The sequence below is a fragment of the Sebastes umbrosus genome, chromosome 18 (assembly GCF_015220745.1).
Source record: "Sebastes umbrosus isolate fSebUmb1 chromosome 18, fSebUmb1.pri, whole genome shotgun sequence".
In the NCBI taxonomy this organism is placed as follows: Eukaryota; Metazoa; Chordata; class Actinopteri; order Perciformes; family Sebastidae; genus Sebastes; species Sebastes umbrosus.
The window spans coordinates 1,524,451-1,760,348 of NC_051286.1; the positions used below are offsets into that span (position 1 = coordinate 1,524,451).

Sequence of the window (235,898 nt, forward strand, 5' to 3'; positions counted from 1 at the left end):
CCCCAGTAATGTACAGAATTAACTGTATATATTGATACAGAGGTTTGTTTTGTAAGACTTAAAGGAAGCATAATAGTTTCAGGACGTTGTTATAATAATAGTTTAAGTATTTAGAATAATTTACACTGTGAAACCGATGATGACTTATTAGGGCTGTCAATTGATTAAAATAGTTAATCTCAAATTAATCACACATTTATCTGTTCAAAATGTACCTTAAAGGGAGATTAGTCAAGTATTTAATACTCTTATCAACATGGGAGTGGACAAATATGCTCCAATCATAACATGGCAAACTGCAGCCCAACAGGCAACAACAGCTGTCAGTGTGTCAGTGTGCTGACTTGACTATGACTTGCCCCAAACTGCATGTGATGATCATAAAGTGGGCATGTCTGTAAAGGGGAGACTCGTGGGTACCCATAGAACCCATTTACATTCACTGATCTGGAGGTCAGAGGTCAAGGGACCCCTTTGAAAATGGACATGACAGTTTTTCCTTGTCAAAATGTAGTGTAAGTTTGGAGCGTTATTGAACCTCCTTCATGACCAGCTAGTCTGACATGGTTGATGGTTGGTACCGATGGATTCCTTCGATTTTTCTAGTTTCATGTGTTAACGCGTTAAAGAAATTAGTGGCGTTTAAACAAATTTGCGTTATTATTGTATTAATTATCGTGAGGCCGTATTGCTGGGCCCGCTGGAGGGAAGGGAGGCACGGGAGAACCAGAACCAGGATTCAGAGGGGCAGACTGTCAGATCCTGCTGCGGTCAAATGAGAGGTTTCTAAAGGAACTCTGGTGGAAACAGCTTTCGCCCCAGAGACGGACATAAACAACACAATATTAAAGTTCCTCGTAGTAGCTCTAAATAGTCTATTTGAATAGTCGCCGTTGTTGATTTTAAACCTCAGTGGGTGAAGTCAGAGATTTTGAAATCTGGTTCCTCTACTCCGTCAGCTGACGTTGAATCAGCCAATGAGATCATCTCCGATCATTATCTTGACCCTGTTATCGTCAGCGCTGACTGTCTGACAGCTCTAATCCCACTGAGACAAACTCCTTCCACAAATATTGTCGTTGTGGACCGGAGCGATGCGGAGGGATGCTGGTTCTGTGTCTGAACGGTGGCGGCGGCTGGTGGGACGCCTCAAACTGAGCAACCCAACGCTACTGCCAGACGTTTCCATGAGGTCACCTCTGGCCAGCAAACCTCTCTGAGTTTATAGTTCTGCTAAAAGCCCCAAAAAGCTGAGCTGGAGGATGAGTTTTTATTGCACTTAACAGCGACATATAAACATATATAAACACTGGCCCGCTCTCAATGTGAACGCAGTAAGGTGTCATTAAACGAATCTGGACTGATTGTATAAAAATGTTCCAGATAATTGGAGCTCCTTCTGTGCAGCTGAACGCAGACAGAAACTCAGTGTTTGTGCTCCATCAATCAGAGAGCGTCTGGCTGACAAACGAGGCGTCACTCCAAAGAGTTTGATTACTTTCAGCACGCGAGCTCCGACCTGCAGCTCCCAGACACTTCTGTCCTGCAGACGCTGAGCAGCAAACACCAATAATACAATAATAATTCACATCAACTCTGCAGCCCTTTGGAGCTTCAGCATATCTTTTAGTAGCAAGCAGCAGACACAATTAGAGAGTATCTTAAAGCTGGTCAAACGTGACGATTTGCTGCTTTTCAAACGTGACGATTTGCTGCTTTTCTTTGTCTTATGTTATAGCACACTGTTAGTATATTTGTAATATTTTTTGGCAAGCAAAAACAAGCATTTGCAGAAGTTGCCTCAGCCTTTAGGAAGTTCTGACAGACTGAAATTTAACAGAGGAAACAATTAGTCGACAAAATAATCTGATGATTGATAAAAAGTATTATTTACTACGGACGGGAGTCTCTCGGTATCTCACCATTCAGTTTAGATTCTTGGTCCTACTCCAGTCCGCTCTGCGCTAATGAAGGCGGTTTGGCAAATTACGGCATGAAAGCAGAGCAGATTATGGAGTTTTTCATGATTGATAAAACGTTATATCAACTGATTGCAATAATATAAACACACAAAGGCAAAAGGTATTCATGCTAAACTTGCACAAATAAACACTTTTAGTATTTCTTAATTCTCAGTGACTTCAAGAAGAAGTTCAAGTAATACAAAAAATACAACTCCTGCCTGTGACATAAATAAAAGTTGTAGGCTTAAACTGGCTGCCTTTTTATATCTCAGCAACTTGCCTATTTCATTTTTTTTAAATTAATTGTACACAAAATAACCCTGTAAAACTAGTATTTTGTGTCACAGTTTGAAGTCACACAGTATTACTTGACATAGGCATGGGGGCTATTTGAAAATGTCATGATTATACTCTTTTAAACTCTTAAAATGGCCCTAAAACATACTGGAATAATTTATTTTATGTGAAAATTAACATCATAAATCACAAGATCCCTGATTTTTCTTTGTGTTCAATGCTTCAGCTTAACTCCTGTGCTTGTTTTATTCATGTAAGTGCCCTATGTGATACGGTGTACTGTCCTAGACCCCCAACAATTTATCATTATTTATATTTATTTATTTTATTTTAACTATGACTATTTTATTTTATTTGTATATTTAAATATATAGAAAAAACGTTTTTAAAAATCTATTTATGGGAGTAATGAAATCGATTCAGAGTCTTAGAAGATAAGAATCTCAATTCTTAGATGAATACATTTTTCCTCCCACCTCTACAGCTTCATCAATCTTGTCCACACTTGTGGACATTTGTCAGGAAGGTGACATAAACGTTGTTAATTCCACCTACAAACTCTGACAGGTCCACTTCTTTTTACCGACTGGGGCAAACCTTCGTCGCCTGATAATCAGACTGAATTGACATTTTATTGTAGATGAGTAAAGAGGGCGTTGCTGTTAAGGCGTCCAGACGTCGATGGCAGATGGTGGAAAAATCCTTTTCAACATGTTGATCCTCTTTAGTGAAGATAAAAGGAAAGATGCTCATGCAACCAGAAACAACAGGCTTTATGGGTAAACGTGGTGTTGATTTGTAAAGTCATGATACTACCGGTGTTGGACAGAGGCTACCAGGAACCTTTGACTTCTATTGGTCACTTCTATAAAGATCAGATGATGAATGAAAATGTCGTCAGTGTGCTGCGAAGTGTCCTTTCCCTTTGGTCCTCCGAGTGTCTTTAATCAGATTTCCACTCAGCAGGATGGGAGGAATGTGCGTGCAGTTTACAGTTTATTCCTAATGACCTTCAGTCGTCAGCAGTTAGAGAGCAAAAACATGTCTTTAAAACATTTCATCGTGTTCAGATATGTTTTGCATTTTGCCACCATCGGGGATCGTATCTCGGTCTGTTTTGTCTTGCGAGGTCGAGGGGGGAAGTTCAAAGCTGCTGATAAGCTGGAGGGAGGAGCGAGGCTGTTTGCCGTCCTCATCCCGTTCCAATTAGACCGCAGGAGGTTTCTGATTAAAACCACCGCATAACAAGTTCTCTTTTTTCCTGATGCTTCACCAGCGTGCTCTGTGATGTTTAACTCAACGAGTGAGGAAACAGCTCTTGTTTATTCAACAAACCTCCTCGTTGACTGAGGAAAGCCATCCATCCTCTGAATGCTCTAGGTCTCTAGTCTGATCCATCCATCCTCTGAATGCTCTAGGTCTCTAGTCTGATCCATCCATCCTCTGAATGCTCTAGGTCTCTAGTCTGATCCATCCATCCTCTGAATGCTCTAGGTCTCTAGTTTGATCCATCCATCCTCTGAATGCTCTAGGTCTCTAGTTTGATCCATCCATCCTCTGAATGCTGTAGGCCTCTAGTCTGATCCATCCATCCTCTGAATGCTCTAGGTCTCTAGTCTGATCCATCCATCCTCTGAATGCTCTAGGTCTCTAGTTTGATCCATCCATCCTCTGAATGCTCTAGGTCTCTAGTCTGATCCATCCATCCTCTGAATGCTCCAGGTCTCTAGTCTGATCCATCCATCCTCTGAATGCTCTAGGTCTCTAGTTTGATCCATCCATCCTCTGAATGCTCTAGGTCTCTAGTCTGATCCATCCATCCTCTGAATGCTCTAGGTCTCTAGTTTGTGGCTGTAAAGTTTCATGAGGCTGTGATTATCCTAGAGGTCACCACAGGTCATTTTATACAAGGAGGTTAAGTTTAAAAAAAATGGAAACTGCAAGTCAAGGTCAATGGACCAAATTAGGGGGTTTAATTAATTTGCTGCATCACTCTGTATTGATTAACTAATCAATGAATCATTGCAGTTCTATATTAAAGTGTCAGCAACAGTTCAACAGTGAATCTGAAGTACCCGAGGGGAGGAAATCAGTTAGAGGAGGATTATTTTGAATTGTAGAACCACTAAAGCAACACTATTAATATTTAATAAACACATGATGTGATGTTGGGGCCAGCTGGTATTTCATAATTTCTCCTCTCTAATAATATAAACTGTCTTTATGGGATCGTTGCCTTGTAACTGGTAGCTGCAGATGAGTCACACTCGAGTGGAGATGAACTCATCTGAGCTGCCGAACGGCGATGATGAGGTGTTTCCATGGTGGAGATGTGATGTTTACAGCTTATAGATGATTAGTGCGTCTCACTCGTGTGCTCAGCTATTAAGCTTTATGTTTGTGGCAGTGAATCAGGGGGAAAATATCTGAAGAGAAAATAGCAGCGAGCGAGTCGGGCCAGTGAAGTTAGCTAATCCTCAGCAGCTCCTGAGTTCAGGGTCGTAAAAAAAAAGAAGTGAGTATTCAAAGAGGCTGAGGAGAACACTTTAAGACACTTTCCCAATTTCCTGACTGCCCTATTTATGTCAGCCTCTCCAAGTTTCCACTCCAGGATGGAGGTCTTTCCCTCAGAGAAATAACACCGTGGAGCCAGTACCATGCTCGGCTCTGACTGCTGAACTTTTACTAAACTATGGTCTGTCTTTGGCTGTTAAACCTTAATTTTATCACTGATTTAGAAGTAGAGGAACTGCCCAAAGGTCCACTGTAATCTGTTACCCTGTTCTCCCCCAGGAGACCCTCTAGTTAGTTACTTTTACATCTCTACGTACATCCGTCTGTTCTTGTGAACGCGATGTCTCAGGAACACCTTGAGGGAATACAGTGCTACAGGAATGAGATGAGATGAGATGTTGAACATTTTTCTGAGAAAGTCATAGCATAGTATGTCGGAAAATGTTGTGGAAAAAAGTTATAGTCTATTTTGTCAAAAAAAATTCTTGAAAAAAAATTATAGTATAGTATGTTTAAAAATTGTAAAAAAAATGTCATACTATAGCATGTCGAAAATGTCTTAAAAAAATGCCATAGTATAGTATGTTGAAAAATTGTGAAAAAAATGTTTTACTATAGTATGTCGAAACATTTTTGGGAAAAAAAATTCATAGTATATGTCGTAAAGTTTGTTGAAAAAAAGTTAAAGCATAGCATGTCGAAAATTCTCTTTAAAAAACAGTCATAGAGTAGCATGTCGAAAAGTTCTTGGAAAAAGTCATAGTATTGTATGTCAAATTGTTGTAAAAAAAAGTCATAGTATTGTATGTCGAAAAATTGTGAAAAAGTCTTAGAATAGTAAGTCAAAAATCTCTTAAAAAAACATCATAGTTTAGCATGTTGAAACAATTTTTGGAAAAAAAGGCATAGTATAGTATGTCGAAAAATGTTGTGAAAATCCGTGGTTTGCAGAAAGGTATAATTCCAACATTTTTTTCCTGGCGAGATTTAAGAAATAAAATACGATTTGTTTAACTATGAAGCCATCGTGATAATTTAAATGAATAAATCTAAAAACCTTCCACGGACCTGGCAGAGTACCACGGACCCCACTTTGAGAACCTCTGCCTAACAGAATCAGTAAAGACACCTGACGAAAGAATCACAAAAAGACCAACGGTGTAAATTTTCAGTAGTTTTATTGAAAAATGCCTCTTCTGTTTTCAGAAATAAATAAGAAAATAAGGCTGTGGAATTCACAATCTGCAGTTCAAACATGAAGCAGCAATACCACTTCCATAGTCTTCGACTGCATTCGATACTGAGAGAATGACAAGAATGACAACAACTATATTCTGGTTAAAACAAAATGTAACAAAAAACATGTACTAAATATACACCACAGACATGCAATTCCACCTTTACTTTGTTAAAATTAGCTGTGACGGAATAAAAGGAAAACTGATAAATATCAAGTTTAGAGATACAAAATGAAAGCTGTGTTTAACTGCCATAATGAGACTGAATGAGAAGGATTATACTGGATGAACTGTGGTGTCCCGACTCTGTGAACAAACATTGTCTTTCTTTATCTTTGTTACAACGGGTGCACTGTTCAACACTGCTAGTTAATACAAACTGGATGCAAATATGTTACAAGCAAAAAGACACAAGTTGGAATAAGAAAGCTCACAGGTTTGTTTTTTTATGGATTCTTAACATGTTTTTTTTCTTCCGAACTCCCTCCCCTCCGTCTCAACCCTTCACCTGCCACAAAAATGAATATTCACATACGTTTTAAGGCATTTAAAGGTGTTTTCCAATAAAGTCGAGATGTCAAACCCCGTTTTTTTGTTGTTGTTGTTGTTGCGTGTAATAATGTGCATAAATCCAAACACAGGTTGAACAAGAAAAATAAAGAAACAGAGAACATGGTGTGTCTTATGATGATAGCCTGTCGGAGGCCTTCCTTGATAGCGATCTCTTTCGACGCTGGTTTTGCGACAGCTCGTCCTCCTCGGGGTCCGGGACTACCCGGGTGTCGGGGTCAGGTGGATATTGGCCTGCTCGGGAGATATCGTTTGGGCCATTTGAGCATTAAGTTTCTCAGTTTGTCTCAACATGCACAAAAAGAACGGGCTGAAATGTTGTTTATCTACGTGACTGCTGGCTAAAGCACCGATACAGATGGTTAGTGAGCAGCAGGGGCGTGTCCTCTGGATGCTTGGGGAGGTTTGTCTCGTCATACAGCAGCTGTTTCACTCCAATTTAATCCAATTGTTCACCCACTAATTTACAAATGTCTTCTAAAACAGGAAGAAGCAATTATTGTGGACCATAAAAAACTAACAAATGAAGCTATCAACATTAGTTTGGCTGAGATACCTTGTTCCTAAATCAATTGGTGGAGGAACTACAGTAGGAGGTTTGTTCATTTATCTGTATTTTAAACCGTTTCTGCATTTAACTGCATGCTGATGCACCAACATGTGTAAATCTAACTAGAGGCAATAAGTCCATCGACGGCAACAACTTTGATCAGTTACTTGATAAAGTCATTTTATTTAGCAGGCTACAACTATTATTTTCACGTGTGAGAAACTTAATATTTCATATATTATGCAGTGTAGTTCACATTTTTTGTAAAAATGTATTTGACGCTCAAACAGTTTCGGCCTTCCCAGACAACAAAAGATGATCACAGATCTTTGCCTTTTTTAGTTATTTATGACTTTAGTTATCGTCAAATGTTGAAAGCTAATTAGATTTAATGAGGATTGAATGCTATCAAGCCACAACCTTTGGTGGTACAGCATCTTCGCTTTATAAAGAATCTTTGAATGATAAAATTGTGATTATATTGTACATATATGATATCATACATTACGTTCTCCTTTTTAATTAAACAGTCAATTGTACATCTCTTACTTAAGACGGCGTATCAGGGCCATTGTTTGTAAAAAATAAATAAATACATGATAACTGTGCAGGGGTGGTACATTTCTGAAATTTGTATCCGAGATTAAGGTGAGTTTTTTTTTTCTCGTAATTTTTAGATTTTTTTTCTCATAATTGTACCAAATATTCTCTGAGATTATTAACTCAAAAATTTGCGAGAAATAAATATGAAATGCTCTAAGATTAAAGAAGAAAAAAATGAAGAAAAAAACCTTGGAAAATGTGTTTTTTTTGTCGCTTCACTTTGTAAGGTTGAGTCATCCTCATCAAACCAGAGACGCCGCCGCCGCAGCCTCTAGCGGATGACCTCATCAAATTAAACACTGTAATCAGATTGATCAATCAGAAAATACCCGTGATTTTAGACCAGAATCACCAGATTATCATCAGCATCTGGACTTTGAAGAGTCATGGCGGTGAATTGGGCCAATTAAGAAGAAGACGACATCCTGATTTCATTTTTTTTTTCTTGTAAATTTACGACTTTAATCTCTATTCGTCTATCCGTCATTTTCTTTTTCTTTTTTTTTTTTTTTAATTTACAATGGCCCCTAATACGCCGTCATTCTGTCACTAGTTAGTCTCGTCTTTCTCAGGATTAAATGTCTATAGAAAGATTTTGATTGCGTTTTTTTGTGAGGTTATTAATAACTTACAATCAGGATAAGATTTCATAATATATTTAAATAGATTTTTTAATTATTGATGCTAAAAGAAAGCTAAATAAGGAATAGATTTCAACTTTGATGATTGACTAATTAACTAATTAACCAATCAGCTGTGAGCTTTAGTGTGTGTGTGTGTGTGGGGGGGATCAGGTTGGACACGCTCCTGCTGATCATCTCAGTGCTGTTTTCCCTTTTCATTGATGTTAGAAGTTCAGGTGTTAGTCTCTCAACGCTATCCTTTCTCTACAACTCATTTACAAAATAAAACAACAAAACATTTCTATCTAAAATTCAAGTTCTTCTACCACCAGCCTGCAGAAACTTCTGTGGGATTGCATTGTTAGTATTTGATAGAACATACAGATACAGTATAGCTGGTTTGGGGAGTGAAGATGGAGTGGTCTAATCTAACTGTCCGGGGTCACATGTGTAGAAGTGATTCGGTTTGGCCCTGAGCAGTTTAAAACAGCTACTAACACACATCGGCAGGAAAAATAAAAACCAGTACATTAAAAAGAGGCGTTGTTGTTGGCATTCAGCAAGCAGCAGGTTGTTGGTTCGCAAGGCACAAGCTTCAAAACTACAGATGTTAAAAACTAAATTTAGTGGACTTGATTCAAACATCATTTACAAGGCACACATTAGTTTATTTACAGGTGACGTGAGGAGAGATGTTGTTAACAGAGCTGCTGCTGCTGCTGCTGTTGTTGTTGCTGGTGATGCTGCACAGCGTCTCTGTTGTTAGTATGTGTTTGTTGTTGTTGTTGTTGTTGTTGTTGTTGTTGCTGGGTGCATGCTCCTCCACTGAACACAACGGTTCTGTGTCTGGTCTTCAAGATGCAAACAGGCCACTAAACGGGTCGGTGCCACTAAACGGGTCGGTGCCGTCACCGCTGCTGCTGCTGCTGCTGCCGCTGCCGGCGGTGGCGGTGGCGGTGCTTTTGTTCTACTGGCTGTGAGTCGTTGTTAGTTTCCCTCTTTGTTGTCGTGTTGTTGTTTGTTAATGGTTTCCTTCGGCGGTTATCCGTCTAAACAGCTCTAGAGCGTGTGAGCAAGTGTTTCAGTTACAGGACTTTGTTTTTTTTCAGGATGTCAGTGAAAGCAGCACAGGCGGAATAGAAAGTCTAACCTGAAACAGGCCAAAGAGGATGGAAGGGGTCAGTCAGGAGGTCAAAGCAGCGAATAAAACAACTTCGGACTTTCTGTCATGATTAGTGATTTTTCACACATGCATTAATCCTCGAGAAGAAGCAATCCAACATTCTGGGAGATCCTTGTTTACTGTCTTTAAGCCCCGATACACTGCGCTGATGATTGTGGGAGAAATGTGGTCTGAGATCTCAGACTGAGATGCTGTGGGCGCAGCTCTGATGTCGGACTCTGGAGTCCGTTTTTGTGTCAAAATGATTGATTTCTTTTAAGTAAGCAGCCGTGTAATAAGCGGGATAATGTACAGCTAGCGGGTCGCTGTTGTTACCATTCTGTGGCGTGTTTTAGCTGCTAACTTTGTTCCTCCGTATCTGTAACCTGTTCCGTGACCCTGTCGCTAAGCAACCATGACAACACATTAGTGGTTTACGTTAGACGTTTTATTTCTCAGAGTGATACTGAAAGTACGAAGGAGTTAGACGTCATAGCGGTGGTATGTGGGTATTATATCGGGGCTTTGAACCAATCAGATTGCTTGATTTTGATCTTTATAATTTGTATTAATCTAAATCTACAAAGTAACTAAAGCCGTCAGAGTAGAAGTATAAAGTAGTTCTCCTTCAGCACATCTGTTTGTGTCCAGTACAGAGACGGATTCATTCCATGTTTAGCCTAGCTTAGCACAAAGACTGGAAGCAGGTGGAAACTGCTAGCTAGCTGAGTTTTGGTATCGATACCTAAATGACACGTTTGCCGAACTTTGAGGAAAATAAAAACGCCTTTAAACCCTTTTTTAGATTTACCAAAACAAACAGTTCCCCCCTGCTTCTAGTCTTTGTGCTAAGCTAGGCTAAACACATGCTGGCCTCAGTAGAGAGGTGGATCTCTCGTAATGCTGGAGTGCTCCTTTATGGTTTCATTATTAGCATTGTTTAGCAGGATGTTATTTGTATTAAAGCGTCCCGTGCACTCGTTGGTACGTACCTCCGTATCCCTGCCCGTTGTAAGGAATACCGACGCACTGAGAGGAGTCACAGTATCCGGAGGGTCCGGGGGGCCCGCGGACTCCGGCGTATCCTGGACGTCCGGGGGGACCGCGAGGTCCGCCGGAGCCCGGAGGACCGGTGGATCCTGTCCTGCTTTCTCCTGGTGGACCTGGAGGGGACAGAGTTGGAGAGGTGTTCGTCACGTTAACTAACCAAGGAGGCTGAACGGACTAAATAATCCTGTCCTCACATTTTTCATAAGGTTTATTTAGTTCCGTGTTGTGCTGAACGTTCTCATCAGTTTATCACAGCTTCATTCTGTCTTCATTTCTTAACCTGCAGAATGATGAACCTCATTTAGTCCTGATCTATTTCAGTTTAGTCTTCAACGATGATTAATAAAAGAAGTAGGGCTGTCAAAGTTAACGCAAATTCGTTTTAACGCCACTAATTTCCTCAAAGCAAACGATCTTGTCACAGGTTGTAGCGGGTTTTAAAGCTATTATGTTGGGATGCTCCGATATCACTTTACAGACCGAGTACAAGTACTTACATTTGGGTACTCGCCGATACCGAGTACCGATACGAGTACTTCTCTGTGCCAAAAGACCCTCGTTAACAGCCAGCTGGACCGGCTCTAGGTCGGCTTGGAAAGGCTTGGGGCAAAGGTGGCTCGCTGACGCAGCTTTACAGAGCTCCCCGTAATTGATTAGTCATCAATGATCAACAGAAGCATTTTTTAAAGCATAATTGTCAGACATTTTCTTCTTCTCAGTCATGAGAATTTGCTGCTTTTCTTTCACTTCCGTGATAGTTAAGTCAAAATATTTGGATTCTGAACTATTGGTTGGACGAAACAAGACATTTGATGTCATGACATCGGCTTTAGGAACTTGCGACGGACATTTTTCATTATTTCCTGACATTAATAGACCAACAGATGAATCAGTAATGGAGATAAGTTAGTTGCAGCTACATTTGTCAAATAACTTGAAGATTAAATCATCTGAACGTGACGGCAGAGCAAAGCGACGCAGCCAGTTTGCTTTGGAAAAATGATGATTCTCAGAAACGCTGAGACTCCCGAGTGATTCTCCTCCATGTGTTTGTGTTTTTATGATCATCTCTGAACAATAGAAAACAGATTATGACGCTGTGATTTCAGAGATAAATGTTATTTGATTCTTGTAAAAACCCCCGGGGGGATGTTCCGTGATCTCTAAACCAGATAATTGTGGCTCTGTGTCATCGTGCTCAACTTTCAGCTGGAAATAAATCTTTTAGAGAGCAGCTGCTGACGGTCTCGGGCACAACATTTGGAACATAGAAATAACAAAAACTGAACTACGAGAGGAAAAAAAGGAATCTGCTGATCCTTTTTCCCTCTCTGCGAGATGTCTAGACATGGACAAAGCTGGTTGGAAAGTTTCCCTGACTGTCCGTCCCCTACGTCTCCGTCTCCGTCTCCTCCTCCTCCTCCTCCTCCTCCTCCTCCGTCTCCTCCTCCTTCTCCTCCTCGCCGTCCTCAGCATATGTTGTGAATGAATGACTCACTGCCGTCCACTTCCTCCTGTTCCAGGACCTTTCTCCCTCTCCGCCCACACTGTTTCCACAACTTGACCCTGTTAGCTTCAGACCGGGTTGTGGGTTGAGCTGTGGGGCTTTAGTCGGGAGGTCTAACTGGATGTGTGATGATCAGCGGAGCTGCTCAGGATGACATCATGATTTTGTGGTTTGTGGTTTGAGCTGATTTTTGCAGGACGAGCTGCAGCTTCAGGGTTCTGTGAGGAAGTGACATCCTAACGGTTTGTTAGCTGGAGGATGTTGGTTCAGATTGTGATGTGGAGGTGGTTCACCTGCTTGAGTCATCACTTAAAGGTGCTTTCAGACAGCGAGCGCTGGTTTGGTTATCCAGCTCGGGACAATACTCACATTTTATTGCACATGTGTGAACGGATTGTAACGTAACCTAAAAACTGAGACCTTCCTCTGAGCCTATAACAGCCTGGGGACTGATTTCTATGGGAAGGACTTAGGACGGTTTTGGTGGGAAAATCCAAAGGATAGGTTGCTGGAAAGGAGACTCGAACCGATGGTTGAACCTCGAATCCATGAGGAGCAACGTGGATTCCATCCGGGCTTACCCAACAGCCCCGCTGTTGGAGGGTCATGGGAGTTTGCCCATCCGGTCTATATGTGTTTAGTGGAGAAGGCTTACGACCGTGTCCGCTGGTGGAGTCCTGTGGAGTACCGGGGTCGTTGTTAAGAGCCATCCGGTCCTTGTATAACCAGAGTGAGAGCTGTGTCCACGTTTCTAGTGGGTGTTGGCATCCGCCAGGGCGGTTTGCAGCCGAGTGTCAAGCGGTCGGGATGAGAGTCTGAGGCCGTGGTTCTCTGCCGGGAACTGGTGGACTGTACCCTCCAGGTGGGGGGTGAGTCTTTGCCCCAAGTGAGGGAGTTCAAGTGTCTCAGGGTCTTGTTCATCAGTGAAGGTAACATGGAGCGGGGGATGGACAGGCGGTGCGGCGTGGCGTCTGCAGTTCTGCGGGCGTGTACCGGAGCGTTGTGGTGAAGAGGGAGCGGAGAGGATTCAGCAGCTCATCTTCGTCTTCTTATCTTCTTACCTTGTTGTTGGTCGGTTGGTTAATCAGTAATGCTCTAAATCTCTGTTTTCAGATTCTGTGGCTGCACTTTTAGAAACATAAGTGTGTTTTTTTAGCCGTCTAACTACAGACGCTTTGTTACTACAGAACATTTCTGAGGCATAACAGGTTATAAATGTCATTTCCCAGAAGCTGCTCTTTCAGTCACATACTGTAGAACGATTAGTTGACCTAATTCTTTAAGGGAATATTTGGGTCTGTTTGAGAAGCTCTCTCTCTGTTGGTGCATTCAGGGAAACTCTGACATCCGACACTTCAGAGGTTGCTGCCAAACGTTTAAAAGAAAGGACCAAATTGACTTTATGCTTTTCTCATAATCCATGTTTTCCAGTTGGTTGTGTTCTGGGTTGTAACAAGTTCTTACAGCCGGCCGAGTGACCTGAGCAGCATGTAGATCATAGATATAGATAACATAGATATACAGAGAGAGAAACATACCAGCAGGTCCTCTCAGTCCTTTCTGTCCGACTCCTGACGTTCCTCGCTCGCCTTTCTCTCCTGCAGGACCTGAAGGAAACACTCAGGATCAGATTCTGGTCCTAATATTCCTGTTATTGATAAATAATGATTCGTCCCTCTCTTTCAGATGGACGGTGTCGTACCTCTCTCTCCCTGCTGGCCTTGTGAACCTGGAGTTCCGGGGAAACCGTTCCTTCCCGCGGCGCCGGGCTCTCCGCGGGGTCCCTGCCTGCCGCTGGTTCCGGGCGGCCCAGCAGGGCCCGGGCTGTTGCTGCGCTGCATGCCGTTGGGGATCTGGTTCAGTAACGTGTTGACGCGAGTCATTTGTGCTGCAACATAAGAGGAGGAACCAGAGAGAACAGTAAGTAGCTGAAGTCACTGGATCAGTATCAGGAATCAGTGGATCAGTATCAGGAATCAGTGGATCAGTATCAGGAATCACTGGATCAGTATGAGGAATCACTGGATCAGTATCAGGAATCAGTGGATCAGTAACAGGAATCAATGGATCAGTATCAGGAATCACTGGATCAGTATCAGGAATCAGTGGATCAGTATCAGGAATCACTGGATCAGTATCAGGAATCAGTGGATCAGTATCAGGAATCAGTGGATCAGTATCAGGAATCAGTGGATCAGTATCAGGAATCAGTGGATCAGTATCAGGAATCAGTGGATCAGTATCAGGAATCACTGGATCAGTATCAGAAATCAGTGGATCAGTATCAGGAATCACTGGATCAGTATCAGGAATCACTGGATCAGTATCAGGAATCACTGGATCAGTATCAGGAATCAGTGGATCAGTATCAGGAATCAGTGGATCAGTATCAGGAATCAGTGGATCAGTATCAGGAATCAGTGGATCAGTATCAGGAATCAGTGGATCAGTATCAGGAATCACTGGATCAGTATGAGGAATCACTGGATCAGTATCAGGAATCAGTGGATCAGTAACAGGAATCAATGGATCAGTATCAGGAATCACTGGATCAGTAACAGGAATCACTGGATCAGTATCAGGAATCACTGGATCAGTAACAGGAATCACTGGATCAGTATCAGGAATCAGTGGATCAGTATCAGGAATCACTTAATCAGTATCAGGAATCAGTGGATCAGTAACAGGAATCAGTGGATCAGTAACAGGAATCAGTGGATCAGTATCAGGAATCACTGGATCAGTATCAGGAATCACTGAATCAGTATCAGGAATCAGTGGATCAGTATCAGGAATCACTGAATCAGTATCAGGAATCAGTGGATCAGTAACAGGAATCAGTGGATCAGTATCAGGAATCAGTGGATCAGTATCAGGAATCACTGGATCAGTATCAGGAATCACTGGATCAGTAACAGGAATCACTGGATCAGTATCAGGAATCAGTGGATCAGTATCAGGAATCACTGGATCAGTATCAGGAATCACTGGATCAGTATCAGGAATCAGTGGATCAGTATCAGGAATCACTGGATCAGTATCAGGAATCAGTGGATCAGTATCAGGAATCAGTGGATCAGTATCAGGAATCAGTGGATCAGTAACAGGAATCACTGGATCAGTATCAGGAATCAGTGGATCAGTATCAGGAATCAGTGGATCAGTATCAGGAATCAGTGGATCAGTATCAGGAATCAGTGAATCAGTGAATCAGTGGATCAGTATCAGGAATCACTGGATCAGTATCAGGAATCAGTGGATCAGTATCAGGAATCAGTGGATCAGTATCAGGAATCAGTGGATCAGTATCAGGAATCAGTGAATCAGTGAATCAGTGGATCAGTAGATCACTAGAGACTGACTGACATTCACTAACTCACCGGTCACTAGCTGCTCACACACTTGTCTGGCGATCGATCGCATCATGTTCTGAGGAGCAAAGTCGCCCTGAGGACAAACAGGAAGTTCAGATTAGGGTTTAAACATTCTGGGAATATTAAAGGTGGAAACTTTGAATGGGAACTAACAGAATAAAACAGGAATCAAATAGACATATAGGAGTTATTGCTACAGGCTGTATTCACTGGAAGGATGCCGATAGAAAATAACCACTGACTGACTGACTGACTTAATCAGTCAGTCAGTAAGTAAGTAAATCAGTCAGTCAGTAAGTAAGTAAATCAGTCAGTCAGTAAGTAAGTAAATCAGTAAGTAAACCAGTCAGTCAGTCAGTCAGTAAATAAATCAGTCAGTCAATCATTAAGTAAGTAAATCAGTCAGGTTTGTTTCCTTCCTGTTGATCTCTTCTGCTCTGTGTTTCTATTATACAGATTTCCTGATTATAATTTTCTGTATTGATTATTGCTTCATCTTCATTCTTTGTGTTCCAGCTTCTCGTGTGTTGAACTCCGATGTGAGCTCCGTTTCTCTGTGATGAATTATCTGACGTTTGGATTTAATAAAGATTATTTTCTCAAAATGTGATGTCTTTGTTTTTTCTTGCTCTTTCAAGTCGTCAGGAACATTTAGTCCACTAAAGAACACGGAGTCCTAACTTAACGAGGAGTCCCTCAATCATATTTACTTAAATTAAATCAAGACAATCTTCCAAATCTTGTTTTAAAATATTAAAATGTATTTCTATAATATTCCTTAAACATGGGAAACTGAGATGTCGTTGCTTCACTGCTGTTTTGTGAGAACAGTTGAGGCTTTGAAGATATTTAAATGACTTGTTAGGAAGTTCAATCTTTAGATAATTAACTCACTTTGGACTAAAACGAGAAGTTCTTATAAACTCAGATCTACTCACTCTCTCTCCTTTGTCTCCCTTTGGACCGACAGCGCCCTAAAAACAGAAAATAAAAACACTTCAGTTGTCAGAAAACAACATTTAATCTCCAGCTGAGGCGCCGTGACAGCGAGGACACTTACAGGAGTCCCAGAGTCTCCGGGGTTTCCTGGTTTTCCTGCACCACCTGATGCTCCGGGAGATCCTGGAGGTCCCTGTGAGGAAACACAGAAAAGCACCACTGAGTTAGAAAACAACAACTAAAGCACCTTGGACATAATCGTTATCACATTAAGCAGTTAAATATTAAAGCATCGCTCGGAGCACAAAGCTCTTTGTTGATCTTTACAATCATCTGTTCTGATAAAAGAATCTAACTTGTGATCAGAAAATGAGTTCAATCAGGATCAGCTTGTTAAAAGGAAATACATGAGTCATGATTTCTGCCCTCTAAAACCTCCTCCTTGAGCAAGGCATTTAAAGGCTTAATGGCTCCAGCTGAGCGTCCTGCGTGTGTGGACCCATTAAGGTCGTACCATGGGCCCTGCGGGGCCTCTGGGTCCTGCTGTTCCTTCCTTTCCTTGAGGGCCCTGAAACACAAGATGCAGACTGAGAACCTGAACCGGTACCGGTGCTGTTCATGTTTATTAACGGACTCATGGTTACCATTAAAAGCAGCCCGTGTGTACTCACCCTGACTCCAGCTGGTCCGATGGGGCCGGCAGAACCTCGAGGTCCAGGTGAACCCTGCAAACACACAACAACAGAACTAATGAAAACCTTTTAACTGAACGGGTCACCTCTGCTCCGACTGATCCGGCTTGTTTCCTGATTTCTCCGTATCGAACACTAACTGCTTTTTTTTTTTTTTTGCTGGGAAACCCGGCTCTGTACTTTTATTACCAGTCCTCTCTGGTCTTTGATGCCTCGGCATCAGATTTACAGGGAACTTTAATCTATTCCAGATCTGTTTTATTGGCCATTATAAAGCAGGACCCGCGTGGTCTGCTAGTCATTAAATGCATGTTGCTGCAGCATCTGCTCTCCAACATGCTCACCTGCAGCCAGCCTGCTCCATCAACACCGTCCACGTGGAGTTAACTTACTCTCTCTGGGTTCGTTTCGACACACAGCTGATTGGTCGGTCTTAAAGAGCATAACACAGCGGGGGGAGACGAATAAACAACGCAAAATACTCACCTGCGAATATTTCACATCAAAACTATTCATACTGGCAGCGATGCAAATTTATGACAAACAAAAGTTTCCAAACTTTTTCAATGGATTGGCGCCGGCAGAGGACCAACTACCAGAGGACCAGAGGACCAACTACCAGAAGACCAGAGGACCAGAGGACCAACTACCAGAGGACCAGAGGACCAACTACCAGAGGACCAGAGGACCAACTACCAGAGGACCAGAGGACCAACTACCAGAGGACCAGAGGACCAACTACCAGAAGACCAGAGGACCAACTACCAGAGGACCAGAGGACCAACTACCAGAGGACCAGAGGACCAACTACCAGAGGACCAGAGGACCAACTACCAGAGGACCAGAGGACCAACTACCAGAGGACCAGAGGACCAACTACCAGAGGACCAGAGGACCAACTACCAGAGGACCAGAGGACCAACTACCAGAAGACCAGAGGACCAAAGGACCAACTACCAGAGGACCAGAGGACCAACTACCAGAGGACCAGAGGACCAACTACCAGGATCCCCAGAGCAGCGTCTGTCAGTCTGTCTGAGGTTAACTGTTGTAGAACTTAAACTACTGTAAGATATTTCAGTTAAACGTGAAGCATAAAGTAGTAGTGAGATGGAGCTCAGAAACGGAGGAGCAACTTGTTGATTATTTATTTAACTTGTCTCCATGACGACATCCATCTATCCTTCTGAGAATCTTTGTGCATTTAAAACTCTCACAGCGACAGTAAAACGATGAAACTGATCTCTCCTACGTCCATGTAAAGACATTAAAGGAGGATTCTTTTAAAATCCACTGAAGCAAAACTCCGAAAGGTCGAAGCTTAAAAATGTAAACAAACTCCACTTCAGAGGTCAACAGAGGTCACGGGAGCCACTTAGCCTTCGCTGTGACTGCACCTATAAACACATTTAATGGAGCGTCTCCTCACGGACGGGTCAACGGGCTTCAAGTGACACAAAACACTGAAACTGAGAAGGAATTCTGAGAAGATTTTTTACCTTCTGATGAGCTCAACTGAAATGTTACCCAACCTTAAACTGTGAATCTGGGTCACCTGTTTGAATTTATTTTATTAATTTATCTTTATTTACTTATATTTATTTATTACCGACATTACAATGTATTTATTTTTAATCACTAATTTAAAAATTACATTTATTAAGTCTTTTATTTTATAATTTGTATTTATTTATATATATTTATTTATTTATTATTATCATTGCTATTTATTTATCTGTATTCATTAATCTAAAGATTTTATTTATTATATTTTTTAATTTATACTTTTTATTTATTTATCTTTATTTACTTATATTTATTTATTATTATCATTACTATTTATTTATTTTTATTCATTTATCTAAACATTTAATTTATTATATTCTTTATTGTATAATTTCTATTTATTTATCTTCATTTACTTATATTTATTTAATTTATTATTATTATCTTTATTCTAAATTAATTAAATTTAAACATTTAATTTATTATATTTTCTAATTTTTATTTATTTATCTTCATTTACTTATATTTACTTATATTTATTTATTTTATTATTATTACCTTTCTTCTAAATAAATTAAATTTAAACATTTAATTTATTATATTTTCTATTTTATAATTTGTACTTATTTATTTATATTTTTTATTTTATTATATTACTTTTCTTCTTAATAAATTAAATTTAAACTTTTAATTTATTATATATTTTCTATTTTATAATTTTTATTTATTTTATTATTATTACCTTTCTTCTTTGTTTGTTTTTCAATTTACAGTTACAATCTGTTATATGTACATATTATTTTATTTGTTGTGGTTTAGGTTGTTGTAGTCTTTTCTTCTTAAGGAAACAATAAAAAGCATGATAAAAAAATAAAAAAAATCCGATTAATTTAGAGTAACTTATGATTATTCCATCTTCCCTGAATGATGCTGCAGTATTAATGAGTGAGACAGTGGTAGGAGAGGAACGTTGACTTCCATCTTTGACCACCTAATAAAACTTCCACTTAAGAGGCTTCATTCCAGGAAGAAATCAAAACGCTACCTGATCTTCGTCACTAAATATCTCAAACACAGAGACAGATTGATCCTGTTCTGAGTTTGCAGGTCGACTCAAAGCTTCATCAGGTTGGCAGCAGCTCCTCGTGTGTTCCCAGATAAAACAACAACCATGAAGAGGAGGATGCGCCGACCGCGGGCCAACACTTAACCAGCGCTGTTAATCAGGGTGACTTGTTCTTGGCTGGCTCTCTGCACAGATTTAATTTAAAAGTAATATTCAGAAAGCCGTCCTCCCGCTTCCCTCTCTGAATCCTCCCCATCTGGAGAGCCGTCCAGACGCCACACACTCGTAGTCAATCTGAATTATCCCCGTTTCCTGTTTAAAGTCGTCTTTTCAGCCAGAGATGCACTTACTTTCTGTCCCGGTAAGCCCGAGTCGCCGGGTTCTCCTTTTGGTCCGGGGCGGCCCTGAAGGCAGAGAACAACAACAACGTGAGTGAACATCATGAAGAGCAACATGACATTTAGAAGACTCGTGTTCTGCCAGCGGTGTTAATACGTCCAACATAAACACATTATTCACATCTTTCATTTGAGTAAAAGAAGCAACGTAAGCATCAACTACCAGTTAAAGTCCTGAATTCCACGCCTCGTCTTCGTGCCATGAAATCAATTTGTATTTAATTAACATAATCGTGGAAAACAGGAAGAGTGGCGAACGCCACGTAGAGAGGAGGTCGGGTGGATGGGTGGGTCTAAAAACACCAGACTTTCACCAGGAGACAACTGTTAGTGTCCCGCGTGAAACCACAAGTCAACGTTGATTTATCTGTCACGTACGTTATGTACTTAAGTTACGTCACTTCTGGAGTTATTTTAAACTAAACTAGGATCTTTTTCTAAACCTAAACCATAATTAAGTTGTTTTGTTGCCTAAACCTAAGGAAGTTGTTTCCTGTGAAGACGGAAGTTTATTTTGAAAAGACAGTATGCGTTACATACACGTTGTTGGACAAACAAACGAAAAGGAGGAATAACTATTTTGTAAGACATCATACGAACCGTTTTAGACGATACGTCACATTATGTACATTTTTTTATCCTGATGGTTTTACTTATGTCTCCTATTATTATCCCAGAATGTATGACAGCGTATTAGGGCCATTGTAGGTCAATAAAATTATTATATCATCATCAATCATCTTCATCTATTATATCCTCATATTTTGCTGCTTGGGCAGAACAAGTCCTGGGTTTGTTGGACCCATATAACACCCTCCCTCCCATAGCTCTTTAAACTACATTAGCTGGTCTGAGCGTCTAATAACGACACGGACGGGTTTACATCGGTTGCCTCGGTGCGTCGGTATCAAGACACTGAGGGGCTACTGCTCAGGCGTCAGTATTTGACGCCCTGGAAGTGAGACCAGGTTAGAATGTCCTTTGTTTAAAGCGGTAGATTTCCGAGAAAAATACATGGATATTCTCTGAGACTATGAAATCATAAATTTGAGAGAAAACCCCCCCCTGAAAAATATAAAATATAGGAACCACGTCGCTTCACTTTGCAAGGTTTATTTGTTTGACTATAAACTGTTATTAACTAAAAATCTATTTTTTCAGAATCGATAAGGTATCACAAAACATAATATCCCGATATTTTCTTACACCCCTAGTTAACTCATTATTGTTACTCGCAAAACGGCTCCGATACAACGGCACGATACCACTTTACGGCAGCGTGACGTTAACCTCTCGTCACCATCTTTCGGTTCCTATCGCACGCGCTCACGCTTCACCTCCACAACGGTGTGGGCGAGACGCCGGCCCTCACTTCCATAGCGCCACGGGGTTTTGCTTGCACCCTCTGACTCGCGCGTGCGTTAGACTCCTTGGTCCGTGTTTCCAGACGGGTCGGGTGGGTTGCCGACATCGCCGCAGACCCCTGGCGCCTTTTACGTGTCCCGCGCCCTGCCCTGGGGGCACGACGCGGTTGGGGCGCACTGAGGACAGTCCGCCCCGGTGACACTTTGTCCACGGCCCCGGGAAGCACCTTCGCCCCGAGTCTTTCCAAGCCGACCTAGAGCCGGTGGCGGCGCACCACCTCGTATGCGGGACTCCCCAGCCTGCCGTGTGTCGTTCACACCCTCCAGCTGGCTGTTAACGAGGGTCTTTAGGCACAGAGAAGTACTCGTATCGGTACTCGGTATCGGAGAGTACCCAAATGGAAATACTTGTACTCGGTCTGAAATAAAATGGTATCGGTGCATCCCTAGCTGTCATACATTTTCCCCCACTAAGGACATGGACATTTAAAAAGAGTCCCTATGAGACCTGGTCCCTCCTGGATCATGGATTATATGAGACCTGGTCCCTCCTGGATCATGGACTATAAAGTGCAGTAGAGTTCAGAGACTAAAGGTTCAGAACTGTCGTGTGTGATCTTCCTGGAAAGAGAACGTTTGGGTTTAATCTGCGTCTCATCTCAGAGACGTTTCATCCAGACTGTGATTTATAAAGACGTTGTGATATGGAGGTCTCGGGTCTCTCGGGTCTCTCTGGTCTCACGTCTTCCCCCTCAGACATGAAGGAATGTGGATCTGTGCCACAGATCCTCCCCGGCTTGTAAATTCCCTTCGTAATAAATAGACAGATAATCCCGGTGTTGCCGAGGCATGCTGGGATTTATGTAGATCTCATGTGTTTGTGTGTCAGGTGTGTTTATAGACTCACCGCCTCTCCGGGAATCGACAGGCCGCTGGGTCCTTGTGGGCCGGGCAGACCCATGGGTCCAGGTGGTCCGTTATCTCCCCGCGGGCCGATCGGTCCCTGTTGAACACGGCAGAAAGGTCAGATAAGAGATGTTTAAACACGGGAGGAGTTTGTTGTTAATATCTGCTGATATATAAAAGAGGTTCACAACCAACAGGAGAGGAGGAATGCTGCCGATCGGCGGACCGAACCTCTCCTCCGTATCAGGGAGGAGAACACTGGTTCAATAAGTGGAATCAGATGTGCTCGCTCTCTTCAAAGCTTTCCTACTTTAAACAATCTCTTTTGTTTTCATCGAGGTTCTGAAGAGTGATCCGGCTCAGAAACAAGTCGTCACACATTTCTTCTTTATAGTGTTCATGATAGAAGGTTAAAGGTACTCACGACTGGACCGGCCTCTCCTCTTTCACCTCGGGGACCTTTGCTGCCGGGCGCGCCCTGAGGAGGACGGACATTTAGCAGGTTAACATCACAGAAACGAGACCAAAGATGCATCTGTCAACTCTGAAAGATCCTTAAAGCCCTTAAGTGTGTCAATAGAACCTGTTTACTTTAGGTATTAGGATGCATTCACACCAGATCAGGCAGCTACTGGGAGATGGTGGTGGCGCTGTGGGAGAGTCACTTTAATGACCCTTTAACTGTGACCATTAACCCTCTGAGATCCACAATAGACCCAGTTTTTCGGGGGTTCCAGAGGGTCTTTAGGGGAGATAGCAGGTCAACAGTAGACGTTACATAGAAGTGGTGTTCATCATCTGAAAGCCTGAAGATGAATGTGAGATGCAGCAGTCAGAGGGGACGGTCCGACAGGTCGGCCTCCGTCACGCTGCTCCACTGTTCACCTTCTCCTCCTCTTTAAAAGGTTTTATGAGTCTTTGCAGAGAAGTTTCTCAGAGTTTATGTGCTTCAGGGTGCAATATTCTCCCATGTACAACATACAGTATAAAGATACTCATAAATAACCAGAGAGGGGAGGGATTACATCGTGATATACCACAGCAGAAACATGTTCCATCACACATAAACGCAGAATGATAATCCATAAAATTGGAGATAACTGAACACTAAAAGCATGAAAATCCCTCTCCTAGCATAACACACCTGAATCTCAACAAAAAACCTGTAGTTGGCCGAGTTGCATTGTGGGTAATGTAGGCACTGCGGCTGCTTGTCCTATCTTAAGTTTCAAAGAAAGGAATATCTTCCTCTTACAGAAGTGATTCCTAAACTTATGGCTGTGTCCTATTGCAGACCTCCTGTCACATCTCAGGACAGGACTTTAGCTGTTCCAGATCCGTCCCAAGGGAGGAATCCTGAGTTAGGATGGCATAGAGCCTGTCCAAAAGTCAAATTAACTGTTGTTAGGTCTGTATGGCAACATGAACACTGAAATATAATGACTGAAATGCTACTCAAACGACAATATGATTCTTTATATTTCCCGGACCGCGTACTGTATTAATAGGTATCGACTGCCAAGACGATTCATTTTTAATTTGATTGGAGCAGCTCCAGTTTTGTTTCAGCACTCCAGTTTTTGGATTTGGGAGAGAGTTGTTCATGTTTACTAGTATTTTTTGGACTATGAATAACAGCTTCTAGGTGTTCTATGTTAATGAGGTGAGTCTTACCACGGGTCCCTGAGTTCCTGGCAGCCCGGTGCCGGCTGACGTACAGGTGCAGGAGTTGGGAAGAGACGGACACTTCAGCTCATCTCTCTGGAAACAGACACAAATATAAAACACAGTCTCTCAGTGAAACCTTCAAACCTTCAGACCTTCAGACGTTCAGAGTCTGACAGAAAGAAAAGAGTTCACATCGACCAGCGTCGCTTCATTAGCAGCAGATGATTCATGCCGTCACGCTTCAGAACATGAACACAGACTGTAAACTGTGAGTGAGCGTCCTGAAAAGGTGTCGAGTTGATCCAAAGAGTTTCCTTCAACAACCCTCCAGAAACATTACGGACTAAAAGTGTCTGTGTCTCCCTGTGCTCGTCACCGCAGAGGAAAAACACTTCTGTTCTGTAGGTTCAACTCGCTGCACGAGACAAAGAGCAGAGCCCAGATTGAGATCTGACGTTTCCTGGAGACCACCAGAACAAATCTGTGTGCACGGAGACAGCAGCAGCATCCTGGAGGATTCTGGTTTGAGAAATTAAGCTTTTGTGAAAGTAAAACCTCGAGGAGACAGACGGGGAATCTAAAAACTCCTGAAGAGGAGGACTTAGTCAGTTAATAGCGCTCAAAGCCACCAGACTCCGCTGACAAAAACACAAATGTTATCTCTCAGAACACAGAACCGGAGTTGCTGGTCGACCGCTGCCTCCGTCTGTTAGTTTGTGTTATCGAGTGACTTTGGTGTTTTAAAGGGTTCATTTGGATTCACAAAATTAAAGTTAACTTTAAGTGCAATTTACTGGCACATCTCAGTTAGTGACGTTTCGAGCACAAGCTCTTCTTCAGACTTCATAAATCTGCAGAGACGCCATCTTAAAAACGCTCTGGTCACATGATTGTCATATCATGTGACTTCCACATATAATCAAACGTAATGTTACACGTATATTAAGAAAAACTATATACAAATACCTCTCAGCTCATCAGAATAAGATCAAGCCCATTGCTGTCATACTTTCCAATTGGCTAGAATGAAATAGAGGCGTCTCTATATCAAAAAATATATATATAGGATGTACCTCAAACATATATAAGTGCAGGAATCTAGACACATGGCAAATTTACGAGAAAAAAACTCTAAAATTTATGAGAAAAAAACGTGGATATTCTCTAAGATTAAAGTCGTGAATTTATGAGAAAAAACTTGGAATATTTTCTGAGATTATGAAGTTGTAAATTTGTGAGGATAAACTCATAAATTCTGTGTGATTAAAGTCACAAATTTATGAGAAAAGAAAAATTTTAAAAAATTGAGTTTTTTTTTTGTTAGGCAACCTCATTGCTTCACTTTGCAAGGTCGGATCACCTCATCACACCACAGACGTGTGCAGGAATCTAGACACATGAGCCCATGGATATAAAACGATTCACCAAAGTCACACAATAACACAAACTAACTGACCGATGGAGGCAGCGGTAGACCAGCAACTCCCGGAGAGGTCAAATTACTGTTTTTGTGAATGGAGTCTGGTGGCTTTGAAGAGAGAGCACAGGTAACGAAAAGGGCCGCCTGACAGCGAGGTAAAGCTGTGACGATATTCTAAATATAGAGTAGACTTAAAGTTCACCTCGCCATCAGACGGTGCTTTCTGACGGGGAACAGAAGCCTTTATCTATTCTCTCAACCTCCCGAACCCACCAGAACAGCAACTCCAGAAGACACCAGAAGTCACATGACAGTTTAGACGACGTCGACAACAAACACTGACATAAACTTATTTTTAGGATTCTCCAGTAAAACTCTGGATCTCATTTCTTTGCTGTCATACATGTTAACATGAATATTATTGATCATCTTTGTTCCATATTCTTCCAACAAGTGGAAGTAATTTAGCATCAGCTAACAGTTAAAAGTTCTCCTTAATGAAAGCCACACTGGCCTCCAGCAGGATATTTACTCCCACACTGAGTTGGATCATTTAATAATCGTCCCAATCAGGCAGCTGTCTCTGCTCCGCAGCGCTCCAGATAATAATCCACCAGAAGTTGAATCCTTTTCAGAAATATTTTGGACGTCTCGACTCGCAGACGTGCCGCCGCCGCCGCTGCTGCGCTCAGACAAAGCTTTTATTTGTTACGGCGTCTCCGGAGATCTCTGCTGGGACAGAAGTGAGAAAGGCCAGAGTCCAGCCACGAAACAACAGCCTGCGTTTAAAAGCTCATTCTGTCGCTGCTGCTGATGCACAAATATTTAACTGCATGCAAACAAACGTTCCTCTCTTCTCTCGGCCTCGCAGAGCTCCTGACAAACACCAGAAGTTCACGTGTTAATGTTCTTTACTGCCTACAGATCATCAGCAAAGTCTCTTTAGCTTTTCTATTTTCTGTCTATTCAAGCTGCAGTACATTTTACTGTAGTTAACAGTAGTTAACAGTACTTGAGTACTTTAAGTACATTTACTCAAGTACTGTACTTAAGGACAATTTTGAGGTACTTGTGTTGAACCAACTTGTTCTCACTCCCAACTCGCAAATACCGTCGTTTGGTCAGCGCCCCTCGGCATCGGAAACCAACGCACGGAGACGCCCTTCAGCACCAGTATGCAACAAACCGGGCTTTCAGCTGACTCCAATGTAAACCCACCCGCAGCGTTATTAAACGTCGGAGCAGTGACGTAGTATTAATAGAGTGAGAGTCCGTTCAGAGTGGGTGGGTGGGTGGGCGGGCGGGCGGGCGGGCGGGGAGGTGGACGAGTCAAACAAACACAAGACTTTGAACCAGGAGACGCTGTTTGTGTCCCGTGTGAAACTAAATGTAATGTTGACTTATTTTGTCACGTCAGTCTTTACTCACGTGACTTGTCGGTATCGTCAGTCCTGTGAGTCACATGAGTCGTTAGTCACGTCTTGCAGATGTTAGTATTGAAGTTGGTGAGTAAGAAGTGGTCGTAATGTTACGATAAGCAACAAGAATGGTAAAAGAAATTTAATATTTTGTGAGATTGAAGTGGCAAATTTACGAGAAAAAATTTTAATATTCTCTAAAATTAAATTATCAAATTTACGAGAAAAAATCTAATTAATGAGAAAAAAAACTTGAATTTTCTGTGAGATTAAATTGGCAAATTTACAAGAAATAAACTATAACATTTACAAGAAAAAAACGTGAAAATTCTCTAAGATTAAATTGGCAAATTTACGAGAAAAACCTCAAATATTCTCTTAGATTATGAAGTTGTAAATTTGTGAGAAAAAAAGCTGAATATTCTCTGGGATTAAAGTCGTAAATTTACGAGGAAAAAATTTGAATACTCTCTGAAATTAAAGTGGCAAATTTACGAAACAAAATCTCTAAAATTTATGAGAAAAAAACTTGGATATTCTCTGAGATTAAAGTCGTAAATTTCCGAGAAAAAAACTTTAAAATTTACAAGTAAAAAACGTGACGATTCTCTAAGATTAAAGTTGTGAATTTACGAGAAAAAAATTTAATATTCTCTAAAATTAAATTGGCAAATTTCTGAGAAAAAAAACTCAAATATTCTCTGAGATTATGAAGTTGTAAATTTGTGAGGATAAATTCAGAAATTCTGTGTGATTAAAGTCACAAATTTATGAGAAAAACAAATAAAAAAAATGTGTTTTTTTTGTTAGGGAACCACATTGCTTCACTTTGCAAGGTTGGATCACCTCATCACACCACAGACGCTGTTAATCACCACGGTAACTTGAGCCAAAACCAAGAAAACAACACTCAGTTTGTAAAACAATGAAGGATTTTCTGGAGAAATCTATATGATCTGTGAATGAATGAATCTAAGCAGCTGTTTCTCAGACTGTGTTTCATATTCTATCTTCATCAGCTGTATCAGCTGGCTCTCACTCCTACATATCAAATAGACGCTGTTTATTTCTCTCTTTCTTCTGACTCGGATTGTTTCTGCTCTGAGCTTTCGATCGGAGTCTGAAGAACGACGGAGAAGGAGGAGGAGGAGGAGGACTCTCTGTGTTCGGAGCTGCAGCTGTTACAGTACAACAAACACTCATCTGCTTTTTAACTGTCAGGAGGAGGAAATGACTTCCGCTGTGAGCTGCAACACTAAACGTGTTTCATTAAAATGTTTCTGCATTTGTCTCGAAGTCTTCCAGAAACTGTTGAGGAAAACCAGGTGGCCTGATAGTTTTCTATAAGATGATCCGTTAACGCTCCCAAGATGCTCTGCAGACGGAACAACAAACAGGAAGACAAGCTCTGACACACCAAGCAGATGTGAGACTGCAGAGATCTGGGGGGAGTTTTGTTTTCATTATGTAGAGCTGCTGAAAACAGAAATGATCTCAGGACAAAGTGTATGAAATAAAATCTGTCTCATCATGTCAAGATGACCTAACTACAGTAAAACGGCGTGTTAGGGCCTTTGTAGGTAAAAATGACTAATTTACGGAGCCAGAAATTCAGAATTTCTGAGATTGAAGTCGTAAATTTACAAAAAAAAAAACCTGAATATTCTCTGGGATTAAAGACGTAAATTTGCGATAAAAAAAAACACGAAGATTCTCAGAGATTAAAGTCGTAAATTTACGAGAACAAATTTGGATATTCTCTGAAATTAAAGTGACAAATTTACGAAACAAAATCTCTTAAATTGACGAGAAAAAAACCCTGAATATTCTCTGAGATTAAAGTCATACATTTACGAAGGATAAACTTTGACATTTTGTGAGATTAAAGTGGCAAATTTATGAGAAAAAACTCTCAAATTTACAGGAAAAAAACATAAATATTCTGTGAGATTATAATGTCACAAATTTATGGTAAAAAAAAGTCGAAAAAATGCTTTTGTTTTTTTTGTCAAGGAGCCACATCCCTTCACTTTGCAGTGTTTGATCAACCTCATCATATACGGTGGTAACATGAGCCGCCGATTACAAGACAGCAAGTCGTGTGGTGTGAATTTAGCTGATCTACGGCCACAAACAAAAGACATTTTCTTTACTTTCAGGTTAGAAAACAACATGTGCATTAAAAGCATTAAAGTCTAATCAGGTCTTGAAAATACACAAACTCTTTGCTTTATTTAGCCAGTCATTTAGATTTTGTTGTTTCGGGCTGAATTCAAAGAAAATCTTTAGTCTAGAAGCCAAAAAGTGCATCAGCCAGATCTATATATTGTAATCTAAATAGACTTAAAGAGCAGAGGAGATGTTCCTCACATTGTTCATCTGCTGGCTGCAGGTTACAGAGTGAGTGGAGCTGCTGGTAGAGTCTAGTAAGCATGTTAAGTTCCTCTTACCATAGACGGGAGGTCACAACATCTGTCCCTGCTGGTCCAGCCCAAGCTGCAGACAATATCGAACATCTGGAGCTGGAACTGTGGAGAGACGGGGGGGAGAAAAGAAAACATGTAAATGGTGTTGTGGTACATGTGTCTCTGATACGCCCTCCACGGCTCCCAGAGGACAAATAGAAGGAGAACAGCCGAGTCCCAGCAGCCCCGGGAAGCACAGGAAGACAGGAAACGGCTCATGTTGACGGATCAATGTACACTACAGCTCGGAATATGTTAATTTTAATGTCCACTTTAATTTAGTTCAATCATTGGTTCTGTTTTTTTCCCTCCCAGATAACTGCTGATGTTGGGAAATGTTCGGTTTCAAACATTAACTGATGTCACAGAGAGATGAGGAGGAGTTCAACGATGCTACGACTAAATCAATCACGTTCAAGTCTTCCTTTAAATTTAGTTTAAATCACACTTTTTATCCTACAAATAAAAGGCTGAATTCAAGACACTGCTGTATATTCGACTGAGTCAAGTTACCAACTTTAGGGAATCATTAAAATGCTTTTATCAGAAACAAGAAGAAACAATACGGTATAATGTTCTGTATATTATATGTCTGTTCTCAATCAAAGAAATTCTCAGTCGACTGACACAGCCCGGAGAGGACGGTAATATTGAGAGAAAAAACTCTGAGATTAAAGTTGTAATTATTTTCTTGTAAATTTGTTACTTTATAATCTCAGAGAACAAGTTTTTTTTCTCGTAAAATTTGTGATCTTATTCTCGTAAATTTACAACTTAATATCTTAAGTTTTTTCTAGAAAATGTAGAATTTTATTATCTCAGAGAATATTAAATTTTTTCCTGTAAATTTACCATTGAATATCCAAGATTTTTTTTCTCGCAAATTTAAAATTTTATAATCTCAAAGAAAAGAATTTTTTTTTATCGTAAAATTTGTGATTTTTTTTCTTGTAAATTTACCACTTAATATCCGATTTTTTTCTCACAAATATTTGACTTTATAATCCCAGAGAAGATTCTTCTTTTTTTTTCGTAAATTTACCACTGAATCTCCAAGGTTTTTTCTTGTAAATTTGAAACTAAAATAAACTTTAATCTTGGAAATTCAGAGTTTTTTTCTCGCAAATTTAAAACTTTATAATCTCAGAAAATATTCACGTTTTTTTATCATAAATCTGTGATTTTTTCCGTGAATTTACCACTGAATATCCCAAATTTCGTTTTCTTGTAAATATACGACTTTAATCTTGGAAATTCTGAGTTTTTTCACTACAATTTAAAACTTTATAATCTCAGGGAATATTCATGTTTTTCATCGTAAATCTGTGATTTATTTCCGTGAATTTGCCACTGAATATCCCAAAAAAAATTCTTGTAAATATACGACTTTAATCTCGTAAAATCCGAGTTTTATCTCTCAAATTAAAAACATTTTAATCTCAGAAAATATTCAAGTTTTTTTCTCATAAAATTTGTGATTTTCTCATAAATTTACCGATCAATATCAGATTTTTTTTCTCGTAAATTTACGATTTTAATCTTGGAAATTCTGAGTTTTTTCTGAATATCCAAGTTTGTTTTTGTAAATTTACTACTTTTTTCTCAGAATATTACCTCCCTGCCCAGGCTCTGTAATTGTTTTATTTTATTTAAATGTTTTTACCTTTCATGGCCCTAATACCCCGACATAGTATATTACTATAAAACGTGTTTTTTACATTATCTTTATCTGATAAGTTTAGAGATAAATGAGTCTCTAAGGCTGTACTGGACAGTAACATTTAAACACTTATAATTTTATTAAACTTAAAACTATTATTTTGTCATTCATTCAAAAACTACAGCTCCCATGAGGCTTTGACAGCAGGGCGATCCACACTGGCAACGTCTTCTGAAGCATTTCTGACATTACGCTTCATTACAATCAATTGTTTTCATTGTTTTCATTTTACGACAGACCACACGTTTGTTATTTTTCTCCAACTGGACTCTGAGCCACATGAATCCACTACGACGGTTCAGCTCGTGTGGTTTTGCTCAGTTGAAATCGAATTTAACTGTTGTTGTTGTTTGGGGCTTTGTAGTATTTATAGACTGCCAAACTTAATCCTCCTCAAGGCTTCAACACATCATTCAAATCAGAAAATGACTAATTTACAAATGAAACTAAAATCCTCGTAAACTGACGGTTGAATCTCGGGTCTGCGTGACCGCAGCCGGACCAGAGTTCACTCACAGTTGCTGATTGTCCTTTGGAGCCGACGGACTTGGACATCTTGCCCAGAACCTGGTAGCTGTCGCTGGACGTGTTTCCAGCCTCCTTGATCTCCTTGTCGGCCACTTCTTGGCAGTCGATGTTGAGTTTGACTCCGGTGGATGAAACCAGGATATGGAGCTTCAGAGAGAAAGAGAAAGAAAGGAGAGAACAGGTTTTATTGGCACGTTCTTTGTTCTACGACCAAGTCTTGTGTCTGGTTTTTATCCCGATGGCCTGTAAATTATTAGGTTATGCTGAGTCTGACGTGCTTCACTGTAGTCCTGTTTATTGAAACACTGCTGGAATGTGAGAGAGGAAAAGCAGCGCTTCTCTCTATTCATTCAGAAGAAAACTGCTGCAGAGAGGAGGACATTCAAATCACTTCTTCACCTTGTTCTTCACCAAGGTTATTTTCACAAATTCATAACTTTATCCAAGTTTTTTTTCTCGTAAATTTAACATTTTATAATCTCAGAGAATATTCTTTTTTTTCGTAATATTTGTGATTTTATTCTAATAAATTTACCACTTTATATCCATTTTTTTCTCATATATTTACCACTTAATATCCACGTTTTTTTCCCATAAATTTACCACTTTACATCCAATTTTTTTCTCATATATTTACCACTGAATTTCCAATTTCTTTCTTGTAAATTTAGCACTTAATACCCAAGTTTTTTCTCATATATTTACCACTTAATATCCAAGTATTTCCCCATAAATTTAACACTTAGTATCCAAGTTTTTTTCTTGTAAATTTAAACACTAAATATCAAAGTTTTTTCTAATAAATGTATTGCTGTATAATCTCAGAGAATATCCAAGTATTTTTTCAAGTAAATTTCTGACTTTAATCTTAGAAATTCAGAGTTTTTTCTCGCAAAATTTAAAACTTTATAATCTCAGAGAACATTCAAGTTGTTCAAGTGGTCATTTTCTATATTGCTGTATGCTCTAAATTAAAGATGCCAAATACCTCAAATCTGCAGCTTTTATCAGCATTTAAAGAGGTTACTTCATAGCAAAGTGTGGATGCAACATTACAACATTTTTCTGTCCCAAATCCAGAAGCTAAAGTCAGAATATCTGCTGACACCAAGTACTGATCAATGCTCTTAAATCTGTATAACGCTTCCTCATAAACACCATCACATCCAACTTGTCTCATACACACAACAAACAACCAAGCTGCACACATGTTGACAGCTGAGGCAAAAAAGACCTCACTTAATTACCTTTAATTATCTTAATTGTATGCTTCTGCATCCTGTCTTTGTTATCTCCGCCAGGCGATAATGAGATCAGTCCTGTGCGTGCATGTGTGTGTTAGCATCTCTTTGTCTGTCCACGGCTAATCTGGCAAACCGCTGCACCGTCCATGTCTCCTAAATAATACCTTTCCCTCCTGTTTGGAAGGAAACAGATTTTGTCGCAGATTACGTTTGTCTTTAACGGATCACAAATCCGTTAGTACGTCTGCGGACGGCCGCAGTGACGAGCGACGAGCAGAGCCGGTGACGTAGTATATCGAGCGACTGTTAATGAAAATATGTTGGATAATAATGTTATGTAAGAGATAACGTACGACCACGGTATCGGTGTCCGTATTAAATACATGTTCTTTGTTGATTTCATTATAAAGTTGAGTGTTTCAGTCTGCAGTGACCTCATGATGTTTCCTCACATAAAACATGATGCCAAAGAGCTCCACACAGCGAGGAGTACAGGTTTTAAACTTCAAACTGCAGATACTCTGAGCTGAGGTGTTGGTATCGGTATCGAGAGAGAAAATGTTCTTCAAAAAAGTATTTAAATCCTGAATATTCCACTTTCACGGTGAAGTTCACTGAACTGATGAAGCAGCAGATGATGTGGAGCAAAAACAGAGAACTATTTACCGTCACGCCCGACAGCTAATCTACTGATTAAGGTCAGTATCGGTTCGGACTGAAGCAGCTTTATGTAAACATCTTCTGAATAAACGCTTTGCTCATCTCTCCTGACATCCTGCTCATCTCTCCTGACATCCTGCTCATCTCTCCTGACATCCTGCTCATCTCTCCTGACTTCCTGCTCATCTCTTCTGACTTCCTGCTCATCTCTCCTGACTTCCTGCTCATCTCTCCTGACTTCCTGCTCATCTCTCCTGACTTCCTGCTCATCTCTTCTGACTTCCTGCTCATCTCTCCTGACTTCCTGCTCATCTCTCCTGACTTCCTGCTTCTGACATCCTGCTCATCTCTCCTGACTTCCTGCTCATCTCTTCTGACTTCCTGCTCATCTCTTCTGACTTCCTGCTCATCTCTTCTGACTTCCTGCTCATCTCTCCTGACATCCTGCTCATCTCTTCTGACTTCCTGCTCATCTCTTCTGACATCCTGCTCATCTCTTCTGACTTCCTGCTCATCTCTTCTGACTTCCTGCTCATCTCTTCTGACTTCCTGCTCATCTCTTCTGACTTCCTGCTCATCTCTCCTGACATCCTGCTCATCTCTCCTGACTTCCTGCTCATCTCTTCTGACTTCCTGCTCATCTCTTCTGACTTCCTGCTCATCTCTTCTGACTTCCTGCTCATCTCTCCTGACATCCTGCTCATCTCTTCTGACTTCCTGCTCATCTCTCCTGACATCCTGCTCATCTCTTCTGACTTCCTGCTCATCTCTCCTGACATCCTGCTCATCTCTTCTGACTTCCTGCTCATCTCTCCTGACATCCTGCTCATCTCTTCTGACTTCCTGCTCATCTCTTCTGACTTCCTGCTCATCTCTTCTGACATCCTGCTCATCTCATCTGACTTCCTGCTCATCTCTTCTGACTTCCTGCTCATCTCTCCTGACTTCCTGCTCATCTCACAGATTCCACTGAAAACTCTTTCAGCTGGAGAAGCATCACATATTCTGGACGCCACATCTCCCAAAATTCCTTCCCTCTCCTCTCATTGGAAGCCACATTGAGGCATCTTATACTCAAACTGTTAAAATCACAAACACAATACCACAATGCATTTCTCCTGACTCAGATCTCCCCTCGCCACTCGCCACATCTCCTCATGATGTCATTTTTGCGGTGAGCCTTTAAAACAACTTTTTTCCTCGAAGCCGGTCAGACCGAGTCCAGCTGTACGGAGGGAAAACGCTGCTTAACAAAAACCACGGGGCTGGCCCCCGCTGGCTCGACCGCTTTGTGGTCAGGCAGCGTCCACGGACATGCAGAGGCATGTTTAACAGACCGCGGCGAGCAGACGCTGCCAAGAAAGAAGCACAGCACCATTTCCATTCACACTTTAAGCTTTTAACAGACGCTCAGCAGCTTTTTAAAGAAGTCAGCAGGTAGATTCAGACTCTTTCACTTGTCTACGGGAGTTTAACCTCTTTTACCTGACGGACCCGGTACCGTGTTAAAACACTGTGGTCGTCTTTTTTCTGAATAGTTTCTAAAAGACGAGGCCTCAACGCGACTAAAACAACACTCCAAGTGGATTTGTTTACATGATACAACCTCCGAAAGAAGTTTGTGCCGTTAAAACGGATTTGCGTTAACTTTGACTTTTTTTTTAAACCTCAGTTCTTATCCCGCATTATATTCCACATTTGACATTTCTTAATCCTCTGGTCTCTACTGTATATCTCCTATATTTTATTATCACTTTCTGCACTATATTCACATTTTTAACAGTCCTGTATCTCAGTTGTTACTCTGCACTATATTTATTTTTTTAACAGTTTTCTTCATCTCCTTGTATTTTTATATCTGGTATAATTGTTATACTTTGTACTTTGTACTACTAACTTGTGCCTTTTTACTAATATATATTTGCACTATGGAACTGAGATGCTGGAAACTTGTATTTCCCTCGGGAACAATAAAGTTACTATTTATCTATCTATCTAGAACATCTTTAGTTCCTATCTTCTGTTGTTGTTCTCTGAGTCTCTATTTAAAGTCACTAATCTGTTTCTCTGCAGTTGGCTCAGATCATCCACCAACAGTTAACACAGAGCTCTACTTTAATCCTGGTTTAGTCCCTTCAGGTATCCACATCACATCTCTGTTAAACACATCTTGGGGATGATGATCTGGCTGGTAAAATGCTGCGAGGGGAAACAGGGATCAGCCCGGTCAGACGTGGTGATGTGGCGGTCCCTGACAGCTCTCTATGAATCCGATCCAAAAATCAGACTTTCTCTAAATCATGGTTTGTCTCTTCAACGCGCCAACAGCGAGTTCAAAATGTCCCATGAACTGGCAGGAGTTTAAGTCTTTTAGTTTACACAGCGACTCTTCAGTCCAGTCGTTTCTTTTTATCACCGCCGGAGGGTTTCAACCTGCGTGACGTTCAGGTGTCCTTGAGCTTGACACTGATCTCCAGACAGTTAACAGGTTTATGGCGACCTCTGACCTCTGACCTCTCTGAGGAGGTAGATAAATGAAGAATGTCACCCTCGGGGATCAATTCTGCATCACTTTCTCTGTTTCTCTCTGAAGATCCTGAGGATTTAATCACGACTGAAACGAACAGTTTATTCAGAGTATTCTTTAACGTGGAGCTGACTGGAGGAGATTTCTATCTTGAACCTGTACTCAAACTTCTCTCTTTATGTTCCACTACTGCCTTCATTTTTCCTGCCGGAGGGGAGAGAGACATTTCAGAAGTAAAAGACGAAGACGTCAAAAAGAAATGATGGCTGAAACTGCCAGAGGATCATCTGTCACCTCAGTACAGCAAGTTAAATCTAAATCACCGGCTGACAGTCTGTACTTTTATTAAAAATTGTCCAATGAGAGACAGACTTCCTGCTGACACTCGACACCTCGCCCTGCAGCAGACGCACAGAGGCATGCTGGGAGGTAAAACCACAGAGCAGCAACAACTCCTCCTAAAGCCTCCCGATCCGAGAGCACGGAGTCGGACGGGGGAGGAGGAGCGCCGCCTCCCTGCTGGCGCTCCTCAGCCGCTCTGATGATGTAATTGTTTAATAACAGTGACACAATATTTTCCGGGCGAGCGTCCCGGCAGCGGCTGCAGAGCGTTCTTCACGCTCTCAGAAGAGCTTATGGATCCTTGTTAAACGTTGTGATGTTGCAGCAGAACGTGTTGTTAATGAGTGTCGCTATCAGCACCACGGCTCTGATTGATCTCCAAAGAAGAGTCCCCTCAGATACAGCTTGTTTTACTGCTGCTGCTTTAACCACAGTTTGTGTTTCTTATGTTGGATAGCGTCGTTAAATCACACTGCCGTTTTGGCCTCGAAAAGGTTCAATCTCAAAAAACACCGACAGACGACACAGAAAGGTTTCTCTTTTTTGGGCGTATGACTAAACCCTTAAAGAACACAGCGGCTCCCTGAACTTTTCATTCATTTTTACAACCTTGCAGAGGACCATCTGTTAGTCTGAGCCCACATAACTCTTCAGGAACACGTCTGTAGTTGCATTTGAGCCGCTCCGACTGTAATATACAACACATTTGGAATCTCAGGTATCCGCGGTATCTGCATGACCTCGGGATGTCCAGCGAGAACAAAGAGGAGCGATTCGATTGATGTGTCACGCCTAGAACTTAAAGAACGTGATATAATTCAACCATTAAAGACCATTTGGACCCTAAAACCCCCTCACAGACTGCTGTCTAGGGATCTCTCCTCCTGCACGTCTGTTTCATGCTGCAGGTTCATCAGGTCTGTGTCCATCCAGCTCTCTGCTGGTTCTCACCTTGTGGAAGCTGCCGTGGAAGATCCTCTTCACTCGATCGTTGTCGAACGTGACCCTCTGGATCTCCCCGCTGGTGTCTTTGTTGTAGAAGGACACCGTCTGTCTGGAGGCTGAGCAGAGAGACAAACCGACATGTTAAACACTCTGAGGTCCACATTCAAACTGAATTCATTTGCCTCATTCACAAAAACATTATGCAAATTCTCCTGCAAACAAACTCCTGAAAATAACACTCTGAGACTCAAATGTCATCATGCAACAGTCTGAAACATAAAAACTGTGTTAACATGAGGAACAAGCTGCAGCTAATCCTTCAGCTGTTTTCTGTCTTGTTCACTAAGGCCCGATCCCAGAATTCCCACTAAGGCCTTAAGTCCTGAACCCTCAGAGACTTCACTGACGTCAGCTGGTAAACGGTTGACTGTGAGAGGCTGCCAGGGCTCGTAATGGTTTAAATATGAATGAGACAGCACTTTGCGGCGACATATCACGTAACCTTGACGATGCTAGTTGGTAGGGGTGGGAACATTATTTTTATCCGTTATGTATCGCGACTTTTTAATGCCAGAATCGATATACTTACTTCATATGAGTCTATGTGGAGGTAGAAGGAAGTTACCGCTCTTATTGTTGTAGTCTGAGTAACGTGACGTCATATCCGTTCCGTATCCGTCAACCAAAACAAACTGCAGCGAGCCGAAACAGAATTTTTTCCGGCTATATATCTGCCTTTCTTCAGCCTTTTTTCAGACATTTGACCTTTTTGTTGTTTGTTTTTTTTTACTTTTTCAGACTTTTTTTTCAGACTTATTTTCAGACATTTTATTGGATTTTTTTCTGCCTTTCTTTGGCCTTCTTTCGTGCATTTCTTGGACATTTTTCGGATTTTTTGGGGATGTACATATATCCACCTTTGTTTAGCCTTTTTTTTTTTTTACATTTTCTGATTTTTTTCGGACTGATTTTTGCAAATTTTTTCAGACATTTTATCGGATTTTTTTGGACATATGTCAGACTTTTTTTCTGACTTTTTTCGGCCTACTTTCGTACATTTTTTGGTAATTTTCCAGAATTCTTTTGGTCATTTTTCAGACATTTCTTTTGGATATATGTCGGCCTTTCTTCAGCCTTTTTCAGACATATTTTCAGACATTTTTCGGCCATTTTGTTGTCAGACTTTTCTTCTGCCAAAAGAACAAAGTATAAAACGTTGGAGGGTCGGCATGGATACGACCTGCACCCTCCCATGTTAAATCCAGCGTGGTAAACACTACACATCCAGTAAAGGATGGAAACACTTTGGGTTTCACACATTGACAGGAAAAGCAGAGCTAGACAGAGCAGAGCTAAAGCTGCACGCTAACTCTGTCACGGACAGGAAACGTTATGGTATGGCGGTAACGTTGCGGTCGAGCCGGCCGTCGCTCTCATCTCTGTGGTCAAATGGGCCGATGCTACGACTGTAGAGCACCCATATATCGACATTTGTGTTCTCTGCATTGAAACGGCCCCGATGGAGCTGACCATGGATGGATAAAGAGAACGGAGCTGACGGGAGAGCTGGAGACCAACTTGGAGAAGATCACTGTAGAGGATCAGAACGTCGGTGTCGTCTAGCGGTTGTTACTAAAGAACCAGAACTGAAGGATTTCCACTGAAGCCCAGCAGAAAGTCCTGCTGACGGACTGAAACCGGGTCTTTAGGAGAGCCGGCTGAGCCCCGACGATGACACGATGAGACTCTGGGGGTTAAAAGGAGTCGGCTCGGTTATCAGCAGCCGGAGGAGCACGGCCGGCTCATTACAGCCCACTCTACTCTACTCTGTCCATGAACACACACAATGAGGCCCAGCTGCTCCTCATGCACTCGCACACACACACACACACACACACACACCAGTGGATCAGTGGATCAGAACACAGGAGGGTATTTACGGTTGATGGTGACGCCGGTCTCTGGCTTGTGGTCTTTGCTTGACACCTGCCAGATGTCGAAGGGCTCGCTGGGCGAGTCGGGCAGGAGGCGGAACATCAGGATGATGGTGTAGGCGTGGGGGAGACCGTCAGGGTGGATCTCTCTGTTCAGGAGACACAGACACACCACATGTTGGATTCATATGATCACCTGTGATCCAGACAGCAGCAGAGAGGGTAAAGAGGATACTAGCACAAGTACAGTTACACAAATACAACACTTATTCAAGGTACTTTATGCTACTTTATACTTCTACTCAGGGTCTGAAATGAACTTTTCTCACCACTGACACATCAGTTTTTGAGTGCAGAGCTTTTCCTTGTAGTGGAGTATTTTCACGGTGAGGTAATAGTACTTTTACTGCAGTAAAGGTATACTACTTCCAGCTCTGAATGGGACGTATAAACTCCGTTGTAATGACGTGTTGCTGCTTCTACACGAGTAAAAGGATTTTAACAGTGTTTCCACCACCGGCTCGTATTTTTTCTTTTATATCTCTCGGAGCAGGATGTTTCTCATTTGTTCCTCTGATGTCACTACACATTTTGAAAAAGTCAAACTTGGAGAGGAGTCAGAACTCAAGCTGTTTTCCACCTCTTTGGTGTTGCATGTGATGTTCTGGATTGGGGACGCCTGCGTTGGGCGGTGGCCAGTGTTAACAGTCTAGTTTGCGGTTAGATTTGTACTCAGTGGCCTGTCGGAGGCTTCAGACTGGAGGAGGAGGAAGAAGAAGAAGAAGGATGGAGGCTGGCTGGCTGCGTTGTGTCGTGACCTGCAGCTCGGTCGGCGCTGTGTGACCTCACTGAGCAGCGTCGTAAATCCACTGACCCAGTTTGTAAAGAGAACGAGCTCAAACAGTCGAGACACAGCTGGCAGAACAGGACTCTTTAGCTTCTTAGTGTCATGATATCAACAAGACGACGGTAGACAATAAGAGCAATTAACTAAAGATAAATCAATGAATCATTCAAATGGTGTCTTAACGACTTAAAGGAGCTCTTCTTAATGATGCTCTGAAGGGAGAGAAACCTCACTGGTTGAGCTTTAACTCGACGGGAGGAACTGAACCGATACACAGCTAGTTAGCTGTTGGACTGAGAGAGAGGGGGAATTCATATCTTATGTCGTGATGGTTTCATGCACGCTACAAAGAGAAGGAGAGATCACATTTGCTCGGTTGCAAGCACACAGCCCTGCTCTACGAGCGCACCGCTGTTTTTGCCCGACGCACTTTGCCGAGGTGCTTTTGAAGCATCTGTGGCGACGCATCTCTGTCTGATCGAGGCCTATTGCAGGAAAACCTCTGTGTCATATTTAAAACATGGGTGAAAAGACATGGATGGTTTACTGAACGGGGTTACTGAGCACGGGGCTCAAAGTGTCATTTCAGCCTCCGGAGCAGCTTTCCTCCAAGACGTGTTTAAGTCTCAAATCTACAACAGTATGAACGCAAAGCAGGTCGATGCTGGAAAAACACGGTTCACACAACCTTCCACAGAGACAAGAGGCAACATATTGAGTGTTGTATCATGTGAGACTCACGTTGTGGGCTGAGTCAGGAAGGCGTTCTTGTGGAGTCTGTACGCCGTGTAGCTGTTGAAGGAGCCCGGCTCCATGGAGACGCCTTTAACGTAGCCGTAGGTCTTCTCCGTCAGGTTGAACGCCTCCAGCATCCGGAAGCCTGAAACACAACCAATCAGGAGCTTTGACTGATGAGTTCAGGATGAACTTAAATCCAATCTCAGCTTCCTGCGTCGTTGTTTGCACTCACCAGGTGACGTAAATCCATTCAGGAAGATCAGCGGACACGCTGTGGAACAAGAAGAGACGACATTTACATGAACGGAACATTTAAAACCTTCCAGGTTGTTTTTGCTGAAGTAGATTTTGTGCAAACTTACAGGAAGTTGCGGTTTCACAAATGAAGGTAATCAGGTTTTCTTTGATGGTGTCGAAAGCGTCAAAGTCGTCCACGACGAAGACGTGTCTGTCGCTGGGTTTGCTGCCGATCTCCTGCAGCTCCACGAAGTCCACGTCGGCGACGCCGATGGCAAAAACGCTGTAACCTGAAGACACGATGTAGAAATACAGTCAGAATATAAGAAGTTTACTGCTGTGATTTCTGCCTTCAGTTGCAACTAATTCTGATTAATGATCCCAGAGAGACGGAAACCAGCCACACAAACCAGAACCAGAGCAGTTTCAGTGATATTCATTATTCAGATCGGTGCAAGATGTTTCTATTTGACTAAAAATGACTGTCAAACTAAAAGATGAAACTGCTCTGTAGTAACTAAAAGTTCATTGTTCTTTTTTCTAACAGGTCAAGCTAATAGAAATAGGACTGATATAATGTCGTTACCTGCGTGCTGCAGCTTGGCGGCGTTCTTCTTCACCTCGTCCTGAGAGCGTCCGTCTGTGATCGTGACGACCACCTTGGGGACGTTTCTCCTCATCCCATTCGCAATAGAAAAGGCCTTCTCATAGGTGTGTTTTAGCGCCACTCCTGCTCGACAGAGAGAAACTGTGTCAGTAAAACAACTAACGGACCGTCTGTCTGTCTTTGTCACCGAGGCGTTTGGCGTGCGGTCAAACCTGTCTTGGTGTTTCCTCCCTTGTAGCGGATGAGGTGAAGTGCAGACATGGCGATGCCTTTGTCTTTATAAGCGTTCAGCCTGAACTCGGTCTTTGCGTCGTCGCTGTACTGAACGAAGGACACCTGATGGGAGGATCACATCACGGACATCAGCAAGAAACCAGGTCACGTACAGTCAGATATAGGTATAGATACATAGATATATAGATACAGTAGTTCAGTTTCACCAGCAGGACAATCTTTAACATCATGATTTTAAAAAGGAAAACTGACATTTTGTATAACGCAAGAAAGTTATAATCATGTATACATACTGCACACATTGAGCTTCATTACTCTATGTTTTAAATGTGCAAATAAAAACTATTGTGTATTGACGTCAGAGCGTTCCACTGTCCAGCCACTGGATCAATACCAACCTGCATCCCTGACGGTCCAACGACATCGAAGGCAGAAATCATGCCGGAGACAAAGTGCACGACTTTGGTGAAGCTGTCCTCGCCGATGCTCCAGGAGCCGTCGATGAGGAACACCACATCTGCTTTGGCACCTCTGCAAACTGAGGCAAGAAATATAAGTCAGCATGGAGCTTTAAAGTCCACTGGCCAGACCTCAGGGCTACGGAGGACAGAACCTGCAAAAATCTAAAATAAATAAATAAATAAATGACTAAATAAATAAATAAATATGTCATTAAATGTAAAAAAAATCGTATTAAAAATAAATGTAGCCATTAATTAATTGATAAAATGCAACATAAATTTATCTTTGTATTAATTCAGTTATTTATTTACTATTTTATTTAATTTTCCCTTTTATTTTTATGTATTCAATATTTTTATTTTTAAAATTCATTTATTTATTTTTGCATTTTTTTTATTTATCTATGCATTTATTTTAATTTTTTATATCAAAAATTGTATCAATTCATTAATGGCTACATTTATTTTTTAAATAATTTTTGTTACAGTTAATGACATATTTATTTATCAAGTCATGTATTTATTTATTTATTCATTTATTTTTGATTTTGGCAGATTCTTGGCAGATGGCCTATTTTTTTTATTCATTTTATATTAAAACATTTTATCAATTAATTAATGGCTACAATCTTTTTAAATATTATTTTGTTATATTTAATAACATATTTATTTATTTATCTTTGTATTAATTAATTAATTAATTTACTATTTCGTTTAATTTTCCCTTTTATTTGTTAATATATTTATTTTAATTAATTTTCAAATAAATGTATCTATTTTTGCATATATTTATTTTTACATTTATTTTTATTTATTTTAGCATTTGTTTTATAATTAAAATTGTATCAATTAATTAATGGCTACATTTATTTTTAATATTATTTTTGTTACATTTAATGACATATTTGTTTATCGAGTCATTTATTCATTTATTCCTTTATTTATTTATTTTGGCAGGTTCCGTCCTCCAGACATGGCAGCACTACAAACACTGGCAGAGAAAACGGCATCAACACACGGCATCGTTATTGTTTGTGAGCTGGAGGACATAGAAAAGTCTGAGAAAATGATGTGATGGGACCGCGGATAGTAAATACCGATAAAAATAAAAAACAAGCCACATTTGGTGACCAGAAGGGTTGAAAGTGAGCTCTCGTTAATCGGTTCCTGTCAGACGAAAACGAATCGGCCAAAAAGCTTTGAGTAATCTTGCCTCATGTGATGCAGCCGCTCAGAGATTTATAAACAAGTTTCACACAATACGAGACACAAACTGATTCTCTGGACTCGTCTGTTTTCCACTAACACGGGCGTGTTCCCCTTCCCGCGCCCTGCGGGGCCAGCAGCACATGTGGCGGCTATTAATTCACCGCTGGCGCGAGTCGGATCCAGAAGGCGCTCGAACCGCCGCCTCGGCCAGAACGCCGCCGCATTGAGGAGTTTCCAATCAGAGCCGAGCTTGAATGAAAAGACTCGATCCATTCAGTGCCGGGGTGATCCAGGTTTTCCTCTGACAGTCCTTCTGGGATGTTGGACCTGCTGGTTCTGAATGTGTCAGCGCTTTATGGCGTCCTGGGACGAGGTTTTAACTTCTTCTGTTCTCATCATTTCATTAAAAAAAGACTCACTGAACTCTCAGTTAACGGAAATATTGAGCTAGTTTGCTCCGTCACTAAAAGAACAATAAGTCCACACATTTTATACAAAACATATACGTTCATCTAACATATACATATATCTGAACCAGTGATTCCTGCCGCACAACCGTCTGCAAACTGTGTGTCTCTTGTGGAGCAGTTTGTCCAACAGAGGAAACTCTGGACTCTTCAGTTCCCTTAAAAGGTCAGCGCTGTCTGACAAAGGTGCAAAGGTCAGACTAGAGTTTTCACCAGAGATGAACTTGACGCTACCGTATCACCGCGCAGAAGGAAGCGTGCATCGACTCATGGACGAGGAGCTCGTGATATCACCATACGCAAGATGTAAATATTAAAGGCATCCTCCTTAGAAGAAGATAGTTCCTACATGAAACTGCTCACAACAAGGTCTGTCGATTATCTTGAGTAACAGCGTCAGGATTTCTGAACAGAGATGTCGCTTTTGAGTTTTTCAAATGTATTTTTTGGCGTTTTGAGCACCACAAGCTGAGTGCCATCTAGTTCCATTATTATTTTAATTACGGTTCCATTAAAAAGCATGCAATTTTTTGCTTGCAATTCAATCACCGAAAAATGCAAATTCTTGCAGAAATCTCAAAAATGTCCAAAAAGTTTTGATTCCAAATCACAGCATGGCTTTTTCTATGGTGTTCCTCAAGGTCTCGGTGTCCTAATGTGGTATTTTAGAGGGATTATTGATCATTTTGATCAATTCTCCAGTGGTAACAAATGGTTAAATGTAGCACCAAATCTGTGTAACACATGGTATGAACATATGAGACATAATAGAGCATGGGGATGACCATCGTATACTTCTATCATAATGTTCTAAACCCTGATGCACTTTTAAAATGTATATAAAACAAACAACTCGACACACAGCGCTGAGCAGCATCTCAAATTAATCTTCAGGTTCTCAGCTTTCAGATGATGTACACCACTTCTATGTGACCTCTACTGTTGACCTGCTATCTCCTCCTAAAGACCCCCTGGACCCCCATAAAGACCTTTGACCTCTGCATTTAACCCATCCTAAGCATTGTAGGAGCGGTGGGCTGCTGTGAAGCACCCGGGGAGCAACTTGGGGGTTCAGTGTCTCCCTCAAGGACACTTCAATATGCAGACGGTACGAACCAGGGATCAAACCGCTGACCTTAAAGGACGACCCGCTCTACTCATTGAGCTACAGACACACAGTGCTGAGCTGCGTCTCGGGACGAGGAGTGTCCGTGTTTATCGAGACATTTGAGTTGAGTGGACTATCAGCCGTCGTGATATCACTGCTTTATGTAAATAAGTGTAAGACAGAAAGACAGCTGTATTCACAGACAGCTGTGCTACAAAAAAACATTACTTCAGTTTCATTCACAGCAAAGGATTGTGGGTGCTTACCTGCCCATGCCGGGGGGATGGTGGGAGGAGGCGCTGGGGTCGGTGGGAGCGTTGGAACTGGAGTTGGCTTCACCACTGTGAGAAACAAAAACTGCCATCAGTGTATTTATAATAAATACAGAACAACAGTAAACATGTCGTGTGATGAGGTCATCGTGTTGGAACGGCGCTGTGAGGTGATGTCACTCTCTGTTTGTATCAGGCTTCATGTCTCAGACATCACAGTTTACAGTTTGGAAAGATCTCAGAGCTCGTTCCTACAATCATGTTTTCTGTTGTACATTTGAGGCGACGGCTGTATATAGCATAAATCTTTATTTATTTATCTTTGTATTAACTCACTTATTTATTTATTTACTATTTTGTTTAATTTTACCTTTTATTTTTTATTTTAAAATTCATTTATTTATTTTTGATTTCATTAATTATTTATTTATTTTTACATTCATCTTTATTTATTTATTTATGCATTTATTATATATTAATTATTATTATTAATTATTATTATCAATTAATTAATGGCTACATTTATTTTTGATATATTTTTTGTTACAGTTAATGACATATTTATTTATATATTTATCGAGTTATTTATTCATTTACTTTTTATTTTGACAGATTCTGTCCTATTTTTTTAAAATGTATTTTATATTTATAATTTTATCATTAATGGCTACATTTATTTTTAATATTATTTTTGTTACATTTAATGACATATTTATTTATTTACTTTAATTAATTAATTAATTTTCTATTTTGTTTAATTTTCCCTTTTATTTGTTGTTGTTTTTTTATTAATTTTAAAATTAATTAATTAATTAATTTTTATATGTATTATTATTTATTTTGGCATTTATTTTATTTTTAAAATTGTATCAATTAATTACTGGCTACATTGTTTTTTAAAACGTAGAAATTTCTAAAACATAGAAATGTTCATTTATGTCGGATGCTGTTTATACTGTATTTAAACATGTCTCATAGCTAAGTTGTAAATTTAGTACTGCTGATCAGGTGAGGCTCCGATGAGTGTGATGACAGAAATTGGAAGATTAAAACAACAACTCACTTGTTCTCTCTTTGGCGCTGACTCCTGGACCCTCCAGGTTCGGCGTCTGAACGAAGACGGTGGCGGTGTACAGAGCGTCCTCAGAAAGTCCGTCGAAGCAGTACTGAGGCACACCGGCGGGGATGGTGATCTCATGCTGTCCGTTACTGGAGGCTGCAGGAGGAAGGAAAGATATTTAATCCACCAATCTTCAGAGTATCAATCAGAATAAAATCACCTCACACCTCCATGCAGGGAAACCGTATATTTGAGCCTTTGGGCTTTTTAATCTGTAGTTCTGTGTTGCTGAGTTTTCTGTTTTGTTGCTAACGGAGGAAAATAAAAGATCAGTTAATGCTGCTTAAATTCCACGAAAGCCCTCGACCCAACAACAGTGAAATGTTTACGTCTCTGCAGGGCCGGGCAGTGATCTATTAATGATGAGGTTTCCTATTTACACTCTGCGTTCTGCTGAGCACAAACAAACAAAGCCTGTTTATCTCAGAGGAAGCTGCCAGACATGATGAGCGCTGCTTTTCAGTGGGGCTTTTTCGGGTAGAAGAACCTAGAAGGATTTCATCATTCTCTGTCATGACGCAATACCTTCAGAATGAGCTCTGTAATGTCAACAAGTTATGATCGAAGTCACTTAATATAAATCGTTCTGGGAAAACACGCGAGCCTCTCGGTCCGATCTGCTCCAGAACAGTGGCCCCTCGTTTATCAAGATACAGAGCGATGTTGACTAAATATAATCCCTGAGATATTTCAGCTGCTATTAGAGAACTCCTAAAGAACTGGCAGCCACATGTTCTCCTTCTAACTTCAGGGTTTTTAAAAATACGGAGGATATATCAGCGTAGAATCTCAGTTTTTCCAGCCCGCTGTCTACTGATTTGTTGACTTGAGATCAGCGACGGAGCGGTTCTGATTCTCTGGTTGTGGTTAGAGCTATCATCTGTCTCACGCTAGCAGACACACATTTGTTCTGGCAGCCTGTCACAACGTCCCGATCGGCTAATGACTACCATATAGATATTTAAATATGGATGGGTTTTTCCTCCTCTTTAACCGCTAACCCGTGTCCAACGTGTGAATAAGAACCAGATGGCATTCAAAGACCCCCGCAGTAATTGAAAAGGATGTGATCTTCAGACACAATTAAAAAAAGCCCGGTGGTCGGACGCTTTCAATCCACGCCAAGACGTGCATCCTGCTTGGAGTAATAATCACGAGGAGGAGGAGGCCTGAAGATAAACAGTCTCTGAGAGGAGAAAACAGTCTAGACGTGATCCCGACAGCCGACACAGTCCGCTAAACGCCGTGAAGGTTACGCCTGTAGCACCGAGATGAGCTCATCTGGAGATGAACATCTGCTGGGAGTCTCGTTGCACACGTTACCACATGCACCGCCTCGAACCAGTCACCTCCGATCAGGATCTGAGTGTTAAAGTGGACCACACCGCCGCCGGCGTCAGGTGCACACGTGAATCTAATGCTTCTGCAGCAGGTAGTAGTGGTGGGACAGGATTAGTGGGGACAGCTAATGCTGCTGTTGTTGGCATTGCATAGTGGCTTTTATCTAGTTTATTACAAAATCATCTACAAGACATTTTAATGAGAAATGAATTTGTGTTGTGGCTGTTTGGGGTTTTCTCTCCTGGGACAACGCACATTGATCAGCATCACTGTAACGGCTGGTTCAGACTAAACAATATCTACCACCAAACTCATATCAGCTCATCCTTCAGTCCAAGTGGACGTTTGTGCCAAATTTGAAGAAATTCCCTCCAGGTGAATGGACGGACGGACAAACAACCCGAGAACATGAGAACCTAAAGCAGGACCTTAAAAACAGTCATAAAAACGGTGCATGTGGTGGAACTGGAGGAGACTTACGGTCCGCTGGGTGGAGCTTGATGCGGTAGGACGTGGCCGCCCTGTGAGCGGTCCACTTGATGCAGAACTTGTCGTGGTCGACGTCGTACGTCTCGATGTTGGTCACGTTCAGGTAGACTGCAGACGACAGAAATCAAACACATGAGAGAGACAGTTTCAGTCAAACATTTCAGGACTATCCTGTGAAATGGTTTGAGAAATACTTCTTTTGCTCTGGTTTATGTGAACGTTAAATGTACTTTTACAGCAGCATTTTTATAATGTCTCAAAACAACATAAACCAGAGCAGTTTGTATGTCATGTAGGACAAGTCCAAGACAGATCAAGTTGATTGAAACAAGTCTTGAATCCTGAAGCGCAAGTCACAAGTCTCCATAAGAACATTTGCAAGTCTGGGGTCTTCATTCAGAGAGCTACTGTATGGACTAGTTTTAGAGAGCGGAGACAAAATGATTTGAAACATTTTACCAGGATGAAGGGTTTCACATTCAAGGCTTAAGTTAAGGGTTTCTGCAGGAAGTCAAACCTCATAACGAACAAAGTCAATATTCAAAACCTTTATATTAAAAGTTTGAATTCTCGAGTCAACTCTGGCACAAATGACTTCATAGTTTTTGGGAGGCAGAAACATCAACGTTGGAGAAAACGGTTGAGATCTGGATTAACATTTCTTGACAGTTTGTCTCTTTCCCCACAGAGTTCCTGTACGTACGTGTGGTTCCCTGCCCTGGCAGCGGTCCACTCGCGCCGCCGAAGTACTGAGCGATCACTTTCAGGTCATAGGTGGTTCCAGGCAGCAGGTTGTGCAGCGTGTACGACGTCACGTCGCCCACAAAGAAGTCTACGGGCTGGTCCGAGCCTGGAGACACAACAGAGATAAAAACATCGTGTAACCAAACATTCATCACGACTATCTGGGAAGCAGAAGTTCAACATCGAGCCCTTCGAGCACCAATTCTTCACAATCTGAGTGAAACAACAACTCTTTATTTTCTCTTTTTCTTTATTTTTACTTTAATGAGTAGTTACCAAGCTTTCCCTTCTAACTCCTCTTCTTAACTGGACATCAGATAGTTTCAGTTTTTCCTAACGAAGATGTCCTAACCTGCTCCGTGCGTCATCAAACAGACAGAGTTCAGCGTACCTCCAACTGATTCTCACTGGTCAAAACCGAGGCTGACAGTTAATCAATATTGTGCTCTCTCTGTAATAGCGAGACGCTTCATTCAGAGTCCAGCCAGAGTTCGCTCAGTCGCTGTATGTTATAAGAGGAAGCAGAGTTTTAGTTCTCTGGACTTCCAACACATATTCTCACCTGCAGGAGCGTAGATGAGTCGGTATCCCTGGACTGGAGCTGATACTGGGTCCCAGGCCACCCTGAACCTGGTGTACCACTCATCTGAGACACGCAGGTTCCTGGGACTCAACATCCCGACTGAAACACACAGAGGAGACACAGGTCAACATCATCAACAACACTCAACATCCAGACTGAAACACACAGAGGAGACACTGGTCAATATCATCAACAACACTCAACATCAAGACTGAAACACACAGAGGAGACACAGGTCAACAACAAGAACAACACTCAACATCCCGACTGAAACACACAGAGGAGACACTGGTCAATATCATCAACAACACTCAACATCAAGACTGAAACACACAGAGGAGACACAGGTCAACATCATCAACAACACTCAACATCAAGACTGAAACACACAGAGGAGACACTGGTCAACATCATCAACAACACTCAACATCCAGACTGAAACACACAGAGGAGACACTGGTCAATATCATCAACAACACTCAACATCAAGACTGAAACACACAGAGGAGACACTGGTCAATATCATCAACAACACTCAACATCCAGACTGAAACACACAGAGGAGACACTGGTCAATATCATCAACAACACTCAACATCAAGACTGAAACACACAGAGGAGACACAGGTCAACAACAAGAACAACACTCAACATCCCGACTGAAACACACAGAGCAGACACAGGTCAACAACAAGAACAACACTCAACATCCAGACTGAAACACAGAGCAGACACAGGTCAACAACACCAACAACGATTCCCATCAGACTGCATTTCTATTTCAAAGTGAACTGAATCTACAGATGCTTTAATCTAGTGTTTCAGTAGTTTTACTTCTCAGAAATAAAACTGTATTTTTCTTGCAACAAGTAAATTTGAAGAAATCTGTTACTTGTTTTTTCAAGGATTTTTACATGAAGTAATGTAAGTGACAATATTTTTAAATGAGGAAGTTTGGAAGGCAAATTACTTCTTTTAATAACAATATCACTTAATATCAACAAAACAAAAAGTTATATTATTTAAAAGGTAATTGCCTGAAAGCTCATTAATATCACCATAAGTTTCCAAGTTTCAGTCTGTTTCATTCTGTGGATCCCAAAAGAATCAAATATAACTGGTGATTAATCTGCTGTTTGACTTGAAACCACATCGCTGGTTGCATGATCCTGTTTGAATCTATCTCAAATTTAAAAAAACTTAATAGCTAGAGCATTCATTGTTTTTGCAGCGGAAACTAAAGTTGGGCATTGCACTGTACGATTTTGGAAATGTTGTTGTATAATTCAGCTCCAAGAAATGACATCACAATAAGCAAAAACCCTGATGTGGTCACTGGGAAATATTTATAATGCAGAGCTCAAAGGGTTAAACTCTGTGTGCTATATAGTATGTACTATAGTACTCTATACTATATATGTAGTACTATAGTACTCAGTATGGAGCCGTCGTTGTGTTGCTGTTAAAGCTGAAATGTGTAACGTTGAACACATTATCACCTTCTACAGGAGCTTGTTAAAGATTAGAGGTCTCAGACGTGTTGAGAAACCTGCTGTTAATAAATCAGCTACTGTAAAACTAGTAAAGTCTGGAGGTTGAGCTACACAGCCTGTTTGCTTTGTTTTACACACTTTACTACAGTGACTGTGTGTTGCTAAAACACAAAACGCCTACAGACAGTACTATGCCTGAACGCATCCTGTGTAGACTGACTGAGGACTGACTTCCACTTCACCACATCCATCAAAATCCATCAACATCTCTCAGCAGCAGAAAGAGAGAGAACAGAGCTTCTCCTGAATCTGAGTTCTTAAAGAGCGGCTGTCTCACTTGTACGTCCGTTTCCATTGAGCGACCCTCCGGGACCCTCGGCGTAGACGGCCTCTATGGTGATGTTGTACGGGGTGTCGGGGAGCAGGTTCTGCAGCCTGGCGTTGTTTCTGTTCCCGGGAACCACCGTCTGAGGATCAACACACCAACACAGAGTCACCACAGAGGATCTCCCACTCACAACTAATCTCTGTTTACATTCAGAGAATCAGAATAACGGGGACTCTCTAGAAGGATGTTGTGACAGCCCTCTGGTGTGTCTGCTCGTCTATCTCTCAGGTAACTGGGAGGCTGCTCGCGTATTCTGTTTGTTCTCTTCGGCCCAGATGTCAAACAAACATCAGTCCGTCCTCTCCCTCTCCTGTTAACCTGTCGTTTACCTGAGTCCATCTCAACTAATACCTGCGCAGGCAGCCTGTGTTTTGGTTTGCTTAGAAACGGTCCGTCACCACGTCTCATAGCGGTCCTGGACCGGTTGCTCTGGTCCACACCAGAGTACGACTACTGAGTTCACAACTACCAAACAAACTGCACTGAGTTTGATTAAAACAGACGTGTTTGCAAATCTAACTGATGCATAAATGCCACTAAACATCCCTTTCATGAATATGTGAAAGTATAAACAGTGTAATGTGTGTACTCTGGGAGGGACGCGGGGTTGAGGGAGTTGTTGGTGTTGTGAAATCTGTGAATTTCCACACAGTGTTACCCTCTGAGCCGTAACTTTCCAGAGTAATAAACAGGAAGGAATCATTTTGTGTCCCGAAGCAGAAAATTGCCGTTGAGTTTTGCTCTTGGAAGCACAAACTGAACCTCCTCTATTAGCCGCAGATGCTAAATTGTAATAATTGCGCGTGTTTATATAAACGGTCCTAAGTTCCCCCGTCGGTCCCCGTCTGGAGGAATCCTTTCATCGCCGTCCCTCCGCCGCAGCGAGCCGACGTCATCATGCAGAGCAGGTGCTTTGCTAACAAGGGGAGGGTTGGGAGCACAGCTGGTCCGCCTCCGCCCTGCGGCGCCGGTCCAACTCCTTATTAAAGACTATTAATAACGCTATTACCGAGCAAATTACAGTGTTTCTTTAACAGAGCCTGTAATTAGTCTCACTAATCGGTGATTTATAACCTGAACCGGCCAAGGGAATCCTGAGATGTGATGTCACCGCGTGGTTAGCAGGGAGCATCACGACGAAGGGCGAACGGTGAGAGTTTATCCAGAGTTTATATGACACATTTATCCTAAATAATAACCTGACATTAATCTCATTATTGCTGAAACGGAGAGTGGATGAAATGAGACACATTTTCTTTGTGTCTCAACAAAAATCTGTCTGCTTCTAAAGTTTTCTCACATTTTGAATTATTGAGTCTTTAATGAGTGCTTTTGATTTGTTTTAAAGGTTAAGACCAGCTGTTCTTCACACTCGAATGCAGCCTGGACAGGACTGAAATCTGGTAAAAGACAGCTTGTAAGAAAACCAGGGCCGTCAATCAACTGAAATATTTAATCGCAATTAATCGAAAATGAATCGCACATTTTTTATCTGTTCTAAATGAACCTTAAAGGGAGATTTATCAAGTATTTAATACTCTTATCAACATGGGAGTGGACTAATATTTATATATAAATATGAATGATAATGATAACTTGAAAATGAAACATGCACATATGTATGTGTAATTTGAGAAAGAATTAAAATGAAAATACAATAATACATTTTCCAAACGTGACCTGACATTTTAATATTGCCCAATGTAAAGTAGGTCCTTGAAAAGTCCTTGAATAAGTCCTTGAAAATGAAATGTCAAATGCCGTTTTCATTTTTAAATTCTTAGAAATGTGCATTATCATTATGGCCTAAACACTGCTCATATAAATGGAGAATCAGGTCACTTTGCTCATATTGCATTTACTTTTCAAATTTGCATGTTAACTAGGGCCATCAATCAATTAAAATAGTTAATCGTGATTAATCGATAAATTTTCCTTAAAGGGAGATTTGTCAAGTTGTATTTTCATTCACATATCTGGAGGTCAGAGGTCAAAGGACCCCTCTGAAAATGGCTATAAAGCTGAGTCCGCTACAAACCTCGAAAGATTAGTAACGTTAAAACGAATTTGCGTTAACACATTATTATCACGTTAACTTTGACAGCCCTAAAGACAACATACGAGGTCTTTTCCCTAAAACCGCCAGGAGGTAAAAGCATGTGACTTCACTAATAAATGCACCTGGAAGAGACGTCAAACTAGTTTAAACTTGAACAAACATAAATTACAAGTTGCTCACAGACTGGACATGAACAGAGGTGATAAACTGCAAATGTGTTGAGCTTCTTGTTTACAGAACAGAGTTTAATGTCCGTGTCGGAGTTCTGCATCCAGCAGCGAGTTCCTCCTGCAGGACTGTTGCTGCTGATCTCTACATTTAAGATGTTGAGCATTGAGGGTATATAGACATTTTTCAGCGGTGTACTTACGAACTCGGTGATGGGGTCTCCGGTCATGGGGGCGTAGGAGATCTTGTACTGCCTGACGGGACCCTCTGCATGGTCCCAGCTGAGGGTGAGGGTGCTGGTGGTGGGTTCAAACACACGCATGTTCCTGGGACCGGCACGCGGCACTGCAGCACAAACACAACAACACAATGACACAACAACATTTACAGGAAGTTACATTTCATCTGAGTTTTAAAATGATCCACTGACAAACTGCTGTTACAAAGTTCATCAAGGTTAAATAAATCCATAAATGAATCTGTTTTTATAACCACTTTGGCTGGACCACGGTGGCCGTGCAGGCTTCTCTGGTTCTGTTTCTTCTTTGTAGTCGTTGTTTGTTTAAATGTAACTCAGAGTTCTGAAGCACCACTGAATAGATAAGATGTGTTTAGAGAAGCTGAGTTAACACTGATGACCTCGCTTTGTTAAGATGAACACTTCTTCAAGTGTACGATGCATCGATGTAGACGGTGCTCAGCATGAGTCAGCCTCTTGTCACTTACGTGTTTTGCCATTGCTGTTGATCGGCGATCCCTCTCCGTCGGCGTACAGAGCCGAGACGGTGACCGAGTACGGAGTATCTGGGATCAGGTTGTCCAGGAAGGCGTTGTTAGTATTTCCTGGAACCAGGACCTTTGTGGAGAAGAAAAACCAAAGGTCATGAAACATATATACAGTAGACATCATCACCATGACAACCACAGAGTTATTCAAATGAGCCTCTTCATGCATGACATAAAGATCTGGCAGTGATAATGTACATAATGACCTCACTGCTCATCCCAGAGTTCTCCTGAAACACTAACAAAGCCCCGGGAGGTTACACGCCAAACAGATCATAACAAAGACCCGGGAGGTTACACGCCAAACAGATCCTTCATTCAGTAAGTGGACCGACGGATAAACAGTTTCTGCGAGGAAGCGGCTGGAGAGCGACTCAGAGCGAGGTTCAGACACCACGTTGATTTCTGACAACAAGGACGACTGCAGACCGTCTCTTATCGCCGGGATCATCGCGCCGTTTATCCCCGTTTATGGGCCATGACATCATGGGAAACGTATCCTCTGGTTGAACTTCCACCCTCATCCAGAGCTGCTTTTTGTTTTGGTTAAAGCAAATATCTCAGAGGTTTTTTGGACCCAAAGCTTCTGGTACACGTCGGACCATGAAACGGGTTTCTCGGTGATGATGTGGTTGAGATCCCACAACTGGAAGCACGTACTGTATACGCCTGCTGGCTCGGGGTCAAATCCCTCCAGTCAGCTCCACAGTGTGGCCAATGGATTGGCTGTTGTCCTTTCAAAACATGATGAATTACGTTGGACTGGAGTCATTCACTCATTTCCTGAAGGCAGAGCTGCTCTCGGGGGTTGATGTGGAGCTCAATGGTTGAGGTAAATCTCAGTGAATGGAGCCAAAGAATCCCAGCTCTGGGTAATAAATGGGTTTTTAAGAGGCGTTGTGTTATTGTGTTAGAGAGACGACTCTAATGATCCATTGAGATGGTGTCATCACAACGGGGCCCATCAAGAAAATTATTTTCACTGATGCCTTTTACCCTTTCCTTATTCATTATATATGTGATAGTCACCTCCGCCAAGGACGTCATGATTTTGGTTCGGTTTGTCTGTTTGTCAGCAGAATTACGGAAAAACTACCGGCCAGCTTTTCATGAAACCTGGTGGAAGGGTGTAGCATTACATTCTGGACCGTCTTGGCGGAGGTCTGCGCTCTCCGAGTGCCCTTCTACTTAACTATAGATCACACACATTTTTTGAAAACAGAACAAGTCACTTAGCAACAGTGTTCTTAAAACGTATGTAAACTACTCAAACGTTGTGCGTATTGTGTACAAGGGATGTCACGAGAACCGATACTTCGGTAACAAGTCAATGCCAAAATTCTGAAAACATGACGGTACTCGTATTTCTACAGTACTGTCTGGGGATCAGGGCTCAAGACTAACGGCGTCCCATCATCCCGGGGACGATTTCCCTGATAATGCTACACTGTGAACAACAAATCTGAGTTGAAATCAGCAGGAGGAGAGCTAGTTAGCGTTAGCAGCATATTCCTGCTTGGTTAAATAACGGAGCTAACAGCTAACGTTAACAGCTAACGTTAACAGCTAACGTTAACAGCTAACGTTAACAGCGGTTGCATTGAGTTACATTATGATGCGTTCAAGCTATTCAGTAAAAATGAGTATTGGAAGAAGGTAACATCATAACGCTGAATCATGATACGTTCAAAGGTAATCTAGATTTGGAAAGAAACTTGAGGCGGATCATCAGGGATGAATTATAAATTAGCAAACACAAGTAATACGAATGGTAATAAAGGAGTTTATGTTGAAGTGCATGATGGGATTTATTGTTTTACTTTTGTTTTTTATCATGGTATTGAATTGGGTTCTGAGAATCGTGGAATTTCACTGGTATTGGTATCGACTACTACACTTTTGGTATCGTGAAATCCCTATTGTGTACTGGACTTCCCTGAAAATACAACCTCATTTGAAGGCAGCATACCACCAGTCGTTAAAAGATGGAGGATGCTTTGCTGTTACCTCGAAACGTCTAATGTCTAACAATGCTACGGTTAGCTGGTTAGCCTAGCTGAACCCTCATCGGTGGTCACAATCTCTTTGGTTGTACCAACGTGGTTCCTTCCACTTTACAAGGATTAATTGCTTTATACACCCAGCTTGGATAGTCGGGTAGTTTCCGGACGTTCCATAAGTCAAATGAATGAAAACAATAATCCGGAAGCATGTACGTATGCATGCATTGTCTCTTTCTTTGCTCCAGAGCACAAAACCAGCTCCATAAAGAGATGGTTTTCCCAGTTTGGTGATGAAGAACTTGACCTCAACGCCTTCCTACACCTCACTAATGCTTTTTGTGTCTGAATGGGAGCAAATCTCTGCAGCAGGTTCCAAAACCTGGTGGGAAGACTGAAACCTGAAGAGGCTGTTAGAGCAGCATGTTAATGACCGTGGTTTTGGGATCACATGATCAGCTACCACATGCGGGCGTCATCTTACAGTTTTCACATAGTTTTGGCCATAAAGTGCTGAACTTTCTACTCTCAAATCTATTTAATTTAACTCAACCAATGATGCCAACCTAGAATTGTCTCTTTTAAAGCAGCACCGTCTCTTAGAGATATAACAAATATGAATTCTTCTGTTGATGAAACAGCAGCTTCTACATCTGTGATGTAAACTGAGGTCAGTTTGATTTTAATTATACTGAATTAGTCATGAAGAGTTGAATCTTTGTGTTTCTGAGCTCATCTTTGTGTCTCTGCCAAACCAACGTCCTCTCAGACCAAAACAAAATCAAAGTTAATTAAAATAAAATACAATAGAGGTGAAGATAGATAGAGGAAGTGGCGACTACGGGGGGATGATAAACTGTAATATCAGCTTCACAGCATCATCAAAGCAGAACCTAATCATCAAAACAGCCAAATTAGATTACAGCCGTATGGCCCCGAAAACTCCGTCAACCGTAGGAGCTCTCACTGATGTCAGTCACAGATGTGTCCGCTTGGTAATGTTTCCAAACCTCAGTCAGAGTTCAGACTCTTTCGTCTCACCGACATCCAGATATTTGCACTGAAGCGTTAAATCAGCGCTGATGGAGGAATACAAAAAGCTGACGAGTCATGATTTCCATATTTAAGAGCATCGCTGTAATAACTGCTGCTCAAACATCTGTCTAACATCAACGCAAACACTTAGTGAAACATAAGAACAGGAACGGCCAAAATGGACAACATGATGTTTCCATGAAATACACCGACCCGGTGAAAGCCACTACGACCCGGCACTGATTTCACCGGTTTAATAAAGATCTGGAGGAGAGACAGAGAAAACTTGATTTAAACTTTAAGACAACCAAAAGAGATGCAACCTGATGCTATGAGTTCAGTGACAATGTATAATCTAAATAAACATCTGTCAGTGTGAAAATAAAATCCAGAGGTGGGAAAAAGTCAAGACCTTAAAAGTCCCAATTCCCAAGTCAGGTCCCAAGTCAAGAGCCAAGTTACGTCCAACAAGTTTCAAATCAAAAGCCAAGTCCAGACTTACAAGTCTCAAATAAAGTCCCAAGTTACGTCCAACAAGTCCCAAATCAAGAGCCAAGCCACAACCAACAAGTTTCAAGCAAAGTCCCAAGTTAGGTCCAATGAGTCCCAAGTCAAGTCCCAAATCCAGACCCAAGTCAAAACGAACAAGCCCCACATCAAGACTAAAGCAAAGACCAAAAAGCCTCAAGTCAAGAACCAAGTCAAGAGCTACAAGTCTCAAGTACACTCCCAAATCAGGTCCAAACAAGTCCCAAGTAAAGTCCCAAATCAAGAGCCAAGTCGAGACCTACAAGTCCCAAGTCAAGTCCCAAATCAAGAGCCAAGTCAAAACCAACTGGTCCCACATCAAGAACAAAACAAAGACCAAAAAGCCTCAAGTCAAGAACCAAGTCAAAACCTAAAAGTCTTAAGTCAAGCCCTACACATCTCATATCAAGACCAAAAAGTCCCAAGTCAAGAAAAAAGTCAAGACCTACAAATAGCAAAATCAAGAACCAAGTCAAGACCAAAACATCACAAGTCGAGGACAACAAGCCCCACCTCAAGAACCAAGTCAAAACCAACAAGTCCCAGGTCAGAAGCCATGTCAAGACCTACTATTCAAGTCCAAGTCTTAAACTTTGTATGTTCTGTGTCCTAAACAAGTCATGTACCCCTCACCAAATCAAAATACAGATGATTTACATCTGGATGTGATAATCTGAGGTTTCATCAGTTCATCTCTGCTAAAATCATCTCATCTGGCAGATTTTCTCTGTTTCATATCACTGGAAATTGAATATCTTATCTCGTTGTGGACTTTTGGTCGAACAAAATAACAATCCGAAGATGTCACTTTGGGCTCTTTGAGCATTTTAAAGACAAAATAAACAATCAATTAATGGAAAAAAAATATATAAAAATAATCATCAGATCAGTTGATATTGATAATAATCATTAGTTGCAGCCCTATCTGTCATGTGAATCTTCTTTATCTTAAAACAAGCAAGACAAGAACTGCTTGTGGGATGAGATGAATCCCCTGTTTTCAAATATAATTTCATTAATCTTAAGAATTTCCTAGAGACACATCACATCCAAGAAGAGTTGACCTGCAGCCTTCGCTGCACGTTTTCTGTCTTGTAGCTGTAATCCTTCGGGAGCTGAGATGGTGATCTCGGGGGGGAAACCACCTCTTCCTGGCCTGGAGGTGAATTCTGCCTCATAATGACGGTTTGTGTTTTTTAACAGCCTGCAGAGAGTTTACTCACCGACTCGACGACGGGTCTGACTCCAGACAGGGAGGAATACGCCACCCGGTACTGCTGGACCTGGCCCGAGGCGGGCTCCCAGCGCACGTTCAGGCTGTTGGGGGAGGGGTTGTACACCTGGATGTTCCTGGGTGGCATGCGTGGGACTGCATGGGGTCACAGAGGTCAACAGAAAGTTAAGTGAGGAAGAGTGTTGACTTTCTTCACTTAGCAACCAAACATAAAAACAAAGGGTTTGTTCCAAGTGCGTCCCGTTTTAGGACCCAGAAAATGACGGCTAACGCTGACGGATTTACAAACACTAGTGATTACATTCCTGAAAATGTCCCTGTTAGTAAGTAAAGTGCTAAACAAGCCCAGGATTAGTCAGTTTAGATTTAGCATTTTTAAAAAGCTACATAACTTATTATGAAACCAAACTCGTCAAACAGTTTACAAAAGGTCAGAAACACTGTGAACTAGTTAGTTAATTAAAAGAAAATGATCTGTTCCATTCAACGTTAATTAAACTAAAACAAGCTGATTTTTGTGGGAATAACTTCCCAAAAACCTCAAGAAAAAAGCCTTTAATGGAAGAGTAAATAGTCTTTGCAGTGGCTCACAGTTAAGCCTGAGGTTGAACTCAAACGCTGAGTGCAGCAGAAGTCATTTTATAGTGTCTATGTGGAGAATGTGTGGAGAGAGAGAGAAGTAGCACAGTTTTGGGTTTATGCAAAGGCCCTTAACCTCCCTTTTAAAACCAAACCAGATGTGCATATCCCCCTGGTATTTGGAGCTTTACCCAATAAAACAAAACTAGATGCAGTAGGTAGAGTTAAACAGAGCCTCCTCCTCCTCAATAAGGAACAAAACCTTTTCCCCGACGTTGTATAACCACATTGAAGAATCATCCAAGGTCAAAATTGCCTTCAATCCTTCAGAGAGATTATGTAATCACCATCTAATTCTGTGTTATTAATCGTTTTATAGCTGTAAGCAACCATTTTTATTTCCAACATTTTGGACTGTTTTCGTCCAGACAAAATGTGACAGATTCCTCCTGGGACGGAAACAGTAAAACTGGAGCGAGTTGGTGGTAATAAAAGATCATTAACGTCACATACACACGGGCTCAGTCACTGATGGACTGACTCACAGAGAGGACCGGCTGCGATGGAGAGGTCGCCTCACCGGCCAAACAAACAGACGGTACCGGTTCACTTCTCGCCGCTGCCAATACATGTGACACTTAACAAGTTCTACGAAAGAGTCCTCGCTGTTATTCTGCATAAATGAATGTTCCACTGAGCAATAACAACCTTTTCAAACTAATAAATGATGATGTGCATTTAGCATGTCATTCAAACCAGGAAAAACAGCACTGCTTTCAAAGAACGCACGGCGTTACGAGGGTGTGTTAGTGGCGACTAGGGCTGTCAAAGTTAACGCAATAATAATGCGTTAACGCAAATTTGTTTTAACGCTACTAATTTATTTAACGCATTAACGCAATCGATCTTTCAGAGGTCGTAGCGGGCTCAGTTTTAAAGCTAAACTGAAGATACTGGATCATATGAAACTAGAGAACCTGATGAATCCATCGGTACCAACAATGAAAACTGTCATGGCCATTTTCAAAGGGGTCCCTTGACCTCTGACCTCCAGATCAGTGAATGTAAATGGGTTCTATGGGTACCCACGAGTCTCCCCTTTACAGATATGCCCACTTTATGATAATCACATGCAGTTTGGGGGCAAGTCATAGTCAAGTCAGCACACTGACACACTGACAGCTGTTGTTGCCTGTTGGGCTGCAGTTTGCCATGTTATGATGGGAGCATATTGTTTTATGCTAAATGCAGTACCTGTGAGGGTTTCTGGACAATATCTGTCATTGTTTTGTGTTGTTAATTGATTTCCAATAATAAATATATACATACATTTGCATGAAGCAGCATATTTGTCCACTCCCATGTTGATAAGAGTATTAAATACTTGACGAATCTCCCTCTAAGGTACATTTTGAACAGATAACAATCGTGCGATTAATCGCAATTAAATATTTGAATCGATTGACAGCCCTAGTGGCGACACATGCTTCATTCACCAATCCTCTCCTGGGCGAAAGTCCGGTGTTTTTTGAGCCACCCATCTACCCCGACCTCCTCCCTACGCGGCGTTCGGCGGGGTTCGGCGGATATATATGAATTACACTTTTCGTAGGTATAACTACGAACGGTGTATGAGAACAGCCTGAGCGTTGACATTTGAATTCTACATTTTGTTGCCGTTTAGTCTTTCAAACAATTGTTTTTTTTTACTGTAGTCAAAAAGCGGTTTGCTCTCCAGCTCGCTGCACACAAACAGAGGCACGCACGGACTGTTATATTCATTAAAGAAAGTTGATATAATAAATAAAAGACAATTAATCCGATGAATCACTTTATTGAAATTAAGGATTTTTTTTTAGGCTGATGATGAAAAATGACGACGAAGGATCATTCGAAAATCTCAATAGAAGAAAATTGAAAATTGAAAGTTTACCAGAACCTAAAACACTGCAGGTATTATGTTTTATAAAGTTATCGCAGCAACATTTATGTTTCCTCCACAGTATTCGGCCAGATGAGGTCACTGTGGGCTCATCTGAATGAACATGGGTGCCATATTTTGTTCACATCTCTGAGAATGAATGCTTAGTGAAGGAGCACGGCAGCACTGAGCCCGAAACATGTCGTAATCAAAACCGCAAAAATTCAAATTGGACATAAACGGTCCACAAATATTCCTCAAAACCGACTTACAAACAAAGAGCATCATCTGGATGACTCGTCGATGAATTATCCCGACAAGAAATGAAATATTCGGGCTCATGTTTGCCCGCTGGAGCGCTCTGTGGAATCACAGTCTTGCCTCACTCGCAGCTTCCCAATTAAAAACCCCAAGATGCATTTCTGCTGACTGAGCATGGCACGCCGTCTGGGCAGAAACAAAACCAACACACACACACACACACAACGGGACGTCAAACCACCCAGACGACTCGACCGTCCTCCAGACTCTTCGGTTACCGGCAGTAGTTTAAAAGCTCCACATGATCTCTGCTATCAATCACGCTGAATCTCTTCAGCTTCTCTTTTGTTCCATCTGGAGGTTTTAAAAGAGCTGTTTTGTGATTTAGGAGTTTTGGTTGGTTCTGCAGATTACAGTAGTTTTTCCACTGAGGAGATACTGTTTGTCTATAAAGACTTCTCTGCTGTCAAACTGAGCAGAAAACAACCTTCAGTCCAAGAATCAGATTCAGGTTCACTGAGCAGTTATTGTGGATGCATTAGTGCGGAGACATAAACTTTTATCTCAGTGAAGGAACGACTGCTCTGTTGCTCTTCAGTCGAGTACTGTCGGCCGCTGGCAGCTGCTCAGTAAAGCTGTGACCTTTGACCTTTACTTCCCCGCAGGACGAGGTGGTTAAAAGCTAGAGAAGCACTGACATGACAAAATGACAGATGTTAAAGATGCTAAATCTGGTTTTAAACTTCCACTTCTGCCATTTTTAACTGTCTCTTTTGGCCCAAATATACAGTAAAAATATACAGTAACACTTCATTTAACAGGTCTGCAGATTCCATGGTACTTAGGTGATAATTAGCAAGTAATCTCTTTGGAATTAATACCAAATATTTACCTGAGAAATTACTGAAAATTACTTTATTATAAACATTATTTAATAATTATATTCCACTATTTCTCAATAGCTGGTAATTTATTTAATACATTTCCAGGAAAATAATACAAAGTTAATTGATGTGTTTTATTTCCATGTCTGCTGATAAATAGATAATAATTAGCAAATAACTCAGTCAAAGTCAGAAGTTTAGGAGAAAAAAAGTCGTAATATTATGAGAAGGAGGAAATTACTTTTTTCCTCAAAGTTATGAATTTATTCTCGTAACATTACGACTTTTATTTTCTTGAAATAGTATGACTTTATTCTCATTAAATTCTGATTTTTTTCCCCTCAATGTGAGCCACTCCGTCGTAAGCGACCAGGTGGAGTCACTCAATGAGATTTGTGTCTGATCAGAAGTATCTTCTATTAGTTTTGGTTTCCACCTCCAACGAAGAGCAGCGCACGGCCACTTCTCAAGCCTAAGGGCCCAATTTTAACCAGTATTTGCTATTTTAGCATATAATTATTAAATAATGTTTATAATAAAGTCGTTTTTGATCAATTTAAGGTAAATATTGGGGTAATTTGGTATTAATTCCAAAGAAATTTCAAAAACTTGTAAATTATCACCTAATTACCATGGAATTTTGAGGACCTGTAAAATGAAGTGTTACCATATATACTTTTTAATCTTGTTTGTAGAGCATCTTTTAGAGTAAATCAGCCCTAAAATCTAAAAAAGAGGAGCTAAAAATAAATAATAATTTGCGGAGGCTGACAGGAGCCGGTGAGTTTGTGACTGATGACAGGATGAAGAATTAGCTGCTCTTGAAAACATATTTGGACAAACAAAACAAACGTAGGATTTATGTCCCTCTTTATAACATGTTTCACTTTTACGAGACGAAATGCTCCAAAGATGAGGACTTGGAACGTTTTCCCCCCCAGGACCGGTCTGATTCAATGCTTTATATTCTTAGTTGTATTTCTAAAAGCAGATGTTGTTACATAATCAGGCCATCGTCGTGTTACTATAAGAAGGTGTTAGCCTTAACGTTGCTTCATATCCGTCTAAATGTTAATCCCAAGAGTTTTATGATGTAATGTTTTTGGAAGAATTGTTAATGGGAAAGCCAGTCTGGACGTCGTTGCTGCAGAAATTAATATTTTATTAATTAAAAAAAGGTTCCCCAGTTGATTCTTTAACGGTGTCTTTAATTCCTAGTTATGCTTCTGTCATAACTGTCACAAACACCTGAACGATTCAGCTGCAGCGTGAATGTTGTTCCAGCGTCAGATGAGCAGATAATCACACTTACGTGTCTTTCCATCGTCGGACTGGCGTAGACCTTCTCCCTCTGGGTAAACCGGGACCACGGTCACGGTGTAGGGAGTGTCCGACAGCAGGTTCTTCAGCACGGTGTTGGTGGTGCCGCCCGACACCTGCTCCTAATCACACACAGAAAACAGAAAACAGGATTATTACACAACGCTTCACATCCCAGAATGAACTCAGCAGACAACAACTGATCACAGCAGGTTTACTGGAGGTGAGGGTAAAGACTCGGATGACGTTTTCAGGGCGTGTTAGGGCCATTGTAAGGGAAAAATTTAAAAAAGATTATTATTACAGAGACGGGGCAGGGGGGGTAATATTCCAAGAAAAAACTCAAGATTAAAGTAGTAAAATTAGGAGAAAAAATCTCAGAAAGTTACAAGAGAAAAAAACTTGAACATTCTGTGAAATTTTAAAATTGAAAATGTCCGAGAAAAAAAATCAGATATTTATGAGAAAAAAATGTAATATTCTTTGAGATCTTTAAGTTGTAAATTTATGAGAAAAAAATAAAATTTATGATAAAAACAACTTGAATATTTGGTGAGATGTTAAAGTTGTATATTTACAAGAAAAAAAAAAGATTTGCGAAAAACAAATTGAATATTCTTTGAGATTTAAAAAGTCCTAAATTTACAAGAAAAAAACATGAATATTTTGTGAAATTTTAAAATGATAAATTTATGAGTAAAAAACTCAGAAAATACAAATATTTTTTTTTTTACAAGGAACCACATGGATTTCTCAAACACTTTAATCTCAGAGCATTTCTGAGTTTTTTTCTTGCAAATTTATGATTTTTTTTTCAAGTAATTTACGACTCTAGTCTCAGAGAATATCCAAGTTTTTTCTCATGAATTTAAACATTAAATTTCTTTTTTTCCTCGGAATACTATCCCCCTCCCCCGGCTCTGTAATTTATGTATTTTTTACCTACAATGGTTGACAGTTGTTAGAACCTGCATATGAAATCACAGACAGTCTTGTTGACGCTCCTCTGTGTGTGCAAACAGCAGCAGGTAAACACACAGGAAGAGAGTCTGGTGTCTCACCATGTCCTCGGCGCCTCCGGTTGAAGGAACGTAGAAGAGGCGATACTGGCGGACGTTGCCCTCCGCCGGCTCCCAGCGCACCTTGAGGGAGCTGGTGGTGGGGTCGGTGACCTGCAGATTCTTCACGCCGCCCAGAGCCTCTGTCAACAACACACAGAGAGCCATTACATGATCGTCAATTTCCTGTTTGAGTTACAGACCAGCAGCTGAAATACGACTCTCTCTCTCTCTCTCTCTGACCTCGATGGAGCAACAGATGGAGGAGGTTAAGAGGTTCAACGAGTCTGTTATCAAGTGTCAATCATAGGAAGGTGATATCGGCTGACTTTCAAAATACTTTTCTTTGATTAGCTAAACTTCCTGTTACGGTCAATACACCCCAGTACCTGAGTTAATAACATAAAGACACACTTGAGGCCTGATAACGGCATCCTTCAAACACAGATAAGACTAATTCAATGCAGGTTTTTAGTGTTATATTTGGCCGACTCACTTGTCTTTCCATTTTCCGTCGAGCGTTTCCCCTCCGTGTCGGAGTAAACGGGCACCAGCGTCACTTTGTACTCGGTGTCCGGCCGCAGGTCTCTCAGCACCGTGTTGGTCGACATACCAGATACCTGAGTCTGAACGGGACAAAATTACAAAATAAGACGTCTGTAAAGGAATCTCAGCCGCAGAAACACGACGTTCAACACTTCAGCGGTCCATGGTTGGTGTTTTATGGATGTGACTTCACATGTGTCACGGTGTAATAAGCACTTTAAACCCTTAACATTCACCTTAGCCTTCCTTTTGTTGTTGGGAAACTCATCTTATTCAACCGGGTCTGACAGGATTGTTTATATCTTCTTGTTCCAGCTCTTCCATCACACGTCTCGTAAAGCATTTTTGACACATTTCTCCAAAACTCAACCTGACATGTTTGGCATCTTTGGAAACTTTGCAATCTCCACTAGAATTTGGAATGAACTTCTGTGGGTTTGAAGGATGTCTGGCTGCAGATCATCGAGGGTCAGTGAAATTTAAGGGCAAGTAGAGAGCCTTAAATCTCTCTCTTTCCTATTTCTGGTTTCAGTGATCTTGAGTGATCCTTCCTCTATCTGTTTAATGTGAAGAACCTGGTCCTGTTTTTCTGGGAAAACCCAACAGATGTGATGGACAGCTCCGCTTACAGGGCTAACAGTGTGCAACCGTAGCTAATATTCAGTTATCAATGTCACAATAAGCTCCATTTAGTAGCTGTTCTGGAGCTTTCAATCATATCACATGATTTTATAAATCAACAACAAATGCAGTTTGTTCAGATGTTTAAATTTCTATTTTACTGAGCACTTCTCATTCATGCTGGAATATAAGAGTTCAATCTGCTGAGGAAGATCTTGAGATGAAATTGAAAGCTCCAGAACAGCTACTAAATGGACTTTGTAATGAGATTGTTTAGTCAGCGTTTGATTCAGATCCCCGTTGGCTTCTGTTGCAGCAGTTGCTCTCAAAGGTCCACACAGAATAAATATCTGAAACAATTAAAAGAGAAGAATTGAAGTTCCATAATTCTTAAACGCACCATGCTCTTGGCTCCTCCGCCGCTGGGGACGTAGATGATGTGGTACTGCCTGACGTCGCCCTCCGCCGGCTCCCAGCGGACCCTCAGAGAGTTGGTGGTCGGGTCGGTCACCTGAAGATTCTTCACGCCACCCAGAGGCTCTGAAAGAGAGACAGGACACATCACAGTCTCATCATCCTCGCTGTTTGCTTTATCCTGCTGGGTGGGTTCACCTCATCAGGACCGTCCAGATGTCTCAAAGTCTGAGAGGTTGTCAATCACAGACGACTGTCTTTTTCCTTCCCTCTGCCTGTCTCCTCTGTCTGCTATTAAAACATCCCTAATAAAAAGTATTTAAACTTAAAACAACTTCTCCAAAGGAAAAAAAAAACACGGCTAACTGCTGCCAATAATGGTGAGCATTTGTTTTATCCTGCAGGGTGCAGCGGATGGGTGGGTTCACCACATCAGGAGGATCCAGATGTGTCAGAGTCGAGAAACTTTCTGGCACTCATTATCTTCTTTTTGTGAGGCACAAACGTCCAAATAAACAAAGTCTGTATTCTCATTCTCCGTCTTAAAGCACCATGCCGGTGGTTTTCTTGCGTGTTTTATCCCGTTAAACACAAACAGAGATTACTTTACATTACTGGCAGGTTGTCAGATGGACTTCCTGTCTTCCAGTCTGTGGTTTCATTTCAGTACTCCGGCATAAAAAAGTAGATTTTCTCAAAGGCAAAACTCTCCTTTTGGTGATGGAATCAAGAACGCTGCAACAAAGGTTTTAAAGTGGGGTTGTACGAGGAACTTATCCTTATGAATATACGCTATATTAAGAATATTCTCACCTCTTTACCTCGCTGTCAGACAGCCCTTATCCCCGTTATCTATGCTCTCTCTTCAAAGCCACCAGACTCCATTCACAAAATCAGTTATTTTACCTCTCAGAACACAGGAGTTGCTGGTCCACCGCTGCCTCCATCTGTTAGTTAGTTTGTGAGAAAACTAAAGCTTACTTTAAAGCTAGATTGAAGATCCTGGTATCATATGAAACTATAAAACCTGATGAATCCATCGAATACCAAGGATGTCATACTAGCTGGTCATGAAGGAGGTTAAATAACGCTCCACACTTACGCTAAAATTTTGGCGAGGAAAAACTGTCATGTCCATTTTCAAAGGGGTCCCTTGACCTCTGACCTCCAGATCAGTGAATGTAAATGGGTTCTATGGGTACCCACGAGTCTCCCCTTTACAGACATGCCCACTTTATGATAATCACATGCAGTTTGGGGCAAGTCATAGTCAAGTCAGCACACTGACACACTGACAGCTGTTGTTGCCTGTTGGGCTGCAGTTTGCCATGTTATGATTGGAGCATATTTTTCGGACATTTCTTGGACTTTTTTTTACTTTTTTTCATACATTTTTGGACATTTTTTCAAACTTTTTCAGTCTTTTTAGAAACTTTTTTTGTTGATATTTTTCAGACATTTGTTGGACATTTTTCTGCCTTTTTCAGATTTTTTTTGCCGTTTTCAGACATTTTTTAAACTTTTTTTTTTTTTTTAATTTGTTGATTTTTTCGGACATGCTAAATCTTTGTTCATTGATTTACAATAATAAATATATACATACATTTGCGTAAAGCAGCATATTTGTCCACTCCCATGTTGATAAGAGGATTAAATACTTGACGAATCTCCCTTTAAGGTACATTTAGAACAGATAAAACATGAGATTAATCATGATTAACTATAGACCATCATGTGATTAATCGCGATTAAATATTTGAATCGATTGACAGCCCTAACAATAACACAAACAAACTAACCGATTGAGGCAACTCCCTTGTTTGAAAAGGTAAAATGACTGTTTTTGTGAATGGAGTCTGGTGGCTTTGAAGAGAATAGATAACGGCTTGAGTTCCCCGTCAGAAAGAGCTGTCTAACAGCGAGGTAAAGCAGTGTCATCTAGTTACTCCGGAGGCTGTGCTTCATTTACCACTGCTTATGTAACGCCTTAACGCCTCGCTCACCAATATCTGGAGGGAAATACTGTAATCTCTGGTCCCATCTCTCTGTCCACATTTTTCCTGTCAGCTTTCTACTGAACTCATAAGAGGTAGAACATATCTCAAAAATCTGCTCTCCTGTCACGGAGCGATGAGCCATACCACAGCTATGTACGGAAGATTAACAGCACCTCTGTTGTTGTTTTGTTTCTGATTATTGGTTTCTGTGAATCTCCTCTGTGAGCTGCAATAAAATCAAAACATCCAATAAACAAATAAATCATGCAAACATCAATGGCATGAGAAGAATAATGGGACTTTTATAGTTCCAATAAAACATTCGTTCTCTGGATGTCGGACAGAGATTCGCTGAACCGGTCCAAACTGTTCAGCATCTTCTGGAAGATGTTTGGCTGTTTAACGAAGGTATACACGGTTTTAAAAAACTCTTAACTACATCCACGTTTCCTCTAACTTACATCTTTCCCTTAAGTATTTTCCATTAACGACACAACGGGAGAGATTTGCTCTCTTTCGTCTCAGGCATCAAGGAGCAGTAAGAGAATCAGCATGAACTCAGTGACCTCATCACATTAAATCCCTCCATAAAGACCATATAGATGTTTTGAACTGATGTCACCGCTCTGCTTTGCTTCACTCAGCTGACGTCCCACTGGTTTACAGTTTCACATTCCTTCCCCTACGTTGTGTTATATGCATCACATTAATGACGTAAAGATGAGATTCCATAATACGGGCTTTAACGGACCAGAACCGGTATGATCCTCTAAAGCTTTATTTTATACAATAATTGGAAATAAAAAAGGCTGCCAGTGAAGTAAGAGTTAAAAAATAACCCTTAGTGTTTGTTCAGTCCTGCAGGCTGCAGCAGATAGGTGACCTTTTGCACTTTAGTTTACATCAGATGCATCAGAATGAAGACACAGATATATTCCTGCACTGGTGGACTCGGGTAGATCCACTGTGCCCCCATGTTAGAAAGAAACGCAGCAAAAGGGCCCTCTGAGATACATCTATGATAGATAAAGAATATGATAAAATGCCCTCTAGGGTGCCTTCCAGTGGAGAAAACATGATCAAGTGTCCTTCTAGTGGAGAAAACAAGATAAAGTGCCCTCTAGTGTGTCCTTCTAGCGGAGAAAACAAGGTAAAGTGCCCTCTAGGGTGTCCTTTTAGTGGAGAAAACAAGGTAAAGTGCTCTCTAGGATGTCCTTCTAGTGGAGAAAACAAGGTAAAGTGCTCTCTAGGGTGTCCTTTCAGTGGAGAAAACTCTCCAGGGTAGCCTTAAAATGGAGCAAATGCGATGCAGTGCCACATAGACTGCCCTACAGCTAGAAAAGCGTGTGTGTGCTGGTGGCCCACTGCATGCAGGTGGTGCCCTTTCATTTTTTTCGCCGCTGCCCCTCAGACAACCTGAGTCCTCAACTACATTCCTGTCTTTGTCCTATCTGCTGAACTTCCATCTGACACAAACAATCCAACACAAAGCATGAAGGGTATTCTCAGATTTGATTATCTGCCTCCAGGAATGTGAACTCTGTCCACTGTTGCACTCATTGTGCGTCCACGTGGACGAGATTCTTGAATGTAAACGCGAGTCACTCACTTGTCTTTCCCGTCTTGGCCTGCCGTATTCCCTCCACGTCCGGGTACACGGGAACAACAGCCACTCTGTAGACGGTGTCTGATTCCAGGTTCCTCAGGATGGTGGTGGTGGTGCCTCCTGACACCTCCTCCTGTTCAGAGAAATGTTCAAACCTCCGTCAGCATGATAACAACTTAATCTGATAACGGGGAGAATGTCTGAGTCCACAGTGACGCTCACAGAGGTGGATGGAAACTTTACGAGGCCTGATATAAACTTATAAATCAGTCTCAAACTGTAAAAGCATAGTTAGTAAAAACAGTTCCTACCATTCGTTCTTCTCCATCGGGTTGAGCGGCGTAGAAGACCTTGTAGTTGCGGACGTTTCCCACCGCCGGTTCCCAACGGGCCGTCAGGGTGCTGATGGTCGGATCGATCACCTTCAGGTTCTTCACTCCACCGAAAGGATCTGAGAAAGATTCATCCATTAGTTCATTTATTAACATTTCCATGACCGTCTACTTCATTATCACAACCTGTTTCTGGCACTCAACAGCGTGTTATCAGCTCTACAACTCTAAAAGTCTACTGTTTCCATCCGGACAACAATACAGCTACACCAAATGTCGTTTCCTGCATTGCACGTGACGCGGAAGAGAACTGCTCGTGCCTCATCTTCCTCAGCGAGAGACGGAGAGAGAAACGGAGAGTACTGAGAGTACCGTTTCTTACGGTACGTTTCTTAAAGGAAACGGGCACACAAGTTCACGCCAGATGGGCGAATCATTCTGTATTCTTTCCTGGGTATTAAAGATTCTAAATTTGACATTCAGTGCTTTAATATATCAGCAAACAAATTTGAAATCCTCCCAATTTTTGAGGACTCAGGATCGGTAAGTATGGTCGGGAGGAGGGTTCAGATGGTCACCGTGTCGGTCTGAACGGGCCGGTATCGGTGTCCCCATACAGGTTTCATGTGGTGTAAGATATAATACATGATGTTGTGAACTGATATATTCTCTATATCAGGACACATTGCCGTGTATTATCTAGCTTATACCACAGCCATGTACCAACAGCGTGTTTGTAGTCAGTTTTTTCTTTCTTTTTTTCTCAGAAAATGACACCATAGTTACTTTGGCAACATGGCAACGCTACTTTACAGTTTAAATGTTTTAAACTGTGATATGTTATGAATACTTTCAATGTTGGCAGCTCGGAAAAATCCTCTAACCAGATGCCAGTAAACGTTGCTAACCTGACCGGTCGGTGACTTTCTGAGAACGAGAGTTAAGCCATGGGCACACTACCAAAGTCAGGAGCGTGTGGCAGCTGCGTCGCATGGCGGCTGCGTGATGCAGGAGTCTGGTGTTCACACTAGACGCGTGTCGGCTGCCTGTCAGCTGTGTTTCTGCTGCTGCTGTCAGCCCTTTCTTTCTGCATAGAGTTTGCCTTTTAATGGCCATTTAACTTCATGATAAATATAATTTATATTTATTTTAGACAGAGAAAGGTTCAGAAACGTGTGGTGATTAGTAAATAATAGTAATAATCCACAATTAAAACTCCGTACTGTATTCATTCATGGAACTCTCTAAGTCACTGCTTGTTCCACATCACTGTCCGGCACATATTTCAGAATAAAAGCCTCGTGTAAACAAATGAAGGGATCCTGTCTATAGAAAAAACGCCTGAGGGCTTTTATTTTGAAATGAAAGCAGGAAGTGTTGATTTAAAAATAAGTCTTTACTCTTTTTCATCTCCGTAACATATTCTACAGATAGACATCAAAACTGTAGTAAAGTCTTGCTGGTATGAAGTTAAGTTAGTCTGTTGCTGCTGTGACATGCAGCTGAGACTCGCGCGGCTCGCGTGAAAAATAGGCGAGCCCTCTATTCTATAAAATAGACGCGCGTCTCATGCGGGCAGTGTGTCCACTCTAACCTGTTAACATGGACGCCGAAATAAAAAACAACACGCCACGCAGCCGGCACGCGCTCTTGACGCGGGTGTCCACCACTTTAGTCAGTCGGTGTTGTTTAGGGAATGGTTTCATTTCCTCAAAGGTTTAATTGGCTCATAAAGTAAACATACCTGACATATTTCCTTTGGGAAAGCAAACCCACAGCATCCCAACTAGTGAAGACAGGACTTTTATTAAATCACTTATCTTATTACAATATGATTTAGGATGATTTGACAAGCGGCTGTTTCTTTAGGTTAAATTGCTGGCTAATGGTGCTACACGTTGGGTGCTACATCACTAACATTTGCCACATAGAAAAAATGTATTTATAGATTTATAGCTGCTGTATTTGTTTTGAAGAAGTCTTTTATTTCAAATGTGAGAAGCAGGAACGGCTCTATTTTATGCTTTAGACTTATTGTTTTACTGGTGTTTTAATATTTGACTGTCAATCTATGAGTCACTTGTCTTTATGAGGTCATGGTGGGCTTAAGTTGTATTTGACTCGTTTCTATTCTTTAATAAAAACACATTGAGTGAAATGACTTCTGGCTGAGCGTCGTTCTTCTCTCCGGGGAAACTTCCTGCAGCTACAAATGGATCAACAGACTCGTCTGAACTCACTCGTCTTCCCGTTAGCGGAGCGCGACTGGCCCTCCATCTCGTGGTAGATCGGCACCACGGAGACGGTGTACTCGGTGTTGGGCTCCAGCTGCTTCAGGACGGTGGTGGTGGTGGATCCGGACACCTGGTCCTGGTGGAGGACAGAAAGAAGAAACAACTTTAAACTGGGTGAACTCTAAAAGAAAAGAGACGCAGAGAGACTCTCTGTGTTTCATGTGTTGTCTTCTTGGATGCAGCTTCAGTCGGTAACAGGAAGCTCAGAGATGAAGACGGATTGAAGCAGAAAGCTTCCACTTTAGAGACCGTCCTGGGACAGTCTGGGCCTTCTCCATTTAATCTAATAGTAAGTATCTTTAATAGTAAGCTCTGAGATCTGCCAGCGAGCTGAGATAACTCCCGTTGTTTCCAAATCGAATCATTCCTTGAAGCGAGTGACATAATCTTCTGGGTAATGAAACGGACCCCCTGGAGATAAAGTCACTCCTTCATAGACAACAGCTGATGAGTTAAACCATCGCTCGCTGATGTTTTCCATTAGCTGGAAGGAAATGATTTTTAAAGTCAAGAACATTCTCCAGCAGTGTTCATCTTTAGAAAACATGATGCTGCTCTTCATCCACGACAATCTGAAGAAACAGACAGCACTTCTCTCCCCTTTACCCCAGTGATGAGAGGCCAACACTGAGATTAAGATGTTTACTGACACAGAGGAGAATAAGAAGAATAAGAAAAAGGAGGAGGAGGAGGAGGAGGAAGAATAAGAAGAATAAGAAAAAGGAGGAGGAGGAGCAGGAGGAGGAGGAAGAAGAAGGAGGAGGACAAGGAGGAAGAAGAAGAAGAAGGAGAAGGACGAGGAGGAAGAAGAAGAAGAATGAGGAGGACGAGGAGGAAGAAATAGAAGGAGGAGAATGAGGAGGAAGAAGAAGAAGGAGGAGGAGGAAGAGGAGTAGGAGGAGCAGGAAGAAATAGAAGAAGGAGGAGGGTGAGGAGGAAGAAGAAGAAGAAGAAGGAGGAGGAGGAGGAAGAAGAAGAATAATGAGGATGAGGAGAAGGAGAAAAAGGAGAAGAAGGAGGAGGAGGAGGAGAAGAAGAAGAAGAAGAAGAAGAAGAAGAAGAAGGAGGACGAGGAGAAGGAGAAGGAGAAGGAGGAGGAGGAGAAGAAGAAGAAGAAGAAGAAGAAGAAGAAGAAGAAGAAGAAGAAGAAGAACTACTAGTGTATTTATCAGATATGAATGTCCCCCTCTGGCTCCATCGTTGTATTGGACAACGTTTCTGTATCTGTTTGTGTTTTCTTGTTTTCTGTGTCGGCAGCAGGTTTATTCATTTAATCGCTGAACGTGTTTCTTAATTAGATTGTTTGATTTCTTCACAGTGTTTGTCGTGACGCTGCCGGCGTGTTGGAGTTTATATGGTGGCGCCACTGTAAAGTCACTGGTGAAGTATGCAACACAGAGGCTTCTAAAAGCAACGGACTCACGGCACACAGAAACCACAATACAAGACAGATGCAGTTACAATAATATCAAATAAATACTGGTCAGTTACAGACGGACAGAACCGGTTCAGCTGCCACTGAACAATCATTGTGATTTTAAGGGAGCTTAAATGTCTCAACGTGGTTTAAAACAAACAGATCTCAGTTTTCAGGCAGCCATAAAAAGCCGGATACTAATGAGGCATGGATGAAGTTCTCAGCTTCTGGGAAACATCCAACATGTGGAACTGGCAGATCCTAACAGTTATATAAAACTAGTTCTGCCCAGCACGCTGCCATCTCTTCAGCGGTGACATCATGTTCACAGTCCCGACAGGTCTTACCACTTCCTGGTCTCCTCCGGCGGCGGGCACCCAGGTCACGATGTACTCGCGTACGTTTCCTTCGGCGGGCTCCCAGCGGACGTTCAGGGTGCTGGTGGTGGGATCGGTGACCTGCAGGTTCCTCGCGAAACCCAGCGGTTCTGAGCGGAGACAGGAAACAGGAAGACGGATTCAGCGTTTTGGATCGGAGCACCACACAGCTGCGGGGGAAGTTTGTCCAGATGTTGACCGGCGAGATAACGGTCAGGTGAGACTCGGAGAGGAAATGATGTGTTTAATGAGGCTCAGGTGTTTCGTAAAGGTTCATTGAAGCACTTGAACTTATATAAAACCTTCAACAGCGCACTACTCACTAGTCTTCCCGTTTTCATTCAGGCTCGGTCCGTCTCCCTCGGCGTAGACGGGGACCACGGTGACGGTGTAGCGGGTGTCCGGTTGAAGCTTATCCAGGACGGTTTTGGTGGTGCTCTCCGACACTTGCTCCTGCAAAAACACACACAGACACACGTGGTGAACTCAGCGCCCCGCAGATACCTGCCCTTTAACGAGAGGTTAACTTCACACCGCCACCCAAGAGCCCTGACCTTTGACCTGCAGCAGGTGGAAAGACAAAACTGTCCCCTCGAGGATCAGCTGAGCGTCACAAACACGTCAAATCAGTTTACTCTGAAGTTGTTCTGAAGTTACTGTTTAACTACCTAACCGATGTCACGATGTCAAATGTCACACAAACATCCATCTTGTCAGGCTTCTAGTGATGCGTTTGTGTCCGGCTCACCAGACAACGGACCAATCAGCGTCGGTCATCTGTTATTTCACGTCTCTTTACAGCCTGAACGAGCGTCTGATTAACAGGATTTACACGTTCTTATTCTCTCCAGAGACATAAACCCCGACATATCCAACATGCCACGCAGCGATGACGGAGGCTCTCTTGCAAAAAGGATTTAGGCGCTGTTGTGTGGCATGATGGGATTATCCTGTCAAAGAGCATGACATCACTTAATCCCTGCTGAGCGCTTTGATCGCTTTTCTTTCTTTTGAAGAATTCAAACAAAGTCTGACAGTTTAATTTATTAACTTCTGCTGCAAAAGTTACATTTCAAAACTGAGTACTCGTCTGTGTTTTTTATATTTTGTCTTGGCGTTGCAGATTTATGTATATATAGTATAAAGTTAACTCTGCTAAACTCAGGTAACGTTAATGTGAACTAAAGAAAGGAACAAAGAGGATCTTACTATAAGCGTAATTCCTCCATCTACAGGAACGTAGATGACTTTGTAGCCCTGAACGTTGCCGTCAGCAGGACTCCAGTTCACGGTGAGAGTGGTGATGGTCGGGTTGGTCACCGTCATGGTTCCCACGCCGCCCAAAGGCACTGGGAGCGGGAAAGTAATAGTCGTTAAATTATTGTTGGCAAACTGTCTTGAATTTGTTATAATCAAAATATATTTTACACTCAAACAGCTGATGACATGAAGAGTCACTTACGTGTCTTTCCGTTCTCTGACTGGCGTTTCCCCTCCCTGGCCGGGTAGACCGGTAACACCGACACTTTGTACGGCGTGTCGGGCAGCAAGTTCCTGAGGATGATGTTGGTGGTTCCTGTAGGAACTTGTTCCTGTTTACACAGATTAATAATATAAAGTCGTTTGGATGGTTAGTTAGTCTGCCTGGTCTGGTTTTAAGTCCTCAGGGGTGTAAAGAAACAGTCTCACCATCTCCTCCGGGCCGCCAGCGGTCGGTACAAAGAAGACCTTGTAGAGGCGAACGGCTCCGTCAGCCGGGTCCCACTTCACCGCCAGAGAGGTCATGGTGGGGTCCATCACCCGCAGGTTCTTCACTCCTCCCAGTGGCCCTAAACAAGACAACCAAGGTTAGTCCTAATTAGTCTTAATGTTTTAACATTCTTTTTCAATTTCTAAATCGATGTTTTAATGCCAGAATCAATATATATTTGCTTCATCTGAGTCTATGTGGAGGTAGAAGGAAGTTACCGCTTTTATTGTTGTAGTCTGAGTAACGTGACGTTCCGTATCCGTCAACCAAAACAAACCGCAGCGAGCCGAAACGAGAAAGTATAAAACGTTGGAGGGTCAGCGTGGATACGACCTGCACCCTCACATGTTACATCCAGCGTGGTAAACACTACACATCCAGTAAAGGATGGAAACACTTTGGGTTTCACACATTGACAGGAAAAGCAGAGCTAGACAGAGCAGAGCTAAAGCTGCATGCTAACTTCTAAAAAAGGGTCAAAATATGTCCGAAATATATCCAAATATGTCTGAACAAAAGATGAAAAACGTTTGGGAAAAAAGTCAGAAAACAAGCCGAAATATGTCCAAAAAAAGATATAAAAAAAGACCGGAATATGTCAGAAAAAGGCATAAAAAATGCCAAAGTATGTCCGAAATATGGCCCAAAAAATGTCCAAAAAAAGGCCGATATATGTCTGAAAAATGCCTGAAAAATTTCCGAAAATGGCAGAAAAATGTCTGCAAAATATCTGAAAAAAATTTAAGTTACTCACTACTTGAGTAGTTTTTTACAAAATACTAAGATACTTAAACTAAATTTCCGTACGTCACAGTAAATGTACTATTTTGTGTTTATTTGTATGGACAACCCCATGATTAGTTGTCAGGGTGTGAAGGGATTTATCCTGTAAAAATTAAACTGGTTCACAACTTTAGTGCAGGTGAGTGTTGAGTCTTACTCGTCTTTCCGTTCTCAGACATCATCTTTCCCTCTCCGCTGGCGTAAACCGGCACCAGAGAGACGGTGTAGAGGGTGTCGGGCTGCAGGCTTCTCAGGAGGGTGTTGGTCGTTCCTGCAGACACGGTTTCCTGAGATCAACAACACATGACACAGATTAGCTGCTGACAGAAGACAGAGAAACAAGCATGCAACTAGAAACAACTACTGAGAGTTAGTGGTTACAATCAGCAGCGTTCAGTATGCCTTAGAGCAGTGCAGTTAAACTCTCCAGTCTAATTATGCTCCAACAGAAACAGACTGGTTGTACTGGGCAGGATGAGCACATTAAATCAGCTGCTATCAACATGCACACAACATTTATGGTGAAGCACATTTATGAGTCGACTTTAAAGGTTTAAAAGCTCCGGACGTGTTCAGACACAAAGAGGTGAATAGTTTATGCCAGCCGACAGGAAGTAGTCCTACCAGTCCTACCATGCTCTCTGCTCCTCCGGCGGCGGGAATGTAGATGACTTTGTACTCCTTCACTCGGCCGTCGGCGGGCTCCCAGCGTACGTTCAGGGTGGTCATGGTGGGGTTCAACACCTGCAGGTTCCTCACTCCACCCAGAGGCTCTGAGGCAGCACAGACAGACACAGGTGTTTCATCAGCAGAGTCACTTTATTTACTACACTTAAGATTTCTTTAGTTGATTAGTCGACTAAGATTTCTTTAGTCGATTAGTCGACTAGTCGGTCGTTTTGGTTTTAGTCGACTGAGTACTTGTACTATGGAGACATGAGTACACCTAATGTTGATACTGTTTTACTTGCAGTGAAGTATTTTTCTACTGGTTTTACTACTAGCAGCACAGTGGGATCTAGTATATTGTATTCTTTGTGATGTCCGACTCTTACTGGTTTGTCCTTCGCCACTGATGTCTCTACTGACGCCGTTGGGGTAGACGGCGGCCACGGTGACGGAGTACTGGGTGTCGGGCTCCAGCTTCTGCAGGACGACGCTGGTCTTCTTGCCTCCAACCTGCGTCTGTTCACAAGAAACATGTCAGCGGTGAGACTCACTGGATGAGACAGAAACCTTTTCTCTCTTCAGAGCGACGCGGTCGTTTATCAGCGCTGATCGACGAGCCGCTGACAAGTGAACAAGACCGTCACAGCCAATAGACAGAGTGATGTCACAGCACTCACACATGGTACTGATAGTCTGTGTCCTCAGATGAGAGGTTACTCAGTTTGAATAGAAAACGTTAGATGAAGAATAAAGAAGAATAGAAATATATGAATTCTCCAAATCTGTAATCACTTATCTCTGCTGTCATCGTTCAGTCTCCCCAAAACTAAACTGAACCTTGAACATGCAGAATAACTCGTAGCGTGTCATGTTCTGGAGACTGATGTGCAAACTATTTATATTATTTATAAATGAGTAAAGTATAAAAGTATTTCTCTGGAAGGGAATCCAAGAAGTAGGCCAACAAGCATTCAGTATATCATGAAGTGGATACGACACCGTAAACACGTTCATGGAGGGAGTAAACAGTTTGTCTGGTAGCTTACAGATAAATGACGTCACTTTGACATCAGTATTTCAGGACTTTTAATTTCCTTAAACATGTGACATTTTGTTTACGGGATGATCTTTTAATCATGAGGTAACTGAGCTGCTCATTTCACAACGCTGTATTCATCACAGAGGCCTCGTCATTATATACGTATTATTATTTTTTAACAACAAATCAAAGAATTTATACATCATTTATTCTATTTATGTTAAAACTAGTGGCAGCAGGACGGTGTTTATGGGATTGAGTCAGAATAAACTACAGTGTGTGTCACAGTGAGGCTCATTGATGTGTTCTGATGGAGCTCTATGGCTCAGAGGAATAATTAAATTTGTGTGATTGTCAAAAACATTACAGAAAAACTACCGGCCTGATGTTCATTAAACTTGGAGGAAGGGTGTAACATGGGTCAAGGATGAAACCATTAAATGTTGGAGCAGATCCGAATCACAGGGCGGATGCACACATTGTTTTTCACTTGGCGGAGGTCTGCGGTCTCCGAGTGTCCTTCTAGTTCTTCATATTTTCATCTCAGTGGGTGTCCGGTGTGATTTATTTATTATCATGTGAGTTACAGGAAGACTACCTCTGTCTACAGCAGGCTTAAAAGAAACTGTAGTTTTCCATCATATTTGTTCCCAGAGTGGACATTCAGTGTTTTCTACATTTTCCCTGAGACCCTGAACTCATCCTGCACAAACAAACATCCCGTCTGGTTTGACTGATGTCAAAAACAACGAGGCTGCAGACGACAATACGCCACCAGATGCTCTCCGTCTACACGTGTGACGTGGCGAGGGGGGATCAGAGATCCATTAGACATGACATCATGATTCCAGCCTGTCACTTTTGTTTGGGCGAGCGCTGTCATAACATCTCAACAGACACAATAAAAATGTGTAACTCGCTAAAATTCTTTTCATACGACCCCGCTCTTTCCTTTCAAGCCGTTTCCAACGCTAATCACGGTCGAGTCACCGCGCAGGAATGCGAGCTTGGCGGCAAGAGTCCTCTAACTGTCCACAAACGCTGTCATAAACCAAACGTCAAAATGTGACGAAGGAGCTCAGAACGGCGAGAAATTTCTCCCGCAGAGCGCTGCAGGAGTTCTGCTGAGGAGGCGAATGGCCAGATTTTGAATCCAATAAATACAATGTGTTTTGGCGATTTCAGCTCCCTGATTTATTGAATGTTTTGTTGTCAAACATCTCAGCTGTGACTTGATGATAATGATCATCATCGTGAGTCACAGCGGAGATGTTTGAGGAGGATTTCTAATCGCAGTCCATCAATCCAGGGATTTATTTTTTTAAGGAAAAATGTGTTTTGCGAACACGTTCTTACTCCCAACTCATCAGATACCGCCGTTTGGTCAGTAACCCTCGTCATCGGAGACCGACGCACGGAGGCACCCTTTATCGACAGTATGTGACGAACCGGGCTTTCAACTAACTCCGATGTAAACCCAACCGTGGCGTTATTCACATGCAGTTTGGGTCAAGTCATAGTCAAGTCAGCACACTGACACACTGACAGCTGTTGTTGCCTGTTGGGCTGCAGTTTGCCATGTTATGATTGGAGCATATTGTTTTATGCTAAATGCAGTACCTTTGAGGGTTTCTGGATCAATATCTGTCATTGATTTGTGTTGTTAATTGATTTACAATAATAAATATATACATACATTTGACTAAAAGCAGCATATTTGTCCACTCCCATGTTGTTAAGAGTATTAAGTACTTGATAAATCTCCCTTTAAGGTACATTTTGAACAGATTAAAAATGTGTGATTAACTATGGACAATCATGCGATTAATCGCGATTAAATATTTTAATCAATTGACAGCCCTAGTTTTAATGTGTTATGTATCTGTATATACATGTGTAAAGGCCTTTACGGGGGCGTGACGAATAAACAACACGAAAATGCTAAATATTCACCTGCAAATATTATCAGTCTAGGGCTTTTATTGTGAAAGGTAAGGACAGAAGGAGTGGATCTGGTCTGCGCCGCCTTTGTCGAGGTTTAAAGGAGTAATAAAGTTTGCCGTCTTGGTTCAGACTCCATGTTGTCGTTTCATAAATATAGATGCAACTCAACTCGTTCAGCACAACGTGATCGACTTCGTTCCAAACATTATTATGTTGCTTTTTCGCCACAAAATATTCACGTTCTGTGTAAAAGTACTCGTGACAAAAACAATGATTTAAAAAAAAAAATATATTGACGAATGAATTACTTTTATGAAATAAATGCCGCCGGTGTTTAAAGGCCTTTAGCTGATTCATTGTTTTTCAAATAGACTAGTTGTCCTCTTCCTTAAAAACACAAATACAGCTGTGACTTGAAGAAGTACTGATTGTGAGGTTACTGGGAACAAGTTTAAAAACACCACACAGACGCCTCCCAAAAACATTTGTGTGCTTAGGCGGTCTCTCCAGATAATATTTCTTTAAAGGTGTCAGCCATGTTGTGGCCTTTAACTCCAAAGAGCATCCGTGTTATCTTAGTCTGACTGTTTTTAAAACAATATTTTACCTACAAAGCAAACACACGCTCCACTTTCTTTCACTTTTAAACATTATCTAGAGAATATTCAGCCAACATCTGATGTAGAAGTGAAATATTGTGAGTTTTGGCAGGAAAAAAAGGTTAATTTGTCCAAGAAGATCCCAGAGAGCGGAGACACAAGAGAACGTAAAAACTACTCTCATTATCTTAACAATAAGTGCTTTAAGTGTACTTTAAGATTACTGCCGATACTTGTGTACTTTTACATGAACACAAGTTAAATTGTAGGACTTTTAGGTGTAATGGAGTGCTTCTTCCACCACTGGTACCCTGTGTTATAAATCCATAAAAGAGACATCAACATCCATCTTTTGACAGTGTTCGGTCCTGATTTATTCAACTGTTTTTTTTGCATTCATCTCTAAATAATCACTCAAACATTCCTTACTTCAATTAATCTATTCTATAAAAATGCAAATAATCCTTTTAGCTTCTTTCCCTGCAGAGTTTTAAGTCTTTTTTTCTATTTTAGACATCTTGAAAGTGTATCAAGAGGGAGAGAAGACTTCAAACTGTTCATAATTGATTTGTTTCTATAATATGTGCGCTGGGACTCGTATTGCAGACAGATTCTGACAGATTTAAAGCTTCCCATCACGTTGAGATATCAGTCGGTTTGTCTCTAAAGCATGTTGGAGACGTTCCCGCCGGTCAAAGAGCAGCTACACCCCAAAAAAAGTCGAACAAAACATCAGTTTGTCGGACCGTATCAGGGAATTCAGTCGTATTGTTCCTCTAATCCTGCACAGACAGACGATGCGTTCACAGCTGCGTGGTGACGGGAGAGAGGGATTTGTTTTCTGGTAAACCTCAAATTTGACTTTGGAGCTAAAGGTTGTAAAAACTTAGATAAACATATTAGAAATCTCTGCAGTGACTCTATTGTTCAACATCAGCGGCGCAGCTCCAGCTTTCCTCTCTGGATGATATGAACAGCCAAGTGGTTATGTGTGTTTTTAGGAAGTTTTAGGTGTTAGGGCAGTCTAGGAACATTGATTTCTACATTTATCTTCCCAAACTTCGCCTGTTTCTTGTGGTCTTTTAATATTGTTTTAAATGCATATATATTCCTCTGCAAAGCATTTTTAACTGCCTTTGTGTTTGAAAGGTGCATTATGAATACTTGGTGCAGATAAAAAAAACAAATAATTACATCCAGTATTGTTTTTTCTCTTCCTGTTTTTCTCTAATTTGTTTACATGGGACAAATCTATGGTGTTATCGTATGCCGATGACAGCACTGTATTTTTATCCAAAAATTTAACATGTTGTTTTAAATACTGAAAAAAAGAGCAGTGAACTTACTGAGAGAGGCTCGCCTCCAGTGGCGGGTTTATAAGTGATCTTGTAATTCTGGACGGCGCCGGGGGCGGCGTCCCACTTCACCGCTAGCGAGGAGGTGGTGGCGTTGAAAACCCTCAAGTTTCGAGGAGGCTGAGCGGGCACTGGGAGCACACAGAGATAAATCCAGTTAGATAAACAGAAACATTAGTGTAGTTCTGTGTTGGATTAGCGATGGTGATGATGATGGTGAGGGTGATGATGATGATGATGATGATGATGGTGATCTCGCAGGTAACAAAAGCTGCAAGGGTGAATTTTTAGGATGGAAGCAGCTAAACAGGAGCAGCAGTTTGTAGCTGGAGGTCAGTAAATTCTCATTCAGTGTCGTTTATCTCAACAGTTCAACAACTATTGAGCTGTTTGTGCCGTCAAATTCCAAAATGTCCCCTCAGCATTTGGGATATATAGTAACAAATAACCAGTGTTGGAATGTAACTAAGTGCACTTACTCAAGTACTGCACTTAAGTACAATTTTGAGGTACTTGTATTTTACTTTAGTATTTCCATTTATTATAAAAACAGAAAAATATACTATTCTTTATCACTTTAAAAATACATTTGAGGAGACACTTTAACAAATGTTAGTATTGTACCTTTGGATAGGCTCAACAAATAAATAACAATTAAAAAGTTACAAGTTACTAAAATCTGGTTGATTAAGATGAATTAAAAGTTCACTGAGCCTCAATCACACAGCAGAAACACTGTACAATAATGCAACAACATGCAACAACATGGACGTGATGATGCTGATAAAGGATGACATGATGATGTTACAATGTGGGATGAAAACAAAAATGTTACGATGACAAAACGGTGAAGGATGGAGAACAAAAACAAAGTGATGATGGTGGAATTAAAACAATCATTCACGAGGAAGGCGGTCTGTGGAGGACGACACGTTACAGGTCGACTTTCACACACTTTTTGCATTTAAAGCTCTGAGTCTATGTTCACACCACAATCTACTGCAACGTCTACTGAGAAGCAAAGCTGGGAGGAAAAAAATCCACAAACATTCTTGTAAAACGATACTGATTCATAAATATTTTTGTATAAATAAATTGATAAATAAATACATAGTTTTAGATAGATATTAAATATTGAGAACAGAACCCACTAAAATAAAAATAAACGAATAAATAAATAAATGAATGACTCAATAAATAAATAAATGTGTCATAACATGCAGCAAAAATAATATTCAAAATAAATGTAGCCATTAATTAATTGATAAAATGTGACATAAATGGCTATATCTGTTTTAATTTGCTTCTTTATTTGTATTAATTCCCTTATTTATTTACTCTTCTGTCTGTTTAATTTTCCCTTTAATTTATTCATGTGATTATTTTTATTATTTTTTAAATGTATTATATTATTATTATTATTTTATTTTTTTTCTTTGTTATATGTATGAACATACAATCAAATTTTCCATTAAAGAAAAGTTACAAAAATGTTTGTGTATGCCGTATCAATTATAAATTAGACTTCTAAAAAATTCAGAATCGGCCAAGAAAATTGCAATCGGTGCATCTCTAGTTTTAACCAACAGATAGAAGTGTTTTCTGTCTTCGTGGTCAGGTATTATTTTACTTCTCTGAAGAAACATAACGATGAAAAGATAAAAAGCGAGCCTTGGCCAACGTTTCTTTGGTTGCAGAATATCAACAAACATCTAACGACTGAGTTGCTTGTGGTGTGAACGTACAAATGAAATACACATTCATGCAGCTAAGAGAGAAAAAGTGTGCTTCCGTCAACACTCTCCGTTATCGTCCACATTACCATTCAACACTAAACAATGAACATTACAATGAAAAGGAACCTGTCCTTTTCAGGTGACAACATACCAAGTGGAGCCGTTAACACTAGAAAGAGACGTCGAGAAAACAACATCGTTATTATTATTATTATTATTATTAAGTCAGATGCATCTGTGAATGTAACATGTGATGGTTGGGGTTATTTTGGGTGCTTACATGTGCGCTCTTTTCCCATCAGGTCCTCGCTCTCCGACTCGTCGGGGTAGATGGCCGTGACGGTGACGGAGTACTCCGTGTCGGGGTCCAAGTCCGGCAGGACGTGGGAGGTCTCGAAGCTATTCAGGATGGCCTGGTGACGGAGACAGGACGAGGAGGAGAAGAAGAAGAAGAAGAAAATGATGCAAGACAAAGAAGAAGAAGAAGAAGAAGAAGAAGAAGAAGAAGAAGAAGAATTAGAAAAAGAAGAAGAAGAAGAAGAATAACAAGTAGTAGAAGAAGAAGAAGAAGAAGAAGAAGAAGAAAAAAGATGAAGAAGAAAAAGACGACAAAGAAAAAGAAGAAGAAGAAAGACGAAGACGATGAAGAAGAAGAAAAAACGATGGAGAAAAAGATGAAGAAGAAAAAAGACGACAATGAAGAAGAAAATAGACGAAGAAAAAAGACGAAGAAGAAAGACGAAGAGGAAGACGAAGAAGAAGAAGAAGAAGAAGAAGAAGAAGAAGAAAATGAAGAAGAAGGAGAAAGACGACAAAGAAAAAGAAGAAGAAGCCAGAGAAGGAAGACAAAGAACAAGAAGAAGAAGAAGAAGAAGAAGAATGTTAACAGTCTGTTCTTTTACAGTAATAGTAATATAAATGTGGAGCCACCAGTAATCCAGGTAGTAATATATGATAAACTATATTTTAATTGTGTAGTTCAGGACCACAGAACCATCTGAGAACCATCTGAGAACCATCTGAGAACCAGAGACTGTATAAGAGTGGACGTCGTCACTGTGACGTCACCCACCGGTTGGTGGATTGTTGTTTTATCTGAGACGAGAAGCATTAAGCAGCGTTTTCATCAGCCCATAAACAAAGTGGAATAATTATAAATTCCTTGCTGAACTCAGACGGTAATAAATAAACCTGGTATGGATTTCATTCACACATGTTTGTGCTGAAGAAGTATTCGCTGGGTGGGGGAGCAGAACGTGGGCCCAAAAACTAACTTAGAGAGCCAAACTATAACAAGAAGGAAACAAAGAGAGCATTATTGTTGCTGCAGAAGTCTTGGCGAACGCAGTAACGGAGTTTTGTGAGGCATGTCAGTTTCAGGGATCTGTGAAACCACAACGGATCATTGTTGTGATCGTCGTCTTTACTACAGTTAATAAGACAAAATCTTAAATGACAGCTCCCCAGTTTCATGTAAACTAAACCATACACAGTTTCATAATCCTGACTTAATGGACCCGGGCTTCATGTTAAAGAGGCTGGACTGTTGGACGGGTTAAACCTGGACTAGTGTGGAGTTGTACCTGCAGCAGAGAAAACCCTGCTCAGAGGTGGAGGTAACTCAAACCAGATGTTGAGTGTCGCTGCAGGCAGACGGTGCTGTCCAACCACAGCTCATTTACATATTTAAAGAAGAAGAACTTTACCGGAGTGTTTATCCAGCTGCTGAAGATGCTTTTACGATAACAAAGAGAAAAACAAATCCAGATTCAAGTCCCGTCCTGGCTGAGTAACTTACAGACTTGGGGTCCTGCTCCCCCTTCTTAGTCCAGCCGATGCGGTAGAGGGCCACGTCGGGGGCCCCGTGCTCCCAGGTGGTTCTGAACGAGGTCTGGGTCACTTCAGAGAACTGCAGGTTTTTGGGGGCGGGAACAACATCTGTTCACACAGACAGAAACAGAGATGGAGATGGTGATTACCAGCAGGGCTGACAGATGAGGCAGCATCATGTGTGTAGCTGACTGCACACTGTAGGACAATCAGATGTGTTTGGATTGGTGTTTGTTTGCATGTGAGAGCGTATGTGTGGTCTTAGCCCAGAGTGAATTAATAACTGATTACAGCTCTATTTATTAATGTTTTTTCTAAGTAAAAAGTTCAATGGCATATTTAGCAGTTTTTAACTATTTTGTTAAAAGACGTGTAAACCGCTATGCATGCACTCTATACTGCATGTTACACCATACTTACCAACATTGAGACCTCGAAAAGAGAAAACCACAGTGAAGGTCTGTCAGAGACTTTGTTAATAAGTACACTGCAACAGTATTTATGTTAAATAGGACTACTTTTAATTTGACTTTTAATTCTCAGTAAAGAAAACTGAATAATTCTCCCTCTGGTGTGAACTTTGCCCCCTGCTTCAGTATTTATTTCTCTTAGTTCTCTCCATTTCTCTGTCCGTCTCTCACTGAAGGTCCTTTCAGACACAACGTGACGATGCCACCGCTGACCTCTGAATCCCGTTATTTCTAATGGCAAGCGCTACGCCATGACAGCTTTTCACTGCATCGAGCAAAGTCCAACTTTGGGCGCTGCGTCGCGAGCATTTCTTCCACCGGGAAACAACACTTGGTGTGGCTGTATTGTCGTCCGGATGGAAACAGTAAGGTTTATACTGGCTGTGCAGCGCCAGAAACCGGTTGAGATAACGAAAATGAAAAAAAAAGTTGTTTGGAGAATTGTGACCCCGGCAGGAAGCCGGGAGAGGACGATGAAAAACGGGAGTCTTCCGGGAAAATCGGGAGGGTTGGCAAGTATGTGTTAAACAGTTAGCATGCTGTCAATGTTAGCTAAATATGCCGTCCTTGTCACCTAGAAAAGAGAGCACTAGAGGTACATTATACAGATTTACGTACATAAAACTAAAGTGTATGCACACGAGGCGTAAGGCCGGTGAGGTGATAGACTTGCTTTTTAACCACGCATAAGTGTTGCGTTGCTACTGGGGGCCCTGAACGCCCAGTGGAGCTGCCCGGTGTAGACTGTGTTCCCACTGAGCAACTCTGAGGTGTGAATGTGTCAGAGGAACAAAAAGCAGATTCAGACCTGTGATGGCAGATTGGAGCATCGGGGATCCGGGTCCCTCGTCGTAGAACGGGGTGACGGCCACGTCGTACTCAGTCTGGGAGAGGAGGCTGGACAGGTCCAGCGTGGTGATGTCACCGTTGACTTCGTCCTGCCGGTGAAAGATGGAATATTTTGATCTAAGGCTGCACAATCCTCCAATTTTGTTTTTCTAGTCAGAGAAAATGTTCTTATCTGCATCAGAAACACACCGTGGCAGACCGCTGTAATGCATCATGTTTCCATAGCGCCACATATCAGTTCACATATCAGGGAAATGCCATCAGATGTCGTTCAAATGTGCATGTTTTCGTCTACATTTTGTCGCAGTTGCACCAATGTGTTAGGAATTTATGACAGTTTCAGGTCAAACTTACAAGAGTTTGGCAGAGCTTTAAGATTTTAAAACTCCTAGCCTTCTGAGACGTACTCCTTCCTGGAGGAGACGCCGGCTGAGGTGATGTGATCAAAAGCTCCAGAAGAGCCATTAAATGGACCTTGAGGTGAAGTCGTTTTCGCCAAGAATGAATGTTGCACTGCTTCCTTGTTAGCTCGATTTTTCTTGGCAAAGCAAGTGGTAGGAATTCTGAGATACAGACGCTGTAATTCATGGTAAGAAAAAGACCAGTTGGCCGTGGTATATGCAGGATATTAACACGTTTTTATTTGTTATAAATCAGCAGCTCTACTGAAGTTATTATATGATTCAGAGGGTTTTTTGAAAGACTATTTTTATGTATAATATATTGACTAAGATGAGCAGCCAGAGATAAATAAAACTGTGTATTTGGAAGGTCAGGGAATATCAGGGCAAAGCTTTGGAGTATAAAACGCTGAGTCATGTCTCCTCAGTGGAGTTTTCCATTTCAGGGGAGAGCTCAGTAAAGTAAGCAGCAGCAGCAGCAGAGGAAAAAAACCTCAGCAGGCATGAATCCAACGTGTGGACTTCTTCTACAGAGACTTCAGCAGTAATCCTTAAGAGGAGCTGAGCTGCTGCGTGTCATCCATCACAGCTTTCTGGAAAACCAGGTGTCCACCAATGGCACCTCCGGCTGCCGATTCATCCCGGACTGTTTGTCCTCCGCTGACATCCGAAGTGAGAAATTATGAGGCCGGAGCGGTGCTGGGATGATCCGAGGCCCGAGCCAGCGCCGCTCTGCCAGCAGACGGCTTCTCTCATAAAAGATCAGCCAACAGAGAACGAGCTGCTGGAAGTCCGGACTCGGTCACCACTTGGAAGATATCACTGCCGACTAAAGCTGACGAAGCTCTCGGAGAGTTTTACTGTCTGAAGCCTGAACTTAACAAACAATACGAACATTTTCAAACAAATCCAGCAGCAACTGATAGCTGCCAATAGAAAAGGTCACAGCTCTTCATCCCCGCTGATATCAACTGATGCTGCTCAGGATTCACAGATTCCAAACCAACAAACCTACACAATCTAAAGATTTACCTGCAAGCAGGGTTTGAAATTAAACCTTTTTCACTTCCTGACACTGTGGCAGGTGAGTATTTTATCTGCCACTTTTGAAATCTCTGCGCTAAATGAAGGAATAACATTTTAGATCTAATGTCATTCAATGTTCAATATATTTTACATGAAAAAACATTATATACATGGTAAATTACAGTGTTCCAATTACACCGTAGCTTCCGAGAGAAACCTTTTTTGTGGGGAGGGAGGGTAGTGTACTTAGTACTGTACTGCTGATTTAAACACAGATTTGTTGTTCACAGTGTCGCATTATCAGGTAAAAATAGGGTGCGTCCCTTCAGGTTTAGTAGCAGTAGCGCCATGCTTTTGAGCGCTTTTTTCTCTCCGCCGTGTCTCCGGTCCCAAACAAACTGAAACATGATACAGCGTGCATTTCCCGTTGCGTCATTGTGCATGCGTAACTGTCGGAAAGCATCAATAAAGAGGAATCGATAGTCACGGAGGCATGAGATGCCAAGGTGTTACAGCCGCCGGCTGTATTTATGTGTATTTATGTTGTTAGTAAACTGTGTACAGGTAATATGGTGTGGCTAAAGTAATGGAGAGTGAGAGCTCTTGCTTTTCTGAGGATCTATGTTGATAGGTGCTGTTTCCGTTGGCTGGCTTTCGATGACGGCACTGCTGCGGATTGGCTGAGGACGGCGAGTTGGGCTATTTAGCTTCCGGGATAACACAGCTCATATGGGGTTGATGGCTGTCGGGTGTTTGCTTCGATCCTCCTCGCCAAACCAACCCTTTCATCAGCGTTTGTAGCGTGTACTTGTAAACTGTGTGTGTGCAGCAATAAATATTAATTGTTGCATTTCATTCATCGTTTCTCCTTGTCTTTATGTTGCGTTTCCACATCCCTAAACTGGGGCGCAACATAAATTGGGGGCTCGTCCGGGATCTGAACCCGGGACCTCTCGCAATTAGACAGCTAGGAACCGATTCTCAACAGAAAGGGAGGGAGTTCAGTTTTACCTCCTTCAGGTCTCCCTCCTCTGGCTTGTAGGTGATCATGTACTTGATGACGGATCCAGGAGCAGCGTCCCAGGTGAGCTTCATGAAGCTGTGAGTGACATCAGTGATAGTCAGGGCGCCGGCACTAGGTACAGGCACTGAGGAAGGACAGGGAATAGACATTTAAAAAAACATAGTTACTGAAGAATAAAAACAGTTACCATCCCAACACCACAGCCAGTATGTTAGTGAAGACATTAAAAGATGCTGACTGAAGAGCTGAAAAACAGACAGCAGCTCGGTTTTAAGTGCATCTGTTTTCTATCTAGAATATAAACTCTGCAGGATGAGGGAGATGTGATCCAGCTCTTATAAAATAACTGCAGGATGTAAACATAATGCAGTGAACAAAACATGACAATTATTGCTCCAAAACATTCCACTAATTGTGTTGTAGCTAGACAAACAATTTCCTGAATTAGAGATGGGAATTAATACGATTTTATCAATACGATTCCATTATTGATTCCTGATATTGATAATAAATCTGGGCATTAGTAGTTGTAATTATATATTATCAGCTGCTTAGAGCTAGTGTTAAGAAGTTATTCAGGTCATAATTCCCTCTCTATTATTTATTATTATGAAAACATTTACTTCAAACAACTGGATTTATTCAGGTTTCTCACCAAAAACTACATTTTACATTATAAAATGTACCTTTGCTCATGTGAAGTACAGGATAGAATCAGTTAAGCATCACTTACAGGTGACTCCTGTCCCCTCCAGAGGATCGCTGGCAGCCTCTCCATGCAGAGCATAAAGTGAGATGGAGTACGCTGTGTTGGGGATCAGCTTCTCCAGCTGGATGGCAGTCACATCTCCTCCAACACGAACCTACAGAGGGATAGAACAGGACTGGTAAGAAAGAGACCTAGAAGTTAGCAGAGCTCCCACTTCCTCTCTGTTACGTTGGTTTGGTACAAAGGAGCACAGAATTTACAAGCATCTCATCTATTAATAAACTTCAAACTACGTCCCATGTTGAAAACGAAACCTCACAAGTTGCATTTGAGGGCGGTGTTACTTTACCTCCTGCTCCAGCTGAGGCTCGGTGGCGTTGATGGATTTGTACAGCAGCATGTAGCCTGTGGCTCCGTCGGCCTCGTCCCAGCTCACCTTCATGGTGCTCGAGGTCTCGTCGTAAACCATCATGTTCGTCACTGCTGACAGCGGCACTGAGAGCGAAGAAACACACAGTCAGAGCGAGGAAAGGCTTAATGGATCACATTCAGTTTAATATCTTATTGTCTAATAATCGTCGCCATCTTGGTTTTTGGCCGTCAACATCTTGGTTTTGGGCCGTCACCATCTTGGTTTTTGGCCGTCACCATCTTGGTTTTTGGCCGTCAGCATCTTAGTTTTGGGTCATCACCATCTTGGTTTTTGGCCGTTGGCATCTTGGTTTTTGGCCGTCAGCATCTTGGTTTTGGGTCATCACCATCTTGGTTTTTGGCCGTTGGCATCTTGGTTTTTGGCCGTCACCATCTTGGTTTTTGGCTGTCACATCTTGGTTTTTGGCCGTCACCATCTTGGTTTTGGGTCGTCACCATCTTGGTTTTTGGCCGTCACCATCTTGGTTTTTGGCCGTCAGCATCTTGGTTTTGGGTCATCACCATCTTGGTTTTTGGCCGTTGGCATCTTGGTTTTTGGCCGTCACCATCTTGGTTTATGGCTGTCACATCTTGGTTTTTGGTCATCACCATCTTGGTTTTTGGCCGTCACCATCTTGGTTTTTGGCCGTCGGCATCTTGGTTTTTGGCCGTCACATCTTGGTTTTTGGCTGTCATATCTTGGTTTTTGGTCGTCACCATCTTGGTTTTTGGCCGTCACCATCTTGGTTTTTGGCCGTTGGCATCTTGGTTTTTGGCCGTCACCATCTTGGTTTTGGGCCGTCACCATCTTGGTTTTTGGCCTTCACCATCTTGGTTTTTGGCCGTCGCCATCTTGGTTTTTGGGCCGTCACCATCTTGGTTTTTGGTCGTCACCATCTTGGTTTTTGGCCGTCACCATCTTGGTTTTTGTCCGTCACCATCTTGGTTTTGGGCCGCCACCATCTTGGTTTTTGGCCGTCACCATCTTGGTTTTTGGCCGTTGCCATCTTGGTTTCATCACCTTGGTTTTTTGTTTTAATAATATAAATCCAATGCTTTGATGTCATTAAAAAGTAAAAGTATCTGAAGAAGACTAAGAGCAACAACTGGCAATTCTTTGGACCAAATGACTGTTTTATATTTTATATTTTGTGGAGGTTTTGGCACAGAAAAATGAGAATGATACAAACAGGTGAGCAACGTCAATCTCAGAATGTCCCAAAGAGACCATAAAGTCTTTGACATGCAGAATATTTGTTGTTATCACATGTCCGGTACGGGTTTCTGATGTTTTATTTCTGAGCTTTTTTTTTGAGAGATTTCTGCTGGAGATATTTGATTCCTCGGATGCTAAAACAAGGTTTGCAACAGAGCTTTTATATATGAGAATATGTCAAAGACAGACAGGGAAAGTATTACTAAAAGGAAATATAATAACTGTGGTGGTGCACTGTTTTGTCCTATTTTTAAAATCCAAATTCAGGCACTCACAAGAAAAATAATGTGTCTCCCTTATGATAGAAAATAAAAATCTATAAATACTGTATAAAGGATGTAGTTTAGCACAATAAGTCCTACCTCCTGACTGTTGGAGTTCAGCCTCCAGCCTTTATGTTTGAGTCACACTGACAGACTCCAGCCTGCTTTCAGGAGGACATTATGACCTAGCTGAGTGTTGGTTTTAAATAAATGAAGCCACAGTGATCTAACGGCCGCTGGTGGGACCTAAGAACAATCACCAACTGTTTCATGACAGTGGGAAACAGCTCATTGTCAAAATCACTTGCACATTTAATAACAAATAAAGCGAACATTAAAGGACAAACGAGCAAATAAAAGCACTCAGAGCCGAGCACTCAACACGCTGTTAAATTATAATCAGTTTATTAGATACGCAAAGACCGCGGCCCCGATAAATCACCCTTCAACTGTTGACTCAAAGTGGTTCCCACTTCGCCCGCCACAGCTTAGCATCAGCTCACACTATTGCATCATGGGACGTTGTGTTTGTGTTTTCTGCCTCAGATCAGATGCTAAATATATACGTTGTATAAACAGAGAGCGGGGGGGGGGGGGGGGGGCGAGTAAACACGTTACATGGATGTGTGTGAAACCGGATAATGAGCAGTTGTTTATGTCACAAACCATACGGAAGAAACAAAAAACGCTTTGCCACAACACGCCGATGATGCTCTCCGCCTTTAAAGCTCCTCTTTGATCACGTCTGTCGCCTCAACCGGTGTCTTGGGAAAAACCAAAGGACGTCCAACATGAGGAAGAGGAACATGAGGGGAAAAAAGAGGAAGAGGAAACACTTACAGGTGGTCTTGGTGCCCCTCAGAGGCTCGCTGCTCATCTCGTTGACCACGGAGTAGACATTGACGAGGTACTCGGTGAGGGAGTTCAGGCCTTCCAGCACTACGGTGTTCACCGAGCCGTCGACCATCACCTGAAACGATAAAGGACGGGTTATTACACCGTGGACAGTAGCGTTCCCACTGGGACTCAAACAGGCAACCCTTCACTAAGCCACTCCGCCCTTGACTACTGTTGCTAGGCCTGTCAAGCTTTCACACCCGACATGTCAATATGGCGTGTTCAATGATGTCAGTGAGAGATATTCCAGAGGAAATAACAGCAGATTTCTGGAATAAAACAGAAATTTATAAAAACTGATTTTGTGGGATCTAATGAATGCTTGCAGACCCCTGCAGAACAGATTTCAGCAGAAATATATGTTTGACCAATGAAATCCTTTGTTCCAACAGATCTCAGTCATTCTGCATAATAATCAGCCATGTGCTTCTGTTTGTTAGACGCAGAGTGTGTATTTTCTGGGGCCTTGTAACAATGGACGTTTGTTGTTGTTTTTTGTTTTGTTTTTTCATATATTTAAAAATAAATATAAAATAAATAAAAAATTAATGCAAAAATAAATGAATAGATAAAGAAAAAAATACATAAATTCAAGAATCAATAAAAATAAATACATAAAAAAATTAAAAAATAAAAAGGAAAATTAAACAGAAGTTAAATAAATGAGGGAATTTATACAAAAATAAATAGATAAAAAATAAATGCAAAAATAAATAAATAAATAAAAAACTAATAAAATAAATACATAAATAAATAAAAGGGAAAATTAAACAGAAGCTAAATAAATGAGGGAATTAACACAAAAATATTTTTGCTACATTTAATGACATATTTTAGTAATTTATTTATTCATTAATTTTTTCTTTATTTTGGCAGGTTCCGTCCTCCGTACTTAACGTCACATTGACAGATAAAAACTCAGGAGGAAGCAGCAGAAGTAGGTAGTTTCATATATTTTAACTTTGGTAGAAAACAAAGTCAGTGGAGTGACAGATGTTTCCCGAGAGAGAAGTTGCTGTCACTTTTCAATGCTTTATGGATCAAAAATAAAATCTTCTAATGACCAAATCAGGCAAACGAAAAAATAAACTCTCATCAAAGAGGATTTTGTTTCAGAAAACTGGGAATGAAATTTAAAGCTGCGGTTTGTCAGTTCGTCAGTAAATGATGATGATGATGTCATTCTGATATCTGAGAAAGTTAAAGGTTTGGATGACCGTCGCTGGTCGGGTCTCTCATCATCAGGATCTGTCGCTCAGGTCCAGCTCGCTCTCCTATGATTACAGTCTGGTAAACAGAGACTAGCGTGCTGCGTTCATGTGCCGGTGGGAACGTGGGGACTTCCATCCTGGCTGCTAAACAGCGTCACATTCCTGAAGCGGTCTGCTGGAAAATCAAACCCAGAAGAGAAAACGACAAAACCAACAGAAAGAAAGCTGCAGCCTCTCGAGCTGGTGGGAAAATATGTTTATTATCTTATCGAGTCTGTGATTGATTAAGTTCAACATGTTTCCAAATCAAGTTTAGTTTTTCTTGATTCTAGTGGAGCGACCTGCTTTAATCTTTAAAGATTCCGACAAAACAAGTTGATTTTAGGCTGAAATATTCTTATTTTTATTTTGCACAGAAGCGATTATTAAGAACTCGATTATAGGCAGCTTGGTCAATAAGAAAACTATTGTGGAGCCTGATCTAAGACACAAGATTAGACTTGAACTTAGATAGATAACTACATAAGGACGTGTTTAGGACTTGAAATATTCTTTTAATTTTTCATGTTTTTGCAGAAAAATTATTATTAAGGACTCAATTATAGACAGAACTTAAAGGGACTATTTGTAACTTTCAGAAATGCTTGTTAACAGCGACACCTGTGGCCTTGAAATCAACGAAAGTCAGTGTCGGGCTCGCGCTTGCTCGCTCTAAATATACCTGAACGAGCATCGCTCAAAACAGTGAGGAGACACACGTCAGCTAAAAGCACAATATCACTCTATATTTCAGCTGCTTGGCAGTAATGTTAGAGACCAGACGAAGGTCTCTCCATGAATCAATGCTGATCCTAGTGTTTGCTTCTCCTGCCTCAGCGCAGGCTGAGGCAGCGGGGCTCCGCAGCGAGAAACTCGTCTCCCTCCGCCAGCAGCAGGAGTGAACAGGGGAGACACCGGCACCCGGTCGGTAACGAGATGACAACGTAACTCTCTGCGGAGCCCCGTCACTTCACAAGACACGGGAAACCTCTGTTGGTCTGGAGGAGCTGCAGCAGTTATTTCTGCACAAACGTCCCCTGAACATTCACTAGATATTCTCAGAGCTAAACTAACTCTTCTGCAGTGTGGAGTGAGCGCGCGTTCACGTCTAGAGGTGGAGCGAGCTGAGCGAGAACGCGCGCTCTGTCTGAGTGAAGGCAAGCAGGCGCGTATGCGAGCGCGCATGTGTCCTGACCCGGTACATTTATACGCTTAAAAAGTTACAAACAGTCCCTTTAAGGCTCTGACACATCAAGCCGACATCAGACAGTTTGGGGTCGTCGGTGAGCGTCTGTCGGTCTAGTCTCATGTATAAATACTCAGTATTTAATACACAGTAATATGTGTCTAATCTCTTGGCAGTGTGTCATGACCTCAGCCTTGACCCTGCTTGTTACTGACTTTTTGTGAATTTAGGAATCTGGCTGTAAATCAGTGCAGATAAGACCTGCATGTAAATGTCACATATCTCATGTTGTTGTGTCCGTACGCGCTCTACGGTCCAACGTAAACAGATGAGTGAAGACGCGTCTCGGCCCAGTGTGAGGTCTAAAACGGTGAACTAAGTGGATCCAGTGCTTGATTTCTATAATCACACAGTTCTCTCCATGTGACACGGGCCAATAAAAGCACAAAGGATGGAAAATACCCAGTCGTGCTCCAGTTTTTAAAGACGCGACCTGACGGGAGGTTAAGTGTAAGCTAAACGCAGGATCACTAAAGCAACTGGGATCCAGATTTCAGTCCCTGAGGGGCCACGTAACCAGGGCGGTATTGAATAAAAACCAGACCTGGTTGTTGGTTTTTAACCTCGCCACATAGGACAACATATTAAACAACAGGGGAGGTTTTAAGCATCAATTAGTCTGTATCTGTGTCACAGACAAACCTGTCATTATCTAAATCTCACTGGAAGTAGTGAATCTCACCAGACTGGATCGGTTTACACACATAAAGAGTTATCTGTTAGAGTTTAAGCCAGGTCTAATGGGAGCCAACGGGAATTAAGCGCCAACAGATGTTAGACATAAAGTTCCTGAGCAGATTCCTCTAATGAAGTTCTATGAAACGGACTAATTATCTGAGTCTGTTTGACCATTTAGACCTGGAACAATAGAGTCCAACTGATCCAGGACTCAGCTTTCACTATCTAAACCAGCTTTAAGGTTCGAGGGGGGAAAACAGGTACATTTTTAATCACATCCACGACCTTCTTGCCCTTATTTGATCATTAACTCTCTGCTCTTTTGTCTTTATCAAAAAACTGTAGAAAGTGCTCAATCTGTGCAAAAGCTCTGCACATCTTTTGCATTATTTTGCATGTCTATTTATTGTGTTTTTAACCTGGTATTTCTGCACAGGTGCAGATCAGGCTCCACTCATATTATAAGTAGAATTAGATTCCAGTGATGGCTGCGTAGGATTGTTTCAGATTCGCGTGATCAAATAACTCCAACATTCACTGTTGGTTTTAGGCTTTTTATGGGATTTGTTGACAATAAGAAAAATATATAGTATATATAATATCAGTCTCCATCTCTTTAGCGCATTGTGACGACTCCGGCTGTACCGCTGTGCCAATGTTTCTATCTCTGCAGTGATATGCAGTAATAGTCCACGGCGAAGCAAAAGTACCAGAAATAAATGTTGTTTATTGAAAGGCTAAATGCCAACAAACACATTAGAACAAGCAGAATATTTCGTTAGATAAAAACATGCTGTGAATATTTGAAATGGTTACATCTGTCTTTTTTTAATACATTTTGACTTTGACAGAGAAAAGGTGGACTATACGCAGTAATTATACTTTAGATGCGTATAGTTCACACACGGGACACAACTTTTGTAGTTAGACAAAAAGTGTGATTATTTTCCTTAGTGTAATTATAAGTGCATGTGAGAGATTATGCACTTAAATCGCCAAAATTACACCATTAATCACGGCCAGAAACTGTAAAAACAGAAATGACATAAGAGTCCTGTCTATTCCTCACCTTTAATTGTCCTTGTCCTTAGCTGTTCTGTGTCAGTATGTTTAGAGAGATGCATAAAAGCCGGAGTCAAATATCTTGTATGTATGTACTTGGCAAATAAAACCGATTCTGAAATTACCGTTGGATTTTTTAATTTCTGACAGTCCTAGAACGCATCACGCGTAACGAACACTTCTGTCAAGACTAAATCTAAGCTTCAAATAGTGATATTCATCAAAATCACTTTATTCTACATGTCTCGTTTAAAAATTTAGCCAAAAATAAACTGTTTGGACGAACCAGATCCGGTAAAAAACATTAAATCTTGCGCTCCTCGGCGCAACTGGAGAACCATGATTGACTCGGCTGAGACCGACAGTCATGTGACTAAAAAAATCTGTGAATCTTTGACTGTTAACACAGAGCAAAGAGTCACAAACAAGACAAGAGAGGTTGTAAGTAGAGGTTGTAAAAATAGTAAATAGTTCAATGTGTAAAGCACTATTCCACAGTGAGTAAAATGTGAATATACGCCCCTATACTGGGGTTCAGAGGGTTTTAAATTGCAGCATCACCAACAGATGGAGGGTAACAGGAAGCTCTATCACACCTCCTCAGTAGGTCCTCCAGCCGCCATCGCGTAGGTGACGCGGTACTTGTCGACGGGGCCGCCGGGCGCCGTCCAGGTGGCACGGAAGGAGCGGTGGGTCGGCTCCGAGGTCACCAGGTCTGTGGGCGCCTCCAGTTCTCCTCCTGAAGAAGGAACAAACCGAGAAGCTGTGAATGCGATCCGACATGTAAAAGTATTTCACACCGTGAACCCTGCCACCACAAATCTGCCCCGTCGTCGTGTTCGCTCCCCGTGGCCCGCTCTATATTTCAGCTCTTATGACTTTCAAAGATGCTTTAGTGCGGCTGTGCTGTAAATCATTTTTGTATTTCCTCCTAAAAACTGATTTACAGACAGAAAGTGCTTCCATCGGAGGCTTGGATCTGTGTTGCAGACACTTTGTTCTCATCTAAGGATACAAATGGCTGCATATAATTTGTACTTTCTACTTTCTCTAAACAGCAGCTGTAAAAAAGGATGTGTAATTTTGCTGATATCCATGTCATTACTTGGACTAAAGGTTTTATGACGTCCTTTAAAGCAGAGCGACGTTAACGCCCTCGAGCACCAAATGAAAGCCTGCACTAAAAAATTAAAGATTTATGGTCGTCAGTTTTAAAAACTCTGGCTCTGTAGAGTCCGGAAAAGTATAATTTTCTGAAGTTACCTGTGACCTCCAGCACAGGTAACTCCTGGAAGGTGTAAATCTGACTCAGCGGTATTCAAAGAAGGAGCCGGAATTACAGCTGCAAGCAGCAGTAAAACATTCATCATCACATTATTTATATCTCAGGTGTTGTTTATAGCGCCACCATCAGGATAATGCAATCACTTTATATGAGTGCGACATTTCACAGAGTTTGATGCGTTTTAATTCATGGGAAGGTGAACTTTTGAACAGTTTATGGACGTCTGTGTGCCTCCTGATGAAGGCAACATATGCGATTTATCATATAAATCAAGTATACAGAATCAACCATAGCCTTGTTTCTATTTAAATGGTGGTTGTTCTGTTTTGTTTTTTTAGTGGAGTCTGGTGGCTTTGAAGAGAGCGTAGATAACGGCATCAGTTCCCCGTCAGAAAGGGCTGTCTGCCTGCGAGGTAAAGCGGTGAAAATATTTTAAATATAGCGTACAACTTGTTTAAAATGTTCTTATTGTGGAAAAAAATATTCATATTACCATTAATCCCTCTTACGAAATCCCTACAATATTTGTTATTTCAAGCTAAATGGTTGATATTTCTCAAAGGTCGATTCTGTTTCACAAACATTTAGTTGACAAATTAAAGTATAGTTTGTTATGTAATATAGTAATAAACTCAATTAACCAGTCAAGATATCAGAATACTGCCTCCTAATACCAGTAGTACCAGTTTGGTGATGATTCTATGCAGACGATGTGACTCTTTACCTACCTGGACCTTTGACGCTGTTACACAGGTTGGTGGTGAGGTCGTCGACGATGTCCACCAGGAACTTGAAGTCCTGGACGTTGTACATGTGAATGGAGTCGGGGTCAGAGGCGATGGACCTCAACTCGTTCTCGTCGGCGTTCTTCACACCTGAGAGGAAAATATACCAAAATGTATTCTGTTGTCTAAACTCAACTATTCCATGTACTACAACTTGTGTTTACATATAAATATAAACTCTACATCACCGCTGACCATTTTCCAAACAGCCATTGGTTTCAGTTCACTTCAGTATACTTTGAAGAGACTTGAAACTTAACTAAACAATTAAATTAATCTAAAATCATGAAAAATATTGGAATGTGTAGCTTAAACTGAATCATGGAAAACCAAGAGTTAACTAGTATCTTCATGTGACAAACACAAAAAATAAACATTTTCAAACTATGTTAATATCACCTAATTTCTGTTGGTTTCACGTCATTCACTAACTGCTAAAAACCGACTCACCGACTGCGTAGAGCTCGATGTTGTTGTCTCTCAGGTTCTGCGAGGTGGAGATGATTTCGTCCTGCGACTTTCCGTCAGTGATCAGGATGCCGATTCTGCGGGAGTCGGGACGCATCCCCACGTTGGTTTTAAAGTTGTTCTGGAGGATGTAGTTCAGAGCCATTCCTGTATGACACAAATAAAAGAGTTTTACTAAACATTCAGGGGGGGTTGTTTTTTGCAGCCGTTAAACCTGCACAGATGAAACGAAAACAAACGTTCTCAAAGCGCCTGCAAACTAACTGAGCTGCCAAGCAAACAGCGTCTCGGCGATCCTGTGCGTATTTAAATTAGGTAATATGCAGATATTTGGCATAGGGCTGGGCAATATGTCGACATTATATCATGATATGAGACTAGATATCGTCTTAGATTTTGGATATCGTAATAACGTAATCTAGCATAAGTGTTGTCTTTTCCTGGTTTTAAAGGCTGTATTACAGTAAAGTGATGTAGTTGACGTTTTTAACTGTACTATTATTTGCCTTTAAGCCACTTCGTCATTGTATCCAGATTATTATTGTGTAAATATTTTGTGTAAGTACCGATAGTCAACCCTACAATATCAATGCAAAATCGATATCGAGGTATTTTGTAAAAATATTGTGATATTTGATTTTCTCCATAAACCCAGCCCTAATTTGGCGCAAAATCGTCCCCTTTCTAGAATATACATAAGAAAAAAAACAAGAAAAAATTAATGTAAAATAAGATTATATAAACAAATAAATAAATTGTTTCTTCCCTGTCCCTCTGCAAAAAAAAGGCGGATTGCACTTAGCTGCAAAACTTTAGGGTCGTGTTTGTGATGCAATATCATTAGCTCATTATCTTTTGTCTCTGTGAATCGCAATTTATTCTTTGGGAAGTTGCCCATCAAAGCGTTAATTCTGTTTTAAATGTCTAACAAATTCATCCCATCTGGAGCTACAAACAAAACATTAAACTTGATTTCCATTCGTTAATCTACTACCAACACCATCCTCAAATCACTTACTTTAAAAGTGAAATTTGAAAAAGTGAAATTTACTTACTTTAACAAGTAAAATTTGACTTTCTTGTCACACAGCTTCTTCAGCTAACGAACCCAAATAAGGAAAGATTTGGATCCCAGATTGGACTGGAGTTTCCCCTACTGTACATCAGCCTGAACCCGGAGTGGGTTGGACAAAGTGTCATTAAATCACCTGTCATGGTGTTGCCTCCTTTGTACGGCAGGTTGTTGACGGCGTCCAGCAGGGACGCCTTGGTCGGGTGGGCGTTCAGGTGCCACTCGGTCTTCGGGTCTCCGCTGTACTGAGCCAGACCTGCAGGAAACACAGAGGACACAACAGACCTGACTGTCAGTTTCTTTAAAACAGATTAAAAGACAAACTGATGTCAGTTAAACAGATTGACCAACAAAAACCTGCAATCACATTAATTTATACAGTAACACCTGCAGCAGCAGTAATAGTAGTAGTAGCAGAGTCAGTAGTTGTACAGTAGTGATAGTATTCATAGCAGATTTAGTAGTATTTAAAGTAGCAACAATAATCAATTAGTTAGTAGTCAACTATTAAATTAATCACCAACTATTTTGATTATTGATTATTCAGTTTGAGCATTTTCTTTAAGACAAAAAAGTCACATTTCCTTGATTCCAACTTCTTAAATGTGATTAAATTAAATTAATAATGAATGAATTACCAATTAATTAATAAATAAATGAAATATATATGAAATAATTAAAATAATCGATAGTTCAGCACCAGTTTGGATACTTTTTCAACATTTCTTAGAAGTAGTCATACAGATGCATCAGTGAAAGTAGTAGTATAGATAGTATTATAGTAGTAGAGGTAGTATTTAAAGTAGTAGTATAGATAGTATTATAGTAGTAGAGGTAGTATTTAAAGTAGTAGTATAGATAGTATTATAGTAGTAGAGGTAGTATTTAAAGTAGTAGTATAGATAGTATTATAGTAGTAGAGGTAGTATTTAAAGTAGTAGTATAGATAGTATTATAGTAGTAGAGGTAGTATTTAAAGTAGTAGCATTAGTTTTATCAAGCTGAATTGCTAATTACATAAAGGTAGTAGCTATCGGAGAGTATCGGAAGTAATAGTACAAGCAAAGATTATAAAAGCAAAGAGATGAAACTCCGGTGTTTTTTTTAACAACAGATGCTGCCGCCATCTTGGACTGAAAACACTTATTATATTTATAATATTTTATTGTTCAGCCATTTCAGTCAAATATAACAATAGAATATAAATAATTTAGTTTTACTTTTGTACGGCACTTTGTAGGCGAACGTTTTACTGACGTCCGGTAGTCGCTGTCAGTCCAAAATGGCGGAAGGAAAAGTAGCTGAATTGACTTTGACTCCTTGACGATATACATTCTTTGGTAAGCTACAGGTGGTAATCACAGCAGTGTAGTTGTGGTATGAATTGTGAAATATTACCAATCTGGACTCTGTCAGGGCTGATTTCGAACACGCTGACCATGCGAGTGATGAAGTTGCGGATGGTCCTGAAGTTGATGCGTCCGATGCTCCAGGAGCCGTCGACCAGCAGCACGAGGTCGGCCTTCGCCGTGGTCTTACACTGAGTTTCTGCTGAGAGACGGCGAGGAGGGGGGGGGAAGGTGGAGAGTGAGCGAGACTCCTAGATAGATACAGACACCCACCACAAGTGTCCGTTCAGTTTCATACGTTGGAGATGTGTGTGAGGGAAAGTGTGAGAAAGTTGAGAGGAAATCAGAGAAGAGCGAGACGAGAGCATCACAAAAGTCTCCTGGATGTTTGTACAGCAGGATGTTTTACACAGCGTCACGTAACACAGATAATTCACACATTGTGTAACAGCTGTCATTTGTGGATTAACAGCTCTCTTGTCTCTTCCAGCGCAGCGAGATGTCTGGGTGAATCAGCCCTGTGGTCTTTTCTGTCCCCTCCAACAGCAGGAGCCTCTCTGACACCGTGATATATGAGGCCTCCTGCTCCGCAACACATTCCTGCTCCAGGCACCTGTAGGGGCTGAAAAATGTCCACTCGTCCTCCTTTCTTTTTTTTTGTTGTTGTTTTTTTAACCATCACATAAAAAGCGGACCCCTGTGTGTGCAATTGAAAACAGGTTAGGAGATAATCCATTACACTTTCTAGTTGTTTTTCAGCAGGCCGCAGAAACAGACGCTAAGACGAGCTGAGTCGGACGCTTGGCACGCAGTCCATTTTGAGTTATTCTGCCGCCGGTAAACAATAAGCTCATGTGTCCCTCCGACGTTCATTAATAAAAACAGATGTCATAAACACAGAGGCATCTAATGCGCTGCAGACGACCGCTGGATCCAGAGTCTCTGAGCAAATAAATATCCATCTCAGTCTCTCTGTGGGAGACTTTCATCAGCCGGAGTCCTGCAGAAACCTGCAGCCAGTCTGACTTCGGTTGGTTTAGTCTTAAACCGTGAAATGAGCTTTCACTGTAAAACTGAGAGAAGAGAAGTGTTGACATGTGGTTAGATTTTTGTTTTTCAAAATATCCTTTTGGAGGAGAACCTCTGAAGTGTTTCATGGCTGCGGATGTATATACGACATTCTGTTGATAATCTCTCCGTCATCTGTCTCTAATTGAACGGATAGTTTGGATGTTTCTCAGTGGGGTCGTACGAGGTTCTTCTCCGTAGTCAGTGTATTACCTACAGTAGATGGAGTAGATTTAGACGCCGAAAAGAATATATAAGCCACCAGACTCCATTCACAAAAACAGTCATTTCACCTCACAGAACACAGAGCTGGTCTACCGCTGCATCGATTGGTTAGTTTTTTTGCGTTATTGTTAGGACCGTCAAAGTTAACGCATTAACGCAACTTTTTAATTAAACTCTTAAAAATGCGACAGGGCACCGTCGGGCCCAGCCGCTATTTGATCTTTGGAAGGCTGTAGAGGCCTCAGTTTTATACTATATATATGATACTATACTACATATGTAACTAGAAAACTAGGGCTGTCCATCGATTCAAATATTTAATCGCGATTAATCACATGATGGTCCATAGTCCATCGATTTTCTAGTTTCATATGATACCAGTACCTTCACTCTAGCTTTAAAACTGAGCCGCTACAACCTAAAAATCAAAAGTTGCGTTAATGCATTAAAGAAATTAGTGGCGTTAAATCGAATTTGCGTTACCTTTGACTGCATAAAACCTGTTGAGTCCATCGGTACCAACCATGTCATACTAGCTTGTCTTGAAGGAGGTTAAATAACGCTCCAGACTTACGCTAAATTTTGGCGAGGAAAAACCGTCATGACCATGTTCAAAGGGGTCCCTTGACCTCTGACCTCCAGATGTGTGAATGTAAATGGGTTCTGTGGGTACCCACGAGTCTCCCCTTTACAGACATGCCCACTTTATGGTAATTATGAGTTTGCCATGTTATGATTGGAGCATATTGTTTTTTGCTAAATGCAGTACCTGTGAGGGTTTCTGGACAATATCTGTCATTGTTTTGTGTTGTTCATTGATTTACAATAATAAATATATACATACGTTTGCAACAACATGTTGCTGGAAACGAGGAGAACTTTCTCACTTTGACTGTTGGAGTTTTTCACACTTTGTTTAAAGAAGGAGATTTGAAAAGGAACAAAGCGTTTTAACGACCTGCAGCGTGTGAAGGACGCCCGGACGGACGCGGCTCTGCCAGACCATATGGACCTGTCAGACGGTCTGGATTAAAGCCCGCACTAAGCAGCAGCCCGCCATGCGAGAGCTGCAAGGTTTAATATACGAGGGTCTCTGAGTGGAACCTCGGTGGAACATCCTGGCACGTTCCCCGCTGGCTGGGCAGACGCCGGTCACTGCGTCTGCTCCCCATTACAGCAGGATATTCTGCCCAGGGTCAGCACCTCCTCCGGGTCTTATGACAAGCAGAACATTTTCCTAACTGCGTACATCCCCGCAGCGGCAGCGGCTAACGCTCTGGATCTGTGATTACAAGCAGAGCCCTCTAACGCGCTTCAGACAACAGAAATATGGGAAATATCTACTTCTGCATGAAAACATTTGGGTCGCAGATACTGAGGAACTAAAAAAACCTGAGGAATCCATCGGTACTAACCGATGTCATGCTATGCTGGTCAGGAAGAATGCTACGAAGTTAGCGAGGAAAAACGGTCATGTCCATGTTCAAAGGGGTCCCTTGACCTCTGACCTCCAGATCAGTGAATGTAAATGGGTTCTATGGGTACCCACGAGTCTCCCCTTTACAGACATGCCCACTTTATGGTAATTATGAGTTTGCCATGTTATGATTTGAGCATATTGTTTTATGCTAAATGCAGTACCTGTGAGGGTTTCTGGACAATATGTATCACTGTTTCGTGTTGTTAACTGATTTCCAATAATAAATATATACATGCATTTGCATAAAGCAGCATATTTGCCCACTCCCATGTTGATAAGAGGATTAAATACTTGACAAATCTCCCTTTAAGGTTCATTTTGAACAGACAGATGTGTGATTAATTTGCGATTAATCGATTGACAGCCATCGTTCTAAGCCTTTATATACTTTCACAATTTATTTTAATTAATTAACCAATCAATTATCTTTTTTATTTCTGATTCAAGACTACTTGACACACAGTGCTGAGCTGCATCTCAAATTAATCTCCAGGTTCCCAGCTTTCAGATGATGTACACCACTTCTATGTGACATCTACTGTTGACCTGTTATCTCCCCCTGAACGTCCCCTGTCCCACCACGACCCCTGGGCGTAATGGTAAAAGGTTAAAGGTCAGCACATTGTTGGGTGGTTTGCTCACAGTCTGGTAAATATGCAGCACGAGAGTCAAACGTGTCTAATTGGGCAATTTCTAAACGTTAGTGTCAACACTTGAGCATGTCATTTTGCTCCAGATCACACTCTGAAGGAGATATGAGGTCACGGAGGCCGAGGCGAGCCAAAGCATCTCTAAATAATTTGTACTAATCACAATCATCTGCGCTGAATTTTCAGCCTACGATTCCAAAAGAGACAGTGATGTAAATTCCTCTCGACAACTAATAATTCTACGTTCTGGCACTAATTTGGCGCGGCACTTAGAAGTCGGACCACTCCTGCTCTGAGACGACTTGGATCGCAGAGCGTCTGGTCTGCAGGCCTGCTCTCTGGGGCTGCTAATGGCGTGCGGTTTGTGGTGTGGCGGCGAGGTTATCGGCTTTTACCTGAGGGGTCGAGGGTAGGCGGCTCGGTAGCGCCGATGAGGGTCGTCTTCTCCTCTCCCGCCAGAGGCATACTCTCCCCTCCGTCAAACATCCCAAACACAGAGACCGAGTACTTTGTTCCTTCCCTGAGGGAGACAGGAAATGACACATCAGTCTTTCACAATAAGAGGACTTTAATGTTTAACTGAGATGCTCCTGTTCTTTCAAATGACAAAAAGCAAAACAAAACATGAACTGAATCTGCAGGTGATGATTTTTCCTAAACCTAGACATCCACAGTTTGGAAAAAACATCCTCACAGCACACAGAATGAATCAGCACCAGGACAACGTGTGAAATGTGTTTGTTTTATATAACAGCAGGTGAAATAGGTCCATATTATCTTCCTTATTTTAGAGAAAGTGAACTTGTAGCAGCGTCTAAATGGTTCTTATTTCCTATTGTAATAATTCTAATAGGTAGTAGGGCTGTCAAAGTTAACGCGATAATAACTGTGGTCATATTTTATGACGTCCTAACCCTTAAAAAAAGGAAATAAACTGATTATTTGTTACTGTGGTTATATAAATGTAATTTATGGTGCTGTTAGATTGCTGCTAGACCGCCTCATTAATACAGGAGGCGAGTGGGAGAGCAAAAAATGTTTTGACCGCAGTGACATTTTTTGAAAGGCTAAACGGCAACAAATACGGACTGAAGCAGAATATTTCGTTTCGTTTCGTTAACGCATTAACGCACATTCATTTTAACACGCTTTAAGTGACCGGAGGAGCGCTGGGAGGGCACTGCACACCCGGGCCAATGCTTTGAATATTCGCTGTTGATTAGTCTGGAGCGCAAAAAATGGTACTCAGGAAAGCCCTAGCATTACGTATTTCTGCCCACGTTGCTTTATGTTTTAGGTTTGGCCGAACGGATCACAATCAATGTGTTTTGGGTGTATATACACCTGTACTTTCACGTGCTCAAGCACTATCTGATGGCAATCCGATCATCCAAAACACATTTTGATGCCAGGTTTAAAGGGGGGTCCTAGAGCTTCCTCGTTCTCTTCGCTTGTATTGCAAACAGTGAAAATGGCATCCCAAAATATGAGTGCAGAGGATGTTATGGACGAGGATATACTTTACAGTGTTTTGGCTGATTCAGTTATTTAGCTGTAATTATTGGAGCCAGAGGATAAGGCGAGAGAGGCCAAGGCTGCGACTGTGTTAGCCATGTAAGAGGATACGGCCGGCGGGGACCCACTGGGCGTCAGAAGCTTGCACGCAAGCTTTCTGAGAAATGTATTGCTTCAATCGACTACATTTACCATCAACACTGGTCGGACATCCACATACAAAGGTGGCGAATTTTCTCTTCATCAACATTTAGAACAACATTTTTACTAGGATATTGTGAAATGGTTGGTATGCCTTTCTTGGGGGTTGCTATGTGGCTAATAGTTACTTTCTCACATGCTCAGATAGGCTGTCATCAGGTTATTACTAAGTGTCGGCAGGACATGGCTTCGTGGTTACTAGGTGGTTGCTAGGTGGTTGCTAGGGTGGTACCAGCATTGACTAGGGCCATGCTACTGTGGATGGGAGCTCAGGTGATTTATGAACATGTACATGAGACTTTACTTCTACTTTTCTCTCTGATATCTATTGTTTCCCTTTATGGTGCATGAAATCCTCAGAATATTTAAATATCTAATAGTAGGAAATAGTAGTAAAATAGTAGGAGAGCTTACCTAAGTTCCTCTAGAACGACTGTGTTATCGTAGGGGCCGACCAGGAGCTCCCCCAGGTCAATATCATCCCCATCGGGGTGAAAGGTCACTTTGTAGCCCTTAACTTCTCCGGGTGCGTGATCCCAGGAGACTCTGAAACTGTTCTTGGTGGGCTCTGAGGTCTGGAGGTTCCTGGGAGCCTTGTAGGGCGACACTGAAAATAGAAGAAACGCGGCCAGAACTTCAGGACAAACTTGTGCAGAATAAAAAAAATCAACACACTTCCAACTATTGGCAGGTTTTTTGAAGATCAGCCGCACCACATTCAAGCCAGTTTCTCATTAGTCCATAATACAATACCTTGAACCCGGTGTCATTCGTTAAGAAGCCCAGTGTCATGCCGTGTGTTAGTAATGGTAGCGCGTGGTTGAGCATGTGTTTATTAATTGTGATTTTAGTGTTGTGGTGAAAAAGACGCTGCTTCTTCCGCAGCGCAGCAGCACCTGTAGTGTGAAAAATATTCATCTTAACAAGTCGTTTAAAGTCGGTCATAAACTCTTACTTTTGGTGGAACAATGAGACAAAAAAAATCTGCAGCTTGAATGACAGAATCCCGTTTGTTTCCAAGGCAACATGACTTAACGTTTCTCTAGAAGCCAGTTTTCTCCTTTTGTTTCACAATACTGACATTTAATAGGAAAACGTGCGGGACGCTAGTTGAGGGAGAAGTTCTGATCCTGACCGTTAAGGTGTGGCTTGATTTTTGGGTAATTTAAACAAATTTTCGTACTTAACTGAGAGTCTGATACATTTTTTGGTTTTTGACAATCACCATCTTGGTTTTTGACAATCACCATCTTGGTTTTTGGCCTTCACCATCTTGGTTTTTGACAATCACCATCTTGGTTTTTGACCGTCACCATCTTGGTTTTTGACCGTCACCATCTTGGTTTTTGACAATCACCATCTTGGTTTTTGACAATCGCCATCTTGGTTTTTGACAATCACCATCTTGGTTTTTGGCCTTCACCATCTTGGTTTTTGACAATCACCATCTTGGTTTTTGACCGTCACCATCTTGGTTTTTGACCGTCACCATCTTGGTTTTTGACAATCACCATCTTGGTTTTTGACCGTCACCATCTTGGTTTTTGACAATCACCATCTTGGTTTTTGACCTTCACCATCTTGGTTTTTGACCTTCACCATCTTGGGTTTTGACCCTCACCATCTTGGTTTTTTGGCTGACATCATCTTGGTTTTTGTCCGTCAACATCTTGGTTTTTGGCCGCACCGTCTTAGTTTTTGGCCGTCACCATCTTGGTTATTTGCAACCAGAAGACATTTTAAGGCTACCAAAATGTTAAAATCAGCTTTCATGAACTTTCACACTGTGAAAGGGTTAAAGTTCTAAGACAAAAACACGGACAACTCCCAGACCAGATAACGCCGTGGTAGCGACCTGTCAATCACAAGGTAGCCCCGCCCTATAGCATCCCCTGCTTTATGGTCTATCTGACTCTAAATGGGACCATCATTTACTAAATGAACATCATGCTGTATTGAAGAAGACTTGAAACTAGCGACTGAGACCATAAACTCATGTTTACAATGTTTACTGAGGTCATAAATCAAGAGAGAAGTAGGCTCATTTTCTCAGAGACTTCTATACAACCAGAGGATTCGCCCCCTGCTGGCTGGTAGAGAGAATGCAGGTTTAAGACTCTTCAGCGTTGACTTCACTTTCAGACCCGGAGGTTGCCCACTGAGTGACACACAAGGGTTAAACATTTAATCTTATACCTAAAAATGAACATCCAGTTTGGCCAGTCACAAGACGCCCTATGACTTTGGGGATGGGATCCATAAAAAGCTGAAATCACCTCAGCTGCAGATTTTTCTTAAATGTCATTCCATCAATAATAACGTTTTATGAATGAACTTTAAACGTCTTGGTTTAGATGGACATGTTTCTGCAGTGTACTGTCTGTCAGAGGGTTGAATTATGGACCAACGTACATGTCGTTCCTACTCCTTGCCTTGCTTTTCCTTCCCCGCGCTTGTAGATGGGGTGAACGGTGATGTTGTACGTGGTCGAGGGCTGCAGGCGCTTCATGATGGAGGAGGTGGTCGTCCCGGGGATCTTGAGCGCCACTTCTTTCCCTCCGGTGACGGGAAAGTATTTCAACCGGTAGTGGGTCACCTTCCCCGGCGCCGGCGTCCACGTGACCTTCATGGTCCGTTCGGTCTCGTCCGACACGGTCAACTTTTTACCTGCAGCAGAGGCTGAAAACAAAACATACATTTCATCTAAATGTCAGCCTAAAACGTGAGTGCACTACACATCAAACCTCCTTTAACAGAACATACTAGATCAGTTTTTATGTTCTGTATGTGCACGACTATATTGTATACAGGTTTTCTTCTGGAGGCTGCTGAACAGCCATAAACATTTAGTTATTTTTCTTAATAAACTGCAAAAACAATCATATTTCCCTCTGGCGAAAAGTGGTTTCCCTTTATATTCCTTCAGTAATCATTATGCATTCAAAACTGTTGAGTCATGCCATCAGCTTCATGCCAGAACTAATTGGTTATGAATTAGGCATTCACCCAGAAGTGATCAATTGAGAAGGAAACACTAACCACATTTTCCTTCTCCCCCCCCGAAACTACCGAAAGCCTTATAAAATGAAATTAACTTATTCCGATGATTCTGCAAGTGATTAAAACAGCTCTGCGAGGGAATAATATGTATATTTAATGATCCCAAGGAAAGTTTTTCAGACTACTTGATTTTTATTGGCGGAAAAGAAACATGGCATCCAAGTTCTCAATGTGTTGATGGATTAGAACAAATGTGTGAAGCTGCAGATGAAACAGTTCAGCTGGAAGGAAGCATCGAGGAACAACGTGTACTAAAGACCTGTTAGTTTCTCTGCAGGCTGCTTTGTTTTGGGTGGCTGTTTGGACTATTCCATTTCACATGTGTGCATATAGAATGAGGACTGTGTCGACATTTTTAGAGCAAGCTTCATCTCTAATGCAACATGTCAGTATGTTATTCACAGTGCGTCATTAGCAGGACGCACACATTGTACCAATATTCCCCTCAGCCGAGAGTTGTATTATTTCAGAGCATAACGCAGCAAAACTGTCACCAGGATGGAGTTTCGCTCCCAATTACAGTTTGAAAGGAAAACTAATATCTTAATTCAAATTTGGACTATTTCTATAGACTAGAAAGCAGAAAATTTGGAAGGAAGTGTTGACTCTACTTTGGCTCATATTCTTGAGGCACACATGCAAAAACATCCTAAACTTCCGTCTTCGAGGTTAAAGAAATGTGTTCATGACGACTGACTTCTAAACATCTAAAAGCAACTAATCTCTTGGGATGTCATGAGAAGCCATACAAATTCTGAAAACGTGTCATGCCGTGTGTTAGTAATGGTAGCGCGTGGTTGAGCATGTGTTTATTAATTGTGATTTTAGTGTTGTGGTGAAAAAGACGCTGCTTCTTCCGCAGCGCAGCAGCACCTGTAGTGTGAAAAATATTCATCTTAACAAGTCGTTTAAAGTCGGTCATAAACTCTTACTTTTGGTGGAACAATGAGACAAAAAAAATCTGCAGCTTGGATGACAGAATCCCGTTTGTTTCCAAGGCAACATGACTTAACGTTTCTCTAGAAGCCAGTTTTCTCCTTTTGTTTCACAATACTGACATTTAATAGGAATACGTGCGGGACGCTAGTTGAGGGAGAAGTTCTGATCCTGACCGTTAAGGTGTGGCTTGATTTTTGGGTAATTTAAACAAATTTTCGTACTTAACTGAGAGTCTGATACATTTTTTGGCCGTCGCCATGTTGGTTTTTGACAATCACCATCTTGGTTTTTGGCCATCGCCATCTTGGTTTTTGACCGTCACCATCTTGGTTTTTGACAATCACCATCTTGGTTTTTGACCGTCACCATCTTGGTTTTTGACAATCACCATCTTGGTTTTTGACAATCACCATCTTGGTTTTTGACCATCACCATCTTGGTTTTTGACCGTCACCATCTTGGTTTTTGACCATCACCATCTTGGTTTTTGACCATCACCATCTTGGTTTTTGACCGTCACCATCTTGGTTTTTGACAATCACCATCTTGGTTTTTGACAATCGCCATCTTGGTTTTTGACAATCACCATCACCATCACCAACTAATCTCTTGGGATGTCATGAGAAGCCATACAAATTCTGAAAACGTGACGGTACTTGTTTTTCTACAGTACAACAGGTAACGTCAGGGCTCAAGACTAATGTTGTCCCAAGGACGATAGAAAATGGGTTTGGGACGCAGTAAACTCACTATCGCCGCGTCCTATTTTGTTCTGATAACGCTACATTGTGAACAACAAATCTGTGTTGAAATCAGCAGGTTGAGAGCTAGTTAACGTTAGCTGTAAGCTCTGTGCAGGACTGCGCTGTTTACTGGCTGCTAACAGCTAATGCTAACTAGCTCTCGCCCTGCAGATTTAAACATGGGAGGGGCCATTAATTGATTACATTATGATGCTCGCAGGCTCTACTCAGTAAAAATGAGTACTGGGCGAAGGTAAATTCTAACATTATCATGATGTGTTCAAATGTAATATTGTAAAATGTAGTTTTTTGGTGAGAAACTTGAATAAATCCAGTTGTTTGAAGCAGATGTTTTTACAGCAATATAAAATAGATATTAGAGAGAGAATTGTGACCCGTATAACTTCCCAACAATAAACAGTAGTAATGCACCTTGTGTACCTCATTTGGTAACACTTTATATAAAGGTTTTTGTAATAAGCAGTAGTTAATAGGTAATAAGGTCCTCATACGTCCTTATAATATGCTTATTATCGCTAGATCCATGCCTTGTAGCTCTGTTACAGCTAGCTAGCTAACCTTAGCTTGCTTGATCGCTTACCAGCCACAGGTGTCACTGTTAACAAGCTTTTTCTGATTCCTACGTAGAGTCCCTTTAAGAACATTAATGAAAGCTTTATGAGCTTCTTATAATTGTTTATAATACGATAAACATATTTACTGAGTGTAACTAAATTACCTGTTATATCATTGTTAAAACTTTACTAACCTTTTCTGTTGATTTATTAAGATGACTATAAACTTTATTACACATTTGTTAACTGTTAACTCGGCACTTATTAACAGTTAGCTATGCTATTCTGCAGGTGCCGGATCTAAAGCGAGAACAAGGCTTATGACAAGAAGAACTTTGCAATACAGGTTTGGAAACATGCTACTACATCCATTGAGATTATCTTGAGTGTCTTCCGTTTTACCATCAGTGGTTTCCTGCCCAGTGAGCGGTTCGCTGTCTTTCTGGTCGTAGGCGGCGACCACAGAAACTTGGTAGAGCGTCTCCGGACTCAGACCGTCCAGCACGGTGTTGGTCTCGTGTCCCGGCACCGTTTTATCCCCGACCTCCTCCGAGAACAGCGACTTCCATCGAACGCGGTACGTCTGCACGTTCCCAGGTGCCGCCGTCCAGGACGCTGCGAAGCTGGAGTCGGTGACGTCGCTGGTGACCAGGTTTTTAGGGGATCCCACCTCTGAAAACAACAAGCAAAGGTGAGGATTATCACGGCTTTCTGGACTGTATTTTAATGAAAAGTACTGTTACAAAAGTTCAAGCTAAGAAATGTTTGTTTATTAAAGATACACTCCCTGATTTTGTGCACAATAGTGACATCAAATTCCCCAAATTTCCTCCTGGACACGCGTTTTGAAACTCAACTGTGATGATTTTCTATATTGTGTGAGGTCAGACTGGCTGCTTTGGTCTCATGTTCCTTCCAGTATTTTTACTTTTTAAATCCATCCTCCCTTTTTTAAAACAAAGGAGCCTTTTGGATGTGCTGGCAGATCAGATTATTTTCTAAAATGGAAACTATTAAAAGGCCATCGAGTGGACAGAAGAGCCGAACGACTCACCGCAGCTACAAAGGGCAGACACGACTGGAGAAACTAAAACATTTCGTAGGATATTTTAAGACGTTTCTGCTTCATTAGTGAGAGCAGAGCGTCGGGAGACGGCAGACACGGAGGAGAGGAAAGACATAAAACATGTCGGCAACCGGATGAACTCAAAGTGTGCACGGAGAAATGTCTTTCTTGTAGTTTATTGGACATCTTTACTTCATTAAATCATCAGTTCCCTCTATTGGCAAACTTTGATATTCAGCATTTAAATTTACAGTTTTACCTTTTAACTCGCTCGATATCTTCCTTTCTTGTGGGTTTTAGGAACTTTGTGTTTTTCTAACGGCACACTGACTTAAAGGACATTTTCAGTTAATAACTTGGGTTTTATTCTTGTGGTTTGGACGTCCGGGTTTAACTTGAAATGACAGTGACAGATTTATAGATTTATACCATTCATCCACATTTTCTCTTCTGAATAAGTTTGTCTAAGTTTAGATTTCAGTCTCATCATCTCACTTCTCTTCTTCTGTTTCTTATTTCATAGATCTCAGCAATTAAATCGTGAGTAGACATCATGGACTGTATATAAGTGGACGTAGTCACTGTGACGTCATTCATTGTGAAGCCTCGACTTCGGCATTTTGGCCGTCACCATCTTGTTTTTTTGCAACCAGAAGTGACACGAGAGAGTGGAGCTACGTACAACCAAACGCTAAATAAGACATTTGTAGGCAACCAAAACGTTACCGCCAACACACACACACGGTCTGTTGGAAACTCGCTAAAGTTACCCAGACTACGTGTGGCGGTGGAGGCGAGCACGAAGAGCTGCTAACGTAGCACAAACACACACACTGTTTGTTGGACACTCGCTAAAGTTCCGCCGGGCAGACACACAGCTGACAACCTGCTAAACTAAACTAAATGTGCGGTGGAGACTTTTACTGGGAAAGTGGCTGCATGTCCGCGACACTACACGCAGCATCGTAGCTGCTAAGTTAACGCTCCCGGACGGTGAACTGGAGACAGTGAACGCAGCGATCTCGAGTAACCATGATTGGACGATATGAAAATATAAACGATCACCTTACAAAAATGTAAGGATAGAAATCAAGAAGATACATATAAACGCAGTATTAAAGTGATTTCATAGCTTCGATTCAACTGTCTGAGGGCTGCAGCACACAGAAGACAAAACCCTTTTAGATTTATTTAACCTAATCTAATTCCCACCACCACAGCGGCGCAGACATATGGTCACTTTCCTATAGAGACGGAGCACAACGCTGGAAATATGTGTGAATGATGGAGGGGGAAGAGGAGGGGGACGAGGAGGGTCAATATCAAATTATAATCTGTCATCAGTTTAGAGAAGGTGACAGCGAGCACAGCGGAGACGCTGGAAAGACTGAGAAGTTTCCACAACGTGATAATTATCACATAACATAAGATGCAGCTATATAATCAAGAGATAAATCACATTCTAGCTGCTGCCAACTGATACACATCTTAACAGAGAGAGAGGAAGGAACACAGCAGCTTCTCCAAATGTTTACTGTCGGAAAAACTGTTTCTGGTCCGGATTAAAAACAACAAAATTCAGGATCGTCTCTGTGCACACTGACGAGAGCCAGAACATCTAAATGTGTATTTAAAAAACTAAATAAAAAGGAAGTACGCCTGGATGTTGTTGAGCAGAGGCCATTCCTGTTGCTGCCAGCTGATACAGGAAATGTCATTTTGATCATCTTTTTTAAATGTGTAAAAACATGTGGTCAGACTGTTTTAATCTCAGACTGGATTAAGTTTTAAAACAAGTTGACAAGCATGTTGACAAGGATTTAAAGAGATCCTTCTCCTCAGCAGCTCTGTTCAGCTTTCAGTGCTTCTACTAACAAGAAACCAGACTTTAATGTGACAGGCTGCTTTTAATTTAACTTCTAATCCTGGATGATTATAATTTGCTTCATTAACGTTCATGTATTAGTGTATTTCTGTCTCTTATTGAAACACGTGTCGCTCAGTTGCCGTCACTCAGTCTTCACCACACAGACGCCGCCACCGCCGCCGCCGCCGCCGCCGCCGCCGCCGCCATCAGCACGGAGCTGCTGCCAATTTTTATCTGCTTCAAGCAAGCAGCCGTCTCTGAAAGCTGGAAGTCTGGAGGCTTCAGAAAATAACCTTAGCCTCAGACAGCCGTCAGATGGAAAAGTGGAATATCTGGCGTTCTGCAGACGCCGCCTCAGATGCACTCGGACCTATTTTTCCAGAGTCGGTGACGAGGCAAATGTGAACTAAACCGCAGGAAATTTAATGCACTTCTGAAGATGTCTGATCTATCCATCTATCTATCTATCTATCTATCTATCTATCTATCTATCTATCTATCCATCCATCCATCCATCCATCCATCCATCCATCCATCCATCCATCCATCCAAATACATAAAATCTGGTAAAGTTTTGAGAAACCAAGTGAAGCAAAGACGGTGGAACCTTAAATGGAAATTTGAACACGCGGAGGAAGATTGTGCGATGAAATTGAAAGCTCCAGAACAGCTACTAAATGGACCTTGTGGCGGAAATGTTTTGTCAACAAATTACAGGAAGTTTTGGGTTGAATTAAGTTTGAATCTGGTTCACAATAGTTAATATATTGTTGAGTTGTAGTTATACAAAAATGTATCTAGAGAAAGACATTATCTGACTGGTTAAATTAAAGGAGCTAAATACGGGATTGGGAGCTTCTATTGCCTCCGCACGGCTCTCAACACGGAGACGGCGAGCCGGCAGCTCGTAGCTAACGGTGCTAACAGTGAAAATAAAGGCTGACAGAGATAACAGTGTTAACCGAAAGGTGGGTGCTATGTTTCCGCGGCGGTGCCGTCTGTCGGGACGAGAGACTTCATTCTCTGCTCAGGTAGACATTACTCCTCTATATCTTTATGTAGACAATAGTTGTTTGATGCTATTTTAATGCTCTGGATATCTAATTTAGCTACATTTGGTTGTTGCAGCAGAGATAAATAAAGAAAGAAAAAAAGAAAATTAAAAGAAACAAATAATAAGAAGAATATAAAACCTAAATAAGTATATATAATAAAAAATAGAAAACTATACAAGAAAACATTAGCATTAAACCTTATCTAAATTTCCGCTCCACCTCTGACAAACAGCTGCACAACTCAAATTTACCTGAAGGACCTGAAGGGCACATGATTGAAGCACATTCTTAAATATGTCCTGTGTTGGTCTCTAAGCAGCTGAGTCTCTCTGACACAATGATGGAGGAGGAGACTCAGTCTGGGACTTCCTGCTGCTGAAACCTCTCTGTTTCAGTGGAAAAGTCTCTCGGCTGATAACTTTATATAAACTTGGCTGTTCAACATGTTCCATCTACCATCAGCTGTTTAAAACACCTGCTGAGAGTCTCTGCAGGTTTCACACCGGCGGCCCAGATGGAGGGGAGAAAAACATCACTGTGGTGGTGTTGTTGGTGCTTCTCCACCTCCACATTCAGACTAAAAGCTGACTAAAATAATGACTTTTTGGCAACTAAAACTGGACTGAAACATTTTGAGTTGTCATCGACTAAACATATGAAAGATAAATGACTAAAATGTGACTAAAACTAAAAAGCATTTTCATCTTAAAATCTAAAATTGCTGCCAAAATGAAGACTGCACCAAGTTACATGACAATCAGGCCGGTAGCTTCTCTATAATCCTGCTGACAAACACACACACCACAAGATATGACAAATCTTCAAAAGAAATTGTGGAAAAACGTCATAAAATGATACAAAAATTATTGGTAAAATAGGAGAAAAATTCTTTTGAAAAATATCTGAAAAAAATATCCGAAAAATATCCGAAAAAATGTTCGATAAATATTTGAAAAAATGTCTGGAAAAAATGTCTTAAAAATATGTGTAAAGAAATATATAAATATATGAAAATTATATGTAAAATAGGAGAATTTTTTTTTTTTTAAATATCCGAAAAAATATTAGAATCCACATTTTGACTAAAAGTGAACTAAAATCTGATGACATTTTGGTGACTAAAACTGGACTGAAACGTTTTGACTTGTCATCCACTAAAACTATGAAGGATAAATGACTAAAACTAATACGTATTTTCATCTTAAAATCTAAAATTGCTGCCAAAATCAACACTGCACCGAGTTACATGACAATCAGGCCGGTAGTTTCTCCTTAATCCTGCCCGAAAACATGACCTCCTAGATGGAGGTAATAATCAGCTGTATCATCATCATCTGACAATAAGTGAATCCTGAAATGTTCCTGTTTCTCTACACTTATGAAACATTTTCCATCCCACAGCAGCGTCACGTCAGCCCGGGTCCTACGAGCAACAAGTCCTGCTTAATGTCGAGGTTTGGTTTTTTTCCAAACGAGGTGAAAAAGCAGCTGCAGAGCCAGTTTATATATCAGCTGTGGACAGGTTTACACCAAACAACACCACATTTATACAACAGTCATTGGACTTTATCCTGAGATCTACTGAGCCTTTGTTTGAACAGATTAGAGAAGAATGAAAACAGAGTCTCTCTCTGCAGCATTTAAACAGTAGTTTCAGCAACGACCTGAATCCGCTCTGATAAATCACAGAAAGCATCGTAACCGGACGATTTCTGGCACGAAGAAGAGTTTTCCATTTTAGCTCCCATTTGGTCGTAAACACAAATCTCTTGTGCACAAGCGAGGCCCCGGCGAAGCTTAATGTGAGCTCTTACTGTACAGAGAGAGAGGTTTTACAATAAGAAGGAGTGAGCTCACTGGTTTTAATGTGGGTACAGTATCTGAGCAGGTTCGGCTCTGCGTGGGAGGGAAACAGACGTAATGAGGAACCTCCTGCCAGCTCCAGGGATGTCTGGAGGCCTTAACAACGCACTTCAGAACCAGACCCTGAATGCAACACGGAGGAACAAAGTGCACGGCACTGTGCCCTCACAAGGTGGAAACAAAGATCACAACATGAAGAGACAGATGTTCTTTTTCACACTTACAGTCTGTCCCTGAAATGTTCAGGAACATTTCCTGCATGTGTGAATGGAAGAAATCTCTACCACCAATTTCCCTCCTCAAGACATCGTAACCTTTCAGGGAAAATGTTGTGAATGAAAGCAGTAACACTGCAGGGACAAAGCACGTAAAGGTGACATGATGTCATGTTTAAATCTGCGACTTGTTTACGGTTTAGCATTTACGCCAATGCTTTCACAGGGAATTTGATAACTAACAATAAATAATTATGTGAAAAATGTCAAAACAAATATCTGAAAAATGGTCGGCAAATATGTGAAAAATGCGCTAAAAATATACAAAACGTATTAGTAAAATAGGAGAAAAGAAATTGTAAAAAATGTCCGAAAAATATGTGAAAAATGTTCGAAAAATATCAGAAAGATGTCTGATAAATATGTGAAAGATGTCCGACAAATATATGAAAAATTTGCTAAAAATATACAAAAAATATTAGTAAAATAGGAGGAAAGAAATTGTGAAAAATATCCAAAAAATGTCTGATAAATGTGGAAAAGTTCGAAACATATCTGATAAATATGTGAAAAATGCTCAAAAAATATGTGAAAAATGTCTTTAAAATAAACAAAAAATATTAGTAAAATAACAGAATTATTTTTTGAAAAATATCAGAAAATTATGTGAAAAATGTTTGAAAAATAGCAGAAAGATGTCTGATAAATATGTGAAAAATGTCCGACAAATATGTGAAAAATGTCCTAAAAATATATGGAAATTATTGGTAAAATAGGAGAAAAATGTTTTGAAAAATGTGTGGAAAATATCAGAAAAATGTCTGAAAATTATTAGTAAAAAGAAAAAATAATGTTCCTGAATGTAGTGCATGTGTGAACAGTGAAAATCACTAGCGGTCCCTGAAAGTTTATCCCAGTAATTTACTGGGAACTACGTGTGGAAAAAGACAGACAGAGAGACAAAAAAAGGGGGGAAATGTAAAGAGAGAAATAAAGTAAATGGGAGGAGAGATGTGAAAGACAGAAGGTGAGAGACAGAGACACATGGAGACGGAGACATAAACAGAGACAGAGATGAGTCAGTCTTCCCTGCTCCTCCTAACCTTCCAGCTCTGCTCTCAGCTGGCTTACATTCCTGTTCGGTCTTGCTGTTTCTCATCTTTACCTCTCAGCCTGTGAGGCTGGCTGGCTGCTGTGTCCACTGTCTCTACTGTCTCTGTCTCTGTTACTGTCTGTGGTTTACCGTCTGTAACTCACAGTGTGAGATGCACTGATGAGCAAATACTGGTCAACTACATCCTTCAGAATAAGTTCAGGTCTATTCACACTGATGTGTCGTGAAATGTCAAAAAGATTCACCTGTTTCTTTCATAAACTCTTTTTTTTCAACAATCATATTATTGCCATTTATTGAATAGCGACAGCTGAGATCGAGTAAGGAAACATGGGGAAAGAGAGAGGACTGTGACATGCAACAAAAGGTCCCCAGATGTGATCAAAGCGGGGTGCAGTTAAATGGTGAACATCTGTGACAACGTCCTTATATGACACCGACACTCAGTATAGTAGAAACAGAACCACATACCGTACACCTCTAACTATACCGTCCTATAAATCTGTTATTTTGATGACAGCAAATGTTGTACCTGGATCTGTAACAATACCTAAAGTGTTCATAAAATTATCAAAAACGTTCACTTTGGGCGAAATATCCACCGTCACCATATAAAACAAAACGTCCATTGATCAATGGGACCTTTGCTGCAAACTCTACTAGCTACTCTCAATGAGAGTAAATATGCCTATTTATGCCTATATATATATACAGTATATATATGTGTCCGACAAATATGCGAAACATTTCTGAAAAAGATCTGAAAAAGATGTGACAAATGTCTGGAAAATAAGTGAAAAATATGTGAAACATGTCCTAAAATTCTACGAAAATGATTAGTAATATAGGAGAAAAAAATGTGAAAAATATCAGAAGAAATGTTTGACAAATATGTGAAAAATCTCTGAAAAATCTCTGAAATAGATGTGAAAAATGTTCGAAAATATGTGAAAAATGTCTTAAAATTATACAAAAATGATTAGTAAAATAGGACATATATCCAAAAATATCAGAAAAAATGTACAATAAATATGTGAAAAATGTCTGAGAAATATCCAAGAAAGATATGAAAAATGTCCGAAAACTATATGAAAAATGTTCGACAAATATGTGAAATATGTCCGAAAATTATACGAAAAATAGGAGAAAAAAAATTGAAAAATATCAGAAAATATCAGAAAACATGCCCGATAAATATGTGAAAAATGTCCGAAAAATAAATTAAAAATATGTGAAAAATTTCCTAAAATTATACGAAAATGATTAGTAAAATAGGTGAAAAAAATGTGAAAAATATCAGAAAAAATGTTTAATAAATATGTGAAAAATGTCCGACACATTTGAACGAATAAAAAAAGGATATTTTTTGCAGATTAACATCACTAATTTCTTTAACCCATTAACGCAACTAGCGATTTTTACGTTGTAGTGAAGATACTGGTATCATATGAAATTAGAAAACCTGATGAATCCATTGGTACCAACATGTCATAGTAGCTGGTCATGAAGGAGGTTAAATAACGCAAGAAAAAACTGTCATGGCCATTTTCAAAGGGGTCCCTTGACCTCTGACCTCCAGACATGTGGATGAGATCCTTCCTCTCTTGTCCTTCTCACCACCTCTCTTGTTCTGTCTGTTTATTATTTCTCTCCTGTAACAATAAGTCTGACCCTTGAAGCCTCTCTGGGTTTTAAAAGCAGGATCACTTCTAACATTTTGCTCCGGAGCACAAAGAAAAGCCACGTTTAAACGTGCATCAGGTGTTTGTTTTACAAGCTCTTCTAACGAGTTGGTCGTCTTCCAGGGTTTAGTCACAGTAATTACAGTGAAACCTCAACCATTAGCTGTGGTTGTTGAGCCTCACAGTCATAATAAAATATAAAGTAATCTGTTAATCTGGGAGGATCAGAGGGTCACAGCTGCGGGCCAGAACTACACTTTATTTTATGTCTCTGCATTAGCTGTGATGAAACATATTAAGATATGTTGACATGTGTATTTATTCACTGTATCTTCTGTAGACAGTGCATTAATAAAATTTACGGTTAGTAAGTTTTGGCAAGCGTTGTTGTGTTTTTAAGATATAAACTTTCACTTTATGGGGAGCTGTAACTGGCTTACCTTCCAGCGTGGTGCCTCGTCCCTCCAGGGCGTCGCCCAGGCCGGACGGGTATCGTGCGCTGACGAAGACGTCGTACTGGGTTCCCGGCTGCAGGTTCTTCAGGATGGCGGCCTTGTTGTCGCCCTTCACCGACATTTCCTTCTTTGGGCCGCCGGCGGAGGGCCTGTACGCCACGCGGTAATGGAGCACGTTACCTGGAGCCGGCTCCCAGAACACCTTCATGGAGGACACGGTCTCGTCGGAAACCCTCAGGTCACGAGGGGAACCTTTGGCTGAGGAGGTGGAGAACGAGGTCAGAAGATGAAGACAGACACCAAACGACAATCTGCATCAGTGATGATGACTTTTTAAAATGTTTTCTTGTGTTCATTTCTTGATCTTGACGTGTGACGTCAGAAATGTAGAAACTAAGAAATCAAAGGCTCTTACTTTATAACTCTAACATTACATGTTACCAAAGTTACCATGTTTATTGATAATTAAAAGCAACCATAATTTTCTGATTATTTTACGTTATTGATTAATCTAGCAATTATGTTTTAATTGATTAATTGTTTATTCTGTAATATAAATATATACAGGTATATATATTTATATACACACCTGTATATATGTCCGACAAATATTTGAAAAATGTTCGAACATTTTTTGACAAATATGTGAAAAATATCCCCAAAAATATCAGAAAAATGTTCGATAAATAAGTGAAAAATATGTGAAAATGTTTGACAAATATGTGGAATAATGTCCTTAATTTATATGAAAATGAATAGTAAAACAGGAGAAAAAAAATTGAAAAATGTCCAAAAAATAAGTGAAAATATGTGAAAAATGTCTTAAAATTATACAAATAGGAGAAAAGAATGTGAAAAATATCAGAAAAAAATGTTTGATAAATATGTGAAAAATGTCAGAGAAATATGTAAAAAATGTTTGAAAAATATATTTATATATATATCATTTCAACATTCAACTTTCAAAGCGCAACCAACGAGATAACAGCTGCAACTGTTGTTGTTGCCTTGAAACAGTGAATGGCGTTTCTTGCACACTTTTTGATGGTATATTATACATACGATTTGCCTCTGCAAGGCTCTGTGCCCGACCTCGCAGTGAGCAAATCTGTGATCATGTGAAGGCTGCATTAGTGATCCACTGTGGATAAAACAGTGGATAAGCAGGCGTGTGGCTTAATAATGATGCATCGTGTCTTTAACTGGATAGAAAGTGGATGAGGAACACTGAGACGTCTGAGACGTCCTTGACCAAGACAGCAAACTCCCAGTTGCTCCACTTTAACTGCTGCACAGCAGAAGAGTGTGTTTGAACTGGGCCGCTACCAGGATGTGAATTAGCGTAAGTAGGACAAGTTCACACAATCCCCTCTTTGAAAAATAATTGTTAAAATAAAGAAGTGACTCAGGGCGTTAACGCCTACTGCTGCTGAGTGTTGCTGAGAAATGTGTTATTGTTGCATCCGTACGACGACTGTGTGTTTTTTCCTATAATTGAAATAGAGTCAGTTTGTGCCAACACTGGTGGAAAAGACTGCAGGCTAAAAAGAGGCAATTCATATAAAACCTCAAGGCATTGCATCAATTCATAGTTGTGAGATAAAGTCATGGTAAACACTGTAATGGGAACAATACTGTAAGCCATACAGGGGGGAGGAATAACATAAATCCATCTGAGAGCCAGCTGGGTGTTTCATGTCAAAGAGGTGCAAGCTGGGATTAATCCTGACGCTTGTTATAAACCGTCAAAAATACCTCACCTCAGACGACGAGCAGCTGCTCACCGTCTGACGGAGAACCGGGAGGTGAACGGTATATTCAGACAGGCTGTTGCCGAGGGAGACGGGAGTATAATTTTGTGTATTTCCAGCGTTTAGGTTCAAGGTTGATGATCGGAGGATACCTCCCTGACAAGTTTCTCCCTTCAAGAATCTACGGAACTAAAGTTTAACGTCAGCGTCCGGAGTCTGGAGGGAGAAAAAGCTCCTCCAACCTTCCCTCTCCATTGTTTATCACCACTGTGAGCACGTCTTGGCTCACCTCTTATTTCCCAGCTTTCTGAGCTTCTGTCTGTTTTTCATTCCTTTCCCTGTAAGGCAGGACAGATCTGACGAGGAGCGTGATGGGTGGCAGGTTTGTACAAACACCGCAGGGTTAAAGAGTCCACTTTCCACTGGGGTCAAAAATGTGTGGACTCCTGGCGCTCCCCGGCGACGTCGGAATGAAAGCAAACGCCAAATGGCAGATGACGACGGAGTCACAGAGGACGTCAGAATGGAGTCTGAACTTATTTCCACTGCGGTCTTTAAATGACGCCATTAGATGGAAAGACTTCATCCATCATTTTAAAAAGGTGCAGTTCGTTTTTTATAGTTTTTAGACTATCCCCTGGAAGTGTGAGGAGTGTGCTGTGGCTCTCTGCTTCACTGCTGACAGGAACTGCTTTGAGGCATGGCAGAGATAACTTTTTGTAGAAAAACGCCAGGACTTCTCTGTGAAAAATGTCTTTTGATGTGTGTTGGTTCCAATGATTACCAGGACTTGGGAGAACATTTGTCAAAAGCCCAAAACCTTGTTCCTTATTGTTCTCTGTGTGGTTTGAATAGATTTCTGTGAGATTCAAATTCCGTTTTGTTTTTTCTCTTGTCTTTACAAAAGGAGACCAGGCGGACCAAAAATAGCAAAACATGGCTTAGACCCCAGAGGGTGGGACGGAGATTTGTCAAGTATTTAATCCTCTTATCAACATGGGAGTTGACAAATATGTATGTATATATTTATTATTGGAAATAAACTTACCTATTCTTGCCCCAAACTGCATGTGATGATCATAAAGTGGGCATGTCTGTAAAGGGGAGACTCGTGGGTACCCATAGAACCCATTTACATTCACTGATCTGGAGGTCAGAGGTCAAGGGACACCTTTGAAGTGTTAATATGATTGGTATGACTTTTTTTTCTGACATTTTTCAGATCTTTTTTTCAGATCTTTTTTTTCTGAAATTTTTTTCGGACATTTTTCAGATCTTTTTTTTCAGACTTTTTTTTCAGACATTTTTCAGATTTTTTTCATCAATCAATGGATTCATCAGGTTTTCTAGTTTCATATGATACCAGCATCTTCACTCTAGCTTTAAAACTGAGCCCACTACAACCTCAAAATCACAAGATACGTTAAAACTAATTTGTGTTAATGCATTAACGTGTTAATGCATTAACGTGTTACTGCGTTAACTTTGACAGCCCTAGTTTTAAATAAATGACGTTAATGCTCAATGGACATTGGAGAAACTTCTATCACTAGAAACAGTAACTTACACTGATTCCAGTTATATTTGAATGACATATCCGTGTACTGGCTGGACTGAGTTATGATATTAAGAAGTGTGTTCTCTGAGAGACATTCCCAGTCTTCTAATGTGTAACAGTGTAATAAGTTGTCACCTTCTTTGGTGGTGCCATCATTCTGCAGCGGGACTCCGGAGCCGGACGGGTACTCAGGAGTGACGGTGACGCGGTATCTGGTTTTGGGTAGAAGTTCCTGCAGCACGATCGAGGTCTCGGTGCCGACAGTGGTCGTCTCCAGCCTCGCGCTCTCATCCCCTGCCGGTTCGTAGGTCAACTGGTAGCGAGTGACGTCTCCCGGCGCCGGCTGCCACGACACTCGGAAGCTGTCGATGGTCTCTTCGGATACTTTCAGGTTCTGCACGGAGCCGAGTTCTGCAGCAAATGTGTTTGAGTTAGTAATCAGAGTCAAGCTCTTATTTACATCAGAAATAAAAGCAAATGAGTCAACGCACCTTCTAACGTGGTCTCGTAGCCGGTCACAGGCAGGCTGTCCCCTTTGTTATACTGAGCATAAACGTTGACTTCATAGCGGGTGAGTGGGGAGAGGTGGGGGAGGACGCTGGTGAGTGCGTCCCTGGGGACAGACATGGACACATAGTGCCCGTTAACGTCGTCCGCCGGCCTGAACTGAACCAAGTAGGACTCGACGTTGGAGGCGTCGATCTCCCAGGAGGTCCTGATGCTCCTGGTGCCGACCTCTGAGAAGGTCAGGGCCCTCGGTTGGGTCAGTCCTGGAGAGGAAGAGGAAGGTAAGAACGTTTATTCATATACAGATCACCAAAGATGATGCTACCTGAGCTGAACTTTTATTTTATTCACTTCTAAAAAAACAACCCTTCAAACAAAAACAATAGAAGGAATCCAGAGAGGAGAAGAGGCCGACCCACATGCCGTCTACTAAAGCTGTACTAACTACAACCCGTCTGACGGCTCCATCATTCAAACAGCATGAGGAGCCGTGAATCTCCCCCACGGTGGGGATGGAAGCTGTGACTGTGCCGCTCCTGTACGCTTCACTTTGTTGACGTAAAGTCATTATTACGTAAGAAGAATTATATAATCAGCAATCAAAGCTGGTGTGAGTCACCTTCTGTGCTGCTGGCAGAACCTGGAAGCAAACTTTTGGCAAAGTTAAGAAAGTGATTAATATATCTGGCTTTAAGTGGGTGAAGCAGCATTTTGCGAGGGACTCCTCTCGCTTGTTTAACTTGACTACCAGATGTTCGGGGGAGGGGGGCTTAATGATTTCAGCACAAAGGCCGCATTTTAAAGTCAAGTTTTGTTTACGGATACGTGACGGACAAAACACCTGACAGTCATCTGGTGCTCCAACCGGGGTTTAAACAAACGCAAAGATGCTGCAAACACAACTTGACCCAGTTGTGGTATATATATTTCCACATGCAGGAGACTCTCTGGCCTTGAGAGATCAAAAGGTGGACATGTGTTTAACACATTGAGACGAAAAGGAGGGTTCGGCTGAAGAGAGACACGCTTGGAAAAGTGACATGAAAGCAATTGTGTGCATGTGGACGTCTGTTGGTACGACTCTGTATTCTGTTACTGCTGCAGTAAGTCATTGTTTAAATGTTGGTCTGATCACTACAAATGTTAAAAATAAATAAATCATAATAGTTGACTCAAACAGTTCTCATTAAACATGGAGTTGTCCGTGTTTTCGTCTTACAACTTTAACCCTTTCACAGCGTGTTTTCAGTTCATTATAAACCTTTTGATCGCCTAAAAATGTCTTATTCAGTGTTCGGTTGTACTCAGCTCCACCCTCTTGGGTGAAAACAAGATGGCAACAGCCAAATACCAAGATGGTGATGACCAAAAAACAAGATGGTGACGGCTAAAAAACAGGACGGTGACGGACAAAACAAGATGGTAACAACCAAAACAAGATGGTGACGGACAAAACAAGATGGTGACAACCAAAACAAGATGGTGACGGACAAAACAAGATGGTGACGACCAAAACAAGATGGTGACGGCCAAAACAAGATGGTAACAACCAAAACAAGATGGTGACAACCAAAACAAGATGGTAACAACCCAAACAAGATGGTTACAACCAAAACAAGATGGTGACACCCAAAAACAAGATGGTGACGACCAAAACAAGATGGTAACAACCAAAACAAGATGGTGACGACCAAAAAACAAGATGGTGACGACCAAAAAACAAGATGGCTACAATCAAAAACCAAGATGGCGATGGCAACAGCGAAAAACAAGATGGTGACGGCCAAAAAACAAGATGGTGACGGCAAAAAACAAGATGGTGACGGCAAAAAACAGGATAGCGATGGCGAAAAACAAGACGGTGACGACCAAAACAAGATGGCAATAACCAAATACGAAGATGACGACGGCCGAAAAAGAAGTTGGTGTCGGCCAAAAAACAAGATGGCTACAATCAAAAACCAAGATGGCGACGGCCAAAATGCCGAACTTGACTTGTTCATGCTAAACTAGCTTGTGCCACAGATGAAACAAAGCCAGCGTACCAAGTATAAGCATCCAACTTAGCAAAGTATTCCCACTACTGAGCAATGGATAATCGCAGGTGAAACAGCTCCCAATCTTCTTACAAACTATTGATTATAAACTGTCTGACGACTGACTACTGACTACTGAGTCACAACTGTCTCACTCAGTGTGACAAATGACAAAGAATCTGAAAACTGAACAGAAATTAAACTATTCAAACCAAGTAATTCATAATTTCGACCTTTACAGCTAAAGATAGGATCCAACGTGAGTTAAAACTAGTAGAAACCAGCCAACATTCCACTTGTGCATGGGAACATACAGAATATTTATGTTTTTCATTACATTTCTACCAAGAAAAAGAACCACAAAATAAGTTGTTAATTATGACAAGTATTTACTGCAGAATAATTTTGATTATAATAAAGCTTTTTTTGGCTTTCAACATGATTTATTTTCTACTTTGTTGGCTCTAATACGCCGTCGTACTTTCCTGACTCAAACAATATGACAAGAATCAAGCCAGAATCAATAAGAAGAAAAACAGAATTGACAAAATCTAAATTATACCCAAAAACAACAGTCGAATGAAGTTGGATAAAGCAGAGTATCATCAGCGTAGAGGAGTGAGGAAACATTACTTACGTCTCTTGCGAAGCTCTTGCTCGATCCTCAGGCAGATGGACTGCGTGAGTTCTTTGGAAATTCTCTGGAAGGCGTCAAAGTCCTCGACGGTGTACACATGGGTGTCTGCGGGCTCGTTGGCGATGGCCTCCAGCTCAGTTCGTACAGCGTCCTTAACGCCCACCGCGAAGACCTCCACGTCAGCGTTCCTCAGCTTGGTGGCGGGCTCCTGGAAGGCGTCGGACGACTTCCCATCAGTGATGAGGATGGTGACGCGGGGAACGTTGGGGCGCGCTCCTTTGGTGGCCTGGAAGATCTTTTCTCTCACGTAGGTCATGGCCCTGCCGGTGTTGGTGGAGCCGCCGCGGTACGGGAAGGTCCTCACGGCCTTGACCACGGCAGCAAGGTCGTGATGAGTGTTCAGTTGGAACTCGGTGTGGGGGTCCCGGCTGTACTGGACCAAGCTGATCTGGACTTTATCTCGCCCGATGTCAAAGGTGGTAACCAGCACCTCCAGGAAAGCTCTCACTTTAGCAAAGTTAGCCAGACCGATGCTGTAGGAACCGTCAACCAGGAGGACGACGTCGGCCTGAACGTCAACGCCAAGAGAGCACTCTAGATGGGAAAAACAACAAGAACAATACTAAGTTGTTAGCTTAAATGAGAGCACGTTAAAATATATTTAATATATTCTGAGACTTTTCAACCTTAGTGTGTCTTGTTTCTTGGCAAACAAGTCAAGAGGCACACTGGTACCTGAAAATATTGTTCTTTGCCAATATAACATTATATCCATTAAAATGACATTTAATTATCTTTAACTGCGGACTTGGCTGATGTGAGGCGTTCAAGTTTATTTGCATTTTCAGGCACTAAGTGTTATTTTGCGCCAAATTGGAGGAGCTTTCAGAGAGACTAATTAAGACTTGATGTAGTATAGTATTTACGAGGTAATTATGGTAACTAAATAAATTACGGAGCCGAGGGAGGGGGGTAATATTTCAAGAAAAAACTCAGAACTTCGAGATTAAAGTGGCAAATTTACGAGGAAAGGCTCACACATTTATGAGCAAAAAACTCGGATATTCTCTGAGATTATAAAGTCATGAGTGAGTGAGTTTTTCCTCATAAATTTAACACTTTAATCTCAGAAAATATTCAATTTTTTTTTCTTGTAAATTAAGTTTTTTCTCGGAATATTACCCCCGTCCCCCAGCTCCATAATTTATTTGTTTTCTTCCCTATAATGGCCCTAATACGCCGTCGTACATACTGTATAATACAAACAGTTTCAGGTTTGACCAGTGGAGGTTTGCGGTGCCTATAACGATTTTTAAAATTTTTGAAATATCCCTATCAACACTCCCAAACTGTACGTATTATCACGGTGTATCTTTGTTTAATCTGTAGACAAACAGATGTATAAACAAGTGTTTGTAGTTTAGAAGGAGCTATGTAAATACTATTGGATACTCTTAGTGTCCGTGGTAGAGGAAGAACCTCCATTGTATCACAAATTTACTAAAAAGCTCAAATCAACTAGTTGGGAAGTTGTACCGTCACTATTTTGTACTCACCCACTGATACTTTAAGTGGCTGCGTCTTCTGCATGACCGTGACGGGCTCGCTGGGCGTCAGGCCCCTCAGGGCGAACAGATTGATCTGGTACTCTGTGTCTGCAGAAAGGTCTCGGACCACCACCGAGGTCTGGGTCGGGCCCACGTACAGCTCCTGCCGCTTGCTGCCGGCCATCATGGGGATCATCTGCACCTTGTATCCGGAAATCTCTCCGATGGAGGCGTCCCAGGACAACCGCACGGACTTTGAGGCCACTTCCACGACTTGGAGGTTGGAGGCTGGCTCAACGACTGCGAAAACCAGAGTCAGAATTAAAGGTCTATCTCCATCTCTTGAGTTTGTCTCAATGGTGTTGGTATTTTTAGGGGTTTGCTAGTTTGGTTCATGAAAAATATTCATGTCTGCATTAAAAAAAAACTGAGAAAATCAGATAATTAAGTTATCATTGACCTAAATTAATGATAGAATGATGACAAACTATACATCAAAACTTTAAGGAATAGTTATACATGCTTATTTGTTTTCTCATGAGTTACATGAGAAGATTGATACCACTTATAATATGAAGAGTGGTATTAATCTTTTCATCTTACTCCCGACAAGAAAGCGAATAAGTGCATTTTCCCAAAATGTTGAACTACTGTTTTAAGATCATGTGCAGTAGAAGGCAGAAGATGAAGAACTTTGCATCTGTTTCGTCACACTCCAGGTGTACCAGGTATAAAAAGTAGTTTTCTCACCTTCTTCTCCGCTGACGAGTGAGCCGAGTTGATCGTCAACGCCAGCGCACACCTGAGTGATGATCTCTTTCTGCACATTCTTGATCGAGTTAAAGTTGGCGACATTGTAGACGTGACTTGTGTACGGCTCTGAGGCCATCAGCTTCATCTCCTCTTCATCCGCCTGTTGGACGCCTGAAACGGAAAAAGAAATAATGTGGTAAATGCACAGTACATGATGATTTATTAAAAACATTGTTCAACTGAAACCAGCCTGCTAAATTAAGAGACACTCACTAATTCCTGAGCTAAGAGGCAATGCCAGCGGTTGTAAAGTCGTTGGCATCGTGTGAGGATTACTGTGTCAAGAGGTGAATTTGCTCCAGGACTGTAAATACTGTATGAAATGAGCAATCTATAAAGACGTAACACATTAAAAGTTCTCCAGCTGGATTCATCACCGATCGAAAGCCTATACTTTTTTGTTCTATTCTTTGCTGGAAAGTCTGACAGCATGGGCAGTAAATATGAGACTGGTTGGAGTTTTACAATCCTATATATTCTTAAGCAACGTTTTAGTGAAGCTGTAAACCTTTACGGCATATAGTTTATATAACGTTTACCTCAGTCAAATATCAATGTGAACTTTCTGATCGACACAAGGGGAAAGTATCAAGATACTTTTACTCCAATGCTGAATTTCTGTGTGGTTCTTTACTTGATTATTTGCATGCTTCAGTTGTTCTGTTTTGTTTTGTTTTCTTTATTTCTCTATCCTTCTTTCTTCCATTTATTTGTTCATTCCCTCTGTCCTTCCTTCCTTCCTTTCTGCCTTCCTAATTTCTTTCCTTCTCTCCTGCTTTCCCTCCTTTCCTTCATCACATATTTGACAAAAGAAAACTAAACTCCACTCTTCAGCCAGGGAAAACAATAAATACATCTTTATTGTTTATCCCTGATAAAGTCTGATATGTTGTATTTTTATAAATATATTAGAATGGTGTTAGTACAAATATAACCTCTATCACGTTCTCTGACATATTGACATGAAATATTTCTCTTGCACTAAGTAATATCTACGGAAGCCCTGAGAGGCAAGTGAAAAAGGAAAAATATGGTGATCTATTTTCTAAGTCTGATCTAAATTATTTTCTTTCCTGTTTTTATGACTTAAGAACATTAGAAAAACAGGTTTTGCCAGTATCATTTTTCTTTTTTTTCCATCTGTGAAAACAGGTGACTGGCTTTCATCACAGAAAAATCATGAAAAATAAATCCTGGAAATCTTTTTTTTTTTTTCACCTGTTTCACAGTTGAAAAAAACTAATTAAGGAACTTTAAGGAAGATTATCCTGGAAAAGAAACCTCTTTGTTCATCTGTTCTTTAAAGGGACAGTGTGTAGGATTTGGCGATATTTAGTGGTGTGGTTGCAGATTGCAACCAACTGAGCACCCCTCCGCTCACTCCTCCCTTTCCAAGACTGCGGTAAACAAAATTGCAAATTATCACAACTCAAATGTCAGTGACTTTAGTCAAAATATAGCTTTAACTTCAGCTAAAAGGAGAGAAAACTCCACCACCCTCAACCTTTTTAACATCAATAACCTCCAGAAACATGATGACCAGGCAGACGGTTTAAATGAAGTGTTATTCCTGCTTGTTACTGAGAGTTTACTGAGAGCATATTTCATTCAGCAATTATCCATCCGTGACCTGTTTTAACAGACCGTAGAACAGTAGATCTGTTATTATTATTTAACCACCAGCCCTCCTTTAACACCATAGCAACAGGCCACTTCTGTAAGTTTGTGGAAAGTCTGACAGTGAAGCCCGAGCATAAACATTCATAAAACCTGCTATCACTCGCTTGTAATGTTAATGATGTAGGAATTTCTTCACTTATTGCGTCATCAGAAGCTGCTTTTGTTACAGTTAAAAGCATTAAATCTGAATGGAAAAATTAAGACGTGGAATGTAATAAACTTGTTCTGGCTACGTACCGAGGACAAAGATCTCCACGCCCCTGCTCTGGAGCTGCTTGGCGTAACTCTCCACTGGATCCTCAGATTTGCCGTCCGTGATGATCACCAGCACTCTGGGAAAACCCTTCCTGGCACCGGCCGCCTCGGTGAAAGTGTTCTTCAGGAGGTAATCGAGGGCATCGCCTGGAGCGGCGAGACGGACGGGGATTAGGTTTTAAATGGTGCTCAGACAGAAAGTGGCAGCTTACATAGAGCAGGTTTAACACTTCTTTATTATAGTCACTAAATAATGAGGGGAACTTATGACCCAACTGATGATGATCTTCTTCAGTTTTTAAAGATTTTGTACATTTGAAAATAGGGGACAAAAAGAAAAATCAATTGAAACATTCATAGATGTTTGTTTGATGCAGATGTAGAATAATGAGGAGAAATAGCACTTAATGCTGCTGTCGTTGCGTAGACTTAAGGCATGGTCACACGTGTGAAATTAACATTCGCTTCCCGTTCACTCCCATTCTATGCGAGCGAAGGGGCGAAAAAACATTTGCTTCCGGTTGCAAAGTAAATTCTCATCTTCGCATTCGTGTGAAGTTCAACTTTCGTAAACTTTCAGTTTGAATAATGCCTCAGCAGGCGATGCATGTGTGACCGTGCCTTTAAATCATCACTTTTATCTCGACTCGTGCTGCTAAAATTAAAATGTAAAAATTAGTAAATCAGGTCAAGCACAGGAAATATGAAAATAATCAAATACTCGAGACCAACTTAAAACTTCTCGTTAATTATTTTGACAGTATTTTTTTATACACGGTAGCCTCCTCATCTTGTTTGATTCACCTTAAGGTCAACCTTTTTTTTTAGATTTTTGGAATATGTTGTATACCTTACTCTATCCAGGTCTTCTTTGTCATATTTATTATAATTTTCTTAATATGTTATCCTTTCTATTTGGTCCTCAGAATTACTTATTTTTTAAGTTTCTGGCTACATTTATTGTTTCAGGACACAGTAATGTATGCGGAGCTTATGATGCCATGAGTCGAGTAACCCTTTTGATTTGTTTGAGGTATTTACATGTAAATGTTTATTTCTGTAGTGATTTAAAATGCCAGTTATGTCCATTAAAGGGGTCCACAAAGTAAAGGGTTAAATAAATACAGAGAAGTTTTAAGATTTTTTTTAGTGTGAGACAACCCCCTTCTTCATGTAGATATGTTTAATAAATAAAAAAAAAAACATATATTTGGGGATTATTACTTCAGCTAATTTCATTTGTCATTATGAAACCAGCAAAAAAATTAAATAATACAAATAAAATATTTAGAAAAAGTCATGATTTACTGTTAAAAAAAAAAAAAAAAATGATAATAATTCAAAATCCACAGAAAAATAACTGAAACTAAACTGAAGTGTAAAAATCTAGCACTAGAGGACATTAACCATGTACCTGTCAAGGTGTCTCCTCCTTTGTACGGCAGCGAGCCGATGGCGCGGAGCAGCGCCGAGCGGGTCAGGTGTTGAATGAGGTTGAACTCTGTTCGGGCGTCGTTGCTGTACTGGACCACGCCCACCCGGGTCTTTTCCTCTCCGATCTGAAAGGCGCCGGCCACCGCTGAGATGAAGTTGCGGACGTGTTTGAAGTTGGGCCTGCCGACGCTCCAGGAGCCGTCCACCAAGAACACCACGTCGGCGATGGCACTGAAAGAGCATTCTGGGAAAAAAAGAGTGAGGGGTGAGTAATTATTATTTATTTATTTATTTTAACCGTTTTAACCGATAGCGTTAATCGGTTAAAGTTCTTAACGTTGGTTAATTATTAACATCCCTACAAAACGTAATTGAGAATGCAGTTTGGTTCATTTTGTAAGAAACAGGGTTGCAGCTAATAACTAAGTAATCAAGGGTTTTGCAGAATTAAGGTTCTGGCAGGTTGGATGTGATAATATGTGATATTTCATAAAAGCTCTGCATTGCTCAAGCTGAATGTTCATTATTTTCTGGTTGTTCGGTCACACTGGATGTTGGATCAAACTGTCCCGTTGTATGTGGAGGTACAGGACTCTCTGCCCTACTTTCTGGGAGTTTCCTTGTGACTTTCCTCTCATGAAAAGAAGGAAAAATCAGCACAGCTCGTCATCATCTGCAGAACTAGGCCAGGGCAGCAGCAGCAGAGGCAGCGCTCTTGTAAATCAGCATCTGTAATGGTTTCCACTTCTCTCAGCACTTCAGGGCCGGGCTCCACTCAGCTCGCTCCCCTGGCTCCCAACAACAGCTTCCCGCTCCACCTACGACCCCTCGCACTGAGCATGCGCAGCTTCCTCCACATTGGCATAATTGGGCGGCAGGGGACCAAACCGATGACCAAATACTTCAGAGATTTATGGGGGTCTCATTTTTGATTATTGCTATACAATGGGGTGTTGTGCGTTCATCCGGAGCCTCCCTTTCGCTGCTGAGCTCACGCTGATGGACGCCGGCCCAGCAGTGAGGAAGAAAGTTCGAGAACGTGGAAAAGTCTTGAATGTTTGTGACTCATTATCTCAGCAGCAGCGAAACCCCTCGTTAAATTAAGGTTTAAATGAACAAAAGGACTTACTGACTGAATCTGAAGGGTCTGGTTTCTTGGAAGTTCCTCTTGTGCCGCCACTTGATTCAACTGAAAGACAACAACACAATCATGTAATTACAATCTTGTCTATCCTCAAAAAAAAAACAAATGAACCATTTTCTGTCAGTAACTGTCGCTGTTTTTCTTCAACAAATGGCAGACCACTCAAACTGGACCCAAACTCGCCTTTTCTTTCCATACATGAGATTTCAATTCCTCTCATCTGAGAGTTTGTTCTTGTGCAACATTTCCTTCTCGTAGATACAACGAACGTGCAAAACGAGCTCCCAAACAGCGAAACTAATAAGTTGATGTAATATTTTCCGACAGAGTTCCGGGGAATCTCCCGAGCTCGGAGGGTTTCTCAGATCATCAGCGTTTGCTGCGGTGCCAAGCAGGCGTCCCCACCAAACTGCTGCCATGACGTGATTGAAGACCTCAATGAAACTTTAACTTTTACTGGACTTTTCTGTCTTTTAACCTGCTGCAACTGCTCTTTTCGTATCTTATCTTATCTTATCTTATCCGTAAATTGAACTCATTGTCTCTTTGTACCTCTTTCGCCAACTAAATCAGTGGTTCCCAAACTTTTTGGCTTGTGATACTTTCAAATGAAGCTATGTCTACTTATGACCTTACTGAGGACTTTAATAGAGTGCTTCAGAGATGACGTATTTTTGTAGTCCAACCAGGAAGTTAGTATCGCCCTGGTTCCCTCACAATCCTGCTTGGCTAAATAACGGAGCTAACAGCTAACGTACAGAAGTTGCTTTGAGTTACATTATGATGCATTCAAACTCTATTCAGTAAAAATGAGTATTGGGCGAAGGTGAATTATAATCGCTATCACGATGTGTTCAAATATAATCTAGTAAAATGTTGTTTTTGGTGAAAAACTTGAGGCGGTTCATCAGGGATTAATAATACATTTTTGAAAACCAGTATACAAATGGTAATAAAGGAGTGCACGTTGACGTGCATGTTTTTTTTTTTGTTTTGTTTTTGTTTTTTACCGTGGTATTGAATCGTGAAATTTCAGTGGTATTGGTATCGACTACTAAATTTCTAGTATTGTGACATCCCTGCTTCCCAGTACGAACACTTGAATAGCTCTTATTTAAATCACTAGGTCATAAAAGTTGTAAAACGCACTCATAGCTGCATCCAGAGTTATTTCCCTTCCTCCGTTCATATGAATGAGACTCAGACCGAGGCTGGACCGAGGGCTAGGAGGCGGAGTTAGCAAGCCGTGACGATAGCGTGGCGGTTGTGGCCCCGTGGCCGAGCCATGTGACCGAGCAGACGCTACTGGGCCTGCTACATGGGCCCTATGGATGCGGAAGATCGCCCGAAGATCCGGGTACTTTTCCAGTCGGAAGTCGAGCCATTTTTGGCATCATGCGCCACTGAGTAACTTTCATAGGAATGAACCATGGATGTATTTAAGAGAACTGGATCCGGCGTTGGAGGAGGGGTCATTCAGTACCCGGATCTTGGGCACATGGAACATGCGCGGTAGCGTCCGCTTGGTCACATGCCATGGAGTCCCAACGTTACGCCGTCATCACGGCTTGGCGCTCCAGCCTCGGTCTGGGTCTCATTCACATGAACGGAGGAAGGGAAATAACTCTGGATTCAGCTATTAGTGCGTTTTACGACTTTAAAAACTTAATTTTTTAAATAAGAGTGTTCGTACTAGGGAGTTGATTCACCTAAAAAAAAAGTTATCCGCTGAGTTACAGACGTCTCTTTCCCAATGTAAGTATATGGGGAAAAATCTTTTTGGGCCCAATGGCATCATGTGACGGACACGGAAGTTGCAGTACCGCCATTTGACCACTATGAAAGTCGGGATCGATGACTGCTGCTCTTCCTTGGGGCTTGGAATGAACGAGGCCCCGCCTCCAACGCTGTATCCAGTTCTCTTAATACATCTATGGTTCCCTCGACAAAAACCCAATGGGATTATTCCATTGGGTTTTGGATTATTGCAGAAAATAAGCTCTGTGACAAACGTTACACGTTTTGACTTTACAGACCTTATTTCAGACATCTAACTAAAAACCCATTCAAAAAACCCAATGATTTCCAGACGAGGGAACAGGAAGTGCTAACTCATTTCCGGGTTTTCGGACTCATCCCTGCAGCAGTCTGTTACAATCCATTCTGGCAAAAAGATCATGGGATCAGAAGCTCATGAAGAACAGCTGCTATGCTGGGGTTTCCTTAACTAAACTTAATTTATTTGAAAATGTCGTTGTAATCCAGTGCTGTACTGTATAGTAAACTGACATAATGAAAAACAATCAGTTGTTTTTAATGTGTCCACTCATTATAAGGGGTCTTTAGGTGTTTTATCAGCCAGTTTGGTGAAGCAGGACGTCATCACGGCTGACCAGCTGCTGACAGACTTTACAAGCATTTGGTTGGAGGTCTGGTGCTACTTTACACACACACACAAACACACATTCAAGGACACGGTGACTTACGTGTGATCTGGCCGGAGATGGGCAGACTCAACTCTGATCCGGCGTACGCAGATATCGTTACAATATAGACCACATCTGGACTCAGGTCTGAGATGGAGGTCTTAGTCGCAGATGCAGGCAGAGTAAGTTCTTTTGTTATTTCTCCTACAAAGAATGCACAAAGTCAGAGGGAAGCCATTAGGAAAATATTGCATTACTTCATTTCTCCGAGAGTCGAAACAGAAAAACCTGATTCTGACTGTTGACCTGAGGACTGGAAGAGCCGTGTAAACAGTATGATTCAATTTAATGAAAACTTTCCGCATTACTATGAATCAAAACACATTGATTTAACCCTTAAATACCCAATTCTTCCATTAAGTCAAGGTTACAGTTTTTCCGATGTCAATTATTCAGGTTTACAGGATAATTAATGTGAAAAGACCCATTAAATTACAAAGTATATTAAAATAACAACTTAAGCCCTCACTTGTACTTAGTATCACAATTAGAAATACTTCAATTCTTGTTTAAAAGTGAATTACTTTTGTGGTTTACAAGCAAAGCCTGCCTCTTAAGAAACAAACCAACGTCATTTAGATATTTAGTAATTTGAGGTAAATTGTGGTAAAATGTAATTTAAATCTTCCCAATTAAATTATTATTAAACAACATCTTGATAAAGTGTCTCATGTTTTAAATGGGTCCTACATTAGCAAGCTAACATTCTGTCAAGTAACAGCAGTAGCCTATGTAACAGTTACACCTGAATATTCAAGCTATCGGTAGTTCTGTCAGTGAGCTGGTTTAGTTAGCTAACGGTTCACCTAGCAGTTACAGGGTGATTATATTTAGTAGCAGCTAATCTCTATGTAAGAACTAGTCTATGTGGGCTACTAATGATGCATAAATCTCCATTTAATAAACACTTAACCTACTTATAACTAGTTATAACTAGCCTAAGTTTGAACTTGCTGCATTGTCATGTTGAAGGAAAAGCCCTTTCCCAAACTGGTGAAATAAAGTAGAAGCACACTATTGTCTGAAGTATTGTAGTAAGTATTTTGGCCAAACCCTGTAAAAAAAAAACACCCCATGGCCTACACATACTAGCATTAAAGGTCCCATATCAGCTCATTTTCAGGTTCATACTTGTTTTTTGTGTTTCTACTAGAACATGTTTACATGCTGTAATGTTCAAAAAACACTTTATTTTTTCTCATACTGTCAGCCTGAATATACCTGTATTTACGCTCCGTCTGAAAAGCTCCGTTTTAGCACATTTTGACAGAATTGCATCAGAATTGCGTTGCTAGGCAACACCTTGGATCCATGTTTACTTCCTGTCAGCTGATGTTATTCACACACACTGCAACAGGAAATAAACTGGGACACATTTAGATTGTTTACGTTTAAAATTATTTCAAGGGTCTAAATATTGTATATTCTTGACATCACGAATGTGCAGAAATCCTGACGGCTTGTTTCAAATGCAGAGTTTCTGAATACGGGCTGTGTATTTCCCTGTGGATTGAGTGTTTCGATACTTTCACAGTATTTATATAGGACTTAAGCCTGCTTTATAATAGAAAAACAGGAACATCTCACTTTTTTATAGTATGGGACCTTTAAGTGTTGATATGACTATTGTTTTGTTTTTTTTATCTCAAAACCATCTCAGCTGTTTAATGAACTATGAGGGATGTGACATCTACATTCCTGAGCTAAACTAATGCTGACAGTTTTCCATGGTAATGTTTTTCTTTATCCCCCATTTTTTTTTTTTATCATTAGAGCTCCTGGTGCCAAACATGTGTCTGCAGAAATCTTCAGATAATTACGGGGAGTGTCGAGTCTTGCCGGGCAGACTGATGTCTTAGGGAGTTTACGACTCTTGTAATGTTACAAGCACGGCAGGACATAACTCGCAGGTTTAATGAGCACCCACCTGTGTCTGAGGTCACTTGTATTCTGTAGCCCTGTATCCTCGACTGTGGTTTGCTCCAGATCATTTGCACCGTGTTCTCATTTAAAATCTTAAACCTCAAATCTGACGGAGGGTCGACTGTGGAGAGAAAAAACGTAAACACAGTTAATCCTGCAGCTTTAGGAGGTGGGTGTATTGTAAAGTGAGGTATAAAAAGGATTTCCCCAACAGTCAACACTTCAAGGGTGAAGCTTGACAAGTTCACTGTTGGAGCAAACAACACGAGACAAAAGCAAACTACAGATGTGAGAGGGAAGCCATTTCGGAGACAAAAAATGACCTCCGTTTGAGCTTGCGTGGCCGGCGGCCACAGTCAACAGCTCAAGCAACAACACATTGAGACAACAAACACAACACAACAACACAACGCTACCTTCCTACAGTTTAGAACATTCAAGAAGGAAACACAAACAGGGCGGGAAGATAAAAAACTTTGGTCAATTTTGGCCGTGACCACGTATACGGAAGCAAAGAAAGTCCTTATTTGAATTTCAAGTTTTGAGCTTTCAAAAACTTTTTTTAGGCTTCAAAAAGAAAAAAGAAAATGGTTTCAAGATGCTCAGATTGAACTCGTCATTTTCAGATATGAAAAAGTAAATTTAAGTCACTAAATTAAACTCAAATTTTGATAATTTTTGGAAATTCGAACAGAAGATTTGATGGAAAATTACAATTTCATCCACGCTACGAAAAAGAAGCAATCAATTAGCTTACGTTCTGTCAGACACATCAAAGAAAGCAACTTTTTTTTGACTTAACTTAAATTTTGAGATCCAAAAATGACCAGTTCAATCTTAGGAACTTAATATCGTTTTTAAAAATATATTTTCTGTTTAAATGTTGAAAGAAATCAAGATTTTGAAAGCGCAAAACTTGAAAAATCTTCCTGGAAAATTCAAAGCACATCAATTTAAAACAATTGACATTTTAAAAATGGAATAGTTATGGCATCTCTTTGCTTCCATACAGGGCATTTTAAACAGACAACCAACACATTTTTGGTGATTTGTGTCCGGAAAAAAAAAATAAGTTTCCCGCCAAACTAACTACAACATGGACCGGCTGACATCCTGCAGACTGTCCATGACCTCAATCCAACTCACGATGTTGAATTGACAAATGACAAAAACACACAAATCTAATGAAACTCTCCAGTATTGATTATACAATGGGTAAAGATCTGATCGACTACTTTCATCGTCTCCATTGCAAACCTCATAAAAGACGTACACGATGTCGCTGACGACACGTGTACGTCTTTTTTCTGTTCACGTTTCCCAGAAATCTGCACCAGAGGTTCTTAAACTACTTCAAATCCAGATCTTAAAAAAGATTTAATCGCAGAATCTTTCCTCTACTTTTGCTCCGGTTAAAACTTCCAGAATGCTTTTAGGATCTGCTATAATTTAAGAACCGCTGATGTTTTGTGATGTTAACCAACAAACAAGATAAAAGTGCACATAAAGTTTAACTTGTGCTCACGGACATGGAGGATATCATGCATCACGTGTACATGAAAAGTTGTTTAAAACAACTTGAGGGGACGGACAAAAAGTTTCCATGTACACGAGGGACCACAGATTATTATTATTTGAATATTTTAAAATGATTTTCTTCAGGTTGGGGTTGAGAACGAGATCTACGAGTCCTACCTGATAAACTAGCTTGCTATATAATGCACAGATTTCTTTATGTTGCCTTATTGGCCAAAACTTGCTTGAATTAAAACATTTTAATCTTGATAAGAGCTTAAAATTAATAGAAAATAACGCAAATATCTCAAATTAAACACATTAAAGTAGCTTAATGACAAGTTTAGCTAAATAAACTAAGGCAAAATAATAATAATAATAATTATTGATTAAAGAAATCTTAGTTGACTAACACCAAAGCGACCGATTAATCGACTAATCGACTCAAGAAATCTTAGCCGACTAATCGACTAAAGAAATCTTAGCCGACTAATCGACTAAAGAAATCTTAACCGACTAATCGACTAAAGAAATCAAAACGACCGATTGAAAAGGGGACAGCCCTAGATATTTTCAAGTTTTAAAGACTTTTCTCTCAAAAAACTTATTTGCTAAACAGTCATAAACTGAAACATTATCTAACCTCTTCATATAACAAACAGGTGGAAACCGTGAGTTTAATTCTTAATCTTTTCATGCTGGAGGAACGTTAATCTAACGGTAATCTGAGCTCCAGAGTTTGAGCTCATTTTATGAAACTCTGCAGCTGCACAGATTCTCCTCAAGTTCTGTAGAAACTCACAGAATAAAGTAAAATGACTCAAAGAAACAAAACTAAAACAGTAAACACAACGTATAATCTAGCTAGAGATTAAAGATTACGGCATTTAAGTGTTTTTTTCTAGACCGCCAACCAGTGCATCTGTTAGTGTGGGAGTGAAGAATATCATTGTAAAATATTGTCGTGAAGCCAAGACTCGAGGTCGAGGCTTGACCGGGAGGGTGACAGGACGGCAAAAATGGAGGAACCACCAACCTGGTGAGTCAATTCGTCAAGTCAGCGGGCTGCTGCTTCTGTTTCCAAATGGACAAAAACTACCCAGAAATACTCTTAAACCAGAGGCACACACTTGTACAAACACACACATTAGGAGCTTTTCTCTGGAAGCTTTTGGCTTCTGCTCTAAACTGCTTTTATTTTGTAATTTGTCCACCTGAAGTGTGACAGTTTAGAGCAGAGGCCTTCCTGTTCCTGAGTCTCTTCAAGGTGTTCGAGGCTTTAACTCCGGCCCCAACACGTCAAACTATTCCACACGTTAGAATATATACGACCCCCATTACGATGACTTCTGGAGAGGCAGCGAGGGGCCCCTTCTGGGACATTAAAAGGGGGTCACAGGAGGTCAGATTCTCCTCCTCCTCCTCCTCCTGGAGATTTGATGAGTTTTTACTGCACTTTTTTTTTTTTCCTTATTCTGAGAGAAAATCCAGAGGCACAGAGGAGCAGATTTTCTCCTCTTCCCAACCTCTGAAACCTCTGGAAAATAATGTGAAACTCATATTTTGTCTTTCCGTTCCATCAGGAGAGAAGACGTAGGGAGGAAACTTGGCTTTGTGCCGTCTCGGTTTTTCTTTTCTTTTTTGAAACTGGAGAAATGTAGGCTACAGTAATAGATAGTAGATTTAAAGCAAGGGCCCCTCCTGGTGTAAAACAGATCAAACTACATCTGGAAAGATGCCCCACTTAACCCAAAAGACAGACATTTATTTCAGCTCTACAGCCTCACATGGGAGGATAAAATACTTGCTCTCGTTTCTTTTTCTTTAGGATAGTTTTTGAGATACATGACTGTCCTTCAAGACTGATAGATGTAAATCAGTGGCATAAAATTAGCACCAGACGGCTGAATTTTCTTTTTCTTTAAGGGATTTAACTAAAATAATTAAACATATTTTCCCATATTTTATTGTACTTTTAAATCTCCGCTACATCGCTGCTCTAAACAAGTTACACTTGTGGCTAGAAACCACTTCCCGAGTGCTACTGGTTTGGACAAAAAAAAAAAGCTCCTATCCATAAATTCAAACCAGATATTTGAAGCTGAGTCTGTTTTTCTCTTCAAGAGGAAATATTGGGAATTCCTGCTAGAAACTGGAGTTATTGGATCAGAGGGGGGAAAAGAAAATCAATCATCAATCAAAAGGTTAAACTGAGGCTGAAATCAGTTCAAAAAAATCAATTCAAACACATTGTCTTTCTCTGTGTGATGTTTTTATTCAGACTATAGAGAAAAGGGCAGAGGTGAGAGGAGTTGAAGTGAGATGTGTTGGATGACAGAGAGGAGGAGGATGAGGATGGAGGAAGAGCGGCTTTACCTTGATCCTGGGCCTGAGAGGAGGACAGCAGCAGTGCCAGGAGGGCAGCAGCCACCAGAGACAGCCTGCTCTTCATCTTCAGCTCCTTCTGGCTCAGCAGCACATGAATGAAGCTGCAGAGAGGAACCAAGCAGGCGGTTAGAAGAGCTTTTTAACATCAGCCCCACAGCAGCCTCAGGGCTTCACAAGACCTTTAAGCAACCTGAACTTCAAACCTCCATCACCTGTCTCATGCAAATCATTTAAATCTACATCTAGCATCAATGCTTAAAATCCACAAGAAAAAGTAGCTTTCAGGGCAGGAATATTTCTCATATTTCCACAACCCTTGAGCTCTTAAAAACTGCTCCCAGACAGCCAAAGAAAATCACATGACAGACTTTATATGTATGAATGAATAAAGTCCAAAAATCCACAATTTAACAGCCAATAAAACCAATTTAATATCATGGAAAACCTGTTGCGCACAAAGCCAAATCTGTCTCTCCTCTCTTTCTGTGTTAGATTCCGTTTTCTTTCTTCTTAAAACAGCTTCAATTTTGATGCAAATCGTCCAATTTAGTATCTAATATCTCTGCTGATGAGATATAGTCGCTCTAAAGGAGAGAGAAAATCTTCCCAAAGTTCAGAATACCCGAGCATCAAATCCTGGCACCGCGCGTAATTACGCATCGCAGTGCCAAAGAATGAGTCCACGTTTCTTGGAATATCCCGATTGAAATTGGATGGTAACTGGAATATTAGAGATAATAACGTCTGGAAGTATAACACAGCCTTTAAAACTGCAATAAATGATTTAATCTAATTGCCATAAAATCAACTGGAACTCAAATAATTCACCTGGAAATTAGAAATAAAAAAACAATCATGCAGGACTGACCTATAGAGGAGACTGTCGAATTTCTTTGGTTTGGTTCAAGAAATTAAAAATAAAAAAAAGGTTTAAGTCTCTGTGAGAAGAAGGGTTTGTGAGGTGGTCCGGTGTTGAAGTCAGAGTCAGAGAAGCTCAGAGGGCTTTTTGGTTCCCAGACGCGTCGGAGAGCCTCTTTCCAAGTGGGAAGACTCTCCACACAATCTGCTACTTAACAGGGGAGGTGCTCCCAGATCTGCCTGCCTCTTACGACATCCAGCCGGCTAGAAAAAATGATGTGTAACCTCTAAAAAGTGCTTGGAGACGAACACACACACACAGTCGGAAACTTTTACATAGTTTGCAGCATTCCTTTCCGGTGATGGAGGAGCTTCTGTGCGCCTCAGCCACAAGGAGACAGCAGAGAGAGGAGGGGGAAACTGACTGAGGCTTTTACCCCCTTTTTCATTTCGTGAATCAATGGGAAAATATTACACAGTCTGGTAAACTAAACCCCCCCAAGTCAGTCTTTCCCCTTTTTAATGAATCATTCCGGTTTTCAGGGACGGAACAGAAGTTTCTGGGGTCCTCAGCAGGATCTGATAAAGAAGCAACAGCTGCACAAACTACGACTTTAAAAAAGCAAAAGGATGTCAGATATATAAAGCATTTGTCCAAAGTCATAGTGCTTTGTAATAGCTCCCCCAAAATTTGGTATGGGGCTTCCAGTTTTTCTCAGAATCCCACTCAGTGATAGTTACAACACCAAAACTTGTTATAGTTCCCCCAGATTTTAGTGGAAAACCTTCAAAATTTGTTGGTTGTCATTAATCAATAATTTGTTATAGTGCGTGAAAATCTCCAGATTCGGAACATCTAGCACCCCTAAAATCTCTAGTCTCAATAGTGCCCCGAAAATGTGGTGATTGTAATAATCCCAAAACCGGTTCTAGCGCCCCCAAAGTCCCAAACATGGTACTGCAGCAAATACTTCTGCCACAAGCCCGGTGGTGACACCCCAGGGCGTCAAATACTGAGAGAGGGGGGGGGGATCAGCGGAGGGGAAACTGACTGAGGCTTTTACCCCCTTTTTCATTTCGTGAATCAATGGGAAAATATTACACAGTCTGGTAAACTAAACCCCCCCAAGTCAGTCTTTCCCTTTTTAATGAATCAATTTGGAGCAGATTTTACAAAGTATGCTGAAGTTACAGCAACTTCGCCGCCACGCCACGGTCAGGTCGTTCAGTGAAAACTCACCATTTGAATAACTTTTCATCCTGAAGGTCTTAAAGGGACTATTTGTAACTTTCAGAATGTCTTGTTAACAGCGACACCTGTGGCCAGTAAGTCAACAAAAGTCAGCGTCTGGCTCGCGCTTGCTCGCTCTAAATATAACTGAACGAGCATCGCTCAAAACAGTGAGGCGACACACATCAGCGAAAACCACAATATCACTCTATATTTCAGCTGCTTTCACCAGCAGTAATGTTAGCTGACCAGACGAAGGTCTCTCCAGCTGCAGCATTTATTTCTGCACAATCGTCCACTGTACATTCACTAGATATTCTCAGAGCCAAACTAACTCTTCTGCAGTGTGTAGTGAGCGCGCATGCACGTCTAGAGGTGGAGCGAGACAGCGAGAACGCGCGCTGTGTGAGTGAAGGCAAGCAGGCAGCGGAGCAGAGACTCCGGCAACACACAAGCGCACATATGCGATCGTGCATTGGATCCCGATCAGGTACATCTATACGCTTAAAAAGTTACAAACAGTCCCTTTAAGATGGTCCTGACTAAATTTCAAGTCGATCTGATTAAATCTGTAGGAGGAGTTTGTTAAAGTACACGACCTATAAAACGCTAAAAATTCAAAATGGCTGACTTCCTGTTGAGTTTTGGGCATACATCCAAGAGGCTTTTTTGTGCGTCTCCACACGTTACATCTGTCTGCCAAATTTCATACATGTAGGTGAAACCATAGCAAGGGGCTCAATTTTTCCAACTTTCTAGGGGGGCGTTAGCGAGCCAGTTTGCAACACCCGAGACCGAGACCCTTAAAATGTAAAATTTTTCACCTTATCAGATAAGTGTGCCAAGTTTAACAACTTTTTGAGCATGTTAAGGTTGTCAAAAAGGCGATTCATTTGGGAGAAAAAGAAAAAGAAGAATTCCTTCAGTTTCAATAGAGCCTTTGCAGAGACGTTGTGTGTTCGCTGACACAGCAGATTCCTGAGTGCTGATAAGTGTTTTTATTTCTGAGTAGAGAGCCGAGCTGCAGCTTCATCTGGTGACTCTAAAGTGTTAAATGATGTGTGGTGGGTGTGGACTGATAGTGGAACAGGCCCGAGGCTGTCTGCTTCTACACTCTGAGATAAATTAAAACAGACAACGGAGAAGAACCTCCCAAGACAATAACTATACATGAACATCAAGTATGTGCCAAATGGAGCGTTTTACATTCTGAGTTCATGAGGTTTACTGGTTATAAAAGGCATTAATCTCTGAACACTAACTATTCAGACTCTAGGTTGATTTCTTTGTGAACGTCGCCCTCTAGTGACGGAAACGGATCATTCATGCAGGAAAAGTTGGTGTTTTTTTGTTTTTGTAGAGATTATGAAACATTTACTTGATGCAATGATGCATCAAAAATGATTGCACTCGTGGTTTGGCACCAAGTGAATACTGTGTAACAAGACTAGAACAATGTTGCATTACTTCAAGATTCAAGAGTTCTATTTGCCATTTGCACCAACAGTACATTGGAATTCTGATCAGTTTACACCGAGTCAAATTTAAGAAAGGAAAAAAGAGGTAGAAAAGGCACAAAGTAATTGCAGTACAAAATAATTAGCACATTCAACTCAACACAATAAATAAATAAATTATTAAAATATAAAATGCCCTCAGTGTAGTCAATAAATAAACTAAACTACTCTCTGCATAGTAACGATACCCCCACAATACAAATATACAGTATATATATATATGCTCCATGTTCATGTTAAAAGAACTTCTAACTCTCAAAAATAGGGGAGATTAGAGCCAATGATTCTTTCTCCAGTTTTTATGACTCGCTGCAGCGATTACTTGTTTAATTTATCATGATAAAACTAAAACTGATACTAAAGAGAACAGAATTAAGTTTAATAACACTAGGGCTGTTTAATGGCAAGAATAAGGCGATATGAATTATGATACAAAGGTTACAATTCAATATATGAAGGTATATTGCAATTTTTCAATTTTAGGAAAACTGTAATAGTAAAGAACACACCAGCATATACATAAAATTAAAAAAATAAAGTATTGACTGAGATTATCTTTGCATGTAAACTATTAATTAAAAGTGTTTTTGAGAATCAATACAGTATCACAAAACATATCGCAATTCTTGATATTTTCTTACACCCCTAAATAACACTACATCTGTCTATGAAGGTTTATGTGATGTGTTCATCATTTTTCACCTACAGGTTATGTTTTGTAGTTGAACATCTGTTTCGTGCGGTTGTTTTGTAAGTGTAGTGTCAGCTCACCCAAATTACATTACAACTATTTACATTTTAACATCATTTTGTCCTTAAATTCAGAAGCTGTAGTGGCTTGAAGAGCGCCCGCAAACTGGGGAAACTCTCCAAGATTGTTAAGGTTATAGACATTGATCTCTAACTGTTATGGTTAGGATAGGTCGTCGAGCAGCAGATCTCGGATCAGATTTCACAATTTGTAGGCGTCCTTCTAGACACGACCTCCAGAAGTACAGTATGCATACATAGCTACAGTGCCATAGTGAGGACTTTAGAAATACTTTCTGTTGCAATACAGTTCAACACAGATGATAAAGTTGAATCAAGACCTCTCTGAAACAGTTTCAACACAAATTGAACATTATTACATTCCTGAAGGGAGGATTTGTTGCATGACTGTTGTATTAAACTGCATTAGTTTTAGATAGGTGTACCTAATAAACTGAGTATGATTCTCGTGGACAAAAAAAACATTTTAAATTAGTTTTTTTAGTCAAATTTAAGATATTGACTCTCAAACTGTGAATCAGCCTTCAAAAAGCACCATGTTTAGTTTGTGAACTGCAGTCATACACATCATTTTGGCTTGTTTAATAAACAGAACAGTTTTCCTAAGGACTACTTCTTCTGCAGAAAGTAGTTCCAGTAAAAACTGTTGGTGTCTTCTGATGAAAACCACAAACTACATTTATACTCACCGCCGTTGTATTGAAGTGGAGAAAGAAATTGCAGAGAGAAATCCTCAAATCCGTTTTAACTTTAATAATTATATTTCTGTATTATTTCTAATTGCTGTAGTTTTCAGTGGAGACTTTGTTCTGAAGAAATAGTCCCATTGAAGTCGAGTTCTGGATTATTGAACATAACCTCGTTTTTCAAATGCAGTACAAGATGTTTCCCTTTAAAACTGTTAAATCAATAAAGTTGTTTGTGTTCAAACCACAGAAAAACATCCTGTGGTCTGACCTTCTTCCATATAATAACAGTGACTATAACAAAACTATATTTAAAACACGTAAACAAACAAAGTGATCAGAGAAAAACACATGTTTTGGTCATGAGAGGTATTTTTTTTATTGATCCTCAGGTTATCACAGAGTGCAAGAAATAAATATTGATCCCATGAACATAAAACAACATCCCATCATGACAGGAAACAGAGCCCGGCACAGACGGAGGATTAGCATCTAGGTTTTTTACACAATATAGAGCGGCTGGCCGGTGGTTTTAAAATGTAAGTAGGTAAACAGCTGTAGCGGTGGAGTTAGCCTTTCTTCTGAGGGAACGCCGCCTTCACCAGTTCATACACAACATATCCGGCTCCTGAAACAGAGAAACAGGTTAGAAGGGTTAGAAGCACCGGATGTTGTACACGGAGGATAAAATATGTGCAGCTCAAACACAGAAAATCCCTTTATCACATCTTTAGAACAGTTTCTTTAAACGCTTGTTGATTACAAATAACTGAGCGTTTCTTTTTTCTTTTCATATAAATTTATGTAGCATCCTAATATGGAGGACAGAACCTGCCAAAATCAAAAATAAATCAATTAATAAATAAATAAATGACTCGATAAATAAATAAATACACAACATAAATACATACCCAGGATGGTGAGGGCCATCGTTGTTCTGTACAGCAGAGCATCGACGCTGCCTCCTTTTAAATGAATCGGCATCCCGTTGTCCTCCTGCAGGAGAGAAACATGACGGGAAAGTTAGAACAGCAACACATGGCACTTAATAAGCACTGAGAAGTCTGTTTGAGCCGCGTTGTTTCCTATTTAAAATGATGACACACTTTAGGAAAGTCAGAGGTTTATGGGTAAAAAAGCAATCAGTTCTTCTTCTCTGCTCTAAAACAGTAGTAGCCAGTGGCAGCCGTGAGACCTCCAGGGCGACAGCACAGTGAAGGCTACTGTTTTGGAGCGGCGAAGAAGAAGAAGAATTGATTTCCGGTTAAACAAGTAAATAAATTACCGTATCCGATCGGTGCATAGACTGGCGTACTCGCCATCCGATACTGAATTTTGGGCAGTATCAGACGCATTTCTGATACTGGTATCGGAACAACTCTACTATATAAAGTTAATTGGAATTGAAATGATATTTTGACAATAAAATGTTGTGATACTCCTTTACTTTAAAATACATACGACTGGCCATGAGTACAAGTCTGAGTATCAAACGTATTGAACTTATTCTAACTGCTACAGCACTCACAATACTCTCTTAAAAACGACTAGACTGACCTTTTGGAAATGTGTATCCTTTAACAGCAGCAGCACAACCACTAGAGATTTCATGCAAGCTGGATTCAATCATAGCAGAGGCTCTTAATGACGTTATAAAAAAGCATATTTTAACGGTTACCACGAGCATCAGAGAGCAAACCAGCCCTAAAACTAGTTTGTTTAGTCTACAAGACACTTTGGAAGCAGTTAAATCATCTAAACGTTATTTATTTTAACACAAGCAGTGAAGACATTTGGCTGCCTGAGAGCTGTGAAAGCAGCATCACAAACTCCGCAGCATTTCTCAACATCAGTTCAGACAATCATTAAGAGACAATGACTACAGATGAGCTCATTAATTACTGTATTCAGGCACTAATTCACCGCAGGGCAAACACACAGTATAACGTGCATAATTAGTACTCAGTTAGGTTGTTCAACATACTGGTCACTTATCTTTGGAGCTAAAACGATTTCAGGGCTTCAAGAGAAGAACCACTGCTAAAGAAATGACAACATTTCACCATTCAGCATGAGTAATATAGAAATCATGTACAGTATATCTCTCTCAGCAGCTTTGAACCACTTCCTGTCTGGAGAAGGACACCATGAAGGGACAGAAACTGAGTCATCAATAGTCAAACTTACAAGAAACAGTTGTAGGGTAGTTATTATTCCTGTGTTTGATTTAATGCAACATATTTTCAAGGTGTGGTCTTTGCTGCCAAAGAAAGAATTTGCTATTTGACCTCATCAAAGGAAAAAGTCATTATAGGTCTGCTTTCAGCCTTTCAATATGCTTAATTTGTGTTCTTATTTATTCCCTGTGGTTTTGAAGACGTCTCAAGACGACTTTGAAGTCATTGATTTGCATTTTCAGGGGCTAAAAGCTGCAACATTTCTCATAACTCTGAAATTCATTAGACTAAGTCTTCATCATTCTGTGGCAGCGGTGGACAGTTTCTAAAGTTTGGTCCTGAAAAATGTGGGATTAATAGTTATTTGGTGAATTCCACACTGTGTGGAAAAAATGAAGAACTACCCCAGTTCACTTTCATTAAATCTTCAGAGCATCGTCAAACTATGTATTTAATATACAAGTGTGTCTCTTCTCTTAGGGAGTGATGGAAGAAGAATTCAGATCCTTCACTTCAGTTGAAGGCACTGTTTGTAAGAATCAAAAATGTTGATGTCATGTCTATGTTGCTGGCGCTTGTGCTCGCTCTACATAGACATGAAGGAGCATCGCTCAACACAGTGAGGAGACACACGTCAGCTAAAAGCACAATATCACTCTATATTTCAGCTGCTTGGCAGTAATGTTAGCTGACCAGACCAAGGTCTCTCCATGAATCAATGCTGATCCTAGTGTTGGCTTTTCCCGCTTCAGCCTCCCGACCGCGGCCGGAGGGAACGGGGGAGACGCCGGAGTTTTGGTCGGAGACGATAACGTTTCTCTCTGCGGAGCCCCGTCACTTCACAAGACACGGGAAACCTCTGTTGGTCTGGAGGAGCTGCAGCAGTTATTTCTGCACAAACGTCCACTGAACATTCACTAGATATTCTCAGAGCTAAACTAACTCTTCTGCAGTGTGGAGTGAGCAGCATGCACGTGAGAGGTGGAGCGAGCTGTGAGTGAAGGAAGGCAGAGGAGCAGAGTACAGCAGAGACTCAGAGGCCCCCAAACGCGAGCATGCATACGCGTGTCTCCGCTGTTCAGACTCAGACTCCAACACAAACTCCAGTGAAGCACCAAAACCTCTTGGTTGTATCTAGTGAAGCCCGTCTGTTAAACAGTGTTGGCCGCGGTCGGAGGACACGGAGGAGACCGTAGCTTTGGTCTCCAGGACCGGAGTCTCTGCTGTACTCTGCTCCTCTGCTCGCCTTCACTCACACACCGCGCTCCTTCTCTCTCCACCTCTCACGTTCATGCTGCTCACTCCACACTGCAGAAGAGTTAGTTTAGCTCTGAGAATATCTAGTGAATGTTCAGTGGACGTTTGTGCAGAAATAACTGCTGCAGCTCCTCCAGACCAACAGAGGTTTCCCGTGTCTTGTGAAGTGACGGGGCTCCGCAGAGAGAAACGTTATCGTCTCCGACCAAAACTCCGGTGTCTCCCCCGTTCCCTCCGGCCGCGGTCGGGAGGCTGAGGCAGGAAAAGCCAACACTAGGATCAGCATTGATTCATGGAGAGACCTTGGTCTGGTCAGCTAACATTACTGCCAAGCAGCTGAAATATAGAGTGATATTGTGCTTTTAGCTGACGTGTGTCTCCTCACTGTGTTGAGTGATGCTCCTTCATGTCTATGTAGAGCCTCAGGTGAAGCTGTTAACACATTCTGATTCTTACCAACAGTCCCTTTGAGGTGTGTTTCAGTAGTTTAGTGTGGTTTACCTGGAACATCTTCTGTTTCTGGGGGACCTTGTTGTCGACCCGCCGGCGGGCCGAGCTGCAGATGCTCCTCCTCACCAGCTGCTGGAGACCCTGGAGACAGCAGGAGACCAGCAGAGTCATCACACACAGCAGGACCAGGACTAAACACACTGAACCCTTCAACAGCTCTGATGTTAGATATGTTAGATATGATAAAGCGGGTAAAGCGGGAGATGCTCGTGGAGTTAGCACGGAAGCTAAGCTAAGCTAAGCTAAGCTAAGCTAACTCGTCCTGCTTTGACCCCTGATCGCTTCAGCAGCTAAATGTCGCCGCGCTTCGTCTTTCCTCACATTCCCACCTCCTGTATCTGCCTAATTAGTTCAATAACATGTCTACAAGGTAAACGTAAAGTTAAAGTAGAGAATAAACTCACAAACACGTGTCTGTTCATCTTTATGATCTTTATAATCCGTTAGCCGTTAGCCGTTAGCCTCTCTGACTCACAAGGACACACGAACACCACTTCCGCTTCTGCCTCTTCTTCTACTCGGGTATTAACGGCAGGCTGTGTTCATCCTGCTCGCTCTGCTGCCCCCACCAGTCTATACCACGAACTACATCCTCTATATTTTGCTCTATTCTTATCTTTTACATGCTTTATTGTTCTCATGTGTTCTTTTAAATATCTTTTGAATTCCCTTTCTTTATTTTCCTATATTTTTGTTTTATTTTTAAATTTTCATCCTGTTTTTTGGCTGCTCTATCATGTGAATTTATTAATAATAATAATAATAATAAATTGGACTTATATAGCGAATCTATTGCAATTAATATAGTCCATTTTCTGGATGTTCTTGTTTTGAGTGTTTTATTTATTTTTTTCTTTACAATTTTATGCTATTATATATGAATGAAAAATGCTGTACTTCATGGTGGTAAAAATACATAATTTTATCCCTGGTGTTAATTCATAGGCACATCTCCCCCCTCCATTATATATATATATATAAATATATATATATATATATATATATATATAAAAAAATATATGTATATATAAAAATATATATATAAATAAATATATATGTGTGTGTGTGTGTGTGTCATGTATTTGGTCTTTAATAAATAGCTTTTGAATGTTATTGTATATATTTTTAAATTTCCTGAACATCAACAAATGAAAATGTCACTCAGAGAAAACTGATTCAATTTAAATGACAAATTTATTCTTTTAAAGCAACAACACAACACAGATGGAGTATCAAAGGAAATGTAAAATGAATCTAGTGCTTCAGGTAACAGTTTATCCTGATGAAATGTAATAAAAGAAATAAAAAACACATTTTAACTCGGCACATTTCAACATGCAGCATCTATTTTATTAACATTTAATCTCAGCTGCTGCTAAAGAGCTGATGATGGCAGGATTTGGGTGTAGAACTACATTAGATTCACGGTCAGCAGTGTAAATGACAAACACATTAACATTAATCACATGTATTGAATCAAACTGTTCTGTCATGCTGTGTTATGTGATATTATTATTATTATTATTACATGTAAACAACGATGAATGAAGCCACGACAGCGTGTCAATGTGCATCTTTCTGGATTAGATTTGAACAACTTTCAGTTCCTTTAAACCCGCTTTAAACTCCTGAGGTTTGCGTGCAAATACTGGCTTTACCAATGCAAACATTTATTAAAAATAAATACAACAAATTAAACATGTTAATGTACAGCAGCTCCAAAAGCTCCAAACATTTTGTGTTCCCTCCGACGTGGAACTTATATTATTTTTTAACGACTCAGCAAAGCGTGACGTTAGTCTGAAAGTGGGCTGATGTCACATATGAAACGAGGCACAAAGACGAGCTGCTCCAGAAGCTCAATAATCACATTTACAGCTCAGCTTCCCAGCATGCAACTCGGGACGCAGAACAACACTCCAGCTCACCGTAACGGCACCAGCACGGAGCTCAGAGATCCTACAAGAGGTCTGGAGAGGTAAACTGACTGAACAGTATTCATATACTCATTACTGCTCTATTACATTTTCTGTAAAAGTGATGGGTTAAAGAAATTAGTGGCGTTAAAACACATTTGCATTAACTTTGACAGGCCTGATTAATATGTAATTTGTGTGTAACTGTAGAATGTAAACTCCTCATCAGGTTGTAAAAAACAGAAACAACACAGAGGACATGGCTTCTGTGTCGCAGCAAAGTACTGCAGTCATTCCCACAGTTTACAGCTTACTCTTCCAGACCCGATTAGGAAGTCTTGAGTACATTTTTTATCCTGAAGGCAGTTGATCATGTGACACATCAGTCTGAATATTTGGCTACTTTTCCGTTCACTTTGGCAAATAATCAGCTCCCATCAAGCGGTTTTAAACTCTAAAAAATCACGTTTGGCTGCTGAAGAAGTTAATGTGTATATTATATTTTTAAATTCATCTACCCGTCCAGCCTCTGGATGACAGATGTGTCGCAGGATCACTGTTCTCTGCAGCAGGAGGAGGTGAACTGGAGGGCTGCAGCAGCCGCCGCCACTGTCTTCTCAGTTGGAGATGTCGGCGTTGTTGTTTCGGTTGCCGCATTTGTGGTGGATGATGAGCAGGACGACGCCCAGGAAGAAGCAGACAGAGCCCACGGTGATGTACGCGATGCCCAGGAACGGGTTCTTGCCCCCCATCCAGGAGATGGTGCTCAGGATCATCCGCTTCCTGCCCTCGAAGCTGCGGACGGGATAATCTGAGTTCAACGGGTTAAAGGTGGGAACCACAACAACTCTGAACCGGAGACAGTCAGTCAACATCAACATGGTCAGCAATGGTTTTGCAAAAGGCAGTTAATATATTTTTTTTTCCTGAAGTCTGATCTCAATTTTGGATTCAAAAGATTAAAGTTTAGTTCTCATTAATAAACTGAACATTCTGGGTCTTTAGACAGTTTGATGCGGTGCGTTCATCATCGCGTTGTGACTTTCACATGAAGGATACTGTAGACGACCTCCAGAGTGTAGTTTCCTCGGGGCAGAGTTGCCACCATGCTGTTTTTCTTGTTGATGATGCGGTAGAGTTTGCGGAAGGTGGGCAGAGCGGCGGTCCTCATCCACACAATGAAGTCCTCGTTGATGAAGCCGTTGTTGCTCTGATCCGTGTCCAGCTCGTAGACGGGCCGGTTCCAGTTCACTGGCTTCGTTGTACCTGAAAACAGAAGAATCAAAATAATCCATTAATCGGTTTCCAGTAATTCAGGAAGTTTAAGAAGGAAAAAAAGTCTAAATTCTCTGATTCCAGCTTCTTGTCTTCAAAAGGCACCATACTCCATTAAACAAACAGTAATTTTACCTCTCAGAACACAGGAGTTGCTGGTCTACCGCTGCATCGATCACTTAGTTTGTTTGTATTATTGTGTGACTTTTGGATGTGAACTAACGTGGCATCCACAGTCTGGTACTTCTGTCTGCATCTCCAAACTATGAGCATGCCAAACGGTATCTACGTTACTGTAGGTAATACACTAACTATGGATAAGGATACATAGGATATATGTATATATATGCAGAACGTCATCCTCCAGAAACGTACGTCAGGTAACGTGGGAAACCTTTTTAGAAGGGCTCGAGAAAATAGCATTTTGACGCTAAAACATACACACTTCAAACCAAAATTTTAATGATTGGATTTAAATACATAAGAAACACGACCTGGAAGCTACAGAATGACATAAAAACTAAAAAAAGATGCTTCTGCTGCTACCTTGAAAAATGGCGGTGAGGTTCGGGGGGTTGATGCCTCCCGGGTTCCCGAACTTCACGTGCTTGTCGGTCCACCAGGCGATGCCGGTAGTGTTGAGAGGAATCTGGATCTTTGTGCCGTTGGGGTCGTTGTAAAACAGCTCCAACGTGTCTGCCGTGAGAGGAGAGATGGCGGATTAGAGTTCAATCTTTAAATCACATTGATAAGTAGTGTGTGGTCAACAGAGCAGGAAACCGGCTCACCGTTGAACATGCTGTTGGCGATGGCCCCACACGGTGCTATCGGCTTGTTTTCATGATAAGCGTATGGCTCACACTCCTTGCTGGGTTTCTGAGAGTGATGAAGAGGAGAAGGGAAGATCAATGCTGGCAGCATTTAAAGCTGCAACTGATCGGTCTAAAAGAAATGTGTGAGCTGTGGTGAATTTCTCTCTCAGGAAGTGACGACATAAATTGCTACTCAGTGCGTCCGAAAAGATTCATACTACTGTTTATTCACACAAAAGTATGTTGAACGATAGTACATATGTTGAGTATGTTGTGCATAATATGTGATTTCGGACGAATGAGGAAAATAATGTGTTTTTTGAACATTAAATAATGTAAACATGTTCTAGTAGAAACACAAAATACAAGTAAGCCGTGTTGTTTAAGTTTAAGTCCTACCAGGAGGGACTCCATGTCTCCGTTCAGCTGGCTGTCGTCTCTCGACTTGACGTAGCGGCGGTGATTTTGGTAGAAGTTGGACAGGCCGTAATACACGTATACGTTGCTCTGTTGGTTGAGATAAACGTGTTAACACACAAATTGTTCAAACTGGCTGTGTGAATATTTATTATCGGACGTATGAAACGACACTTTTCCTCACCTCATATGGCTGCTCCAGGTAGAACGGGATGGTGCAGGTACACGGCCTGGTGCTGTTCCAGCTGAAGTTCTGGGAGCAGGCGTAGCAGGGACTGGACACGTCGACTCCGGTGTAATCAACCTGGAAACACACAAGAAGATTTTAACTATACAGCACTTTTAAAAACATTAACTGCACAGTGCTTCACACCAGAGCAAAAAGACAAAATAAAGCAGATAAAAACAAGAATCTAAAGTGTAAAAACCCTAAAAAAAGTAATATGTAATATTGTTGTTTTTTTATGTGATGTAATGTGATGTATGTGATGTGTCACAGCCATGACTAGCTTGAGTGGTAAGGACAAGTGATCAATATTTTTGAGTAACAATAACAACAAGTAATGAGATGAGATACTTAGTTAAACAGTGCAGCATATTATTAAATTTCCATGAAATGTTCTGTCCTGAAAAAGAGCATCACACCAAACTCCATTCAAAAAATCATCCGTTTTAGAGTTTCCTCTGATATCAGAGTAACGTATTTTGGAGAACGTTATTTAGGTTAGATGTTGTTCTTATTTTTAAAACGAAAGCTTATTTTGGGTCACATATTTGCCGAATTCACCGGTTGAACATAACGTTTCATAAAAATGTTTAAGTTAAGTTACAGGAGATGTTGAAATTTAGTGATATGCAAGGTAAGTATAAATTGCAATTTTTTTGCATGGGATTTGGCGTGAGTGGTGGAAGTGTACAAGCCAGCTCCACAGGGAATATTAACATGTTATTGTGTCACTGTGTATAATAACTAGTGTTATATAGTTAATCCAGGTGAGTCATATAACGTTAAGTTACCTCAAACTCCTTCTGTCCTGTAAAAGAGCATCAAACCAAACTCCATTCAAAAAATCACCTATTTTAGAGTTTCCTCTGATATCAGAGTAACGTATTTTGGAGAATGTTATTTAGATAGAAGTTGTTTTTATTATTAAAAAGAAAGCTGATTTTCGGTCTCATATTTGCCGAATTTACTGGTTAAACATACCGTTTCAGAAAATGTTTAAATTAGATGTTGAAGATGTTGAAATGTGCTGATATGAAGGAGTTAGGGTAGATTGCAGACTTTCTGCATGTGGTCTGGCGTAGAGTCGGAGCGGTTACCTCTAACTCCTTGATGTTGTTAGAGGTGACGAAGAGGCCGATGCCGATGGGGATGAAGAGGAGGCCGATGATGAAGAAGGCCGGCAGCACGGTTCCCGCGGTGAGGATGGGCTGCCAGGCCGGCAGTCTCTGCTGTTTGAAGGCGGTGTTCTCGGGCTTCTTGCTCCGCAGCGTCGCTCCACCGGGTCCGGTCACCGTGATGTGTCCGTCCTCCTCTTTCGCGGTGTAGCTGGACGCCATCATAACGGCTCTCTGACGACAGGTTTAACGCGTTAAAGACCGACTGACGCGCTGACAGTGTACAGACTAGTATCTTAAATCACAGAATGATGTTGTCATTTGTTTTTCTGGAGGTTATTTGGTGATTTAATCCATTAGTTAGTTTAATCATTAACAGCTGCTCCGGTTTATAAACAAGGAAGTAAACGCAACGCTTCTTCTTCTTCTTCTTCGGTGTTTATTGGCGGTTGGTAAACCAGCTTAGAGGCGCATTACCGCCTCCTGCTGGTCTGGAGGTGGAACAGGGGATTGAGCAGAAATGAATCAAAAATAAAAATAAAATTAAAGAAATAATAATAAATAATAATAAAAATGAGGAAAACTCTGGATTCGTTTAACCCAGGATTCAGCAACCTTTACTATCAAAAGAGCCATTTTAGGCAAAAAAAAATCTGTCTGAAACCGCGAAACATTTGATCATTGTGATGAAGGTATATAGGTATTTTATTATATATTTACCTTATACAGGAAGGTAAATATATAAACAAGCATGATGGGCGTTGTTGTTGTGAAATCAAGAGAAAACAATGCCAAAGAAATTCTAATTACACAAAAACTGCTGTGAATTAAAAGGATGAAAACTATACTTACTATCTAGTCTGCTGTCTGTGAGCAGGATGGAACAATTAATTCACAAAAACGGACAAAATCTAAAGCTTCAGTGTTCATAGAAGTTTATTTTTTTATCAGAAAAATTTCCTGTTGAATATGTTCATATGGTGTATTATCATGTTTATGTCTGACCAAAGTGTCCCAAAAGTCAGAAAATATCATGTGTATTTAAAACCTGCATATAAATGGGGAATAAAATGTTTTCTAAAGAAAACAAAACTACATCAAATACACTTTAAACCAACATGCCATTGATTTTCCTTTGCTTCTTTCTATTAATGGTAATTCAGCAACTTTCAAAAGCAATTTTTAAATTCAGCCTAAAACCACATTTCCACTTCCACATCCACACTGAACTGCCTGTCCAGGACCAAATTACCAAATTTAAACAAAACACAGGCTCTAAATTTTAAATTTGGACAAACTAGTGAATACTACATTTCAGATTCTGACTGAACTCCAAACTGCATAAAGTACACAGATAATACTCTGTATGAAAACTCTTCATTCATTCATTTCAACCTGTAGTCTTGTTTGTATCACATCTGTAAGTAGAAAAGATGCTTCACTCTTTGTACTGGAGCTTCAACCATCACAGATCTCAGCTCAGCGTTGGCTGTTTGCTGAGGCGGCGTCCGTCAGCGGACCTGAAAATTACAACACAACGTGTTTCCTTGACATTTTAAGTCTCATTTGTGCTCAACAGCCACATTTATTTTCTTTATTAGCTTCAGACTGCTGCACAAACTCTATTTAGCACTAAACAGTTTAGTGCAGTTTAGTACAGTTATGCACTAAAATCAGAGCTGCAGAGTTAATGAACATCCTCTGTGGGTTTTGTTGCTGCCAGCGACCACTTTCCATTTACACAGAGTCATTTGGTTAATTTTTAATATAAATATATGCAGTTATCATTACAAAGTATAGCTACAAGTCAGCAGCCAAATGGATGTTAGTGGAGCTGATATTTCCAGCCAGTTAGACTGTTATCAGGTCATTAAATGGGGCGTTATCAGTGGTTATCAGCCTCATAGATGTGGGTCAGTAGGGCCCTGCCATACACCCAATAGTAGGTTTGGCCTCATAATCAAATCGGGAGATATTTCTCAGATGCAACCTTTAATAAAGATGGTATTAATAGGCTTTTTTTTGTCGTTGTGGTCTCAGTTGACTAAGATTTCTTTAGTCGACTAGTCATATTTTATGCTTTCTTTAATGATGTATTTCTAAGAAACTTCTGAGCACATCTCTGGTAAACACCAGATTTAAAGTGGTAAGTAATAAAGTGATTTTAATAATCCTGCTGAGCCTCTGAGGTTGTTTCCAGGACGAGTATTTGATCACCTAAACGTCTCTGCAGCCGCCTCGACGAGCTGCAGCTCAAACTAAAACACTCGTCCTGTTTTCCAGATGCTTCTTCAGGACTCTGTTACCTTCCTCAGTCCTCACGCTTTAATATCTCTCTCTCTCTCTAACATCAGCAGGATTCATCCTCCTGCCTGTTTGCTTATTAGAAGCTGATTAAAGCAGCAGAATGAGTTTTGTTTTTTCTCTTGTGTCCTGTTATACAACATCATAACCTGCAGATAATTATGGTTTATTGATGTGTTTAATCAGATAAAACCATTAGAGGATGTGTGAAGCTGCTGCTCCAGCAGTAATCTGATTTATACGTTCAGGGATGTCAGATCAGTTTCTTCCTCGTAAAGATAATCTAGTCATGTTGTAGTTTTGTACTCGTCCATGAGAGGGAGCTAGACGCCTACTGAGTCTAATATGTAATGCTGAAAAGATCAAACATGATATAATGTGCATTGCAACCACATACATTATCACATCATCATGCAGCAGAGAACAGAACCATCTTCACAATGCATCAGTGAGTCTGGAGAGTTCATCAGCAGCCTAATTTAAACATGTATTTTAATAAAAATATATATTTATCAACCTGGAACAAGATCATCTTCATGTTCATACTCTTCTTTGCACATGCATGTACATTTTTTGGGACAAACTGAATGTGCAACAACGTCCAAAAAGTCAAATGAAATCACATCTGCAGAACCGACTCTTTCACCCAACGTTATTGACGTTGAGTGATCAGTTTACCCAAATTACAAAAATGCATAATTACTCACTTATTATTCTCTGGTGGATATCGTGTTTGGTTTGAAACCTTTAAATGTGTTTAAATGTTTTAAATGTTTTAAATGTAATAATTATTTTGGTTTTGTTTGTCCATGGTTTGAAGAAAATATGGAGAGAGGGAAGATGCAACAAAAGTAGAGCTGCAAAGATTAATCGATTAGTCGTCAACTATTAAATTAATCGGCAACTATTTTGATAATCGCTTAATCGGTTTGAGTCATATTTTTAAGAAAAAAACAAGTCTAAATTTTCTGATTCCAGCTTCTTAAATGTGAATATTTTCTGGTTTCTTTCCTCCAAAACAAAACATTTGAGGACGTCATCTTGGGAAACACTGATAGACATTTTTCACCATTTTCTGACATTTTATAGACCAAACAACTAATCGAAATAATAATAGACAATGATAATAATCGTTAGTTTGCAGCCCGAAACAAAGAATTAGGGACATTGTAGTTGTATGGTATGCATCTCTGTGATTTCTGCTTCCACTGTAATACAAAGGAGGTGAATTGAATTTAGTTTTTGGTGCTCACAGCATTCAAAATTACATAACATGAGCACCATTTTTTAGCCTGTATATTTGTTAACATTTTGGCAAACTGTCACCATTAAAAGTTTGCCAAATTATCTCTGATCAGCTCCTGTTTGTAGTGTAAACATGGATGTACAGACAACTATCACTGGATTATTCTGATACTGAAGAAAACTTAAAAACGTGATTATTCTCAGGCAAGTTCTGCAGTTATAAGAAGCGTCTTTTGTTCTGATTTCAACGCAGATTTATGGGCTTTTATTCCAGATCGACATCAGAGATAATGACATCCTCGGGAAGTGTGAGTCTCACTGTATCTGAACATACGTGTATCATGCATGTGTGTTGAGATTTTACTGAGTTATGAATCCAGGAAGGAGGACACATGTTGATGCAAATTGCAAATTTCTGTCATTAGCTAAAGTCTATCCAGTCAACATTTATTAAGATTTATGTACGAACTCAATGCTGGACAGTATGACACACATTTCAGCTCTGAAAATGAGTTTTTATTGCTGTTGAGTTGTGCTTTGTTTGTTTAGCAGCATGGGTTAACATTTGGAGCTCACATACACACCATAAACAAATGAATGCTACGAAGCGATGCCATACGTGTTTCAGAGATAAATAGATTTTTATTTTGGTGCCTGATGACACAAATGATGACAGGCCATACGGTAACAAACATTTCACAGTGCTCCGGAGGCGCGGCGGTGAAATAAACACACGAGCTGCTGCCAAAACTATCACCAACACGAAGTTAATCACTCAGACGTGCACAGAGACGCTTCAGTGAGAATCAAAAATAACATGAAAGGACATCAAATGTTTCCTGAAAACATGTGTTGTGCTTGTAAAGCTATAAGCCGTAGTGAGAGAGGCGACATCACACACAGTCCTGTTTGATGAGGCCCGTAACTCATATTTGGCATCAGATTCGTTGTTGCCATGGCAGCGTGCTCCCTCAGCTCTTGCCTCCCGCCGAGGCCAAGGCCGAGGCCGAGCCGCATACCGTCATCGACTTCCTCAGCTCGATTTTCATCAACTGGCTCTCGCCCCGCGACTCTAACCTCGTCACCGTGGACACGCCCAGAATCGCCGCCTTGCTGCTCGGTTTCATACCTTTTGACATTGGGATCCGCGTGGCGGCGGCGGCGCTCCGAGCTGACTGCACATCCGAACCGGGCTGGAAAATAAACAACAAATAAGGGAAGAATTTGGATCGTAGAAACACAAAAAAACACAGAGATGATCTGTTGTTAACGGTTCTTATGTCACTGTGTTGAAGAAATGTTTAAACAGGGATTACACATGAAGGAAAGGTGAGCTTCCCAGTAAGCATGGTTTTGTTTTGAGGTATTTTATAACCTTTTTGACCTTTCGTCAACACCCAAACGGCACTTTAAAAAAATGTAGGTGCTCAAATCAATAAAAATGATATAAAAACAAGAAAGAAACGCCTCCATTGTTCTGGATCAGGAGTTTTCAAAGTCTGACATTGAGAGCCACACAAGCCTCTCCGAGGCTCCAACATGAGTGTTTTTTAGCATATATTTGTTTACATTTTGGCACCATTAAAAGTGTGCCGAATTATCTATGATCAGCTCCTGTTTGCAGTGCACACACAGACGTACAGACCACTATCACTGGATTATTCTGATACTGAAGAAAACTTAAAAACGTGAAGATTCTCAGGCGTCTTTTTTGTTCTGATTTCAACACAGATTTATGGACGTTTTTTTTTTTTTAGATGGACATCAGAGATAATGACAAGTCTCACTGTATCTGAACATACGTGTATCATGTATGTGTGTTGAGATTTTACTGAGTTATGGACTCCAATTATGACTTTTATTCCATCTTTTGGTGATCTACCATGTGAACAGGTGACAAAACCTACTAGAGGGTGTAGCAGGCTGATAACGCCCATTCAATGGCCTGATAACAGTCTCATCGACTGCCTTCTCTCACTTTAGAAGCTGCTAAGAAGATTGCCGACCATCCAGTGACTGAAATGTCCAACTTACTAGAAACCTTTGATTCAGTGACAGATCATCAAATCAATGCTTACTGGGTCTGTTTACACCGGAGTGTGTGAGGGTTAACTGGACCTCTTGGATATTAAATGACATCAGGTTGGGTGGTATTATTGAGTTTATAACGAGGTTTCTTATCTGTAAATTTAAGTTCTTAAAGTGAAAAAAGTGAAACATCCAAATTGGTTGTGTTTGGTTAAAAGGAGTGGTTTTGTCAGTTGTCTTTAGGAGACCTTTAGAAAGATCATTCCGGTTAGTTCACACCAGTGAGGTCACATGTTTATATATTTATATATATTATTTATATATTTTAATACCTGGACAGGGTGCTATCTAGGCAGCACCCACCACCTGATTTCATTCTGAAACATTTCAGAAGAAACTGCAACGTAAAAGATTAATTAGACATCGTTCAGATATTTTAGTTTGAGGCAAAATGTCGTTATACGGAAGCCCTGAAAGGCCAGCGAGAATTTTATTTTTTCTGGTGATCCATTTTCTAAGTCTGATCTAACTTATTTTCTCTCCTGTGTTTATAATTTAAGATTAAAGATTAAAAATGTTTTGTCAGGATAATCCTTCTAATTCCTTTTTTTTTCCAGTGTGAAAATAAGTGAAATTTTTTTTTTTTTTTTAAATAGGCTGATTTAGCGACTAACTGCTTTTTTTATTTGCCTCTTAGTGAAAACAGGAGGAAGAAAAACATTCTTTTTTAGTGGGGTAGGGGTGCACTCTGGTGGTCGAAATAAGTATTACAACAACAACACTTGGAATTTTTTTAGGCAGATTATTGTAAATTGCGGGGAAAAAAAATGTAGGCAAATTTTCCTAAGTTTTTTTTCTTGCCTCTTAGTGAAAACAGGTGGAAAAAAAAAAAATGTTGGTTGATTTTTCTAAGTTACTTTTTTTTTTCTTTCACTTGTTTTCACACAGGAAAAAGTAACTTAGAAAAATCTGCCTAAAATTTTTATTTTCCAACTGTTTTCATTAAGAGGAAAATAATAATAGTAACTTAAAAAAATAAATCTAAAAATTATTTTTTTCACTTTTCACACTGGAAAAAAAGCAATTTAGAAAAATCAGCCTAAAAAAAGTGTTTGTTATTGTAATACCTATTTTGACCACCAAAGTGCACCACTGCCCCACTAAAAATTTGTTTTCTTCCACCTGTTTTCTCTAAGAGGCAAAGAAAAAAAGTAATTTAGAAAAATCTTTTTTTTTCACAAAGAAAAAAAAAAAGCACCTTTGAATCCTGAATTTTTTTTTCTTACACCTGTTTTCCACTTGTTTCACAGGAAAAAAATATGAATCAGAAAGATTATCCTGGCAAAACATATTTTTCACCTGTTCTTCAGTCATAAACACAGGAGAGAAAAAATCATTTAGATCAGAGTTAGAAAATGGGTCACCAGGAAAAAAAATTCTCGCTGGCCTTTCAGGGCTTCCGTACATCTAAGCCTCTACCCTTGTGGAGTCACAACATATTCAGAAAGAAAGAAGATGGAGGACGTAATGATCTCACCACTGACTGCGTCGGCCTGGAGGACGCCGACGTGATGGGCGTGATCGTTATGCTGCTCGTCATTTTGCTCTGAGTCGTCTTCGCCGTCGAGGCTTGATGGCGTGGCGAGCGCAGCACCGTTCCCGTTGACACTTCCTTGCTGCTCTCTGAGCTCCTGAGCGTCAACACCGAACCAGCACAGCCCTCAGAGGGCCTCTTGAACTGTGGACCCAGGTGGATGTGGATCTTGTTGTCTTCTGTTGTGATGATGTTGCCGTTGTACTTCCTGAAAGGCGCCGGTTGCTTCTCCGGGGTCACCTTGATCACCGTGCGGGTTGCGGTGATGTCGTGAGGCTCGGGTGAAGCACAGACTTCAGCCACGGGGGTGGTGCTGACCGTGATGATGGACACCGGCGACCGGAGGCGGTCAGAGCCGTTGGTCTTGTCCGGACTCTTGGCCCTGGAGATGGTGGTTATCGTGACGGGGGATTTGGCTCGATCCAGTTCACAGGTTTTGCTCTTCGACGCCACGGTCGTGGGCTTCGGCACGATGGTGATGCGAGGTTTCTGCAGTCCGAGAGTCGGGATGATGGTGGTGCTGGAGAAGAAATCCTCGGCTCGAGGGCTGGTGATCTCCAAGGTGGCGGTGCTGTTCTCGTGATCTGGCGTCACCCGGATGTGCAGCGGCTGACCCGGCCTGGTCATCTCGGGCGGATGGAGCAAGGACGCCCTGTTGGTCTTATCAGGAGCGCTCTGAGTGATCGTGATGGCGTCCTTCTTTTTCATCCAGGGTATCCAGGATTTCTTTGGGCCGAGTTCTGCTGAGGCAGGAGGGTAGCGTTCAAGAACCGCCGGCTTTTTAAGCCCCCGTTGTCTGAGGTTGCTCATTATTTGGTTCTCCTCGAGGACCGATTTGAGGATGAAGCCCGCCGCCGTCTCGTCCTCGGCCGTCTCACTGGCCACCACGTCCGTCTGCACCGCTGTGGAGGTAACCGGGACGTTGACCATCCTCTTCCCGTTCATACTGGGCCTCACAGCGCGACTGTATCTCTTGGTGGATTCCAGCTCCTTGGTGAGGTTCGCAAAGTCGTGACTCATGCTCATCTTCTTCTCCTCCTCTTCCATGAACCTCTGCTGGAGGACAGAGTAATCCACCTGCAGCTGGGAGAGCTGGTCCTCCTTGCTCATCAGCTCGTGGATCTTCTCCTTCAGGGCCTGGACGTCCGCCTGCAGCTCTCTGGTTCTCGCCTCCTCCGTCTTGCAGCGAGCTCTGAGTTCCGCCTCCGGATTCGTGACCTCGCCTTTCTCTATGGCTTTGTTCCTGGCGATCTGACTCTTCATCTCGTCCAGCAGCTTAGAGAGAGTGTTCGCCCTGTCCTGCTCCGTTCTGAACTTCTTCTCCAGCAGATCGTACTCGTCCTCTGTTTTCATTAAATCTCCTTCCACCACCTCCAGCTGTTTCAGCCGGCTCTTAAGTCTTTCTATTTCTAGCGCGAGCTCTTTTACTTTGTTGTCTTCATCTGGATTTCTGTTTGACCACTTCCTCTGGATTTCCCTCTCCGTCTCCTCAAGTCCGTCCATTCTTATTTTCATCCCGCCCAGCTTGGTATTCAGCTCCCGACACTTCTCCTCTTCACTTGCAAGTTTAGACTTTAACTCGTCTTTCTCTTTAGCGATCGTCGACACTTTGATCTCCATTTCCGATTTGAATTTGAGGAGTTTTTTGCTCTCCTCGATCAGCTTCTCCGTGACCTCCGTGACCTTGCCCTGCTCCGCTTTGAACATCTTACTCAAATCATCACTTTTCTGCTCTTCCTGTTTCAGTCTCTCCGCCATGTTTTTCCTCTCGTCCACCAGAATAACCGTGAAGGACTTCAGCTTCATCAGGTCGTCTTTCAGGACCATCTCCGCCTTTTCAAACTTTGACTCCGATCCCTCGAGTTCTCTCACCCGAGTTTTCACCGTCTCCAGCTCGCCGGCCAGATCCTTCACCACGCGTTTCTCCTTCTCCAGGTTCATGTGAAGCTGAGAGCACTCCATTTTGCTGCGACTGAACGCCCCCTCCAGTTTCTCCAGTTCAACCATCCTCTTCTGCAGTTTGTCCACCTCCAGCCTCAGCTCCTTGCTGTGGTTCTCCTCACCCTGCAGCTTCTTCCTCAGCTCCCTGCATTGAGTCTCCGTCTTGGTTATCTCCTCGTCTTTGCCCTCCATCTCCAGCACTCTCTTCCTCAGATTCTCCAGCTCGGTCATGAGAGACGAATCCCCGCACTCCCCTTTGCTGATCTTCTCCCTCAGCTCCTGCAGGTCTTCCTCTGATTTCTGCAGCAGCTTGTTGCTCTCCTCCAGCTCTTCGATCTTCTGCGCCAACCCGGCCAGCTTCAGCCTGAGCTGCCGGCTCTGGGACTCCTCGTTGGCCAGTTTGGCCGTCATCTCCTCGTGCTCCTGCGTGAACTTTGCCGCTCTGTGCTCCAGCTCGGCCTCCAGCTTGAGGACCTTCTGGCCGTCCTCCTTGGCGGTGTCGGCGACCGCCGCCAAGCGCTGCTCTTTCTCCTGCAGCTTCTGAGTGAGGTCCTGGACCTTCTGGCTCTGCTGGTCGATCTGCTCGATGTGCAGCTGCCGCTCGTCCACCAACATCAGGGCGAAGGACTTGAGTTTAACCAGCTCCGCTCGGACCTTCTCCAGCCTCCTGCTGTGGTCCTTGTCCTTACGAGCCTGGTAGGCCTTCTCCTGCTCCAACAGACGTTTGAGTCTAAGAAACACACAAGATGTGAGTGTTAATGTCAAACAGATGCAATGTATCCTCATAAAAAGGTTCATATGATATCTTACGAAAAGTTATTCCTCATTTATTGAGCGTTTTCCTCCAAATGTTCAGCAACACGGGACAATAAAATAACAATAAAATAAGTGATTAATAAAATAACAATAAAATTAAATAAAATTATACAACTGAAACACAATAGAAAAATGTGATTAATAAAAATAAAATAGAATAAAATGATACAGCTTAAATACAATAAAAAATGTGATTAATAAAATAAATATATAATAAAATAAAATCATACAACTTAAACACAATACAATTTTATAACTTAAATACAATAAAATATGTAATTAATAAAATAGAAATAAAATATAATAAAATTATACAACTTAAATAAATAAAATATGTGATTAATAAAACAAAATTATACAACTTAAATACAATAAAAATGTTATAAGTTAAATACAATAAAATATGTAATTATTGAAATAAAAATAAAATAGAATAAAATTATACAACTTAAATACAATAAAATAAGCGAATAACATAAATAATAATAATTATAATAACAACAGTAATAACAATAATAACAACAATAATGATATATTTTTAATTACTATTTTAATAATAAAATCTAGTTGCAAGTATATTTGTCTATTTACTAGTCAAAATATCTCATAACACTTAAAATAAGACACAATCACCCAACAAGTAACATTCAATGAGATATAAGGACTTTTAGAGAATGCATCTTGAAAACAACACTACTACTTGAGCATTACAGTTTCATTATGACACACAACACGTCCTAATACTAGTGAAATAAAGCTCAAAACGAGTTTTACCAGCTGATTTCAAGATCTCTTTTCATCTTGAAAGGCGGAAATATTACATCTTATTTCAACAAATCTCACCAAGCAAATTTGCACTTGTTCCACTGGCAGATTTTTTTTTATTTATTACAAGTAAAAACACCTTGTATTCATTGTTCTTTTAACTTATTTTTGAAGTGGCTTTTTTTTTCCAGTGTCAAACTTGCATCAACACACCGACCCAGTGGGGTAAATCAGTAGTAAGAGGTGCTGCAGAGCTGCCAACGAGAGGATTCAGCTCCCCGTTGGTAGATGTTTAACTATAATCTCTGCGGGAGTCTGAGCAGCAGTTTCTCCTCCATGTGGGTCAAACACAGACAGACACTCGGACACATTAACAGGTTTCCAGCTCAACAAGTGTTCTGCAAGTTTAAATAAAAAGTTCCCACCAGACTTTTACAATCTGCTCCTCCTGAGTCAAAAGCTTGAACTTACCAACCGGTTGTGATGCAGAGCAGGTTGATCCATATCTGCTTGTTAAAGCTGAGCCGGAGCCAAACTGCTGCCGAGTCTCTCACGGGGCCACAGAGGGGAGGAAGGAGGAGGGAGAACTAAAGCCATCACATTCCTAACATGTCATCGCCGGACAATGAGAAAAGGTGGATGTTGTGCTAAAGAGCACCGCTCTGCCGGCTGGTGATGTCATCCAACCCCTTCATATAAGGCCAAAGAGGCCCTGCCCTTTGGACTCCGAGGAGGAGGAGGAGGAGGAGGATGATGATGAGGAGGGGGAGGAGGTTCAGAAAGCCTCTTCTTCCTCCCCTGTTTTCAGCAGGTATGACACAACACATGAAGCCACTTTAAAGTCCTAAAAATGTCCCTCCAGTTTTCTGTCCGTCTTGCAGCCAGCAGCGTTTCCATAGCAACGAGGCGACAATGCAAGGCGGGAGTTTTTGTTTTGGAGCAGACAATGCCAGACTTGCTCAGCCTTTCTTATTATAATCCCATCACCCCCCCACCCCGTATCGTGCAAAGGGGAAAAAGGACGTGGATATAAATTCTCCATAGTGGCTGGATGGTATGAGGTCATAGCTCTGTGGTTTTGCATCGCAGCGGCTGTGAAATGAGCCAAATATGAGCGGTGCAAAGAGCTTACAGCTGCAGAGGCTCCAAGTACAAGTTATATATATTACACAAGAGCACTTTTACATTAATTGCTTGTGTTTTGTGGCTTAGATACTTGCACTTTTTGTTGGCTGCCTGTAATTTTTGGAAATAAATCTCTTCTTCGGTTGCACACATTTAAACTATTACGGGATGAAAGATATCTTCCAGTAATTTCCAGTGATATAAGGCTTGTGGTTATGAAAACTCAGGAATAAATCAAATGACAACATGTAGAAACTGGACCAAATAATACAACTTTTGCAGGCGTAATTTAATTTTTATATATATTTTTTTTCTTTTAAAATCTTTTTTTATAGACGCTTTTACAACCAACGTCATGAAAATATGCTGCGTGTAGTGTCGCGGACATGCAGCCACTTTCCCAGTAAAAGTCTCCACCGCACATTTAGTTTAGTTTAGCAGGTTGTCAGCTGTGTGTCTGCCCGGCGTAACTTTAGAGAGTGTCCAACAAACAGTGTGTGTGTTTGTGCTACGTTAGCAGCTCTAGCATTGCCGGAGGCTTCTTGCTCGCCGCCGCCACCACACATACAGTCACATACAACTCCTCCTTCTTTAACCGATAGCGTTAATCTGTTAAAATGCTTAATGTCGGTTAACAGTTAAAAGGTTAATTATGAACATCCCTAGTTAAAACTGTTATCAGCATCAAAACGTCTGGTTGTTGCGTGTTCAGTTGTCAGAATCGATGTTCCAACAGCAGATTCCCGACAGGATCACAACTGTTTCAGGTGTTTTGGTTTAGCGAGTCACCGTGTTCACCGGTGACTTTCCGCCAAATGCGTCCGTGGTTGCTCGTAGTAATTTGTGTAAATGGTTCGCATAAAAAATAAACACAGATGTATTTAAAATTGATTGAAGGCTTTTACGAGGACACCTACAGTACATGTCCTGTTTGGGTTTTCAACAGCTGCCGTCACTACGAGCAAACACGATGCACTGAGTCACCGGTTAACACGGTCCCTCGTTAAACCAAAACACCGGTGGCATCTGTGGCTGCAAGCTATCAAACGTGTTGACTACCACTGGACTGAGGACACGATCAAAAATGCTCACTGGTGTGACGTTACACGCTAACGACTGAATATTGGACCACTTGCTAACGTCTTCTACCCACTCACTAACAGCATCTTGATCAACATTATAACCTTTAGTTTAGTTTAGTTCTCCCTCTTTTAGCTCTGTTTTTGGTCTCCACCACCAATTCCTGAGGGAAATATCTGTCTCTTTAGCTGCTAAATGCTCCATTATGATCACCACCTATTCTTTAAATGTGTCTGTCTCCTGTTTGCTGTTGAGCTGGTACAGTAAAGTGGCTATTTTTATATGCTTTTAGCTAAAAAAATCGGATCTGGAAAAGTCAATTTTAGGTTGCATTCGTGATCTTCGGTGTTTAATACCCTTACATTGCTTGACAAGCTATTGCACTCCGCCGTTCTTCCGTTGCCAAACTGCGTGCACACAGTGGGGCCTATAAAGAAAAAAAGGGTCTATAGAGGCTCAAATATAAAGGTTTTATCAAATTTAAATAAATTGGATGATACATAATGTCTCAGGTCACACTCACAAAGTGCAGCCTGAACCTGTAAACGTGTGATAATCCTCAGTAGGTACAGCTCAGCTAGATCTAGATCTGTCATCGTAACCTCGCTGCAGAAAGCCTCTCTGTGTTCGGCTCTATTCATAGCATCCCGAGCTGACGGCAGCCTGTCAGAGAGAGCAGAGAGAGACCCGAACACTCATAAAACTGAGCCCACAGCAAACACATCAGACCCAGAGATGCTAATCTGCAGCTAATTATAGTCCCAATAATAACAACCGTCCACATTAACATTCAGAACAGACGAGTCAACAGGAACGCTTTGACACCGAGGAGGCACATCGGTTGTTGGGGATAAAAATGGGATTTTTTTTACTGTCTACCACTGTGAAATTACAGAGAACAAGCCTACATTTTTCTGTAGGCAGACATGGTGAACTGAGTAAACTTGTTACTTCTCAAACCACACTAGCAGACTGGGATCAGGGGCCTCAGGGTGGCTCTTAGAAGTCACCGGCTCAGAAGAAAAACATCACAAATGTGTGTCCCTCGTCTCCTAAAAGTTACGTTTGTATACGACGACTACTAATTTGTAGTTTCGAAAGAATGCCGGTTGGATAACGAGGAAACAATTTGAATGAATTTTTCAGCATAAAGTTAACAGTCAACATGTGTTTTGGTTTCCTACAAAAACAACAACAACAAAAGTATGATTACCTCCTTCAAGGCCGAAGGCATTGGTTTGACTTTGCTCTTTGGCTCCAGACAGATGTTTTGTTTTTTTTTGCCTAAAATGTCTCTTTTGATATTAAAGGTTGCTGACCCCTGCGTTATACAGACATAACAAGGCTTCTGAATGAGCGAGGCATCTGCCGATACGTTACGCGGAAACACACCATGTTAATAACAAGCCGACCACCTCACGGTACCGCCGGCTGTGAGCTGGGATCTGTTTTTAAAGTCAGGCACCTTGGCGGAGGTCTGCGCTCTCCGAGTGTTCTAGTTTTAATTATTTCTACCAGTCAGTAAAACCCTTTTCCCACCAAAATTAGCACATACTGTATGCAGGTTTTTTAAACATGGAAAAATCCACTAAAAATAGGAAAGAGACTCCTTTCCCATTGTAAGAATGCCCTGATGTTGAAACCAGATGTTAGTGGGTTTTTTTGTCCACTTTTATGTCCTGCAGCTTTACTGTTTTGGTTCACTTTAACCGCTCTCATCAGTGTCGTTTTCGGCTATTTGTTTTTTTTAGCTAAAAGCATCTAAAAAAAGCCAATGCACTCTACCTGCTCAGCAGCAAACAGCAGACAGACACATTTAAAGAATAGCTGGTGATCATAATGAAGCATTTAGCAGCTAAAGAGACAGATATTTCCCTCAGGAATTGGTGGTGGAGACCAAAAACAGAGCTAAAAGAGAGCGAACTAAACTAAACTAAAGGTTATAATGTTGAGTTTTTGTAGAAAGTTCAGTAGAGAGAGAGGTGTTGTTGTTTTGGAGTGTGTACTTTTAATTTCTCTGCTTTAACGTGGTGCAGCTCTGCTCTTAGTCTCTCTGATAACACATTCCTGCTGGCTGCAGTCAGCGTGCAGATTCACTGCAGGTGATATCATGAATGAATGCGCCCAGCAGGGTGATGTCATTCCTAACAGAGATCATGCTGGACGATTAGACGCTCTGTTTGCATAACAAACTGTCACGGGCAAATACAACCAGCTGCAGAGAAGTACCAGCAGTATTTAACTCTACTGATGCTACTGAACTTTTACTGGAGGAAAAGTCACGTTATATATGTAAAGATTTGTCTTTACACCCAGTAAAAGCTCTGCTAATTTTCCACAATTAGTTTAGTTTTTCTTCTACCATTCCAGACTTCCTTATAGGTTTCCATTCATTTTTACGGTTGATGTGACTTCATGTTCACTGTGATGAATTAATCAACCTCACTGTATAAAATGACCTGTGGTGATCTCTAGGATAATCACAGCGTCATGAAACTTTATAGCCACAAACTAGAGACCTAGAGCATTCAGAGGATGGATGGATCAGACTGGAGACCTAGAGCAGAAAGAGGATGGATGGCTTTCCTAGCTAGATCGACAATAAGGGGGTTTCTGAGCAGTTTACACAACAGAAGTGCTCGCCATCCAAATCGCCGAAAAATGCAAATTCTTGCAGAAATCTTCTAAATGTCAAACGTTTTTGATCCCAAATCACAGCATGGCTTTTTCTATGGCGTTCCTCAAGGTCTTGGTGTCTTAATATGGTATTTTGGAGGGATTATTGATCATTTTTATAAATTCTCCAGTGGTAAAAAATTGTTAAATTTAGTCCCAAATCTGTGTAACAAATGGTATCAACCCAAAAAATGCTGCAAGAACTTATGAGACATAATAGAGCATGGGGATATGCTAAATTTCAATTTCTGATTTACAACTAGAACAACTTGACACACAGTGCTGAGCTGCATCTCAAATTAATCTTCAGTCCTAACTCTAAAAAGAGAGTGAGTCGAGGCTGTGCTTTCTGCTGCGAGCACTCGATGTCATGATAAGACACGACTCATCACTCTTCATATCAGAACCATCATCCCAAACCTTGATGCTCCGGGTTTTATCTGATGCCTCCTACCAGACAAATAAACATACCGCTGCAGAATGTGTTTTTCAAGAGCAATGAATTGCTAATCAAACATTTTTGTCTCTTTCTCATCAGTAAAGGATCGTACTGCTGTGTGTTAATCAGGAAGCAGCAGGACTATTATAGAGAGCAGCATGTGTGATCTCAGCAGCTGTGTGTCCTAACTTGCAGGCGGATGCATCTAAGAGATCACTCAGATTGACATCTGGATTCCACCTCTGCTGTAGGAGCATCATGCTGGTATCGAGGTTTTTACATCCGTTTATCACATTTCTGTGCTGGGAGTTGTCCGTGTTTTTGTTTTACAACTTTAACCCTTTCACAGTGTGTTTTCGCTTCATCAAAGTTAATTATAACATTTTGGTTGCCTGAAAATGTCTTATTCAGAGTTCGGTTGCTCTTAACTCCACCCTCTTATGTCACTTCTGGTTGTTAAATGATGACGACGGCCAAAAACCAAGATGACGACAGCCAAAAACCAAGAGGGCGACAATCAGAAACCAAGATGACGACGGCCAGAAACCAAGATGACAACGGCCAAAAACCAAGACGGCAACGGCCAGAAACCAAGATGACAACGGCCAAAAACCAAGATGACGACGGCCAAAAACCAAGATGACGACGGCCAGAAACCAAGAAGACGACAGCCAGAAACCAAGACGGCGACAGCCAGAAACCAAGATGACAACGGCCAGAAACCAAGATGACAACGGCCAGAAACCAAGAAGACGACAGCCAGAAACCAAGACGGCAACGGCCAGAAACCAAGATGACAACGGCCAGAAACCAAGACAGCAACGGCCAGAAACCAAGATGACAACGGCCAGAAACCAAGATGACGACAGCCAGAAACCAAGACGGCAACGGCCAGAAACCAAGATGACAACGGCCAGAAACCAAGAAGACGACAGCCAGAAACCAAGACGGCAACGGCCAGAAACCAAGATGACAACGGCCAGAAACCAAGACAGCAACGGCCAGAAACCAAGATGACAACGGCCAGAAACCAAGAAGACGACAGCCAGAAACCAAGACGGCAACGGCCAGAAACCAAGATGACAACGGCCAAAAACCAAGACGACGACGGCCAAAAACCAAGACGACGACGGCCAGAAACCAAGATGACAACGGCCAAAAACCAAGACGACGACGGCCAGAAACCAAGATGACAACGGCCAGAAACCAAGATGACAACGGCCAGAAACCAAGAAGACGACAGCCAGAAACCAAGACGGCAACGGCCAGAAACCAAGATGACAACGGCCAAAAACCAAGACGACGACGGCCAAAAACCAAGATGACAATGGCCAGAAACCAAGACGACGACGGCCAAAAACCAAGACGACAACGGCCAGAAACCAAGATGACAACGGCCAAAAACCAAGACGACGACGGCCAGAAACCAAGATGGCGACGGCCAGAAACCAAGATGACGACGGCCAAAATGCCAAACTGGAGGCTTCAGAACAGCAGTCCACAAACCAACGGGTGACATCACAGTGACTACGTTGCCTACTTATATACAGTGTATGTTCTATATTTTTTTGTTCATGTAAAAGTAACATGTTCTAGTAGAAGCTCAAAATACAACCTGAAAATTAACATTAGAGAAATAAAAAGAATTAAAGAAAATTAGTATTATTACTATAATCAAAAAGTCTCAGATGATGATACCAGGTCTTGCTTGAGAATGAGACCCCGTGTCTCAGTGAGTATAAATAAAGGTTAAATAAACAGAATATCCTAATCCTGAATATAAGACTGATAAACACACAGAGATACTCTCGATCGGCCCTCACCTCTCCCTCTCCTGCTCCAGCAGGTCGGTGAAGTCGTCGCTCTTGTTCATGAAGTCGGTGTGTTTGCGTTTCTCGTTGTCCAGGTCCATGACGGTGCGGCGGTGACATTTCTCGGCCAGCAGCAGCTGCTCCAACATCCGTCTGTACGTCTCCTTCTGTTTGTCCTCCAGACGGTCCAACTGACGGGGAAACACTCATTATTATCCAACATCTGCACAGCAGCACAATATCCCCCCAAAACCATTAGCTACGGTTACGGTGATGTTGTGTTTGTGGGATAACAAAGAGCAGAGAGACTCTTTACACACAATTATGAGCTTCATTCACATCCTGCAGACTTCACTGAGCATGGAAAATTACATTTTCACGTATTCAACACACAAAAGAACTTGATTTTAGGCTCTGGTTTCACTCACATGAACCCTGGTGTAAATGCACCGCCAAAATAAAAGCTTAGACGACACTGGTGCTGAAACCAGTTTGATATATTTAACCACTGAAATGTCCCTTATCCAAGGACTTCGCAGTGGAGGACAGTTAGTCTCTTCTGGGCCTTTGGAGGTTTTTAACAACCTTGGGGGAGTTCCTTTAGATCTATTTTGGTATTTTTAGACGCAGTATTTTTCCACCAGGAGTCAATTAATTAATCAAATGTGACATAAATTGATATTTCTGTTTTAATTTGCTTCTTTATTTATTTATCTTTATATTACTTCCCCTTTCTATCTACTTTTCTATTTATTTATTTAGTTTTGCATCTATTTGCCATTTATTTTAAATATATTTTTAAATTAATTTATTCATTAATGTATTTAGTTATGTATACATTTATTTATTTATTTATATATTTCTTTAAACTGATTCTGGTATTTTTAGACACAGTATTTTTCCACCAAGATTTAGTACATCTCCACCTGAAGTTCATTGCTGGTCGAGTATGGAGAGCAAAACCTGCCAACATCAACAATAAATAAATAATAAATAAATAAATATTCCATTAAATAAACCAAAAATAATATTAAAAATAAATGTAGACATTGATTAATTGATAAAATGTGACATAAATTAATATTACTGTTTGAATTTTCTTCTTTATTTATATATCTTTGTATTACTTCCCCCTGTCTATCTTCTCTTCTATTTATTTTCCCTTTATATTTATTAATTAATTTATTTTTATTAACTGTTAAATTTAATTATTTATTTTTATTAACTTTTAAAGTAATTTATTTATTTTTGCATTTTTAAGAATATTTTAAAAAGTATTTATTTATTATTTCATTTATTTTGTATTTATTTTTAAATGTATTTATTCATTAAATTGTATATATTGAGTTATGTATTTATTTATTTATATATTTCTGCATTATTTTTCCTTTGCATTTCCCCATATTTATTTCCTCACACTTATTTATTTCTGTATTCTTTTCTTTTTACATTTCTTGATGCATTTCTGCCTCATTATGCAAATGAGGGGGCTGTCACTCATCGTGTATCACGGGGTTGAAGGTAATTTCCTTAGAGGTTTCCTGGAAAGAAGTATGTAATCTGGCATCAATCATAGCAGCGATGGAAGAAGTACATTTACTCTTATATCTGATGTTTCTGGATTAATATAACTGCTGCATTAAACATTGACATTGAGCCACACTGAGTCTTACGTTCAAACGTAAATCTGTTAAACTAAACCTTCAGTATGTTCCTGTCTCACCTCGGCCATGGGTTTCTCGTAGACGTCGTCGGTGCTGTTGTGTCTGAGTGTGAGCTGTCCGTCTCTCTGCAGGGCCTGAAGGGGTTTAGTGGGGAAGGCGGAGGCGTAGTGGGCCTCCAGAGTCTCCGGTTTGGTTCGGTCCGACTTCAGCAGGCCGATGATGTCCTCTCTGGCCTGAAGAGACACAACAGACTCCTTTAAAGCTTTTTTCTTTATGCTTATTTAGTGTATTTGTTTCCTGTCTTGTGGTGGTCAGCGTCGGTTTATCAGGAAAGAAGAACTTAAATTTCTTTGTTTTTATGGATGAATACATCGAATCTGTGGACCTTTGAATACTGCAGGGGGATAAAACTACCAAAATAAGGTTTTATTAGTATTATATTTGTATTGTGATTATGTATAATATGTTATAAATAATTTATTATATTTTTTGTGTTATTTATAACCAGAATTGAGTTTTGACCCATTTTTTTTCTTAAAAACAAAAACAAAACATATATTTTTGATGATATTAATGGTTGTTTTCCTGTTGATATGATCAGTTCATAGTTGACCATTTAAAAACTGATAATGAGGATGTTTATTAATAATAATAATAATAATAATAATAATAATAATAAATTGCTTTGTAAATAAAAGCACTTTTGCATTTTTCGCACAAACAAATAAATTAAAAACCAACAATAACAGGAACAAATGGGGAAAAAAATCAATAAAAAAATAATAATTAAAAAAAACATTCAAAAGGACCAGCTCAAAAATAAGATAAGGAAATGCAAAATCCAGTAAAAAAAGAAATACAATTTAAAAATATATATAAATGAGAAAAATAAAAATAATTTCTCCAATAAAACCTGTTTAAAAATATTTTTAAAAAGTTGATGTTTTCTGCATTAACACGTCAGCTACAAGTGGCTTCAATCCAAAAATATAAATATTTTAAAATCCATATCAAAGTGTACAAGATGCCCATTAACAGTTTACCCTATTATATATAATATATTATATTATATTGAATCACTATGAATTCCCAGAGATAAACAGACGAGGGTCAAATAGCATTTTAAAAAGCTTTAGTTTGTGTTTCAGGGCGTTTTAACTCCTTGAATATTTGCACGGTGATGTTCGGACATCATCTGAATGTGAAGCTGCTCCCACGTGGATCCAACATATGACCTCATCAACTCCTTTCACAATGACATCATCACAGAAACACTAAGAGAGAGGCAGGTTTCCACCAGCAGAGAGAGCCGTTTCCTTCACTTCACTCTGCACACCGACTCTTTTCATACAACAAGGCCATGACACAGAGACAGTACACATCACAAAACCTCATCTTTATATATAAAGTCATCAAATCCATCACTGCTTTCTGAGGCAACTGAGGTTTAATTTCATTCTTTGGGCTCTAGAATCACATTTAGATAAATACCTTCACCAAAAAAGTGTCCTACCAGTCCACGATAACTGGATATACCTGTATATCTAGATGCATCTACAAAAAGACTTTAAAATGCATGTATTATTAATTTCTTTAAGAGAGAACAGATCATTGCAGCAGGCTGCTGATGTTACAGTACACGGTAGGACAAGTGTGCGATGACTTATTCAGTAAATCAAATGTGTAAAATGTGATCTTTTATATGATTATTACTGGTGATTACTTACATAAATAGCCTATATATAAATTTTATAATAAATACATGTAAAAAAAAAATTAAAAATGAAAATAAATTAATGCAAAAATATATATAAATTTAAAAGTTAATAAAAATTAATAAAATATAAATGCAAAATTAATAAATACATCTAAAAGTTAATAAAATAAATAAATACATTAAATTAAATAGAAGAGTAGATAGATTTAGAATTCATACAAAGGTAAATAAATAAAGAAGCAAATTAAAACAGAAAAATCAATTTATGTCACATTTCATAAATTAATTAATGGTTATGTTATTTTTTATATTATTTTTTGGCACATTTAATGGCATATTTATTTATTTATTCATCGAGTCATTTATTAATTTATTTTTGTTTTTGGCCGGGTTTATTTTGGTACATTTAATGGCATATTTATTTAGTTATTGAGTCATTTATTTATTTATTTATTTTTGATTTTGGCAGGTTCTGTCCTCCATAATTGGTGTCTATCTTGACCAGTAAATGTTTAAAAAAAAAATTATAACCAACGAAAGAAGCCAAAGTTCTCAAATATTAAAGGATCAGTCTGATGTTATTCTATATTTTTCTTTCTGTCGACAAATCCCATGAAAAGACCAAAACCAACACAGTGTTAATTTTTAAAAACACAAATATATTATTTAATTTTTAATTAAATCTCAGTCATTTCCTAAAACGGATGCTCACTGTAGTTTTTAATCAAATAAACTGGAGGAAATAGAGCATTTTTTGGGGACTATTTATAGATTATCACCAGATTTACTTTTACTATTTTGACATGATGACGATGAAAATGACCTTATTGTGACATCCTTAACCACACAGTCTGTTTTTAACAGCAGCTCTTCCTGTGTGAACCGTCGCTCCGTCCCATCGCTATAATGGAAAATATGTAACACGCCTCAAACAGATGATGGTGGTGGATGGAAACGGAGGGAGAGGCAGCAGCATCCTGCCGCTCTGCAGAGGACGTTATAAATGTGCCTCCATTAGAGAATCATTATCAGACTGGAGCCCGGCGGCCGCCGGTGGGCTGTTTTGTTTCCACACCGACGAAGGTTGTTTTAAAAAATCCAACCCATCGCACGCCGAGACGTGTCAATATGTCTCTGCACTCATGATGACAAACTGTATTTATGGTTTTATCAGCTGCAGGTGCTAACTGACGACAGTAAATCGACTATTTCCTGTCTTCAGTTGGCATGGTAACAAACCTGTCCGATGAGCAACTCCCCGATTCCCCACCTCTCACTGCAATGAAAGAGTAAATGACCAAGGTTTTAGTCCAGAGACTCAACATTTACTCACCTAACTCACTTTCCAGCACCTATTTTCAATCCTTCATTAGAGAGTTAAGAGTCTCAATCAACCCACCTTCACATGTTTTAAACTTTCGTCATTTGAGCCAATGTAAACCACCACCAAAAGAGTTGTAGACCGACGGTATACCAGTTACAGCTAAGATGGATTTGTATAAGATCATCATGATTATGTCTAGGTATCTAAGTGTCTTGAGAAAATTCCCCTACTTCTTAAGTTTGTTATCCTGTGAAATACGTTTAAACAGGACCTATTGTGCTTATTTTCAGGTGCATACTTGTGTTTTGGGTTTCTGCAAGAGCATGATGCACAAAAATATGAACTTTAATGTTCAAACTTTACAATGCTTTTCTCATGCCAGCTGTGCCAACCTGACTGTCCTTATTTAATTTCCACCACTTCCTACAAAGGATAAAGTTATCATCACATTGGAGTTGAGTTTATGTATTATTCACTTTCTGTCTCTTTAGCTGCTAAATGCTCCACTATGTTCTCCAGCTAATCTCTAATGGAGCAGGTACTGTGAGAAACACTGAGACTGAACCATAAAACCAAAACTAGGAGCTAAAAGCGGCTATAAAGATCCATAGAGCTGCAGAGTTGGTGATCATTTGAGCAACAACTTTCACATTACATGTAGTAATTTTATTCACGGTTAATATATAAAAACATATGCAGTAGTCTTGCCTCCTGCACGCTCTACTGTTGCACCACCCGTCACCTAAACCACACGGAGTATTTCCAGTCAACGTATCCTCATACAACGGTTCAAATGATGTGTCTCATTTTTCGTGCGTTCTCCTACAAATGTCCAGCAATACGTCGCGTCAATTTCCACCTGTAACATGCATATAGTTCACAGAAAACTACTTAGTTAGGTTTAGGAAAAGATGGTGGTTTGGGTTAAAATAACTACGGAAGTGGCGTAACTTAAATACAGAAGTTACGTGACAAATAAATCAACGCTGACTTCTGGTTTTGCACGGGACATTATCAGCGGTCTCCTGGTCAATAATCCCTTAAAATAACTCCGGAAGTGCTGTAACTTCAGTACGGCAGTTACAAGACTAAAGCTACTTAGTTAGGTTTAGGAAAAGATCACGGTTTAGGTTAAAATAACTTCGGAAGTGGCGTTACTTAAGTACTGAAGTTACATGACAGATTAATCAACGCTGACTTCTGGTTTCGCACGGGACATGAACAGCGGTCTCCTGGTGAAAGTCTGGTGTTCTTTTCTCCCACCGATCCACCCCGACCGCCTCCCTATGCTGCGTTCGCCGCTCTTTATGTGCCATAAAACCAAAACTAGGAGCTAAAAGTGGCTAAAAAGATGTGTAGCGCTGTAGAGATGGTGATCATTTGAGCAACAACTTTCAGATTAGGCTACATGTTGTAATTTCATTCATGGTTATGATCGCAGTATGTTGAGAAACATTGACATTAAACTCATTAAACAAATGCTAATTTACGGACAACTCCAGCTCTAGTAGTAGAGATTTGGTTAACTTTAGGTCGAGGGTTCGGTGTGGTTAAAGAAGATCTGACAGGAGACTCAGTCTAAAACCACCGAGAGGTTGACAGATATTAACATTCATACCTGAACTTCTCCTTCCATGATTCCCAGCAGCTGCATCAGGTCCGTCTTTGACAGATCCAGCGGCGCCGCCGTCTTCCTGCTCTGAGGTTTCGCCGTCCTCCCGTCCTTCTCCTCCCGCTGGACCTTCATCTTCCTCTTCGTGAGCTCCGGTGTGTTCTCCTCTTCCTCCTTGATGAAGCCTTTAGTGGGCTGGATGTGTCCGTCATCTGGACCCTCCATGGTGCAGTTCCTCGATCGCATTTTCTACCTGAGAGTAGAAACAAAATAGAGGCCAATAAATGAAACAGTGATCCTAGAAGAGCAGACCACACTATAAGATTTAGATTATTTCCTCCCCTCCAGGCAGCAACTGCTTTTAGTTCATTTTCATTTTATTGTCTCTCTTTACTTGATTTTCCAGCCCATAAATTTAATGCTTTTTGGCTCAAATGTTGTTCTTGAATGCACCACGAAAGCATATTAGAAAGTGATGACTCTGAGAAGAAACCATGATGGATTACCTATCTTACCTATCAAAGCTTTAACTTTCCATTGCATGCTAAACTCATCTTGTACCCAGACCTGCCTGGAAGATAAATCTAAAATAAATAATACTATGATTTGGAACATGTGTGGCAGTTATGTAAAACAGAGTAATACTTTAAACATGCAACATGATTCTTTAAAAGGCCTTTAACGGGGACGACAGCTCACAGCTTTGTGGCAAAACCACGCTGAAGTCAGCTTCTGATTCGGCAGTTAAGTGGAAAGTTAAGGGACACTTAACTTTCATTGCTGAGCGACTGATCCCTTACTGTTGTGAAAGCATGTTAAGACACTTTAGGTAAAGTCTTGACGCTGTCTGAAACATGCTTTCAAATGTGCTTTATTCTATTTGTGAAAATTAGGGCTGTCAAAGTCAACGCGATAATAATAATAATAATAATAATAATAAGGATGATAATATTAACGGTTAATAATCGGTTAACGAGGGTCGGTTATCGGTTAAGAACATTTTTCAAAATTAGCATCCCTAAACGAGTCTCCCCTGCAGGTCGGGATGAAAGCAGGCCGTGACTCAACCAGAGAGAATCCTGGCAGTGAAGTGGTAGCAACCGTGTTACCGCCGCCTGTTATTAATAATTGTTTCAGGGGAGATGCCAAGATCTCCCCAACGCGTCAAAACCACAGGGCTGTCTTTACTCTGATGGTCAGCACCGGTGAACTGGGACAGTCACTGGGAGAACTGGTGGGCAAAATCTAAAGCCAAGACGAGCCTGGATATGGGGTTGTAATCACACATCAGTAGTGGATGGAAACAAGCTTTCATTTGCATGTTTCTAGAGTATAAGGTCTGTAAATAGAGACGCTTTGTTTACAGGTTAGTGTTGAAGTTTTGCCAAGTGTTACATCAAAAGGTTTTGCAGGTCTCAGTTGAAGCGCGTCTCCACATGCCAGCGCGGTGTCGTATCGAGTCCCAGATGAGCAAACTGATCCGTGTAAACAGTTTACCTTCACAAGAGAGGAACTCTGATTCATGGAGTCATTTCACACAGTGACCTTTATCAGTGTTACACCATGATGATGTCAAGCACTGATGATAGATTCCACTTTGAGGGTTTGTCTCCGAAGACCTACATGACGTCTTGGAAATGGAAATACCACCAGTTCCTTAAACTTTTACAAACCTCTGTTATAACGTAGTTTACTATCTAAGCTTTTAATATAAAGTCTAGAGTCTCACGTGTATTTTAAGGCTTTAAAAGATGTGTTTACGTCGTAATGTCTGCAACCGCTGCAGTGAAAGACGGCCTCAGAAACTCACAAAACTCCTATGGAACAAATGTAAATAAACCATAAATATAGCCCTCGTCCTCCTCGGGGAGGGATATTTATGGAGACGTGATGAGGCTGAACTGGTCCCTCTGATTTACGCTTGAGACCAGATAAAAACCTCAGACAGCTGTAGGACCGCGGTCGACACACGAGACCTCCGGTGGATGAGGAGGTAGAGGAGGTATGTTAGTGGTTAGAGAGCTCGTCCTGTAATGAGAAGGTCACAGGTTTGAACCCCAAAGAAGGGCCATGTGTCCCGATTAAAGGTCTTTGTGACAAGCTTAATTAGTCATGTTTTAGCCATGCTTGATCTGGGGATAGCGAATCAGTTGGTCAGTCCACTTTGGTCCTTGTCCAGACTTGGTTTTTTTCCAGCAATACCAACAATGTAGGCCACAAAACAATGTTAAAAAAAAATTCAAGAAAAGTATCCTTAACTAAAAAAGGTATTAAATGGCAGCTTGACCATTACAATAACTGTTATTGGTTCCTCCACCATTGACAGACACTGACTAGCTAACAATGCAAACAAATATGGACGCCTCAAGTCCGCTAAAATCTTCTGTTCAAGGTAATTAAACCCACATTTAAAGGATAAAGTTCTATATTGCCATTGTATTTTCATATATAACCAACTCTGCAATCATACAAACACCTTCAGTTGTGCGGTGATGTGATTTGTTAGAAGTCGTAAACATCTTACGTATATCTACCACCAAATATGGCCGCCGATGGGTGACTTAGCTCCTCGAAGTCGAGATACGTTCGATGGACTGTTGAGCCATAAAGTAACAGCTAATTGTCACCAATGCTAACAATGAATGTAAGTCAGCTATGGCAGTCATCTTTGCCTTTAATCATGAGACGTGTGTAATGATGCAGCTCATGTTGTCAAGAAAAGAGAAAACAATTACCGACCGCAGAGGCCAGGCGTGCTAGCATGATCTATATTTACCCGAGGACACGTCTCTAATATGTCATCACAATATGAGCTGAACAGAAACATGACCCGGTGGATGGTTCTGGTGTTTTTGTCTCGGGATTGACTGTACGTGACCTCTGTTTGGTTAACAACTGTCAAGGCGTTGTAAGCTAACGTGATAAACAGGCAGCGGCTGTTTATTTACAAGGAGTGGCGTTGTGGAGGAGTGTGAGAGCTGTGAAGGAACAAATGGAGGTTCAGGCATGTATGAGATTGCTGATGGGTCATAAAGTGATAGCCCTGGAGTCTCCCCTTGTTGGACTCTGCACAACACAAGGGGGGAGACCCTAAAAATACCTCTTCAAATTTCACCAAACAAACAGCTGCGACTGCTGCACCGGGTCCGGCTCACAAATATAGAGGCGAAGGACAGACAGACGATACGCTTCAGTGTGTAGTTGGAACGGACCACTAACTGGGCCAGCGTTGGTCTTATTACCGCCAAGGTAAACTGGTAAAACTGGGCAGCTGCTCTGAAGACGCCAAAAGTGTTGTATGTAAACATGCTAATGTATTCTGTTAGCAAAGCTGGAAGTCACAGCTGAGTCATGCTAATATTAGCATAACACACATTGTGCAACTTTATGCAAATGAAGAGCGGGCCGTCACGTCGCCCGCTCTTCATTTGCATAAAGTTGAGGTCTTGGCTACTTTATGCAAAACAAAGGCGTCCGACGCGACTCACCGCCTCTGGAAACTCCGTAGGAACTTTAAACTAACTGTTGTCGATCTAAAATAATAACTGATTCATCAACTGAAATATTTTCAGAAACACATTTCGGTGATTTATTTTCTGTGATATAAGAGAAGAAAGTTTCCGAAAGAGCCGCCATGTTGGTTCCGGTTTGAAAGCTCGGAGCTGCAGCCCACGAAGGAAAGCGTTTGTCCAATCAGGTGTCTAGTGATCCAGCCCATCAAACGTCCAATGCTGGGAAGCGAGGCGATCCCTCGCCATAACAAAACACCCCTGTGAACATGTACCATTAGTGTCAGCTTTGTTGTGACGCGAGCGTGATGCTTGCGGCTTAGACCCGGGGTTAGTGATGTTAATGGAAAGTTAGGCAATCACAAAAATCCTTAGGATTCATCCTCTGGGAACCAGGAATTTCCTACCAGAACATCATTTTTAACATAGTTAATAAAAATTTAACCAGCCAATAAAACAGAGTTTGTCAGCTTTTATTAACTTTTTCAAATTTGTATCATTTATATTATTTATTATTATTATTATTATTATTATTATTAAGCTCATTGGCGCTGCACTGCTCCGTCTATTTTAGGTCTTATTTTTCTTTCCTTTACTTGTATTTATTTGTTTTTTAGCCGTTCTCAAACTCTCCTATCGGCAAAATATAAACTAATATCTAAAGTGAAACTAACTGCCTCTCTCTTGTTAGCTGATATCTCTTTGGTTTACAATTGTAATGATCCTTTCCTGCATTATGTCTCATCCAAACATCCTGTTTCAAGAGGAAACACATTAAAGAAATGAGATATGCTCAGTAAGTAAGTAATGTAAAGGCATCAGGCTTTATGATTTGAAACTGTACTTAGCTTGGTTGATAGTACGTCTAATAGAAGATGGCTTTAATGCAACTGAGCAGAGCTCCCTGTGGTCTGCTTTGGAAGCGATGGCAGCGATCCAAATTCACCAGCTCAACTTTATAGGTCTTCAAACTTCATGCTTTTCACGTGCAACATAATTTAGGCATGTAGATTTATAAAATGCCTATATAAGGGAACGATCAGCTCGGTGAGGTCGGGCCTGTCGCTGTAACTTCACCATAATGGGGAAAGTAATGCGGTCACTCATCTGTGCTGCAGGAAGGCTTCAGAAACTCAGAGTCCTCAGAGGCAGATGAAGAATGACTTTACAGCGGAGCCAAAACAAATATACTCCTGTCATTAATCCACTGTTTAATACTTCAGTCAAACGTGGATCCTGATTTGTTAGATCTGTCTGATTTCATCATTCCCCGAATGCCTCTGACTTAACGCTTCACTGGTTCGACGTCCTTATTTCACCTCAACAGGAGAATCAGACCAGCAAAAATAATCAATGCATTTATTTCTGTTTGTGCATCTCCTAAAATAAAATCATTCCAAAGCCATCAGCTTAAAGATGCATTAATGAAACTGCACCAGGATAAACCACAGATAAATAATCCTATAACCTCACAAAAGCAGATATTTCTGCAAAACTGTACGCAATTAGAAGAAGAAAATTAACTCATGGGCTCATTTTAATTTTGCCCATCGCCATCTTGGTTTTTGCCGTCGCCATCTTGGTTTTTGCCCATCGCCATCTTGTTTTTTGCCCATCGCCATCTTGGTTTTTGCCCATCGTCATCTTGGTTTTTGCCCATCGCCATCTTGTTTTTTGCCCATCGCCATCTTGGTTTTTGCCCATCGTCATCTTGGTTTTTGCCCATCGTCATCTTGGTTTTTGCCGTCGCCATCTTGGTTTTTGCCGTCGCCATCTTGGTTTTTGCCCATCGTCATCTTGGTTTTTGCCGTCGTCATCTTGGTTTTTGCCCATCGCCATCTTGGTTTTTGCCGTCGCCATCTTGGTTTTTGCCCATCGTCATCTTGGTTTTTGCCCATCGCCATCTTGGTTTTTGCCGTCGCCATCTTGGTTTTTGCCGTCGTCATCTTGGTTTTTACCCATCGCCATCTTGGTTTTTGCCGTCGCCATCTTGGTTTTTGCCCATCGTCATCTTGGTTTTTGCCCATCGCCATCTTGGTTTTTGCCCATCGCCATCTTGGTTTTTGCCCATCCCCATCTTGGTTTTTGCCCATCGCCATCTTGGTTTTTGCCCATCGCCATCTTGGTTTTTGGTCATCGTCATCTTGGTTTTTGGTAATCGCCATCTTGGTTTTTGCCCATCGCCATCTTGGTTTTTGCCCATCGCCATCTTGGTTTTTGGTAATCGCCATCTTGGTTTTTTGCCCATCCGCGATCTTGTTTTTTGGTCGTCACCATCCTGAATTTTGGTCATCGCCATCTTGGTTTTTGCCCGTCGCCATCTTAGTTTTTAACCGTCGCCATCTTGGTTTTTGCATATCGCCATCTTGGTTTTTGCCCATCGTTGTTTGTTTTTTTTTGCAACCATAATCAACAGGAGAGGATGGAGCTAAGTACAACTGAACGCTGAATAAGACATTTTTAGGTTACCAAAATATTAGTGAAAACACGGAGAACTTCCAGACCGGACAACGCCGTGGTAGCGACCTGTCAATCAAAAGGTAGCCCCGCCCTGAAGCATCCCCTGCTTTATGGTCTATCTGACTCTAAATGGGACCATCATTTACTAAATGAACATCATGCTGTACTGAAGAAGACTTGAAACTAGCGATTGAGACCATAAACTCATGTTAACAATATTTACTGAGGTAATAAATCAAGAGAGAAGTAGGCTCATTTTCTCATAGACTTCTATACAATCAGACGTCCCTGTTGGCTATTAGATAGAATGCAAGTAGAAAAGTGTCTTCACTTCTCAGACCCGGAGGTTGCCGTCTGGTCAAGAATGAACTTTGAAGCTCAATTTTTTATTTTTTTTGAAAAGTGGAAAATTTAAACATCTACAATTCCACAACAACTGGGTATCTGCTGAGGAAGATCATGTGATATGATTGAAAGCTCCAGAGAGCTATTAAACGGGGCCTTGTGGTGAGATTATTTTTCCAACTGGAGGATCTTCGGTTTTTATTTTACATGATGGCACATGAATCTGCAGATTATCATCCACAGAAATTGAGTCATTAACTCCGTTTCTTGGTTAAATTTATAAAAATCAGTGAAATCAGCAGCTCTGATGTTTGAGTGGATTCATAACTATAAAAGAATATTTGCAACATGAGCGAAAGTCCCCAGAAACATTATTAGATCCATATGAACATTTTGATCAGCTCACTCCCTTTTTATCATCTCGACATCATAAAAGAATGAGTTGGGTCAGAACGCTCTGTGATGATGTCATACCAATACCAAGCGAACTGGAAACTGTGACCTCAGTCGCTCCGCGCTGCGTGCTGCTTTATACTCCCGTTATCTCGAGGTCACAGCTTGATCATCTCGTCATCGGTACATACCAAAGTAATTGTTTGCGCCTGTGTTTCACAACGTTTGTCCCGCTGCTGTTCTCTTCATGAGGGTCGAGACAGTGAAGCCAGACAAACTGGAACTGACAGGAACAACTGATTGAATATTATTATCTCATCATAACGGGGTCGTTTAGTCATGAGATCACAAAATCTAATATCTGATATTTTAACGAGATTAAAACAGAAAACGGCTAAAACTGGTATCACACTTTCTGTCCTTGTGAGACAGTCTTCAGAAACACAGATGTTTAACTTCCACCAATAAATGTAAACCAAAAAACCCAAAACATGACCATCAAGCAACAAGAGTCTGCAGCTATGCATGAGATTTTTAATGACCAAGTGTGAACACATACAAGGAATTAGACTCTGGTATTTTCTTGTTCTCAATGGAAACACCAACGCGTTCTCACTCCCAACTCGTCAAATACCACCTCTTGGTAAGTGCCCGTTGGCATCAGAGACCGACGCACGGTGGCGCCCTTTACCGACTGTATGCGACACACCAAGCTTTCAACTAAGTCCAATGTAAACTAACCCGGGTTAAGGTTATTCAACAGACAGAGCTAAGTCCGCTAAGGGCGGAAGGGCTGGTGGATGGGTCAAACAAACACAAGACTTTCAACCAGGAGACCGCTGACTTATTTTGTCGTGTCAGTTGTTAGTCACATGACGTGTTAGTACCGTTAGTCCCATAAATCACATGACGTTAGTCAGTGGAGTTAACGTCAACCACGACCGTTTCCTGTTGCCTATAGCCAACTTCCTGTGAATGGTGAATGGACTTGCATTGATATAGCGCTTTTCTAGTCTTCTGACCACTCAAAGCGCTTTACACTACATGTCAGCATTCACCTGTTCACACACACATTCATACACTGATGGCAGAGGCTGCTCAGGTGCCAACTTTGCCCATCAGGATCTAATCTAAATACTCATTCACACACTGATGGCTATGCCTCCGGGAGCAATTTGGGGTTAAGTGTCTTGCTCAAGGACTCATCGGCATGTGACCCGGAGCAGCCGGGGATCGAACCACCAACCTTCCGATTGGTGGAAAACCTGCCCTTCCCTCTGAGCCACAGCCGCCCATGTGGAAACAGAAATTTATTTTGAAAGGACACTATGCATGTAATGAGCGTATATTGACACGCTGTCCCTGGTTCGTCCAAAAGTAACGCTAGAGGGTGTCCCGTGTGTCGGTCTCCGATACCGAGGGGCGCTGATCAAGCGGCGGTATTTGACCATATGGGAGTGAGAATGTGTATAATAGATATACAGCTAAAAACAAGGACAAATAAGCTGAACAATCCTCCTCACTTCTCCCACTATTCAAGTGGTTATCCAGTCCCAGACAACCTCTCTAACCCAGTCACAAGCTGTTTGAGCTCAGACTACACAATGAATCTTTACCACTTAGGTGTCCACTTTGCATTTCCTTCACTTTGATACCTCTGGTGACACAAGTACATCTGCACATTTACCTGCACAGTGAATGATATGGCAGCAAAAAGCATAATGCGTACCAGGCTGCATGTAAAGACTAACAGTGTTGCAGGAAACCAGCGGAGCGTTCCAGCATCATCAGCGAACGTGTCGTTGTGCCTTTTATGATTGTGTGGAAAAAGCACTCGACATTGCAGGCTGAAATATACTGTACAGTGCTTGACTAATATCAGTCTATCAAGCAACGGTGCTTGAAATAGTGACACTTACAGTTGAGGCTTGAATGTCACTACAGGCTCACATTACTGTCACAGCTACATCCAGAATAGAACCATTATAAACGGTGCTATCGGCACGTGGCGAGACCACGTCAGTAAAAACTATTTCTATGTTGAGATTTAAGACGGAACATCTTCAATATACCTGTTTGACAAGTTTGATTAGTTTTGTTCGTCTGTTGAGTTTCTCATCTGGACTCTGTCCTCAGCGGAGCTTCTTTACTTTAGAGACACTCAGCAGATACGATCATGTTTGAAGGATTGTGACGGAGAATGTGCTGAGCAATAGGCTACCTATACGGCAGGTGAAGTGGCACAGACCGCCGGCAGCACATGAAGAGAAGGAGAAAAGACTCAGGACAGCTGAAACGTCCAAACAACAGTAAGGTTTCTGCAGTAGCTACCTTATTTAAATTACATGAGATACAGGTTTATATACAGAATCCTGCTGCAGACAACCTCTGCCGTTGACTGCAGCGACCGTCATTACCTGCCACCTTATAAGGAGGTCTTAAAGCTCCACCGATGAGTGAGCAGCAGGGACGTGAAGAGGCTGCCACAGAAATAGAAATCATACATGCAGCCTGGTTTAATGTAAAACCAGGTGAGACGCGTTATTGCGTTAACTTTGACATCCCTAAAATGTAGATAAAATGTGACATAAATTGATATTTCTGTTTTAATTTGCTTCTTTATTTATTTATCTTTGTATTAATTCCTTTATTTATTTACTCTTCTGTTTAATTTTCCCTTTTATTTATTTTTTTTATTAATTTTAATATGTATTTATTTATTTATGCATTTATTTTTTATTAATTTATTTTCACATTTATATTTATTTATTTATTTGTTTATTGATTATTTGAAATTTTATGAATCAATTAATGGCTACATTTATTTGAAAGATTTCTTTATTTTATTTATGTATTTATTTTTATTAATTTTTAAATTTATTTATCTTTGTATTTATTTATTATTTAATCGTTTATCTTTGCATTTATTTTGATTTATTTTTGCACTTCTTTTTTATTTATTTTTAAATGTATGTATTTATGCATTTATCTATTTATTTATACATGATTTCCCCTTTGCATTTCACCCTTTATTTATTTCCCCAAACTTCTGTTGTATTTATTATTATTTATTTATTAATTTATTTTTTTATTTTGGCAGGTTCCACCCTCCATAGTCTCCTGGGTGAAAGTCCTGTATTATTTTTTTTTTTGACTATTCACCCTAATTTCCTCCCTACGCAGACTTTGTCATTCTTTATACTAAGTCACCTGACGTCTTCCATTACTCCCGCCATAACTACAGCCCCGTAGAGCGCCATAGTTTGACGTGTAGGGCCGGTATTTTAATCCTCTCCCCTCTATACTTTACTTTACATTCACATGTATGGTATTTGGCAGACACTGCCACTTGCACTGCAGTTTTGTATTCAAGATAAAGATGTCCATTAGCATGCAGACATTTGGCAGCAAACACATTAATGCTGTTTAATCGAGTTGAGTTCTGCTTTCTTTGTTTCTCTACAGGAAACTGTCTGTCTTTATTTGTCATTTCCTCGGCTAAATGTCCCATCATGACATCTTAAATTATCTGAGACAGCTGAAACACTCTTTTCTGTTTCACCCAACATAAAACTCTCACCCCAGGCGACGTTAACCGTCCACATTACAATACATTCCCAGTCATCGTGGGCTGAGACAAGGCAGGTTTTTATCCTCCCGGCGGTTTTGCAAGAGCTCTAATCAGCGGTGACCGGTCCAGAAAGCTGACATCACTCCCGACATGCAGCCGAGCAGCAGCCAAGTCTCACATGCCGTTCAGATGCAATGAGCATGAAGTCACTTCCCTCATAAACTAAAGAGAGGAGGAGGGAGAGCGGGCAGGATATCATGAGAGAAACAGAGGCTTATGACCGCTGCTCTTTTTATACGTCAGTTTTTACGTTTTTACAAGCCAGTTAGCTGAAAACTGATGAGTCTCAAGAAGTTTGTAGTCAGCCCACCGGCGACTTGAGAAATGACTCACGAGAGAGTTATAAGCCTGGGCTGAAACATCCCATAATAAGTGACCTCAGAGAAGACTCACCATCACAGATCATCACAGACCATCCAATAAAGACAGAGATCATTTGATAATCGATGCATGAAATCTCTCAAATCACTGTTCCCGTTATTAAATGAGTATAAACAATGTAGAACAAAAAAATGAGTAGTGACCTGACAGGAATCTGCTCAATTTAAGCTCACTAACACCGGGAGTGTGTCCTGAAATACAACGTCATGACTCACATGTTAGAAATGAATTTCCCCACTTTCTGATTAGTGCTAATTAAAGCAGAATCATACACAAGTTTCACATTAGTTAGCATATTAGTAGGCAAACATTAGGGCTGGGACGATAGACGTATCTCCAGATTCGATACTTGGGTGCCGATCGGATATGTATTGTGCTTCGATATAACCATTTATTGCTAACTTTTTTTAACACTAGACCATGGGGAAAAGTTGAATCATACACTTCTAGGGACTTTTACTTTGTAAAATATCTAAATGAATCCAGTACAAATGTTTACTGATTTTCAGCATGTATGTAGTCAGAGATGTCCTGAAGTCAAATATATCAGTCATTGTCAAGAATTATTTATTATCCAGCAGCCCAAAAATCAAAGAATAAAGACATTTCCCTCACAAATCAGTGGTATTTACTTTTTAATTTATAAGGGTCATGTAATATATTATACTTCTGGTGAATATAATCAATCAATTTGTATATACAGTTCCCTTTGTTAACACAGATGTTATCAGCCGATTGTGCTTCATCAGCGGTTGTCAGCCTCATAGATATGCGTTAGAAGGGGGCCTGCTACACCTACTAGTAGGTTCAGAAGGTCGTTATCATCTATTCACATGGTTGATCACCATAACGAATACAATAAGACGACGCCGACCTCTAGTGGCCGTAGTAATTATGACGGGACAAAGGAGGAAGTTAAGTGACGTAGTAAGGAACCCGTTTTGGGATGCCGCTGTTCGTGTCTCGTGTGAAACCAAAAGTCCATGTTGACGTCTTTTAACCTGATCTTTTCCTAAACCTAACCAAGTAGCTCTATTGCCTAAACCTAAAGTTGTTTCGTTTCAATTTCACTTTCACTTTCACATCATTGTAGGTGCAGTTTGGCCCATCTGAAGCATTAGAACTGGTGGCATGTTGTGTGTAAATGTGTGAACATTTCATGCTGACAGGCATCAATTTGACGCTTGAAGCAGACATCGAACCAACAGCTGAAGTAATCATAATACAGCAGACATTATGTGCACATTTGGGGGAGCAAATGCAGTAAAACCGCTGCCGTTCTGGAGAGTTTTGTTTCAATTTGGAAGGAAAACTTGGACGAGAGTGCGGCATGTTCAGGCTTTAATTTGACAGAAAATAACAATTATATTTAGGGTCTCATTGGGGGTCCAGATCTGAGCTGAGAGGACCTCCAACGCCACATCTCTGCCAGCGTCATCCATCATGATGTTATCAGCCGTTTGCCCTCTACCCAAACAAACCCAGGCCTCCTCTCTGCTCCCAGTTATGCTGTCATGGGAACAGCAGTCGCTGTTATGAAACCAAACAGGAGGGCAGACGCCGCTGAACGTCCCCCTGTAAACCTCCCACAGAGATTACTGAGCTGCATTAGCACAATGATCTCATGGCTCCCGTCTTATCAGCCGGCCTTGGGCTGCCACCGGGAGACACAGCGACACTGTTACCAACTGAAGCAGGAGTTTGATGGAGGAGGAGGAGGTGATGAAGTAGAGACGAAGGTCAGAGGTCAGAGGGGAGGAACGCTAAATACCTCGAGTCATAATCGGACAACATTTTAATATGTATTATGATGGAACGACACCATTTTTTCATTTGCTATCCGTCTGTAAATGTTCTTCCTTTCCATCCTGGTTCCATCTCTGTTACTCTGCAGGTTAACTATTATTACGGATCAACCCCAAACCGTGATCCTTTCCTAAACCTAACTAAGTCGTTTTTCTAACGTAACTTACGTACTTAACTTACAGCACTTCCGGTGTTATTTTAACCCAAACCACGATCTTTTCCTAAAGTTAACTAAGTAGTTTCGTTGCCTAAACCTAACCAAGTCAATCTATTCCTAAACCTAACTAAGTAGTTTGTTACCTAAACCTAACCAAGTCGATCTATTCCTAAACCTAACTAAGTAGTTTGTTACCTAAACCTAACCAAGTCGATCTATTCCTAAACCTAACTAAGTAGTTTGTTGCCTATACCTAACCAAGTCGATCTATTCCTAAACCTAACTAAGTAGTTTGTGTCTATGTACACGAAACAAAAAGATTAAATTTTGTGTTTATTTCACAAACTGCTGTGTGACTGTGCTGCGTAGTTACACTCAGGAGGAGTAAAGATTACGTACGTATGTGTCCGGGGGACAAAAAGTCAGTCGCCAAAGGAAAGAAATAATTCTGTGGGGATTGTTAAATATTAATGTATCCGTCGAGATAACTTGCTTTGGGTCGTCGAGCAAACGACCAACGTCAACCTCCGAACGTGATGTTGATCATTTAAAGGTAAGACACATCCTTTGTGTTCACAGAACGTTTTAAGTGAAACTGATATTTTGACCCTCTCAACAGTCCTGAGGGATTTGCAACAACTGTGTGGAAAATCCCAGATCTGGATCACGACCAGAACCTAATCAGAGGTCTGTTGGCCCGGAGCCGATCTCCCACCACTCTACAGAAACCTGTTGATGAATCTGGGTTGGTACAGTATATCCTGCTGACAGACACGCCACGCAAACTAATATGTTCTAACTTCAAATAAAAATAAATATCAGTGTATAAATGACATCAAATGAAGGATATGTTTTGATGTTTTTGTGAGTATCCTGATAAAAATAATCCCTTCCTCCACATATCTGCCTCGTAAAAATGATTTAAAATAACCTGCAATGAAAACAGAGGGGAAAAAAGCTATTAATGGAGAGGACGGTCCCAGGAGATCTGGGCAGGGCAAAGCATGCTGGGTACGATAACACAGAGGAGGTCGAGCCAGAGAGCGTCTCTGTTTACTGTTCAACGTAAATCAAACAGGGAACATTTTCCATATTTAACTAGAACAGAGCAGTAAACATTCAGATGTCACAGGTTTGATTCTTACAGCAGACAACAAACACTGAACCACAGCATCACTCTGTGGTTTACAGTTATTAACAGTAATTCTGTGAATAAGAGCATTCACTAAATGTCTAAAAAGACTAACTGACAGAAAATAACATCTGCAAAAAAAAAACCTGTATATTTTTATAATCTTCATCTTTGTTAATAAACTACACTTCCCAGAATCCTTGTCATCCTCCCAAGAAAAACAGCACCATCAGCTAATTTTCAGCAAATGCCCAATAAAGAAATGAGTGTACGTTCAGGTGACAGCGCCCTCTAGTGGCCGTAGCAATTAGGAGTCTTGTCCGTCGTGAGCTAAGGAGGAAACAGTGACGTTGTGATGGAACGTGTCCACAGGATCCGTCTTTTCTTCCCATTGGTTGTCAATGTAAACAGCCGTGCAATGAGACGGACCGGCACGTTGCCCGCTCCTCATTTGCATAAAGATGAAGTCTAGGCAACTTTATGCAAATCAGGGGCATCAAGCACGACTCGCCACCTCTGGAAACTCCCGAAAAAATTTTAAACTAACCGTTATCGATCCAAAATAAAGACAGATTCATCAACTGCATGGATCATTTCTCGCCTCAGATGTTTTTAGAAACATATTTCAGTGAACTATTTTCGTTCAAGCCATTTACTACCAGAGACAGTCTGTGGTTTCTACACAGAGTTTGGTCCGCTCTCTGCACAGATATGATGTTCTATCGTAGCTCTGGATGACCACAGACACATACTAGATTTATTTATCCTCCATTTGTGATTCAACAGCGTCAGGACGTCAGCGACGACGGGAGGACGATCTCAACGCTGAGAGGCTTTCACCACACAGCGTCACACAAATTTCTCGCTCAAGTTGAAATATGACGCAAATTTTGCGTGTTCGCAACGCGTCGTTCACGCCATTCAAGTCATCCGGCACAAATTTGCATCTATTCTAGGGATGCACCGATACCGATACCAGTATCGGGTCGTACTCATAAAACGGCACCGATACCACTTTACTTTCACTCCACCTCCCCGTTGGTGCGGGCGAGACGGGCCGGTGGTGCGCCCGACCTCGCTGGGCCGGGATCACACCTCACTTTCATTGCACCATGGGGTTTTGCTTGCACCCTCTGACTCAAGCGTGCGTTACACTCCTTGGTCCGTGTTTCAAGACGGGTCGGGTGGGTTACAGTCATCGGCGCAGTCATCGCCACAGACCCCTGGCGCCTTTTACGTGGGCCGAGCCCCGCACTGGCGGCACGATGCGGTTGGGGCGCATAGAGGACAGTCCGCCTCGGTCGACAGTCGCACCGGGAGCAGGGGACCCCGTCCCTCCCTGGCGGGGAGAGAGAGCGCAGCGAGCCCTTTGTCCACGGTGTGGCGAGGTCTGGGCGGGGAGCGCTGTAAAGCTACGGCCGCGAGCCACCTTCCGCGATTCACCTATGCGGGACTCCCCAGCCTGCCGTGTGTCGCTCACACCCTCCAGCTGGCTGTTAACGAGGGTCTTTGGGCACAGAGAAGTACTCGTATTGATACTCGGTATCGGCGAGTACCAAAAATGGAAGTACTTGTACTCGGTCTGAAAAAAAAAGTGGTATCGGTGCATCCCTAGTCTATTCACATCTTTGCACAAAAACTTTGCAAACTGGTGTGAACACACCGTTATAATTCATCCTGAGGGGAACATGAGGCTGTTTTAACCAATAAAGAACAACAGCATCAGTTATCTGTTTACATCTTTGTGTTTCTCTGTTGAGCTGCAGAACGGAAACAAAAAGACATCATTCTACACTAAAGAACTGTAACTTTGGAAGATCCCCACTTGATTGTTCCCCTAACCATAACCAAAAACCAAAACCACCATGTTTTTCCTAAAACCCACCAAACCTTAACCACATCATAAAACAGATTTATCTTTCAACAATGCTTTGCAACAGTTTTAAAAACAAAAGATCCTCATCAGATCCCAGAATGCATCTCTGTGTGGTTCTACAGAAGACGTGGATCTGTGTGTGTTTTGTCTCCTGCTTCATGTCCTCTCTGCAGCTCTATCAGTAGAAGCAGCTCGTGCCCTCCGAAGAGAGCAGCAGAGCTTAAGCACTCTGGTAAAACATCTATTAAATTAATTCCGTCTAATGTATACGGCTTCCTGAAACAAGCATTTACTGGTCTGTGAATGAAGGGAGTCGTAACTCACTGAGTCACTGAGCGAGCGTCTCACAGCCGCTCCATTCATGAGTCAGTCTGAACAACACTCAGACGCTCGACGTGAACAACTCATTCCAGTAACTCACTGTCTTCACTCCACACACTTTATATTTAACTTTACATCTGTCTACTCTGTCTATACAACATCTATTGCATCCTCTTTTTCCAGGTTAAATGTTGATTTTTGTAGTTTTTCCGTCTCAGAATTGAGGCTCAGTGGTTAGTAGATGTTGTGTGTTACATATATTTAAAACCCTCTGAGACAAATTTGGGATTTCTGTATGAATAAACTTGACTTATAAGAATAAAAATTATATTTTTTTAAAGTTTTTTTTATATTGACCGCCCTGTTTCTCCCACTATCTGTGCATTGTGCACTTAATAATTAGTTTGTAACATGATTTATTTAGGAATATGTATTATATAAGCGCAATATAAACTTAAATATTAAAGTCCTTCAGACTAGATTTTAACTCCTCTACAACACAGAGCCTCAACATTATGTGATAATACGGTTAATATTGTGCTTTATTACCAAACAAAGGTGTGATTAATCAAATTACTACAAATAAATCGTCACGTGTTGGAAGCCTAAGTAAGAATAATAGTATTAACGTAATAATATGTATTAAAGTAATACAATATTTACCCAAACATACCTCAAGAAGAATCACTGAGCAACAAATGTAAAATAAATACAGACAAGAAATAATCATTTGTGACCATTTCAGCCGACGTAAATGTTTTCCAGCGGTAAAACGTAACTAAGTACATTTACTCAAGTAATTCTTCAGTGCATGTACTTTACTAGAGTACTTCAAGTAGGAAATACGGCGTTTGTTTACTACAATATATTTATATATAACAGTATACAGTTACTTAAATCAAACTAGCGAACAAAACATAGTTAACACAAAGAGTATAGAATCAAAGAGACGAAACTCCGGTGTTTTTTTGACAACAACCGCTGCCGCCATTTTGGACTGAAAACGCTTGTCATATTTATAATATTACATTTTTCAACACAGGATATTTCAGTAGAATATAACGATAGAATAAACATAATTTAGTTTTGCTTTTGAACACCACTTTGTAGGCGGACGTTTTACCGGCGTCCGCTAGTCGCTTTCAGTCCAAAATGGAGGAAGCGTAGCTCTGCTGCTGGACGCAATGGAACGAACAATTGACTTTCACTTCTTGGCGATATACGTTCTTTGGTTAACATCTGCTCCACATCCAGATGAAATGCTGCTTTCACATTAACGCCTCAGTAATAATGATAATGAATATTATAATATGTAATACTATCACACTGACGGGAGTCATTCTGTACATTATGCTGATTATAACACATCTTAACGTGACCTTTTCTCAATTTAACAACATATGAAACAAAAGCAAGAATCTTTTAACATTCAGAAGCTGTTATCAGATAATATTTGGTATTTTTAATTTGGTAAATTACTTAATCAATTATCAAAATTCTATTCATTAACACACTGATATCATCCTTGTCAAAGAATATTCATTTTATGTTTTTTATGATATTTAAATAGTGTGACAAGCATTTACTTTCATGTGTGATTTATTCATTTAATTTATTATAATCTTTTGATAACATACATTTTTTACTTACATATGTGATTTATTAATTGAATTTATTCAATTTTTTTGGTAACGTACATTTTTTTTCTTTCATATGTGATTTATTGATTGGATTTATAAGAATTTTTAGGTTATTGGTTGTTAATTTTTTTATTTCAACATTTTTCTTTAATAGTTTTTGTTAATTTATATATTTTAAACCGTATTTGAGTCTTTTTAATTGTATTTTATTAGGCATGTGATATTTTGTTCTTGCACCAACTGACTAAACTCTTTTAAAACATTAATTAAACATTAATTAATTAAGTGTCACACCTGTCAGTGATGACATCACTGGGTCTTACCTGTGTCTCAGCAGGTCGGAGGTGTCACAGCTGTCCAATCCCAGAAGTGAGTCCAGTCCTCACAACATCACTGAGACGTCTTCTTCTCTTTAACCTTCCTCTTTGGTTTCTTCTTCTACACTTTTCTTCTTCTCTTGCCAGAGTTGGAGGTAACAGAGCGGCGTGGATCTTCGTCCTCTGAGGAGAGAGAGAGAGATTAAATAAATAAATAAAACCAGTTCTTCTTCCTCTTCTGTGTCCAGCCTGGTTGTTCCTGGTCAGGAGTGAGTCGGCTCTATATTTAACATGTGTTCTCAGTCAGTGTTAGCAGCTGAACTGACTGAGGGACTGACGGAGGCTTTAACAAACCCCCAACAGCTGAGCTATCAGCCAGTCCAGCAGCCTGGCTACTCCTCCTCCTCCTTCTCCTCTTCCTCCTCCTCCTCCTCCTCCAGCTCACAGCCAGAGGCTTGGCCCAGCTCAGCTCGGCTTGGCTCAGCTTGGCTCAGCTTGTGTTAGTTTGATGAGGTTTGTGTTACTTTTGTTCAGCAGGTTGTTTTCTATCCCTCAAAGCCACAACTTTAAACTCTCGTCCAGGTTACAAAGACGCCAAAGATACCAAATATGTCAAGCTGGATTTGAGGGCTGGAATTCATTTTAAATCAGATTAAATTTGTTTTAAATGGAAATTAAGTTTCCATTTGATCCAATAATGCAGCCACGTTTGTTATTTTAAATAACAGAGATGTTTCGTTTTGGATCAGGACAGCGACAGCGATGGGAGGGATTCATGTGTGAGAAAATGTCTGTCAGTTTATTACAAACTCATGATGCCACAAATCCACAAGACTTTATTTTTAATCCTTTTAATTTAATCATTATTATAATATTTTGGCTGTCATTTTGAGCACAAAAATAAGTGATTATAACATATAGATGATTGTGAATGTGTCACACAAAACAGACACAAATATGCAGATATCAAGATTACGTTTAAGTGGACATGAAGCAGTCAAACAAGTTAAAGGTCCCATATTGTAAAGAGTGATATTTTCATGTTGTTTTATATTATAAAGCAGCTTTAAGTTCTATATAAATACTGTGAAAGTATGGAAACGCTCAATCCATGGATATACATAAAGCCAGTATTCAGAAACTGTGCTTTGGAAAACAAGCTGTCAGGATTTCTGTAATTTTGTGATGTCACAAATATACAATATATAGACCATTTTAAACATTCTAAATGTGTCCCAGTTTATTTCCGCAGTGAGGCGACACACGTCAGCTAAAAGCACAATATCACTCTATATTTCAGCTGCTTGGCAGTAATGTTAGCTGACCAGACGAAGGTCTCTCCATGAATCAATGCTGATCCTAGTGTTGGCTTTTCCCACCTCAGAATCCCGACCGCGGCCGGAGGGAATGGGGGAGACGCCGGAGTTTTGGTCGGAGACGATAACGTTTCTCTCTGCAGAGCCCCGTCACTTCACAAGACACGGGAAACCTCTGTTGGTCTGGAGGAGCTGCAGCAGTTATTTCTGCACAAACGTCCACTGAACATTCACTAGATATTCTCAGAGCTAAACTAACTCTTCTGCAGTGTGGAGTGAGCAGCATGCACGTGAGAGGTGGAGAGAGAGAGAGAGAGAGAGAAGGAGCACGGTGTGTGAGTGAAGGCAGGCAGAGGAGCAGAGTACAGCAGAGACTCCGGTCCTGGAGACCAAAGCTACGGTCTCCCCCGCGTCCTCCGACCGCGGCCAACACTGTTTAACAGCTTCACTAGATACAACCAAGAGGTTTTGGTGCTTCACTGGAGTTTGTGTTGGAGTCTGAATCTGAACAGCGAAGCCACACGCAAGCGCGCACGAGACACCGACCCGCAATGATTCATACGTGTAAGAAGTTACAAACAGTCCCTTTAACTTATTATGCACCGAACAATGAACTTCCAAGGCCTCCGCCATTTCTGACGTCAACAAACACGTCACAACTCGTGAACTCGGAGCTTTCAGAAACGTTCTACTTACGAGGTAGACTTACAAGATACTTTATAATATTATGACTTTATTCTCATAATACTACGACTTTATTCCCTTAAACCAACTTTATTTCTTGTTGACTTATGACTTTATGTCACCAAAACAATCACTAGAGACATCATTGACCTGATGTTACCTGTGTTCCGGTAGTCGCACCGCTGTCGCTCCGTCATCCTCCGTTTTCTCCCCAACACAGAGATGACTGTCTGCCGTCTATCCTCAGCTCCATCTCTGTAGTGTCTTTAAGCTTTTCCTGTTGTCCTCTTCTTGTTTCAGGATTTATTCTTCTGAACATTTCTCTCATCTTGTCTTGTAAACCTCCTTAATGTATGAAATCAATGACGTCACTCCAAAATGGCAGCTTGCTAGCAAGTTAGAGTTTTTTTTTCAATTCTTTATTGCATCAGTGCACATACAAACAAATCATATAAAAACAAATGAGTCATTAATACAGATAAACAGTGTCAGAAACAGAGAAAATCTTAAAAAAAAAAAAAAAAAAACATTAAACAAAGAGCACAAATAAATTGTTTTTGCAACTTTATTTTTTATTTTTAGTTAAAAATAGGTTTAATGTACTGTTTAATTTAAATTTCAAATATTATAAATAAGGGTTTAGAGTGGCTTTATGAATATGGAATTTTGCTAAAATTATCATCAAATTTATTATAAAAAATTCTTTAAATTTTTTCTGTTGTTATTGTAGAAACCAGACAAAAAAAACAGAGTCATTATTATCAGTAATATGACAAGACACATCCTTCCAAAAATGTGTCGGTGTCTGGACTTTGCCAGAACAGGAGCAGCATTGTTTCTGGAGACATTTCACAAAGAGAGCAGTCAACGCAAATCTCTTTTTTGAAGATAACCCAAAAATTGTGAGACTCGCTGCCCGACGACCTATCCTATCCTGAACCATCACGCGAGAGTTTTCCAACTCGTGGGTTATCTTAATAAATTTTTCATATCTGCGGTTTTAGCAACTAAAATCAAATTTTATGCAATGTGTTTTTTCTGATATATTTGGGCACTACATGTGCCAAAACATGCACGTTTCATGTCCTCTTAAATACCCAAATTATTAAAACTAGCCTAATAACAATGAACTCTGTTAAACTCTAAAGATAAGTTTATGTTCACATCAAAAGTTTAGCTTTAAGACAACAATAAAAACTTGTATGGCCTGAAACAAATGAATTTAAGACACTTTTCAAAGACCTGTTCGAGACAAATACTTGAGTTTAAAGTTGTATAAATGTAGTTTTATATATAATAAGAAGATATATTTTAAAAAGTACAGGAAAAAGAATATCCTCTGGAAGACAGAGCTTCAAACACTAAATAATTTATTCACGGCTGTAAATACAACAACATTTGTTATGAATGAGAAAACAGTGAGAATTTTAGCATATTGTGGTTTTATATATCATGCCTGCGGTGATTCACTGATCATAAAGAGGTTTTACAAAGATATTTTCACAAATAAACACAGTAAAGGAATTTCAAAACATGTCAGCACTTGAAAAATAATCATATAATTTCATGAAACAAAGCACAGTGAGGACAAAACGGCTTGCATGGAGATTTTTTAGGTCATAATGTGCTGCAGAGTTTTCACTTCTTCCTGGAAATATTCAAACATACTTAAGTGTTGAATGTGTTCACACAGAGGGACGTGATGATGTTGTGTGAAGGATCATTCTCACATCATCATCATCATCATCCCACCAAGAAAGAAAACAGCTGTTGGACGTTCACACACCCACTCACACTGACAGGAGGTCAGCGTGAGACAAAGGGGTCAACTCGTCCATTTCTCTTAGATGGAGTCATACAAACACGCACCATGGTGTCTAACTTCTCTCTCGTCGTTATATGAAAACTTAAAATAAATTTTTTTTTGTACATTAAAGCCACCATGTATAGAATTTAAAGATTTTGGGCTTTGGTGCCCCCTTGTGGTCGTATCACAGAAGACACTGTGGCAGACAGTAAGCAACGCTACCAACAAAAATATTAACTCTATTCGGCTTTTCTATTCATTTTTGTTGTTTTGTTTTTGCTATATACAGTAAACAAAAAAATTCACTGTGCAATATCCATATTTCATATTCATATATGCAATAATAACCCAACCCACTGATTCAGTCTATTTTTATATCTTGTTTTAATTTTTTATATCTTTTTTTACTGTTTACTTACTGACTATATCTTTATTATACTTGCTTATTTATTAAATTTTGTTTTTGTTTTTTACTGATGTTTCTAGTTGTTTACACTGTCCCCCTACGCTGCTGCAATCCTGCAAATTCCCCTGCTGTGGGACTAATAAAGGATTTTTTAAATCTTATTTTATTTTATTTTATTTTATTTTATTTTGTTTTGTTTTATTTTATTTTATTTTATTATGTTGTTTTTTTACCTAATTTCATTTTATTTTATTTTTATTAATCCTGACTAGCAGTGGTGGAATGTAACTAAGTACATTTACTCAGTAGGCCTACTGTACTTAAGTACAATTTTGAGCTACTCATTTACACTCCACTACATTTTGGAGGCAAATATTTTTTTTTTACAGTCAGCAAAAAGTCACTGCAGAGGATTGAGTGTGCAGTGACATCATGATACTGATGCTGAGTTATTACTCATTTTAATGAGGAACATCGCCATCTAGCTCTGAGCATCGACTCTTCATGTAACTGGAGAATAAATAATGATAAGAACCTCCTAACATCGTGGCATTTCTTTCTCTCTCTTATGATAAATTATTGCTCAGTGATAAATATCTCTGATTATCTCATGATCCTGCTATGGCACACATATGGCCAAATAAATAAATTATAGTAAAAAAAAAAATACAAGTAAAATATAATATAATATAATATAAATTGTATGTTTATAGCAGGTGAGTTTGTTTCATTGCGTGGTGTTTTTTTCTATTGTAATCCCAGATATTGTCTCATAATTCCTCAAATATGACATTACAATCTGTTTATTTTACTTTATTTATTATTTTTGTAATATCCTGCAGTGTAATTGAATATCTAAATAATAAATAAACTAATAAACTAACATCTTATGTGGGATTAATAGCTGTCAGAATAAAAAGTTGACATAATACAGTCTATATATACTAACTCCTGCACAGAGCCTGCAGATTGGTAGGCAACCAAAGTCACAACATTAAAACATGAGACTTCCGGAAATCACTTCAAAATAAAAGTATGGTTACACTTGGTTTGGTTCAGTTTATCTACAGAAGGAGTGGCTCCTCTTCATGGAGTCCTCCATGTTGCTCCCTCATGTTTCTACAGTAGCCCAGAGCGGACAAACCAAACACTGACTCTAGAGAGAGACTTTCACGTTTTTACGTTACTTGAAGGCCACCGTAGTTCTAGACATGCTTGTGACACTGCAGAGTGTTAAACTGTGGTAACGCCAGCCGCCGTCTGATTTCAGTTGCTCCTAAAGTAGTGTTATTATGGTATGCATGACCTCTGAGCGAGGTGAATGGCGTTCGAACAGTTTTGCAGTCGGCGGCTCACGTTACCGCAGTCTTGGAAAGGGAGGAGTGAGCGAAGGGGTAATCAGTTGGTTGCAATCTGATTTTAAAACATATTTGACCATGATTGATAATTTAAGCTTCAGTAGTCAGTATATTTTTGGCATCATTTGGCAAAAATTCCATATAGCGTTTTATAAAAATAAACTTTTTTTAATCACATTTGCTCCAATCTGCCTACATCAGCTTTAAAACTCAAAAATTCTAAATTGACTAAATCTATTAAATTGTTTAGACATTTTAAATTTATTACAATTGTTAAGCAGACCTCGAATGTTTTTTGTTTGTTTTTTAATTAATCTTTTCCTTTCCTTACAGTTTATAATTTATTTTTATATTATTTTTATACTGTAAAATATTTTTGCAGAATTGTAATGAAAAATCTGAACATGCGAATACATTGTATTGAACTTTTGAAATAAAGCATTAAAAAAAAAAAAAAAAGTTGGTTGCAATCTGCAACCTTGTTTTGGTTTCTTTAGTCGATTAGTCGACTATTCGGTTGTTGTGGTTTCTTTAGTTGACTAATCGGTTGTTTTGTTTGTCACAGCTTTTATTCTGAAGCCCTAGTTGTTGGACTTCCGGCAGTGACGTGTCTGTGTTCGGTATCTTTCGGCTCTGCTCGGATCAGCAGCTTCACAGAACCACAGAACCATAGAACCACATAGAACCGAGCCACGAACCCGCTCCTGTGAGCCGGATCATGGAGTAAACATGGATCACAACCGCAGCTTTCTGTTTGAAGGTAAGAGCTGAGACTCTCCGCTCCGCTGCTCCGGCCGGCCTGCTGCTCATCCTACCCGCTCACAGCGCTCCGCAGGCCGGCTGGAGGAGGCAGGTTCTCTCGGTCCTCTGGAGCTCAGTGGGAGCTAACGAGGCTAACCCTTAGCCTGTAACATCCTCACTAACCGGGTTAAACGAGCGCTGGCAGGCCGCTGACAGCACCACATCTCCGGGCCTTAGAGGGGGAACACCGGGCGGTCCGGTTCGGTCAGGTCCGGTCCGGTTCGGTGGCTTTTAAACCGAATCTTTGGGCTTTTTTTAAGCTATCTAGCACCGTTAGCTTAGCTCTGCAATTTGGGAGCAAGGCCTATAGAAAGGAGGTTAGGACACGTGTCATCAGCGCGTATGTCTTTGGGGTTTATGGCGCATGCGCAGTAGAATCTGGCTTGCACTTGAGTTACACTGCGCATGCGTTATAGACCCCTCGTTGTAGACCCGCGTCCCAATCTCCTTATGTAGGCCTTGGTGGGAGCTGGATGTAGCTACAGGAGACAGGCCTTCCTGCCTTCTGCTAGTCTGTTAGCCTCATTAACGTTTATAAAACACTATAAAATACATAAATACTTTAATAATAAACATTATGAAACACTAGACTAATTGGGTGTAACTTAAATTGGGTGTAAACTGGGTGAAAATTGGGTGTAAACAAGCTTTACATGTTGTCCATGTATCTGTTTTTATTTTTTTATTTTTACCCACTCACAATGTTGTTTGGTTCTGATTCCCCAGAAGTCTTTGTAGATATTTAAATCAATATCCTCCTCACAAACACTAACCATATACTTCCATGCAACACACACACACACACACACTTGTCTTTTTTTATATATTTAAGGATTAATGGCTTCTTTGCCTCTTCCTGCACTGTATATTATTCATTTATTTTTTGTTATGTTGTATAGTCTTAAATTGTGCAAAACAAATAAACTAGTCTCCAAACTAGCATGCAAACGTGTTAGTTTCTAATATTAGCTGGCTAATCATTAACAGTCAGATGGTAAACAGACTGTGGGTTTCATGCTGTTAGTGTCATCACTCATGGTGCTCTTCACTGGGTCTAAAAGTCCACATGTTAAGGTTAGAGGCTGCACAATTACACATTAAAATAAATAATATTAAAGCATCTTAGTGAGGGGTTCACACACAGAAGAACTAGGTTAGATATGTCATTACTGCCTTGCTCAGTGGCAGTGAGAATTATACTCATATACATTTAAAAGATAAATCTGGTGATATTCTGTTTTTCTTATTGTCAACAAATCCCATAAAAACACCAAAACCAACAGTGAATGTATCTGCTAACAAGTATTATAGTATAGAGTAGGGATGTCACGGTACCAGAAATCTAGTAGTCGATACCAATACCAGTGAATTTCCATGATTCTCGATACTAAATACGATACAGATTTGCGTATACCAATGGGCTTGGAGCTGAGAGCCACTGACAGGAAGTCAGAAAGTATTGAGAGACTAGTACCATGATAAACAGCTGGTCTAATCCTCTAAATACTGAAGAAAGATGCTTCAATGCTTCCTTTTTAATCTCCTTTAGCAGAGGATACACTGGACCATCCTTTACCAAAGGAAACGAGATAATAACATCCCACAATTCCTTGCAGCAGCAGCAACATTTAAAGCGACGCACGTCAATAACATCCGTCGTGGCATGATTACCTAGTGCAAGTACAGTCGGAAGGGCTGCCCTCTCTCTTAGTCAATGAGTGATGACTAATCGAACGTTTTGGTTCTTTAGTGGATTAGTCGACTAATCGGTCGTTTTGGTCTCAGTCAACTAAGATTTCTTTAGTCGATTAGTTGACTAATCGGTTGTTTTGGTTTCTTTAGTCAATTAGTCAAACTAATCGGACGTTTGGGTCTTAGTCGACTAATCGGTCGTTTTGTTTTCTTTAGTCGACTTTGATTTCTTTAGTCAATTAGTCGACGGATCGGTCATTTTGGTCTTAGTCGATAAAGATTTCTTAAGTAGATTAGTCGACTAATCGGTCGTTTTGGTTTCTTTAGTCGACTAATCGGTCGTTTTGGTCTTAGTCGACTAAGATTTCTTTAGTCAATTAGTCGACGGATCAGTCGTTTTGGTCTTAGTCGATAAAGATTTCTTTGGTGGATTAGTCGACTAATCTAACGTTTTGGTTTTAGTCGACTAATCTGACGTTTTGGGTTTCTTTAGTTGATCAGTCGACTAATCAGTCGTTTTGGTTTTAGTCGGCTAAGATTTCTTTAGAAACGGGCCCTAGTATTTTTGGTAGATTAACTGCATGTTTGTTTAATATACAGATGAGTTCTACTTCCTCTGAGGTTGAGTGCAGTTGTGAGCGACAACAAGCTGTTTGGATTAGATCATGTGAGAGTCAAAGTTCTCCTCCAGCTGCACCAGAGCCTCTCACTTTAGTCTGTTTGGATAAACCGTGTCTGTGTAGCTGTAGCTGTCAGCAGAGATCCTCCATCATGGATTTGAGCTGCAGGAAATCCACTGTTGTAGAATAAATGAGTGTACTAAAGCTCAGCAGGGATCTAAATGTCCCCTCGCTAACATTATCAGGGCATTATGTTGTGATTTATGAAGCTGAAGAGGGCATGAATCTTGCAGACTTTGGGGGTTGACTGTGTGTATTAGCTGGAACTGGAAGAGATTAGGACAGGCTTAATTTGGCTCGTTGAGGATTGAACGAGAACCGACTGAAGCAGAAGAGCTCTGGGATCATAATCTAATATGTGATTTTTGAACTTTTGAGGATTATTTTTCTTGTCATTTAAAAAGCCCCTGAAATGGATAATTCACTCAAATCAGGCAGCATGTTCAGACTGTTTTTAGTCCCATCTCTTCAACGTCTGCAGCTGCACGTGGAGGACAGGAGCGTTATGTATGAGGCCAGGAGGAAAATGGGCTGAAGAGACGCTCAGTACTCGGTTTGTAGGACAGAAAATAGACGCAGCTATTAAGGCCTGAAATGACAAGATGGAGGTTTTAACTGATGTTTACCTGCGGGGCTCGCGGCCAGATGGATAACATGCATTAACATGATTATGTAGGTGAAGTTTGAGAGGTCATTGGGTTTAAATCAGCAGGACTGAAGTGATGTTTTGTTGAAGCAGAGAAATCCCAAATAAAGTATATTTGTTAACTGTGTAGGTTCACTAGTTTAAAACCCTTCCACATTTGAGTCCTCTCCTTTGTGTTGGTTTTGATATTCACTTCACAAATAGGAAGCCAGGGCCTCGTGGGAAAAAACTTAACTTTTCTCAACAACATCCAGCCGATGTTAATAAAGATTTGTGCATCAATGACAGTGTTCATATTATGTAAGAGTTGTACTTTAGAGATGGGACCAATCCAATATTGGTGTCAAGCCTAATATGACGTAATTCACATATCGGATATCGAACTGAGGTTACCGATCCATATAAATCATATGTAATGGTGGAGAATATCCCTCCGGCCGTGTTACGGCTCAAAGAAGCTAGTTGGATATCAGGGCTGGGACGATGCACCTATCTCTTAATTCAGTACTATCACGATACTTGAGTGCCGATTCGTTAAATATTGCGATTCGATATTGCGATTTTTGTTAACATTTTTAACACTAGACCATGGAAAAAAGTTAAATCATACACTTCTAGGGGCTTTAACTTTGGAAAATATCTAAATTAATCCAGTGAAAAATTGATTTCAGATTTTCATGTCCTGAAGTCAAATATATCATATATAGTCATTGTCAGGAATTATTTATCACATTTTTTCCAGCAACCCAAAAATCAAAGAATAAAGACATTTCCCTCATAAATTAGTGGTATTTTCTTTTTAATTTATAAGGGACATGTAATGTTTTATACTTCTGGTTATTTTAATCCATTGATCTTAGTTATCAATCTTTATCAGTGCTCCATCAAACTTTGCATTGATGCACGGTGGATGTTTTCACTTTTTCACATCTTATAAACACTGATGGGAGGTGAACACTTGAGGTCTGTACTACGAAGCGAGTTCAACATACCCAGGGTATCTTCTCGTTATCTGGCTTAACTAACCCGAACAAATGAGATCCCGCTAAGAACTCAGTAAATCAACCCAGGGTTTCTCAATCTGGCTATGATTGCGTTCACATGAACGGGGCTTTTATATGAGTTGATCTCTTATCTGGAACATAACCTGGTCCGGAGCAGGTTAGGTGTTCAGCATCAGTTACCATGGCGATCTACCCCGTTAAGAAGTGAACCACCATTGTAGGACGGAAAACCCTGAAGTTACCTCGCTAACGCCAGATCTGCTGCTTCGTAGTACAGGCCTCAGGTCTTTACATTGGCACTCACCCCAAAATAATAGAAATGGTGTTTGTGTTTATTGGAGAAAATGTCACCTATAATCTGTTATTATGACAATGACTTGAATGTGATTTCCAGTTGCTCTGAAGTTGATATAATTATGAAAAAAAAGTACTGCATCATTTTACACGTACAGTACTTTTGTACCTACTCTCATGTCACAAATCCTACTATAATTTGTGTTGTAATAATAATCTTTATTATTACAGAGAGATATTGGTATTATCTAACCGATATCACCGTACATGCTTATTGACCACAACTAAAAGAATCAGTTAATTAATTAAGTCTGCAAAAAGAAAGATTTACTGAAGTGACATGAGTGTATTTTTGATATTTATAGAAAATAACGAGAAACCTAAAGTTGTCATTTTGCTAATTGTCAGCAGTGTTTCATGTCATGTAGTTGAAATGATCAGCCGTGAGACGTGGCTTCATTTCAGCTGATGGCGCTGTGTGTGTGTGTGTGTGTGTGTGTGTGTGTGTGTGTGTGTGTGTGTGTGTGTGTGTGTGTGTGTGTGTGTGTGTGTGTGTGTGTGTGTGTGTGTGTGTGTGTGTGTGTGTGTGTCCGTGTGTCCGTCCCGTCACTGATGTGAGTCTGGTTTATTATTCAACCCAAGCCCTGGATAGATCAGAGGCCAGACGAGATGGAGGGTACAAGCACAACAACTGGAGCTTTTCTCTCTCTGGTGACAGTGAAGAGGAAAGGAGTCATGAGTAAGCACTTCTCTCTCTCCTCCAGCCCTCGTTATTCAGCATCACAACCACCTCCACCATCGGCAGCGCTGCACTGCATCACTTTCCCTCCACGTAAAGGAGAACGAGCCCAGTGACACCTCTGCTGATGAGCAGCCTCGTCTCGTCTCTGATGATGTACTACTGTACACAGCGGCCTTTTAGTGCAGCAGTTAGGACGCATAAAACACCGTCTGCATGTAAATCTGCTCGGGTTGGACCGATATGATGGCTGATAGGAAATATTAGTAGTAGAAGAAGTATTCAGATCTTTTACTGCAGTCAAAATAGCAATACAACAGTGTATAAATACTCTGTTACAAGTCAAAGTCCTGCGTTCAAAATAAGTAAAAGAACAAAAGTATTAGCATCAAAATATACTTAAAGGTACTATATGTAACTTTCAGAGAATCCCTGTTATTAATAACACCAGTGGCTGTAAATATGTGAAAACTAAACTAAAAAACATCTATTTGTAAAGAGGCTATAAGCATGAAAAAACATTCAGAAATATGTGCAAAATATCCAAAAAATGTCAGAAAATTATTAGTAAAATATGTGAAAAATGTCCAAAAATATGTGAAAATGTCTGAAAAATGTGTAAAATATCCCCAAAAACGGCTGAAAAAATTAGTAAAATATGTGAAAAAAATATGTGAAAATTGTCTGAAAAATATCCAAAAAAATAACTAAAATATGTGAAAACTAAACAATTTCCTTTACATAGAAATCAGACTACATTTATACGTGTAAAAACGTACATACAGTCCCTTTAAATAGCTGCCAGCTGAGTTGTAGTTTCTCATGATGCTCTGCTTGTAGATAACTTATCTAATGTAAATACCGTTTAAATGACCTCCAACATATATTTGGCATTTCTCTACTGCGGTTTTGCTGACATTTATTTCCTGCAGCACGTCAAACACAGAGTTTTATCTACTAGTCTGCATGAAGTTGAAGTTAGATGTAAAGTTTGTTTTGACCAGTTTGATTTTATTATTTCCTCCTAAAACTAATGCAGTCAAATACAATAATAAATCCTACTTTTATTCAACTATTTTAGAAAGGTGTTGATTCAACTTTATACCGAGATGTTTCTAATAAGAGTGTAGACTAAAGAGACACAGTATATGTATCGGTCAAACTCTTTATTTTTCATTTTAAAAAGAATCAAATGTTAAGCTGTATATCAGCTGGTGGCACGTTCAGTACTAAAACTATTGAATTAAAAACAACAGCAGTGATGTAAATACAAATCCACTTTGTCATTTTATACCTACACTGATACACTCAGAGAGATATGTATAAATGTATTAACATAGAGTAGAGTGCGCACACACATACCAGAGTCTGACCATAATGTGTTGTTTCCGTTTCCTGTCAGTGTGAGCGTGGTGAGCATGGAGGAGATGGACCGGCAGCAGCCGACCTCCCCCGAGGAGAAAAAGGTAAACTCCCTGAACTCTCTCTCTCTTCTTCTCCCTCTCATTTTGTGACTGTCAGCTCTGGTAGTGTTGACTCCCAGCGGGGCCGCGGGGCTCTCCGGACGGCCCTGCAGACAGCGCCAAAGTCTGGCTGGCGTCTGGAGGCCCAGGAGGACCCCGGCAGTCTATGAGTTAACACTACTGGGGTGTTATGGGAGGCCTCGAGGGCATCTGCTGCTGCTGCTGCTGCTGCTGCTGCTGCTGCTGCTGCTGTTGTTGTTGTTGTTGTTGTTGTGGTGAGAGGGCGAGGGATGTTGGCCTCTAATTGTTCTGTAAAGGATCACTGACTCTACCGTTTGATTTATGTTTTAAAAAAACAGATGAAACTCCGGGGAATTGAAATGGTTAATGAATATGTTTTGCTGACGTCACTGCATGCTTTGCTCAGAACATAACATGTTTACATGTGATAATATCAGTCCACCTCTCTGAAGGATGAGTCCTGTTGACTTTCTTGATCACTTGACCTTGTACTTAGAGCCAGCTAGAGGTCAAGTTTTCCACTTGACCCACACTTCAGTTCATGAAAGGATTTCTCTAAAACTAAAGCCTGTCAACCTCAGTCATATTCAAGACTAATGCTAACATACTAACATACTGTAACATACAACATGTTTCATAGTAAACATGCTGTAACATTAGCAAGCTAACAAGCTAATAGGGTAGTGCTTTATTTTATTGCTACATTCTTGATAATGTCCTCGAGAGAACTGTGTCATTTAGCACAAAGTCTAGGTAAAGTAAGGACATTGCTCAGTTGGTACACTGTGAATTAATAGTCTTTTAATCAGTGCACAGCAGGCCAGCAGAAATTCAACAATTACACATATTAGAATCATAAAGTTTCCAATGATAAATTGATAATAAATAAATATGTACTTGGGTTTTAAATGTGTATATTTATGAAAGCGATAAGGGTTTAAGATTATCGAGTTTGTCTGTTTATTTACCATGTATTCAACAGATTAGCATTAGCGTGTCTGTAGACGTTGTTTCCTCTAACTGATGACTCCTCTTATTAATGTGTGTGTGTGGTCTCCTCAGTCTCCCACTCGTAGGCACTTCACTTCCTCCGATCCTCTGAGAACGTACGAGAACCGGCCAAATAATCACATGAGGCCGCTGAGCAAGCTGGCGCCCAAAAGGCTCAGGTACAGTATGCAAGCATACGCTATGTTTCTATTTATAATATAAAGTCTGCTGTTGTGCTTCACCGCTCTAAAAGTCTGGAATGAAAACACCGTGGGGATTTAAAACAAGTCAGAAATATGGAAAAAGTTAATTCACAAATTTATATTTTTGAGAAGAATCATGTTTTTCTCTACTATTAGATATAGATTAAAAAAATATATAGATGTTAAATCTCATTAATCTTTTACAAAAACGTGCAATTTTGCCATTTTAATTGTCTTTTGTTTGTTTATTACATAGTTTCATGTGAAACCAGTGATGGGAATATCTCTGGAAACAGACAAATAAATAAATACATTAATAACTTAATATTGGACCTGGGCAATATGATGATATATATCGTCAAAACAATATTAAAATAAATAAATTATTAATTATAAATAAATTGAAAATGAATGGATAAATAATAAATAGAATAAAAATGATGAAATGGTAATTAGACTTGATTTAAAAATTAAATAAAATGAAGGAAATAGATACCCTTTGAGATCATTTAAACATAATAAATCTGATTAGATAATGTTCAACTCACCTGTGAAGTGTTCTTATAATGATGTGCTGTAAACAGGTGTTTGTTTACATCAGTAATGTTGTCCTCTCCTCTCTCTCTCTGCAGCGAGGTCCCTCTCACAGTAGCAACGTCCTCCCCCATCCCCAACAGAACCAACTATTTCATCATCAGTCCGGCGCCTTCACAGGGAATCGTTTTACAAGGGCGACACTTTCAGCACGCACAGATGCCCTCTGCAATAAGGAAACCAGTCCAAAGGTGAGCCGGAGCGAGTTCACCCTGTCCTGCAGCTCGTCTGTTTTTCTTCTATCACTGGATTACTTCGATATTTATTGTATTTATTCATAATGGACAGAGATAATAATATCCTCGGAAAGTATAAAGTCCCTTTCACACACTATCCCTGCATGGGGTCATGGGTGAATGTGAGCAGGGAAAAATGTTGTGAATGAAAGCAGTAACACTGCAGGGACGAGTACGTAAAGAGTTACGTCCGCCTCATAGAAGACACTTTCATGTGGAGCGAGCGAACCAATCACAAGACTTCGCTGATGACGTGTTTGAATCTGCGACTTTTGTACGGTTTGCATTTACACCAATGCTTTTGCAGGTAATTTGATAACTAACAATAAATAAATATGTGAAAAATATCCCAAAAATATGTGAAAAATGTCAAATAAATATCAGAAAAGTATGTGCAAAATATTCCAAAAATATATGAAAAATATCAGTAAAATAGGGGAATAATATGTGAAAAATGTCTGACAAATATGTGAAAAATATCAGATAATTATCAGAAAAATATATGAAAAATTTCCTAAAAATATACAAACATTATCAGTAAAATAGGGGGGGAAAAATTGCAAAAAATGTCTGAAAAATATATGAAAAATATATGAAAAAATACGATCATTATCAGTAAAATAGAGGAAAGATTTTGCGAAAAATTTCTGAAAAAAATATCAGAAAAATCTCTGACAAATATGTAAAAAGAAATATCAGAAAAATGAACAGTGAAAATCACTAGCGGCCCATGAAAGGTTATCCCAGTAATTTACCAGGAACTATGTGTGAAAGAGGCTTTGAGGTTTGTTTGAGAGTTGAAGATTGGGCTGAGTTATGACTCCTGGAATCAGGTTAAAGTACTTTAAAGTACCTCTCCTGCTGCTCTAACTGTTGGTGAACGCCAAACCACCATAAGAAACGTCCTTTTGTTTTCAGACCACCAGCATGCACCTGTTTCTTTAACCTCACACAGTATCTTTACCTTCACGTCTCTCCCTCCATGACCCCCTTAGGGAGGCTTCCTCAGTTTAAAAACCTCTGGTTAGAGGACAGAAATACTGGGTTCTCTCTGGAAAAAGGGAAATGAAATGTAATCTTTAGCTTGTACATCCTCAGTCACAGTGTTTGCCTTTCGTCGGGAAGTTCTTCAAGAAGTTAAACGAGTGAGACAGAGTGTATCATCTTAAAAGAAATAAAATGTACTCTGCCTCATTACATTCATCCTCCTGATAGATAAGAATAAAATCACTTTAATTGAAGTGTAGGCTGTAAAAAATGAATTACTGCATCAGTGAGACGTTTCTCTCTTTTGATTTTTATCTTCAAGCAGCCTTGATTTGAAGGAAAGGTAAGACTTTGATCACTCCGACTTGATTTCATTTCACGCTCTCTTTATGTCCCCAGAATACAAACTGTACCCAGTTGGGGCCCCTAGGGGAAATTTCGGATTCGGAGCCGCCTCCCTTGCCGCTCTAGGGTCAGACATCACAATGGTTTTAGAGGTCCCGTATTGTAAAAAGTGAGATTTTCATGTCTTTTATAATATAAAGCAGGTTTAAGTGCTTTATAAATACCGTTAAACTATCAAAACGCTCAATATACGGAGGAATACACACAGCCCGCATTCAGAAATTGTGTGTTTGAAACAAGCCGTTAGGATTTCTGTCCATTTGTGATGTCACAAATATACAATATCTCCTTGAAGTTACACTTTTAGCATCACCTGTCAGTGTGGCACAAACCTGCCCCCCCTCCCCCTAGTGTAGCTGCTGTTAGATGTACAACATGTTTTATGCAGCGGTTATTTCACTGACCACGTTGTCTTCTTTCTTCTCTCTGCTGCAGAAGTGACTTCTCCACCACACAGCAGGCTGTAGAAGTGGACAGCATCGTCCTCACCTGTCCAGAGATCGCAGGTAGAGTTCTCACTGCTCACCATACGCATCACGCAGGATCTTTATCAAGCTGTTTTTGAAGAGATGAGGGTGATTTACAGGCTGATAGCTGCTGTTGAATTGGGCACACTGTGTTCCTCTTGCTGGGAGGAAAAGACTGAATCGTGTGTGTGTGTGTGTGTGCATGGATGTGGTGTGTGTGGTTTGCGTGGTTTGCTTGTATGTGGCTTTGGTGTTTGTGTTGTGAGAGAAGTGTGTGTCTGCACTGATCAGTATCTCTGTATTAGTGTGTGTGAGCAGGTAGTGCATGTGATGATGTGTGCAGGGCTGCAGGTCTGTGCTGGACCTCTCCCTGCAGAGGAGGAGATCTCAGACCTCCCTCATTTAATCCTCAAAGCTCCCGGTTCGAGGGAGGAGAGCTTATGAAACGCTCGCCTGGCTAAGAAAGGCTCGCTGTCCGAATACGGAAATAATTGGGCGTTTTTGGCAAATAACGGTGACCTTGGAGGGAAACTGTTCCCAAAATAGGTTTTGTCATCCACCTTTTTTGGGGGAAGATTTAAACAAAGAGTGTCCTTGTGTTGTGCTCAAAGTAAAAGTTGCATGTTGGCTATTTTCAACCCAAACTAAGCAGATTTTGTGTGATTTAATTGCAATAAACGGATCAAAAGGATGTCGAAATAACTACATAATGATGCTGATTTGAAAAAAAGGTCTGAATTCATGCTTTGTCAGGTCTGTCTGCAAGATGACGAGCAAACAACTTTTAAAATGCTTGTTTTCTGAATGGAGTTTGGATGGATCAGGGCTAGGATATGCTATGGCTGAGTGGACGTTTCCATTTGAAAAACTCGGAAAAGAACTCAGGTGAAGTCGACCTTTAAGATAAGATAAAGAAATTCAGCTCAAAGATAGAAATAACTACAAATAAATAGAGAAAGTAAACAACAAATTAAATAAATAATAAGAGGTATATACAACTAAACTAAAAACGTTTGAAACAAAAGCAAATATGAGATTTTTTAAAAAGTGGAATCTGTTGGATCTTGAATTCTGAAACACGTCTGGCACATGACTATGTATTAATAGTAGTACCAGTATTTAGAGGCTCATCTGATCCTCCTTGGTGGAGGTCTGCACTCTCTGAGTTTTCTTTAAAGTAATGTAAGATTCTCTTAGAAGTCAGAATCAATCAGTGATTCGATAAGATCAATTAATAAATGTTTTTTTTTATTGTTTAACCTTTCAGACGAGGACGCGCTGAACATAAAGCGTCGCATCCAGCAGAAGAGGAAGCCGTTGGAGGACTGCTATACTTTCCCATTGCCGGTCAAAGCAGCAGAGGTTAGGACTACATTACCCAGAAATCATAGCAACTGCACACTTGTCCCGTCCACTCAGTCTGAGCTGGAGATGGTGTCGAAGGTTTCTGAAGCAGTGTTGTTGGAGTTGATGATGTAAATCCTTAAATATGAAATGTCCTTTGTGGGATCAGGCAACTTGTTACCAGGCTGCTGTTTGAGCAGCTCTACCTGTCATTCATCCTCTCATCAGCCTGTTAGTAAACCTCTCATCCAGCAGTGCACCTCTGACTCTGAGCCTGTAGTGCTGCTACATATTCAGCTGTTCTCTGGTACAGGCTGTGCTGTGATCAGCCAGCGGTGACCTTTAGAAACAGACTGACAGTGTGACTGAGAAGCATTATTACAGGAAGGCAGTTTTATTACTGCAGCTTCTACCACAGTTAAACATGTTAACATGTTAACCATGACTCATTTATAAAGTGATAATATGTCAGAAGTTCATTTAATCGACTTTAACAAGAGTTTTTCGTTGGCAGCCTCTGCGGCAAACTGTCTACCAGACGGTGTGCGTGAAGTGCAACAAGCCCAGCGAGGGCGGCAGCAAGTGTCAGAACTGTGGAACCGGTCTGGCGCCGCTGATGACTTGTCAGCAGACCACGCTGTCATCCCCGACCCCCCGGCCCCCCATCCGGTCCCAGCCCTCCCCCGGACCAAACAGCCTGCACTTCTACAAACCGACCACGACCATGACCATGAGGGGGCCTCACGGGGAGACCCTGCCCATACGCATCGCCAGCACCAGGGGGACCCTGCTGCCTCTGAGCAACGGCAGGACCCCTCTGTTAGCCGGGACGTCGAGCTGCTACGGAGCCAGGAACCCGCCCAAAGGGAAGAGGGCGGCGGCGGCGCAGCAGCACAAGCTCAACGACCCCAGTGAGTAAATTACTGATGAAGAAGGAAAGATTTAGATCTGTGGTGTGTTTGAAGTTCTCTGACGAGGTCCTGAACTCCAAACCTGCACCAGATATAAACATAGCATGCTCTCTTCTGCCAGACTTAGTATCTCAAAATAAAGACTTAGTATCTCAAAATAACGACTTAGTATCTCAAAATAAAGACTTAGTATCTCAAAATAACGACTTAGTATCTCAAAATAAAGACTTAGTATCTCAAAATAAAGACTTAGTATCTCAAAATAACGACTTAGTATCTCAAAATAACGACTTAGTATCTCAAAATAACGACTTAGTATCTCAAAATAAAGACTTAATATCTCAAAATAAAGACTTAGTATCTCAAAATAACGACTTAGTATCTCAAAATAACGACTTAGTATCTCAAAATAAAGACTTAATATCTCAAAATAAAGACTTAGTATCTCAAAATAACGACTTAGTATCTCAAAATAAAGACTTAGTATCTCAAAATAACGACTTAGTATCTCAAAATAAAGACTTAGTATCTCAAAATAATGACTTAGTATCTCAAAATAAAGACTTAATATCTCAAAATAAAGACTTGGTGTCTCAAAATAACGACTTAATATATCAAAATAACGACTTAATATCTCAAAATAACGACTTAATATCTCAAAATAACGACTTAATATCTCAAAATAACGGCTTAATATCTCAAAATAATGACTTAATATCTCAAACTAATGTCTTAATATCTCAAAATAATGACTTAATATCTCAAAATAACGACTTATTGTCTCAAAATAACGACTTAATATCTCAAAATAACGACTTAATATCTCAAAATAATGACTTAATATCTCAAAATAATGACTTAATATCTCAAACTAACGACTTAGTGTCTCAAAATAACGACTTAGTGTCTCAAAATAACGACTTAGTATCTCAAAATAACGACTTAGTATCTCAAAGTAACGATTATTTTGAGATACTAAGTCATTATTTTGAGATACTAAGTCGTTATTTTGAGTAAAAAAAGTTGAAAGATATTAATAAAAATACCCGATCTCACAACGTCTGATGTTCCCTCCCTCAGTCGTCCTGTCCAGTGACGACGATGAGGAGGCCGACAACGCCAGCACAGGAAGTGTCAACAGACTGGACAGCGTCTCGCCTCGACCCGCGGACTCCGCCCACTCCTCGCCGGCGCCCTCCGGAGGCCGAGTGGAGGCTGCAGTGAAGAGCGCCGGAGAGCAGGAGGTGCCGAACACCGAATTCTTTGAAGACGTAAACATGAAGATCACGATACCGCGGAGAGCTCGGATGAAAGATCAGGTGAGACTTTAGTGGCCGAACCTGCACCAGGCAATCAATCATATATTTGATGCTCCCTCTTATTGAGAGAATCATCTTTAGTGAGCTCACTGAATGGAGACTCTGACTCATTCATGCGTTACCACTGAGCCACAAAGGAGGAGAATCATTCAGCGTATCTGTCTCTGAGTAAACGAGACTTGAATGTGCAGCGAAGTGAAACCAAACAGCTCCTCATGCCGTCCCTGATGTCCTCACATTTTATTATTTTATTCTTTTTTTTCAGTTTGGGAATCAACCCCCCGAGCAGTTTTCACCGAGGCCAAAGAAGCCCAAGTTCGTGTCCAACAAATGTGACAGCATCATCTTGGAGTGTCGGAGCGTCAGGGTGGGAACTCTACGCAGGATGGTGACGAAGCCCGTCGTCGTGAGTACTTTGATTCAGCACTTTGAGCAACATGTAACCGATAACATCCAACTCTGTCCTGCACCGAGTCCTGGGCACGTTATGGAGAAGGAATCAGGTCATTTTAAAACCCCACAAAAATATCTAGTTGTATAGATACACAATTACATGTTATGTTTACTGTATGCGCGCTGATATATTTCACATTTTTTATCTGTTCTAAATGTACCTTAAAGGGAGATTTGTCAAGTATTTAATCCTCTTATCAACATGGGAGTGTACAAATATGCTGCTTTATGCAAATGTATGTATATATTTATTATTGTAAATCAGTTAACAACACCAAATAATGACAGATATTGTCCAGAAACCCTCACAGGTACTGCATTTAACATAAAACAATATGCTCAGATCATAACATGGCAAACTGCAGCCCAACAGGCAACAACAGCTGTCAGTGTGTCAGTGTGCTGACTTGACTATGACTTGCCCCAAACTGCATGTGATTATCATAAAGTGGGCATGTCTGTAAAGGGGAGACTCGTGGGTACCCATAGAACCCATTTACATTCACACATATGGAGGTCAGAGGTCAAGGGACCCCTTTGAAAATGGACATGACAGTTTTTCCCTCACTAAAGTTTAGCATAAGTTTGGAGCGTTATTTATCCTCCTTCATGACAAGCTAGTATGACATGGTTGGTACCGATGGATTCATCAGGTTTTCTAGTTTCATATGATACCAGTATCTTCACTCTAGGTTTGATCCATTGTGTTAATGTATTAAAGAAATTAGTGGCGTTAAAACAAATTTGCGTTAATCTGTTATCGCGTTGAAAGCCCTACTAAAATGACTTAAAACACAGGCTTATATATTGTGTTTTTAATCTTTGGATATGTCTTAAATTGAGGTAGATAAATATTTAAATAATAATAAATATGGATATTATTTGAGAATTTACAGAAGTGTAAATACAGTGGGGTTAAAACCGTGTTATATTAAAGAGGAAAATAACTTCTGGAAAGAGCTCATGGTGCAGTAATGTATCCAGAAGAAGACAGAATACCGACCGAAATCTTCAAAGTCCAGTCGAGCGATTCGACTGGACTTCTGAAAAAGAAAAATGGAAATGATAAATTAAAGCTGCAAGCAGCGATGAACGGGCCCTCGCCCCTTGCGCGTCGGGGATGCTGGCGGGACGCCGACCGACGCGGCCGGGCACCGTGAAGCCGAAACTCTGACGAGCGCCACGACGCCTGCTGCAAGGCTCTACGACAAGCGGTTCACGAGTTAGAAGGGGGGCGTGGCTAATGTGTAGGGGGCGGGCATAACCTTCACCAATGAAATAGGCACTCTCTGCTGAGTGATATGACACCTCCCACAAGACTCTACGACAAACGGATCATGAGTTATGAAAGGGGGCGGGGCTAATGTGTAGGGGGCGGGCATAACTTTCACCAATGAAACAGGCACTCTCTGCTGAGTGATATGACACCTCCCACAAGACTCTACGACAAACGGTTCATGAGTTATGAAAGGGGGCGGGGCTAACGTCTTGGGGCGGGGCTATGAGTATAATTTTTCATATACATGTCATCAGTACTGGACCACCATCATACCTGAGAGATTTGGGGCAGATCGGACTATGTACAGTTGAGTTACAATAACTGCCTGTTTCATGGCGAATGGCTCAAAATGGCCGCCACGCTACGGTCCGGTCGTTAAGTGAACACTCATCATTTTAATAACTTTTCATCTTCAAGGTCTTAAGATGGTCCTGACCAAATTTCAAGTCGATCAGATCAAATCTGTAGGAGGAGTTCGTTAAAGTACGCGGCCTATAAAACGCTAAAAATGACATGAAATCCAATATGGCCGACTTCTGGGTGGGCGGAGCTAATGAAATCCAATGAGGAATATGTTTCAAATAATGAGTGGGATATGCATACCAAATTTCATGAATATCGGATCAACTTTAGATTTCGACGCGTTAGGGGGCGCTATAGAGCCCGCTGGCGACGCCCGTTCCCAATCACTACAGAACATTGCAATTTTCGCCACTCCCGACGCATGTTCCAATTTTGGTGAGTTTTGGGGATGGCTAAGGTCGTCAAAAACGCGTTCTTGCAGCAGAAAATAATAATACCGACAAAAACAATAGGTTCCTTGCACTTCGTGCCAGGACACCATTGGGTCCTGGCACTTTCGTGCTCGGGCCCTAATTACATTCTTTGTTCTGTCTTTTCAGTTTTCCATCGACCAGATCCAGCTGGAAACTGAAGGTACGAGTGAACCAGCAGTAATGAATTCAGCAAATAAAACACTGTGTGCACAAAAACTGTTGGATCAGACATCAGTGGAGTGTGACGGCACCACGGTCAACGCCACCACCGCCACCGTCTGCTGCTTCAGGAAGATGCAGCAGTGCAGTTTACTGTCGGTGCTGGTCAGCAGAGATTAGTTCAGTCACACCTCTGGCAGCTTTATGTCTCTAAAATGTGCAAAAACACCAGCGAGAAATCTGATCCACTGGAAACAGCAGCATATGACATTTTAAACCTGTTATTTATTCATGTGGAAGCTTAAAGGGATAGATTGGATTGTTTTAAGTGTAGTTGTATGAGGTACTTCTCCATAGTCAGTGTGTTAACTACAGTAGATGGAGTTACCAGGACGAGAGCCTGCATGCGTCTCAGCAGAAACACAATAAAACACAACAAAACCGTCTTGATTAGTCTTTCCAACCAACAATCACCAACTCTGATTTGGTCAAAGGCAGACCATTAAATTGACAAAAAATCGCCTAAAAAAAAAAAGAAAACTGAAAATATTCACATTTAAAAAGCTGCAATCAGAGAATTTTGATTTGAATTGATTATCAAAATAGTTGGTGATTAATTTAATAGTTGACAATTAGTCGCCAATATGACTTTTTCTGTTGTTTTTAATCTTGTTGTGGTGTATGTTTGTTGTCAGGCCCGGAGCCCAACACCATAGAGAATATTTGTCTTCGGGCGTCGGAGCTGATCAGCTGCGAGTGGTGCAGCGTCCGGAAGCTTCCGGTCTTGTTCTTCCAGACGACTCCGGCGGAGTGCGTCCGCCTGCGCACGCAGCTCAACATGTCCGAGGAGGACGGAGCCCATTGGTACGACTGTTCCGAGGACAGTAAGTACAATACTACACAAATGCGGTATATGCAGTACATATCGGATCGGCAACCGAGCACCGTGATAGTATCCAATCAGGAGATAGTAGTATCGTCCCGGCCCTCGTAAACATGTTCTAGTAGAAACCCAAAATACAAGTATGAACCTGAAAATAAGCGCAGTATGTCCCCTTTAATACAACACAATAAAATGTGTCTTAAAACAAATGTGTTTTTCTGTGCCGTCAGAGTCGGATGAGAAGTACATCGTTCTGATCTTCGAGAACGGCCTGGTGATGAAGGAGCAGGCGATCCTGGAGGACATCCTGGGCGAGATCGGCAGGACCAACAACCTCAGCAACTTCCCCGCCAAGCTGCCCTTCGAGGAGGCCAACTGCCGACTGGTCAACTACAACAAGGCCTTGAAACAGAAGGAGGAGAAGGTGAGTGGGAACACGGAGCGATACGGATCAGTAGGACTAAAACTAATGATCGTTTTCATCATCGATTAATAAATTTAACTGTTATTTGTCAACTATCGTTTAGTCTCTGAAGTGTCTTGTTTTATTGACAGATAGTCCAAAAACCTATGGAGGACAGAACCTGCAAAAAAAATTTAAAAAATGTGCCATTACATGTACAAAAATTAATATTAAAAATAAATGTAGGCATTCATTAATTGATAGAATATGACATAAATTTCTATTTATTTTTTAATTTGCTTCTTTATTTATTTTTTTATTTATTAATTTCCCTATTTATCTATTCTTCTATTTAATTTCCCCTTTTATTTATTTATTTTATTAACTTTAAAATGTATTTATGTATTATTGCATTTATTTTTTATTTATTTTGAATGCATTTTTAAATGTATTTATTCATTATTAAATTGCATACATTTATTTATTTATTTGTTTCTGTATGATTTTCCATTTGCATTTTCCCCTCTATTTATTTCACCTGTAGTCATTTATCTGCTTTTGCATTATTTTTTTATTTATTTTAAATGTATTTTTAAATGTATTTATTCATTATTATATTGCATGCATTTATTTATGTAATTTTTAATTTTTTAATTTTTTTATTTCAAAATGATTTGCCCTTTACATTTTCCCCCCTATATATTTTGCCTGCAGTTATTCATTTATTTATTTTTGAAGCCCAGAATCACAAACCCAGAGTTTGCTTTGCATTTTTTGTTTTTCAACAATAAATGGGGTAATATTTATAGGTCAGGTATAAAACAAAAATTGTTGTAATATTAAAAAAAAACTTGGCAATAATCATAATATAAGTTCCATAAAGTGTAAAAGGGACGTTTAATGGGCTTTCTTTAAAAATCAATCTTTGGAATATTTACAATCAAATATGAATCAGCTGAATTCAGTACAGCGACTAGTGTTATGTGTTATATCAGTTTTTATTTTCTCTCTGCAGGAGAAGCCGATACAAAGCCCTCACAAAGTCACCCAAGGCTCTCCGGTCACCAAGGTCACTCAGGTCAGCCCGGTGAGCTCCGTCACCATGCCCGTACGCACGCGGATGGCCACCCGCCAACACACCAGCGCCTACTTTGAAGATGAAGACGAGGACATGACCGACCTCCAGCCCACCTTCTCCGGACCAATCGTCAAGTGAGTGGCTCTTTATTCACCTGGGAGGCGATTGAAATGTTTCCATACATACATATAGTAGTAGTACAAAATTAGTTGTTTTTGCTATGATGTTATATTATATGGATTTATGGTTACTGCACAATCATAGAGCGACATCCGGTGGACATTAGCGGTAATGCTGCTGATGTTACGCTGCCAGTGTAACAGTGCTGTGGGTGTTTGTCTTCCAGATTAATGGTGTACCCTCCTCCTCCAGCCAAAGGTGGCATGTCAGTCACTAATGAAGACCTCCACTGCCTTAATGATGGAGAGTTCCTAAACGACGTTATCATAGACTTTTATTTAAAGTAAGTATTTGGGTAAAAAAAAAAACAACCTTCCACACAGTAAAATTAAAATCTATCAGTGTTTATTTACTGTGTGACAGCTTTAATTTTCACCCCTCCTTTGTCTTTCTATATTAGATATTTAGTTTTAGAGAAATTGAAAAAAGAAGATGCACAAAGAATCCACGTGTTCAGCTCCTTCTTCTACAAGAGACTAAACCAGAGAGAGCGGAGGAACGCTCCCGACACGACAAACCTGCCGTGAGTCTCCATCCGACAGCCGACAGCATCACCAGATCGTCTTTTAACATCAGTTTCTTTCTTTTCTCTGCTAAAAGCTTTTAAAAACTTTTGGTTTTGATTTTTCCAGAATCCAGAAAAGGAAGCACAACAGGGTTAAGACGTGGACTCGGCATGTGGATCTCTTCCAGAAGGACTTCATTTTTGTTCCCATCAACGAGTCGTGAGTCTTTTTTGACATTTCTTTATTTTTTTATTTTTTTTTTAAAATGGTATTATTTATTATTTATTTATTTATTTATTATTTAGAATTATTTTGTATTATTATTTATTTATTATTTTATTATTGAGATTATTATTTTTATTATTATTAATATTATTATTGTTATTTCTTTTTTGAATTATTTTTTAGTGATTATAAAATTATTGTATGTATGATATGTAACCAGGGTACCATCGTTATTTTTTAATTTTTTAAATTGTATTTTATTTTATTTTTTAATTTTATTTTTTATTTATTTTTTAACATGGTATTTTTATTATTTTTATGTTATCATTATTATTAATAATTTATATTTTATAATTATTTATTTTTCATGATTCATTTATTCTTTTTATTTTATTATTTATGATTTTTTGTTTGTTCTTTTTATTATTATTATTAACTAATAATTATAATTATTTCATTCTTTTTATTTTATTTATTTATTTTTTGTGATCATAAAATGTAATATTAATGATATATAACCCTAACCCATCTAAAATGAGACCTCGGTGGCTAATTAAAGGTTTAATAACTAAATAAATCAATAACTTGTGTTTTCAGAGCTCACTGGTACCTGGCAGTCATCTGCTTCCCGGGTCTCAAGGGTCCGGTCTACGAGCAGAACCCGCTCTACCAGAACGCGCTTCCAGCCTCCGCCTCGGCTGCAGATCCCCCGTCAGAAGAGAACATCCCGGACCACTGTCGTCCTCTGTCCCCAGACAGAGACGGGCTGGACAGCTCCTCGGAGAACCTGTCCCCCGGCGTCCCCGAGGCGTCCGCAGAAGGTCAGACCAACGGCGACCCCGCCAAGGAGAACGCAGCCTTCACGGAGGGGGGACCAGAGCCTTCCAATGCCACCGCGGCGTCCGGCAACGGCCCGGCTGACGCAGAGCAACAATACACAAGTGAGTCTTTTAACCGGCACAGTTTAGTGCTGGGAGGAGAAACTCAGTACTGTTTTTAACAGGCCGAGTGTCCGTAGCATCGAGTGTCCATAGAATCGAGTGTCCGTAGCATCGAGTATCAAACGTTGCAGGAATATAAGCCTACAATATCTATATCGAGGTATTTGGTCAAAAACATTGTGATATTTGAATTTCCCCGTATTGCCCAGTCCTAAACAATAAACATTTAGTCCATTTACTTTTGTATATTTAGATTTCACCATGTGGTCATGTATTTTAAATAGTTTAAAAACTGTTCTTTACTGAAGATTTGTAAGATTTAATAGAGTAATATTTTCTCTGATACCTCAAACCTTCGATCTTTAGAGTTTCCATAAATGCACCACAGAAGAAGAGCTTTCAGAACACTTCCTGTCATAGATTATTTGATTCAAGCAAGCTGACTGTCACGCTGTGGTGAAACAAATGGATATGAATCGATGCCTGGAAGAATAGTTTACGTTCGTTCCCATCAATGAGTCGCGAGTCTTTTTAAAAAAATATATATATATGTATTTATTTATTTAATTATTTTTTTTAATTGTAGTATTATTATTATTATTATTATTATTGTTATTTATTTTATTTTATAATTATTTATTCTTTTTATTATTATTATTATTTTAAATACGTTTTTATTGTTTAGTGATTATACAATTATTGTACTTATATGTATTTTTATTTTATAATAAATTAATAATTATAATTTTGTATTCTTTTCAATTGTATTTTATTTATTTATTTATTATTATTTTTTAAATTGTTTAAAAACTGTTCTTTGCTGAACATTTGCCAGATTTAATAGAGTAATATTTTCTATGAAAAGCAATAAGCAAACCTCAAACTTCCGATCTTTAGAGTTTCCATAAATGCACCACCGAAGAATAGCTTTTAGAACACTTCCTGTCATAGATTATTTGATTCAAGCAACTCTCTGCAAGCTGACTGTCACGCTGTGGTGAAACAAATGGATATGAATCGATGCCTGGAAGAATAGTTTACGTTCGTCTGCACAAACTCTGAATTCCTGCAGTCTTTTGCTCCCTCTGAGTCTGAATTTGTTCTTAAATCCGAATCCAAGAAGCAACTTTAACGTCTGAATAACATCACATTTAAAAGTCTTAGACATGCTGATAAAAAGCAGATTAACGTAACAGATGAATGCTGTTTTGTTTTTAGGTGAGTTGCAGAGAATCAGTGTTTGTTACGGTTCAACAAAAGGAGACGACGACACCTTCACCTTCTCTGATGACCAAAGCTCCTGTCAGGTACTCGCTGCCTCTCTTTGCTTCTTACATGTACCGTCTCATCTGAAGCTCTGGATGAAGTCCTTTTAGTTACTTATCAGTTTCATGTTGTTGTCTGCGTCTCCAGGATGAGTGCAGTGAGGACGGGACTCTGGCTGAAGACCCTGTCCTATATGACGCCTCCGGTTTGGCCTCCAAACTGCACCTCTGCAAACAGTGAGTTGATGCACGTCTGGCGTTTCACCTCCAGGTGGCGGCGCCGCTCCGCTGGAACAAACACAGCAGAGTGACGACAGGGGGATAATGTTGACTAGAGATCTGCTCTTTTCTTTTTCTCTGCTTCAGGCCTTGTATCCTCATCATGGACTCCCTGCGCGGCCCGGCCAGGTCGACGGTGGTGAAAACTCTCAGAGAGTGAGTGTCTGCTGCAGCTGCACCTGATGCCTTTCACACATTTTAAAGAGTTTATTTTATACATTTTCTATTTTTTTATGATGTAATAGAGCAGTGATTCCCAACTGTTTTGACTTGACAAAAAAAAAAGAAAAAGCAATGTCTACCTGAAGGGATAAAACTATCTATTGAAAATCGAGGTAGAAGGAAGTTACCGCTTTTATTGTTGTAGTCTGAGTAACGTGACGTCATATCCGTTCAAAAATAAATTAATAAATAAATGACTCAATAAATAAATATGTCATAATAAAAATAAATAAATAATAAATGCAAAAATAAATAAATACATTTAATAAATAATAAATAAATACAATTAAACAGAAGAGTAAATAAATAAAGAATCAAATTAAAACAGAAATATCAATTTAGGTCACATTTTTCTATCAATTAATTAATGGCTACATTTATTTTTAATATAATTTTTCTCTGCCTTTAATGACATTTATTTCTTTATTGAGTAATTCATTTATTTTTTATTTTGTCAGGTTACGAATCATAGAAAAAAGTTGTTTCTTATGACTGTAGAACTTGCCTGAGATTCTTCACGTTTTAAAGTTTTCTTCAGTATTGAAGTAATCCACTGATGGTTGTCTGTACATCTTTGTGTACACTGTAAACAGGAGCTGCTAATAGATAATTTGGCACACTTATAATGGTATTAATATTGATAATATTAATATTAATGTTCAGTGTGTTTTGTCATCACTGAGACGGTAGTATTTTTGAATAGGAAAACCAACAGTGGTGACTGAGCCGGAGTGTGCGTTTGTTTTAGGTACCTGGAGGTGGAGTGGGAGGTGCGTAAAGGGACTCAGCGGAGTTTCGGGAAGGATGTGATGAAGGGCTCCAGCCCACGTGTGCCTCAGCAGGATAACTTCAGCGACTGTGGAGTTTACATCCTGCAGTATGTGGAGAGCTTCTTCGAGGTGAGCAGGAGCAACTTCAACACACCGTCGTCGTATTAATGAAACATCCTCAGACCGTCTTCGGACTTTATTTCAGTCGCTGAGTTTGCATCACTTGTTTTTAAGACTTTCTCTGGTTTCTTGTTTTTCCAGTTCATTTAACTTCTTTAGTCATTAACGTCCATTTTATTCACATTTTAAAACAGATTCATGGCTCATTGATGAGCTTTTATTTCAAGTCAAAGAAGATTATACATACAGTATATTTTTGTGTCAATGCTCATTTCCATTTATATGAAAGAATTCTAAAATTATATTCATGTACATTCACAGATGATATTAAAGATAGAGGATTGTTTTTTGAGATTGGAACAATACCAAAAATAAGCAAATCAAAAAGAGAAGGAACATTTTTCAAAATAAAATAAATAATTTAATTTAATTTAATTTAATAAAATTTTATATATATATAAAATTTTATTTACAATAATAGTGTTGGAGCCAAAATATATTTTGTTGTTATTGTGGTTAAATAAATGTAGTTTATAGGCCTGTCAAAGTTAACGCAAATTTGTTTTAACGCCACTAATTTCTTTAAGGCATTAACGCAACTTGTGATTTTTAGGTTATTAGGGATTTTTTGTTAATTGATTTCCAATAAGAAATATATACATACTGGTACATTTGCATAAATCACCATATCACTGCTGGTTTGAGCCTTTTCACTCTGATTTATTGACAATGATACAAACATAGAATATGAGCAGACGTATTCTTTAATATTAGTCATGTGGACTTCCCTACCATCCAAAAATAAATGCAAACATGTTCATAAAATAATCAACTTTCTTTGTCTCTTTCACGTAGAATCCGATTCCCAGCTTCCACCTGCCGGTGAACTTGTCCGACTGGTTTCCGCAGCAACGGATGAAGACGAAGCGCGAGGAGATCAAGGAGCTGATCGTGAAGATCCAGGATCAACAGGAAATGGACAAGAAGGAGCGGCTCGGCTCTCCGCCCGGCTCTCCTGGAGAGCCTGAGATCGAAGAGACTTCTGGGTCGACGGGCCGGCCGCCACACCTACCTACCATCAGCCCCTGAAACGACCCCACCTTCCTCCTCCTCCTCCTCTTCCTCGTCCTCGTCACTCCCAGGCCCTGCTGGGGGGGGGCCGAGCCTGATTGTACGCTGCTGGTTTCACTTCGACGTGTCTGAAACTCCCTCCATTCACCACAGACATCAAACACACCTTTAACTTTGTATTGAATAAAACATGAACTGTAAATATGCTGGAGTTTTTCCCGCTGCCTTTGTAATTTACTGACTCAGTCATGAAGTGGCCCGTTAACTTATGTTTTCATGGATGTTCTTCTCTCCAGAAGATGCTGTTGGTCTCTTGCATCGTTATTTTCTATGCTTTCTAGTTGTGTAGACGAAGACTAAAACAAACAAAAAAAACACGAGAAGAAGTTGCTGTTATTTGTGAACAATCCACCCGTCTGGAGAAAAGAAACTGTACTGACGAGTCACATCCGTAGTTCAGTGCTTGTTGTGTCTCTTCCATGTGGAGCGGATGAATTTTCAGCATTAAAAGCAACTCGAGATGCAAGAGCACTTCCTTTGCCTTAACTTTTTATTTGTGCGATCGGAGAGTTTTCATCAGATTGTGTTTTCTGTCTCTGTGTGTGTGTTGCTTCTTAATCACAGGTCTGGAAGAGTCTTGAATTTTTGTTATTTCTACGTCCGGAGACGTTTGGACAATGAGATATTTTCTTTGAAAGGAATTAAAAATGAAACATGAAAATATAATTTACATGATGGATTGTCCAAAAATTAAAATTAATCTTGCGATTCACAGTAATTTATGATGTTAGATTGCTGCTTAATAATACAGGTGTGAGCGGGAGGGCCAGCAGTGAAAATGTTTGTTTTTCAAAGGCTAAACGCCAGCAAATATGGATTGAAGCAGAAAACATGATAAAAACATGGAAATGATTACATCTATCTTTAGAATTATTATATCATTTTGACAACCTCGGAGCAGACAAATCCTGGCGCACTCCCTGTGATCTTTGGCGCCCCCCTTAGGTTGGGATCCACTACACTAGAGCACCAAATGTGGATTAATCCGCTGCTGAAAATAGTCCCAGACAAATCAGAATCAGAATCAGAAAGGTGTTTATTGCCAGGTGTAAGGGGTATACACGAGGAATTTTCTTTGGCTTTGTTGGTGCGAGACAAATAGTTTAATAACAAGAATTAAATAAAACGTTAGAATAAAATAAGAATAAAAATGTACAATTTACAAATAAGCTATAAAAACAAATGCACTTGCATACGTACTTTTTGTTCTTTTTCCTCTGGTACGTACTACAGCTGTCCTTAAGAAGTATGTACTGTACCACTTTGGATACCCAAAGTGTGCCAGATGTGTTTTTCTACCTCCTGAAAGGGAATCTGGCTCTAAAATACTCCTGATATACTGACATTTACCCTGTGCATCATCACATTCTACCATTGTGCACAGTAGAAAATCAATAAAAAGAAATGTATAATTTTGATATAATTATAATAATTATTATTATATATTATAATAATTATATTATAATTATAATTTAATTAATTCAAGTATGTACATTCAATATAAAAACGGTCATAGAAATACAATTTCTCATGTGTTGATTTTGTAACTAAAATATTGAAATCATTGTTAAACAAATTTGTTGATTTCTTTGGCCACTTGTCTGCCGCAGAATTTATTTATTTTCATTTGAAATAAATAAAAATTAAATGCAAAAATAAATATAAAATAAATGCAAAAATATATAAATAAATGCACACAATTAAATACATTTTAAAATCCCTGACAATAAACAATAAACTAACAATACATTAATTAATTAATAAAGGGAATTACTACAAAGATAAATAAATAAAGAAGCAATTTAAAACAAATATCAGTTTATGTCACATTTTAGCAATTAATGAATGATTTATTTTTTTATTGTATTTTTAAACTATCCTGTGTTAAATTGAGTAAAATGTGTGTAGTCTGCAGAGCGCTGCTCTCTCAGGTGGTTTTGTTATGAAGCGCTGCTCTCAGCTTTCAGTCTGGTGTTGAGTGACTTCTTCAGCCAGTGTTTCGTTACCGGACACTAAAACATTCATGACTCTTGAATCGTGTTTTGTCGTCCCACTTACGAGCTCATTCACTGGATCCTTTTTAATATTAATATATAAATAAATTATAAATTAACTCAAGTGTTTATGGAAGCAAAACGTCCTTCAGTGACTGAGACGTCCGTGATTCAGTTTGGTAACATTCACTCTCTCAGCCACATCTCAGGCTGAAAAATAGCCTTTCAGCTAAAACAGGTATATCTACATTTGTTTTAAAGTTGATTAATCTACATTGTCCCTTTTCAAATAAATATTTAATTTTTTATTTATTTTTTAAATGATGGACCAACTGACTAAAAGTTTCCATTAATTTAATTTAGCCTCCAATTTAAAAGTAAATGAAGCATAAACTGTAAGAAGTGGACATAATCACCGTGACGTCACCCGTTGGTTTGTGTACTACCGTTTTGAAGCCTTGAGTTCAGCATTTTGGCCGTCGCAATATTGGTTTTTGGCCGTCGCCATCTTGGTTTCTGCCCATCGCCATCTTGGTTTCTGCCCATCGCCATGTTGTTTTTTTGCACCCAGAAGAGACAGGAGAGGGTGGAGATAACTACAACTGGACGCTGAATTAGACATTTTCAGTGGAGCAAAATGTAATAATTAACTTTCATGAAGTGAAAACACGCTGTGAAAGGGTTAAAGTATTTTGAATCAAATTGAATCTAATTGGTTTTCATACCAAAATATCAGCTACAAATACATGACGTCCCCTCCAGTGTTACTGAGATCTCGTCAGGCCGTTGGACTTTTCGTGTTTGGACATGATGATTAATACGTCGTTAGTGTTTGAGTGATTTCTGTGACATGTTTATGTTGTGTGACAGACCGTATGAGCAGCAGCAGCAGACAGAGATTAGCACCATTGTTGTCGTCTTTGACATTATCCCAGTTAATCCCCGACCTTCCTGAAGGTATTACTGCTCACATATGCCGACAGAGAGTGTGAAACACTGGAGGAAATAAGAAGAAGAAACTTCCACACAGAATTAATATAAATAGAATGATAAAAAAAGTATATCAAAATGAAATTACGTAAAATCAGCAAAAATTACTTCAGCAAATAAACCGTTTAAGAAATGAAATATCTCAACAAATATTTGATGGATTGTCATAAAATGTGGTTCATCATGAATCCTCTCAGGATGAGTTGTAATAACAATAATTGTGATGATGATTCTCTGACTTTTCATATATCGCCACCATCAGGTCGAAGTTTTAATGTGTCCAATACTTTGGTTTATGATCAAATACCTGCAGAACTAATGACGTTCCCATCAGCTCATAACATTAAACTTAAAGCAACAGATTTTTTGGCCACTTTTTTTCATTGAAAATAAATATAAAATAAATAAAATTAATATA

General features: G+C 40.4%; 5 protein-coding genes and 3 long non-coding RNA genes across 23 annotated transcripts; 4 read left to right on the plus strand and 4 right to left on the minus strand.

Moving 5' to 3' along the window:
- Window positions 1-5,936: 5,936 nt before the first annotated feature.
- col12a1b (collagen, type XII, alpha 1b) lies at window positions 5,937-145,716 on the minus strand. Of its 7 annotated transcripts, none has more exons than XM_037750790.1 (78): window positions 145,451-145,716; window positions 144,571-144,683; window positions 140,684-140,800; window positions 138,757-138,900; window positions 136,256-136,315; window positions 135,107-135,370; window positions 133,675-133,839; window positions 131,695-131,868; window positions 130,954-131,244; window positions 129,398-129,991; window positions 126,709-126,987; window positions 126,353-126,628; window positions 122,894-123,166; window positions 113,994-114,263; window positions 110,687-110,953; window positions 108,689-108,881; window positions 106,954-107,078; window positions 103,185-103,334; window positions 101,923-102,042; window positions 100,697-100,861; window positions 100,190-100,336; window positions 98,773-98,915; window positions 93,884-94,013; window positions 91,503-91,648; window positions 91,178-91,307; window positions 90,432-90,568; window positions 87,953-88,082; window positions 86,643-86,782; window positions 85,125-85,257; window positions 84,996-85,013; window positions 83,100-83,239; window positions 78,558-78,687; window positions 78,136-78,275; window positions 77,660-77,789; window positions 76,659-76,798; window positions 76,432-76,561; window positions 76,179-76,318; window positions 75,293-75,422; window positions 74,940-75,079; window positions 73,122-73,251; window positions 70,861-71,000; window positions 70,553-70,682; window positions 66,933-67,072; window positions 65,862-65,991; window positions 65,369-65,508; window positions 64,300-64,429; window positions 59,332-59,477; window positions 54,486-54,615; window positions 53,962-54,104; window positions 51,482-51,611; window positions 49,631-49,750; window positions 49,028-49,174; window positions 48,316-48,432; window positions 46,438-46,590; window positions 45,369-45,443; window positions 42,256-42,395; window positions 41,836-41,959; window positions 41,603-41,746; window positions 41,142-41,306; window positions 41,012-41,050; window positions 40,783-40,921; window positions 39,201-39,343; window positions 37,267-37,376; window positions 31,531-31,689; window positions 29,280-29,357; window positions 23,998-24,084; window positions 22,748-22,801; window positions 22,325-22,420; window positions 20,006-20,059; window positions 17,063-17,116; window positions 16,906-16,959; window positions 16,513-16,584; window positions 16,391-16,426; window positions 15,459-15,525; window positions 13,781-13,966; window positions 13,617-13,685; window positions 10,514-10,684; window positions 5,937-6,817 (listed from the first exon to the last, which is right to left on the minus strand). In XM_037750790.1, the coding sequence occupies exons 2-78, from the start codon at window positions 144,644-144,646 to the stop codon at window positions 6,696-6,698; spliced, it is 10,941 nt and encodes a 3,646-aa protein (XP_037606718.1). In that variant the 5' UTR covers window positions 144,647-144,683; window positions 145,451-145,716; the 3' UTR covers window positions 5,937-6,695. The 7 variants fall into 7 exon arrangements, with proteins under 7 accessions (XP_037606718.1, XP_037606716.1, XP_037606720.1 ...); XM_037750788.1 differs by having other exon boundaries at window positions 103,185-103,337; XM_037750792.1 differs by having other exon boundaries at window positions 5,937-9,509; window positions 103,185-103,337.
- Window positions 9,975-16,384, plus strand: LOC119477021. 3 transcript variants are annotated; one of them, XR_005204160.1, is made up of 3 exons: window positions 9,975-10,026; window positions 13,765-13,998; window positions 15,969-16,384. It is a non-coding gene; the product is annotated as an uncharacterized LOC119477021 (long non-coding RNA). The 3 variants fall into 3 exon arrangements; XR_005204159.1 differs by having other exon boundaries at window positions 9,983-10,022; XR_005204158.1 differs by lacking the exon at window positions 9,975-10,026 and adding an exon at window positions 10,570-10,707.
- On the plus strand, window positions 108,164-114,156 carry LOC119477023. Its single transcript, XR_005204162.1, has 3 exons — window positions 108,164-108,297; window positions 113,883-113,937; window positions 114,044-114,156. It is a non-coding gene; the product is annotated as an uncharacterized LOC119477023 (long non-coding RNA).
- On the plus strand, window positions 133,702-136,884 carry LOC119477022. Its single transcript, XR_005204161.1, has 3 exons — window positions 133,702-133,822; window positions 135,259-135,391; window positions 136,598-136,884. It is a non-coding gene; the product is annotated as an uncharacterized LOC119477022 (long non-coding RNA).
- A 4,283-nt stretch (window positions 145,717-149,999) lies between the features above and the next one.
- Window positions 150,000-154,159, minus strand: LOC119477382 (cytochrome c oxidase subunit 7A2, mitochondrial). Its single transcript, XM_037751459.1, has 4 exons — window positions 153,994-154,159; window positions 153,581-153,670; window positions 150,557-150,641; window positions 150,000-150,273 (listed from the first exon to the last, which is right to left on the minus strand). The coding sequence occupies exons 1-4, from the start codon at window positions 154,009-154,011 to the stop codon at window positions 150,215-150,217; spliced, it is 252 nt and encodes an 83-aa protein (XP_037607387.1). The 5' UTR covers window positions 154,012-154,159; the 3' UTR covers window positions 150,000-150,214.
- A 605-nt stretch (window positions 154,160-154,764) lies between these two features.
- On the minus strand, window positions 154,765-159,800 carry LOC119476734 (cell cycle control protein 50A-like). Its single transcript, XM_037750215.1, has 7 exons — window positions 159,333-159,800; window positions 158,194-158,313; window positions 157,992-158,099; window positions 157,569-157,656; window positions 157,327-157,476; window positions 156,565-156,771; window positions 154,765-156,316 (listed from the first exon to the last, which is right to left on the minus strand). The coding sequence occupies exons 1-7, from the start codon at window positions 159,573-159,575 to the stop codon at window positions 156,123-156,125; spliced, it is 1,110 nt and encodes a 369-aa protein (XP_037606143.1). The 5' UTR covers window positions 159,576-159,800; the 3' UTR covers window positions 154,765-156,122.
- Window positions 159,801-160,268: 468 nt separating this feature from the next.
- LOC119476733 (filamin-A-interacting protein 1) lies at window positions 160,269-201,814 on the minus strand. Of its 6 annotated transcripts, XM_037750212.1 has the most exons (8): window positions 201,466-201,814; window positions 183,498-183,744; window positions 178,898-179,071; window positions 177,187-177,365; window positions 166,465-169,192; window positions 165,260-165,324; window positions 164,029-164,092; window positions 160,269-160,870 (listed from the first exon to the last, which is right to left on the minus strand). In XM_037750212.1, exons 2-8 carry the CDS (start codon window positions 183,735-183,737, stop codon window positions 160,862-160,864), a joined length of 3,459 nt encoding a protein of 1,152 aa, XP_037606140.1. In that variant the 5' UTR covers window positions 183,738-183,744; window positions 201,466-201,814; the 3' UTR covers window positions 160,269-160,861. The 6 variants fall into 6 exon arrangements, with proteins under 6 accessions (XP_037606140.1, XP_037606141.1, XP_037606137.1 ...); XM_037750213.1 differs by lacking the exon at window positions 165,260-165,324 and having other exon boundaries at window positions 201,466-201,813; XM_037750209.1 differs by lacking the exons at window positions 160,269-160,870; window positions 165,260-165,324 and having other exon boundaries at window positions 163,326-164,092; window positions 183,498-183,747; window positions 201,484-201,813.
- Window positions 201,815-207,627: 5,813 nt separating this feature from the next.
- senp6a (SUMO specific peptidase 6a) lies at window positions 207,628-232,967 on the plus strand. Of its 3 annotated transcripts, XM_037750858.1 has the most exons (24): window positions 207,628-207,790; window positions 212,790-212,886; window positions 214,289-214,352; window positions 215,433-215,539; window positions 216,196-216,348; window positions 217,703-217,723; window positions 218,221-218,291; window positions 219,520-219,614; window positions 220,111-220,507; window positions 221,588-221,826; window positions 222,092-222,232; window positions 224,461-224,494; window positions 225,189-225,377; window positions 225,607-225,800; window positions 226,795-226,991; window positions 227,204-227,320; window positions 227,438-227,560; window positions 227,670-227,762; window positions 228,366-228,709; window positions 229,928-230,016; window positions 230,123-230,211; window positions 230,341-230,409; window positions 231,224-231,374; window positions 232,221-232,967. In XM_037750858.1, the coding sequence occupies exons 1-24, from the start codon at window positions 207,760-207,762 to the stop codon at window positions 232,452-232,454; spliced, it is 3,339 nt and encodes a 1,112-aa protein (XP_037606786.1). In that variant the 5' UTR covers window positions 207,628-207,759; the 3' UTR covers window positions 232,455-232,967. The 3 variants fall into 3 exon arrangements, with proteins under 3 accessions (XP_037606786.1, XP_037606787.1, XP_037606788.1); XM_037750859.1 differs by lacking the exon at window positions 217,703-217,723; XM_037750860.1 differs by lacking the exon at window positions 212,790-212,886 and having other exon boundaries at window positions 207,636-207,790.
- The last annotated feature ends 2,931 nt before the right edge of the window (window positions 232,968-235,898 follow it).

Excerpts from the sequence above, each read along its gene's own strand:
- col12a1b (XM_037750788.1), bottom strand. The coding sequence starts at position 144,646 with ATGAAGAGCAGGCTGTCTCTGGTGGCTGCTGCCCTCCTGGCACTGCTG. Across the intron at positions 126,629-126,708 it reads CTACGAGACCACGTTAGAAG|AACTCGGCTCCGTGCAGAAC; the intron begins GTGCGTTGACTC and ends CATTTGCTGCAG. Across the intron at positions 70,683-70,860 it reads CCGATGGAGAAGAACGAATG|GAGGAGGTGTCAGGAGGCAC; the intron begins GTAGGAACTGTT and ends TTCTCTGAACAG.
- LOC119477382 (XM_037751459.1), bottom strand. Across the intron at positions 150,642-153,580 it reads AGAAACAGAAGATGTTCCAG|GAGGACAACGGGATGCCGAT; the intron begins GTAAACCACACT and ends TCTCTCCTGCAG. Across the intron at positions 150,274-150,556 it reads GATGGCCCTCACCATCCTGG|GAGCCGGATATGTTGTGTAT; the intron begins GTATGTATTTAT and ends TCTCTGTTTCAG.
- LOC119476734 (XM_037750215.1), bottom strand. The coding sequence starts at position 159,575 with ATGATGGCGTCCAGCTACACCGCGAAAGAGGAGGACGGACACATCACG. Across the intron at positions 158,314-159,332 it reads ACAACATCAAGGAGTTAGAG|GTTGATTACACCGGAGTCGA; the intron begins GTAACCGCTCCG and ends GTGTGTTTCCAG. Across the intron at positions 157,477-157,568 it reads CGCCAACAGCATGTTCAACG|ACACGTTGGAGCTGTTTTAC; the intron begins GTGAGCCGGTTT and ends CTCTCACGGCAG.
- LOC119476733 (XM_037750209.1), bottom strand. The coding sequence starts at position 183,737 with ATGCGATCGAGGAACTGCACCATGGAGGGTCCAGATGACGGACACATC. Across the intron at positions 179,072-183,497 it reads TCATGGAAGGAGAAGTTCAG|GCCAGAGAGGACATCATCGG; the intron begins GTATGAATGTTA and ends GTGTCTCTTCAG. Across the intron at positions 177,366-178,897 it reads ACGAGAAACCCATGGCCGAG|TTGGACCGTCTGGAGGACAA; the intron begins GTGAGACAGGAA and ends TTTCCCCGTCAG.
- senp6a (XM_037750858.1), top strand. The coding sequence starts at position 207,760 with ATGGATCACAACCGCAGCTTTCTGTTTGAAG. Across the intron at positions 219,615-220,110 it reads TGCCGGTCAAAGCAGCAGAG|CCTCTGCGGCAAACTGTCTA; the intron begins GTTAGGACTACA and ends TTTCGTTGGCAG. Across the intron at positions 225,378-225,606 it reads GTACGACTGTTCCGAGGACA|AGTCGGATGAGAAGTACATC; the intron begins GTAAGTACAATA and ends CTGTGCCGTCAG.